Source organism: Lichenostomus cassidix, chromosome 19 (genome assembly GCF_008360975.1).
Source record: "Lichenostomus cassidix isolate B80296 chromosome 19, HeHo_3.0, whole genome shotgun sequence".
NCBI lineage: Eukaryota > Metazoa > Chordata > Aves > Passeriformes > Meliphagidae > Lichenostomus > Lichenostomus cassidix.
Window position 1 is genome coordinate 6,459,823 of NC_139499.1, and position 271,752 is coordinate 6,731,574.

Below are 271,752 nucleotides of genomic sequence, written 5' to 3' on the forward strand. Positions count from 1 at the left end.
CCAGTGTTTTACCACCATGAGCAGCCAGTTTCCTCGGGAGAATCCTTTCCTAAAGTCCAGGCTGCCTCATCCCAGCCTTTCCCTCACCCTGGAGGAGATCAGGTTGGTCAGGCAGGACCAGCCTCTCGTGGAGCTGTGCCAGCTAGGTGTGATCACCCGGCTGTCCCATCCGTGCCACGTGGTGGCATTCCAGAGGGTCTGCTCCCCAGCCTGCCCTGGCACTGAGGTCAGCCTGACAGGCCTGTCATTCCCTGGATTCCTCCTCAGATCCTCCTCCTGGGTGGGTGTCAGGTTTGCTGAGCTCCAGTGAGCTCCAGTCAGATGGAAAATGATGGAAAGTGGCTCAGGGAGCACTTCCAGCACCTCCCTGCAGATCCTTGGGTGGATCCAGGCTCTTCCTCATCTGTTGTCACCATGCTTCCCTCTACATCCAATAAAGGATGGAGAGTCTCCTTTGCTCTTCCTTTTTTACTGATGAATTTATAGGAACAGTTTTATTGTCTTTTACAGCAGTGGCCAGGTTCAGTTCCAGCTGGACTTTGGCCCTTCTGATTTTCCCCAGCTGGGCTATTGCAACCATCAGCGCTGGCTATGAATAAATCAAATTTATTTCTCGATTGCTTTTGAATTTACTCCTTCTCTTTAATAACAGTGTGACACTAAATCATCCAGGATTTACAGGATAATCAATGTGAAACTGTCTGAAGAAAGTGTATTTTGCCCCACAATGCCAGGACAGTGCAAAAGGCATGAATAACATGGTTTATCATGGAGTCATGGGATGGTTTGAGCTAAAACCATTAAAAACCATCTCATTCCAACCTCCTGCCATGGGCAGGGACACCTTTCACTAGATCAGGTTGCTCAAAGTTTTATAAACTGCACTGTTCAGCTAGCAGTGGGTGGAACTGGACTGGGCTGCTCGAGAGGGATATTATGGTATTGCACTAGCACACAGTATTTATATCATTTTTATTTCTTTAATCTGACTGCATGCAACCCCACGGAGCAGAGAAAGTCAGGTCTGTATGTTTAGGAACTCAGATCTCCACTGGGAAAGGGGTATTTAGTATTCTTAGGCAGTGATTAACTTGAACTCAGAGTTTATAAATATGATGAGTCTCCAATTTGCACAACAAGTAGAGTAATAAAGATTAGAGGAAAGAACTTGAGAGGGAGGGAGAGAAACCTCCATATCTAACTCAGGCTGCGAACACACTCTAATTACAACTGGTCTCACAACAAAATCTTTCAGGAGTCAGGATGTTTCAACTTAAGATTTAAAAATAGCCAGGTGCCATGTAGACCACATGAGTGCAAAGAATTATCCAACACATACAACAGCAGAGCATCTGGTTTTCCTTTAAATCTTAACTCAGGTCAGTTTTTCATCATGAAAGAAGTACCTGCATCTTTGGCAGTTGTAAAAATATCATGCATGGCACTACCTGCCAGACTAATAACAATAATTAGAAATGTAATAAACTGTTCATTGGCAGGGGAACAAATTGTCTTATCCTTTGAAAGTCACACTGGCCTGGGGCAATTCCTCACAGACATTTGCCACTGATGTCACAAGAGCAGGAGTGAAAAGCACACAGTGCAGAAAAACAACAGAGGGCAGTGAGAAAGGGAAAAAAAACCACTGACAAAGACATTTGAGCAATGTAGAGTAGCTGCAGAGTGTTTCCATCTTAGTGAATAAACCATTAAAAACTCAGGAGTTGAGAGCTGACAATGGAGGAGAACTGATCCTGTTGCCTCCTATGGAACTTTACAGATTGGAGCCTTTGGAGAATCCCATGAGCTCAAAGCACTCGCTTAAGATGAAACATTTTTAACTGAATTTAGCATGAAAACCTCAGGGTTGCAATTACTTCCTTTTTATCCTCCTTGAGTCTTTTCATCTTTTGGACAATGATTTTTCATGAAATAATTAGGATCTTTCACAACACACTTTGTGCTGCACGCCTTCCAAAGTGGGTTACTCTGACTCTCGTATCTCAAACACTTAATTTTAAATCTGGCAACCTGAGATCAATATTCCCATCTCACTGAAGCTCCTCTAAGTGCTGAAGCAATCTTGGTTTGTCTGCTAGATAGGAATTAATGACCTGTTGAGGATTTTTACCTCCCATTATAACTCTCCATTTCAACAGACCACAAGATTTCACGTTGCCTGTTTTCCAAGAACGTGTTTAAAACCATCCTTGGCAAAAAAAATGTGGTTTCACATTTTCATATTTATGCCCCCTCTTCCATGCAATGTGTTTCAACTCTAAAAATCCATTGCCAGCCTCTGAAATGTAAAACAAATCTGTGAACATGAAATATTTGCCTTCCTCATCCCTGTCGTGGATTATAAACAACACAGCGACCCTGTCTGTGCTTACAGAGGACTGAAGAGAAGAAAATCAAGTAATAAACGCTGCCTAAGCACTTCTTTCTGAGGCTTCTGATGATTTCACAGTCCCAGTAAGTCATCTAGGAGGGGCCCATGCCAGGCAGCAGCCTGCTTTTGTTCTTTGCTTTGTACTCAGAAGGGAGGGACATTGCTGAGGTACAACACTCTGGCTACTTACGTGATTCACTCCTTCTTGCCTTGAATCATTTTCTGGTTTCTAAGATAATACCTCTGCCACGATTTCAGTGGCTGTTTGTGGAAGCACAAGGGGGTTTTTTGTGTTTTCCACAGTTGGGGGTGAAGGGGAAGGGAGGATGATCCGAGCAAGGTGGGGAAATGGTTTGGACAGGATGGGGAGAACCTGGGAATTCTGATTATTGGCATGATGGATCCGAAGTCTTGAACACAGGAGCTGGGAGGTCAGCTCAGAACTGACCACAGCCAGCTATAACTCCATAACCTTCCTGCTTAATCCCCCAAATCCAGGCATTGCTCTAGCCTGCATCAAATAATTCATCCCAGACTGCACCTGCATTATAATTGGTGAGGAAAACCCAAGTGTGTTTTCCCTTTTCAATGTCCCAGGTCAGCTCTTCCCAATTGTCCTTTCTGTTTCAAAACCAATGCAATAATGGCTGGTAGGGTTTGAGACTTTGATGTCACCCACCTGACAGCTTGACCTGTAAATCCTGCAGGTATAACTCTGTTCTCCTCATGAGCTCACAAGAAACTCCCATTGCAGTCTGGTTTAGTGTTTGGGGCTTGGAATGAGATGATCTTTAAGGTTCCTTCCAACCCAAACCATCCTGGGACTCTGCAATTCAAGAACAGAATTGGAGTTGTGTTCCTAAACCAGTTTTTCTGTGATACAATGCAGTTCTGCTGACACATCAGTACTTCTCCCAGTGATACTTCAGACAGCTTGGGAAAAACATTCCCCCAAATCCTATGGAAGTGGAGAAACCCAAAAAGGGTGTGCATGTGTTGGCACTGGCTGCTCGTGGAGCACTGCAGTCAGGAACATCCAAGCACACTCCAAGAAGGAAAGAAGACAGACCAGTTGTTCTGGTTATTAGGCATGGTTAAGGGGCTAAAAAAAAAAAAGAAGAAAAGAAAAAAAGAAACACCAAACCAACACACACACACGTTTCTGCCAAGCCAGTTATAAGAAGATAATCATGTGCTAGGCTAAGCCTCTGGCAGGAGTAAAACACTGTTAGCTGTCTTCTAGCTGGCTAAATATTAATCATCCTGTTTTGAACCCATCATGTCACTAACTGGAGAGAAACATGGGTAAAGGTTGTGGTGCCAAGAGGGTTTAGTGTTTTATCTCTAGCTGAGGGATTCCCTGACTTCTGCAGAAAATATGTTGAGCAAGGCAAAATCCAGAGCGATATTCCTAAACTTATTTATTCCTAAATTCCTAATTTTTTTTAAAAGGGATTTAGGAGGTTCTGCAGGCTGAGGATGCAGAGAGACACTCCAGCAATTCAAACCAGATTCTCTTCAGCTGCTGTAAAGGAACAGTGCCTGTGTTTCACCTTGGGCTGTGGAGTGCAAACATCTTCATCTGAACCACAAAGCAACGTCTTATTCACAAACTAATTCTGTTTCTGAGCTCTGCTACAGCACCAGAAATGATGCTGCAACAGCAGAACATCAGTGAGGAGGAGCAGACAAAAAAAAAACCCCAAGAACTAAAAGCTGCACATTACTAGGGGAAGGTGTGGGTTATTCAACACCTCTGAAATCACCACTCAGCCTAAAATAAATGGAAAATAATAAGAGCAGGCAGCAAGCCTCAGAAGCAACAGAATGAAGTCATGGATGAGTGATCATTTCCCTGCTCATACCTGGGCACTAAGTGGCCAAACCTGCACAACATATTCGGAGTCATGAGTGTGACAGGATTGGGTTGGGAAGACTCATGTGGTTCAAAGGTCTCCCTTGGAGATCCACAGGTTCTTGAAACTCCCACAGTCCCTCAGGGCCTTAAAACCTGGATGCAGCAGTGTTCTGCTTTGGATCTCCTGTGGTCTGACCTTTGGAAAGTGCTGCTCAGATAGAGGAGTTGGAGGTGATGAGACAGAGGATCAACAATATCAGCACCACTGCTGGGATTCCATCGTTGCCTTGTGACTTTGGCCACATTTTCTGCATCCCTGACTGTGACATCCATCAAATTCCCATGCTCTGGAAGCTGATGTGAAGTGGACTTTCTCCTTTTCTTGTCACATCACCAAAACTCCCCCGACAGCCTCGCTCTGCACAGCTCTGCAATGCTGGAAAACATCCTGGCAGCCAAAAATGCAGAAGCCATAAGACCAAACAAACAAAGAGAGCCTGCCAAGCTACCACTTATCCAGCAGCTGCAGGCTAGGAAAGCCTGCTCCCTCTCTGTTAACCTTGTAACCAAAAAAAATTAAAAAAAAAAAAAATCATAAAAGGCTTTTTTCTGAAGCGCGATGTCAACAAAAAAGGGAAAGTTGACAGAATGCTGCTGCCAACTCTTCATTAATTACATTCTGTGAGGAGAGAAGAAGGTTTATGATCTGTTGCAGGGCATTCCAACCCCATGCTGAGGTCTGGAATTTTATATTTGTACAGTGCTGAGCCCCAAGGAGCATTGGGAATTCCTCCCTGAGGACAGGAGGAGGATCCAGCTCCAGCTACCATGGAACGATGCAGGGTCCTGATCCTGAATAACTATAAGGACCAAATCACTAAGCACGAGAGCAAATAAACCTGTGAGGACAATTATTACTCCCAATTATTAGCCCAATCTCTCTCTTAAATTAATTATCTCCCTCCTGCATTGCAAGCAGTCTTGTCAAAAAGGCAAAGCTGGGTGACACAATGACTGTCACACGTCTAGCTCACCTTCCTGAATTTCACCTAGAGCAGAAAGGCACAGAGTCAAGTCTAACACCGTGTCTTGAGCTCGCCCTCATTTCTAAAATAACAAAATAATACCTTACAGTGGCTGCCACATCCCTCCTCATGCTGGGCTTTTATGGGCAACACTAAATCACTGGCCAGGAAATGATATTTTGTGTGTAATGATGGTTCTTTGTATTTTAATTCGAGATTGAACAATTAGCCGACTGAAAGTTCTGCAAATGCCAACAAAAGAGCATCTTGTGGGTGTGCCAGATTTGGAGGCTGTAATTCAGAGCTCCCTGGTGGATTTTGTCCTTCACTCTTCCAACTAACAGCTCCTCTATAAAAATAACAGGGAAAAGAAAGGTATTTTGCCAAAAGAAGAGGGGAATGAGAATTATACTCTCTTAAATCCCTGGGATTGTTCAAATCCAGGTTGGAACAACCTGGTTTAGTGGAAGGAGTCCCTGCCCATGGCACAGGATGGGGTTTAAGGTCCATTCCAGCCCAAACCATTGTGATTTCATGAAACATTCAGAATGCTGACATTGCTAAGTTCACTCCAACCAATGTGTTTTTTTCCTGAGCACATCAAACTGCCAGATAAACACACTTTGTGATCACTTCTGAGGGACAGCAATGGACTGGGGTGTATGTAGGTTAAACCAAGGTGTGTATTCCCTAGGGATATCTCCGAAGATAAAAAGCAAGCCCTGACTACTATTTAAAGGCAGCCCAGCAGACGGTTAAAGTTACACCCAGGTGTGTCTTCCCTCGGGTGATCCCAAGGGAGAGATGCTGGGCCACTTTTCCTATTTAATGGTGGCAGAATAGCTGGTTAGATTACGTCTTCAGTCGTTTTGAAGGCTTATCATCCAAATGCTAGGACACAAAAATTGTAAGCCTACAAAGCTATTTATGATAACAGATACTGCTGCCATCACTGCATAATAAAATATAAACAATGTATTAAAAATAAGTAATTATGCCACTACTAAATTAAGTTGGAATATTTAATCAAAGGGATTCATTTATGCTTCGGCTGGGCAAAAAGTGAAGTTCATAGGGAGAACTCCTGGCTGACAAATTTCCAGATCAACAAGACTGTTCTTGCCAATTATAAATAGCAGGAGGGGTTTATAATGAGGTCAGCAGTGCTTTTCCATGTTAAGGAATTGAAGAATATGTAGTGTTCAAATTGATCAAACGTTCTGAATTGCACACAAGGTGTCATGCACAGCTTTGAGCTCAGCTTACCCAGCTCCTTTGGCAAACACCAGTCCAGGGAAAACTTTTGAGACACAAATCAAACTTCAGACTGAAGACACCGTCAAACACCACTGAATTGGTTCCACTGACTCGCATTTTGAATATTTACTTTGCAACTTTGATGGCTGCAATTTTAAATTTTTTTTCACCCAAAATTAAATATCAGGTCAGGGAACAGAATTTAACAGTTTAGCATAGCTGCCAGTACAGCAAATCAACAGCTCAGACCTTCCACAAAAGCCCAGACCAAGGAGAGATATAAAGTTATCACATTACAGCAGTCTAGTCTGGATCAGACAAAACCAAGGTTGTTCTGATGCAAACACCTTGATCTCTCCTCTTCTTTGGCTTCGTCTCCTGAAGATGTTTTGAACAAAACTCTGTGAGGAAAAAAAAAAACTTATTTTAAATGCCACAAAACTATGTGAGACAGGAAAGACTTCATGAAGCAGAGTTAAGTGGGCTGTACTCCCTATATCCACAAAAATAGGTGTTGATCCCAGGAGGTGACACACTTTGGTAAGAGACAGGAAAATCTGCAGCAAATTCTGACACCCTGCTTTCCTCTAGGTATTTCCTCCTGATAGTCATCCCGGCAGAGAAGAGATAATGCTCTCCACTCAGTGGTTCACTTTCATTCAGGCTCTTATCTCTGCACTGCAATCGACCTGTCACTGCAGCTCAGGTGAACACACCCACCGAGGTGGTGTTAAAAAAAACGATTTAGGGACAAGGAATTCCTGCAGCTTCACCCCAAGAGCCTGGGGGGACAGCCAGACCAGGGGCTGCCTTTGGTTCTGGGCTGTCAGCGACACAATAACCATCTCAGGGTTGTCAGTCGCAGCCATCAGGGCAAGAATTGGAAATTAGAGGTGGTGCAGAATTTGGGAATAATTATATAAAGGTGTTGAGTGTTGTCCCAGGCATCCCAGAACCTTCCCTGCCAGCTTGAGACGTGTAACTCTGAGGAACATCAAACGTGGAAGTCCTTGGAAAAGAGAAGTCATTACCCAGTGCTATCTTGGGGATCTTGCAGACAGGAAAGAGCTCATCCACCAACACTCCATGATCACATCTCCACAAGATCCAGCTGATGAATTGACAAAGTCTTCTCTAGTATCAGAAGTCTCTGATAGATTTAATAAAATCCAGCTGGCAAGCTCTTGATAGGAAATAATTCATCGCAGGTGAAAATGTGGATTTTCCTCCTGTTTTTGTGGCATGTGGATGTCCTGGCAGAGCTTTTGCACCCCAAATCTGTGTAAAATATTCTCCAACAGCTATCACAAAAAACCACTTCATGAACAGCATGAACTTAACATGAATTTAAATACGTCCTCCAGAGCAGAGAGGGAATTTTTATCGAAGTTTCAATACTTTGTTCAGTATCTGACCATAATCATGGGAGATAAACATGGGTGTACCTATACAATGACCTGGGGGCCACAGAGATGTTTCTACTGTTTTGTGGAATGACGATAATTATATTTAGCACTCATTCAGGGCTTTTCATCTTCAAAGCACTTTACAAACATTAATTAATCCCCACAACACCCTATGAGGTAGGTGAGTGTTATTACAGTAGGTGTGATCAGGGGACTGGAGAGTGTGCACAAAGCCAGGTAAGGGCAGCAGGAATCCACCTTCCTGCAAATGCACTTTTCAATTCCTGCTCCTCTCTACAGATCTCCAAAAAAAACCCCAGAAATATATCTGTACACACATGCCCACACTGAGCCATTCCCCTGATTTAGTCCTGGTTTTATGACTGTGCTAAGGCACAAGGTTTTGGGAAGGAATGAAATCTCTGGTTTTGCTGTGTTCCTCTGATGCTTTAAACAGTGCAAGATGTTTTGACATTCCAATGTGGAGCCACGGCTCCTTTCCATGCTGAGAGTTCAGGCTGAGCAAATGCAAGGAAGGCACCTATTGCTGGGAGCTGAGGGATCCTCTGGCAAACTCCACGCCAGGAAAGAGTGTTTTTAATAACCACAGGTGGATAATAGGTTTGCAAAACACAGTAACAGATGGGTATTTTAAATCAAAAGGAAAACAGAGAGGTGGAGAAGGAGCTCTCTCTTTCCAGACAGTTAGAGCTCAATACCTGCCCAACTTCTCTGAAGAATCACTGAGAGAACAAGGAAAAAAAAAATGCAGCTTAGTCATATTTGTATTCTTATTAAATGCAGGACTGCCTGAGGCGAACAAGAGCTGATATCATAATTATTGGCTTGCCCAGCCAGCTGCCTTCTCTCACCTGATGTAAGATCAGATCTTTCCAGCCTTTGGAGCCTCTGTACCGCTGAGCCTCCACTCTCTCTGCAGGGCTGTTTGAATGACCTAATCCTGTCCTGGAGCAGCACCACGCCGTTGTGCTTCAGTAAAAAGGTAAGAGGAAACCTCTGACAACTCCGTGCAGCTCTTTCGAACTCAGCCGTGGAAGCCAAACGGAAGGGGGAGCAGAGCTCTCCTGCCTTGGCTCCTCTATTTAATGTCAAGTCCCTGGGGCTGACTTTGAAGAACTCCAGGCTGAGGGAAGGGGAAGGTCAGCACCTCCAGCCTGTTCCTCGGCAGCTGCTGTAGGTATTTATCAGCCACCAGTGCGGAGGAGCAGGAGAAGGAGCCAAGGAGACTCCAGGTAAGTCCATGGATCCATTGGTGCTGGGAGGAAGGAAGATTGGAGGTGACTTCCCAAAGGGAAAAAAATAGCTCTTCTTGGCTCGGGAGCAGCTAAATCCAATCCTTCTGCTCCATAATTATAAAGAAAGCTGGAAGTGTTTACCATTACCTGAAAGAACAAAACAAACAGGGGAATTAAACAACAAACCAAGAAAAGTAGCTCTGGATAAATACAGGAAATTTCAGGTCTCGTCGATTCTTAAGAGATTTGTATCAAACTTTTCCAGTGGTGAATCCAAAATTTGGGAAGTTCTATATTTTTGTAACCAAGCTGGTTTTTACTGCTGTTTTGAATTTTTAAATCTGGTGCTTCTGCCTGGTGTGTTTCGTAGCAGCGGATGAAAACTTTGTTTAGATTTCATGGAAAGGTGACTGAAGTGAAAACTTTGTTTAGATTTCATGGAAAGGTGACTGAAGTGACATCCAGAGAGAAGCCAGGATGTGTTAAGAGCAGGAATGACTGAATTTGAGCGCTGCAAATAGAAACATACTCCTTATTTCTTTCCATGCCCAGGAAATATATCACTTTCTTTTCACTTTTGAGTTTCAGACTGTTAGATTTCCAGCCAGAAAGGGACTGTTTTGTGTTACAAACGCAGTAATTATCAAACCTATAAATAACAGCCATCTGTCATTCAACTCTTGACCCTCCTGCCTTACTGGACAGCAGATTAAATCTTGGGGAATTAGACTTTATTCTAGAAATATTTCTGTTTTGGTTTATCAGGATCATATGTTTCTAATTTGGATACTACACTAGCTACGTTGAACTGGATGTGTTTTAGGCTGAAATTGTGTATATTTTGTTAATAACTAATTATGGGCATAAAAGAAAAAAATATTGGATATCTTGAGGATATTTCTGAAGGAGTAAAGGATTGTGGAGTTTTCTGTCAGCCAGATATGTTATATGAAGCCAAGAAAATACACAATTAAAGCAGATTGTTTATCCTAGTGAAGGGAGATGGGCACTGGCAGAAGTAGAATTCGTGTAAATTAAATTATTTGAGCTTCAAACGTAAAAATACAATGTGAGAAAGTCCTTGTACATGAACACAGATTCTGATGTGATATTGCTGAGTTCCTGGATGTTATTTGAGCCACGTGCCAATCACTGAGACAGGAGCCACTCCAGAACTCTGGGGAGTAAATGGAAATACCTATAAAATGCCACTGTGGTAGGTGCAACACAGGAACCTGCCAGGAACACATAAAACACTTGTTATTACTGCAAGAGGAAAGTGGAGAGAGAGGGAAGATTCACCTGCATGGAGTAAAGTCCTTCTAATCCTGGGGACAACAAGCTTTCCTTTTTTAGGACAATAGTTGGCAGCTCAGGTACAGAAAAAAATACATTTTAAAAACTGAGAAAAATACATTTTAAAAAATTTGAAAATGTCCTTTCAATGTTACGTCCTTTCAGAGCATCTAGATTGTAAAACAGAAATTCAAAGAAAACATAATTGTTTAAGATTTCTGGAAACTAAACATTAACCACAACAACAGTATTCTAATATTTTTGGCCACAAAACTCCAGATATTTAACACAAGGATTGGTGTCATGCAGAACTACTTTCAATCATGAAATCACTCCCATAACCTGATTTCATATGCTGGTAAATGAGCAAGGACAGGGAGGGAGTGATGTGGCCTCCAAAAAAATCTGAAATGGAAATTTCCAAGCAGAAAATATTGATTATTGATTCATGTTAGAACCAAAACAATCCTTTGGTTACAGTCTAAAGCGACCACAGATAGGTTGGGAGGCAGAAGTTCTGCATTAGTCCACCCAACAAATTTTTAAAAGGCGTAAAACTGCAAATAGACCCGAACAAAATAAAAAATTAAAAGGACACCACATGTATTTACCCTTTAAAAATCAGGAATTCAAAGCACTGAATTGTATAATGAAGGATTTTTACTTGTACTGCTCTGTCCTGCTTGCAAACCAAACAATTACACATGCAAAGCACTCCATCCTCCCTCCTGCAGAAGCTTTGCAGCTGCCTGTGCCCATTGGAAAGTCAGGAAGAGTTGTTTGGGATGAACAGGTGAAACAAGAGTTTGGGGCTCCACGAGGCACAGGAAATGTGGGAGATTCCCAGCAGAGAGGATTTGCTGGTGGCTTTGCCCTTGACTGCTGCTCAGACAGCTCTGAGATTTGGGTCAAACACACCTCTCTGCTCTCCTGCACCTCCAAAATCATTAGCTCCAAAGACAAGGAGATTAACGATGGAGATAATGCAGATTAGGGAGAGCTACAAATCACATCCTCCTCTCCTGCCTCTCCCAGCACGGCCAGGCAATTCTCTTCCAAAGAATTCCCCATGTTGTTACTATATGAAACCAGGGTGGGAATTTTCACAGCTCTGCAAGGCTGAGAGAGGCTGAGAAAATCCCAACCTGCTCTGGTGGAAGGTTGAAGGTTTAAGAAGTTTCCCAAGCCAAACCATTCCATGGTTCCCTGGGTCAGGATTGGAGTTCTGAGGTGCTGCTCTCCCTCCTGGGTCACTCTGGGATCGATGCCCTGATGTGCTGCCAACACATATTCCAACAGGATACTGAATAGATTGGAAACTAAAAGCAAAATCTTGGCCAGTCCTATTGATCAAAGACAATTTGCCACTTCTGATAAGATTAGGGCAATAATTAACTCTTTTGCCACATTTCAGACATAAATCCAAGTCATGTCCTTATTAGCACATCCTCTGCTACTTCCCCAACTCTCTCCTCACCCCTCAGACAAACACCTTGAGGTTTTTTGTCGTTGTCTTTAAAATCAAGTCCTGGACAACACTGCCCATTTTGGGTTTTTTCCACCCATCTTGTGCACCCAAGCTTCCTGGTCACACATGAGATATTGACAATGGTTATTTCCACCATGCCAAGAAGCTGAACCCCCTGGCTATGACCCAGAACTCTGTGTTTGCTGGGTTTTTTTGTTGTTTTGTCTTTGGGTTTTTTTCCAAAAAATCCTACCTTTTTACAAAAAAACAGTCCCCCTTCCCCAGGGGACTATATGCCACTATTCCTCTTTCAAACACCAATTAAAAGAGCCAACATAGATCCACAAAATCACAGGATGGTTTGGATTGGAAAGGACCTTAAAGCTCATCTTGTTCCAACTCCCTTCCATGGGCAGAGACACTTTCCACCAGACCAGGTTGCTCTGAGCACCATCCATACTCCAAACAACTGTGACAGAATCTATTATTCTTTCTTTTATTCAGGATGCAAGGGCTTAGAGCTGTCTGGTTTGGTTTCTCTTTGTGCATTCCATAAACAAAATAATAACACATAAGGTGTGTCTTTTACCTAAATTCCCCACATTTTCAAGGGAAACCTGCATTCTCTGGGCTCTGCTGAATGCTTCTGGGTACTGGAGGGAGCTGTGGTTAGCAAAGTGATTGCTGTGCAGCCTTCACGAATCTCCACAGTGCCTTTTGAGGCTCAGTAAATATATGTAAAATCATTTTAAGACGTTTGGATGAGACAGGGCTCCTGCAATCCAGAGCATTATTATCTTTCTGTTGGTGAAGTGCTCAGAAATGAATGAAGCATCGAAGGGTGAGGTTCCATCAGAGTCATGTAATGAAGCTAAACATGCTGTCATTTTAACCCAATTTGTTTCCCTCTGTACTGCTGCCTCACCAGTTTGTTAGAGCCTCTCAAAGGAGCTCATCCAGTTACAACTTCCACACCTATCCCGTACTTTACTCCTGGAATGGTTAGGTATCCCTGCCCTGCAAACTCCTAACTGCTGGTTCAACAGACCTGCCAGGACAGGTCCCTGCAACATTCCCCTCCGTGGGCAAATGGTAGGATGCCAGAAATATTAGACAGGAACCTGTTCTCCCAGGAATGCAAGTAATTCATAGAAGGAAATAATTTACTATTTTCCCAGCTGGAATAATTAAACAGCGAGGCACTGTCCTGCTGAGCTGCTGCAAAGAAGAGCAAGTGTGAGGGGGGAAAAAAGAGCTGGAATGTCCTTCAATATAAATTCTCTTCTTAATTCTGTCTTTCCTCATAAGCCAGAATTTTCAGGGCTCTGACCATTCTCCCTTCTCTCTTGTGGACTTCAAACCAGCACTTCAAAATGCAGTGACCAAAATCCCAAACCTTCAGCCAACACTTGACAGAGAGGTTTTACCTTCCCAGGTCTCCCAGAACACATTTCTGCCAACACCTCACCCCTTGCCAGCCTGTCTGCCTGTTTCATTATGCCACGAGGTTAATTAGGCTCAGCCTGTAACCCTTTCAAACCTCAAGAGCTTTCCATGCAGAATTCCCTGTCTCTTCTCCTTCCTCACCCTCTGCAGGGTTTGTTATTCCTGCCTGCATGCTGAGCTCGGTTATTATTGCATTTTGCTTTTTCAGATTATTTTTTCCTGGCTCCTTTTGGATATTAATCCTGCCCTCTGCAACAGCAGAGAAGCTTCACTGGTATCTAGCTGTATTTTCTGTTTTATTCTCTCCTTGCAAGGCCAATATCCAGGAAAACTACACTGATAGGACAATTCCTCCTTAGCAAATTAATAATAGCTTCTACTTTTGCCTTTTTCGTTTTCCACTCAGTTTGGTGGGTTTAAAATATTGTCTTTTTCTGGGAATTCAGGTTAAATCTGCCACCTGTAATTCCCTCACCCTCTCTGGTTTGAAGACAGTGAGTGATTTAGTGATTTACTCCTTTCAGTCCTGTAAATCCACTTTTACCCAGCCAATTCTGCAGCTCTGCAGTAATTTCAGCTGATTCTCTAAAATTCACCAGAATGAAATTAACTGGGGCCACTGAACCTGGAGACCTCAAAAAGCCTCAGCCCTGTCCTCTGGGAGGTGAGAACCCAAGAGTTCTTCCCCAGATGAGATCACAGGCAAACATCATTAATATTCCCGAATTTCTCATCCTCTGACTTGGCAATGCCCCGTTAGTTTTCCACTGTGCTTTAAGGTCAGTAATTAATGTTTGCCCTACTTTTCCACCCAGGAATAGATTTGGGATGGGTTCTTTTTTTTTTTTTTTCTTTTCTTTGAAATGCAGAGTGTCTAGAGAGCACCTGTTCTACCCCATGGATTTGGGGTCAGCTTTGTGACACCTGGATTTTATTTTGGGAACAAGCAACGAGTGCTGTTGTCCAACATCTTTTAAAAGAACCTTTCAAAGCACTGAAAAATTACAAACCAGGACCAACTTTTCCAAGATTAGCCACTCATGCAAAGTAATTTTTTTTGGGATTGTTTGCATGCAGTCTTCTGTGGTGTTGAGCAATAATACCACTTATTTAAATCTATGGAAATTTAATGTCCATGGTATACACCAGTCCATCACACAGCATAAAATACCTGTAGTTGCATGGAAAAGTTCTCTGCCTCACAGAATTTTCATTCAATGGTTAAAGCACTCTAGAATTCTTCCTAAAAAAAAAAAAAAAAAAAAAAAGTAAAAAAAAAGTAAAAGCTTCTTAGATTTTTGCCCATCCTCACAGGGGTGAGAGTGTCCTGCAGCTCAGTGTTCAGCAGCTAAAATCCAGCAGAATTCTGTCACCTGCTCTTCTTTCCTCTCTGTCTCTGCAAAAACACAACAGGAAACTCTTTTCAACAGGCGAAATAAGTCAGATTTATCCATGACCAATGTGCAGAGAAGCTCAACAGGACTGCAGAGGAGGCTGCAGAATTTGGCTGAAACAGATTGTGTTCCTCATTGTTGAAAGTCCTCACAGAAAAAGCCATTTTAAAAAATTTATTCAACAAAAATATTAAAATTTATACAGGAATAGAAGATTTTCCCTCATAGAAAGATACTGTTAAGTTAAAAAAAATTGAGAAAGAAAGGTGGAATTTAAGAGAGAATGAGAATCTGTAAATACTGAAAGTGAAGGTGGGAAGCGTTAGGAGTGAACTCCATGGATTTAACAATATGGATAATCAAATTCAACCTCATGAAATTCTGAAAAATAAGCATATGATATATCAATGACACTTGCCTGTGGTTTTATAAGCAACCTGTAAGAATCAAGTTTTTACCTTTATTTCATAACTACCAATGCAAACATCTGCATTCCTGATAAAAATAAAAATTGCAATTCTTGCACACTGCCCATTCAAGCAGCACCCAAAAAACGAGAGATAAATCAGGGATCACAATAAGAAAAGTGACAACTGGCATTATTTAATTTGGAGAGAAGGAAGGGAAGACTGTAAGAAAACCAAATGAGAGAAGCCATAAGAATTCCTTTGCCCTGGTTGAGCGAGTTTGATGTTGGGCTCATTAGGGATGTTAATATCCAAACATCATGCATGGGGTTTGGAACAGACACAGGGCCTGGATTTCCCTGACAGAAGGAATCAGGCACGTGCTTTCTATTTTTATATTTATATTTTCTATTTTTTTAACTGTTTTCCTGCTCTTGTCTCCATTTAAACCCAGCTGAGCATGGAAAACTAGAGCAGATCATCTCCAGAAATCCCTTCCAGCCTCAGTGCTGTGACTCTGAATTTCTCCAGTGATATTTCTGCTCTGGAGATCTTGGTATGAATTGGAAATAAAAGCTGTGAAAACCAGAAAACCTTTTAACTCTAAAGACTCCCAACCACGGAGGAAAATGGTCTTTGACCATAGAGTGAGATCTGCTGCAGGAAATTTCTGTCACAAAAAAAAATATGTTGAAAAAGGAAGCAAATTATGAGGTTGTAGAAATAGTAGAAATGTATGCCTCTTCACCAGCAAAGAGTAGCTAAACTGACAAAAACTCCTCACGTAGAAATTCCTTTAACACAGACTTAGATAAAACTCACCCCAAGCATGAATCTCCTTGGCTATAAAAAACTTCATAAGTGATGAGGTGCCACAACATGAAATTCTGTGTTTAACAGGAAAATAATATTAAATCAGAGGGTGTCAATATGTGAATGCAGAAATAAGATAAAATAAAATAAAAACATGAAATGAAATAAAATAAAACAAAATAAAAACATGCTCTTTAATTTCAAGTTGATTCATTAATTCATGAATAAACATCTGCAAAGTCTGTTTGTTCAGGTTTCTACTTTCCCATGTTGACATCTTTTTTTTGACCTACTGAATCTGTAACTTTTTGCTCTGGTTTTACATCATTCTCTATAATGCCCAAAACACTAGAATATTATAAATTTAGTCCTCTAGTTGTTTAGAAAATCTAAGAAAACAAAATCACTGGAACAAGTGAAAATTGTATTACCTGCAGAGATCTGTAAGAGGAGGCAAAATGTTGAGCTGTTGCCATTATCAAACATGATAGAGATTTGTGAGGCTTTGTAAAATCTAAATATATATTTAAATATCAATTCTCTTTCTTTCTCCTGAAATTGCTTGTCAGAGGACCTCGTCAGCAATAATACAAAACTGCATTTCTAGTCTCTTAATGAATATTCTTTATCAGCTGTGCTTTGTGTGTTGAAAACAAACACCTCTAAAAAGTTTAATTTGCATTATTTCTTATGTATAAGAAAACAGAACAGCTTCTGTAAGAGGTTTAGTTCCATGTCTCAGCCTTTAATGTGGTAATCCCCTTAGATCAGTTAATTATGTTTTATGTATCACTGAAATGTAATATTTTAAGAGGAGAAATGAGCATGGTTTCAACCTCTTTAGAGCCAGATGGTCCCAAAAATTTAACATTCTATTACAGTAAAGGAGTTAATTTTCACACTAAGGAGTGAATGAACAAAATCCCTATTTAGAGGGGGAATGAGGTTCCCAGAAAGAATCTCTTGGGCTTCACAAACTGCAAAAGGATATGAGAAAATGAAGGATTTCTATGATTCTGAATTAATTCTCACCTTTCTCTTGCTTCTAATTTTCATCTCTGTGAAGAATTTTGTAACAGCTTCAAGGTCTTGTACACAATTCTTGCTCAAATGGTGTTTCCTCAACAAAACAAGGACTGTTTATTCAGGCTGTTTATTGCAAAACTGTTTTTATGTTTGCTGTTTCTGTGAAATTCCTGTCCTTTATTTCAAGGGTGTTATTACCTCAGGTTTTGTGGTGAAAGAAATCCCTTTTTTTTTTTTTTTTGCATTCCTATAAATGAGAAGTGTTCATAAAATCGTAGAACTGAATTCCTCCTTATAAAGTGTGAACTTTGCATTTTCTAGTGTATTTAACCAAGCTTTCCTTTTTAAATTCACTCTTTGCCATAAGATACTGTAATTAATCATGATTTGGGATAGAAAAAAAAGTAAAAGCACATTTGTTGTCTCAATTATCAGAACAGTGGCTATTCTTACCCTGAAGGGATTCACACAAAAAGATTGAATTTGGAATTTGTTAAGCAACAGGAAAGCAGAGATGCTATTTGGAACAGAAATAGAACTGTTGAAGGAGGTTATTGCTTCAGATATTCATTTTAAAAAATTAAGATATTTAAGCATGGAAAAGACTTCTATCATTCTCTCCATTTCTTAGCTACTCTCCTGATAAAATACTTTTGAAATTGAAGCCCCGAAGAGGTTCATGCATGAAGAAATGTCTGCACATCACAAATTTGGGCATTTTTCCCTCTGTGGTTTCACTGAGGAAAAATTAAAAGACCCAAAAGGCTGAAAAGTCCATCCTAGATAAACAAATTTTGCAGAAGTTTAGCATCAAACATTTAAATCACGCTAGCTTGAACAATGTGCTTTCAAACACTCCAGAATTAAGAGAACTGGGGGAAGAAACTCAGCTTTGTTTTGCTTTCCTTTTAGGAGAAACAGCTTTTACGAATTTTCCCAAAAGACTCAAAGTAGATGAAGAATAAAATAATAAAATACAAAAATAAATAAATAAAATAAAATAAAATAAAATAAAAACCAGACAGCTGTTCTTGGAACTTGTGCTGTTCACAGTGTTTGTGAGACAGAAATAAGCTCAAGGGATAAATTAGGCATTGGGAAAAGAGGTGGGTGTAGCAGAGGTGTGAGTGCTTGGGAAGTGGGCAGGGAAATGGGGAAGAACCAGCCCTGGACATTTGGCAGTGAAGGGAGAGAAGGAATTTGGTGAAGGAATTGGGGTAACTGGGTGAAGGAATGATATGGAATAACGTCGAGTTTTTAGAGACTCTTGTGCTGGTCTTGCATCTCATAGCTGTAAAAACAGATGGGCTTAGCTGTGCCTATTTTGTATTTTCCCTCATTTTCAGATCTTGTCCTCTGCCCTGGGAATTTCCTCTGTGCTTATATTAACAGCAAAATTTAAGTTTTTCAATACTTCCAGAGAACATGATCCTTCCTGGGGAATTTAATTCCCTCATGCACGACCTTGGTTTTGCCCACGATATAAAATTTGCTTTTCCTCCCTGCTTCTTTTATTCTTCCTAATTTCAAGCCTCTTGTATCTCATCTTCTTCCCAGCAGTTATTCCTCCCGAAAGGATTAACATATTTCTATGTTACTCATTTTGCAAAACAATGTCAGGCCCTATTTTCCCAGAAGGTTCTTTAATCTCCAAACTGTCCCTCATTTATTCGCCAGTCTGTCTGTCTCGTGCTTTCCCTGGAATTCCAAAGACAACGCTTTAAAGTACAAAACCGAGTTTTCTACTTGATGCTGGGGTGGGAGTGGATTTGGAATTTTTTGGGGAGGAGGGAGATGAGAGTGTTGGGATAATCAGGCGTTTGCGGTTTTATTTTTTTTTCACCTCCGATTTTGTTCTGTCTCTCCCTTTTCCCTAAGTAGTGTTTGATCCTGCAGGCAGATAGACATAACTTCTAGAATTGTGTCACTTTTTACATGGCAGAGAATTCATGGCACTGAAAGGTGAAATGTTCTATGGGTTTTTGTGTTTAAAGCAGTGTGCATGGTAGGGAAAAATGTGCATTTCTGAGAGAAAGCAAAGTCCCACCTATGCCAGTATCCAATTCCCAGCAGTGGACAAGACTGAATTCCTGAGGAAAGGAATCCATAGGGACAGCAACCATAGTTTGCAAGTCCCAGGCCTCTTCTATCAGAGCCAGAGCAGAATTGCTGCCTGGTTTGGTTAACAATGTTTTTTCACTCCTCTTTAACCTGCAAGGTGAAATGCTCCACCACTGAACCTCATCATGGCTTTCTGCTGTCCCTCCCACCTCATTTCATCATAACTATTCAGAGCAACACCATCACCTGCAAATTTTGCCATGGAGTTTTCACCTCTTTTTCCAGCTTGTTTGTGAATACTTTCAGCCCCACAAAATCTCAGCAAACCCCCAAAGATCACCCCAGCACCAGTGATCTCCTTCCTCATGAAAACCTTTCTCTTCCCTTTTTTTTAAACCAAATACTCATCCATACAAAGACTTTTTTGGTCTATATTCAGGATTTCAGTGGATATTTAGTTCCTTTCAAACCTGGTGAGGAAGTATCTTGTCCAAAGCTCTTCCTGGTCACCCAAGCAAACCATCAACCCAATTTTCCCAGTAAACTTTAACACAAGAACCACTATTGACCACTGGGAAAAAACAGCACTGAGGCTTTGTGGACAGGAAGGTTCTTGCTAGGACTGGAAGATGAGGAATAAATCTCACTCTCCATGACCTGTTCCTCCATCTTTCCTGCTTTATATGCACCATTTCTCATGCATGCCTAGGAATAGGTGTCAGCAGAATACATCACTCCCCATCAGCTGTGTTCCTGTGAGGAGCTGGATTAGCTACTGCTTGTTAGGTGGATGCTGAAAGACCTTTGATCTTATGAAGTCAGAGCAGGAGCTTTAGTCTTGGGGATTGGGTAGATTTTTTTTCTTTTTCTTTTTCTTTTTTTTCTTTTTCTTTTTCTTTTTCTTTCTTTTTTTTTTTTCCTTTTCAAAGGGAAAGGAAATTTTTTTCCCCAAAAAATAAATGGTTGAAGTGGTGCTGCATTACTGGCTGCACATACTGTTTTTTCTACACTGAGAGGGTTAGAGGCTTGTGTAAAATACACTGTATAGCCCAGAGTAACCATGTAAAACATGTACAAGCTGTAGTTTGAGCTGATTCAGTTTAATTCCATGTAAAACCAACAGAATCTGTTCCAATCAGAACTGTAACTCCGTTCTGCCTGCTGACATGAAGAATTTAAAACAGGTGAAATTCTACGTGTTTACACGTATTGTGATCTGACATTTCCAAAGAAAAACTTTTTAAAAACCTTAAGTTAAACAGCCCCTGAACTTGGTTTTTGGTGTCTCTGATGTTTCTACACTTAACACATCCCTGCTCGGTGAATCAGCCATTCAAAGGGTTGAATTTTTTTTTTTCCAGTTGTTTTTTTAACATACTCAGCTTACGACTGTGCAAATAAGATTCCCAAATCCATTCCTCAGATCAAATAAAGGTAATTACAGAGCTTACTGTGGGCGATTCCCAGTGGGAGGGTGGGAGTGGCCACGGGTGGGGCTGTACATGCACAACAGAGAAAATGGGAATGTACCACACCCGTCATAAAACATGCTGCCACAGCCAGCAACAGAAACCATTAGGGTGGATCATCATCCACACCTTCTCATAAAGACACAAAGATGGCATGAGATCCCAGGATGAACTCTCAAGTCACAGGGAGATAAGAGTGACTCACCCAGGGAGAAAAGGAACGTCAAACAAATGAGGAGGCTCCCAAAATCCTACACCGTGTGTCCCCTGGAGAGGATTAATAGGGCACCTGGTGGCACACACAGCCCTTGAGCTATCGATAGGGAATTCATGGGAATAGCTGCTTATTAATCATCTTTTCTTACATGCAAGCAGCAAGGACCAAGATCACAGCTTATTGTATTTTGGGGCTGTAGTAGCTGGCAATCCCTGACCCACATTATTTATTATATCAGTGCTTCTCACATTTTTGGAAACAATCTCCACTCTTAGCTGCTTTAAAACCAACTGGTGTTTGCCTTTACGTTCAAATGCAATGGTGGGCTGTAAAAATATAACCTTATATAAAGTATACAGAAAATATTATGGGTATAGAAAATATTGTGGGTATAGAAAATATTGTGGATATAGAAAATATTGTGGACAGCCCATAAACTGCTTTGGGAACCAGAATAGCCACAGAAAGGAAAGGGATACACTGGAATATATCAAAAGATACATTCCCGGTGTGATAGAAGAAAGTAAAGTGACACAGGCTGTCATTGCAGGGAGAGGAAAGGAAAGAGGATGGATGAAGGACTACGTGGGAGACAGAACACGTAATTATAGGAGAAAGGGACACTGAAGCTCACAAATGATGATGTGAAACAGGGCTGTAAAAAAGGGAAGAGTGAAGCACAGGTGCAGGGAGTGTGAGGGACACCTGGAGAAGGACAAAGTGATCATTCCTAAGGACATTCTCCCAGCTTTCAGCAATCTGCAGTTTATGAATTTTTGAGCCAGAGGAGGCATCTCCTTATCTATCATTGAATTTAGCCACTGTGCCTGTTTTTACCCTTACTTCTTCCTAGAAATTATTTTTCTAAGTCCCATGGCTGCTATATTGCCAGCTTTGCTATATTTGTGGCATCTGGTCATTGCCACTCCCCAGACCCACACTCTGCTCTGAGTTCAGCCCAGAGAATTCAGCTCCAGATCTGCTGCCCTCAGCCTGCAAACGCCGTTATCTCCACTGCTGGTTTTTCCTGCCAACCCAGCTGGTTATTCATGACAGAATCACAGAGTTTCTGTATCACATTAACTGCTCCCAGCCCTTGGAACCGTGTCTGACTTCATGCTTAGATGTGGACAATAAAGCAATGAAATTTCATACCCCTCCTCCGGGAAGCAGCGCAAGCATTCATGCAGAAAACAGGACAGGGTATGCAAAGGGTCGGGTTTGAAAATACTGGCAGGGTTGCAAGGCTGGTAGGGAGAGCTGACATCTATTTTATAGGCTACATGGTGGAGTTGGAAAGGTGGTTTAGCGTTTAGGAAAAAGGTGAGGGGAAAACCAAGTGTCCACGTGCGGCAAACTCATTCACCTTCTCAGCTGAATTTTTCCATGCTTGGTTTCTGTCCAGTGCTGAGTTCCCTCTTTGCTGAGCTCATTGTGCAAGTTCAGCACCTGTGAGGGACTTTTCTGTGTTAAGAACCTCCCAGAGATGAGTCTGCCCAGTCTACAAGGAATAGGGAAGTTCTTATTATGTTATTTCAGCCATACTGCATGAATTTTCTATTCCTGTGGAAATGAATACTTTAGAACTAGAGGTAAAATCCATTCCCAGGATTTTGCAGGACCTGCAATGCAGCTGAGGAGAACCCTGTGATCTGCTTTCCTCTAATTTTAAGGAATTTTTGTGTGTTTGGAGAGCAACCACAATGGTGTGTTTACATCTTAAACACCACAGGTGGTTTTGGCATTTCCATCCCAGAAAGGTGTCAGCAGAACCAGAAATCCTTCCAGGAAGGGCTACAGATGTAATCAAAAGTGTGGAATGGCTTCAGAATGAGAATGACAACATTTCATCTCAAAAATAAGTGTGAAAAATAAGAAAACTGTAATAAATCATAAAGCTCTCTGTAGGGACAGACATGGCCTTCCATCCTCACAGTTGGTGTCAGAACTAAAAGATGCAGGAAAAATATTTTTTCAATTTAAGTAAAGAAGAAAAGCTAAAATGGTGACATAAAAATCAGAACCTGGACCAAACACCAGAGTGAAATATCACCTATAAATTTTACTATGTCCAGCCATGCAAAAAAAGTCCTGATTCTGCCCCTAAAAATTGGTTTTTTCCCATAAAATAGATTTGGGACAAATGCCTTTTGAGTTTGTTTTTTGGGATTGTTTTAAGTTTATTTATACAGATAGTTGTAGTATTTTAGAAATGTGTTCCTCCACATTTGCAGGAATTAAAATTAAGATTTTAATCCGATTGAAAACCTGCTGCAAACACTGTCCTCACCTTTCCAGGAGGCACCTGGATGTTCCAGAGCTCCCAACCACTCCTGCTGGACAGCACAGCTGGACATGGTGACAATTAGCCTCAGTCCACAGTGCTCCCCTGGTACTGAGCCTTGCCTACAGGTGGTTCTTAATGAATAGAAATGAACCCTGATAATTCAGGAATGATCTCATTAAAAATGGCATCCTTCTCTCCCAGGAATTCTGTACCTCACTGCTAAGCTGGCAGCAAACACATCCCGTGGAATTGGATGCAGAAAGGTCTTGTGGTTGCAAATTTTCTTGGCTCATCCTTGAGATTGTCACATTAATCTTGTTTTTCTCTAAATATGCAAAAAAGTTCTTTCCAGAGGCAGCGAAATATGGGCAGCAATCACAGCTAACCCTGAGAGAATTGAGCTCAGAACCCTTGAATAAGAAAGCAAAAATAGCAGAGTTAAATTAAACCAACTCACTGGCAGATTTCAATTCCGAAGAAAAGAAATTACAGTCCTTGGAAGCTCTGTAAAGTTACTCAAGTGTCCTGTAATCAAGGTGCAATACATCCTGTAAAGAGAAGCAAGGAAGCAATAAGGAATTCATGTGGCCAAACCAGAGTTTAGTGCTGGGCTGTGCACGTTCAAATCCTGTTCCTGGAAATGTCTCCTAAAAACAGGGCAAGCTTTAGTGAGCAGAATGTCAGGGATCAACAAAGCAATGATAGATCTGATGAGCCAACCCAACCTCCAGAGTCAGCCTGGCAGGAATAACCTTAGAAAGGTCTTGAATTCATGAAAAGTCTTTTAAAAAAAATCTGATCCTTGTTAATAAATTCATTTTCTGGACGTTTTCCATAATTAATTATGCGTAGAAATATTCCTGTCTCCATGACAAGTGTTAGCCACAACATTCTGGGCACCTCTACAATATTTGGCACATGACATTATTGACTGACAAATGATGGATTTTTAACTATAAAAGGAAAAATAGAATTCTAAAACCTCATGGCTCCTTTCTCAAAAAGACTTGAGGGGGAAAAAAATCCCAAAAAAGTTCTTTCTTTCTTTGCACTGGCAAACAGAACTGCTCAAGCCATGGATTTGTGCCACAGGACTCAGTCATGCAGAGCTAATAGATCAGCTGCTGCTGCCTTGCTTACCCCAACAGCCAGCTGAGGTTACAGTTTCTCACTATTTCCTTATTTTAGAGGGAGTTATCTTATCCCAGGAGCCTCGGATGGTCACGCAACATTTACAGCAGTCAAAATGACATGAAATGGTTCCAGCTACATCTGGGAGAATCAGATACCTCTTTCCAAATCAAAGCATCATTGTTTGCTTTAGCACATCCACCATCCAGGCAACCCACAACTTCCTTAAGCTCTGTCTCCCAGGAACAGTTTGTTGGAAATGATTTATTGTAATCCTGATTATTGGCAACCTCCCCCGGCTGTAATTTCTTCTCCTAAAGGAGATTTGTCAGTGAGTGATGTGATTTCTCTTTGCTAAAATCTGTATTAACAATGCAAAGTGCTTAGGAGTTTGTTGTTTGGGTTTTTGGGGTGGTTTTTTTGTTATACATTATTTCTACAAAATAAAACTAAGTGTGTCTGAGGGACACGAAAAAAAGATTTAATAAATAGTGGCAGCAAAGATTTTTTCAGCATGTTGATTTGGCAGTTTCTCCTGAGCTGTATTTGTAACCTGCTGTGAGACACAGCAGTGAGAGTGAAGTTGCAAATGGCTTTTGGAGTGAGAAGTTTGGACTGCATGAAAAAGATGAAAATCAGAAGTACATGGCCAGGGTTTTCTCTCTCCCAGCAAGACATTTGCAGGATGAGGATAACCTGGATGTGCAGCTCTTACTGAGCTGCTGGTGCCAATGTGAAAAGTGAAAACAGCGCTGGGATTGTAGCCTTGGGATTTATCCCCATATGGGAGATCCTCCAGAATGGATGCTTGACAAAGGCATTAAACAACCACCACTGAATACAGATTATCAGCCCAACATTATTTAAGGCTGCTTCTCATTTAATAGTTAAAAAAAAAGAAAAATACTTTCCCCAAGGCTGTTTCTCATTTAATAGTAAAAAAGAAAACACTTTCCCTACGCAGGGGGAAATTTTTGTAGCCTAAAATATCACTAAGACTTTTCCTTTCCTACCAGCCTCCAAGAGACACCAAAATGCAATTCATCAACACAACCTGGCAAAGGTCTCAGAGGGGAGGGACAAGAATAATTTGGTTTTCCTGGACCTTTTGTAGTGACTGTCCAAACCACCGTGATAAATTCACTTTGCTTTCAAGAAAGGATTTGCTAAAAGCCTCTCGCCATGCAGAAGCCACCAGGCAAGAACTGAACCTGTGCAAAAGCTTTTAATAAAATTCTAATGCTCAAGACCACAAATGAGGCAGCTGGGCTGAAAAATTGCAGTATAAAAGAGAGGCCAGAGACAGCTTTGTATAACCTGAAGATAAGTGGGAAAGCAGCACTAGGAGGGCAGACAGTGTGGAACATTACAAATTACAAATAGACACTCATATATTTCCTAGCTGTCAGTTTTCCCACCTGCTCCTTTCAAGATGAGAAATCTCTCTCCTCATCAGCCTCCAGTTAAGCCACTGGGAGAAGAGCCTGTGCCTGAGACATTTCTGAACTTTATCTCACATCATTTTTTTTCCCTGATATACTACTGCAGGTCTCCTGCTTGATTTCCAAGCCCCATTGTGCTCCATCCCCCCAGGGCAGTGCAGTCTTACTCATCATAAATACAGATTTCTCTTTGAACTATAAAGGCAAAAATAGGTTTCCACATTTTTAGGTGATCCATCTTTGTTAGGCAAACCTAACAAACCCCTCAGTTATTTACCTAACAGCTATTTCAACACGTGGCAAAGACCTGGCAGATTAACTCTTGAATTAAAGTGGCTTTTTTTTTCCCTGATTTGTTCACCTGAAATCTAAACTATGAGGACAAAACCTTTATATTTATATTAACACTTGGTGCATGACATAATGCAAGTTCTACTTTTGTTTTACTGTAAGGCCACAGTGAACAAGGGAAAAAATTATGGTAGAAAACAAAACACCTCAAGATTAAATTTATTCCTTTTAATCCAAAGAACACCATCAGATATGTCTCCTATATCCGAAGATCAAAGATTGGGAACTTGAGAGGAGATCCAACTTACAAAACCAGGGATGGAATGATGAAGTCATTTACATATCTCAGATATATTTAAGTCATGCAAAACAGAACAGAAGGGCTGAAGGGATTGGGACTAATAAAAGACAAAAGTGAAAATGTAAGTGTGTCGTAACCATCAGTCTGAGTAATGATAGAAAAATATCCCTTTTTTAATATAGTCCTTCTAGAAACAACTGGGGTGCATTTATCTCATAATCTCTCCATAAAATGACATTGCTAAATTTTCATAACCCCAAAACAATAAGTTTTCATTAACTTATGATCCTACAGAAAACAAAGAAATTACTGATTTTTATAAAAATGGTGTGCTGGATGCATACAAACCCCATATCACATCTTCATGGGAACTGCATCTACAGAACATTTCCTTAAGAGCTTAAAAAAAAATTCCACTGCATCAGGAATTCCTCAGGATGGATCCAGCTGCATATCCAACCCTGTCCAGCCACCTGCACCCAGCAAAGTCTTTGTTTCACAGCTTAAGTTTGAAAAAATGTTGATTGTAATTTGCTTTTGCCATAACAGGATTTCTGTCTGACGTGGATTTGGTGATGGTTTCGCTACTCCAGGATCAATCCAATATTAAATTTTCTCCTTCGGACACTCTGGAAAGGGACCAGCAAGACCTGATGAAGGCACAGGGGGATTCAATATCCCCAGTTCAGCAAAGTGTGAGTAAACTGGCCCAGGCCTGTTCTCTTTCCTCAAAGGTCAGATAAAACTTCATCTGTGCTAAATCTCACCAAACCTACTGGTGACAGAGCAAACACTGAATGTTTTATCCTTGAAGGGTAGAAATCTGAGTTATCCTGCTCAGCTAATCTTAAACTGCAGCTAAATTTTCTATCCCATTCCTTAAAGTGACTGGAAAAGCTGTGTGTTCCACTGACTTCCCCATGAGGACTTCCCAAAATCCAGCTGGGATTTGGAGAAGGAAGGAGGGAAGGAACCATTCAATAATCTTGTCTGTCTTTTTATGGAACACAGGACATTCCATTTCCCCCCTCCCTGAGCACAACAACCTGCTCCTGGCTGATGTGTGTCTTCTCAAAGGCATCCAAGTCATTACTCATCCCTGATGTCAGGGAAAATATGCATATTTTCGGTGCCAGGATCCAGACTGCAGCCCTGGTTCAGCCTTTCTCCTCCAGATTAAAGAGCACTTCAGTAGCTGCTATTTTCTCTTTGCTAAAGTGAGGAAGGGAGGGGAGGAGATGAGACAGGAAGGTGGCAACATCTGCCCAGAGCCTGCCTTGTGTCTCCAGATGAGTGTGGCCACCTTAATGAGGGGAAGTGATGTAACCACCAACAAATTTGGGAGCCTGGAACCCCATCAGGGGATGAGATCAAGCTTATTTGACTAAACTTGCAGGCGACAAGACTTGCATTTATCACATTCCTGTCATTTAATCTTTCATCACTCGATCATACCTCAGCTTTCCCCTGGGATTGTCAGACTAACCAGTCAAGGTGCCCTGTTTTCCGAGGATAGATTGGTTTTCTCATGGAATGGTTTGGTTGGAAGGGACCTTAAGGATCACCCAGTTCCATGCCACCCAGTAGACCAGGCTGCTCAAAGCCCAGTCCAACCTGGCCTTGCTTTTATTAATTAACTGTTGAACAGTTTTGGATGCCAAGCAGTCAGAAAACCCTTTAGATATTTTTAGGTCTTCTCTGCATGGAGATGGTTAGAACTGTTCATTTCAACACATTAGTAGTGTATTTATAATGTAATTAAAATAGAAATTATTTCTATGGATAAATAATTCAGATAATGAAAATAACAAAATGTTTGCTCATCGAATCTTAAATACTAATCTTAAACAACTAAATGCCACTATTCCATCGCAGGATAACCCCAGTTACAGCTGCCAACCCTATGAGTCAGACAGCAGGACGGAAAGGAAGAGCTCCGAATCCTCTCACAGCCCCAGCCCTGCTTCCCCATCCCAGGATCCAATCCACGGCAGATACCCAGCCAGCCAAGGAATCCACTGTGGCAAAAACAAATTCAAGGCATCTTTCAGCACGGAAAAATTCCGGCGATTCAGCTACGAGGAAAACACTGCTGGGAATTATGACCGCTTCCTCAAGAGCAGCAGGAACCCCTTCCACCCCTACAAGAGGCAGATCAGCGAGGATGTTTTCCAGGAAGCACACCAAGCCCTCCCACCTGAAGCTTCTCCCTTCAAAAATCACAGGAGCATCGATGGCTTCGAGGGGCTGCCGGGATCTGCAGGTCCTGAGGAGCCTGAGGCGTTTCCCACCCATATTCCTAATATTTCTGCCGAGCAGCCGTGGTGTAACAGCCTGCAGTACAGCAGCACGGGGCAGGAGCACGGCTCACAGGTCATGGTCAGTGGCTTTTCGCAATTCTTTTCCTTGGTTTTGATGGTAAAAGTGTGCTTTTTGTAGTATTTTCTTATTTCTTAATGTTATTACATGGATATTTAATTGTGGGCTAAAATTCAGGGAAAATATATTTAGACAGACCTATATTTATTTGTCCAAATTCTCTATGTTATGGTCTTTCCCTGCTGGAAGACATCCCTCAGAAAGATGAACAAGGACAAATGATTTTCTATTAGATTTGATTTTCCATGGATTCTAGACATCCAAATCCACTCTGACAGCAAAATTTGCCATCAATTTCTGGGAGACAAAAGGTCCCAAAAGAGTATTTTCAAGTGTGAGGATGTGGAGCAGATTTGGCACAACACCTCAGCTCACCTGCACTTTTCTTGATGCAAATAGAAGAAAAACTCTAAGACATCAGTGCCAGAAAAAAAAAAAAAAATCAGCTCTTTACACTGTTTATATGTGCAGTGTAAAGTTACCTGGGCTAATTTTAATACTAGATAGAGGCAGCTGCCAATTTAGGGCAGCAGAGATCCCTGAAAAGCAAATTAAATTACCCTCCAGTATCTCCACAATATCTCTGCCGTGATCCAAGGTGTAAAGTGTATCTTGATCATCTAATGCAGCCAAAAAGAACAACTCCACCTGCCAATATTGCAGGAGATATTCAGAGGAGGACCCTGAGCTGGTTCTGCATGGGTGGGAGAGGAAGAATTCGTGGGCTAACAAATGAATGAGGAGTTTAAAAAAAACAAACTGAATTGGATTAAGAGCAGGGAATGGAGAGATGTTGTCAGGGAACATACCTGGGGATTGAAGCCATCCAGGTTAAGGAGGAAATTGATCTAAATCTTTTATTTCCTGGATGAACACTCATCTAGGTCAGAGGAGTTCAGTGCAAAACCTATGAGCAGCTGATGAAAAAAAAAAATAAATTCCCATTGTCTTCCTAAATCCCTGGGCTGCAGGATGTGCAGAATTGAAGGCAGTACTGCAGGAGCTCAGTGGTTGCTGCTTTGTGCCTCCCCTGGTTCTGTCAGCACCCAACCTCCAACTCCTAAATCACTTCCAGGCTTCTGGATTTCTGAAAATCTTCATCTGATGGTCACTGATATTTTTGAGTAACATAATAATTAAAAATTGCACTGATATTTATTAATAGTGGATGTGAAAACCAAGTCTAACTTGTGCTCATAATAATATACCACAAAAATACTAAATATTTTTGTATTTAGTAGGTATACTACATACATTATATATAAAATTTATATTATATATTATGTGATGTATAATTTTTATATATGTTTATTTAATACTATTTATCAGACAAACTAAAATGCCATAAGAGCTGGCCATGTTTGAAAGCAGAAGTGCTATTAGTAATAATGAGAAATAATAAGATTCTTACTAAATTCTTCAATTTTCCCATATTCCCTGCATCTTGGTTGAACCCAGTAGTCAGCCCAGTGTGATTCTTCTCTATCCTGTACATGACAGACCTCACACTCCAGCTAATGCCAAAATTCCAGAGCCAGCTGGAGCTACTGACAGGCTGCAAGATAAAATCAAGGAGAATGAAAAAAGAGGGAGACACATGTGCACACTCAGGGATGAAAGCTGGAGTGTGTGGTTTGTGTGTGCAGGGGAAAAAAAAAAAAAATATATATATATATATATATATAAACAGAGCCTGATGTTTTCTGAATTGCTCTTTGCATGGAATGTGGCCTGGGATTTCCTTTTTTTAGGTTGTAAGTATGGAAATGCAGGAATTGCTTCATGGAATCATGGAGTGCTTTGGGTTGGAAGGGAATTTAAAAATTATCCAGTGCCACCCCCTGCCATGGCAGGGACAGCTTCATCCCCAGATTGGTACATTAGAACATAAACCAACTTCTATCAACACTCACTAAAACAGAATTAAAGCCCAAAAAGTAAATATAATGAAGGCAAATCCAAACAGCAACCAACAGAGCTATCTTATTTTAAATAAAGTTGTTTTTTCTAAGAACTCATTCCTTGCCTGTTTTCCAGCAGGATTCAGACATGAAGCTAAGGACTTCCCCCCTGGAAGGGCAGCCTGGTTTGTATTGCTACCAGCCTCAAGTGCAGCAGATGTATTGCCCCTCACACCCTTTCCATCAGGTCAGTACCTTTCCAAAATCCCTGGATTTTTAGCACTGAAATGGTACAATAATTGTGGTAATAATAATTTTTAAAAATATTCTAAAATATCTTTACATTTGTGGGTTTGCAGGGCCATGTTTATATGCACACAATCTGCTTATGAGGATAAGATGTTAAAAGAACCAGAGCTAAACACATTTTACAATGGTCATTTAGAAAAAGAAAAATAAAAAAAGAGCCAAAACCTGTAAAAATGGAATCTTGGTACAGCATATTTCTATTTTCACCATTACACTCCAGAAAATTTACTTTGAAGCCAGATAAATTATTAACATAACTCTTGGTATTTCAGGATCCCAGGGAATTAACTGTGCTTTAGCTTCAGAAAAAAAACTTAATATATGTGACTGTATATTTAAAAATCAGACCAAACGTAGAAAAATATTTTAAAGTAAAATTGGAACACCAAAGTGATGTTCACTTTCCTTGTGCTTGATGGCACACACATCTCTTTTGCAATCTTTTGCCTCTTACATCATCCCCAGTGAAAGATTATTCAGCTGAAGTATAATTGACAATAATGCTGATGATGCAGGAGAATGTGCAACATTAAGGTAGTTCTTCTGTAATGTGACTTTATTATTGACTTAAAATAATTTCCTTTAAGTATAAAAGGTGGTGCTTTTCAATGCTTTGAAATTTTCCTGTTTTATGCTCAATTATCTGCAAGGTACAAAATTTTCAGTGAGATGTTCAAAATAAAAATGGGCTTGAAATGCCCAATGTAAGAAAAAAAAACTTGAGGTGAAATTAAGGCAATGAGGATTTTTCAGATTTATGGGTAGAAATCCATATTAAAAAAAACCAACTCCAAAACACCCAACCATTAGAAACGAATGAAGTGAAACTTCAAGGAAACTCAAAAATATGTGAAGATAAAAGCTCCCAGCTGAGCTCTGTCTCCTTTGATCTCAGGGACTGATGACAGATTTTGTGACATCAGCTGCACCATCTCATTCAACTGGCTTGCAGAGTATAAAAAACATGACTGACAGAGCAAGGATTTAAAACTGGGCAGAAAAAAAAAAAAACAAACCCAGGTTCCAGTGTGACATTTCAGTGGGGTTGTTAATTCGTGTGGTGTTATTGAGTCATTGAAACACTCATCACTCCTTGCTTTTTATTTGACTTATCACACTGACATTCCACCAGCCAGGATTTACTGAGCCTGATTTTTCCCTCTATCACATGCAAAAAAGGCAACAATCTTTAAATTCTTATCAACACTGCCATAATTAATTTGTTTGTGTTGTTTTCTTGTTATCCTGAAACTCTATAGAGGTGATAAAAGGTAATAGTAAAATTAAAATAGAAGGAAAATAAAGGTGACATTGCACTGCCACCTTCACTTAAAAATCTATTCATTTGATTATTGTTATTTTGGAAGAAAATGGTCCCAGATGAAGGATTAATTTACCAAAAAGTCTTTCCTGCAAATGTAAACTATTGTGGATATGTCACATCCCCATACATCTCACTCACCATAAAAATGCCATTTCTGTGTGGTGAGGTGCTTTAGCAGAAACCCCACTTAGCTTGTGAATTCCTGGAATATTTTGAATTTCTTTAATTCCCATTCTGCAGCAGCCACCCTTCCCTGTCCTTGCTGATTTGATACCCATGCTGTTACCACCCATTGGCACTGACCACATTCCTAAAACCTCCAGAATTAAAGCTCCTGGGAGCTTCCAGGCAAGATCCAACAGGCACCAAGAGGGAAATCCTCCATCCACCTGCAGGCTGGCACTGGGACAAATCTCTTAAGTGCAGCAGGTTTCTGTCAGACTTTTCAATAGTTGTGCTCTTAATGTTAGGATAGGGAAATCTGGCAATGTGTTCTACTACTCAGGAATAATTTTAAAAAAATAGGTAAAAAAGCAGTCCTAAGAGGGGGAATTTCTGTCCCTGTGCCATAATCACACACTGGAAAATGAAAAGATCATGGGATGTGACTGAGAAGTGGAATAACACCTTCTGCATGGAGCAGCCCCATTATGACTGCTTTGCATTTCAAACTGGAATGAGGCAGTTCAATCACTCCTAGGCAGTTCCAGTCCAGAGAACAGACCCTGGAGTGAAGGATGTTCAAACCCAGCCTCAGTTTTCATTAGAGGGATGAAACAGATCCAGCCTCTTCATTAATTTTGTCCAGGTGATAAAACAGCCTCACCTTCCCCTTTGCTGGACACAGAAATGGTGACTCAGCCGCAAAATGAGTTATTATTGACCCGAATGAAGCAGCAGCCACTGCTGGAGTCACTCACCCACCCACCATAAAACACCTTTCATGCCATGGCAGACTGTAAAACCAGCTCCAGCCTGTCGTTCCAGACCATTCCCCAGCCTCCCTTCCCTCAAAAAGGACTAATGAAACCAATAAAACAGAAATAATCCCTAAAACACCCAGGTCTTGCCTTTCATGATGACATCAAAACCAGCCCCGTCTTAGTGTTGTTTCTTTTCAAAGAGCCACCAAAACCAATAAAAATCAGAATTATTGTAGGAATTGCCTGGTTTTCGACTCTGGGGAAAAATCTGCACCCAGTGCACAAGGCAGGGAGCACCAGAGTGCACACAGAAATTAGTTCACAGCTGCTCTGGAGACTAATTGTGCTCAATATTTAGTTTAACAAGGCAGGACATGATTAATTATGTACATTTCATTTCTTTCACCATGCAAACAACTGGGTCTCTTCAGTCTGGTTTTCCACATTCCATTTCAGGCAGTTCAGTTTTAGAAAGATAAAAGCCAACAGGCAAGGAAAACTCCAGCAGCCAAAATAAAATTACAGAGGAGCTGAGATAAATGATTCAGACTACAGAATAAATAAATAAACTGTGAATATTTTGCAAGCATATGATAACCCCTCACAGGAATTTTAAGGGGATGCAGACCAAGACCAAGCGAAGCTATTGATCCCAAAAAAATGGGATTACAATTAGAAACTAAGAAGATGTCCAAGGGATTTTTCCCAATGAGTCTCGAGAGCTACATTATAATTTTCCAGAGGAACCACACAAACCTCATGGCCCAGGCCTGCTGGAGCTGAGCAGTAAAACACCAGAACAGGGCTCAGCAACCTTTGAGCACCAGGGAAGGCATCCAGGTAGATTTTTTTAATAGCATGTGACAGGACTTCTAATTTTGGCCATGCCCTCATCTGGAAAGATTCATCTGGTAGAGGCAGAAATTCCTCTCGTGTGGAGCTCCCCGAAAGCCAACTGATGTTATCTTACCTAAACTGGATAATGTTCCTTTGCTCCTGAAAGTCTCTTTCCAGCAGGTTTAAACCGTTTAATTTGGGGTAGAAAAACATGGAATATTCAGAAAGGAAAAGACCAACTGCTGTGGTAAAAAAATTTAGAGCAAATCTACAGGAACTCTGGTGCTGGAATCAGCCAGGAATCCAGGCTGTTTATGTGGATTATCTCCAATCTTTCACCTGATTTTTTAAACCACGGTGATCCCATCTCTTTATTGTTTTGGGAGCTGGACAGGCTTAGAGATCTCCTGAAGAGATAGGTCAGCAATTCTCAGGGAGGTTCTGCTGCTGGTCCCGGAAGAAAAGCAAGGGTGGCATAAATATTGTCTGATTTTAGGGGTCCTGGCTATTCTTTCTGATACAGAAAATGGTGGTGAAAAAAGTCACTTGAGGTGGTGGTTAAGAGCACATGAACTCCTCTTGGAGAAGTCTAATCCTTGGAGTTGACTATGAGGGAACAGACAGGGAGGAGCTCAACGGCTTCAGCATGAGACAAAACCACCTCAAAAATGTCTCATATGCTGCTCTCCTGACCCCTGGAATGACATTACTGACTTATTCCATAATAAATTCCATAATAATACATTCATCTTAAATATATTCAGGTGCATCCACTAAAGTTCTCATAGTCGTCTGTTGGTTTTTTTCCCCTGCCTTGCACAATAACAGCAGTTTTAACACAGATTTTGGGATGCTGTTCCCTTTAGGAGCAGATATTATATGTTTTCAGTTTTTGCCTTTCTGTACCATCTACACCTAAAGAAAAAAAGCAACAAAAAAATAGCACACAACCCCAAACATGGCTCAGGCAAAACTTCCCTGTTTCTTCCTACATTTTTAGCAGCTTTGCTTTCACAGTTGATTTTTCTAAGGTGAAGTATTTTATACTGGTGGTTTGGGGTTTTTTTTTAATGTCAGTAAAATTACATCATTAATTATTTGTGTACATGTTCAGGGGAGGCTGAGCAGGCTGAGATACTTCAACTTCAAAGGAGAGATAAACTTTAAGTCTATAAAATTACAAACTATCTGGAGACAATTAATAGGACACAATTCCTCACTTTTTTCAAATACCAGGCAATAAAAAAGAAAATACTTTTTTTCCCACACAATATCCTCAGGAATAACGCCGTCAGTGGGAAATATTTTTTATTTGGGAGCTTGTTGCTAAAGCAAATAACATCTCTCCTGTCCCCCCAGTACCCCTCAAGTGGCAGCTACCCCGTGACTTACATCACCTCCTCGCACTACCCCTACCAAAGGATTGCTCCTCAAAGCAGCCAAGAATCCCAGCAGCCTCTGTTTCCCAAACCCATCTACTCCTACAGGTAATACAATCTTTTTTCAAGCCCTCATATTACAGGAAATACCCTGTTTACCTCTGGCCTGTTTCCAGCATCGTTTTTGTAACAACATGTTAGCCCTTATTTGTCTTGTTCCCGGTGTGTTCTGTCCTGTCCCTGCTGATCACAAAACGTTCCAGGCTCTGGGGCTGGCCAAGGCACGGAGAAATTAAGGGCTGTAAAGCAGGGGAACAGTCTTGATCATTCCCAAAGAAAAAAAAAAAAAAAGACATTTCTCTAATGCAAAATTTTAGGTGGTGCAAATTTCTTCAGCACTAGACTGATCCCACTTATTTGGCTTTTCCTGTGTTAAAACTGGTTTTTTTTTTGCTTAGTGGAGCAAGGAAATGCCTAGAAAACATATCAGCTACAGCAGTCACCACACAGGTTTAGCCTCCAAATGATCTAACAAAGTAGATCAGACAAATTTTGTTTATCCCTCTGTCACTGTCAGTTTGACTCTCTTTGTGGCCTTCTCCAGTTAAAGCATTCAAATAAAAACCTTAAATAACTGCACACCAGCAGGATTTGAAGGCCTTGATTCTACTTTCTATATTACTTTATTTTAAACCCAGGTTGGGCCTGCTCTATGATCTTTGAGAATCACCTCTAGGAGTTAAGAAGTGTGAGGAAGATTGTTATAAACCACTGAGAGAAAACTTAAAATCATCATTGCACATGTGCTGTGGCAGTGAAAGTCAGAGTAATTACACACACTGTGAAAAATAATCTATTTTTGGTTGTGAGGGGTCAGGCAAAAGAGGCTAAAATGCTTTTCTTTCTCTCCCTAAAGCATTCTGATCTTCATGGCTCTCAAAAACAGCAAGACAGGGAGTTTGCCAGTCAGTGAGATTTACAATTTCATGACGGAACACTTCCCTTATTTCAAGGTGAGTTCCACAGGGATGGGGAGGGGATGTCCCTCTAAACTTGCCTGTCAGCAGAGGGAATCAGGGATGGGATTCCAGCTATGAAAAGGGATAACTTCCCAGGAGGTTAATACCAGATCAATAACACACTATATACTTTCACGATCACAGACTACCCAGCATTTTGCACCTAGGCCAAAATGTGAAATGTATATTTAACTCCAAAAGATATTAAGAACTGTTCCGTCTGTGAGCTTGGGTGTATAACAGTGACCATTCCTCACCAGCAGCTCATAAAAAGGGCAAATAATTTTAAAAACACCTTCACTTCTTCCTCTCACGTCTCAAATACAGGCAGAACTGGTCTTGTAGTTTCCTCTGCCATCAGCAGCTCTTCCAGACTGGTGTGGAAGCAGAGGATTCCAGATTATCTCACTCCATCCTGAAGCTGGGACATTCATCTTGGGCAACAGCATCCCGTGCATGCCCTGTACAAAGAAAAATATAATATGTGATAATAGCACTAAGCTCATAATTACACAGCGAGCTGGGGAGGGAAAGGGTGGATGGTTTGCAGCAGCACTCCTGAAATTTGGATCCCTGCTGTGAGGGAAGGGTTCCTTGCACTTGGAATGCGAGTGGAAAGTGCCCAGTCAGCACAGGGATCCAAGAGCAGGAGGATTAGTTAAGATTTTTAAAAGGAGCTGTAATGGAATCATCAAGTGCTGCTCCACTCAGGGCTTTATTTCTGCTGATTCTTCAAAACTACCTCACTGAAGTCCACAGTGGGTGACCTCAGCTGTGAGCAAGGCCCAAAAATGAAAATAAAGCCAGTGAGTCTGTCCTGTTTCCTATTGCAAATAGCCCTGCAGCAATTAAACCGAATTTGAAACAGCCACAGCAAGGCAGTTCAAACGTTTATAATATGAAAAGAACACTGAGAATGACTAAAAATAAATGTTCCAATACGATTTTGCAGTGGTTTCGGGCACTGAGGATAAATAGAGCACGCACAAAAAAGTAGTGAGATTGAATGTGTCAGTAATCAGAGAAAAATACACATTATCACAGAGGAAGAGCTGTCAGGATCCATCACACTCCTGTACTCCCAAATTTCCTCCCGAAGGAATCACTAACTACTCCATCATTTGTTACAAGCAAGAGAAGGGAGGAAAAATAAAGAGACCTACCATCAGAAATCCCAATGGAATCCACAGGAAAATAGCAAGAATTTCAAGCAGAGAGGTGGGAATATTACTAATCATTTTTACAGGCATGTGCATGTTTATTCACAGACCAAACTGAAATTAATTCTTGTCTTACGACACGATTGATTATAAAATTAATCAGCACCTTTATACCAAATGCTGCTGCTGTCAATGTGGACAGAATTCCTCAGACTCAGGATGTGGCTCTGCCAGGTGTCACCATCCTGGTCCTTCCTGGTTTTTCAGAGCCTGAAGTTTTTTATTTTATTTAAAAACTGATGAGAAAAAAAAAAAAAAAAAAAAAAAAAACACACAGTACAGGGGGTACTAACCTAACATTCCCTATTTTGTAACAGCTTTATTTTTGTATTTTACTTACAAATGCAGTCAAATGCATTTGACTGTAATATCCTGAAACTAACCAGGGGAGAATAAGCAATCAGATATTACATTTACAGGCATTAAACCCTGTCTACCTCTGGTTTTTACAGCAGCCCAGGGAATTACCAATATATGGCAAAAATTAATAACCTCCATCATCCCTCTTTTTGGAGAGTCCTCAGCAAAATAAAATCACATAAAAATCAGCAAAGAGCATTTTGCTGTTGCTCCCAGCGCTCACTAAAAAGCAGGATACAACAAGGAGAGGAGAAGCAATTTAGGTTGGAGAGAAAGAGAGTGCAAGTGTGCACAGAGCCTTGCTGGGAGACATGGGATGATACAAGCCGAGTCAAATTAACTGGGATTCGCTGCCACAGCAAATTTAGTTTCTATGATGCAACAATCTCATTTCTAGTTGAAACAGAGCAATCCAACTCCTACGTCCTAAAAAAAAAAAAAAAAATCTACGCAGCTAAAGTTGAATTAGTCTTTGATGTACCTCTCCCTTCTCTTGAGACCTAGATTTAAAGAGAAAGGGTTTTGCAAGATCACTGAACTCTTTAAACTTCAAGAGCTGGTCAGGATCAGTGAGGCTGGACAATAATATTTTTGGCTTGTCATCCTTTTCTTCTTTTTTTTTTTTTTTTTTTTGTAGTGATTAGTGAGTCTAACAAAAAGCTTTCATCTTGTAATTGGGGTTATTGCCAGTGGTCTGAGAGGGTGGAAAGGTCTGTGGTGTGATGGAAGAGTTCAGGTGCTGTGGATTTGGCACCTGGGGACATGGATTGGTGGTGGCCTTGGCAGTGTGGGGTTAATAGTTGGACTCAGTGACCTTTGAGGGCTTTTCCCACCTTAAGGATTCTGTGATTCCCCAGCTCATTTTAGGATTTTGCACTTTCCTCCCCACTATGCTGAACACAGCAGTGGCCAAAGTGAGCCACAGCAAGGAGGTTCCAACTACCCAAGAGCAGTTCCAGCAGCCAAAGTTTGTTGATTAACAATCATATTTGCTTTTAAAAATTGTGGTTTTTAACTTAACACACTGAGTATTCCTTCAAGCCCTGCCTGGCTAAATGAATTCTTGCCACACAGCAATCCCAAGTTTAGCACAAGAACCTGCCCAGCTCCCGGCAGCAGCCTCCAAAATCAATCCATGTACTTTTTGCTCTTACGGTTTCTAAAACCATCTCCTAATTTACACCCCCACACGTTCTGAAAACCTCTGAGAAGCCTGTGCCGCTCCCATCCGAGCAGAAACACCAATTATCCTGTCTAGGTACACACAGAGGTGTGTGGAGCCTGCGTGCAGGGTAAGAAATAGGAATATTCTTCCAGGTCAGCTTGTTCAGTAGCTAAATACACAGCTTACCTGGGAGGAACAGTTTTATTCACTTTTGGAACTGCCAGAAAATGACTTGAATATTATCTGCAAGGGAGAAAAACTGATTTGTCATGTTTAGTATGACCACATGACAGAAAAGGTTTTAAAGGCTTGGGGTTTCTGTTTTCTCTTCTCTTCTCTTCTCTTCTCTTCTCTTCTCTTCTCTTCTCTTTTCTCTTCTCTTCTCTTCTTTCTCTCTTCTCTCCTTTCTATTAGAATTTATGTTGTCTCACCCAAGAGACAGAATAGTGAAATGCTGACATCAGGTGGGCCAAAATGGTAGAAACTGTGCTGCTGTGAAGGGAAAATAGTTTCCTTTTAATAAATAATAAATAATTTCCTTTTAATAAATAATATATATTTAATTCCACATCTAGTTGGTTTTGTTTTGTTTTTTTTTAATGAAGAAAGTGAGTATTAAATTAAAACTCTTCAATAGGCTTTTGATGCCTTAATCCACACAATAGTTCTTTACGAGCTACAAAAGAGCAGATTTTACATTCCTTATAAAAGCATATAAAAAATTAAATCCGGATAAAATAATTTCTGTCTAAGTATGTTCAAAAGTTCACAGTCTGTCATGTGAAAGCCAAAATGGATTCAGATCCATTTATGAAAGATGTTCTTAGAGGAAGTCACACGCACAAGATGACAATTAAAGTAATTATCAAACTATCAAAAATCTGGCTCTCTATGAAAGAAGGATCCAGTTAACAAGGCATAAGAATGGAAAGAAAACTTCATGAACATAAAAAATAATTCTAATTTTTAACATTTTACAAAAGACTGTGGAGACCCATATTTATTTCTTGTGCTCTCTGTTCAATAATTCTCTGGTTGACGTAAACAGTTATGTTGACAATTATTTTGCACCCATAAATATGAATCAATAGCCACAGACAACTCCACCCACATTTCAAATTTTAATATCTTTTAGTTCTTATGCAGAATTGAAAAGAAAATATGAGGAGGTTTTTTTTACAAACAAGAAAAAAAATAATTTTTAGTGCTTCAGTTTAAAGAACCTTCCAGCTGCTACTGCTGAGTTAAAAATAAATGCAAAGCACAGACATGAGTGATCAGCTGTGGAGAACTGTATCTCATCTGTAGGGCTTGTGATTAAACCATTTGGTTATGTAATTGGCCAGCACACAAAGTTACACCTACAGTAGCATGATAAATTCTTTTGAAGTCTGCCTGGACACTGAATTTTGAGCCCAAGCAGCACATAGTGCTTTAATGAAGAGTTTGAAATATTTCTAAGCTGTTCCAAAATGGATTCTGATTGATTTCCTGTTAGCTCACAATGCTAGAACATCAATTTTTCCACATCTAATTCTTGTGATGTGCAAATTCCCTCTTAAAAATCCAGCAGCTCTCTGACAACATTTTTACTTAGGAGATCAGTTACTATTTTATCTGATCCCTCTCTTCCCACACAACATGAGTGTAACATTTTTGTGGCTTCCCTCTAACGTACAAGTTTCTCATTGCAGGAGGTACAAACTTAAACAGCATTTCTTGCAACCTCACCAGTCAAAACAGAGTTATATATACACATTTTAATTTTTTTTTTTTTAGCTTGAAGTTCTGTTCTTACATTGGATTTGTTTCTCCAGACAGCTCCAGATGGCTGGAAGAATTCTGTGCGCCACAACTTATCTCTGAACAAGTGCTTTGAGAAAGTTGAGAACAAGTCGGGCAATTCTTCTCGGAAAGGCTGTTTGTGGGCTCTGAATCCAGCCAAGATTGACAAGATGCAGGAGGAGCTTCAGAAATGGAAGAGGAAAGACCCAGTTGCTGTAAGGAAGAGTATGGCAAAGCCAGGTCAGTGATTTGGTGGTGTTTTAGTTCTTAAACAGTTCTCCCCAGAACTTTTCTTTTCATCAAGGTCTCTGAGAGAATTTAAAAGTGATTTAGGAAAGCATTTAAGGATTTTTTTTTTCCTGGTCATAAAGCAGTTGGCAAAATAAGAAAAACAATTAAAAAGCAGAATTAAATGAGCAGAATTAAACTAGTCTTGGTTTTGTAGGTGTTTCCAAATAAGCACAAAGAAGCTTCACCAGAAAAATACTCTCTGTTGATACCTCACTAAGAGGCCAGGCTGGATGGGGCTTGGAGCATCCATTCTGTGATTCTATGGTAAAAAGAACACTGAAATAAGTGCTATCAAATAAAATTTGACATTAATTGATAACTATCCAACCTTTAAATATAAAAATGGAATTTATTATATAGTCACTTGACAATGATAATGTAAAAGAAAATATTTCAGGCTTTGGAGTTTTTAATATACAAGAACCAGCACTTTTGTTTGCCATTTCGTGAATAACACCTAAATTCCTGCTGCAGGCTAGTAGGGATAAATCAGTCATGGACTTTCCCCTTGTTTTCCAGAAGAACTTGACACCCTGATAGGTGACAAGAACGAGAAGCTGCGATCCTCCCTCCTATCCTGCAGCCCGACGGGCGCTGCAGGTGCTTCCCTCTCCAGGCAGATGGCAGCGCAATCCCATTCCTTGTGCGATCCCTCGCTCTCCTCCGGGATCCCACAGGCACTCCACAGCATCCACGCCTCGGGAGCTCTGCATGCCAAGAGCCCCCTGCCCAGTTTGCTGGGGGGGCAGCAGCCTGGGTGCTACACATCCCCCCAGGGCTTCCCCCAAATCTCCACGGCGCTGATGCAGCACACGCCGGACCCTCAGAGCCTGTTTCCTGCTGGGGATGCTCAAAGCCACCTCCGGACTCAGCCCAGCATCCCTCAGGATTCCCCCGTGCCGGCGCAGAGCCCCCCGAGCTGCGGGATGAAGATGCTGCCCGAGCATTCCCCGGCCAGGACGGTGCAGGACACGCTCCTGCAGGAGGGAGACCTCAGCAATGACATCGATGCTCTGAATCCATCCCTCACTGATTTTGATCTCCAAGGTGGGTGTTCAAGGTGGTTTTGTGTTGGAGAGCCAGGTTTGTTACATCTCATCCCATCCCATATCCCATCCCATCCCATCCCATCCCATCCCATCCCATCCCATCCCATCCCATCCCATATCCCATATCCCATCCCACCCCATCCTGCACAAAACCCATTTCTCTCCTTTTTTTACTGTTTTTACACTGTTACAAACCCCACCTTCCTGGGTTACATTATGTATATATACACACCGTGCAATTTTGTATTAAATCTTTTTAAAGTTTCCCAAGGAAGCTACAGATTTGCATCCTGAATTTAAGAAACAGTCCTACTCCCCCCTTGGCTCCAAGTGCTGATATTAAATACTGCAATACCGGATTTAGAATGTATTTTTTCAATTCTGACCCATTTTCAACCGAAAGCTACTCAAGCCCGACTATTTCATGCCATTCTTGCGAGAGAATTGTCATGTGAAAGGCACAAAGAGAAATAAATTTGATTGAATTAACATGTTAACCTTTTTCTTGATCAATATCAATTCCAGCCCCTTCCACACCTCTGCTCAAAAGGATGCTATATCCCCCTTACCAGGGCATTAATGTGATCTACACCCAAAACAATTATATTTTCTGAGATGTCTTCTTTTATTCTTCATAAAGATATATTTCTAACAGCATTACCAAGTGAAAGAATTTTCTTAAGTTAATGCTGTTTTCTCCCAGATTTAAATTTACTATGGAAACAAATTAATAATAACCATGTAAACAACCTTTCCCCTTCCTCAGTCCCAAGGGATTAAGATCACCTCCCCACAACCCTTTAATAACCAATATCTCCAAAACCAAATACGTGGAGAGAAAACACAAAGAAAGCTGAATCAATTTTCTGTTGTAGGGAATCTATGGGAGGAGCTGAAAGACGACAGCCTCGCTGTGGATCCCCTTGTCCTCATTTCATCATCCCCAATGCCTTCCCAATGCTTCCCCTCCCACTGCCAGCTGGAGAGCAGCAGCAGCAGCAGCAGCAACGTCCCCATCCCGACTGGAACTCCCCACGGGAATGTGCCCGACCTGCAGCTCACCACCCTGTACTCTGCCTTCATGGAGCTGGACACCATGTCCCCTGCCTACCTGAGCAGCCCTGGATCCAAACCCATCGCCTTAATGTGAACCACACCCCGACACTGTCGCTGTCCTTTGGTGGAAATCCAGTCCTAACCATCACACTCTTGATGTCAGCTGAGACTGTGTCCGTGGGAATAAGGATTTCTCTTTTTTTTTTTTTCAGAACTCGCCCGCAGGATATGTAGCTTTACGATGATCATTTTCTACAGATGGATATTAAAAAAAAAAAAATTAAAATATTATTTAAAGATAATATTGTTAACAGCTGAACTTGTCAATGCCATTTTATCAAGCCACTCATCTTCTTCACCTTCCAGAAATAAGAGGAAAACAAATTACTGACTTTTTTTTCCTTTTCTTTTTTTTCTTTAACGAAAGCTGCTTGCAAATGAACACAGAACTCACAGCACAAAACAATTTAACTTATTTCTTGGAGCCACTGATGGCAACATCATCCACCACAGACCACTCAAAACATAAAATCTACTTATTAAAACATTTATAGTCCCCTTGAAAGAAGTTCTGGGTTTTGGTAAACATGAACTGAAAATTCTGCAAGTATTAGAAGATAGAGGACAAGCTGCTGACAGACTAAACCAAAGCAACAAATATACTTCAGTGAAAAATATCCAAGTTTTACTGTATTTAAAAAGAAATTTTAAACTCTGCTTTTTTTAATAAAAAAGAACAAAACTATTTAGTAGAATTTTTACTTGGCTGGAGCTTATTCCCATTCATGTCTTATCTTTTGCCACATAAACTAAACATTAACATGAATTATTAAGCCATTAAATGAAGATCCTTAAAAATGGTAATAAAAAAACGGGAGAGAAGTTGAAGTTGGCCAAATCCAGAGAGCATCTGTTTTAACTTCAGCTGCATCTGGTACATGCAGTGGGGTTTGTTATGATGCTGAACCAAACCTTGCAGTAGGTTCCTTTGTGAACTAAACTTAAGCCAGGTCTTCAGGAACACCCTTCTCCCTCTGAATTTCCACAAAGATAGGACAAAAAAGTAGAAAAATAGAATAGAATAGAATAGAATAGAATAGAATAGAATAGAATAGAACAGTTTTATTTTAAACTATGCAATCTAAACCCAGAGTAACCTGGAGTAGGAACTTAAAAACACTATGGAAAATAGCTGTAGAAGCCCAAAAATATCAGTGTCTTGAGTGACATGTTGTCCAGAGAGCTGTGGCTGCCCCTGGATCCTTGGAAGTGTCCAAGGCCAGGCTGGACAGGGATTGGAACAACCTGGGACAGTAGAAGGTGTCCCTGCCCATAGCAGGGGGTGAGACTGGATGATCTTTAAGGTCCTTTCCAACCCAAACTACTCTGGGATTCTCTGATCTCCATTCACAGATTATGTAAACTCAGATTAAACCAATGAGGTCAAAATTTGAGTCAGACTGGGTGATTTAGACTACAACAAAAAAGCAAGGAGGGATTTCCAAGGATGGAGCAGGGAGGTGGAATTGTTAAAACAAAACCACACAGGATGGATTGGCTGCTGTCTCACAGCAAGGTGGGAGCTCTGCCTGCTCACATTAACGCCAAACCCAGGCCCAAAGCTACACCCTCACCCTTTCCTACTAGTCCAGACTTAAAATCAGATTAGGGGCAGACGGATAAAGGAGACTTAGGAGGAACACATGTGATGCAGCTTTGTAATCCCTCACGCAACCACCAAGAAATCCTCACTTGACTCCAACTCCTCTTCCTGCAAAGAGAAGACGGAGCGGAAGAAATGCAGCCAATTTGGCCAAGGTGCTCCAGGGGAAAAAAAATAAAACAGCAGGATGAGGGTTATGCAAACACATTAGAGCTGGGGGAATCAGTTTTTGGCCATCTTAACATTTGGAGAAAGAAATAAGGAAAGAATTGAGTATGATATACTATAAGAAATGTGAATATTATGCTAAGTCTAAAGCCTGTAGTGAGTATAAACCTGGTAAACAATATTTATATATAAAAAACATGGTGTGTGTGTATATATATATATGTCTGTATACATATAAATTTCAGTGTGTATATGTATAATACATATTATATATATACAACACAGTATGTATATATAAAATACTGTACATGTACAGAAATGTATATGTACATATACAACACAGTCCATGTAAAATACTATTTATAAACAGTGTATATATATATATATAAAATACTATATACATATAAAACACAGTGTACATGTATATATGAGTATACACATATATAAATATATATATAAATATATACAAATTCTGTCCAATTTAAGAGTCACCAACTTACAACCAAATACCTACCAAGTACATTCTGCACACCTCCATCCTCAAGGAATTTCCAAATAAGACTCTTCCCGTTTTGAAGCTTTTCTCTGCAAACACCAAAGACCTGGCACATGGATTTTCTGAAATATTTTCAGCACCCTGAGGGAGATGCTCAGTTCTCCATGACTTTCAAGCACTGTTTGCACCAAATTCTTGTTAAATCCTTTTTAAACTCCTTACAAATTCCCCTCCTGAGTCACACATGGTGAACCACACCACGGCCAGGCACAGAACACTAGAGGACTTTGCAAGATATTCCTGACAGAATAAGCAGCATTTCCAGTATTTTATATTTAGTAGAGGGAGACAACAAGAAAATGCATGAGAACACACCAGAGGAAGTGCATTGGGATGGCTCATTGCTCTAAAAACACAGTAAAAAGTAATAAAATATTTATGATTAAAGCAAATCCATGGCATGTGAAAAAATCCATCAAAACCAAGCTGAGTTAAATATCTGTGAAACTCCAAATTCACAGATTGGAAAGCGAGAAAAGCAAAACTGCATTTTCTGTGTCAAAGATTTATAATTCATGGGCACAACGATCCATCCATGATTTGTTAATTCCTGTGTGTCACTCGTGTCTTCTATGACCTCAGGCTCAGCCATTCCCTCAGAGGCACCAATATATTCCATGCTTGTGACCACACACATGATCACAGGCTGGAGGGGGAGGAAGAAATAGAAATCTGAGTGTCAGACTTTATTCTGTATTTTTTCTTGGAAATGAGTCTTTGAAGAATGATCAGACATAAAGAACAAAGAAAAAAAAAACACTTTAACATGTTTTTTCTTGTGCTTTCTTGAGTTTCTTATATGCACACGAGAGGTTTGTCCTCCCTATATAAAATTATTTATTCTAAGCACCTTGAAGTATTTTCTCCAATACATTCCATATTTAATGGAATTAAATTAATGGCTGGACATTTCACAGAGGTTATAAGAAAAGCCCTGTAATAACTTTTATTAAAAAATAGTTATGTTTAAGATAACTTACAAACAAACAAACAAACAAATAATACTGCAAGTTATTAACTAATATAAATAGTCTGGGTTTGGGTTTCCCTTCCTGCTCCACAGCTCCTACGTCTGAAATTTTATTTTCTTGTTTCAGTTTAGCATTTGTGGTTCTGGTAGACACAAAACCAACTCATTGAAATATGGGTTCATGAGGAAAGAGTTATACTATAAATTACAGTTCTGGAACAATTACTAAAAATAATTTGAAATTATGTTTATTTAACTACTTTTATTTAGGTTTATATACAAGAACAACCCTCTGCTTATGCAATCCTTATTTTTGACTTCTAAAATAACTTGACAGACTGATGTCACATAAACATTTTCTTAGAGGTGGTGACACCTTATTTTGTACTTACCACAAAATCAGTATTTTGCACACATTGCAAATCTATTTCAGATACATACTCATTAAATTCCATTTTAAGCAGCACTCTGAAAACAGGGGGAGAAAGAAAGGAAAAAATGAAGTTTTCCCAGTCCAAAGCTAATGCTGTCTGCTTAATCAGCCTCTTCCAAACAGATTATGCAAACCTGTCTAGGAGAAAAAATAACCTTAAGTGTAATTACCATAAAAATATCTTATTACCAAACAGAAGAAAGTGCTCACTGCTGCCCTCTCCAACATATCATTAGGAAAAATTTGCACTCTAAAGTTTAGGATTTATTGGCTTAACCTTTTTTTTATTGCGTGTTTCATTTCAACTTCAAAAAATTCAAATAATAATTTATATTGGAACTGTGTTTTGAAGTTCTTTTCTCATGAGCCCAAATTGACCATTTCAAAATTTCTGCCTCCTGTATTTGCCTATTCTTGGCACAAAAACATCACCCCTGAACATTCATTTGCTTTTGTTGAGATATGAACTGATCTGACAAGAACTATCTCTGCACAATCTTTCCAACCCCTGGCACAGCACTGAGCTTCTTAAACCCAACAGTGATTAACAGGAATTATGGAACAGATAAAACACTAAATGCCACATCAGTTTTGTTGCACACAAAGCTTGAAAAGTGCAACCCATTTATTGGCACTTTCAAACAAATTTAAACTACTGGAATAAATATTTGGATTCCAGAATTTAGCTCACCAGGGCTGCTGCTCCTTTTTTATACTTCAGACTTCCTTCCAGACCTGCCTGCACATGTTTGTGTTTAGACTATTAAATATCAAAACCAGCAAACACTTTTACAGGAGTTTTTCTGACCTCCTAATCCATTTCCAGTCTAAAACAAATCCAAAACTCTCAGCAGTGGAAGAAGAACTCTCTGGTTCACTGTGCCTTCCCTCCCTGCAATGATGTAAATGGAAAATTTAAAGAAGCATTTTCCAACTGTTGTCACAGCAAAAATTGAATTGAGAATTACTAAAATAATGAACGACAGAGTTAGCACAAAATAAAATCTAAATGCAGTCTGTTTAGAAGCAGAAAAGGCCTATTTTTTCCATTCAAAGAAATAAATACGCACAAAGAATGTTTATTTCCATGGAAAATACTGAAATTACTGAAATTTAACAGCAGTAGGAAGATCATTAATGCACATAGTACTTATTTCCCTGGGGGCTCTCATTAGGTAGCACATTGATGAAAAATACCAGGTATTAGGCATCAACATAACAAATGCTGACTGAAATATGAAACTGGTGATTTTTCAGGTTTTTTTAATCATAAAATCACAGAATGGTTTGGGTTAGAAGGGTCCTTATAAACCATTTTGTTCCAATACCTTCCACTAGGTTGCTCCAGGCCTGACATTGAGCCACAATGTCCATGTGCTCCATTTCCCTCACAGCAAGAATTTCCTAGATATTAGATGTCAACATAACAGATGCTGACTGAAATATGAAATTTATGACTTTTAATCATAAAATTACAGAATGGTTTGGTTTAGAAGGGTCCTTATAAACCATTTTGTTACATCTTCCACCAGGACAGGTTGCTCCAGGCTTGACATTGAGCCACAACATCCACATATTCCACCACCCTCACAGCCAAGAATTTCCTAACACGCAGGTTATTCGGTATCAACATAACAAATGCTGACTGAAATATGAAATGAATGATTTTTCAGTCTTCTTTTAATCATAAAATCACAGAATATTTTGGTTTAAAGGGATCTTACAGACCATTTTGTTCCAATACCTTCCACTAGGCCAGGTTGCTCCAGGCCCGAAATCCGAGTGCTCCACTTCCCTCACAGCAAGAATTTCCTAGATATTAGGTGTCAACAGTCAGATGCTGACTGAAATATGAAATTGAGGATTTTTCAGTTTTTTTAATCATAAAATCACAGAATGGTTTGGATTAGAAGGGATCTTAAAGACCATTTTGTTCCAATACCTTCCACTAAGCCAGGTTGCTCCAGGCCTGACATTAAACCACAGTGTCTGTGTGCTCCACTTCCCTCACAGCCAAGAATTTCCTAATACCCGGATATTAGGTATCAACATAACAAATATTAAATGGATGATTTTTCAGTCCTATTTTAATAATAAAATTACATAATGTTTTGGGTTAGAAGGGATCTTAAAGACCATTTTTTTCCAATACTTTCCACTAGGCCAGGTTGATCCAGGCCTGACATTGAGCCACAACATCCACATGCTCCACTTCCCTCACAGCCAAGAATTTGCCAGATATTAGGTGTCAACATAACAAATGCTGACTGAAATAGGAGATTGATGATTTTTCAGTCCTTTGTTAATCATAAAATCACAGAATGGTTTGGGTTAGAAGGGATCTTAAAGACCATTTCTTTCCAATACCTTCCACTATGTTGCTCCAGGCCTGACATTGAGCCACACAATGTCAGTGTGCTCCACTTCCCTCACAGCCAAAAATTCCTTCCTAATACCCAGATATTAGGTATCAACATAACAAATGCTGACTGAAATATGAAATGGGTGATTTTTCAGTCCTTTTTTAATCATAAAATCACAGAATGTTTTGGTTTAAAGTTATCTTAAAGACCATTTTTTTCCAACACCTTCCACTAGGCCAGGCTGATCCAAGCCTGATATTGAGCCACAATGTCCACAAACTCCACCACCCTCACAGCCAAGAATTCCTTCGTCATATCCCATCCAAACCTCCCCTCTCTCTGTTTGAAGCCATTTCCCCTCATCCTGGCTTCTCAAAAGACAGAAGTCTTTCTTCTTCCCTTTAGACATTGAAAGGCCTCAATGAGTTCACCCCAGAGCCATTTTGCTGCTCAGATGAATGGGAGAATTCCACTCTGGATCGATCCAGTTGTGACCTGAGCACAAGAGAGGCCAGCAAAACCATTAAAGATTTATCCCTGACAAAACCAATTAGGCCTGGCTGGGCAGCCAAGGCCCTCATTAGTCACAGGAGTTAATTCCTTATTCATGCCATCGGCACCAGGAAATTCATTCCAGCAGCCCAGCCTGGATGGATGGATGGATGGATGGATGGATGAATGGATGGATGATGAATGGAGGGATGATGGATGGATGGACAGATGGATGGATGGATAGACAGATGGATGGATGAAGGGATGTGCCAAGACCCACTGAGAGCTCAGGCAGAAGCACATCAGTCACAAAAAAATACCAGAGAAGGGAATTCACATCATTTGGATGAACAAACAATTCAAGATCTTGCTCGTCCAGGAAGCTGCTGAAGAATTTCATTTCAACCACATGAATAAGCCCAGCGTGTTTGGGCCTGCTGGAGGCACCAGAATGATTTCTTAAGGCATTCATTATACTTGCCTTTCCCTCTAGATCAACTTTAGAACATTAAAAACAACCCTGAAACATACAGAAAAAATATTTTCTACCAAATATCCAGTTTATCTAAGGAGAAAACTGGAATACTTATTTGGCATTAAAGGCATAAAAAAGTGCAAATTTTTGTTTTGGCTGGATTTCCATTTCCATCTCTTTCTCATTTTAACATATCTCACAGAAATTTAAACATTGGCTGAAATAATAGTTCTTAAAATTATCTGAGTGGTGACACTTGTGCTCGTGTTTCCTCCAAGCATTTCTTGCCACACAGCCACAGGAAGTGTATCCATGTGTTTGTCAGCTGCAAGGAACACTCCTGCACTGTTATTTCAAATTTAGGTTATGAGCAATGCCAGTTGATGAATTCCAGTGGGGAAATATCCTTAAAATCTGACATCCCAGTGCTAAAGAGCCTTGGCGTGTCTGGGGCAGAGTTTTATTCCTCTGAACTTGCACTCAGGTCTCTGTGCACACTTTAATTTGAAGGTGAACGATGAACCCTCTGTTCTCCTGACTTATGAACCTGTGCAGACATCAAAGCAGGCAGAAGGTTTAATTAGACACTTAATTACAGATCAGGATGGTAAGGTATGCATTTGGGAAATAAAAACATGATTTTCAACCCCAGTCGAATGCCAGCAAACAGAGTAACACTGGCACGACATTGGTGCACCGTGCCCTTCACATCACCCATAAAAACAAGGTTTGGGTTGGAGTTTTGCTTCTGGTGTTTGTTTATTTTTTTTACCAAAATAGATTCTAAATATTTTTAGCTTTCAGGTCTGGCACATGTAGTTCTCTGGGCAACTTTTGCCAGGGCCTCACCACCCTCACAGGGAAGAATTTCTTCCTCATAAATAATCTGATCCCACTTGTAATTCCCCTCCTCTGATTTATCCTGTCATTCCACAGGAAAGGCAGAACTGAAGGTGTTTGGAACTCTTCTCTCCTGTCTGTGTTATCTCCCTTTCATAAAGTAAATTTAATTATGTGTTTTCTCTAATGCTGTTTGTAACTTCCCTGCCTGTTTTTATTTCTTGCTCCAGATTACCTTCATATGCTTTCATATTTCATATTACTTTCATATTTCATACTTTCATATTAACATGGTTTACACCCTCCACTAGAAAAATTAAATTATTATTAAATAAAACAGGCCTTTGTTATATAAGGTCCCAAGTCAGTTTTGAAAATAATGGCTGGGAATCATCCAACTGCAATTATGCTCTACCTGCCTAAATTCTCTTTGTAGCTTTAATTAAAATACATTATCCAGGATGATTTCACCTCCTATTTTAAGTTCTTGCGTAGCACTGGTTGAAGGAAAAAAAAAAATTCTGTAAAGCAATTACTCTATTTTGTGGACTTAAACAGGGAAAATTAACACTTTGGGGTTATCCTAGCATGCAATGAGAGATTTCAGTAATCTTTAAAATTATCTTTAAAATAAGATACATTGTGTTAGAGGGGAAAATTGGGAAATCTGGAGTACTTTATCACTGAGACGTGTTCTTTCTACAGGTGAAAAATGTTAAGGGAATGCAAGTCAGAGATAGATGAATGCCCTTGAACAATGACAAATAAAATAGAAGCACAGGGTGAACACATAAGATCTGCCACAATAACTCAGCAGCTGAGAAATGCCATAGGAAATAAGAATCTGAGAAGCAGAGAACATCTCCAGAATGATTAGGCATATTTATTAATAAATGAGGCTGACAAACCAGCTAAAGGGGGGAGACAAAAACCAAATTTCTTTTTCCACATTTTTTATTTTTTCAAATTTATTTTTTCAAATTCTCAAAGTTTTCATTTTGTTTTTCAAATTGATTTTTCAAACTTTCCCACTTTTTTTAAATCACAGCCTGACACGCAGCTGTGATCTGTGCAACTCCAAAGTTCCATTAATGTAATTGATAGCAATTTATTTTAATTACACCCCAAGACATTTCCCCAGTCTGAAAGTTAAATCCCACTTGAACACTTTTAATGGGATGGTTTTGCCCACTGAACTCCCTAAACCACTGCAGAGTTTTTTCCACCAATCACCAAAAAATGAAGCTGCTGACACACATTTGCACAAAAACTGGAGTTCAAATATCGATGGAAGAGACCTGAAATGAAAGTTTGAATGTTTTTTCATAGAAATATTTAAATAAAATAGACAAACACCCTCATTTCTAGGATCAATAATTTATTTCTTTTTTTTTTTTTTACATTTTGCAATTTGTTACAGGAGAAGAAACACTTGCTAATGGAAGTGACATGTTTTTGAACCACTTTCCAAGGTATTGGAAAAAGTTAAGCATATTCCCTAGGATGCACATTGATGACTAAGCTGCCAATATTCAATCAATTGAAGCAAGTGCAGTCCCTATTTAATCCTTGTATAAATTAATTTAAGGACTCTCCTTCTCCTACAGGAAGACTAAATTGTAGCATCTAATTTTCTTTGTATTTTATCCTGAAGTCTCAATCTTTTCTCTCTCTACTTAATCTGCAAAAAGTCAAACAGACTGAAGCCAAAGCCACAGAACGGATTCCATGCCAAGGTTCCTTCTATTCCTGGTGATCTCCTCAGTTCCCTCCTGTCCCAAAAAGGAAACAAAAGACTCCCAGTTTTCTGAAAATCAGATTCTCTGCATGACAGTGCATTGCATTGCCAAAGGATGGGCCACAGTGGATGTTCTCCTAGCAAACAAATCACTACCAAGGTACAAAGAATTAGAAATTAACTCGGTAAAAATGCTTCGAACATTTTCCCAGTGAGATAGTAACCAGAATCCTACTTTCCTTCCACAAAAAATAGATTTTTTTTTTTAATATAAATACATTTTAATACAGACAATTCTGCTTCTATGCAAAAAAAAAAAAAAAGTCACATTCAAACAGGTTTGCTGGGTGTATAAGATACAAGCAGACACCAGAGCAGGCAGGAGCACAGGGGGTTTTTGGGGAGCTGCAAACACACAAACACCATTTCAACCACTGACCAGTGATGGGGAAAACAACTGAGCTGCAAGGTGAGACCTGGAGCATCACACTCCTCAAACAGTTCAGGTATTTCCATGTAGGGAAAATGATATGAACTCTCAGTGGTATTTAAGATTAATATTGAAAAGCCTCTATAAATTCAGGCAGTGCTTATGCTGGGGATGGAGAGAACTATGAGCAGAAGCTGCCTCAGCTCAGGAGAAAATCAAGTCACCATCTTAAAGCTCTTGGGTCCAACTAGCTGAAAATCATTCTTTTCCTGTCCTTGTCTTCCTTTCCCTCACTCTTCCCCCCCCAAATTCACACAAAGCTGCCCCGTTTTTGTGCCATACACAAAGTTCCAGCTGCTCCTCTACAGCCCCAAACAGCAGCAATGAGTTCTATGGTTTCCTTCTGAACCAGATCTAATTAAAACTGAGCTGTTAACCATCTTTTGCAGGTTATGAATAATTAATAGGGCATTTTTATAATACTTATTAAATATGACAGTTGAATATTAGCATTTTCTTACCTTAAACAGCCCCAATCTTTGCATGACTGAGAGTTACCTCTAGCTTTTGTCATGAAGATTGGAGTTTATTTTTTATGGGTCAAAATGTAGGACTATTTCTCACTATACTTTAAAAACCTTTTCTCCGACTGAAGGGATTTGGAAGTTGGTAGCCTGCATGTTTCACACACAGCCAGCCACCACTGTGACATTCTACACAAGATTTTGGAATGAAACTCAGAGGACAGAGGTGGAAAATAGAGCATCTCACTGACCTGCTCAAAAAAACAAGACGTAGAGAGAGATTATGAGCAAGAACTAAACCCCAGCAGATTGTTTCCAACCCTGGAGAGACTTTCTGCATTAAAATAAATAAATCAATAAAATCCTCTGAGTCAGGAAGGGTGGATCATTCAGTTATTTCACAAATGTCACCACATAACGGATAATTCACAGAAACACTTTTGGCTTTTGCCCCTGATCTGAGAGCAAAGTTTCTAGATTTTAAACCACAGTTGATGTGTTAATTCTAAAAAGAAATGGTTCTCTTCCTGCCACGGAAGTGTGAGCTATTAGAGCACACAGCTCACCACCAATGTGTTGCTGCTTTCCCTAAAAACCCTGACTACTAAAGGAATCCAAGACTGACAAAGTGAAAAAATGTGTCAAATTATCATTTCCCTGAAAGAATGTGTTGAGCTGTAATTTCCCTGTCTCTCAGAAAAATTATGTCACTATTAGCACTCGCAGAGATTTAGTTTCTTTCTCCAAGATTAAGTCACTGGGTAAAGCACACACTTAATCCTGTTTTATGACAGGAAACAGCCCGGCATTATTAGCAGATAATCTTGGTTAGCTCTTGGATGTTTTCTTTCACTTTCAGAAAGTCAGATCCCAAATTGCCAGGCTGGCTTGTTAAAACAGAGCTGCAGTGCTAATTAAAGTCATGTTTAAAATGAGATCAAGGAAGAAAACACAACAATTCTTTTTTTCCAGAGCCAATATTTGGCGATTTCACAATGGACTTCCAAAGTAAACCCAATAATGATGAATGTTAAAATACAACATAATAGCTAGTCAAGAAGATTAACAAATTCTTCTGTGAACAATGCTGCTAAGACTTGATTCTCAGCTGGTTTATAACAAGAATCAGCTGCCAATTTAAGGGAAAAAAAATGTGGGTTTCACAACTGAGCTGCAAACTCTCAGCTTCTTTTCAGAAGGAAGTTGAAATTATTGGGGACTGCACAAAGTGTGGTCTTTAAACTTTGAAAGTGGTTTTTAATGCAAAACAAGGGCAGAAGTGGCATTAGAACAGCAACTCTACAGCCAACGTTTTTGAAGAAAAAATTCTTTTAATGCTGTTTTTGTGCCTCATGTCAACACCATATGTGATACTGCTGCACAAGCAGGTGGGAAAGGAACAGAACCTCTGCCCTGGACAGTGATTCCCACGTGTTTGTAAAGATTGTGGATGTGGATGACCTTAAAGAAATGCTAACAAAGAGTTCCCAAGTGAAACAGAGAGATAACAGTGATAACTGCTCCAGTGGGAAGGAAAAAAGCACCTTCATTGCACTTCCCACAGGACGTTTTGCTGTTTGCCTTGGTTTAGGAATCAGAATTTTTTTACTTGTGGCAAACTCTGGGGATTTTTAATAAGAGCAAAACTGTCCCATCTGGAAAGCTAAAGCTAAAAGAGGTTGGAATTGATTTTATTGAAAATGTTTAATCTTTGTTTCTGGCTTAAAATATTCCTGACAATACTGGACAACAAACTCACTCAGTAAAGTACCTCCTACATGATTCACACTAAATTTTCTGTGAGAGTGGAATTATTACATATAAAATCTGAATTATACAAGATTTCAGGAGAGGAGCAGCTGATAAGTCATCCCCTTGTGTTTAAGCTCAAACCTACCCTAAAACAGTGTCAGAAAGTCCATCCACACTCTGCACTCCTGGGACTAAAGTGACTTTCTCTTGGTTCTTTTATAAGGGGCATGTCTATCACTCAAGTTTCCGTTGATTGCAGTCATATTTTTATGGAATGACTCTTTTTTTATAAGTCTTGAAAGGAGGTGGCATAAAAAAAGGAGCAGAACATGACTATTTCAGAGGAAACTCCATTCAATGACCCAAGTATCCACACCACAGTACAACTGATCTCACCAAAATATACAAAATAGATGACTGGTAATTCTGGGCAAATTCCATTTCTAGAAGTCCTTTAAAAATCTTATGCCACAAGTGAATATTATGAATAGCAGGTGAAAAATACCCCCCAAAAAACCCTGTAATTATAAACACACAGTCTCTTTTGTCTTTAAATCAACGTATTTTCTCCTTCAAGTGTTGAAACAAAACACAGAAATATTTAAAACTTGCAAAATGTCATTGGAGATATGATTTAACAGCCCTGATGCCAAAAAAAAAAAAAAAAAAGTTGGGGGAGGAATGAAAATACTTTTGAAATTATTTTCATCTTTAGTAATTATTGTGCTATAAAATTAATGGTCAGTAGCTCAAAGCACTGCACAAATAATGAGGAAATCCTTTGTATCTCTCAAACTGATCAGTCAGCCGTAGGCTACTTGTATGATTTAATACACTAGAGACAAAAAATAGTGATAAATACAAGTCTCACTGTGATAAGAATTACTACAAGCTACGACTTGTGTAAAACCAGTGAACTTGACACACTTCTGTAGCTACCAAGCTTAATAAAACCTGTGCTGTAACCTAAAATCCCTGTGTTTTATCTTTAAAAAAACTGCCTCCTCTCTCAGCAGTCAAGAAAGCCAAGCCAAACACAAATGGTGACACATTGAAAAGTGACCACAACCCCAACAAGAGCACAAAAACCTCCCTGTCCTGAGGCTACACTTGGAATTGTTTGTAGTCCTGTCTGACGTAGGCTGCGACTACAAAGAGGCTCATCATGACTGGAAATGGTATTTTTATAAAAATTATTACAATTATTACACCTATCTGAGGCTAACATAGAATGTTCCACTTCAACTCACAGAATTAGACATGGAGACATCAAGTATTTATAGAAATATCTACAAACTGCAACTGTCTTTTGTTTTTTGTTGGGTTTTTTTGTAAGTATCAGTGAACTGATCTTCAGAGTAAGGGTTTCATGACAACAGGTCACCTCACACTAGTTTATTCTTGGTGTTGCTATTTCCTGGGCTAAATTGGTGTTAAACTTCTTCCAGAGTCTGAAGAGAGAACTTTTGCTAAATTTTTTGCTGCGTGTTAAAGTTGTACATTGTTAGATTTAGCTTCACCTGTATTAATATCCAATGAGAAATGTTTAACATTCTTTAAAAGCAGATACAAATAGAAAATTGGAAATTCCACACTTTCCAGCTGCCCTAGCAGTGCTGAAGCCCTTATCTTGATATCGAGCAGAGATGAAAGAAAATAGACATGGGAAATGTGTGGCATGAAAAGGCTGAATGTTAAATAAAGCAAAAATGTAAAATAAAGCTAAAATCCTTCTGTTTTTCCTGACTATTCTGCAAAAAAAATGAAATTAATGGAATGTACTTATGGAGGTTCATAGACCCACAATGCCATTTTACCTTCATCTGAAATGTGAAAGAAATGTAAATGTAAAAACACCCAATCAACACAGCTCTGTCACCAAACTACTGCTCTTCATTGCAAGTTTTGGTGTTTCCAAGGTTAAACAGAACATTACACAGAAGGACCAAAACTAAAGGATGAACTACTCATGGAGAGAACCAATCTAAAGATGAAACTTGCCTTTGTGAGATGTTTTGCTCGATATTTTCAACTGGCTGGACAAGTTAAATTGGCCTTTGAAGCATTCACAAAGAGAAACAACCACCCAAACCTCTGCCTTTGCATCCATCCACTCCCATGGTTTCTCTGATTACATTCTTTGGGAAAGCAATCCTAAAAGATACTTAAGGGCAAGAACATAAATTCACAGAATTAGGGCAAAACCCCTCAGGTCCCACAAGGCCATTTTCAAAGCAGACACTTAAAAGAACTTAGGGAAGTGGTGTCCAAACATCATTTTAGCTTTAAAAGTCCTGAAGAACTGGGTCTGCTTCAAAGCTCAAGAGAGATGTCATGAAACTCCTACTGTGGCAAAGAGTCCTTGGTTGGTGGATCCTTGTCCAGGTGACATTGCAGGCAGCGGAGCTGGAGGTGTTGGGATCCCTGACGACTTCCAGAGGAAAGGGGAGGCCAGGCAGCCTGAGCTCAAGGTCCTCCACTGTATGAATAATCTGCCTTGTTGTGCATCACCAGCTTGTTGTCTACAAAGTAGAAACTGTCCGACTGTGTCTCGTAGGGATGCAGGATCATCTCTCGAACTGCGAGGGGAAAAGGGGGGAAAAAAACCCCAACAAAATTAGTGGTGATGCTCCACGTTGGGCTTGGGGACTTTTCAGTGGCACTCAGGTAGCTACAAACTCAGGTGGACAACCAAAACCCACCAAAACCCAAATGGGAAATTGCTCAAACCAGTCCCTCTCAGTATCTTTTAAACAATTCAAGCATAATCATGGAATCTTTTACATTGGAAAAGCCCTCTGAGGTCATAAAATCCAACCATTAAGGCAGCACCTCCACATTCACCAACCCTTGTGCCACATCCACATGGCGGATTCTTTTCTTTTGAACACTTTCAGGGATAAAAAATGTTCATAATCCAACTATATACCATATAATGGGTACCTCAGAACAAGAACTCCTACAGTCTTGCCTGGAGTTTTTTTTGTTTGTTTTTAAAAACAGCGATAAAACAGCAAACTCAATTTGTTCTGGCCTGACAGCAGTGGCTCACTGTATTTTCCACAGACTGTAATATTAGTGCTGACACACACAATTAGGGGTTGTAAAGAATAAGATCACAGAGATTTAGTGCTTGTGCTATTGTGTCTTGGGAGAGAAGAGAGAAAATAAAAGTTATGTTCATACTAAAACCTCTCGAGCTTGCAATATAGCACATCAAACATTAAAGCAGATCATAACATTTAAGTTATCCATTTATTGGATGTCATTTTAATCTTATTTTTTAGTTGTTTTATAACACAATTATCTTTTTTTCTCCCTCATGCTGAAGCTTCCCTTTTATGAATTAAAAAAAAAAAATCCCAAGTAACTGCCTGGTGTGTGATGAGATACATCCTACTAGAAAACAAAATCAGTGTTAACAGAGATATAAAAGTATGAATTATTCTATCCAACCCACTCTCTGTAGACAGCTTTAAGAAAGGGCTCCCCCAAACCACCTCAGATGAACATCATGGTGTGACAACCCAGAAATGAGAGTTTATAATAAAGAGCTTACTGAGATCCTCCGAGAGCTGGGGGAATTCATAGATGTGCTCACAAGTATTTTTACTGCTGGGGATGCAGAAGCCAAATTCAAAATCAAAACTTTTCAGCAGCTGGTCACGGAAGTAGTGCCTCTCAATCATACGGAAATTATTAATGGGTTTGTCCCCTACTGTGAATTCCACCCTGAAAAAAAAGGGTAAGACTGACATGAGCTTTCACGCTGAAATAAGATTTGCACCCTTCCTGAAAGGCAGAAGAGAGAAAAAAATAGCTAAAAATATAAAGCAACAGCACTAATCAAATTATTTTTTCCTTTTTTCCCTAAAGCATTCTACAGGGACACAACACAGCATTAGATAAACATCTTAAAGCTCATCCAGTCCCACCCTGCCATGGCAGGAACACCTTCCACTATCCCAGGTTGTTCCAAGCCCCATCCAGCCTGGCCTTGGACACTTCCAGGGATCCAGGGGCAGCCACAGCTTCTCTGGGCACCCTGTGCCAGGTGCTCCCCACCCTCACAGGGAGGAATTCCTTCCCAATATCCCATCTAACCCTGCCTTCTGGCACTGGGAAGCCATTCCCCTTGTCCTGTCACTCCAAACCCTTCCCTGTCCAGCTCTCTTGGAGTATTTTATGAACTGGAAGGTTCTCTAAGGTCTCTTCAGAGCCTTCTCTTCTCTGGCTAGTCTTCCCACCTTATTTTGCCCCTTTTGGCATCAATCTCTTCAACACCAGGCCTACTCCTGACCAAACAACCTCAAGTGACAGAGAAGGCAAGAGATTTGGAGACCCTCATAACAAAAGAGAAAGCCTCCCGTTAAATCAACTTCCTGGCAGGATCAGCATGGAAGAAATGGGGTTTTTCCCCTAAGATTTCAGTTGTTCCCAGTGCCAGGCCAAGCAGCAGAGGAGGAGTTACTCACGTGGCTCCCACTTGCCGCAGTCTGAGAAAGGCTGGGGTGAACTGATAGCGCACGAAGCGTCCGGCGTTGGGATCCACGTCCTTCCTGTCATTGTGCTCCCGCTCTGCAAAAGCCCACAGAAAACTCTGTCAGAGCTGCCTGAGAAGCAGAACCTCGGGGGAAACGCTTGTGGTCATGTTCTTGAGTCACATAACGCAGGAAAACACGCTGAGGGTGAGCTCACCCTCCTCCTGTCCTGAGGTGTCCACCACTGGTCACTCGGAGATGGAATGTGGCAAGATGGTGCTTTGGTTTGAGTCATTTCTTATCTTCTGGGTTTCTGTTCCTTACCTACTGCTCCTGCCTCACATCAGGACTGCAGAGTGACTCTGAACAAGCCTATTCCCCGCCAGCATGCCTGCTTTGCTACCTATGAGCTACAGAAAATCTCCTGTCACCTGCAGGGAGGTGGGGAAGGGTTAAAAGTGCTTGACCAGGAAAAGAACAGTTGCCCTGGGTTTTTATCACCACTGGCAACAGGCAACACTTGGATGCTTACAAGTAACACCTAAAAATTAATTAAACCTAAAAAAAGGCAAATGTTCTGTTTGTTTAATTTGCCCCCTGACAGTTAATCCCTTTTGGAAATACCATTTTCCTGACTCCTCAGTGAGAGATGTTAAACTAATAAATGACGTACAGGGGGCACAAGCTGATGAACAGCCAAGGAACAACCACCCAGTGATCTCCTCCTCCTCCTCTGCTCCTGTTTACAACATCCATCTGTCCCTTCCCATCACAGATGGCAGCAGTAAGAGCAGAGCAGCAGCCAGCTCTGCTCACCCTGTTGGTACAAAGAGACACCTGAAAAATATTGTGCTGCAAGCTGGGGCTCCAGCCCTCCTGCAGGGGAGAGATTCTCCTATTTTTGGGAAATGTATGGAGTAAAAGGAGTGGGGAAATACAAAAGGAAGCAGACACCTGCATTTGCTCATGGAAACCTTATTTTGTGTGTGCACTCACCTGAAGCTGCTGGCTTGGTGATTTCAAACAAGACTGTGCCAGATTCCATGTCCCGGATTTTGAACCTGGTGAAGTCTATCTTGTAAACATTTTCCTCTGGAGTGCACAAATAATCTGCAGGGGGGAAGCAAAGTTAAATGAAGGCTGCCCTGAAATACCAGGAATTTCTGGCTGTTCTCTGGAGGCCACGCCAGCAGTGAGAGCAGCCCAAATGTATCTCCACTACTCCCTGTTTTAATTCAAAACTCATGTCTCTGAAGACAATCTCAGTTCTGGAGGCTCACACTGCCCTGTTGGACAGGACAGGCAAAAGAATTCTCTCCCCCAACACACAGAGGTCATCACCTTTTCCCAATCCTGTGCCAACTTCTACATCCATTTCCTCCTGGGGTATTGAGACTAGTCAGCACCTCCATCAAATCCCAGCCTTTCCAGTGTAAGAGGCTTTGCCTGTTTTAAAAACTGCCCTGTGGCAGAATGCAAGGGCTAAGCAGCTTTGGGAGCACTAAGCCGACTGCACTCAACTGGAACAGGAGTGTCCTCCCCTGTGCCACCTCCCTGCAGACAAAGGGTGGCCTCTTCTCTCCACTGATGCACCAGGGCTTGTTTTCCTCAGCACTGAAAATGAGGCTGAAGCCTTTCCCTGTGGTGGGAAAACAGGGAGCAGAGTGCTTCCCTGCTTTGAGTATCTTTGAGAGAAAATCATGGAATCACAGAATTGCTAAGGCTGGAAAAGCCCTCTAAGATCATCAAGTCCAGCTACTAACCCAGCACTGCTGTGTTCATCACTAAGCCATGTCCCAAGTGCCACATTCCCAGCCTTTTGAACACTTCCAGAGATGAGGATTCCACTGCTAAAAACCCCATGGTTTTGGCCTTCAGCCTTGCTGTGCCCTGAGCCAGCTCCTGGCATAGGAATCAACCTCCTCCCTGGGGAAGGAGCACATACAGCACAGTTTGAAAGCAGCTCCAAGAACTCACTTTATCCTGACAAATCTAGAGAAATGCTGTATGCAGACAAGTCAGGTCAGCTTTCAAACAACAGCACATCTGCTTGATGTAGGAGACTGGTTTTGGAGGTTCCAAGGTGAAAATAATACTTTAACATTCTAATTCGAAGCACTTTCTCAGCTACTAATTCCTTCTGTTAATCTGTGCTAATCACTTATTTCTGTCTGCTTTCTTATTTCTGAAACTCCAACAAATCCATCCACCTGAGGCTTAGTCACTGACTACATAAAAACAAGTTACAAGAGCTCAAGCCTGCCCATGACAATCTGACTTCAGCACAGGTCTAAGAAATCCAGGACCACTGTGAGAGACTTCTGAGCTCCTGGGCATGAACACCTGGCACCAGCATTTCCTAGAAGCCTTTTATTCCTTCCAAATCTCCACAACTTGGAGAACTGTCCAAGTCCACTTGGTACAAGGAACAGAGGTGTTAAATGTTCTCCCTGGACAGTTTTCCTGCTCTCCAACAACCCCATATGGTAAATGCTCAAAGGAATGCCAGATAATTTGTGGCTGCCCCATCCCTGGAAGTGCTCAAGGACAGGTTGGATGGGGTTTGGAGCAAGCTGGTCTAGAGGGAGGTGTCCCTGCGTGGCAAAGGGTAAGGAACTGGATGATCTTTAAGGTCCTTCTCAAGCCAAAACACTCAGAGATTCTACAATTCTATAAATGGGCGTTCAGAGAGAGGACAGTGTTGGAAGCATCCCTGGCATTTGGCAGGGATTTTCCCTTCCCTATCAACGCAGCACAAGGAAAATCTGACACCAGCACCCACGCTGTCAGGAAGAACAAGCTAAAAGCTCAACCTTTTCACCACCACAAGGAAACACAAGCCTGTATTTGGCCAAATACCCCAAGAACTGAACAAAATCTTCTTTTGAGCATTTAACAGCAGCCAAGAAGACGGGACAAGAATTTAAACCCAGCCCTCGCCTTAAGCCCTGACGTTCAGCATTCCTCAGGGAGATGTCCTGCAATTACACCGTGATTTTAGGCTCTGACACATCGGCCACCCCAATTCCTCACCCGTCCCACAACTCCCCAGCTCCGAGCAGCAGCATGCAAAACACAAACTGACGGAAGCAGGCACAGCTTCCCACAGCCCAGCTTCACCTCCCTGGGCCCATGGGCACTGGCTGTTCCCTGGGAAGGCTGTTGGGAACAGGCAGCAGTCACCCGGGAGTCCGGGACACCTTCCCCTGAGCGCGCCGGCAAATCTGAAGCCGCGTTTGTCTGCAAGTTAATTATTAAGTGTTTCTACTCCTGCAGAATTCCTGCCCATCCAGCACCATGGCAACAGCTTTATCCCCCTCCTTGGCAGCAGCGTTGCTGCAGTAACAGTGTCCATGACTCATCTGGAGCAGGGGAGAGCCAAGCAGAGCCTCCAAAGAGGAGTAAAACCCGGGTAGAATCCCCACCAGGCTCCTGCTCATTGATGCTTGCATCCCTACACTGTTATTTTCCAACTCTTTTTGCCCTCATAATATTTTAAACCATTTTTGTTGGTTGTTTTTTGTTTTTTTTTAATAATCAGCATGCCAATATACAACTGGATGACATCCGGGAAGATCAGCTGCCAGAATACTGCAATCAAGTGGGTTTTTTTCTGCTCTGGCAGTGCCCAGTCTCCTAGAAAGGAGAAAAAACCAGAGGAATATATATTCCTCTCAGTCTGTACGACATTTGCTCCTGCTAATCCTGTTCAAAAATCAATCAAAGTAGCCACGTGCTGGTTTTTTCCCCAAACGTAACAGGAGCCAGAGGCTACACTGGAAGGTCTTATTGGGAATGGGCTGCTTGCAATTGGCAGATCCTTCTGCTTAGCTGAGCACTGTCAGATCTGCTAATCTCATCCCATACACACTTATTTTTAAATTACTGTAGGGCCCAGTTGCCCACACTTCCGTGACTCACTTAAATGTATCATCTGCTTCCCTTATCCTAATTCACCGTCGCCACGATTTGGGGAAGGGAAGCAGCATCCCTGACTGTTTTAGCTGGGAATGAGGCAGATCAAACCTCCATGGAGGGGATTGTTACAAAGAATGGTGGGTTGGTCTCTCAGGACAGAATATTTCCTTGCTTCTTCCACTTTCCCTGAAGCAGGTTGTGCTGTTTGCCTGATAATAACTGAATAATCACGGTGTGTCCCTGAGCCTTCAGTACTCACCTGATTTAGGGATGAAGGGATGGACACATCAGCACTGCCATGGAAAACCCATCAGGCTGGCTTTTATCCCAAAATACCCACATTTAGTAGTGCAAAAAAAAGGTCACAAAAGAGGAGTACTTCCTACCCTTTCCTAAAAGCCAGGGAATTGCCATATCCCAGACCTCCATCCCCAAACTCTTCTTGGAAAAAATTCACCGAGTTGAACTTGATCTCAAAGCAAAGAGCAAACCCTTGCAACCTGCCCAAGCCTGGTATTAGCAGCCACTTCTCACACACATATCACCATTCCTGATGATGCCTCTCCAGCTTCTTCCCCATAACCTCTGGATCATGTCCAAATATCAACCATTTCCCACTCTCAGAGGTAATTTCCATCTTAAGTTCTACCACAGTTTTGAAGAGTTTGGATCACAACCAACACCACTGTGGTGGTCTGAGGAAGCAGCAGAGGTGATTGGCTTCCTGACCTGGCTCAGTTAATTCCTTCATGAATTCTCCCATTCCCTTTGTGGGAAAAAGTGATTCCAAAGTGACCCCAAATAGTTCAGTGGTCTCTAGCTTTGCTCTCAGAATCAGCAGGTTCTCCTTCCCCTGCTCCAGTTCTGAGGTGGTCTCTGCTGTCTAATCCAGGGAAAAGCCAGTTCTCACCCAGAAAACCTTCCTTCCCTCCCAGATCCAACCAAGATTACAAAACAAACAAACTGAACAGCCCAGACATTGCCAGCAGGCACTGCTTGTGAGCACTGGCATGTCCTGGACTCAGGTGAATATTTCCAGGTGTGCATTTTAGCAGCTGGTGTTACAGAGGAGCACAAAAGATGAAAATACAGTGCTAAATAATACAGGAAAGCAAACAAAGGCACTTTCTCCTCTGGACCTTTCCCTGTTATTTTAGTGCATGAGATATGGTTTGATCCTCATCACGGAAAGCTAAAATTTGATCCTGTATTTCCAAATTTCCTTTGCGACCACCCCAGCCTGGCACATTTTATTCACGGGCAATAGGATTCACACTCTTTGTTGTGCTCCTTTCAAGATCCCTTCCCCATCTCTGCAATCAGGAGGAAGCACGTGTCCCCTCTCACAGACACCAGGGATATTTCTGTGCTCATCAGAGTCTAATCTCAGATGGGGCAGCTCCTATTTTAAGGCTTTAAGAGCCCACAAAGGAAAGCAGAGTGCACTCGGGGTAAAAAAAACTGAAAATCTGGTCCTGGAAATAAGTGTAGAGCAGGAAGATGCTGTACAAGAGACTGATGCAACAGCAGTGACTTGTCACAGGAATTTCTCTCCCCAACACAGACAACAAAAACAATATAGGGAATGGATGAGAAGGCTCCTGGAGTTATGCAGGGCTATTTCCTAACCTGCATTAACCAACAAGGTCAGGAGCTATTTTGAAGCCAACTCCCAAGACATAAGCCAGGTATAAAGCCAAGACAACTGCAGAGGAATTGCCAGGAGCTGGAGATTAGGAGATTATCAGATTGAAGAGTCTCAGGAGGAAGCAAAAATAGCCCAGACCCCACGAAGAGGCCGAGCAGTGACGCAGGACACGGAGCAGGACCTGAGGGGAAGGCAGGGCAGGTTTCAGGTGCTATTGATACACCTGCCCAGACAGCCTGGGTTCAGTTAAAGGAAAAAATAAACCATTTCCCTGCCCTCTGCCCCAGCAGTTCAGGAAACAGGATCTACTCCCTAGGGGTTGGATAACCAAAGCACAGGCAGGGAAGCAGCTGCCCTCTGACCCAGCTCTGGAATTAGGCTGCTGCAACGCCCCAGAGGGAAAATCCTGCACCACAAGGATCCCACAGGGGTTTTTCCACAGCAGCACATTTACTGTCAAGGAAGCAGAGGGATTTAGGGCAGGAGGCTCCAGGCTGGGGCCCTTCCCAAGGTCCCCAGAGCCCCTCAGTTGCCAAGTCCTACTGCACAGCTCACCAGGCTCTGATTTTTGTGGCAGCCTGCTCATCCCTTTTTTTATTTTTTTTTTTTAGCTAGAGCTTTCCAGACTTCACCCTCTCACAATTAATTTGATCACAGCACTGCAGCCTGTGGATGAAGCTGCTCTTCCCCCATTTCCAAAGCATCCAAACACTTTCTCCTGCCCCCTTTTCATGCTGATTGCACTCGAAGTCTGAAACCACATGCACAATATTAACTAAAGCAGCTATTTTTGGTCTTACACAGGGCTGAGTCAAAACCAAGCTCTGCCCAGACCCTGAGGCTGACTCCCTCAGCTTTCCTCTTACCTTTGCCATTGCCACCAGGGATGACCCAAACCCACAACCCCGGGAGAAGGAGGAATCCCACACCATGTGTGCTGCCCCTGGGAATGCTAACAGCTCATATTGCACTGTGAGACTTCAGGAAACACCTTCCATCCACACAACAACCCTGAGCATCACAGAGCCCTGCAAAGGCTCACAGCCTGTGTGGGATGCTGAGGGAAGGGTCGTGGGGAGAGCAGCTTGGCACAGCTTGGCACAGCTCGGGGATGTGGCTCTGCAACAAGAAATCAGCACATCAAAACACATCCACACATCACAGCCCTGGACAAGGCAGAGCAGGGATTCATTAACCTCCCCGCAGCTCCTCAGAGCTCCTAATAAAATACATTCTCCCAATTAATTGTGGAGGGAAGTCATGGTCCAGGAGTGGCTTTGAAGATGGATTCATGCACATCTGCCTCACATTCCTGTTGGTGCCTCTCTCCCTCCTTGCCTATCCAAACCCCGTGGATTTAGAAATGGATTTGATCCTGCATCCTGGCTGGTTTAGCTTTACAGGACTTGCACTGCTGAGGCAGAGGGCAGGGAAACGGTTTATTTGAGTTTTTTCTTTAATTGACTACAGGAAAGGGGTATGGAAGTCCCTCAAGAAGGGTCTGCCCTGCCTAACCCACTGAGGCAGCCCTGTGCCAAGCTGGCCTTTAGCTAAATCTGCCTAGAGAAGTCTCAGAGAAATCCCAAGTGACAGCTCGAGGAAGAGATTACTTTCAGAAATGATTACGTGTGTGTACCTTATTTTTAGGGTTTGTTTTGAAACTGTTTCCCAGCATGTAATCAATGACTTAACCCCTTAGTTTGCTAAAAGAAAATCAGCTTTAAAAAAAAACCTTAAAATGTAAGATTTGATCTGGTATTACAGGCCAAGTGTGCAGGTGATAAGCAGGGCACTCTCAGAGGCTGGAGCTTGTCTTTTGTTACGTATCTGACTCCTCTGATCCTCTGGCTGCTTCAGTAATTAATTGCAATTTGAACTGAGCTCTGCCCCACTCCTTTGCTAATCTTAAATTAATCACGTCATGAGGTTTTTCCGCTTTTTCCCAACGCCAGTTGTGCGAGCGAGTGACAAACCTCGCTAATTGCAAAGGAAATGGTTCTCTCGCCTTACACCTGATCCAGCTGGAGCAGCGCCAGAGCCAGCCTGGCCAAAAGGCCCAGATATCCCAGGGCAGCATCCCAGATCCGTCAGCACCTCCGGAAATGCTGTGGGCTCGGAGCTGCCGGGGAATTTAACATGGGAAGGATGCAGAACGCGCAGGGCAGTTCACACCACTCCCCAGTTAAGCTTATTAGAAGCACATTAGGAGCAGAGCCCAGCTGGCTCCCGTGGCTGCCCACAGAGCCACATCCTGCATCGCCACCCTCCCAGCCCAGCCACCTCATATCCCAGCAGCTGTACCTACTGGGAGGGCAGAGTCCAGCTGTGCTGCCTGATGGAAAGATTATTAGGGAGGAATTCTTCCCTGTCAGGGTGGGGAGGCACTGGCACAGGTTGCCCGGAGAAGCTGTGGCTGCCCCATGCCTGAAAGTGTTCAAGGAAAGATTGGATGAGGCTTGGAACAGCCTGGTCTAGTGGAAGGTGTTCCTGTTCCTGGTGAGGGAGTTGGAACAAGGTGGTTTTTAAGGTCACCTGCAACCCAACCTGCGCTGTAGCCAGTATTCCACCTCTCCCTGCACAATCTGCAATGCTAAACCTGGCCAGTGTTTAACAGGTCCCTGGGCAGGGCACAGCTTAAGGCAGTCCCTCGACAGTGTGAGCTGCCGTGCCACTGGCCCACGAGTTTGGATAAAGGTGGATTATCCTCTCTCTGGAACAACAAAGGGCATCCAGGCCACCAGGACGTTTCTGTTGCAGCCCCACCACCAACTCCTCCTTCAACTTCAAACTGTCAAAGACAGAATTGCTGCAACAGGGTGTGGTGTCTGCCCTGACACTTAGCACGTCCAAAAGGTTGGGGCAGCTGTGAACTTCTCTCCCACAGCCTGGTCCTTCCCCCTCCCCTACCTGAAGCAGAAGTTTTTGAAGTTTCACATTGATATTTTTGGCCATCTGTTTTTAAGGGTGCAGAAATGAGCAAAAGCCACAGAATGCCTCAAATAATCATTAGGTGGTAAAGAACTGAAAAATATTCTTTGCTGTTACACCCACCAGGAGGAAAACTGAGCTTGAGAAGGGGAGCTGCAAAGTGTTCCTGCGTGAGAAGTTACAATATTCTCAACGTGGATGTATTTTTTACCTGTATCCCCAAATTCACACCGAGGATTTCAGGTGTGGAGAGCATTTCCTGGCTCCCACATCCCCAGCAGGACAGGAAGCACTTCCCATGGGACATCATCACAGTGCCTGGCTCTGTTCAGCATGACCCATCTGCACTCCTGGTACCAGCAAGTCTCACAGCAGGAGAACACAACATTTTCATGCATTTCACATCTTCCCTGTGCTCCAGGGCATTCTGACCCAGGGTTGGAAGAGGCAGACAACAACCAGCTCTGCTCCAAGCTGGCTCCAAAGCTGGGGTGACCAGCTTAGCCTTCCCTGCTCCCTGCAGCTTACCAAGAGCATGCACCATCCATCCACACTGATGCCACACGAGGTAAGAGTGAGGGTGTGGGGTGGCCCTGTCCCCTCCAGACAGCACTGACACAGACAGGGACACGCAGGCTGCCATGAAATGAGCACACAGTGCTCCACACGGCCATGGCTTGGGTTCACCTTCCAACTGAGGATGCTGGCAGGATGCTTCAATGCCTGCTGCATGGCTCTCCGTGCTACAGGCAGGGGATTTCTGGGCCTGAGCAGTGAATCACGCAGCTGCACCAGCAGATCAGCTCAGCTCAGAGGACCCAAGGGCCCCCAGCAGCAGCAGCCCCTCTCAGAGGAGCCTCTGTGAGCTCTTCCTGAGGGCTGACAGGAGTCCCTGCCAGGCTGTCCTCCTCCCATCCTGCTCCCCCAGCAGCCTCACGGGGCTGCCTGCACGCACCAGCACCCACAGCCGCATCCTTCCTCCCCAGGGCTCGTCACAGCCCCAGCCTGTGACACAGAGCTGCCTTTGAGGCCACACTGCAGAGCGCTGTGTGGCACAGGGAGCACAGCCAGACCCCAGGCCAGCCCCCCTCTGCCCTGACAGCCCCCTTCTTCCCCTGCCAGCACAGAGAGACAGCCCAAAGGTCCTAAGACATGGAGAAAGGACTTTTTGGGACACCAGGGCAGATTGTCCCTGAGCATCACGGAGGCCAGGCTGCCCTGAGGCACATGCATTAGCATGGAACGGTTTGGGCTGGAAGGGACCTTAAAGACCAGCTGGTTCCAACCCCCTGCCAGGGACAGGGACACTTTCCTCTATCCCAGGTTGCTCCAAGCCCCATCCAACCTCACCTTGAACACTTCCAGGGATGGGGCAGCCACAGCTTCTCTGGGCAACCTGTGCCAGGGCCCCACCACGCTCCCAGGGAGGAATTTCTCCCTAATATCTAACCTAAACCTGCACTCTGTCAGGGTGAAGCCATTCCCCCCTGTCCTCGCCTTTCCCCAGCCCCGTGTGCTGCTGTCCCGAGCTCCTCTGCCAAGCACAACAGACCCTCTAGCCCCAACTCCCACCCACCAGCCCCCAAGATGTCCTCAGGACCAGGGGTGCTGTACTGGGGAGGGTAAAACTGGGAGGAGAGGCTGCTGTGAAGCTGTGGTCAGGGATCCAGCCTGTCCCATTGCCGTGGGCACAGGGTGGGGGGCTCCTCTTGGGTCACAGACACAGGGAATAGCTGATGGGGAGAGCACTGAGGAGCATCCGACCTTCGAGCAGAGTTGGGGGGCTGCATCCCCAGCTGCGGGCATCCCCCGGAGGGCAGTCAGTCCCTGTTCCTTCGGTGGTACCCAGACCCGGGGGTGCCACATCCCCAGCACAGACCCCGTCCCCTGCGGAGCTGCATCCCCACTCCCTGTCCCCCGGGAAGGAGGGACCGACTCCCCTTCTAGCCCCATTGAAAGGCGGAACGGCTCCCCTTTCTCCGCCGGGTTAGCCCTCTCGGAGAGGAGGACCGGCTCCCCTTTTTTCGCCGGGAAAAACCCCACGGGGCCACGGTCCCCATCCTCTCCGCCCGCCGCGCTGCCCGGTGCCCCCCCGCCATCCCCGGCACGCACCGCTGGTGACCCGCTGCAGCCCCAGCACGTCGTCGGGCCCGATGAGCGCCTTTCGGCCCAGCTCCTCCTCGGTCCTGGCCGCCGCCGCCCCGGCCCCGCTGCTCTTCTTCACCTTCATGGCCCCGCCGCCGCCGCCGCCGCCGGTGTGAGCGGCCCCGGCCCCGCTGCGCGCCGCCGCACCGGGAGGGGCATCGCCATCACCGCCCCCGGCCCGCCCCCGCCCGCACAGCACCGCCCGGCCCCGGGGAAGGGGGAGGAACGAGGGCGAAGAAGGAAAGCGGCTCCCCCCGCTGCTGCCAGGGGCTCGGGGCAAAGCTTTCTGCTGGAGGAGATGGGTCTGTCCCCCCTTCCATCCTGCGAACCCCCCCGCCCAGGGGCGCAGGTGAGGTGGGGACAGAGCCCACACCCGCCCCAAGCAGCCCCGGACCGACACACAATGGAGGAGCTGGAGGACGCTGAAGTGGGGCTGCCCCCGAGGGCTCTGCACCCATCGAAGGGATGGACTCTATTATCAGCCCCTCCAGGAACTGTTCCCCCTCCCAAGCCAAGTATTTTTGGCTGAATACCCACAAGGCAGGAGCCAGACCCCATACAGGAATGGAGGGGGATGAGGGAAGCTGGGCCAGGGGAAGGCAGGACAATTAAAGGAGGCTCACACAGCCCCAAGTCAGCCCCACACACAACGGGGGGTTCTTTATTTACACAGCAGCTTGTTCTGAACACAGCACCAGGCTGGGGGTGCACACAGGCAGCTCCCTCCCTCCCCTCTCTGCCTTTGTGGGTGCAGGAGAGCTCAGCACCCAAATTGAGACCCCTTCCCATCTCCCAAAGCAGCCTCTCTTCCCACTCCTGCATCCTGGCCCTGGCACAGCCCAGCCAAGCAGCCAGGCCTGGCCCTGAGGTGCCTTCCTGGGCCACGAGTCTGTGACAACACCACCCCACGAGGTGGGGACAGCTCCAAGACAGTGCACCATTGCTCAGTCCATCTTGGTGGGCTCCTTCTTACGCTGCCTGGTCTCCCGGACAATCTTGGCCAGGGACAGAAGAATGGGGACAGCCATGGGCAGGAAAAGCGGGATGTAGATGGCAAATTTCTGGTCATCAGGGAAGTACAGGAGATGGAGGAGAGATGGGTCGAAGAAAGCCTTCTCTGAGGAGGTGACAGCCTCCTTGCTGGCCTGGAAAGCTGCGTGCAGCTGGCCTAAGGACAGCTTGGCCACAGCGCTCTGGACTGAGGCCACTGCCTGGTACACCTGTGTGGGAACACCACCAAGGGTCAGTCCCTGGCCAGGGAGCACCACAGGGACACTGAGCCCCCTCTGCTCCCCACCTCAGGGTGCCCCAGCCCTACCTCAGATGCAACATCGTCCTTGATGACAATGTTCCCGATCTTGTCCAGGAGCTGGGCCAGTGAGGTCAGGGTGGTGGACACAGTGGCAATGTTCTCCACAGTGTGGGCCCAGAGCAGATGGTCCAGCTCCCAGTCAGCCAGCCCCTCATTCCCTGGGCTTTCCAGCAGGAACTCAGGGGGCAGCTCTTCCCGAGACAGCCCAAAGAGTAACCTGGGGGTAGAGGGGAAGGTCCCAGCCCACATCACAAGCCTGCATTCCCACGAGCTCCCTGCTCTTCTTTGCTCCATTTAGCCCCAGTCTTGCCAAACTGCCTCCTGGATGTGTGGCAGGACAAGCCAAGCCTCCTGCCTGAGGAGATGGGAGATGTGCCAGCACCCCTGGCCAGTAGCCAGCACCTCGAAGGCCACCAAAAGCCACCCTCAGCCACCCAGAGAGCATGGAGGGAAGAGTGAACAAGCTCTTTGGCTACAGCCTGTTCTGACCCCACTGATTTCCACAGAGGCCTGGGGATGGAAGAGAGCATCCTCACCGGAGCTGGGCCAGGAAAACCTCCATCACTCTTGCCATGTCCACATCCACGTGCAGAGGGAGGGAGGCTTGGGGGGAAGCAGGGGCTTCAACGTTGTAAACCTGCAGGAGAGAGCGTCAGCGAGGCACAGCCAGGGCCTCAGGGCCAGCAGGGTCACCAGCTGGGAATGGGGAGCCACCACCTGGTCCCAGCACTGCCAGCACCCCCATGGAACCATACCATGATGCCACCCCAGCGGGGGCTGTGGAAGGCGTTGGTGCTCACTGGGGCTCCATCCTTGTCCTGGATGTACAGGGGGGAGTGGGAGCGCTCTGGCACATACAGCAGGAAGTTCAGCACGGGGTAGAGTGAGGCAGCACTGGAGCCTGCAGTGGGACAGAGTTAAAGAACTCTCGTAGCTGGCGGAGAAAGCAAGAGCAGCTCACATCCCAGCTCCTCCTTCACAGCCACCCTGGCAGCTCTCACAGGAGGCTGCTGGAGGAAAAGGACACTGTCCCATGAGACAGATCCCAGAGAGCCATGAGCACAGTGCTCACCCAGCCGGGCCTCCACGGGATTAATGACATGTGGGAGGCTGTGAGCACTCAGGAGAAAGCTGGAGGATTCCTTGTCATAGCGTGGTGTCACTCCCAGGACGGCGTAGTACAGGATCTGCAGACACACAAGGGACACGTTGCTGGTAGAGAACTGCATCCCAGGGAGGTCAGGGCTGGGCTTTCCCCACCATCTCTCCCAGTCCTCACCTGTGAATCCACAGAAAAGTTGGCCACCAAGCTCAGTTTGTCCAGGACAGGCTTCACAAAGCGGTTCACAGCCCCCTCGATGTCCCACTCCACGGCGTGGGACTTGGGGTCAGGGTTCAGCAGGCTGAAGGTGATCTCATACCCTGTGAGGAGCCACAGCCTGTGAGGCACCAAGGCTGTGACAGAGCCCACAAGAGCAGCAGGGTCTGTCCCCTCCTCCCTGGCCCACCCCAGTGTGGCGTCACACCAACAGAGCAATCGCAGCACAACCCTGTCCAGAGAAACCGCTACAGGCAAAGGGGTCTGTTAGCCCCCAAGACAGCCAGGGATGCTACAAGTAGAGCAGGAATGAGATCTCCTGCAGGGACAGCAAGCTTTCCCGAGCTCAGGGAACAGGGATGGAGTGCACATCCATACCCAGGCTGGATTTCAGGTACCGCCGTGCATCGGGGCTGAGCTGGCCGTCGGGCACACGGTCTGAGAGGGCAGCGGCGATGGAGCTGGCCGTGAAGGACATCACCTGTGTCACCTCCTGCAGCCGGGCCTGCAGGGCAGCCAGGCTCCTTGCAGCCCTCACCAGGGCGCTGCGGTGCTTCCCCACGTAGACATTGATGCCCTGGGGATGGGGCAGGGGTGAGGGCTGGGAGCAGCAGCCTGAGAATGGCACAGTGCCACCTGTGACAGCCAGCTGGGACACATGCCACCTGCCAGGGGCGAAGCACACAGAAACAGGGTGCTGCTCCCTACCTGAGGCAGGAGAGAGGAGGTTTCAGGGACCACATACATGGTCAGAGAGCCCAGCGTGGTGTCCTGCAGTGGGTGCAGAGCAGCATCAGCCTCTGGGGAAGATGGAGGCATTGGCAGGATTGGGAATTTCACTCCAAACCCCATCTCACCCTGAGACACAGCAAAGTGTGCTCTCTGCTCAGCCAGCCTCAGGAAGAGGAGCTCCCCAGCAATTCCCTGCTCCAATACCTCGTGCAGTGGCCGCAGCCAGTGCTGCCTCCTCCTGACCCGTGGTGCTGCGATAGAGCATCTCATAGCGGGACGTGACACTGCTTCTCACTGCAGGGGCAGAAAACCTGAGTGAACCTGCTGATCCCAGCCTGGTGCTCACAGGGACAAGGGGACAGGGACAGTCTCTCACGGTTCACGGAAATCTCCATCTCCTGCACATCCCCGAAGGGCAGCGGCCTCGGCAGGTCCCCGGGCACCGAGCCCGGGCCGAACACCACGGCGATGGGCACCACCAGCTGAACCTGCACAGAGGCAGAGTCAGCCCGGGCCACCGAGTCCCCGGGCCCGCCACCCCCCGGGCCCGCCCGGCGCTCACCGGCTGCTGGCTGAGCCCATCGATGTCCGTGTAGGGCAGGGCGGCGCGGTAGGTCTCGGTCGTTTTCCACCACAGCGGCAGCCCCAGCACCACGGCGATGGTCGCGAAGGACAGGGCGGCGCGCCGGCCTCGCGCCCGCTCTGCGGGGACAGCGCTCAGAGACGGCCCGGCTCCCCGGGAACCGAGCTCGGGAGGCCGGGGAACAGCGAACAAGCACCGGGCATCCTTGCCCGCCGATACCTGCTTCATCCGCCGCCATCGCCGCCGCCGCCGCTGCCGCCACCATCTTCACTTCCTGGCCCAGCCGGGAGCGCGTCCTGCGCCCAGCCTAGCCAATCAGAGCTCACAACACCTAAGGCAGCCAATAGGATCGGCGTGCGCCGCGCGGCGGCACAGACAGGCGGGCAGGAGAGCCAATCAGAGCTCGCAGCGGCCCCGAGGAGGGCGGGCTTTGACTCCTACGAGTGCCGCGGAGGGACACGTGGCGGTGCCGCCGTGAGGGGAGGGAGCGCGGCGGGCAGCGGGCCAGCGCCGAGCACCGGCACCGCGAACAGCGGCGGGGGACGGACGCGAGAGGGAGACGGGAGCTCCTCACCCGCCTCACGGCTCTTACGGAGAGCCCGCCCACCCCCTGCCAAGCTCACAGAGCCTCGCGACGCGTGTGGGAGGGCTGAGAACCAGCACAGCTCATTGCATAAGAGCGCAACGCTGCCGGCGATGCTCGGGAGAGCGGAGAGACCGGGCAGCCCGAGATGGGGCTGGACACAGAGCTCCCGGGCGCCCCGCGGCGAGGAAAGAGGCGGCACGGCGCTGTCTCTACCATTTATTCGTTGTTAGGCTATTTGGTACACGGGGTGCACACGGCGAACACGACACAGGCGCCCCAAGGGCGGCAGCGACCAGGACTGCAAAGCTACGGCAGGGCAGGGGCACCCCCAGGCCTCCCCTCCTGCCCCCCACGCGGCCTGCCCTCCTCCCATCACGGCCCGGCCGGAGCCCCCGGCCAAAGGGGCACCCGGGTGGCTCCCCCCGGGGCCCGGCTGACCCGGACCCCCCATTCCATCTGCGGGCACGGCGCGGGGCCGGCCCGCGGGGCGCTCCCCCCTTCCCCTCCCCGCGTGGCGGCTCCCCTGGGTGGCTGGGGTGGAAGCGGGGTGTGAGCGGTGGCGGGGAGGGGGCCGGGGCGGGGCCGGGGCCGGTGGGGAGCCCGGCCGGGGCTCAGTACGCGTGGTTGGCCACGTAGAGGGACTGCCCGGCGGCCCCGGAGTCGTCCCCGCTGCCCTCGTACTTGCCCAGCGCTGCCAGCCCGTTCACCTGCAGGGAAAGGAAATGTCAGTGGCCACTCTGGGGTGTCACTCGGGGTCCCCCAGCTCATGTGGACATAGCTCTTGGCATCCTCCTCCCATGGGGAGAGAGCCCTTGGTGTCCCCATCATCTCACAGGGATCTCGCCCTTGGGACCCCCAATTCCCCTGAGACAGAGACAGTACTGTGTCTCTTCCATGGAAACCACAGCCCTTGGCATCCCTTGTCCCATGGGGCACAGCCCTTGGCGTCTCCTGTCACCCTGTGGGACATGGTTCTCAGCCATCCCTCCTCCCACGGGCACACAGTCCCTGGTGTCCCCACCACCCCAGAGCACACAGCACCCCCTCCCTTTAGGGCCACCTCCCTCACCTCTGCACGCTTGATGAACTCCTCAGTGGCAGCGTCGGCGTTGTCCCTCTGCCCACGCCAGGCGCTGAGCGCTGACGCCTGCAGTGCCCGTCCGTAGGAGAAGGTGAGGGCCCATGGCCGCACCAGCGGGCACGTGTTGATGGCGTTGAGGTTGATGGAAGCCTCCTCCTCACTCTGACCCCCAGACAGGAAGGTGACACCTGCGGAAAGCAGGGTTGTGGCACCGGGGAGACACAGGGCATCCCCCTCCTGGTCTCTGCCACAGCCCAGGGCTGGTACCTGGCACAGCTGGGGGCACGGTGCGGCGCAGAGCGGTGACAGTGGCCATGGCAATCTCCTCTGGGCTGTACTTGGTGGGGCAGGAGTGCCCAGGGGTCACCATGTTGGGCTTCAGCAGGGTCCCCTCCAGGTAGACGTGGTGATCGCTCAGTGCCTTGTAGACAGCTGCCAGCACCTGGGGAGGACAGGCAGCGTGGAGTCCCCTGGCGTGGCATGGCACAGCACAGTGCCCGCCCTGCTGCCACCCCAGCACTCACCTTCTCCGTCACATACTGGCACCGCTTGAGGTCGTGGTCACCATCAGGCAGGATCTCTGGCTCCACGATGGGCACGATGCCGTTCTGCAAACAGCAGGCAGATGCCATCACAGTGATGCCCCTGGGCATCCCCCCAGCCCCATGGCAATGTGGGACAATGCCCAGACCTGGGGAGCAATGCTCAGCCCTGAGGCTCAATGCCTCCCTTGGTGATGATGGCCATCCTGGGAGGGTCAATTTTCAGCAATATCCAAGTTTGTGAGGTGCACACAGCAAAGGCCCCATGAACTGACACCTGACCCTAGGGGTGATGCCCACGCCACGGGCAGCAATGCCCCATGTCCACCCACGTGAGGTGTTACCCAACACACGGGTTACGTCCAGCCGCTGGGGATGATCCCCAGGGATCATCATCATCATCACTGCACAGGCGCAGTGTCTCGTGTCACCCTCACTGAGCCTCACGGATCTGTGCCCACCCCCCTGGGGCAATACCTGCCCACACAGTGACCCATCCTGCAGGTCACTGCCCACCCCGTGGGGTGACAGCAGCAGGCACATACCTGCTGGCAGATGCTGGCATAGCGGGCCAGGACGTTGGCGTTCTCCATGATGGCGAGTGCAGAGGGGGTGTGCTCGCTGATCTTCAGCACGCAGCGCCACTTGGCAAAGTCTGCCCCGTCCTTCTTGTACTGGGCACAGCGCTCCCACAGCCCATCCAGACCTGCCGGGCAGCACGTCAGTCCCACAGCCCCAAACCCCACAGCCCCAAACCCCACAGCCCCTGCTACACCTACCCTGCGTGGTGGTCTCGCCATCGGTCCCAGCCAGCGGCACAACACCCTTGTCCACCTGTGGAATGAGGGGAAGGCAGCACTGAGCCCCACCTGCACCCTTCAAACACCCTCAGCACCCCACAAACCCACCGGGCACCCCCCACACCTTGATGCCCACGACGATGCCCTTGTCCTTGATCATCTGGACGAAGGGGGTGCCGTCGTCAGCCTTCTGGTACATGGTCTCGTGGAAGAAGATGACACCCCCGATGCATTTCTTCACCCGGCTGTCAGCGCTGAAGAGGATCTGGCGGTACAGCCGGCGGTTCTCCTCTGTGTTCTCCACCCCAATCTGGTTGAGGCGCTTGGCCATGCTCCCTGCGGGCACCCAGCACCTTCATTAGCCTCCATCCAGCGCGGGGAAAAGGGGTGGTGGGACAGAATCTCCCCCCCAGACTGACCTACAGACTCATCGGCTGCCAGGATGCCCTTCCCCGGTGCCACGATCCGCAGCGCGATGTCCGACAGCTCCTTCTTCTGCTCGGCCGTCAGCGCGGGGTGTTGGTGCGTCATGGTGGCGGTGGCTGCGAGCGGACGGGGACTGAGTCACGCACCGCCGGGCGACACCCCGAAACCGCACGTAGCCCCTTCCCCGGGGAGCGGGGACCCCCACGGGGCTGGGAGCCCGGCGCTACCGGCCAGGGCACGTTGTGTAAGCCTCGTGGCAAGGATCGTGGAGGATGCCGGGCAGCTCCCAGCCATTTTGCTGCCTGCCAGCCCGCCCCCAGCCCAGCCATCTTGAGGGAGCGCAGCTCCGCGGGGACCCGCGCAGGACACGAGGGGAGCGGGATGGGGGGACCCTGGGGATAGGAATAACCCGCGGGGAATGGAAACAGCCTGGGGATGGGGATACCGCGGGGGCGGAAATACTCCGGAAAAAGGGGAAAGAGAAACCCCAGGGAGGTACTACCTGTGTTTGGAGTTATCCGAGGTTTGGGGTACCTCGGAGACGGAGCTACCCCACGGCCGGCAATAGCCGGCGGGGAGGTTACGCGGGCGATGACGACAGCAAAGGGATGGGGATACCGGGGGGACGGAAATAGCCCGGGAATAGGGGACTGAGCCGCCCCAGAGCGGCACAAACCGGGGAGAGAGGTACCCAAAGTTTGGGGTACTCCAAGGATGGCGATACCCCGGGGCTGGCGCCGTCGGGGGCCGGTGATGCCCCCGGGAGCCGGGGCGCTCGACTCCCCGGCCGGCACCATCGCGGCTCCAGCTCCGCCAGAGCAGGAGGACTATCCTGGCTCTCCCCAAGCCCCCAATACCCCCATGCCCGCGGGTCCCTCTGCCCTGGAGCCCCCAGCCCGGACCGACCCCCGGGATGCCGCACGGAGACACGCGGGAGGCTCGGCGGGGCTGGCGGCTCCCGCTGCCGGGACCCCCCGGCTGCCCCCCCGGCAGGTCCCCCCGGCTCCCCCCGAGCCCCGGCTCCCCCGTACCGTGTAGGGCGGCGGCGGCGAGTACGGACTGCGGGCTGCGCGCTCCGGCCCCGCGGTAAATGTGGCTGCGGTGCCGCAGAGCTACGTGACCGGCGGGGCGGCACCGGGCAGGACCGGCCCCTCGCCCCGCCCCGGCCCGCCCCCGCCACCGCCCGCGGCCCCCCGCCGGACACAGCCCCCCCCGCCGGGGTCGTGCCCCCCCACCGGCGACAACCCCCGCGCTCCTGGCGACCCCAAGGTGACAATCCCAAGGTGGAGACCCCAGCGTATCACCCCTTTGCAACAGCTTGCCGGTGATGGGGACCCCGCAGTGCTCCCCCTGCCACTGCCCAGGGACACAGCTGAGTCACCCCTAGCCATGGGCAGGGCCCCCCATGCCACACAGGCATTCCACTGTGCCATCTCCAGGTGCTGCTGGAGACCCCTCTGTCCCACCAGCCCTCCTTGTTATGGGCAGGGACCTCCTCTGTCACCCTCTTGCTGCTGCTGGGGACCCTGCTGTGTCCCCCTATTGCCAGTGTCCAAGGGGACAGTGACCCCACCATGCCACCCCCAGGCTGTGCCCCCATATTTCCACTACCAGCTAGGAACAGAGACTTTCCCCTCGCCACCTTTGGGCCAGGGACCCCCTGTCCCACCCCCCGGCTGGGGTCACTGTTACTGTGCAGAATACCCCAGCTCGGTGACCTCTGTGACCAGGGCCAAGCCCCAGCAGCACTGAGCTCCAGACCCTCCAGGACAGGGTGGGGGCACTCACAGGAGACCAACCCCCCTGAAAAACCACCCGCAGCCAGCACAGGGACAATACCAGTGTCCCCACTCGCCCCACGGGATGGCTGCCAGGGCCCCGCTGCGCTGAATCCCGCCGTAAAAGGAGGCTCAGCCACCCCGTGTGGCCCTAATCCAGGGAAGGGAGCACATCTCGCTGCATCCCAGAGCCAGGGGCCCCCAGTGCCGGCCTCACACTTTGGGGGGCTGTACCCGACCCCGCGGGGTCACAGAGCAAGGAGGCAGGCAAGGCCAGGGAGCAGCGAGTGCTGCTTCCCCACCCACGCACCCAGGCCAGGGAGGCACAGCCCCAAACACCTCCATTTCCCGGAGAAATCGGTGCCAGCGCCCGGCGTCACGGCACCCGCCCTGCACAGAGCAGCAGGGCTGTGGCAGAGGGCAGGGGAAGGTGATTTCCACCCCCTTGGGCAGGAGAAAGAGGCCATTAAAAACCAGAGCACTTGTTGGAGCGCTGCTATTTTGGGCTCGTGGGAGGGAGGTGCCGCGTGGTCCCCATGGCGGTGGGGAGCATCCTTGGGGTCAGGAACACCGGGAGGGGGATCCCACAGGAGCTGCCCCAGCAGGGAAGGAGGGAGGTGAGATTGGAGCTGTGCTGGGAGCTGGGGAGCCCCTAAGGGAGTCCCCGCTTCGTGCAGCCGCGGGGACCAAAGGGGGTTGGGAACAGGAGCTGGCAGAGCTCCCAGTGCTGGCTGAGCCATGGGATGCTGCGTGCTGGAGCCAGGCTGGGAGGGGGAAGCAGCCCCGTGCAACAGGCGTGTGCTAGGGGTGCAGGATCTAACCTCTGGAACCATCCCTGCCCTAGGGTGCAAGATCCAACCTCTGGAACAATTCCACGCAACAGGCGCGTGGCCACAGCCCCATGATGGGGTGCAGAATCCAGACAATTCCCTGCAGAGAGGGGCACAGAGGGAATCTAGGGCAGGAGGAGGAGCGGGGAGCAGGGGAGGGAAGCTGGCTCGGGCTGCTGCCGGGGCCACAGGGTGGGAGCCTGGGGAACGCAGTCTCTTAGTGAGAGAAAGCACTCTTATTGAGGCAGGCAGAGGGGGAGACGTGTCCCCCGCCAAGAAGGAGAGGCCCTGGGGTGGCAGGGAGCTGTGCCCACAGCCCCGTGACGGAACAGGAGCAACCGGCACAGGCTGGACAAGTTGTCCCCACCCACAGCACCAGGAGCTTCCTGAATGCACACACCAGGCGGGGTAAAAGCCAACACAACTTTATTCAATAAATAATTACAACATTAACAACAGGAAAGGTTTCAGGCTACAGGCTATAGCGGCTCAGCAGCTTCCTTGCTGGCTGGCTTCAGGCCCAGGTAGCGCAGCAGGCTCTGGAGCTCCTGGCAGCCCAGAGCCTCCTCAGGGACAGCTGACAGGACCTGGGGACAGCAGCAGCAACAGTGTTTGGGTTAGTGGTGGTGTAGTCACAGCAAGGGTGAGCAACGAACTGTGAATCTCACCTCTTTCATCTTCTCCTGCATCTCCTCATGGGTTTTCATAACCTTCTGAGTTTGATGGAGCTTCACCTCCAGCCCTCGGACCTACAGTGGTGGGAGATGCCTGTCAGGACTCTGCTCCAAGCTCAGGCAGGAGCCAACCCAGAAGGGAGAGGGGACCTCTGCCCATGTCAGGAGTGTTGGAACTAGATGATCTTTATGGTCGCTTCCAACCCAAACCATTGTGATTCTATGACTGGAGCCAGGGCAGTCCTTGGGGCTCCCCATACCTGCTGCAGGTACTTGTCAGAGAGCCGCAGATTCTCATCCTCTTTATCCAGGAGCAGCAGCCGCAGTTTATCCACCTGCAAAAGGAGAAAAGCCCGGCTGAGATCCCTGTGGGGGAAATTTCTGGAGAGGGGGGCAGGGTGTGAGGAGCGAGGTCTGAAGAGATCTCTGTGTCCATGGTGGGGTGACAGGAGCCCTCAGCCCTGCAGCTCCCAGCCTCACCTCCCGCCGCAGCACAACCCGCTCCTGGATGTTGGCAGTGTCCACCTGGTGCTCCTTGCCCTGCATCTCCTCCCACAGCACCTTGGCCTCAGTCTCTGCATGCTGGAGCGAGCGCTTCAGCTGGGAGACCTCTGCCCTCAGCCTCTACAGGGGAAGAGGAGATGCTGACAGGGGTCCTGTGGCCGGCAGCCCCCCGGGGTGCTGCCCACCCATGCCCCCATCACCCACCATGACTTCCCCACTCTTGTCGATGAGTTGCAACATCTTCTCTTCCTGCTGTTTCACCACGTCCTGCAGCTCCTTCTCATTCTGCCACAGAGGAAGAAGCATGGTCAGGCAGTGCCCAGCCCTGGCCAGCCCAAGCACCCTGGAGCGGGTTTTTCTCATGTTTGAGGAGGTCAGACAAGCCAGGAGCACCCATGGGGCATCACCAGATTTCTCTGTGTCCTAGATCAGCGCCCGTCCCAGTTTGGCTCTGCCCTGGGGTGAGTGCTGGCCCACTTCTGGCTCACCTCAAGCTTGGTCCTCAGCACCTTGTTCAGCTTGGCGATGGTGGCAGCCTGGGCATCCACCTTCTCCTGGCTCTCAGCTGTCACTGTCTCCAGGCGGAGCTGCAGGTCAGAGCTGGGAAAGGGGACAGTGGTGGTGAGGAGGTGGGCGTCACAGCTGAGCACAGCACCAAAACCCCTCCTGGGCATCCCACTGGTACAGCCCAGCCAGCTGGAAAAAGCCTGTCTAGCCATGGCAGGAGAGCTCTAATCCAGTACTGGGGCGAGAGGCAGAAAAGGCCATGCCCAGAAGAGTGATGCCCCTGCCCAACCCTCAACATGAGCCCCCGCTGAACTCACATCTCTGTCTGCAGTGCCCTGAACTCGCTCTGCTCCAGATCTTGGATGCGGCAGCTCAGCATGGCGAGGTTGGAGACCACAGATCTCAGCTCCTTCACGCTCTCCAGCAGAGCATCCTCAGGATCTGCAGGCAGGAAAGAGCATTGTGAGCATCACAGAGGAAACATCAGCCTCAGGGCACAGAGAGGAAGGCCTGCCTGCTCATGCCTCTGCACCGCAGCCCTGCAGCTTCAGAGCAGGGTTCCAGACAGAATGACAGCCCCAATACCTATTTGCTTTGGTGTGGATACAAGTTTCTCCTTGGCAAATGCACTCCCACTTCTGGTGGTTTCATTGGCATCTGCAAGAGGAGACGACAGCAGCTGTGCCCAGTCCTGCACATCCCCCAGCATGGCAGGGAGCAAACCCCATCCTGGGACCCCTCAAAACCCAGACAGGGCATGCCAGCTCACCATTCCCTGCCACAGCTTTCAGGACACTGCCCACAAAGGAGCTGCTGGCACGGTGTGGGGTGCAGCACGCCGGGGTGCGGCAGGCTGGGGTCCAGGCACGGCGTGGTGTCTGCCAGCCTGGGGTGCGGGGGGCTGGGGTCCAGGCTTTGCTTCTCGATGGAGCATCATCATCATCATCCTTCAGAGAGGAAGGAGAGCAGAGAACCAGAGTGCATGACTGCCCCAGCAAGCACAGGGTCTTGAAGCCATGCCATGGAGAGCTGCGGGTATGTGACCCCCCCTGGGCCACACCATTGTCCTTGTCCCCAGCACAGGGTTCCTACCTGCTCTTCCAGAGCAGCCTTGAGGCAGTCAGCGAGCTCCTGCAACCGCATCCTGCTCTCCACAATGTCCGTGGAGCACCAAGAGACTTTGTTCCTCTTTGTCTGCAAGTTGAGGAGCTCGGCCTTGGTGCTGTTCAGCTCCTTGCTGAGAGCAGCCTGACCTTCCCTGTGGGATGGCATCAGCCTCAGCAGGAGCAGCATTTCCCCTCCTCGATGTGGGAAGGGGATATTTCCCATGCCTGCCTCTCACCATAAACCAACAATGGTGTTAATTCCACAGATTTAGGGAGCTTCCCTCAAGACGGGATCTGCTGGGCTTTCCCACAGCCTCTCCCACCCACCTGGACAACCACACTTGGCTGGGGCAGCACTGACCACGGCCATGGTCACAATGTCCCCTCTGAGCCCCCAGAAAGGGCTTGATTTCCCAAAAATAGAGGGGTTTGAGTGGTGAATGGGGCGGTACCGCAGGCGTTGGTGGGACTCCATCAGCTCCTCGTGCTGCAGGACACGATCCTGCAGTGTGGCCAGCGTGGAGTTCAGCCTGGCCTCCACCTCCAGCAGCTGTGTGCGGCACATTTGGTTCTCCTGATCCAGGAACTGTAAGAGGGTTGGGGGACACGGCCATGAGCAGCCAAACAGAGACATAAGGGAGCTCATTGGGACCCCCAGCAGAGACCCTCCCATGCCTCAGGGTGCTGTTTCCAGTCAGGGCCAGCTTTATCTCAGCATACCAAACCCTACAAACCAGTTTACTGGGGACATGGGACAGGCTGGGGGGGATGGCTCCATGCCTGAAGGGGAAAATTGTCTCCAAGAGCTGCCCAGCCCCCTCCCTGGGAATCCCTGCCGGGCAGGATGAAAAGCTGCGCTACGTGCGGGATGTCAACTGCCCTCAAAAGCTCATCCCCCCTCTGTAGGAGGGCTAATCCCGCTGCTGGCTATCAGCCAGCTTTCCCAGAGAGGCCATGATGGGGGCTGCAGCGTGTGACTGCGCGGGCAAGGTCAGGCAGCTCCTACCTCCCGGCACTCGGTGGCCTCCCGCAGCTCCTGGCACAGCTCCTTGCACTCCTGCTGCACGGTGTTCCTCTCCTGTGCCAGCCTGCAGGGATGGGGTGGGATCAGGGGGTGCTGTGTTTTGGGGTCAGAGGTGGGGAGAGGCTCAGGACATCAAGGGTCAAACCCACTGGGCCATTTCTTCCCACTGCTTCTCGTTCTCCTGCTGCAGTGCATCCCTCTCCTGCTCCACGTTGGCCAGATTTATCATCACAGCACTCAGGTCTGCAAGGGACAGAGCTGTCAGCTGGGGGGACAGGGACAGTGGGAATGGGGCAGCTCCCATGTCACCCACCCCTACCTTTGCCCAGGCGTAAGTTGGACACTGTCAGCTGCTCCACCTGAGCCTGTGCATCCTGCAGGGCCACCAAGGTCTTCTCCAGCTGGCAGGACACCTGTGGGGACACAGTGCTTGCTCTGGGGTTCTCTTCCCCATAGGGTGTTCTCACACCAAGGGGTGCCCCAAATCACCCTGTGCCTCAGACATCTCACAGCACTGGGCACCCCTGTACCTCCTCCTTGGCTTGAAGAGCCTGCTGTGCTTGTTCCTGTGCAGCAGCCAGCTCCTCCATGCAGCTCTGCAGCTTGCCAGGCACACGCTCCAACACAGCATGGGTCTGGGACACCAGGGCGCTCACCTGCTCCCGCTGGGAAGGGAGACAGCAACAGGCAGAGCTCAACGTGGTACTTCCAGCACTGCCCCGCTGTGTGACCAGGGACAGGTCATGGCACTCAGGGTACAGAGCACTGGCAGGACAGTGAGGGGCTGAGCCCCCACGGGACACCCCTCACCTCCTCATCCAAGGTTCTCCTTTCCTTGTCCAGGTTTTCAAGGATGCCATTTAAGAATTCCCGGAAAGACTGAGCCTGGGCAGACAGGGATGTCTGTAGGGTAGGAGGGATGAGTCAGCACTGCCGTGGTGGAAAAGGCACATTTCATGGCCATGAAGGGAGGCGAGCAGCAGCCCTGAGGCCGAATTTACAGCAGCTCCCCAGCAGCAGCACCAGGAAACCTCTGGTGCACCCAGGCCCATCACAGAGCATCCCCCAAGCTCAGGACATGGGAATGCCCTTCCAGCCCCTGATCTGGTGTGGGGTAGTACCCCACTCAATACCCGCAGGTTGGTGACATGGGCCAGCAGTGTTCTCAGCTGTTGCTGGGAGGTCAGGCTGTTGTCACTGGCATGGATCTGGGTGCTGGCTTGTGCACAGAAAGCCTCCAGGAAGAGAGATTCCTGCAGGGGAAAGGATGCTGCTCCAGCCACACTGTGGCACAAGGGGAAACTCCCAGGAGCCCTCCCTGCATAAGCCTAGGACTCCTTCTCCCAGAGGGGCACAGCCCGTGCCAAAAAAACATCCAGAAAGCTACATCACACAGCACTTCTTGCTTTCCACATTGGGATTTTCTCCCCCTGGGATGTCAGGAAGATCCTCATCCCCAGAGATGCATAGAGATGCAGGATGCCCTACCAAAGGCATGAGGACAGCTGAGACTGCCTCGACCCCACAACAGCTGCCCCTTTACCTGCTCCTTGTTTCGTAGGGCTTCATCCACTTGCTGCCTCATGGCATCCCATTCTTCCAGGCAGCTCTGCAGCTTGCTGGGAGCACTCCCAGACACAGCCTGGCACTGGGACATGAGGGGACAGCACCATGAGGCACCAGGTACAGCTGCTATGTGTGCCAACAGGTCTCCCAAAACCCACGGGAACCAGAGGGATGTGCGGGAGCTCACCTCCTGTGCAAGGGCTCCCTGCTCATCCTGCGAGCTCTGAAAGGTGGCACCCCCGAGGCCCTGGGACAGGAAGCACTGGCTGCTCCAGGAGCTCTGGGGAAGGGACAAGGACCCTGGTGTTACAGCAGCTGGCACGGGCAGCACCGGGCATGTGAATGTGCCCTGCATGGCTGAGACCTGGCACACTCATCGCCAGTGATAGCCACCGTGCCAGTGGCACCCAGCTCCATCTGTAGAGCCTCCATTCTCCTCCACAGCTCAAGGAAGAACTGCCGGTAAATCTCCTCCTCCTACAGGCATCCACCAGGGTGGAGAAGGCTTCGCACCAGACCACCTCCACCCTGGGGCCAGCAAGAGCTGTCAGCCACAATCCCTCCCATCGTCCCTCCACGTGTGCCAGGGATGTTTCCCCCCACGAGGGGTCAAATCCAGCAGACTCAGCGGGTTGATCCAGGCGTGATAATGCAGCACCGGGCGCGTGATGCCGTGATGCAGCAGCCCTGCTTTACTTCCGCTCCACCAACCCAGACGGGGTCACCGTCTTGCCAGTGGCACAAGGACACTGTCACAGCACTGAGGCTGTGGGGACAGGGTAGCATCGCCTCAGAGAGGACTCTTACCCCTTCAGGATGGGTGATGTCCGTCTGTGTGAGCGCGTCCCTCTTCTCAGCCAGCCCCACACCAGGCTGCAGCCGCTGGTTCTGCTGCAAGTCCCGCAGATGCAGCGAGAGGGCTTCGATGATGATGAGGGTGCTCTCCAGCCGCCCCTCCAGCTCTGCCCGCGGCAGGGTCTTCATCTGCTCCCGGGGACAGCTAGGGACAGAGAGAGGGCTTAGGGCAAGGACAGCCAGGGCTTCATCCAGGGGTGTATGTCCTCATACTTACTGCCAGAGCAGGGAGTCTGTTTCGGCAGCGCTGTCCTTGGCACAGGGGAGGTTTCCCCTGGATGTATTCATGCTCCTGTCCCACATGTCCCGAGGTGTCATGAAGGTGCCAGTGGCCATGGAGAGCACCGGGGTCATGCTGGTGCCCGTGGCCATAGTGGGCACTGGGGTCATGCTGGTGCCAATGGCTGTGGTGGGCACTGGGGTCGTGCTGGTGCCAGCAGCTGCAGTAGGCACTGGGGTCATGCTGGTGCCAATGGCTGTGGTGGGCACTGGAGTCATGCTGGTGCCAGCAACTGCAGTGGGCACTGAGGTCGTGCTGATGCCAGCACCTGCAGTGGGCACTGGAGTCATGCTGGTGCCAGCAACTGCAGTGGGCACTGAGGTCGTGCTGATGCCAGCACCTGCAGTGGGCACTGGAGTCATGCTGGTGCCAGTGACCATAGTGGACACAGGGGTTATGCTGGTGCTGGTGACTGCAGTGGGCACAAGGGCAACACTGCTGCTGGCATCCTGCTGTGGTTTGTGGAGGGGAAGGCCATGCTGTAGGGATTCCACCAGGAACGAGGTGTTGAGGGTCTTCTCTAGCCACACCAGTGGCAACATCCAGGATACAGCAGCCAGGGTGGACTTGGGTGATGTGACAGAGGTGACAGTGGTTTCTGACCCAGCAGGCTCCAACTCACATGCCTCGATGGGAGAGAGGCCAGGTCGGCTCTGTTCTGGGGGGACAGGGGCAGGGGACTCGGCTCCCTGTGGGGTGCCTTGGCAAAGCAGAGGACCAGCACTTCCATCTACAGACGGGACCTCAGAGGCCACAAGGCTGCAGGAAAAGTCTGGAGGTGCCGCTCGCCACCCGTGGAAAGGAGCTTTCTGCGGGGTGGAGCTGGTGCCAGGTGGCCCTGGGGTGCAGGAGGCTGTGCTGGCATTGCCAGGGGACACAAAGCTGCAGTGGGGCAGAGCAGAGTGGCCTGGAGAGTTTGGGTTGCGAGACACTGAGCTAATGATGGTGGGGAGCCCTGGGGTGGTCCTGCCAGGGGACTCTGGGGTGCTGGGCACTGGGGTGGAGCTACACAGGGAGACTGGCATGGTGTTCTCAGGATGCTCTGGGGTTCTGGATCCTAGGATGGAGCTACACAGGGGGAGTGGAATGATGCTGGTGGGGGGCTCTGGGGTGCTGGGCACCGGTATGGAGCTGCACAGAGGATCTTGCATGGTGCTGCTGGAGGGCTCTGGGGTGCTGGGCACTGGGATGGAGCTGCACACAGAGACTGGCACAGTGCTGCTGGGGGGCTCTGAGGTGCTGGGCACTGGGATGGAGCTGCACACGGAGGCTGGCACGGTGCTGCTGAGGGGCTTTGAGATGGAGCTGCACACAGCTGGCATGGTGCTGCTGAGGGGCTCTGGGGTGCTGGGCACTGGGATGGAGCTGCACACGGAGACTGGCACGGTGCTGCTGGGGGCCTCTGGGGTGCTGGGCACTGGGATGGAGCTGCACACGGAGACTGGCACAGTGCTGCTGGGGGGCTCTGAGGTGCTGGGCACTGGTATGGAACTGCACAGGGGTTCTGGCACACTGCTGCTGAGGGGTTCTGGCATGCTGGGCCCAAGGACTGCGCTGCACAGGGGGACTGGAATGACGCTGCTGGGCAGCTCTGTGGTGCTGGACACTGGGATCGAGCTGCACACGGAGGCTGGCACAGTGCTGCTGGGGGGCTCTGGGATGGAGCTGCACACAGCTGGCGTGGTGCTGCTGGAGGACTCTGAGATGGAGCTGCACACAGCTGTCATGGTGCTGCTGGAGGGCTCTGAGATGGAGCTGCACACAGAGGCTGGCACGGTGCTGCTGGGGGGCACTGAGATGGAGCTGCACAGAGGGGCTGGCACGGTGTTGTCAGGGAGCTCTGTCGTGCTGGGCACGGTGTTATCAGGGAGCTCTGTCATGCTGGGCACTGGGATAGGGCTGCTAGGGGCCTCTGGGCTGGTGCTGCTAGGGATCTCCAGGGCACTAGGCACAAGGGTGGGATTGCTGGGGGCCTCAGAGGCACCATCCTTAAGGGTGGGAGTCCTGAGGAGCTCCGAGGTGCTGGGGTCGCGGGTGGAGGTCTTGGGGGGCTCCAAAGTGGTGCTGCTGGGGGGCCCCGGGGTGCAAGGCACTGGGATGGCGCTGCTGGGGGGGGCCAGGGTAGCACTTCGGGGACGTCCTGGGGTGCAAGGCACTGCGGTGACACTGCTGCGGGGGGCCCGGGCACAGGACACTGGGGTGGCGCAGTCATGGTCCTACAGGACATTTTAGGGGAAAAGGGGAGTCAGGGCAGCCCTGCCCTTTCCCCCTGCACCCCGCAGCCGTTTGCTCCAGTCTCCTCATTTCCCCCACTCCGGTAAACACTCCCGTCCTCCCATTGCCCCGGTACCACCTGCTGCCCCAACATTCCCGGTTCCGGCGCACCGCAGCCTCCCCCGTTCCCCGCCGCGTTCGTTATCCCCCGCACACCGACCTTGAGCCGCAGCCGGCGGAGCAGGGGGGTCAGGCTGGTCCGGTCGGCGCCCGGCTGCAGCTGCAGCTCCTGCAGTGGGGTGCGCCGGGGCCGCTTCTGCGCCTGGGGGACACCGGGGAGTCACCGGCGGCAGCACCGGCAGCTCCCCACCGCCAGGCACACACGCATAGAGATAACGGGAGCGCTGCGGGCCGCACCGGACCCGCCACCCGCTCTGTACCCTCCCCGGGGCTGGCCCCGCCGCCCCACCGGAACATCCAAACCGAGCCCCAGTCCCGGCCCGCACTCACGGCGGGAGTCTTGGCGCGGTGCATGGCCCGGGAACGGTCCCGGTCTTGATCTCGGTCTCGACTCCGGCTCCGGTCGCTCTCAATCTCGGCCCGGCTGCCGGTCTGGGCTGCGGACAGGCCCGGTTGGGCTCGGGCTCGGCCTCGCCCTCAGGCCCGGCCCGGTTCTGCCGCCGCCCGCGCGCCGCCGGTTTGAAAACCACGGGCGGCTCTGATTGGCTGCGCCGCGCGCGAGCCGCTCCGCGAGACGACGGTTGGGGCGGGGCCGTGTCCGGCGGTGGGCGGGGAAATGGGCGTGGTTTGTCTTATTGGCCACGCCCACAGCCCGCTGCGCCGCGCCGGGGGATCGGACGGACGGATGGACAGAAGATGGACAGGCGGACCCAGCTCCCCCCGACCCTGGGGCTCCCCCAGCGTCTGCCCCGGGGAACGCACCCCACACGGCCCCCAGACCTGCCCCAACCCCGCCCCGGTGGTCCCGCTTCCCCCACCACGAGTCAGGGCAGCACCCGCAGCAGTGCCCGCGGCTCTCGGGTTTATTGCTCCCGCGGGGAGAGGTACAGAGTTGAGGTACCCGGGGATGAGATTGGGGGTACCCGGGTAACCCCTTGGGGGACCCGGCCCAGCAGGGTCCGACCCGCTGCCGGGGTAGGGGGATGTCCCTGAGCGATGCCGAGGGTCCCAGCCGTGGTGGCTCAGCCAGGCCAGGGCCGGTCCGGGGGCTCGGCAAGGTCGTAGTCGAAGTCGGCGAAGGTGGCGGGGTCGGGTGGGGGCTGCTCGGGGGGTCGCGGGGCCACTGCCACCACCACCGGGTCCTTCTGCAGCAGGTCTGCATCAAAAGCCACCCCGCGGAAGAAGGGGTGGCCCTGGAAGTGGTGGAGGTAGCGCAGGCGGTACAGGGGGTTGTAGCACAGCAGCTGCGGACAGAGAGAGGACAGTGAGAATGGAAATCCCAGCGCCCAGCCCGGGGGCCAGTGGGGACCCCAAAATCCGGGCAGGAAGGTTACCTCGGCGAGCAGCCGGGCCAGCTCAGGGCTGAACTCAGGTGGGCACTCGTAGCTGCTCTGTTTGACACGTTCCAGCATGGCCACATGGTCCCCTGCTGGCGCCACGGGGAACTGGGGGGACATAAATGAGTTCAGAGTCTCTCTGGGGTGTCCCTGTTCGCCCACCCTGTGGTCCTTACCTCCCCACTGGCCAGGGCAAAGAGCAGGACTCCCAGGGACCACCAGTCAGCTGCATGGCTGTAGGGCCCTCCACTCAGCACTTCTGGGGCTGTGGGGAGAGCGGGTGAGTGTCTGGGGGTCTGTGGCCCCCAGCACAGCCCCCCCAGCACAGCCCCCCTTACCCATGTACTGCAGGGTGCCACAGATTGTGTGAGCTCGCTCGCCCCACTGCAGGTACCGCGAGAGGCCAAAGTCGGTGAGCTTGAGGTGCCCTGTGGGACCAGAGACCTCATGGGAACTCATGGAGAGGGTGTCCCCATGGATAGGGTGTCCCCACAGATGGGGTGTCCCCACAGATTGGGTGTCCCCCAGGCAGTGCCACCAGGGTCTTACCTCTCTCATCCAGGAGGATGTTCTCCATCTGAAATGAGAAAGGCACTGAGGTGGCCTCTCATGCTGGGGGTTCAGAGACCCCACACCATCCTCCAGCCCCCCAGCCCCACTGCCACCCACCTTGACATCTCTGTGCATGATGCCCAGGTCGTGGAGGTACACTGGGGACAAAACAGAGCCATCAGTGCCATGTGTCCCCTCCCAGCACAGTGCCCACTACCACCCCTGGAGATGGCTGACCCTGCCTGCCAGTCCCCATTGGTGGGGACATTGGTGGCTGTCCCCAGCGTGGTGGGTCACTCACCCAGCACCAGCACCAGCTCGGCGGCAAACAGGCGGACGGTGGCCTCAGCCAAGCAGCCAGCTGCTCGCCACAGCGCGTGCAGGTCACCGGTGCTGCAGTAGGTGCACACTGTTGGGACAGGTGACATGCCTTACTGACTGGCTGGGTTGGCACGAAGGACACTGGGGTGGCATGGTCACAGGGGTGCAGGGAGGTCACTGGGCTATGCACAGATGTGGTGGAAGCACTGGGATTATAGAGGCAGCAAGGTGGCACAAGCACCAGGGCAATATGGGCACCAGGTTATGTACTAAGGTGACATAGACAGGTGACATAGAGTAAGGTGGCATGGGAGTATGCAAGTACCACGGTAACATGGGCACCAGAGCCATGTGGGCACTGGGAACACACAAGCACCTGGGGCCACACGAGGTACCAAAGTGACGTGGCCCTTGGGGTCACACAGGCACTGGGAACACACAGACCGCAGGGACAGAGGTGACACATCCAGGCAGGCACGAGCACTGGGGTGCTTTGTTCACCCCCACGCCGCTCCCTGCCCTGCTGTCACTTGTCTCACCCCTGTCCCCCATGCCCATGGCCGCGGTGGGTGCGGGAGATGGCATCCGGCAGCCAAAGCGCCTGGATCCCCACGGGGCAGCGGGCAGCGCGGGGGGAGAGCGCGCGTGTGCGGGGACACGTGTGCGGGCGGCAGGGACACGTGCGCGGGCAGGGGGGGCCGGGGCGAGCCCGCGGGCAGATGGTCACTCACTGATGAAGAGGTGGCGCTGGCCCTGCCAGCTGTCCCCCAGCCCGTGGACAAACGGGTGCCTGACCTGTCTCTGGGGACACAAAAGCAGAGCGGGTGAGCGATCCCCGGGGTAGGGGGCCACGGGGGACCGGGGGCGCCGCTTGTGGCATCTTCCAGCCGCAGCTCCCACGGCCTCCTGATGTCCCCATGGCCGCCCTAAACCCCGCCACGGGCTGGGGTCCCTCCTGGGCCCCCCCTAACCTGGATGCTGACTTCTTCTTTGCACTGCTTGAGGGTGTCGCGGCGCAGCACCTCCACTTTGGGCACGACCTGGGGGCGTGAGGCACTGTCAAGGGGGGGACAAGGGCAGGTGGGGGCACCCATGGGCGCCGGGGGTCAGCACCCACCTTCACGGCGCACACCTTCTCCCGCCCACAGTCCAGCACTTTGAGGATGGTCCCGAAGGAGCCTTTGGCCACGAAGCCCAGGATCTGAGGGGAGGAACAGGGTCTGAGCGCTCCATGGAGATGGATTTGGGGTGCTCAGGCTGGGGGTGCTGCGTGGGGTAAGGTGAGGGGCACAGAGCACCCCAGACAGACGGTGGGGACACATGGGGACCTGGGGAACCCGATACAGACCCCAGCAGGATACATGGGCACCCAGTATGGGGCACAGGGACACGGGGGACTGGGGCACGGGGACCTCAGCGTGGCAGCGGTGGATGCTGACAGAATGCCCGGGATCCCCGGGAGTACACGCGGGACCTCGGTGGGACGCCACGCTCCGATGGGGTGCAGAGGAACCCCGGTAGAACACACAGAAACCCGACACGGGCACCCGGCGGGGACTGAAGGGGAGCCGGTGGGACAGCCGGGGACGCCAGTAGGATGTGCAGGGACGCGGCAGGGCGTGCGAGGAGAGCCCGGTAAGGCGGTCGGCGATGCCGGGATGGCGGCACGGGATGCACGGACGGCGCGGGAGGACGCTCAGGGCGCTGGGGGACCCCGGTAGGAACGTGCAGGAACCCCGGTAGGACGAGCAGGGACACCGGTAACAGGGTACGAGGGGACACGTTAGGGCGCCCGGGGCTGCCGGGGCGGGATGCGCGGGCTCCCCGGGAGGACGATCGGGAACCCCGTTCGGATGCACCGGGACCCCGTTCAGAGGGTGGGGGCTCCGGGACGGCACCTTGAGCTGCTGCTGGCGGGCGGAGGGGCGGACGGGGAACTCCGGCAGGAACAACGAGACGAGCTGCGGCAGCGGCCACCCGGGCAGCGGCGGCTCCTCGGCGGGGCCCCGCGGGGCCAAGGCGAGCCCCGGTACCGGCACCGGTACCGGTACCGGCACCGATCCCGCTCGGCTCAACAGCGCCCGCACCCACGACCCCACGGCGCGGCCCTGCGGAACCGGGGACAGCGTCAGCGAGGGGAGCCCGGGGCGGGGGATGCCCAGGGGGATCCCCGGGGCTGATGCCACCGCACGCACCTGGGGGGGCCGCACCGGGTCCGGGGCCGGGCCGGGGCCGCTGCTCGTCGCTCCCATCGCGGCGCCGCCCGGCCGCGCCCCGGGCCCGGTCCCCGGTAATCGCCGCCTTACATAACCCCGCCGCCCCGCCCCGCCCCGCCCGCCGCGACCACCCCCCGCCGCGGGGCTCGGCAGCGGGGCTGCCCCTTACACCGCGACACCCACCCGTGACCGATCCCCCCCAGCCCCCGGGACCTCCACTGCATACTCGGGGGTTGCTCACCCACCCGTGACTGATCCCAGTCCCTCTCCGGGTTCCCCTCCTTACACACTTTGAGGCTCCCCCTTCAACCTTCCCCCCTTTCCCCTCTGCACCCCACATGCTGCAGCCCTGAGGGGTGCCCGCAGCCCCTGCAGAGCCCCGGAATGGCCCTGGGCTCACAGAGGAGACTGGAGAGGGGTAAGTGTACAGGCTGAGCCCAGAGCAATGCAGGGGTGCCCTGAGCCCCCAAAATGGGTGCCCAGAGCAAGGGCAGGGTGAAACCCCCAAGGATGGGGTACTGCCACGCTGAGAGGAGGCACGGTGCTGAGCCCAGCACTGCAGGGTGAGGCAAGAAAGAAACCACTGTTCCAAATTAAAAACTCTTTATTTAAACTCTCTCCCGTTCCCCTTTTTCCCAGCCTGGAGCGATCCTGCTGCTTCACCAGGCCCAGGGGCTGGGCCCAGCACCCGCACAGCAGGGAGAGGGGGAAACTCACAGGAGCCCTTGGCACGAGGGTTCTGCGCCCCACAAAGTGGCCCTGGAGCACCCTGTGCCCCACATCCCCGTGCTGCTCCACCCCTGCCCCGCAGCGACGGGGCTGCTGAGGGCCTGCATGTGGCTGAGCCCTCCTCGGGCACTGCCGAGCAGCACAGCACCCCCTCTGCCTTCGGGGTGCCCCCCTAAGGGGGGAGCACGGGGCACCCCAAGTCCCTTCCCGGCCTGCCGGGTGCTGCCTCATTTGCGCCTGCCGAAGATCGACTTCTTGCTGGGGTTCTTCTCGCCCACGCTCAGCCCGATGAGCAGTCGAGCCTTCTCGTCCTCCTCCTGCTGCTGGATGGTCCCGTCGGATTTGTTCTCCAGCTTTCCCCGGGCCTCCGCGCCTGCCGCTGGCTTCAGGCGCAGCTTCTCCTTGATCACCTGCCCCGGGAGTCAGGGGGCTCAGCACCCCATGGCCACACCCCGGGCCCTTGGCATGGGTGCAGCCTGAGCTGCTGAGCCAGCAAAGCTGCTTCCCTCTCTGGGGAACGTGCCACCCACCCTGGGGTTACCATCTCCATCCTGGGCAGAGCAGCTCTGGCAGCCTCCAGAGAGGGAGGAGGGATGTAGTCCCACATACCTGTGCCACCAAGGCTTTGCGGCTGTCCCTCTTCACCGCCATGGCAAAGTCCAGCCATGTCCACGTGTTGTTGTGGTACTCCAGGCACGGCAGCACCAGGTTCAGGTCGCCCCAGTCCACACTGTTCTTCTCCCCCTGTGTGACAGAGGTGTCAGGCAGTGTGGGATGATGCCCCAGGCCACCCCCAGGCACGCCCTGTCCCACTGGTCCCACACCTTGTAGCTGACACAGAGTGGCACCTGCGGGATCTTGATGTAGATGAAGGAGTTGTTCATGGCTGCACGCTCCTTCATCTTGTCGATGTCATCCACGGGATGCTGGGGACAGAGCAGAAGCCATGAGCAGAAGGGAAGGAGAGGGGACACAGCCAGAAACCAGCAGGGAAGGGACAACTGGGCACTATGCCATGGCATTGCTTCATCAGGGAGAGGTGAGAGCTGCTCTGGCAGTGTTAGAAAAATGAGATACAGGAATCACATCAAGCGTGCAGGCGCCTGGTTGTAAAGGATGCAAATCCTCATGGTGGGAGGGAGCAGGAGAAAGCAGACAAGTGTGGGAGGGAAGTGTGGGAGGACATGGCTACCCAGCCCTGCAGCAAAGGGAAAACAGACTGGCACTACAGCAGAGCTCCCACAGATTCCCCCCTCAAGGCAGCAGGAGGTACCTCGGGTGCTTTTCGGAATGATCTTCTGACCCCTGATGTCCGATTCAGTCCCTGAGCAACTCCCTTCCCTGGGCCCAGTGAGTCATCGGCCACGATCAGCTGCCGTGGCTTCACCACGGGGATCCCTGGGGCAAACAGGGTGGGAGGTGGTGGATGGTGTTAGCCATGACCCTCCCTGTCCACAGGGGAGACCACAAATCTCTGTTCCTCAAGTCAGGACTGGACAGCAGTTGTGCACAAACATATCCTGGACATGCAGCCAGAGCTGCTCAAGGACATCCAGAGGGGAGGGTGATCACGAGCCTCTCACCTGTTGTCACCAGCTTGGACTTATCTTCCTCATCCCCCACCTCCTCCTCCTCCACATTACGGCCGGGGAAGAAGAAACCCATCATTCTGTGGAAGAACTGGTGGGTGAGCTGGATGGTGAGAGGTACCACATTCACCTGTGGGAAAGAGACACATCAAGAGCCAGGCACACACTGGCTGTGCCCCACAGAGACCCTGGCACCTCCCAGCCTGGCCCTGGCACCTCAAAATGCTCCTTGATGGAGATGCCTCCCACGGGCGGCCGGACCTTGCTGAAAATCCTCAGTGCCAGCTGCCGGCCGGACTGGCAGGAGCTCTGGGGACGCAGCACCACCTGCAGGGAAGAGGACGGGTGGCTGGGGTGAGGACAGGCCACCCGTGGGTCCCTAGGACACAGGGCTGCTCCCTCAGCTGCCACTTGCCTTGTACACAGCATTGGGCAGGAGGTTGTTCATGGTCACCCAGCCCAGTTCCAGCAGATGCTCGGCCGTATCATCAGACTTGTTGACCTGCACAGACAAAGCCATCAGCTCCCAGCATCCCCATCCCCAGCTCAGGGGCTGTGGGTAGCACTGTCCAACTGCACACCTTGCTGTAGAGGAAGCGCTGGAGCTCCAGCTCGGCGATGCCCAGCTGCCCATCCTCCTCCGTCAGGCGCCAGCGCGCCTGGGCAAAGTAGAACTCAGTCCTCCGTGCCACACTCACGTCCTCGGGCTGCTTTCGCAGCTCCATCTTGTTGGCTCGCTGCAGCTGGAAGTCCTTGAAGCACCTGCAGCACAGAGGAGAGCACTGAGATGTGGGAGTCCTGGAGTAAGGGAGACACGATGCTGGGGAAGCCAGAGATCATAGAATCATAGAATGGTTTGGGTTGGACACCTCCCACTATCCCAGGTTGCTACAAGCCCTGTCCAGCCTGCCCTTGAACACTTCCAGGGATGGGGCAGCCTCAGCTCCCCTGGGCAACCCATGCATCACCAGGAAGAATTCCTTCCTAACACCCAATCCAAACCCACTCTCAGTTTAAAGCCATTCCCCCTTGTCCTACCTGATCAGTATATTCAGCTCCTCGCTCTCCAGCTGCAGGTCAGCTTTCTCCTGGCTCAGCTGCTGCTGCAGCCTGTGGTTCAGGTCGAGCAGGATCTCATTTTTGCTGTCATCTTTCAAGGACTGAAGGACAGACAACCCTCAGCACCCTCTACCCTACAGTGGGGACCTCCAGGAGCCAGGGATGTGGGCTCACCTTCATGTTGGAGTACATCTGCTTCTCCAGCTGCCGGATCTGGGCCACATGCTGCCTCACAGCCTCTTGCAGGTGTAGGATACTGCTGCGCTGCTCCTCAGGGTTGCTGGATATTTCCAGCTGGAAACGCACCCGCTGCTTCTTCTCGCTGTGCTCCTGGACACAGGAATAGGGCAAGGTTAGGACTGTCTGGGTGCAGTGAGTGGCATGAACACCTGGAGCTCTGTGGGTACCTTGCGTTTGGGCTCCACATGCAGCAGGAGGTTGTTGACTATGTCGAGGATCATGGCATACTGTGCAGGGTTGGTGGAGATCTCCAGGTCGTGGTGGATCAGGGTGAAGGTGTCCACAGCTCCTGCAGGGACACAAAGGACAGCTGGGGCCGCGGCATGGCCAGAAATGCACTGAGGATCCCTCCGGTATGCACCCATCTGACCTTAGCAGGGCCAAAACACCACCCCTGCAGTTAGCCAGCACCCATGGGTCAGTCCAGAGCTCTACCCCACAAGGCACAATGTCCAGATGCACCCACCCTCCTGCTTCTTCAGCAGATCCTCCTTCTCCTGGTTGGCAGGAGTCTCAGGGGGCTTTATCTGTGTGGCCAGCTCAGGGTCGATGTCGTGGCTGTAGCTGATGTAGTACATGCGGCAGCTGCAGCGAGAGATGATCCTCTGCACCTGCTGGGTCTGCTGGGCTTCCGAGGGCTGATTCCAGTCTGGGGACAGGCAGAAGGACCACAGTCAGAGTGCCATGTCCCAGCACAGTGCAACCTCCTGGAGCCACACAGGGACAGGCCAGGTGCTCTCAGCTCTACCAGCCTTGGGGTTACACATGAGTGGGACTGGGGTAGGCACAGCAGCCAGGGCTGTGGGCAGTACCTGTGGTGGTGCTGACCATGCCCCCCACTGCCTGTCCACTCTCCATCAGCTCCTGCACCGAGTCCAGGCTCCGCTGACGATGTTCCTCAATATTTTTCACCTGGGGAGGCAAGGAGGCACCGCTGGCTGTCCCCATTCTCCCTGCCTTGGCCAGGGCACTGACAGCACTGCCTGTCCCCCATGCAGTTCACCCACCACACGCTCACCTCCAGCCAGAGCTGGCCATGCTCCCCTTCAGAGGGGCTGCTCTCTGTCGTGGCAAAGTACTGCATTCCATCCAGCAAGCACGTCCAGGATGTCTTCTGCTTCAGCGTGTCTCCATACCAGGCAGGGTGGTGCTGGCACTGCAGCAGCTGTGCCTTCGCAGCAGAAACGATCACACAGCCCTCTGTCTCTGCACCACGCAGAACCATCTGTGGGGGGAGAGACCCCAGGGGTCTGATGAATCTTTCTGGGGCAGGCACAGCCCCTGTCACAGCCAGGCTATGGGGACAGGCAGGTACCTGGCAGTTGACCAGCTCGATGAGGCAGTTGCGGTTGTAGATGTCGTCGGTCTGGCAGGCAGCAATGCCGCAGAGCTGCTCGCTGGCCCCTGACTCCTCCTCTGTGAAGACCACGAACTTGTCCGTCTCCTCAATGAGCTTCTGCAGCATGTAGGCCCCTGGGGAAGAAGAAAGTGTCAGTGCAAAGCTGAGGGAGGGGATGGCTCAAAGGTACAGGTTTGGCACGGCTTTGGACTGTGTGTTTCCCATGGCTCCCCTCTCTGCTGTGCTCACCTCCAGAGGAGGCTCTCTCAGGACGGCCACTGGTGATGGGAACAGTCACTCTGGCAGGGATGGAGTGAGCAGACAGTGGGCCCCGCTTCAGCTTCTTGGCCTGCAGCTGTGTGTCGATCTTCAGCCCCTTCAGGGCCTCAGTGGACAGGTTACGCTTGAGCACAGCTGCCTTCTTGTAGCCATCGTAGAGGCCAAAGGCAATGTCCCGGTTTGTGGTGGTCCAGGACGCTCGCAGGTCCACCAAGTGCAGCTGATGTGTGTGGAAACCATCGTCCCCATCACGCAGGGGCAGCTCCTGGGCACAGAGGGTCAGAGTCTCAGCATAGCAAAGCCACCCCCAGCCCTGCCCATTGGCCTCACACACGGGCTGAGAACCCTGCCAGGCCCTGAAGACTGGAAGCATGGGGACTGGAGCTTGGGGACCACCCCAGAGTCCCCAGCATGGGCCCTGGATGCTCTGGATGGGACAAGGTCAGGTGCTTGGTAGATCAGAGGCCCTGAAGTTCTGTCTCGTCCCCAGCCAAATTCCTTCTCCATTGCACCCAACAACCAACATCCCCTTGTCCTGGAGATGCCACCAGGCCAACACACCCTGTGTTTCCTGCAGTACCTCCTCAGCCGTGCGGTTGCTGTGCCGCTGGTAGGTGAGGGAGGACAGGCTCAGCAGGTGAGTTTTCTTCACCAGGGTGTCGAGCTGGTGGTCAGCATTCTCGTCACAAGTGGAGGCCATGAGGTGCACAGTGACCTGGCTCAGGTCACTCACCATCTGCGTGATGCTCCACTCCGAAATGAGGCGTCGCATCACTGTGCCGGCTGGAGGACAGGGACAGGGGTCAGCCAGGGTCCTGCTGTACCTGGAAGTGCTGCTGGCAGGATTCCCACTCACCTTGTGGGATGAGCCGCTGCGTGCCACGAGTGAAGATGTGTCCCTGGCAGCATTCCACCTGGATCCCCCGCTGCTGGGCAAAGGAGGCCCAGTAATGCACCTGAGAGGGAGCAGAAAATGGGCTGAGAGTTCAGCAGAGGCAGAGCAGGGAGGAAACACTGTATTCCCAGCCCTGGAAGTTACCTGCAGCTGGGGGAAGAGTGCAGTATAGGACAACTGCTTGTAATGCTGCCCCAGCTTCTTCTTGCTGGGTTTCATGTTGTTGAAGAGCTTCCCACGGCAGATGGGCCGTGTCACGCTGGTCCACGTGGCCCAAAAATTCTGCATCCAGCGCAGGGTGCTGCTGTAGAGCAGGATCCGGGGCTGGGAGTGCTCTGAGAATATACCCACTATCAGCCAGCACTATGGGCACAGACATGGCATCACCCAACCCACAACCAGCACACCCTGCCCCATCCCCTGTCCCCAGGGGATCCCCAGCAAGCTGTCAGCCACCTTTACTGGGCTGTGTCAGGTCCATCCGGATGGAGAGGTTGAGGTTCTCGGAGCGGAAGGCACGGTAGGAGTCATACTGCTGCCCCACTGGCACCTCAGGCAGGAACTCGGGGGAGCGCAGCACCACGCCGTGGTGGTCATGGGGGTTTCCATGGCACAGCCACTGCAGGTCCAGGGTCATGCACAGGTCAGGCAGGTGCAGGAAACAGCAGTCGTCATACCTGAATGCAGAAAGAGACCCCAGTCACCCCCCAGCACTGGTGGGGACCCCCGTGCTTCTGGCGCCACACTCACTTGGAGGCTGTGCGGACATTGATATCCAGGTTGCCCTTGAAGACAAACTGCCCAGGCTTCCAGTGGAAGGAGAGTTGGGTCCACTCCCAGTGCATGTTCTCTGTGGTGTTGTAGGGGTCCTGCAATCACAGGTGTGAGGAAAGGCAGGTGTGAGCTGACCCCACACCATGCTGTTCCCCACTCCAGTGGCACCCACCTCAGTGGCCAGCTGGTGCAGGTTGGCCTGTTCAATGTCCATGTGCCAGTCTCCATGGAAGAGAAGGCGGCTCTTGTCCCACCAGGGCAATGGGGCACTGGGGTCCTCTGAGGGCTTGGTGAGAAGATCCACACACTGGCCGATCAGAGTCCAGGCTGGGTCCCAGCAGGGTCCCCACACAATGGTGTACTGGGAGATCACAGCTGGGGGGGACACAGAGGTTGGCTCACCCATTTGTCCTGTTCCTACCCCAGCACTAAGCCCCCCATTCCTCCAGCTCTTACAGTGGAAGTCGTGGTAGAACTTCAAGGGTGGCATGTTCCTCTCCACTGTGGCATCCCCCCAAGGCAGCCCAAGCTTCAGGACCTGGCGGCGCCGGGAGCAGGCCTGGCCACATTGCTCGGCTCCAATCAGCCGGCCAGAGAGCTGCCAGTTCCGGATCTCAAAGAGGTACCGGGGGTAGTCACGGATCCGCACTGCGGGTGGAGGAAGGGCTGAGGGATGGGGCAGCAAAGAGACAAGCAGCCCCCCACTCTGGGCCACAGTAGGAGCCATCATTTTGTCACATCTCTGCTTCCTTCCCACTCCCTTGGAACTCCAAAAATCGTTTTCCCTGCTTGGTTACACACCACGTGGTGCCAGCCCAGGCCACACAGCCATTGTGCTGTCCTCCAAGGGCACCCTCCCACGAAGCAACTCACCAAAGAAGCTGCCAACTGTGCCCTTCATCATGCGGCACCATTGGGTGACCATCTCCAGACCCTCGGGGGGGAACGGGCTGACATCATCCAGGTCTCTCATCTGCTCCAACACACGCTCCGTGCCGTGGAAGGACTCATCAGCCATGGCCACCAGCTCCAGGTGGGCCAGCGTCCAGGTGAGGAGAGCCCTCCTCATGGGTGTGTTGGCGTAGAGGCGCCGCGAGCGCTGGATGTAGATCTCGATGTTCTTCTTCTCCAGCGAGGCGTAGAGCTCCTCGATCTTGCGGGCAGGCAGCAGCTCCCCGTGCTGCTTGCGCAGCGCAGCCACCTTGGCGTCCAGCAGCTGCAGGCGCTTGGCGCTCTCCTTGCTCTCATCCTTCATCAGCTCGTAGTTGTCTCGCAACTTGACCTCGAAGACGTCATCCAGGAAGACCCAGGAGAAGTGGGTGACTTTGAGCAGGAGGTCAGGGGGCAGTGCCGTGCTGGCGGGGCGCCCAGGCCGGTGCAGACCCTTCAGCCACTTCTGCACGCCCACGGCAGCGTCCAGCGTGCGGGAGAAGTCGTACTGGTAGGGGAACTCGATGGTCACGCTGGCGAAGGAGAAGGCCCAGCCGCGGTTGCGGAGGGTGCGCAGGGTGGGGAAGGCGTCACGGTGCCGGACGACCTCCTCCAGCTCAGGCAGCAGCTTCACCTCCACCTCCTTGAAGCTGAAGATGCTGTGTCCATCAAAGCCAGCGGCCAGCTCGGGGCAGTAGCCGTGCAGGGCACCGCCGTGCCAGCTCACTGAGGTCCGTTCTGCAGCCAGGCTGATGTAGTTGGCCTCAGAGACAAAGGCTGTGAGCTTGGCAGAGCTCAGCTCCAGGGACAGGGACAGGAGTCTTTTGGGAGGAGGCCCTTTTGGCTGGACAGGCCCCTGTGAGTCAGTAGGGGTGGCTGGGTGGGATGGGGGGCTCTCTGGGGGCAGGGAAGGAAGCGTCCTGTGGCCGAGGGCGCTCCGCAAGGCTTCATGGCACTGCAGGGTGGCCAGGGTGTGATGGTAAAGGTGCATGTGGTCAGGTGGGCTCCACAGCACTGCCAGCCCCTCGCCGCACTGCACCTGCACCAGAGAGAGCAAACAGGCACCACATCACTGCAAAGGCCAGCACAGCACAGCCTTATTCTCCCCCCAGCACCTTTCACGACAGCTAATCTTCCCCCTGCCCCATCCACCCCCAGTACAGGATAAAGCAGTTGGGCCTGACAGCCAAACCAACCTCCAGAGAGCGGATGCTGCTGCGGTAGGTGACTGAGAGCATGGAGAGGTTGGCCACCGGGTTAGGGATGGCAGGAGCTTTGCAGCATGGCTGCATCTTCTCAGTGATGCTCTTCACCAAGGCCAGCACCATGCCCTGGATGCTGATTGTGCAGCTTTCAGCACTTCCCAGGACAGTCAGCGTGTCCAGCCGCAGCTCCAGGGCACCTGGAGAAACAGCATGTCAGTGCTGGAGGCACGGAAGAGGCACACCACAGCATGCCAGGTTCCTCTGACTGCAGGGTTATTCCAGGACAGCCATCTGGGATCAGCTTGAATGCTACTTTACCCACTACAGCCGAGAGTGTGAAAAGGTTCACGTCCTCCACCTTCAGATCCACCTTCCAGAGTAGCCCCCAGGGTTCACTGGAGGGAGAGGGAGGCTGCTTGGCAAGCTCAGCCCCACTGGGCCGTGGGCAGAACAGGGGCAGAACTCTGGCCAGGCACTCAGTGCAGGTGTCTGATGACTCCACTTGCAACCCTCGGATGGTGCAGTCCAGGAAGAGCGTATCTGACTGGGCACTGGACATGCCCAGGGGCTGGTTGTAGCTGCCCTGCAGGACAAACAGGATGATCACTCTCAGACTGCAGGATGTCCCTGTGCAACCACACACACACACACCCTGTGCCACCCACATGGAGCTGGAGACCGAAACTCACCCCTTGCTCCCTAGGCTCGCCCCTCACCTGGAGGTTGAAGGAGTCGAGGATGAGGGCTTCTCCCCACACGTGCATGTTGGGGGGATGTGGGGCACGCTGGATGTGGGAGTCGTTGCCCACTCGCCAGCACAGGTGGTCCACGGCCAGCACCGCTCGCTGGTGCACGCTCTGTGGCCGCAGGTGCTGGTAGTCTGCGGGCACAGAGGAGGGGGAAAGTGCAAGCAGGGCTCACCCAGACATGGGCACCCCAGATAAAACCAGGCAGGAATCCACAGCCCCATGCCACACACACACATGTGGGCAAGCACAGTGGCAGCATGGTCCTTCCCATTCCCATGCTGGTGCCTCTCTGGCAGACCCCAAGAAGAGCCCAGCCCCTCCCAGATCCAGCCTGTACCTGCAGAGATGGAGTTGAAGCCCAAGGCGAAGGGTGGTGTGTCCCCCAGCTGCACGGACACATTGACGTTGGACAGCGAGGCACACAGGATGATGGGCGCTAGGATTTGGGGATAGCTCCTGAATGGGATAAGCAGGGATGGGCTGTTACTGGGAGCTGTGTGACATGGAGCCTGGCAGGGAGCAGGTCCAGAGGGGTGTCCTCTCTGCAAGGGCTCCCCAGTCCCCCCCTGAGCAGCCTCCCTATCCCACACACTGTGCACAGGGCAGATAAGGTGCTGAGTGCCCAGGCACTGTGCCAGAGCGTGGCCAGCAAGAAGAAACAAGCTGTGATACCAGCAGCTGCACTGAGGCCAAGTTTACCTTCCCTTGTGCCCTTGGCTGGGGACAGGCACCGCCCGGCACCTGTACTCCTGTGCCAACAGGCCCAGCCAGGGCGAAAACTCTTGGTGACGGTAGTGGATGATGCAGGTGTTGAGCAGCACAGCAGCCGAGAGGTCAATGGCTGTGACCTAGAGCAGGGAAAGGGCCAGGTGGCAAAAAACTCATGCCAGGAGCCAAACCAGCCACCCCCGGGGGACAGTGTGCCCAGCACTCGCTCACCTGCACGCTGGTCTTCAGGGAGTTGAGGCACACGATGCGCTGGCGGCTCTGGGACAGGAGAAGGCCATCTGAGGGACAGAGAAGCACAAGTGAGGGATGGTAGAGGGTAGTGATGGCAGCCCTGTCCCACGGGTGCCTTCCTGGCTACTTGCCCTCCAGCTGGAGGTCTACACTCATTTGGTCCAGGTCTGAGGTGGGCGTGAAGTTGCGCAGCGGGATTTGCTCCTCTTCACGCTGATATAGAAACTGAAGCAGCTTCAGGCTCCAGGTGAGGTGCCTGAAAGACACAGAGAGTCACTGCCAGGAGGGAACTGCACTGTCATGTCCTCCATCTCCCTGTCTCTCAGCACCAGCTGACCAGCACGCTGGCATGGACAAACACAGCAGCCAGTGCCCAGCTGCAGCACAGCCCAGTGCTCTCATCCCATCGCCTGTCAGCTGTCCTACTGGAGAACCAGCTCACGTGCCTTCCTCCCTCCCCAAGAGCCCGGCCCCAGGCCGGGCTCAGTCCTTCCAACTGGAGTGGGTTCTAGGACTTGCTCTCTGCAGTCTGTCAGAGCCAAGGGATGAGCACGGAACACCACAGTTGTCCCCAGGTTCATGTCCCCAGTATTAATTTGGACTCGGACAGCCTCTCCCTCCACCTGCCACCTTACCTCTTCTGGCTGTTCATGGACAGCACCATGCTGGTGTTCTCCAGCTTCATCTCCACCCTCCTGGGGATGAGCTTCAGTGTGTCCCTGCTCAGCACAGACAGGGTCTTCGAGGGCTCCCCTGGGCCTGGAGAAGGACAAAACCACGGGAAGGATCCTGCCCAAACCCCCACACCCTGGAGCAGCAGGGAGTGATCCCACAGCCAAATCCCTCTGGCTCCAGTGCAACTATGAGGGCTGCCAGCCCCTGTCCTGCCCAGAGCTTGTCCTTGTCTCTGTCCTGACCTGTGCTGGGCTCTTCCTCCGTGCTGCTGCGCTGGGCCCCAGCAGTGACTTGGTGCAGGAGGGGGCTGCAGAAAAGCCCCTCATGCAGCTCTGCCTGCAGTGTCCGGACGCAGAGCCGGACGCCCACCAGCCGCCGCTTGCTGCTGATCTCCAGGGAGAGGGAGAGTGCCAGGGCCAGCTCTGCCAGGCATGTGTCATCCTGTGCACAGGAGACACAGCAAGGAGGGCACAGGGAGTCACACAGTGCCCTGCCAGCGCGTGCTGCAGGTGGAGAGCTGGGCACAGCACAGAGCCCAGCACCCTGCAGCATCACCCAGATTCAGGGACACCCTGGAACAGGTGCTCAGCGTGTCCCAGAGAGCCAGTGCTCAATCTCCAAGTGTGGCATTTCTCCCTCCTCCAGCACTCACCAGCTGGCTGCTCCGGAGGACTTTGCTGTTCACCTTTGTCAGGCTCACCTCACACATCAGGCTGGGGAGAGCAGAGAACAGAGGGAGGATGTGGATCTTGCTGCTGCCAAAACAAAGCCCTCTTTCCTGTGGGACACAGGGAGCCCAAGTCCCTGCTCCAAGTTCTCCCAAAAGCAGAGCATGCCCTAACTCCATGCACACCACATTATTCAGAAAACACACAACTCAAGCTTCCTGTGACAGGAAAAGGAACCAGGCCAGTCTCAGAGAAGGTTAATGCGTCACATCACAGGTGACATGGGATGCTGTTGAGTAGGACAGAGAGAGGAGAGATACCAGGCTGGGGTCAGAGGAGCCTCCCTGCAAAGCATTACCTCTTCCCATTGCCATTCAGGAGGAGACGTGTCTGGCTGGCCTGGATGTGCCAGAGGGACTCTGAGGTGGCCACGTGCAGAACCATGATGTTGATGGAATCCATGTGGATGGAAAAGAGCTGGGGGAAAGGTGCTGCTGTGAGGGATATCCGACAGAAGCGCAGCCCACAGCAGCCTGACTGAACCAGTGCCTCACCTGGCTAAGGAGCCTCAGCAGGGAGGGTTTAAGAGTCAGGTCTGTTCTGCTTTCATTTCCATCAGCTTCTCTGGGAGCCTCTGGGACAGATGGCTGGAAGCCAGGGCCTTTCTGGAGATCTGTGCGGATTCGCACCTCGCCAAAACACAGCTCGAAGTAGCGCCTGTGGAACCACAGCACAGGCAGCTCTGACAAGAGCTCACACTCAGCACACCTGGCCCTGTCACCAGGGATGTCCCCTACCCCAGGGAAATGCAGCATTGGCACAAGGGCACCCACAAGATACTGCCAACTCAAAGAGTTTACAGAGCAGACCACAGGGGAATAGGGATGGCAGAAAGGTGTAAAGGCAGCAGGATGGCAGGCAGAGCCAGGGGTGAAACAGACCCCCAAAGGGAGCAGGCAGGGAGCTGGGGTGGGGTGACTTACGGCAACTCCCGGCTCAGTTTGCTGGAGATCCAGACATTGTCGATTTCCTGTAAGAACACACAGGTAGGTCAGAGAAGAAACAACCTGGCTCTGCCTTGTGATGCTCATCCCAACATTCCCACTCCACCCCCTGGGATCCCATCCAATGCCTGGGATCATGCAAGGAGCAGCCAAACCCTCAGGTCTGGCCATGGGGGTGTCCAACAGGAGAGTGGCTCCATGGATCTGCTGCCAGCCTGGAAGTGACCACAAGTGCCCTCCCTGCCCAGTGACCACCCCTCGCCCAGGTACCCACCACAGTCTGCTGCTCCCGCTGGAACTTGAGGCTGATGTTTTGGGCCCAGAAGAAGCCGAAGGAGCCGATCTTCAGCTCTGCATGAAGCTTCTGCCGGCACCAGGTGACAGCCAGGCGACATGCCAGCCATCTGCGGAGACAGGAGGAAGGCCAGGGTCAGCCTCCCAGCTGGGGCTGGCATCTAGGGATGCTTTTTGCCCTTTGAGCACCAACTCCAGCACCTACAGCTGGACAGGAGCTCCCAGGTTGGGGAAGAGATCCTGTAGGATAGTCCCCAACAACCCCGGCCCCCCCTCCCAAGCCCTGAAGGTTCCCTTTGGCCCCCACACCCCCTGACACCACATGCCCACCCCTGCAGGCTGCCCTAAACTTCGGTAAGCCCCCAAGCCGAGCTCTACGACCCCCAAACCTCTGCAGGCTCCCCCCCACATGTCTCCCCCAGCCCTGTGAGCCCCCAAATTCCTAACACCCCCCCGAGCTGTCTTTGTCCCACTTACTCTCTGCTTCCCTCCTCCCAGACCCCCAACACCTCACCCTCAGCCCCGCGGGCCTCCTCCACCTCTCCCACTACCCCAACCAGCCCTATCACCCCCCCAAAACTCCGAGGTCCCCCACACCCGCGCCCCCCACTGCCAGCCCCTCGGGCCTCCCCTTGACCCTCGCCAGCTCCTCCCACCCCAGCAGAGCCCCACCCGCCGCGCTGTCACCCCCCAACCCGCTGTCAACCCCCCGCCAGCGCCGTGCCCCCTCCCCACCCCTGTCACACCCCCCAGAGCCCCCGCGGTGTCCCCCGCGCCCCCAGACCCGCCCGCCAGGCCCTGACCGCGCCAGCAGCCCGGCGAGCAGCGCGATGAGGACGACTCCGAGGAGCGCGGCGGGCAGCGGCGGCGGCATGGCGGGCACGGCCCCGGCGCGGCCCCCGGCCCCGGTGAGACCCCCTCCCTCCCGCCCGCCCCTGCCCCGGCGCCGCCGCCGCCGCCCGTGGGGCCGCCCGCGCACCCCGAGTGGCCGCTGGGAGGGGCGGGACGGGGCGGGGCCTGCGGGCCGAGCGGAGCCTGCCCGGGGACAGCGGCCGCCGCAGCGCCACGCCGGGGCCGCGCCGGCACGGGAACAGCGGGGACACTGGGGCCGCGCCGGCACGGGAACAGCGGGGATACTGGGGCCGCACCGGCACGGGGACATGGAGTGGCATTGGGGCCGCGCCGGCACGGGAACAGCGGGGATACTGGGGCCGCACCGGCACGGAGACAGCGGCATGGGGACAGGGGTGACACTGGGGCCGCACCCGCACGGGGACACGGAGTGACACTGGGGCCGCACCGGCACGGGAACAGCGGGGACACTGGGGCCGCGCCGGCACGGGGACAGCGGGGACACGCAGTGACTCTGGGGCCGCGCCGGCACGGGGACATGGAGTGGCATTGGGGCCGCGCCGGCATGGGGACAGCGGGGACACTGCCACGGGTGACACTGCCACGAGTGACACTGGGGCCGCACCGGCATGGGGACAGCAGGGACACGGGGTGACACCAGGAAGACAGCGGGATGGGGAGAAGGGTGACAATGGGGTGCCACTGATGTGGGGAGAGGGGTGACACCGGTTCCAGCACTGGGATGGAGTGACGTGGGTGACAGCAGGTCCAGTACAGGGTTGGGACACGGGAGTGACACAGGGTCTGGCACTGGGATGGAGGGTGAGGGTGATACCAGGGCCAGCACCAGGATGGGGCAAGGGCAGTGACACCAGGTCTGGCCCCCAGCCCCAGGCATCCCCTGCATCCCCCACACAAACAGCCACACCACAGAGCAGGGTTCAGCACTTTTATGGCCCCAGGTCCTCACAGGGCATGAGGAGCATTTGGGGTACAGGAAGGGGTAGAAGTCCCAGGGACAGCAGTCCTTTAAGAGGGGGTGGTCCTTGGACGGAGTGGGCTGCAAAGAGACAGGGTGGGAGTTTGGGAATTTGTTCTGTGTCAGGTCTGGATGTTGGGCTGGGCTTAGTGCTAGATGTTAGGACCTGCTTTGTGCCGATCTAGGATGTTAGGGTCAGGTCTGGACATCAGGATCTGTTTTGTAGTGATTGTAGGACATTAGGAGCTGCTTCGGGTCAGGTCTGGATGCTGGGACCTGCTTAGTGTCAGATTTGGGACAGTGGAATTTGCTCCACATTGAATTCAGGACATTGGGATCTGCTTTGTGCTGGGGCCCCGTGTCAGTCCCAGGTGTGTGTCAGTCCCGGGTGGGGACAGGAGCCATCCCCTGCATTCAGCAGTCCCAAACACAGCAGGGCAGCTCTCAGAGGCTCAGCATCAGTTTGTCTGTCCCTCACAACTCGGCGTGGTACTGCTCCGTTTGGAAGGCCTCGCTGGGCTGCATGAAGATGCCCTCCATCACCTTCCAGTAGTTATTCTGGCTGGAGGAGGCCATGCCGTGCACCTCCTTCTGCCCGTGGATGGGCCGCCCGTACTGCTCCCCGGTCACCGAGAGGAAGACGTCGGTGGAGGTGTGCTGGAAGCGCACCTCATCGTCCCGCACCCAGTAGGTCCCGCTGCACACCACTGTCCAGTCGTCCAGGTAGTCGCCCTCGCCAGCCTCCCCGAATGCACTCACCTCCTGGGGGTGAAGAAGAGCTTGTTTGGGGGCCGGGATGAAAAAAAGGGAGGGTTGAGGTGGGTAGAGAAGGAAGCTGGGCTTCGGGAGGAGGAGGGATCTGGTTGTGACTGAGGATCTGTTGGGAGGTGGAGTAGGCAGGGAGTGGGGAACAAGGTGGGACTGGCAGGGACCCAGGAAGCAAGGTAGTGCTGGTGGGGACACAGGGGACAAGAAAGACTCAGTCTGAATTGGGGAACAAGGTGAGACTAGTGAGGGGCATGGGGGACACATCTGGGGCAGGGAACAAGGAAACACTGGTAAAGATATGGGACATCTAGCTGGGAGTGGTACGGACAGGGAGAACCCAGGAGTGACTGAGAAATAACATAGCGCTGGCAGTGACAAGGGGGACCCAGGTGGGACTGGTGAGGACAGGAACAACCCGCCATGGTCTCAGAGGACCCGGCAAGACCCGAGTGACAAGGCGGGTCCGGCCGTGCCCAGATAGAAATGCCAAGCCCGGGGACCAGGGCTGGCGATGCCCGGGCGGTACCTGGTTCCCGGAGAGCGGCGAGGTGAAGCGGTGGCTGTGCAGGTTGCGGCCGGTGCCCAGGTGCGTGAGGCGGATGGCCTGTCCGCACCGCACCGGCGTACCCCGCTGGCACACGGCGGCCGTGCGGCCCCGCACCCGCCAGTAGCTGTTCCCGTCATCCGCCGCCGACACCCCGGTCACCGACTGCTGCCCGCTGCCTGCGGAGGAGGGAGAAGCACCATCACACCCAGCTCAGCCCCCGCGACAGCCGGGGGAAAGCGCGGGGAGGGGGGTGCGCGTCTCGTTACCGGAGCCGTAGCGCACATCGTGCGAGTGCAGCCGCACGTTGTGCCGCACATTGAGCAGCTTCACCACCGAGCCGCAGGTGACGGGCCCGGGGCCGCCGCGCCCCGCCGCGCCCAGCACGGCCGCCAGCAGCGGCAGCAGCAGCGGGAGCAGCACCGGCGGCCGCCGCGCCGCCTCCATGCCGCAGGAAGCGGAAGCGCGGCCGCTCCGCCCGCCGGGAGGTCGCGGCTCGCCCGCTCCGCCCCCCGCGCTCGCCGCCGCCGCCGCCTCCATTTTCCCTCGGCTCCTCGGGTAAGGCCGCGCCGGGCCCGGCGGGGTGGCCGTGCTGGGCAACAGGGGTTCCTGACCGGGGGAAGCCCGTCCCCGCGTTAGTCCCGGCCCGAGCGTCACACCCGGCCCGGCGCCGCGGCGGCTCGGAGCCCCGGCGAGGGCGGTGAAGGCGGCGGGCACGTCCCCGAGGTTGGTGTCGGGCTGCGGCGCGGGGGTGAAGCGGTAGCGGCCGCCCCGGTGCGGGCCCGGCGGTGGCCGTGGGTGGGGCTGGCGGCGGCAGGAGCCTCCCGGGACGGCGGCGAGCGGGGCCCGGAGGAGGCGAGGCGGCGGCCGGGGTCGGGGCGGCTCCCCCGGGCCGGGAGGTGCCGCAGCCGCCGCCCGCCGCAGCAGCGGGGCAGCGCTGGCACGGTGGGGAGAGCTGGGGATGTGAGGGGATGGCGTGGGGAGCATCGGGATGCTTTTCGTGGAGAGGGGGAAAGGGTCTGACCTTCGTTTCTCACCACACCGGGGGCCCTGGGTCTCCCCACGCTGCCGGTGTGATTCCCAAACCACCTCCATTAGGTTTTCCAGACTTCCGGCGAGGTGCTCCCTGGAAAGCCAAGAGCCTGGGAAAGCCCTTTTGGGTTTAATAAATGACCGAAAGGTGACAAACGATTGGTGTTCGTGGCGGAGTGAGGTTATTGTGGAGTTTGGCAGTCATCTCAGCTGGTCTTTTTTTTTCCCCTGAATATGGTGATGTGGAGAGGGAAGTTTTAATCCTAAATTATTTAGGATAACTAAACTGTGGGGTATTGCAGAGACCAGATAACACCGAGTGGGAGTGGTGGTATGGTAAAGAAGATATGGCAGAAGGTGTAAGGCAGGTTAAAAACACCACAAAATTGACTATATCAGCTCTTGTTTTTCAGGGAAGAGCTGTTGGTGTCTCTGCGATTGTTTCTTTTAAAACAACTTCAACACCCCATTGTAGCCTAAAAGAGATATTTTGAAATTACTTTAAAGGGTCAGAGAATGAAGTAGAAAACACTGTTGTAGGTGCTGAGTAAATGGTTGGTAGTTTGTGCCCTGGCAGTTCTGGTTAGACCATCCCAAAAGGTGAGCCCTGGCAAAGGTAGGGGCAGATCAGGTTTTTGGGCAAGCAAAGCCTTCATGTCCTCACCTTAGGGGAGAAGCTTGTTGACAGGAGGTACAATCCAGGTGCTTGAAGTCATGGGCAGGTCAGCGAAAACGAGGAGGGAGCATCACTTTTCTGTTTCTGACAGGAAATTATGATGCAGCAGGGCTAAAATAAACAAGAGGAAGTGCTTTTTCACACAACATGCTATTAAATGTGTCACCCTGCCACAGGACGTGCTGCCACCTGATAGCATCGGGGGCGGTGGGACTGATGGGAGCTTTAAAACCAACAAAGCAGGTATGGGAAGTTCCTGAGCTGTGGTGGCTGCCTGGACTTTCCTTGTCATTAATCCCCAGTCATCACTTCCCCCTGTGTTCCTCCCACCAAGCAGGGTGAGAGTGTCTGGTTTAGATGCAGAGTTCAGAAATCTGTAAAACAGCTATAAAAGCTAAATATAAAATGATTTGTTGCTGATGTCAGGGCTGGCAAGCCCCAGTGGCTATCAGCCCTGCAGAAGTCCATGTGGATACCAAGGAATGCCTCTGAGGAAAAGCTCAGCATCAAAGAGGTGCCCATGAGGGTAATTTCTCATGGTGTGAGTGCCTTGAAGTGCTTCACAGGGATGTTTTTGTTAGGCTCATAGACTTCAAATTAAAAGATGCTAAGATGATTTTGTCTGAATTGGCTTGCCTTTTTTTTTTTTTTTATTTTTTTTTATTTTAAGGAAACTGACATTGATTTCATTGAGAGCTTCAGGGGCTGAAACAGTGGCGTTATCTTTGCAGTTCATTTGGATTTTTCCTAATCAGATAGTTGTTGTCAGTCGTGGACTCATGTGGGTGTACTTGGACTGTGCTAAAATTAATTTCATGAGCATTTAATTGACAATATTGATGCATTTGGCTTCCGTAGGTCCTACATTTTGGGTTGAGTTCCCCAGCTCTCTTAGCCTCACTGAGCTTCCTGAATCTTCTGCAGTTTTACTAGTTGAAATGTAGACATGAGAACTGAGTGAGATTGTTCAGTGCTGGTTTTGGCAGTGTGGTTCTGTGGATCTGTGTGATCCTAAATGGAGTGTGAGTTCAACCTTGAAGTGGCAGAGCTTAGAACCCTGCCCATGCCCTCTCCCACCCCCCAGAAAAACCCCACAAAACCAGTGTTAATGTGGGATTGATGTAGTTTCTCCCACAAAGGATGGGCAGAAGTCAAGGACTGTCTTTGCTGTTGTAAATGTCCCTGCTGTTGTAAATGGTTTGTGCATTGACGCTGCTGTCCCGAGGTTGATTGCTGAATAATAAATATATCTTTCTCTGAAGACACTCCTTGGTTATTTTTGAGCACCACTGGGGTCTCCTCCCTTAGGTGGCATCCCGGTAGCTGGGAGAGGATCGGATATTTCTGCTTTCACCCCACATTGCTCAGGCTGTGAAGCTCTTGAGGGACTCTGCCATTCCCAATGTTCTGAGCAGCCAGCAGGTATCTGGATATGTGAGTGATCTCTGGAATTCTCAGGTTCCCCACAGAGCAGCATTTATTCTAAAGGTCCTGCCTTACCTCACAGGTGATGTCCAACTTGTCCTGACCTGATCAGAGCTCTACAGTCCTGTTAAAAGGAGCTTGTGGACTCTGGATCAATGCCACTGTGCCTTTGAGCTGAGCAAAGTGCAGACACTTCTGATCAAAACAGCTGGGCTGGCCCAATACTCCTTGATCCAGAGTCTGTAAACTCTCCCCAGGCTGCACAAGTGGGTCTTTCTCTGTGTCTACACCAAGCTCTGCCTCTGCACCTCTGCCTGCCTCCCTGGCCTGTTTTGTTTCAAACTAAGGCCTTCCTGGCACAGAGGGTGGGAGAGGCACCTGTAGACCATATCTGATTCAACATCTTGCTTCAGTTTTTCCATGCTAAGTGACATCCCTGCTGTCCTGAGGTGAATTTTGCTGGAGCTGAAAGCACACGGGTTTGTGGGTGGCTGGCTTGTGTGGAACCTGCTTGGCTGGGTCATTAAATAAGATGGTTTTCTAGAGTCCTAGTTGTTCCCTGTGTCCAGGCAAATTTGAATTGACATGGACTAAAATTGCCAGGAAATTGTAGAACAAGTGATGAGGAAGAAAGTTGGAACTCGGAGCTAAACACTTCACTGTCAGAGAATGATGAAATTGGATGTAGTGCTGTGACAAGGTGGGTTTGTGTATTGATCATGGACAGGAGATAAATGAGGTTGTTAGACTTGGAAATACTCTAGGAAAAGCCACTCAGCCTGCAGGTTTATGTATGTTGATACACCCTGGTGAATACCTGTAGCAGGAGAGTTGGTGAGAAAGTGTGAAGTTGACAGAATATTCATACACAGGCTGGTAAACATAATCACTGTTCTTTGGCTGTGTGTAGTCACACAATTCATCAGTGGCATTTGCGTCAGGAACACACATTTAACTGGCATCAGTGCTGCCCTCTGAGGCATTATTTCTGAGAGGGATGCTTAAATACAAGCGTGTGACTTCTAAAGTGTTTTCTTGAGGATGGGGATCCCACACTGAACCAGAGCAGCCACATCCTGTCTGGGTGCAGAGCAGTAGCCTTGGCCTGCTGTGATTTCTGCCTGTCTGGAGCATCATGTATAGAAGTTGGCCACAGCAACATATTCTGCAGCCAAGGAGTATGAGCTGCTCTCCACTCGTGTCTCAAATCTGGCAGAGGTCTTTCCCTCATCTTTGGTGTGGGTTTTCTTTAATGAGATACAGATGACACATTCCTTCAAAGCTGCTCGTATTTTAAGACTTAAAAGATCATCCAAGATCAGCCTTGGACCTTTTAACTTCAACTGAGCACTAAGTCCCTGGTTTTCTCCAAATTGTTGTGTTTGTACAGCAGATGTGTGGATTTCGGGGCAGAACAAGAAATCCTGTACATGAGAAGTGTCGTGGCAAAGCCTTGATCAGGTTGTCCCATATGGGACTGATTTCCTTCAGCTGGTTGTTTGCAATGGGGAAATGATTATGGGAATATTTTGAAGTATGTTTGTTTAGGTATCGTTCCGTACCATATGGAATTCTTGTCTCATCTTTTTTCTCTGTTGTTTCTGTGTGTTTGTGTGTTGAATTACATCAGATGTAATTTAACATGGAGGTTTTGGCTTTAGATCTGACACCTCTGAGCTGCTCCTTGTACCTTCCTAAAGGCTGGCACCTCTTCCTGGGCTGGAGTTTTCATCCTCACAGCCATTTGAGGAGTTGATTTGCTTTTCCTCATAGCTGACTCTTGTAAGCTTCAGTTGTTTTGATGTATGTAAAAAGGAGGTAAAAAAAAAAACTTCCTTTGAAAATTTTAAAAATATCAGTGAGTTTGTAACCCACCAGAAGTGGAAGGCTCAGAGAGACAGAACTTGGCAAACACTTTCCTTTGTGCCAAGTTTGATTTATATTGTTTCCAGAAACCCCAGTTGGGAAAAGCATCAAACAAAAGATTCTGGATATAGAAAATTCACCATTTTCGTAGTTTCCTGTTGCTTCCTCAATTCTGTATGGAGGGCTCTGGCATGGAAAATCCTGGCTGTGGCTCTGGCTTGTGGGCAGCCAGAAACCCCCAGTCCCAACCCAGGACTCCCAGACCTCTCTCCAGTTTGCCCCACGGGCTCTGCAGTGTCTCAGTCACAGATGGCAACTGCAGCTCAGTCGAGGCCCTTTTCAGGGTCACTCTGTCTTCGTTAACTGGGGGAGGATTAATCATATTAAGATCCTAATTGGTTGGGCTGTGTGCCTGACAGCATGCAGCATCAGTGGGAGCCTTCCCAGTGTGTGGGAGGGTGTGGATGGGATGAAGGCTCTGGCTGTGTGCACATTTCAGCCGCAGGAGCCACGAGTGTTGCTGTGACAGCTCCTGCCCTGCTCACCCAGACATGGGCTGGCAGGAGCTGGCAGCTTTTGGCTGCTGCCTTCTCCTGCCTAATCTCTGCTGACAGGGATGTCCAGCCAGGGTGGACACTGTGTAATTCAGGGCCTCTGTAGCTAATTTGAAACCCTTCTTGCTTTAGCTCCCTTGTCTCCAAAAACTGAAGGGGGAAGTGCTTGTATTCTGCTTGCTCAGCTCATGCCAGGGATGTTTCCTCTTTTCCCAGCTGCTCTGTGAGAGGCTGCAGCCATGTCTGACTTTGTGGAGAGCGAAGCAGAGGAGTCAGAGGAGGAGTACAACCAGGATGGGGAGGTTGTACCCAGAGTAACCAAGAAGTTTGTAGAGGAAGATGAGGATGGTGAGTTTGCTGAATTGTCAGTGTTCTTTGCTGTTCTAGTCTGCATCCCGTGACTCTGCAGATGGAGCAATAACTGTGTTATAATAGCAGGGCCATCTGTAGTCGATAATCTCAGCTGTTTGAGTGCTTCCCTTCCTCCAAGTGGTTTTTATAATTGGCAGTAAAAAAATACACTGCTTCACCCCCGTGGGACTTACAGTCGCACAATTCGATAGTAAATGGTAAAAGCAGAGGAATTCTCCCCGTGTGACCACTCCACCTGTTCCCTCTGCCGAGAGAGCACGAGACAAGAAGTGGGGATCTGGCAGGAGCAGCTGGCTGGGTTCTGTGTCAGTAAAAATACTCAGTTAAAACTCTGTGTGGATGGTGTAGAAGAAAATGCTGCTTGCACAGAGCCAGGTCTCAGTGAATAACCAGTAAGTGTCTAACCTGTGCTGCTCCCCATCCCAGATGAGGAAGAGGAGGAGCTGAACCTCGATGATCAGGATGAGCAGGGGAACCTGAAAGGATTCATTAATGATGATGATGATGAGGAAGAGGAGGAAGAAGCCAGTGACTCTGGAGACTCCGAGGATGATGTTGGCCACAAAAAGAGAAAGCGCAGTAAGTTTGTGATGATTGTTACTAGCAGGGCACAACTTGCTGACACCTCTGCCCTGGGTGTCTGCACTGGCTGGGTAAGCTGTACCCTTTTGGGCTTAGTGCATTTCCAGATTAGTAAAGGGAGAGTGTGACTTATCTCTGGTCTCTTCTTCAGCTTTTGATGACCGCCTGGAGGATGATGACTTCGACCTCATTGAAGAAAACTTGGGTGTTAAAGTCAAAAGAGTGAGTTGTGTTGCCATGCTGCTGTTAGTGGTGGGGTGTGTCTTGGCACTGAGGGTGGGCTTCAGCCTGGAGTGAGCAGACAGTGCCTCCCATCACCTCCTGCCCTCTTGGAAAGGAAGACCTGAGTGCTTGAAGGAAGTAGGATCTCTCCCTGCCAAAACAACTGGGACCTGGCTGCCTAGAGTTTGCAAAACACTCTTTCTGGTCCTCAAGTCTGCTGTTCTCCTCCCTTCCCACCTCTGCATGACAATCTCATCTTCCATTCTCCTGTGGTGCTAACCTCAAGGTCAACACAGGCTATTATGGGCTCTAAAGCTCTTTCTGTAACATTAGAGTCACATCAGCCAGGCCAACACCTGTGGTGACAGCATGCAAGTGACACAGGCATGGCTCCTGAAGGGGTGGCTCTTCTCCCCTGTGTGCCTGTGCCATGCTGGGCTCCATCCTGCTCCCTTCCCAGGTGCCTGCAGAGGAAGTGCAGTGCTGAGCCAGGAATTGTGAGCACTAACAAGGCATTTTCCTTGCAGCAAAAATTCCGGCGTGTGCGAAAAATGTCTGACGATGAGGATGATGAAGCAGAAGATTACGGAAAGGAAGAACATGAGAAGGAAGCCATTGCTGAAGAAATCTTTCAGGATGGTGAAGGCGAGGAAGGAGGGGAGGCTGTGGAAGCTCCTGTTGCTCCACAGGAAGAGGAAGAGGAGGAGGAGGAAGATGAATCTGGTAAGTGTGGATGGTCAGTTACATCCAAAGTTTGTCCTAGGATTAAAGCACAGGAACAAAGTTCAGACTTTCCCTGAGCTAGAAGTATCTAAAGTCTATGACCCTGTCATGATGAAGCTCTTGGTCTGATTAGTACAATCCTTAGAATTAAACATTTCTGGGTGACAGGTTTACTTTGTCTGTCTGAACCACTTTGTGGAGAAGCACATTATGTGTGCTGAGGTCTTGAATACCTCTCCTAAGATGCCTCAAAAATTAAAATGCTTCAAAGGAAGGCACCCAAGGCACTGTTTAGTACCTCATAGCACAGTGCATGCCTGCCCTACCCCTTCAGCATCAGCCTGTCACTGCTGCTATTACCATACCAAAAGAGTTTCAAGAATTTTTTTCTACTGTCCAAAGCAGCCAGGCCTTTCCTGACTTTTTCAGTGCACTGAGCTGCAACTAATTGCCAAATGGCTTTGCCTGTGTCTGGAAGTTTGTTCCCAGCTTGTTACTGTGGTTCAGGCTCCTGGACTGTGTGAGGTTGGTGTAGGAGATGCTGTGGGTAGCTGGGCTGACTGACAGCCACCAGCAGCCCAAGTGTGGTGGAGGCTCATAGTTGCACTGGCTGAGCTTTGTCAGAGGTACCAGTTATATATCCGAATTTCCTGACCACTGAATTGTTTCTCAATGCCCAGACATCGATGATTTCATCGTGGATGACGACGGACAACCTCTGAAGAAGCCAAAATGGAGAAAGAAACTTCCAGGATACACAGATGCGTAAGTATTGATTGGAAGTTGGCCTGGAGCCTTGAAAATAGTGCACAGCTCACTTGGTTCTTGCAGCTACAGAGTGATTCAGCTTGTGGTTGGATGCTGCTGGTCTTCTTCCCAGATGAAACTTGGTAAATTTAAACATAGAGCTTTAGTGTGTGTTTTCTGAAATGTTTGAGTCCTTCCTTTTTTCCCTGGATTTTTTTTAAGGGATACCAAAACCAGGCCTGTAAGAGAAATATTTTTGCAGTAAAGCTCAGAATTTGTATCTGTCCATGATTTCTTAATCTGAGCAGAAAACTAAAGCTTAGACTTGGCTACCCCTGTCCTCCTCTGTGTGGCTGGAAAGGTGTTCTGTGACCTGCACTGTGGGGCTGAACAATAGGGGTTTTTTTTGCCTTCCAGTGCTCTGCAGGAAGCCCAGGAAATCTTTGGTGTGGACTTTGACTATGACGAGTTTGAGAAGTACAACGAGTACGATGAGGAGATGGAGGAGGAGTATGAATACGAGGATGAGGAAACCGAAGGGGAGACCCGAGTGCGCCCCAAAAAGACAACCAAGAAACGCGTCAGTCGCCGCAGCATCTTTGAGATGTACGAGCCCAGTGAGCTGGAGAGCAGCCACCTCACTGACCAGGACAACGAGATCCGCATGACAGACATGCCTGAGAGGTTCCAGGTGAGGGAAGGAGCTGCAGCTCTGCAGGCAGGAAGCATTTTGGCTGCCAGGCCTGGGACCTGCAGGCCAGCTGGCTGCTGGATGGATTTTGGAATCTGTTTTTTCCTTCTTTGGTGACCCTACCTGTCAAATGTACACACTAAAGCTCTGCATTCAGACACATCAGTGACATGGGAGCTGTTGTACCTGTGTGAGCCCGGGTTCAGCTCCATTATCAACTTCCCTGTGGCCACTGGGTGCCAGTGTTGCTCTGCTGAAGTGCAGGGATTGGGCTCTGCTGGGATGGCTTTATGCAGGATGATGTTAGGAATCCCTTGAGCTGGACATTTGGAGAGCAAGATGCAGTGCCAGAAAAGGGTTGGGGAGGTTTCTAGCCTACCTGTATGCCAGCCAACACAAAACTGCTGTAACCCACTTTACTCAAAGTGATGGGATTTACACTGCTCTCAGTACAAAGTGCTCCTTGTGTTGTGAGGAATCCCTGTGATGTCTCATATTTTTCTCTTGATTTTACCTTATATTCAGATTTTCACTGAACAATCCATTTCCCTTTAGTGCATGTTAATGTAATTCTGTGCAGAGGTTTGTTACCCTCCTCTATGAAATGGGATGTGTGAAGCTGCCAGTTTTCCAAAGGACCTTTTTTTCCCTTGCCAGTCTGTAAACACAAGGGAATGCTGTCTGTGATGTCTTCTGGCTGTAGGTGGCCTGTTCACACATTTTCATGGATATCAATGGTGATTAGAGCAGCACTTCTGAAAGAGAAGTGGCTGAGACTGAGAGAGGCTTTGGAGCTGCTTTATGTTCTGTTATTCTATGGCTACAGCAGGCAAAGTGGTAACAAGACACAGGTAGATTGGAGCACAGGATGTAACTACAGAAAATTTGTGAGTCTGGTGGGAAGTGGAAGTATCCTCACTTAATTTTCACAGCAGACTTTGCACTGTTGCAGGCCTTTCCACAAGCCTTTGACAGAATTGTAGCTGCCTTTATCTAGTGTAAAGCTGATGCAGTTTCCTGTGTGCTCAGAAGGTGCAGACATTGAAGTGATATCCTTGGCACCCCATAGGTGGGAGTCCCCAGAGGTAACCTGCAGCTCAAAACAATAATTTCCAGGCTTCTTGGAAACATGGCCCTGCAAGCCCTGGTGTTGCACATGCCTCTGCTCATGCTGTTGTCTCTTCCCAGCTGAGATCCATCCCGGTGAAGAGTGCTGAAGATGATGAGCTGGAGGAAGAAGCTGACTGGATTTACAGGAATGCATTCGCAACGCCCACCATCTCCTTGCAGGTAAAGGACTGTGCCTGGGACATGGTCCAGGGGTCTGCTGATGGAAATTGGTGTATTGGTGGTGCCCAATACAGCTTCATTTCTGGTTTTGAGCAGGTCGTTTAACATGTGTGTCTTTGGTTTTGCATCCATGAAACAGAACAAAAAGGAACTCAGAAATTTTGAAAGAACCACAGTTTCTCAGCCTTAGCCTGTGGCTGTTCTTTTAGGGGGTCAGATCAGGAATAGTGTGAGCACAGTGTGTTTCTCCTTTTTAGGAAACTTCTGACTACCTTGACCGTGGGCAGGCCAGCAGCTTTGGCCGCAAGGGGCCCAGCACCATCCAGAAGATTAAAGAAGCCCTGAATTTCATGAGAAATCAGCATTTTGAGGTAATATGCAACTTTTTTTCATTACCAAAGTCTGTCTCCTTAATCCTGACAGGATTAGCAGGGCTGCTGGAAACATTTAGAGCACATAGAAGGGGCTGAGATACCATCCCTGGTTGCGTTTGCTGTGACAAAATGATGCTTCATTTGGAGCTGCAGCTCATCTTATGTGAGCTGTGACAATGTAGGTTTATAAGGTCTGTTTGACAGAGCTGCTTGCCCTTCTTTCCTTTATTCTGGAGAAATTGATGCTAAATGAGGTGGGGAAATGATAGTCTCTTGAGCCTAGCTTGGTCCATCCAATCTGTACTCTGAGGTGTAGCCTGATGTGACAGTTTTTTGGCCTGTGTGGTGTATTCTTTGGTGCAGTAAGAGCTTGCCCCACTGGTTTGTTCTCCCACGTGGAACAGGAGCTCTGTCTGGGCTCCTGGCTGCCAGGAGCAACCCAGTTCCCTGCACAGTGGTGATGAGTCTCATTTCTGACCCAGGTCCCATTCATCGCCTTCTACAGAAAGGAGTATGTGGAGCCAGAGCTGCACATCAACGACCTATGGAGGGTCTGGCAATGGGATGAGAAGGTGAGGAGGATTTTCACTGCTGGTTGTCCCATCAATATTTAACATGTCTTTCCACCTAGCCTGATGCTTTCAGCAGAGTTTGGTTTTGCCATGTTTGGGTTTACCAATGTCTTTTTGCATGTTTGCTGTCGTGTGGTGGTAAAGGGATATCTGACAAAATAGGATTCAGAAAAATCCTACCCCTTCACTGAGTTCCTTTTGTGTAGTGACTCTTCCTGCCAGCAGTGCAGGTTGGTTCTCTACTATCAGATCCAAACCTTGATTGTTTTGGATTTTTTCTGTTAATATAATACATTTCTAAGATGAGACCTGCCATGTGTCATGTTTGGGTTTGGCTGTGGACGAAAATTTTGATGATTATTTTTATATGACAAATATCTCAAGATACTAGGAGTCCCTGTTTGGGAAGGGGGGAGGGAGAACACTCCAATGGGTTGTTTCACTGGAATTCTTTTGTTCTTGTGTCAGTGGACCCAGCTGAAGATCCGCAAGCAGAACCTGACACGACTTTTTGAGAAAATGCAGGCCTACCAGTATGAACAAATCTCTGCTGACCCAGACAAACCCTTGGCTGATGGAATAAGGGCCCTGGATACTACTGACATGGAGAGGTAGAGTGCCATTGCTTTTACATTCATTCGAAAATGACTTAAAATGTGCATTGACTTGCCCAAACAGCACAAACTCTGGCCACTGCAGAGAACACATAAAGCCAATAATGAGAAGTACTTAAAATTTCTTTTGGAAGACGAGTCTAAGGGCTCCTCTTCTGCCTGACTTGTGTCATAGCAGCTCCCTTGAGTGCTCTGAGCATGACCTAGCTGCAGGCATGGTGTAACATGCTGGCTTTCTGTAGGCTGAAGGACGTGCAGTCCATGGACGAGCTGAAGGACGTGTACAATCACTTCCTGCTGTACTATGGGAGAGACATCCCCAAGATGCAGAACGCTGCCAAGGCTGCTCGCAAAAAGCAAAAGCGTATCCGGGAGGATGGTGAAGAGGAGGAAGGTTTGTCTCCCCCCACACTTCATAGTTTTCTCATTGTGGGCTGCTTGAAAATCCTGGTTCAAAAGAATAGGAAGAAAGCTTGGTGAAAAGGCCGTGTGTTTGCACAGAGCATCTCTGCTGGTCATTTCTGTCTTGAGTTAGTCTCAGGTCTTTCAGGCACCTCTGAAAATGTTCAAGGTTTGCCCCACAAGGTGCTTTCCAACTGAATGCCACCTCTTGTGTCAGGGGCCAAAGGAAGGATCAGCCACCTTGATGTGTGTTTTAATGTGCAACCCAGAGGCACTGCTATTAAAACTGCCCTTAAACTGAGATAGTGCTTTCAGGGTCTTTTTCCAACCCTGAATAATTTTAAGGCTACTGTGACCTCTGAGATTCCTTTGTGGGATTTAGAAGCTCTGTTGCACCGTCTAAGTTGTGTTTAATCTCTTTACTGTGCTCCTGACATGCTCCAGCTGTCTGGATGCCTCTCTAATGTATCCTTCCTACAGGTGAAGGGGAGGATGCAGAGGATGATGAGCAGAAGGGCCCTGAGCTGAAGCAGGCTTCCCGAAGGGATATGTACACCATCTGCCAGGCAGCTGGGCTGGGTAAGGCTGTGCTCTGTCCTGCTGAGCGTGCAGTGCCCTGGCCCACATGCTCTGCTGGGTGCTGTGACTTACCTGTGGAAGGAAGACTGGTAGTTTTGCTCACTATTAGCTACAAGACCCTTGTCCTCATTGGTTTTTTGTTTTTTTACTTTTACCAGATGGCCTGGCTAAGAAATTTGGTCTGACACCTGAGCAGTTTGGAGAAAATCTCCGAGACAGTTACCAGCGTCACGAGACAGAGCAGTTCCCCGCAGAGCCCCTGGAGCTGGCCAAGGATTATGTGTGTAGGTCAGTGTGGGGGGACCTTTGTGGAGGTCCTGGGGATGTGACACAAGTGAGGGGATCTGGGGACATTCTTCTAAGCCTTCACATTGCCTTTTTGCTTGTAGTCAATTCCCAAGCCCTGAAGCTGTGCTGGAAGGAGCTCGGTACATGGTGGCTTTGCAGATCGCCAGGGAGCCCTTGGTCAGACAGGTGCTGAGACAGACTTTCCAAGAACGAGCTAAAATCAACATTTCACCAACCAAAAAGGGGAAGAAGGTAAGGAAGGGAGCTCTGCCTCTGGGGGTAATTTCAGGGAAGGATCTAAATAACACACAAATGCTTGTTCTCCCATGTCAGTGGCAATTCTGAATAAATCTCAGGGCAGCACTAAACTGGGCTGTTGCAGAGCCCAGCTCAGCAGCATGCTGCATTTTTAGTCTCAGCATTTTACCAGATGAGATGTTGCCTTCAATTCTTGAAACAGTCTCTGTTTCTCTGGAACTGGGAAGCAATTCCACTGTGTCCTGCTGGGCAAGGAAATGCAGACTGGCAGGCATAGGGTTGAGGGGGTATTGAATAAAAACCATTGTCTGCTGTGGCATACAGAAGGGTCTTTCTTCATAAATGCCTTGTGTGCATGCTGATTCTCTCTTCTCTTTCCCAGGATATTGATGAAGCCCACTATGCCTATTCCTTTAAATACATGAAGAACAAGCCTGTGAAGGAGCTGCGAGATGACCAGTTCCTGAAAATGAGCCTGGCAGAGGATGAGGCACTGCTCACTATAGATATCAGCATTGACATGAAAGGAGTGGAGGGGTGAGTTCCCACTGGCTGTGCCATCCCTGACTTGGCAGAGCTCATTCATGCAGTGCTCTTAGAGCTCCTCTGTATCCCAAACTAGTCCTGAAAGTCATGGCCTGCACCTCAAAGTCAAGCAGCCTCTCAGGGTCTTGCTTTTTTCATCATCTCGGTGAAAGCTTTAGCAGACATCTATCTTGAAGGCAAACTCTGAAGCCCTTGGGATTTTTGAGGAAGGTGATGCTTGTTTTCCAACCAGCTTGGTTCCTTCCCTGCACATCTGAGTGCCCATGCTGTGCAGTATGGGTGGGCTGGAGTGGCTGTGATCTGTCTACAGCATCACTTCTGCATCTAAAGCAGCGTTTGATGGGAGACTTGGCTCTTCCCTAATTTTTCCAAGCAGCAACCCGAATCCAGGGTGCTGCTATTGCATCCCTGTGCAGGAATCTGCTGGTGATGTATCCATGCAGGTACCTGGAGCCTTCCTGTATCTCCTCTTCTCCTTTCTTGCAGTTATGGCAGTGACCAGACATACTTTGAGGAGATCAAGCAGTTCTATTACCGGGATGAGTTCAGCCACCAGGTGCAGGAGTGGAATCGGCAGCGTACCATGGCCATCGAGCGCTCCCTCAACCAGTTCCTCTACGTGCAGATGGCCAAAGAATTAAAGAACAAGCTCCTAGTGGAGGCCAAGGAGTATGTACTCAAGGTGAGATGGGGCACAGGTGGGTTTGAGTTAGAGCTGGGGTTGCAAACACAATCCTGCAGTGTTCTGGGCATAGCTGCTGACAGGTCCTACACATGTTCTTGGGGAGGAGGAGGAGGCAGGAATTGAGTCTGGTTCCACTTTCCCTCCAGGGAAAGGCTTTGCCAAGGCTCCTGTAGTGGATTTTCTCACTCCTCTTTGCCCTTTCTTTGCTCTCCCAGGCTTGCAGCCGCAAACTGTACAACTGGCTAAAGGTTGCTGCGTACCGGCCGGATCAGCAAGTGGAGGAAGACGATGATTTCATGGATGAAAACCAAGGGAAGGGGATCCGGGTGCTGGGCATTGCATTCTCATCAGCCAGGTAGGAGCAGGGGAATAGCCTCTGGATGCACGTCCAGCTTTAGCACTCCTCCATGTCTGAGTGATCTCTGTTTGGCAGGGACCACCCGGTGTTTTGTGCCCTCGTTAATGGAGAGGGTGAGGTGACAGATTTCCTCCGATTGCCACATTTCACAAAGAGAAGGAATGCCTGGCGTGAGGAGGAGAGGGAGAAGAAGGTGAGCTTGATGCAGCTGCCACTGAGATGAATGTAGGTAGCTCAGAAGAGAAACCCTCCAGCTTTTCTACTCTGATTTTCTACTTTTCTTTCCAGGCCCAGGATATTGAAACCTTGAAAAAATTCCTCCTGAACAAGAAGCCTCACGTGGTGACAATTGCAGGCGAGAATAGGTCAGTCTTCATGTTCCTTCAACTTCCCAAGTCTCTTTGCAATCCTTTCCTTGTGCCTGTCTGCATTTCATGTTTCCAGGACCCAGCTCTGTGCTCTCCCCTCAATCCCCTTGGCTGTCTCTCTGTAGGGATGCTCAGATGCTGATGGAGGATGTAAAGAGAATTGTTCATGAGCTGGACCAAGGGCAGCAGCTGTCCTCGATTGGAGTGGAGCTGGTTGACAATGAACTGGCCATCCTCTACATGAACAGCAAAAAGTCTGAGGTGAACCTTCTGTTACTCCAGCTCTCCCTTAATCCGTTGCTCATTTGTGCTGTGTCATCCTCCATTTGTTGCGCCGGCCTTGCATCATCCTCTGTCTCATATGATCCATCTGGACAGTCACATACTGATCTTTGGATCAAGGCAAAACATCTTAGGCTTCCCTGAAGAGATCAGCACCAGCAGATGCACAAAGTGGATATTGATGTAGTCGGAAATGAGTGAGATTGTTCCATTACTAATAGCAGCAGAGCTCCTGGGAGCCTTTGACCTCAGCTTTCTTTGCCTTGAGCACAAAGTGCTTCCTTGCTCCAGTACCTGTCTGATGTGTTTTTGCTGCTTGTGGTACAAAGTGTGAAAACACCACGAGGGTTTTCCCTGATTCTGTGTCCTGTTGCAGAATGAATTCCGGGATTACCCCCCTCTGCTGCGTCAGGCTGTGTCCCTCGCCCGCCGCATCCAGGACCCCCTCATTGAGTTTGCCCAGGTCTGCAGCTCTGATGAGGATATTCTCTGCCTGAAGCTCCACCCTCTGCAGGTAAATTTTCCTTGGGCAAGGAAGATCCTTCTCTGCAAGAGAAAGTGGCCTGTGAGCATTTGCTTTCAAAGAAAAGGTTTCCAAATTGAATTTGTGCAATTTCTGCCCGTTCTGTGCCATATTCAGACTACACAGCACCTTTTTTTTTTTTTGCTTCTTATCAGCCTTTAGGGTGTTCTCAGGGGTAACTCTGAGGTGCAACACAGCTCCTGGGAGCTAGTGTGTTGTGTTTGTCTCCTGGCAGAGGGTTGCACAGATCCATCTTTTCCAAGGCTAACACCTCTTGTCTCTGCCAGGAGCACGTGGTGAAGGAGGAGCTGCTGAATGCGCTCTACTGCGAATTCATCAACCGTGTGAATGAGGTGGGGGTGGATGTGAACAGAGCCATTGCTCACCCCCACAGCCAGGCTTTGCTGCAGTATGTGTGTGGCCTGGGACCACGGAAGGGCACTCACCTGCTGAAGGTAAGGAGGCTTCAGTCCCTGCCTACAAAAACAGCACATCACCAATGCTCTGGGAGTGCTCAGGAGATGATTCAGGGTCCTGTGTGCCAGGTGCAGCTGACAGCTCTGTTGATGTGTGTTTTTACCTCACTGTGCCTTGCCCCAAAGCTACAGGTGGACTCTTGTCCTTGATAGACCCAAACAGCTCAGCAGATCTGTCAATCCCAGCCAGCTCCCAAACCCACAGGAGTAGATGTGCTGTCAGAGCATCGAGACACCTCCACAGAGTAGAAAACACAAGGCAAAAAGCCAACACTCTTCCTGAGAGTTGGAGCCGTGATGATGTGGAATCATCATCTTTCACACAATGTTGAGACACTGGCAGGGAGCAACAACTTAGGAATTGTGATGGGCATGTGTCACATGCTTTAAACACTGCAGTGTGCAGTGTGAATACTCTGTTTTTCCTAGAAAATCACAATGCTTTGGAATTCCAGTGGGTTGGAAACCAATGGGTTGGAAAGGACCTTTAAGACCATCTAATTCCAGCCCTTGGCCATTGGCACAAATACCTTCCACTAAAGCAGGTTACTCAGAGCCCCATCCAGCCTAGCCTTGAACACTTCCAGGGCTAGGAAGTCCACAACCTCTCTGGGCAACCTTGTGTTTGAATAGCAGGATTTATACTCTTGCCTCTCTCAAGGTTTATGTCCTTGCCTCTCTCTGCAGATCTTAAAACAAAACAACACCCGTCTGGAGAACAGGACCCAGCTGGTTACAATGTGTCACATGGGACCCAAAGTGTTTATCAACTGTGCTGGCTTCATCAAAATTGATACAGCATCACTGGGTGATAGGTGGGTATTGGGTTGTACTCGATGCTCTGCAGGGCATGGAGTTAGTGTGAGCAACAGGCTGAAGCAATCACCTTCCCTGAGTTCATGTTCCTGGAGTTTCTGTGTGGCCTCTCTGACTTTTGGCCAAGTTCAGGTATTGCTGGTTATTAATCTGATTCTTAAGGGCAGCTAAAGTTGCACAGCAGTGGTGTGAGCTGCAGAACACGAATTATATGGCTTGCTCTGTTGTGAAAGACCCTTTGTGGTCAAGAGGAACTAAACTGAAACTGGTCGTTCCCTAACAGTTGTCATGCAGTCGTCAGTAACCCATGGGCACTTCAGTTTAGTTTCTGCCTGGTCCTACCAACAGTATTTGATTTTTCTAAAGTTTTAAACTTGAGAAATAATTCAGCAGTTTGGTTTCTTCCTAAAGCAGTAACAAGACTGGGAAGTTTATAGAGCGTTAAGGTACTGGTAACTACACAAGAGGTGCTTTGAGGACAGCTGTACCTTTGTTTCTGAACCTGACTGCTTTGCACAGATGTGTCACATACTGGAAACGTGCTTTCTCCAGGGACTTTTTGTCTTTGAAAAGCAATCTGAGAAAAACATTTGACTGAATCCCTGATTTCTGAGTGATCCAACCCTTAATCCCTTGATTCTTGCAGGATACAAATCCCAGAGATGCTGGGGGCAAAGTGTAACCCATCCAAACAGCTTGCTGGCAACACTGAATTTGTATGAGGAGAAGTCAGGGAGAAACTGCAGAAAGCTATATGCTCAGCTGTAATACACAGGGATCAAATCCACCCAGCATCCAAAATGCCTGGCTCTATCTTTGGAGCTGCAGACTGGAATTTGCCAGGTCTTGCCTTGGCTCCTGTTGATTTAGCAATGAATAATTCATAGTGTCCTTTTTGAAGTACTTTGTGCCATGGAGGGCAGTGGTGGTGCTCAACAGTGTGCTTGATTATTGAGCTGCAGGAACAGCTGGAACCCTCAGAGCCCTGATCTGAACATTGGTTTTGTTTCAGCACTGATTCCTACATTGAAGTCCTAGATGGCTCTAGGGTCCATCCTGAAACCTATGAGTGGGCAAGGAAAATGGCAGTGGATGCCTTGGAATACGATGAGTCAGCTGAGGATGCTAATCCTGCAGGAGCTCTGGAGGAGATCCTGGAAAACCCTGAGCGCCTGAAAGACCTGGATCTTGATGCCTTTGCTGAAGAACTGGAAAGACAGGTGCATTGCGGGTTCCTGGTGCTGAGAAACAGAGGGGAAGCTCTGCTGCCCACATGGGATTCTCCTGTTTTATAGCTGGTGACCCTTATCCTTTTAAGGAGCTGGGCATTGGCTGTGCTGTCATAAAATGTATAAAGAGCCATGATGAGCACTCAGTGTCTCACAGTGGCATCTAATAAATGCTTGCAGAAAGTACATGTAGGGCAGGAGACAGTAATTAGATGATTTAAGCTCTTCTCCCTGAAATTTTTTCTAAATATGTTTGTCCTTTTGACTTCCTTAACATCCTGTGACTGCGTTTCACCATTTGTTGGTACCTGCTACAATCCCCTTTTTTAAATTTGCTATTTGATAAATTCCTTGAGTCCTTCCTTAACTTACCCTGGCTTCCCTACTGACCTTCTTCCTGCTGCTCATGCCTTTATAACCTTTGAATCCCACCATAGGGCTATGGTGACAAGCACATCACTTTGTATGACATTCGAGCTGAGCTAAGCTGCAGATACAAGGACCTGAGAACTCCATACCGTTCTCCCAACACAGAAGAAGTCTTCAATATGCTGACCAAAGAAACTCCAGAGACATTTTACATAGGTACATCCCTGTTTTCTGTCATCCTAAGCTGACACAGGATGTGTGAAGGTGGGGCAAAGGGATCTTGGTGAGTGTGATGTTGGGACAGTGCTGTGGTGGAGAGTGAGGCAGCTTTTCGAGTACCTGCATGGTCTTCTAACAGCTTCATGCACAAAAAACAACCTCAGATGGAGGGAACTGCCCAGCTCTGCAGTTTTTCATTCTTTCCTTCCCCTCTCCCATCACACCACAGGTAAAATGATCATCTGCAACGTGACTGGGATTGCCCACAGGCGCCCACAGGGAGAGAGCTACGACCAGGCGATACGGAACGATGAAACTGGCCTTTGGCAATGCCCTTTCTGCCAGCAGGACAACTTCCCAGAGCTCAGTGAGGTGGGGCTGCTTCTCCTGACAGGCCTGCCTTTGTCAGGAGTCTGCTATCAGCAGGCTTGAGGGTTGTGTAGGGTTCTTGGGAGACAAGGGATCAGAGCCAAGATTGTGTCTGCAGTGCCCCAGGATCCCAACCTGATGTGGCCTTTGGCTGTAAAGAAAATCTGTTGCATTTCTGACTAATTGCTTCAGCATTGTAATAGATTCATTCAAATAGATTTGGCAGGTTATGGCTACATTATGGATTTTAGAGTGAAATAGACCTGGGGCTAAGCTGACCAGTTCTTTGCAGATACATAAAGCATTTTTGTTTGTGGTCTGGGATTGTGTTTCGTGCAGAGAAATTGCTTGTGACACTGAGAACAGAAGGTTCTGCCACCTTCTCAATTTTAAGAACTTATCTGGACCACCTGCTGCTTAATGCAGCTGTACTTTAGGTCCCTTCTAAACACTGAATTCCAGCACCCTGGGTAATCCATGGCTTTAAACCCCTATAGTGTTCATTAGAAACCAGCCTTGGCTGCAGGCTGCTGGTCAGGGTCTAAAAATGTTCTGACCTTCCTGCTTGCAATGTCCCATAAGCTGAGCAGAGCTGGAGGAGGAAGATTGCATTACTGGGTAGCATTTGTTGAAGTCTTCTGTCCCCTGCCCTTCCACAAGTCTCTGCTGGCTGCACCACTTTGCTGACACAGCTTTTGGACTTGTTTGAGTATGAACTGCTGGGACTATTTTGTTTCCATGCTGAATGATTTATTTCCTTTTGCCTTGCTCAAGGTTTGGAACCATTTTGACAGCGGTTCCTGCCCGGGTCAGGCCATTGGAGTGAAGACACGTCTGGATAATGGTGTTGCTGGCTTCATCCCAACCAAATTTCTTAGTGACAAGGTGGTTAAGAGGCCAGAAGAAAGGGTGAAGGTATGAAAGCAGTGGATTTTCACATCCCCAGCGAGAGCTGGAAGAACCTGGAACTGATACCAAAGACTCAGAGTTTGGTTAATAGCACTGTTTTTAAATGACTTTTCCAACCTTATTTTCATGTAAGGACTTTAAATCAGCAGGAAGTTCAGGTTCTGGTTAGTGTCCTTGTCCCACAGTGCAAATCTCCCTTGGCAGCTGGTGGGACCCTGTTAATCAGTTAACACGTTGTGCTGCAGGAGGATTTATTGTCATCTGGCTGCAGTCTGGGTTGAGGAGACCAGAAGGCATTCTAATGCAGAGCTGCCCTTTGTTTCTGACTTTCTAAAGAGTTCACAGAACTGCTTTTGGATAGGCAAGGGTCATTTTCCCTCTCATAGCTTTTTCTTCCCTCTCCATGAATTTGTGGAGGTCATCAGTGTTACTGGTCCTGCTCAGGACAGGGATTGGGGTTCTGGCAGAAATGGAATAACACTTTATCACATAACAAAAATGTTAAATTTTTCTTTTACTGTCTTTTGGGGTCCCTAACAGTGCATCCAGGTGATAGATAATCCTGTAAGCTCAGAGGTCTCAGCATTTCTTTTAAGAGTTATTAATTAACTTCATCATGGTTAAATGAACTAAGACATTGCACTTTTTGTGGGGGGATTTTCTGCCTCACACTTTGTTAGAGCAGTCTTTTGGGTGTCTGCTTCTGAACAGACTTAACTGCTTTCTTGCACATCTTGAAGTCCAGTTTTGCTTCTCCTGTTGTTAAGGATATTTGGACATAAAAAAGGTGATTGTCCTCACCCTCCAGACATGCAGTTTTCCATGTGATGTGGGGCACAGGTAGTAGATCTGCTAGAGAACTGCCCATTTTTTCCTGTAACCTCTTTATTCTGGTAATTTTTGGGATCAGCTGATTTCCAGTTCCTGTAGAAAGATGACCTTTAAAGGCTGTATCAGTAAAGTAGGTGATGTGATTTGTACCCCTTCAGTGTCAGTGGGATCCCACATGGATTGTTCCATAGCACAGGGATTCTGGTGTATCTACCAAACCTGCTGCTCACCTTGGCCTGCACCTCCTCTGCAGGTGGGAATGACAGTCCACTGCCGGATCATGAAGATTGACATTGAGAAATTCAGTGCAGACCTGACCTGCAGGACCTCAGACCTGATGGACAAGAACAATGAGTGGAAACTGCCCAAAGACACCTACTACGACTTCGACTCTGAGGCAGCAGATCACAAACAGGAAGAAGACATGAAAAGAAAGCAGCAGAGGACAAGTGAGTCTCTTAATTTCCCTCTCCCTTGTAATTCCAGCCTTCCCAGGATGCTTCAGGATAATCAGCACAATTAGATATAGTTGCATTAGCGCAATTCATCTTGGAAGGCTGAAGGTTGCTTCCCTTTGTCCCCCAGCGTACATCAAGAGGGTAATTGCTCACCCATCATTCCACAACATCAGCTTCAAGCAAGCAGAGAAGATGATGGAGACCATGGACCAAGGGGATGTGATTATTCGGCCAAGCAGCAAAGGGGAGAACCATCTGACTGTCACCTGGAAGGTCAATGATGGCATTTACCAGCACGTGGATGTCCGGGAAGAGGGCAAGGAGAATGCCTTCAGCCTGGGCTCCATGCTCTGGATTAACACAGAGGTAAAGCCCTGCAGAGCATGCTTGGGAAGGGGAAGGACCAATTTGGCAGGAACAGGTTCCCACAGCCCTTCTGTCCTCACAGCTGCTTTTTTCACACTCTTGGAGAGTAACTTCCAACACTTTCTCCAGATCCTTAGACAATACCTGGCTTTTTTTTTTTCCTGCAGGCATCCAGCCTTGCTGTGCAGAATGTATGACTAAATGTACCCTAAATACCTCTTTAAATGTGTTTGTTCAAAGGAGTTTGAAGACCTGGATGAAATTGTTGCTCGTTATGTCCAGCCAATGGCTTCTTTTGCCAGAGACCTGTTGAACCACAAATACTACCAGGACTGCAATGGTGGAGACAAGAAGGTAAGACTATCCCAGGATGTGGTAGCTTCTGTAGGAAGATATCCCTAGGCTCTGTATGTTGCTGAAAATGTGGGCTCCCCTGGAGCATTTATCTTCTTTCTGTCTCTAATTAGAAGCTGGAAGAGCTGCTGATAAAGACCAAGAAAGAGAAGCCAACATTTATTCCATACTTTATCAGTGCCTGTAAAGATCTACCTGGTAAATTCCTCTTGGGATATCAGCCTCGAGGCAAACCAAGGTAAGTGAGAGGCAAGCCCAGCATCTGCACTGAGCACTGCCAGTACCAAACCTCAGCAGATTGCTGCCAGTTTTTCTTCCAGCTCTGTCAGAATCCCTGTAAATCACACCTCCTCTTTCCCAGGGTTTGGCCTCCTGACAGTGAAGGACCCAATTCTAGCAGTAAACCTCACCCAGGAGACTCCCATGTTTCTTAACCACCTGGTTGCTATGAGCAGCACTGCCAGTGCTGTGGGTGTCACAGGAGTGTAGGCAGGGATGATGGATTTGTCACAGAAAGGCAGGGTATTTTGGAGCAATTGTTTGAAGATGAAGTGTCTGTTCTGACTGTAACCTGTCAGTGAGTGGCTGAAACAGCCTGTGATGTCTTGTGCTCTCACTGCCACTCCCAGGATAGAGTATGTGACAGTGACACCAGAGGGATTCCGCTACCGGGGCCAAGTCTTCCCTACTGTGAATGGACTTTTCCGATGGTTTAAGGATCATTATCAGGACCCTGTTCCAGGTGAGCACCTCAATTTCAGTGCCTCAGCTGTTTATCACACAATATCAGAGACAGTTATTAATGGACAGTTCCATCTTTGTCCCTAAAATGTGTCCTACGATTTTTCTGTATGTGGGAAGTTTCAAAGCAACGTTCCAAGTGTTTGGCTTCATGGACCCACTGAGAACTCTCCTGAGTTAGTCTTTCAGCCAAGTGGGCTGTGCAGCAAAATCTGGACCAGTCCCTTTCTTCTCCCTTGTCTCTCCCACCATACAATCCAGCACACACCACTCCCTGGTAACAAACTGTCGTGCCAGAACAGTGTTGCTTCAATTTTTTCAAATCCTGAGTTTCAGGTTTCTCTCTTCCAGGAGAACTAATGTAGCTCTTGGTCTGTATTTGGCACAGGTATTACCCCCAGCAGCAGCAGTCGGACCAGGACTCCAGCCTCCATTAATGCTACTCCAGCTAACATCAACCTGGCAGGTCAGTGCAGGCCATTCCCAGTTGGAACTGGTATGTGAGCTGCTCCTCCAGGCTCCACTTTTTCTAATACAATGTGTCTCCCTTGCAGACCTGACACGTGCAGTGAATGCTCTACCACAGAACATGACCTCCCAGATGTTCAGTGCCATTGCTGCTGTGACAGGCCAGGGACAGAACCCAAATGCCACCCCAGCACAGTGGGGCTCCAGCCAGTATGGCTACGGAGGCAGCGGAGGTGGCAGCAGCGCCTATCATGTAGGTGTCACTTAAATCTCTGCTGGCTTCTCCTTGCTGCTAGAAACCACTGGGAGGCTGAGGAATCCCTCATTGCCTTGGATCCCCAAGTCCTAGTTTTGTACCTAGGCTGGATTCTTGGACCAGGTTTCCTCTTGCCTCCCGTGACTGAAGAAACACGGCGTGTAACACAGCCCTGCTCCGGGGGGAGTTGGAGCAAGGAGCAAACTGGTCTGGCCCCCAAGGAATGTGGCAGGGTGGAGAGGTGGGATCCAGCGGTGAGGGCACACAGCCTTCTGATTGTGCCCCTGAACTGGCAACGTGAGCTGCCAGTGGAGGAGATTAGCTGGGAAAGTATGCGCTGAGTTTGCAGAGCTTTTCGGCTCAGCGCTAATCTCCGAGCTGCACCGGCGGGGAACACCTCAGCCTGACCCAACAGCCAGGGGCTTTGCAGGGAGTAAGATGGAATTGGACAGTTTTGGCTCATGCTGGAGCCTTCCCTCATGTGTGCCTTCTCCCAGCCTGCTCTGCAAGCTCCCAGCTGACACTGAGGCAAATTCCAGCTGCAGAGGGACTGAGGAGCCTGGGTGCAAAAAACACACCCAGCTGCTGCATCCAAAGAAGAGATGCTGCAAGACAAGGCTTGCAGGGAGGTGTGATCCTCCTTTAGAGCACTTTGGGAGGCTTTCAGGAAGTTTGGCACAGTAAACGCTGAGCTGGGGATAGGCAGGGATTGTGGATAACCCGATGTATTAATCATCAAGACATCAGAAGAAAAAGGGAGGTGAACACCGGGAGGCAAAGCCACTAAGCTCTCCATGGGACAAGCAGCCAGCTGGCTTGAGATGTGGGAGGGAGCCATCCTGGGAGCTGCTGCACCTTCTCTGCAGCCTGCAGGGGAAGAATTTATCTGTCCTTCATGCCCACTGCAGGATGTCATTGCTGCTGGCTTGCCCCAAGTGTCTCTTGTGCCCCTTGCCTTTGCTTGGCTTGAGCATTTCCCCTTGGGGTGAACAAGGAGGGAGGGCTGTGCTGGCCCAGCTGGGTGGGACATCAGGGGAGCAAATGTCCTGTGCTCAGCAGGCACTGAGGGTGGGCACCAGCCTCCTGGGTGAGCAGGGCAGTGCAGAGCCTCTCCCCAGCCTAGCAGGGTCCACCTTCTGCCCCCTGACAGCCTCTGCTCTCCACAGGTCTTCACAACTCCAGCACAGCAGCCGGTGGCCACCCCTCTGATGACCCCCAGCTACTCCTACACTACTCCCAGCCAGCCCATCACCACACCCCAGTACCAGCTCCAGGCCAACACCACACCCCAGTCCACCCAGTCCCAGGCACAGCCATCGTCCAGCTCCAGGCAGAGGCAGCAGCCAAAGTGAGTCTCTTCTGGTGTTTGAATCCATGTCCTATCTCCACTGCTTTTCTTGGTTTTTGTGGAAGCAGCATGATGGGGTTGCTTCATACCTTCCTCACAGGGAGGGAGGGAGGGCAGGGAGGTTTTCCTGTCACATCTCACCTTGTTCCCATGTCCTTGCAGGACCAACAGCCACGCTGCCATCGACTGGGGCAAGATGGCCGAGCAGTGGCTGCAGGAGAAGGAGGCTGAGCGGAGGAAACAGAAGCAGAGGCTGACTCCTCGCCCATCTCCCAGCCCCATGATCGAGAGCACGCCCATGTCCATCGCAGGGGACGCCACACCTCTCCTGGATGAGATGGATCGATAGGACCTGACACCCGACACCTCTGCTCTCTTCTCCGAGGAAGGGGGAAGGAGAGGGAACAATTGGAAGCGACTTCCCTTCGCTTAGACACATAACTCCTGTTTTATACGTCGTGAGATGGTGGGAAATGACTCTCTGTGATGTGCACCTGAGCGAGAGAATAGACTTGGCAGGGCTGGTTTAAAAATATATACTATATATAAGAAAAATATATCATAGAAAGGAACACTGCATCGGCCTCTGCGTTGCAGGCTCTGCTTTTGAGACACCTTGGAAACGTAGCAAAGCAAACATGAGGTCAAAGGAGTCTGTCCTTGTACATGCACAGCGCTCTGCTTTCACCCCAAAGACTGGAAAGCAAATGTAGCTGAAAGTGCATCGCCCTGGAGTGAGCCTGTTTCCTTTGGATTCTCCCAAACCCTGACTGTCACCTCTCCCAGTCCTGAGACCACAAAGCGAAGTCGTGGGGGTTGTGACAAATGAACCAGAGCTCTCACAAAATTCCTGTTGTTGTTTGCTCCATGTTTTCATGTGTGACAGGCTCAGCAGAGCCTGTGCCAACCCCAGCTGTGTCCGGAGGGGTCCAGCACAGCAGTTCGGGGTCTTGCTGGAGATGCAGCTGTTGTACCAAAGGCTTGCTCTCTCCTCTGGCTTCTTTTGGAACAATATTTATTTAGTTTTGATTATTTTTTTTTTAAATCAGACTGCGAAATGAAACGCCAGCCTATGGCAGCTTCCCCGAGACAGACACGTGGGACAAAGCACCACGGAGCAGCCCGGAGTGCATGGCCTCCTCTTCTGTACCTGCTTCCCCTGCCCAGCTGTAACCAAGAGGGGTGAATAAATAGTGTTTTTACTGAATGCTAGCTCAGAGGTTTTCTGCCTGCACCCTGCCCTTTGCCTTAGGATTTGCTCAGAGCAGAGTTGTGTGGTGGAAGTCGATGCTGCTCCTTCCTTTGTTGCTTGGTGTTGCCCTCTGTGTGCTGGGAGTTCCGCAGAGAAGCTGATTTTTGTTGTTAAGCCATGATGTTCTGTTACGGATGCACCATATGGAGACATCACACCGACATCGGGGGCACCTCCCTGTGGCTGTTGGATAGGAAGAGGCACTGGGAGGGGGTGGATAATGTGGATAACTCGTGTCAGAAACAGCCCAGTGCAGTGTCCCTGAGGGATTGCTAGCGAGGGGAGAGATATTTCTGAGAGGAAAAGTTCCTGCTGCACACACTCTCCCCTCTCCTGCTTTGTTAGGAGGGATTTTCTATGGAAGCAGGGTCTTTGTTCCTTCCCAGTGCTCCTGGTCAGCCTCCTTTGCTAGGAAATGAGCAGGAACAGCAGATCTTAGGAAACAAAGGTCTTCTTTGCATGTAAATGCTCCTGAAGAATGGCAGCGACCCGGGAGACAAAGCAAAGCTCTTTGCACAGAGAAATGCAGGTCCTGGCTTCAATGCCATCCCCTCTGCAGTGCTGGGGGGCTGACAGGGTCCTGTTCCTCCCAGAACCACCCAGGCCTGGGGGGAGAACCGTGGGCTGGGGCTCACAGCTCCGAGGTTGCAGGTGGGTGAACCTGGCGCTATTTTCTTATTTCATTAAACTGTACGATAGGAATTTCACCGGGAGCAGCTCCTTACTGGTTGGACCTGGAAGGAGGGGCTAGTTGTGTGTTGTTGCCTCCTTTCTGGCTGTCTTTGTTTTTAGTTTTCCCTTGCTGTCAATAAAAGTTCTACTTTTGGGAAGTTTGTCCGCATGCCCCGTGTCCGTGCTTCCTGCTGGGATCCTGCGGCAGCCACAGGGGCTTTGCACCCAAAGAGGAAGCAATACCTCCCTACAGCCTTGGTATTCCCCCCTGGACTCATCTGATCCGCTTATTTCAGGGATTTGGGATTGCACTGCACCCTTCTCAGTGTGGGGTTTGCTGTCTGCTTGGCTCCAGCTTTTTCCAAGGCTGGAATTTGGTGCTAGTGTGGGATGATCTTTCCACCACCTCACCAGGATGCTGGGCTGAGCCACACTCCACCCTCAGCAGCACTCTGGAGGAGTTGGTGGCAGTGTCCTGTCCCCAAGTGCTGCCCTCAAACTTATTACAGGAGGCCAGGCAGGGACACAGGCAGCATTCCCTGCTCCAGCTCTTCCCAGGCAGCATCTGCCTTTGTCCCAGAGCTGGAAAAGCTTCTATTGTCCCACTCTAAGGAGCTTTGCAGGCAGTTGAGGAGCCTTCAGGGAGGGCCAAGACCCTGTTCCTCCCAGAGGAAGGGAGAAGGAGTTGGTGCTGCTGTGGGAGCACGGGAAAGGCGGCAAGTTAAAGAGGATGAGAGAGCTTGGGTGGTGCAATTCAGAGAACTTCCAGAGAAAATAACATGCCTGGAGCTGGGAGCTGGAATTTAACCCTCTGGCAGGGGAGCTGAGACAGGCTCGGCCCCGGTGCCAGTGTGGGGGCAAGAGCTGTATCCCCAGTGCCAGAACAATGATGTGAACTGATGGGAACAGTGAGGAACAGCTCAAACCCCTCCATACCCACCCAGCTCTGGGTGTTCTCCTCCCACAGGACCAGCCCCAGGATTTCCCCTGGATGCTGCCCCCAGTGCCATCCTTTCCCCCACAGAGACAGAGCCAAGGCTGCACTATCTGCTCCAGCAGATTTAACTTTATTTCACAGCCAAGACCCACGAGGGACTCAGGGCTGCAGCTCTCGTGTGTGCTCAGACTGAGTTTTACTTTTCAGCCTCTTCTTTCTGTTCCTCTCCTTCCTCCTCCTCTTCCCGCTGGCAGTGGGGACCGGGAAGGGAGTGGCTGGTGCTGGCTCCCTGCCCAATCCCTCCTGTGCTGGGGCATCGCTCAGGATGGTGTTGGATGCTTCCCCCAAGGATGGCAGCAGGACCCAGGGATCAGCAGGGGCAGCAGCTCCAGTTTGGCTCTGCGCCCCCTTTGCAGAAGAGCCTTTCTTTTTCAGACCTTTCCCCTTATTTTTCTTATCTTTCTTTCTCTTCCTTTCTTTCTTCACTGCCTTGGGAGCTATCCTGGCGTGATGATCCACTGGGAGGGCTCCCCTGGGCCTTGCTGCCCGATCGATGAGCTCTCCCCCAAATTCATACAGCACCGGCTCTCGGGGCACTGCCACAGCCACTGTGTTGTACGCCTTGCACCTGCAAAAAACCAGCAGGCACCACAGGGTGGGACAAGCCCGGGCAGGGGGACAGTCCCCACGGCAGGGGACACTCACCAGACATAGAGATAAGGCTCCACACACTCCTCCCTGTAGGTGAACTCGAAGCAAGGCACCTGGATGACGTTGAAGAAGGCTTGGCCCACCACCCTCGAGGCTGTGTCATTCACCCGCCGCAGGCACTCCTTCAACCTGCCCCGGGCACAGCTGGGCTCAGGGGGGGCTGGCACCTCCCGGGGGGGTGTCAGGGTGCCCTGGGGCAGGTTTGGAGGGCTGGCATCTCCTGGGGGGTGTCAGGATGCCCTGGGGCAGGTTTGGGGGGCTGGCACCTCCCGGGGGGGTGTCAGGGTGCCCTGGGGCAGGTTTGGGGGGCTGGCACCTCCCGGGGGGGTGTCAGGGTGCCCTGGGGCAGGTTTGGAGGGGCTGGCATCCCCCAGAGGGTGTCAGGGTGCCCTGGGGCAGGTTTGGAGGGGCTGGCATCCCCCGGGGGGTGTCAGGATGCCCTGGGGCAGGTTTGGGGATGCTCACCTGTGGTCGCAGTCGCAGTGGCTGATGGTGTGCCAGCGCAGGTTGCGGTACCCATAGCGGGAGGTGAAGGGGTGGATGACGTGCTGGCAGTGGTCATGGTCCCGGCAGCACCGGTCTGTGTCCCTGTGCTCCCCTGCAGGGAAAACAGGGGTGCAGGCAGGGCTGGGGGGACCACAGGCAGGGCTAGGGTTGAGCTAGGCTAAGACTAAGATCAGGATTAGATTGGACTGATGCATGCCTGGAGTCATACAGGGATCAGGACTTGGGTGGGGACAAGGCTGGTGCTGGGATGGGGACTGGGGCTGCACCAACACCATGGTGGGGATGAGACTGGAACTAAGCCGGGTCAGAATGGGGACCAGGACTGGTGTAGGACAAAGAGACGGTCTAGGCTGGGATCAGGATAGCAACTGGGAGTGGGCCAGCACTGGGATGGGGAGTGGAATGGCAGCAGGGGGACCACAGATCAGACTGGGGACAGAGGATGGATCAAGGGTGGACTAGCATCAGGAAGAGTTTTGTAATAGGGACTAGGCAGAGATGAACTGGGATTGGTGTTTTGGTGGGGACTGAACTGGGACAGACAGAGATTGAACTAGCATAGGAATGGGGACTGGAGTAGAGCACTGGGATGGGACTGGATTAGGATTGATGGGGACTGAGGCAGCACTGGGCTGGGGATGGGTGGGATGGGAAAGAAGGGATTCGAAGAAAGGAATGGGGAAGGATGGGAGGGAGTGGGGTGGGATGGGATGGGAAGATACAGGTAGCAGCATCCCTGCCGCCCTTACCCAGCTGCTCGTAGGTATCCGCGTTGCTGCCCGCACCGCACCACAGCGTCCCGGGGTAGGTGAGCCCGCGGCGGGCGCGGTGCCGTCCCGGCGGGGCTGCTCCGGGGGCAGGTGGAAGCAGGAGCAGAAGAAGGAGGAGGAAGGGGAGGAGGAGGCGGCAGAGCAGCCCCGGGGCGCACATGGCACCGCGCCGCTCGCCGCCGTGGGGCCGCCTTATAGAGTGGCGCAGCCCGCCCACGCGGGGCGGCCCGGCACGGCTTGGCACGGCCCGGCACCGTGCGGAGGGTCCCGCAGAGCCGGGGTGCTGCTGCCGCTCCCGCAGCCGCGGCACGTCCCGCGCCGGCAGCCCGCGGGGAAGGGGTCACCCCTCCCGGTGGGACCGACCCCGTTGCTGTGGCAGCCGGTGGGGTGATGTGCCGGGGCCGGTAACGAGCCGGCCCCAAACCCCCGCCCCGTGACGCACCGGCCCCCGCGCAGCCCCCGGCCCCGAGCGGCCCCCGACGGGAGAACGATGCTCCCTGCATCCCTACATCCCATGCCATGGATGCTCTCTGCAAACCCGTATCCCAGCCCAGAGATACTCCCTGAATCCCCACGTCCTTTCCCACGGATGATCCCCTCATCTGTGCATCCCATCCCACTAATGCTCCCCTCATCCCCATGTCCCTTCCTACGGGCATTCCCTGTGGCCCTGCATCCCACAGATGCTGCACTGTGCCTTTCACGGGACAGCCCAGTGCCCTGTGCCCAGCCGGGCTGGCAGCCCACACCGGCATTCCCAGAGTGCGGCCAGGGCTGTCCCTCTTGGCCAGCTCCTGCCCTTGGAGCCCATTGACAGTCAGGACACAGCCCTAGCTCACTGGGACGCTGTGGGAGCCAGTGCCCAGCAGGGCAGGACAGTGCCTGGACACCCCAACGGGGACGTGCGTGGCCTCAAAAAATCCCTGCACTGCTTGAGACCACCCAAAACTGCAGGTTATCACCCTGGCTCGCTGACCCTTGCCCCACAGGGTGCCACTCCACTGTGCCACCCACACCGTGCCAACGGTGCCACAGCATGGAGATGCCCATTCAGGATGTGAACCCCCCAGCCCCATTGCTCCTCACCACAGCAACTGCTCTCCACTGCCTGGCTGGGACAGCAGAGCCAGTGGGGGACATCACTGGCCCATGGGAAGGGCTTTGGCCTGGCAGCAGCCCAGTGTCCAGCTGGCCGAGGGCGCTGGCGGGGGTCCAGTGCCGCAGGGGCTGCCCCTGCTCAGCTGTCGCTGTCTGTGACACTCCTGTGACGGTCCTGCTCGGCTCAGCCCTGCCGCCAGCACCCAGGTATGGAGCCGGAATGGGAACTCTGGGCCCTTGGAGTGCCACATGGGGCTGTGGGTGGGGGGCACCGAGCCATGGGGAGCCCTGTGGAGGCTGCAGGTGGGAAGGTCTCACCCTCCTTCCGTGCTTAGTGCTCACAGAGCCTGCAGTCCCCACGCATGGACCTGTGCCACGTCCCTGCCACCCGGGAGAAGGGCTGGTACTTGGCGCTGATGGCCCCCAATGTCAAGGGTCCCAACTATGCCTGGCTGGACCCCTCCCGGCTCTACTGCCACCCGCAAGTACCCAGTGCCCGGGGTGGATGGCACGGTGGGGGTGCTGGGGTGGGCTGGATCCCCACGGGGCTGCTGGGACACCCAGCTGTGGGTGTCCATGGTGGGCTGAGGGCACCCAGCACCTCCACTCTCCCTCCAGGGCTTTCAGGACTGCCTGGCTGACCTGCTGCAGCCCTTCCAGGGAGATGCCATCGACATGGTGGCTGGCATCGATGCCATGGGCTTCATCCTGGGTGAGCAGGGGACATGGGTGAAGGTCTCCATGCCTTGTCCCTGTGGGTCTTGACAGTGCCATGCCCACCCCCAGGTGCTGCAGCCGCAGCCAAGCTGCAGAAAGGCTTCCTGGCCATCCGCAAAGCTGGGCACCTCTGCGTGCAGACAGTGACACAGCCCTACACCGACTACTCGGGCCGGGAGAAGGTGATGGAGGTCCGGACTGATGCCATCTCACCAGGTGAGGTGCTCCTGCTTTGGGGGGGCTGCCAGTGCGGGCACCAGGCGCTCATGCACAGTCTCTGCCCCCTCCAGGGCTGCGCATCCTTCTCGTGGACCAGTGGGTGGAAACTGGGGGCACCATGCGAGCAGCCATTGAGCTGGTGGAGCGGCTGGGGGGGGTCGTGGCAGGTAGGAGGGGCACCCCGGGGTGCACCCATGGGGGCAGTGGGACCATCGTCCCCATAGCCTGTGGTGGCCAGCACTGAGACCCCTGTGTGTCCCCACAGGTGTCGCTGCCATCTGCATCGAGAACAGTGAGGGAGGGAAGTGGATCCAGGAGCGATACAAGTGCTCCCACTGTGTCCCACCCCGCCTGCAGCCTCGCTTCGACCAGCACCAGTTTGGCTGGGACTGATGTGGGACGGGCTGTCCTCGAGTGTCCCCTGCAGCCCCCTGAGGGACACAGGGCTGCTGGCTCTGCAGGACAGGGATGCTCCTCAGTGGAAGAAGGAACTCGTCCTCAGCAGCAGCCATCCATCCTCCCTTGCTCCATCCTCCTGCTTGTCCATGAGCCTGGGGGCTGCACCCAGGGACAGGAAGACCCACAGCCAGCCCCAGCCCCCTTCCCCCAGCCCCACACCTTTCTTACAAAGCATAAAAAAGGTTTTATTAACACAAAAGTACCTGTGAGCAGTACCTGGGTTTGCATAGCTACAGGAGCCACACGGGTGCTCCTGCCCGCCCCAGCCAGGGGTGCCCAGGCAGGCGAGGAGCCAGGGGGGCTGTGGTGGCAGGGACGGCTCCTCGGGGCCGGCCGGGGTCGCCCCTCTTTGGTCCAGAGGTGTGAGCATGGAGGGGGCTGGGGGCTGCCCCCTCACTGGCAGCACTTGGGTTTCTTGCGGGGTGTCGACAGGTACAGGTCGCTCTCTTTGCTGCTGATCCCTGAGGGACAGAGGAAAGAGGGTGACAGGGAGGTTGGGGACAAGGGGGGCACCCTTGTGGGGCTGGCCAGGGCTACTCACGCACGGTGTCGCCGATCCTGCGGGTGTTGTTGCCGCGCTCCAGCTCAGCCAGCACACTGCTCTCAAAGGTCAGAGCCGCCACTCGGAAGAAGAAATCCCGCACGTTCTCCCCTGCCCCATGGGAAGAGACCCCCCCGAGTGTCCCTCACCTGGCTGGATGGTGGGATGTGAATCCCCCCACCCAGCTGGGACTCACCAGTGAGTGAGGAGACAGCCCAGTATTCTGCCTGCATCTCCTGGGCCACCTTGAGAGCATCCTTTTCCATCAGGCTGTACTGTGCTGGTGACTGCAAACCAAGCCAGGAGTGGGTGGGTGACAGGGACAGCCAGGGCACAGTTTGCCCACAGGGAGGGGGACACACTCACGCTCAGATCCTTCTTGGACCCCACCAGGAAGAGGATCACGTTGGATGGGTCATTCTCCTTCAGGGCGTCAGCCAGCCACTGCCTGTGGGAGCCACTGTCACCAGCTGCTGGCTGAGCACTGCCCTCGTGTTCTCACAACACAGCAGCCCCAAGACCCCTCCCTGTCCAGCCCCAACCTCCCCATGCTGTCCCTGGTCCCACCCCTGGGCCATGCGTCACCTACCGCGTGTGCTCCAGGGACCCCACATCGTTGACATCGAAGACAATCACGATGGCTGGGGGAGGAAGGAGGGGTGAGGATGGGGACAGACACAGTGGGATGGACAGTTGGGACGGACAGTGGGGACCTCACCCTGTGCTCCCCGGTAGTAGGTGGAGGCGATGCACTTGAAGCGCTCCTGGCCGGCCGTGTCCCACCTGGGGGGGTGCAGGAGGTGAGGGGGGGTCGCAGGGGTGCGTGGGGAGGGGTCTGGCACCTACTCACAGCTGCAGGCTGAAGGGCACGCCCAGCACCTCAAACCGCTCCATCTCGAAATCCACCCCGATGGTCGCCTTGTAGTTCTTGTCGAAAGTGTCCTTGCAAAACCTGCAGGGGTGATGTGTGGGGGATCAACATCCCCTGGCCCCCCACCCCAGCCCCTGGGGGCTCAGTGCCCCCCACCCCGCGGGTGTCCAGCACCAGAATCTGGCTGGAGCCGGGCTCAGCCCGAGGTGCTGCTGCCCTTTGGGCAAGGGGGTCACTTCCCCTACTCCCCTCCAGCCCAAGCCTCCCCGGGGGTCCTGTTACCGGTTGATCAGGCAGGTTTTCCCCACCGACAGGTCGCCCACCACGATGATCTTGGAGATCTTGAACCTGCAGCGAGGGGAACGCGCGGCTCAGCAGGGTGGGGAACACCCCCCGACCGACCCCGCGGGCAGAGGGGCTCGTGGGGTGGGGGGGACATCACCCCACGGCCCCTCGTGTCCGCAGAGCTCCACATCCCGGCTCTGCAGCTCATCTCGGACCCCCGTGTCCCCCCCGCCCCGTGTCCCCCCCGTGTCCCCCCCGCGCCGCATTCCAGTGCCGTGACGCAGGGCTCGGCATCGGGCAGCGCCGGCAGCCACGCGGCGCCCACGCTGGGGACCCCCACCCGCGGCTGGCGGCACCGTGGGCCCCTCGTCACCCCCCCATCCCGGCAGCGGGGACCCCAAACCCCCCCCGGACTGACCCCACAGTGCCCGTCCGCTGCTCCTGGCAGGCGCTGGCCACGGTGGGGTGGAAGGCGGGGCGGGTGTGCAGGGCGGCCTCCTTCCGAAAACACTGCGAGGGGGACAAAGGGGGACGCCAGGGTGACCACGGGGCTCGGCGAGGTCACCCCCGGGCTGGCGTGTCCCCCCCGCTCACCGGAGGCAGGTCGGCGATGACCCTGTCCCTGCGGACCGGAGCCAGCACGTTCATGGTCCGTGGGTGGCCGGGGCAGCGGGGACGGGATGAGGGTCACCGCGAGGTCTGGCGACAGAGAGGGCAGGGAGTGGTGATGTCGCCGTGGCACAGTTGTCCCCGTGAACAGCGTTCTGGAATATGGTTGTCCCCGTGTCCCCAAGAGGGGCTGTCCCCTTGTCCCGTTAGTCTCCACTTTCCCAGGACATGGTTGTCCCTGTGTCCTGACTCTCCCCGCGTCACCAAGGATGGCTGTCCCCACATCGCAGCCACCTCGAGCCTCCTCGCTGTGGCTGTCCCTCCACCCTGGGGCACAGCTGTCCCCGTGTCCCAAGCAACCCCCACATCCCGAGTGTGCCACCCCAGGGTATCACTGTCCCCCTGTCCTCAGGTGTGGCTGTCCCACACCTCGCCATACAGCTGTCCCCACGTCCCACCATCCCCACATTCCTGCACTGTCCCCACTGTCACCACGTCCCATCCATCCCCGTGTCCCACCCATCCCCACAGGGTATCGCTGTCCCCGTGCCCCGCAGTGTGCCTGTCCCCATGTCCCACCCATCCCCATCTCCGTGTCCCACCGGTCCCCTCGTGTCCCCCCCTGTCCCGTGTCCGCCACGCACAGACCCCACCGTCCCCCCGCCTCATCCCAGTCCAAGAACAAGCTCTCCCCGCCTCGTCCATGTCCCCACGGCGGGGGAATGAAGCGGGGTGGCCCCGTTACCGCGAACCTCTCAGCTCCGGTAGCGGTGCTCGGTGCTTCACGCCCAGCCCCGGAGTAACCGGCGTCCTGGCCCCTCCCACGCCCCCGAACGGGGGCGTGGGAGGGGCCAGGACGCCGGTTACTCCGGGGCTGGGCCATTGCGCTGCTACCATCGCAGCGGGATCCCGGTAATCCCCCGCCACCCCGGGGCTCATCCCGGTCCCGCACCGCCACGACGGCGGGGCGGGACAGTAGCGCGCCAGACTACAACTCCCATGATGCCCTAGGGAGGAGCGGGGACACCCCTTGCGCATGCGCAGGCTGCTCCGCGAATGAGTACTACCACTCCCGGCATGCTTCGAAGACGTCGCGAGAGTTGGGGGCGGCGCCTTAATGGGGCTCCCATCTTGCTCCCGCGAGATTTGGGGGTATAAGCCCGTGCGGCGCGGCGCGGGAGACCCCTTTCGGCTTCCGCCTGGCCAAGATGGCGCCCAAGGCGAAGAAGGAGGGTGAGGGCGCAGCGCGCTGGCTCCGTGTGGAGGGCCCGGGGTGGCGTGAGGGACCCCGCGGCGTGTGACTGTATGTGAGGGGGGGCCGGGCTGAGCGAAGCGCGGGGTGAGGCAGGGTTGCAGCGCTGTGCTGGGCGCGGGCACGTGGAGGTGGCGGGACAGGCCTGCCGGGTTGTGTGAGGGAGATGAGGGCTGTTCCCATCTCGATGCCGGGACTCGTGCTTGGGGAGGGAATAAGTTCTTTTTTCCGCACGGAAACGGGAGACTTCATTGGGCGTTTTGAAGCTCGTGTTGGTTTCATGCGGGAGCGTGGGCCGCTGTGTGAGGTCCTCATTGACCAGGGGAAGCCGTGCCTGGCTGGGGAACACATCCTGACCCTGCACACCCCAGTGGTGCTGACTGAGCTCTCCCCACAGCTGTGCCTCCGAAGACAGAGGCAAAAGCAAAGGCGCTGAAGGCCAAGAAGGCCGTCCTGAAGGGGGTCCACAGCCATAAAAAGAAGAAGATCCGCACGTCGCCTACATTCCGCAGGCCCAAGACGCTGCGGCTGCGGAGGCAGCCCAAATACCCCCGGAAGAGCGCCCCACGGAGAAACAAGTGCGTGTGGGGTGTGGGGCTCTGTCCTGCTGTGGGGTTTGGGGGGTGGGAGCCCATGAACGGGCCGGTGTGGGAACCTGGTGGTTTGGGATGCAGGTGATGATTTTTAAGCGACCAAAGCCTGAGAGTTTGTGATTATAACCTTAGGTGACTGATGCACCCCGAAGAAAGCCCCTGAAATGCAGAGAAGCAGCTTCCAGCCCTGTGTTAAACACAAGGTCTCTCTTGCAGGCTCGACCATTATGCCATTATCAAGTTCCCTCTGACCACAGAATCAGCCATGAAGAAGATTGAGGATAACAACACTCTGGTGTTCATCGTGGATGTCAAGGCAAACAAGCACCAGATCAAACAGGCCGTCAAGAAGCTGTATGATATCGATGTGGCCAAGGTCAACACGTTGATTAGGTGAGAAAAGGGAGAAGAACGAGTCACTGGTGGGTGTGAGTGACTTCATTTTAGCAGAAAATGGGAACACATGTCAGGTTCAGCAGCTGTGGGAACTCTCAGGAGCAGTGGGATAAAGCTCCAAAGTGATGTGCAACATTTGACTGAGCACATCTTGGTGGAGGTGGGGAATGCTGGCAGACCAGAGGGTTGGTTTCATCAGGGAGCTCTTTGCTTTGTCAGGGGGCTCTGCCTCCTCAGGGAGTCCTGTGCAAATGATGTAAACTTTAATTCCACTGAATAATGTGATGTTTCCAAAGGAACCACTGATGCACATGGGAGTAGTGGGAATGTGGAGCAGGGGGGAGGAGTTGCTTGTGTTCTGATGTCTCCTGTTCTCCTCTAGGCCTGATGGAGAGAAGAAGGCATATGTCCGACTGGCTCCAGATTATGATGCACTGGATGTGGCCAACAAGGTGAGACAACTTTGAAACTTTTTTTGCAACTTGTTTTGTGTCTCCTCCACTGATTGTTCTTCCTGAGTTTCTTCATGAGGTACTTGTGCTTCAAGTGTGGTGGCACTTCCATGTCCTTGTAGCCAGACAGGATCTGAGTGTTGAGGAGCCACGTTGTCTGTCAGTTCAGTCCTCAAGGTGGTTGAGGTAGGCAGGAGGCAGAGGAGGTACAAAGAGGAGTAGGGGAATGTAGAGCACAAGGATCACTCTGGAATAAATGTACAAAGTGGGTGTGTGAGGCTCTTGGGCAGGTCTGGGAGGAAGAAGCCAGTCCTTGGAGGACAGGAATCCTGGGGAGATGCAGCCATGGCAGTGATGTCTGTGGTGGAGGTTCTTCTGCCTTTCTGCCACCATAACATCTGTTTTAACATCCTTTGCTTCTTTCCAGATTGGAATCATCTAAACTGCATCTGCCGAGGACTGTACAGATTAATAAACATTGTAACACCACTGAGGGCTCTTGTGTTTTGTGACAGCATAGCCCATGTGAAAGAGAATACCCAGCAAACTTTTTTGCCTTCATTTCATTTAAGGGGCTCCTCCTTCCCTTCCTGGCAGTGGGTGGGCAGAGCAAACTGCTCTGTGATAGGATCACACAGGAGCAGTGCTGCTCTGCACAGAAGGTGTCTGGGATCATGTGAACATGTGGGTGGACATGAGGTGACACCCAAATATCTATATTTACCCCCAGACCTCTCATGTCCTGCATTTTCTTGCACAGTGTAATTAGGATGTGTTTGTGATCAGCGTTTTGGGTGTCCTATGTCGCTTCCTTGTGGAGCAGACCACGGGAGGTAGGTGGTGGCCACAGCAAAAACCTGTCAGTGGCTCTGATGTGACAAAAATGACCTGTCACACCATTTCCCCAGCGTATCAGCTCCCTGCTTATGCTGCAGGTTCACTTGGAGCCCTCCTGCTAATCCAGCAGCAGAGGCTTTGTGGGTTTTTCTGGCACAGTCTGTTCCGTGTGCTTGCAGTGTGTGTTTCCCTGTTCCTCATAGGGTTCACTGTCCTCAGGGCTGTTTCCAAATGCTGCTGTTGCTGCCTCTGCAGTGTTAGGCTTTAAGTCTGTAGATGAAACCAGCTTCTAGAGTATTTGGAGTCAGGGGAGCGAGAAGCACTGGGTGAGCACGGAATGGGGGAATTACCGAAAAGGCTTCAGGAGTACTTGAGCTTAAGTACATACTTAGGCTTGACTGAGAAAGATGATGAAAGCTGTGACCAAATATTGATTGGGGTAATTGAGCTCTTAAACAGTGGGACACTGAGTTCCTCCGGGCCTCTTGTGGAGGGTGGCAAATATCCAGGATGGTAGTAGATGGGAAGCAGGAGCTGCTCTCAGACTTGGGTGGAGATCTGTGCTGGGTTGTGTGCCTCTGGGTTTGACACCCCTCACTTGGGCTCAGCGGTGGCAGGAGGTGCTGTTTGCCTGCCATAAGGGATGAGAAACCACCCGGAGGGAGGAGTGCTGCTTCCCTGTGTGCTTCCCTGGCACCAGCCCAGCCTCCTGCCTGTGGATGAGCAGCAGCAAGACCCCCTGACCCCCAGGTCACCTTTTTATGTGTAGTCACTCAAATATGTGGGAGAAGTTGCCCCTCTTGTAGCAAAGCCAGTGTCACTACTGGGTGAGGAGTGGGTAGAGAGCCAGGATGTGCCACAGCCAGAGGGATTCCACATCAGCATGACTTGCAGTCAGCCCTGGCTTTGCCTCAGCTCAGCCCAGTGGTGCTGCCCTGGCATTTCACTTGCCTCTTGCTCCTGGCTGGCAGCCTGCCTGATCCACAGTTACACTGCTGGGGGATGCTCCTGCTGGAAGCCAGGAGGGGAGCAAAGCTTTGGGAAGCTTTGTCATGCCTGGCCTTCCACACTGCTTTAAGGACAGTGGGAGTGTGGGCTGGTCTGAGCCTGTGACCTGCTGGGATGGAGCTGTGCCTGTTCCATGTGGAGAGACAAAGGGAAATGTGCAGCAATTGGGGTGAAAGGAAAATTAACATTTGGGCTTACTTGTGAGGGGTGATTGCAGATGTGATTGTCTAAACTGCAAAGAGGCCATGGGGCTTAAGCTGCAGCTGGAAGAAACATAGCTGTTGGGATGTGCTGCTGAGAGCAAGGCTGTGCCCCGCCAGGGCTGCTGAGCTCTGCTTCGAGCAAGGAAGGGACAAGGCAGCAGGTTTGGAGCTAGCATCACTCCCTGCCCACACTGTCCTGGGTATCACATCTCTCTGTTCCAGCTGCTAGGCTGTTCCTGGGACCGATGTCAATGCACACCAGGGAGTCCCAGCAGGATTCTGATACTATGGCGTGTTTTCCTGCTCTAGTGGAAAGGTGATCCCCCACTGCCTCCCCTTAATCACCGGCTTATTCCAACCGCAGTGCCTGTCTCTGCCTGAGCTGGGCAGGTGCTGGGGTGGGTGGGACAGGTTCTGCCCAGAGCAGGGGCTGGGCAGGAGTCCCGCTAAGCCCCGTTGCTAATGCCGATCCGGTGCGATCCCAGAGCCATCACGTCAGCAGGATTTGCCTCTCTGGTGCTCCACAGGACCGGCTGGGCCAGTTCTGGCCCCACTCCCCTGGGAGCTGAACCCCCCCCTCTCCTCCCCCTGCTCTGGAGGACCTGCTGGAACCATCCTGGTCCTGTGTCTGCAAGAGAGAGCCCAGCGTGCTCATGGGGCTGCAGCTGTGCTGCGCTGGTGAAGATTGCTCTGGGGGGATGCAAGCATGCAGCAATCTTCCAGGAAGTGCCCATGGCCTCACACGGCTTTTCCATGCCAGCTCCTCTTCACGTGGCTGCCGGGTGAGTCACGCAGCCCAGCCAGGCTCCTCGCTGCAGACAGGCAGGTCAGACACTGCCACAAGGCTCTGTACCTCTCCTGGTTCCTTTCCACTATTCCCTGCACAGCCCTAGGTCTCTGGAGGAGCAGAGGAATGAGGAAGAGGAGGGGAACCCATCCATATGAGGGATAGATTCGTGCTGCTCAAGGCTCAGCTGTGTTGGCAGGACCCTGGAGCATCTGGAGGGTCCCTAGAACAATGCAAGCAGCAGAAAGGTGCCCTCTCCCTCCCTGACAAATGCCAGCCCTCTGCTGGGAATGGGGCACATCCTTTCCCACAGCCCTGGCCCACAGGGAGCCCATGACCTGCTCTGCCCCACAGAAGAGCCAGCCCAGGCATGCTGCGGCAGCAGTAAACAGACCGATTTTAATGCACATAACACCCAACATCACCACGGGAGGGACTCGTCCCCTCCCTTCCAACCCTCCCAGGCCATCAGCTGGGAAGTGCAGCCACCCCTGGCCCTCCAGCTGCCTGCAGGGAAGCTGGCTTGGGCTGCTTCTCCATCGGCTGTGCCTCTGGCTTCGGCAGCATCCCCGCGGCTCGGTGAAGCTGTCGGGCTGGTCCAGCAGGGAAGCACTTTTAGGAGCAGAGCGGGTGAAGGCAGGGCCTGGGGCCAGGGAGCGAGCCCTAAGGCACATCAGAGCAGCTTTGGAGAGCCCAAAACCTCCAGGAGCCGGAGCCTGGGTCCCTCTCAGCACGCACGTCTCAGTCTATCAGAAACTTCTCACCATCTACGTCTCTCCCTGCAGAGCCCTTGCGCAGGGAGGGGAAAAAATCGGAGCGGAGGAGGCGGGAGAAGTACATGAGGATCATGGCATCGAGCAGCAGGAGGTTGGCAGTGAGGAAGGCACCCTGGCCCTGCATCTCCACGTAGCGGAGGAAGTACCAGGTGAGGTAAGCCTGGGGCGCCAGGCGGAAGGCGAAGTACACCACCAGGTTGATGTACTTGTTGGCCTCGTAGAGCGCCGGGGAAGGCACGTTGCTCATCTTCAGCAGCATGCGCACCGTGAGGAAGATGTTGCTCACCTCCACCAGCAGCAGCAGCACCGCTGCCACCAGGAAGCGGCCTGTGATGATGAGTGAGACGAAGGCAGAGATGGCCTGGGACACACACACACACACACAGAGCAGAGTCAGCTCACCTTGCCTTGGGGAAAGCAAGTCCTTCCCCACCCTTAGTGAGAGCACACAGTGCTGTTCCCCTCACCCAGAGATCCCAGCAGGCACCTGAGCTTAGAGAAAACCAGTCTGGAAAGCCAGATCCCCCAGGACCAGTTACACCTCCCTGTGCTGGGACGAGCCTCCAGCTCTTCCCCCTCCCAGCTCGGCAGCCTGTCTGGCTCCAGGCACTCAGAGCCGATGCTGGCAGGCGTCCTGCCCTGCCAGGCGCCCTCGCCTTGTTGATGCAGAGCCTACCTGGCAGCCAGGGCAAGGCAGAGGGAAGGGCTCCAGCTTGCCCCACCATAGCCCAGGAAACCTGGGTGGGCTGAGCCCCAGGGTGTGTGGTAGCCCCCTGTGCTGGCCATACTCACCATGGCATGGTGCACCAGGTACTCCCAAGATGAGCGGGACTGATGGTTGAAGATGATGTCAAGAGTGTCGTGGATGAAGTAGCCTGTGGGATGAAGGAGAGCATTGAGGGGGTCAGGCTTGTGCACTGTGACCCATTGTGGAAAGGGGAAGCAGCAAGGAGGAGAAGGGTGGTGTGACTGTGCTCCAGGTGTCGGAAGCACCTCCACCCCGTCTGGGTATGGAGAGATGGCTATTCCCTGGGGGTTGGCAGCCCGTGGGCTCCACGCTCGTGATTAAGGCAGGAAGCATGGAGCTGCCCAGCCCTTGACCCGCGGGCTCGTCCCGAGCCAGCATGCCGAGCGAGGCTGAGCAGGGAGTGGGCAGAGTCCAGCAGGGTGGCTGTGGCCATTGCCCTGCTTGGCTCCTTACCTGAGGAAAAGCAGACTAGCAGGTGCCCTGAGACGCTGTAGCCGTCCTGAATGTCGGAGAGCAGTTCCGGGGAGTGCCAGAGGCTGGGGGTGAGGAGAGGAGGAAGGGGTCAGCCTGGGCTCCAGGACACGGAACACGGGGACCCCCAGCCCCCTGCCCCTTGCCCCTCCCCAGAGGTGCCCAGTTCGCAGCGTGTGCCCCGTGCCCGCCGCCTCCCGCGCTGCCCCATACCTGAAGAGGGCCCATAGCCCGGCCAGCACCGAGTGTGCGAAAGAGACGAGGAGGTTCCACCAGCGCCAGGCGCGGCTGGGACGGCTCCGTACGGCGGCGGGCTGGGGCAAGGCCAGAGCCAGTCGACGCAATGCCCCGAAGATCGCCACACTGCCGCCCACCAGCGCCGCCGAGGCCGCCCGCCAGCCCGGGCCCATCGCGCCCAGTCCGGCGGCGCGGGGCCGCGGGGCCACGCCCCCTCCCCACCGACCACACCTTCGCGCTGGCCACGCCCCCCGCATCGCGCCAGGCGGGCCACGCCTTCCCATTGGTCACTCCCCCCGCTCTGGCCACGCCTCCCAAAGCGCGCGCCTGGGCGGGGTTGGCGGGCTCTGAGGGGCGGGGCTGTGCTGGCCACGCCTCCCATTGATAAGGAGCGCGCTGCTGACGGCCCCGCCCATGTGTGTACGCGCGTACGCGCGGGGCGGGGCGGGGCGCGCACGTGTGCGGAGCGCGGCGTGTGGCGCTGCCGGGTGTCTCACCTGTGCGGGTCTGCAGGTGTGCGGGCTGCTGGCCTTGCTGCTGCCGGGCGGTGCTGCTGAACGGGCGTGGTGTTGCACGTGTGTGCGACACGCTGCACCCGTGGGTGTCAGATACAGCCCACGCGCAGGGCGCTATACTGGGCAGAGCGGGAGGGTGGGCGCAGCGTGTGCGTGGCAGACGCTGCACATCTGTGCTGGGCCCTGTGCATCTGCCCCAGGGATGCACAGCTGGCGTGGGCGCCGCACATCTGTTCCGTTCCGTGTGTGTGGCCCCGACACGGTGTGGCTGGCGCATGGTGTCGGCGGGGGCATACCGGGGAAACCATCGTGTTTGGAAAAGTAGCGGGAGCAGCCACAAACGCTCACCTGAAGACATGGGGAGGGGCCCAAGGTGAGCTGGGCAGGGGGACACAAAGGTGCCCCTAATATCAGCGTGGCAGTAGAGTGATGCCAGCTCTGTGGGCGCGGAAAAGCGGCGGGATGCTGGTTCCTGCGTGGGGATCCTGCCCCATCGCTGCCCCACGGTGCAGGGCGCTGGCTGGCTTGAGGGGGGCTGACCCCCCCTCCCCAGTGAGCCGGGCTGGCTGTCGCTAGATGGCAGCAGGGCCACGTGGCAGTGCCACCACTGCCACCACTGTCCCTGTCCCCGCTCCAGGACAGAGGCCGACACTCCTGGCTGGCGGGCAGGACTCCCTTCCGCGCTGTAGCCGCTACCACGGCCAGTGCTCGTGGTCCTGGGGGTGCAAAGCAGGTCTGGGGGTCCTCGGAGGGGACTCACGCCCCTTGTGCTGGCCCTGCAGCAGCGCAGCCCCCGCAGTGGGTGCCACTCCAGACTCGGGGCTGGAGGCTGCTGGGGACACCGCCACTCTCTGCGGGTTCGGGGGATCCTGCTGGCATCCCCAGCCGTGGCGAGCAGCCCAGCGCACCCCAAACCTCTCCCCCTGGGTGCTGCCCGAGCGGTCTGGCTCCCCGTGGCCCTGCGGTGCCCACCCAAGCGGGGAGATGTGGCATTACCCCCTCGCCCCTCCCAAACACGGAATCCCCCCAGGCTTACACACACGGCGGGGTTTGTCCGCCCGCGGACGCCGTAGCAGCGCGGAAGTGTCTCCATGGAGACGGGAGGAGCCGGGCCCAGGGATGGAGAAATACGAGCGGATCCGGGTGGTGGGCAGAGGGGCCTTCGGGTGAGGGGGCGCCGGGGGTGGGCGGTGGGGAGGTCTCCGGGCTTTTTACCTCGGGGTGGGAAGCCTTAAAGCCGCGTCCTGTGACAGCGAGGCGCTTGTGGCCACGGCAGTACGGGGGTGTGTGACACCCGGGGGGACACGGCACGGGGTGTGTGACACCTCGGGGCGCGGGGGCTGCAGGGGGCCTGTGTCACCCCAGGCCCTGTGCTGTGTCCCCTCCCCGTGCTGAGGTCCCGTCCCTGTCCCCGCAGCATCGTGCACCTGTGCCTGCGCAAGGCTGACCAGAAGCTGGTGATCCTGAAGCAGATCCCGGTGGAGCAGATGAGCAAGGATGAGCGGCTGGCGGCGCAGAACGAGTGCCAGGTCCTCAAGCTGCTCAGCCACCCCAACGTCATCGAGTACTACGAGAATTTCCTGGAGGACAAGGCGCTCATGATCGCCATGGAATATGCCCCAGGTGGGCTCTGATGTCCCCCAGTGCCTGTTTCTGGCTCCTCAGCAAGTCGAGGAGATGCCAAGCACTTGGCTCTCTTTGGGTAAAGCCCCTGTAAAGATCCTGTGCTTTGGACCCCCAAGAGTCCAGGCACATTTCTCTCGAGGAGATTTTTCTGTAGAAAAGTATCTGGGGGTCCTGGTGGACACAAGTTGACCATGAGCCAAGTGACCAAGCACTGGTGCAGGTTGCCCAGAGAGGTTGTGCAGTCACTGTCCTTGGAGATACTCAAAAGAGAGGTCCTGGTCCTGGACAACCCACTGTCAGTGGCTTTGCTTGAGCAGTGACCTTCCAAGGTCTCTTCCAGCTTTAACCATTCCGTGATTACATGCCTTACACCTGCAAACCATATCCAAAACAAGAAGATTTCAAACCCCACTGTCCTTGATCAGCATGTTACCATCTGCCCTTGGCTCAGGTTTCAGGCATGTTTCCCTGTGTCAACTCTGCTGGCCTCACATTTCTAACAAGATTTCCTGTGGAGTTTCAGATGAAATCAACATTTGCATAAGGGTTTGTTAAAAGCTGTGTGTGAGCCCTGAATCTGGACCTCCCCTTCCCGACAGGGGCCTCTCAGTGCCACGTGGCCTCTTGGACTGCAAGAATTCTCTTTTGCAGAACTGGCTGATCTTGTTCTGCCGTCGAGGTTTATGTTCTCCTCCAAGAGCTGTAATTTTAGTGTTTCTTTTCCTGCTGCTTTTGATAATATGTCAACAGTAACTTCTCTCTGGCTGCTTCTGCCTCCCACCAGCTGTGCTGCCATTGTTCAGGAGCATTGGAGGATGTGCTGTGTATGCCACCAGGATGTGTTTTTCCCACATGCTTGGCTTGTTAGGATGCCAAAATGGCTAAATCCCCCCAGTTTTAACCAGGTTTGTGCTGTCCTGTGCAGCCCCCCTTGCCCACAGCCCTTTGTTGTTCCTCACAGGGGGCACACTGGCAGAGTTCATCCACAAACGCTGTAATTCCTTGCTGGATGAGGACACCATCCTGCACTTCTTCGTGCAGATCCTCCTGGCCCTGCACCACGTGCACACCAAGCAGATCCTGCACCGTGACCTGAAGACCCAGAACATCCTCCTGGACAAGCATCGCATGATTGTCAAGATAGGAGACTTTGGCATCTCCAAAATCTTGAGCAGCAAGAGCAAAGCCTACACGGTGAGTGGCAGGGGAGCAATTTATCTCATGGCAGCAGGCTGGAAACTCTGGCTTTGGCTCACAATAGTCTCTTGGAAGTGGCTTTAGGCAATGCTGCTTTGTTCCTTGGAATTTATACAGGCTGAAGGCTTCCTGCCTGAGTTTGCTGTGGCTCTGTGGGCTGCAGAAAGGTGAAAAAGACCTGCCCAAAGCTAGGAGAGGATGGGGTGTCTGGGCCCACTGGTGAAGGCAGACAGGGTGGCTCCTGCTGGGGGTGGTGTTTGCAGACTTGTCTGACACATCCTTGACAAATAAATTCCTGCCTGTGCACTCCTGTTCTGCCTTAATCTCCTTTCTCTGCTTGACATTTGAGTGTCTTTCCCCACCTGGGCTAATCTGACCAGACATTTGTATCACGCTCAGCGCTCTGGGCTCTGATTCTTTCAAGTGGATAGAAGCAAAATTAGAGGTAATCACTGTATGTGTCACTGGAAAAGCAAATCCTCATGTTTTTCACGGAGGTTGTCAGGCAGCTGTTGATGCCAAGGGAACAAAAGCCCAGCTCTGTGGAGCTTTAGGTGGTGATGTTCCAGCCAGCCTGCACACTGGGCTCTGCACCAAGCCTTCCTCTTTCCACCTCTCTGCCCCAGTTTCACTGCGCTGTGGTAAATGTTTCTCTCTCGTAGGTGGTGGGAACTCCGTGCTACATCTCCCCGGAGCTCTGTGAAGGGAAGCCTTACAACCAGAAGAGTGACATCTGGGCTCTGGGCTGTGTGCTCTACGAGCTCGCCAGCCTCAAGAGGGCTTTCGAAGCTGCGGTAAGAGGGACGTGGTTTACACACAGCACAGGGAGCCGTGGCCTCTCACAGAGGTGAAAATGTGTGCTGGGATTGCTTCTCAGCGAGCCGGCAAGTGTGAAGGCAGAGGGCAGTGCTGAGAGCTCCTTCCTCCTTGGCCTCGCCCCTGACTGCCCAGCCACTGTGTGTCTGTTTTCTCTCCAGAACCTTCCTGCCTTAGTGTTGAAGATCATGAGTGGGACGTTTGCCCCAATATCAGATAGATACAGCCCCGACCTGCGCCAGCTCATCCTCAGCATGCTCAACCTGGATCCTTCCAAGCGGCCCCAGCTGAATGAGATCATGGCTCAGGCCATCTGCATCCGGCCCCTCCTGAACCTCTACACAGATGTGGGCAGCGTCAAAATGAGAAGGCAAGTGACACTGCCACCCACCTCAGTGTCCCCTGGGGATAACCACAGCCCACAGCTTGTCTGACCAGCTCACTGCCTCCGTTCTGAGCTCCAAAGAAAGCATTTTCCCAATGCAGCTCTTCTGTGCTGCCCAGTGTGCAGCTGCTGTTAGCTGAGCCTGGCCCAGGGACTCAGAGCCAGGCAGGTGGCATGGCAGGTGTGGGACTGTCATCACAGTGACAGCAAACAGAGAGTTGTGAGCACAGGGGGAAGTGAACTGGTGCCAATTCCCTTCTCTCAGGTTGTTTAAAGCACCGAGCAAGCAGTGCTGGGAGTGATTCATCCGTGGCATCTGCTGTAGCTCTGGCCAGACATTTCTGTGATCCAGGGCTCTGCAGGACATTAAAGGCTGGATTTTGGTTTGGCAGGCCTGAAAAACCCTTGGCTCCAGTGCCGACAGTGACCCACAGCCGGACAGGGGGACGGGCGAGCAGTGCCAGACCAAGGGGTGAGTTCTGCAATGGTGTGTTCAGCTCAGCTCCATTTGGAAGGATCCATTCCTTTGTATGACCCAAGTCAGAAAGGCACTTAGGTTCTGAGAGAGGAATTTAAGAGATGTCACCTTCCCTGAGCCCTGGAGGAGCCCTGCAGCCCCTTGGACCAGCACTGGTCTGGCTCTGGCAGCTATGCTGGCACCTGGACTACCTGGTGCTGTTGCTTTTCCTGTGGGAGGAGAGTCAGGGATCCATGTTAAGGATGTCTCTGTGTCCCACAGGTGTCCGACGTGGTTCAGCCAGGACAGGAATTCCACCTCCATTGTCATCCATCTACACATGGGGCAGTGGAATCACCACCCCGCTGCGCCTGCCCATGCTGAACACTGAGGTGGTGCAGGTCTCTGCTGGCAGGACACAGAAGGCTGGGGTCACCAAATCCGGGAGGCTCATCCTCTGGGAGGTGAGTGACAGGAAATCCAGGGCAGGCAGTGGCTGTGGAGGCCTTGAATGTGTGATTTCTGTGAAGGAGACATTTCTGCTCACTCACCGACCCTTTCACTGCCTCCTCCAGGACTGCAGTCCCATCCAGGGTGTGGGTAACACTGATAAGCCTGTGAGAAGGGTTTCATCAGTGTTCTCCAACCCAGCTCTTCCATGGTTTCTCTCCATCAGGCTCCTCCCATGGGTGCTGCTGGGGGCCCTTCTCTCCCAGGAGCCACCGAGCAGCTCCAGCCTCAGTTTGTGTCCCGCTTTCTGGAGGGCCAGTCTGGAGTGACCATCAAACACGTGTCCTGCGGTGATCTTTTCACAGCCTGCCTCACAGGTGAGCTGCTGCCTCCTGCCTTCACCTGCCTGAGTCCCTGAACCCCCTACAAACCCAGTGGATATGCAGGGAAACCTCAGAGAGGAACCAGAGAGATGCACTGGGCTGGGGTGACTCTGAGGCCTTTGTGGCTTCTCATGTAGCATCAGATGGGGGTCAGAAATGGCAGACATGGTCATCCTATGATGCCACACTGGTCAACTTGGTGCCAAAGGCCTCTCTGGTGTGGGGAGGGCCACAAACAGTTGCCCTTGATGATCTTAAAGGTGTTTTCCAACCTAAATTATTCTATGATTCTATGAAATCTCCTGTGCTTGTTGTGCTGGCTGCATTGGTGTCACCTGAAACCAGAACTGACCTACACAATAGGGACTGCAGTGTGAGGAGCATCTCTGTCACATACTCTGTGAGCATGACATGGGCACACACAGTGATGGTGATGACTGGTGTCTCAGTGAGGAGTCAGCATGAGCTGCTGCAGGGCTGATTGTCCTCAGACTGCACAAAGGCAGGGTTTGAAGACCCCTCAGAGCGGGCCAGGAAGTGTTCTGGGTGGGAGGGGAGCACACACACCAGTCCAAGGCCATGTTTGTGGAGCAAAGACCTCCCAGTGGTCCTGTGGGAACTCTGTTTGCTCTTCTGCTGGAGGTCAGGGCAGCAAACGACAGATATGCAGTGGGCAAACTCCATGGGCATGTGTTTATCCTACCTCCCATGGCGTTTCCTGCCACCCTTCTGCTGGGCAGCTGCTCAGGGAGTGCCTCTGTGACTTCAACACCTTGAGAGGCCGTGGGGTTCACAGCTCCTGCATACACATCTGCAGCAATGTTATCACAGCACTCTTATCACTGCTGTTTGTTTGTTGAGCCGTTGCAGCATGGTGAGGCTGCAGCTCCCTGGAAGCTCCTGCAGCTCCCTGGAAGCTCCTGCAGCTCCCTGGAAGCTCCTGCAGCTCCGTGGAAGCTCCTACAGCTCCCTGGAAGCTCTTGCAGCTCTCTGGAAGCTCTTGCAGTTCCCTGGAAGCTCACTGAAGGCTTGTGGCCCCTGCAGCTTGTTCTGAGTCAGAGTGGGTCTGATGTCCTGGGAGCCACGGCCACCCCTCAGCTGTGTCACCTCACAGAGCCTCACGTGTGCCCTGCAGGGCCTCACGTGTGCCAGTGACAAGGCTCCTTTCTGCTCTTTCAGACAGGGGGATAATCATGACTTTCGGCAGTGGCAGCAATGGCTGTTTGGGGCACGGAAATTTCACGGATGTGAGCCAGGTTGGTGGCGAGGGTGCTGGGCGTGCTGCTCCCCCAGGGTAGAGGATGGATTGTGGATTCTGCACCACGTGGGCAGGCTCATCCCAGATCCAGGGATGTGCATCCCAGGCATGCTCTGGCATCTGACCCCCTCCCCCTCCTCTCCCTGTCACTGCGGGTTTTAAAAGACCCAACCTGCCTCTCTCTTTCTCTCCCCCCCCTACACAATGATCCCTTTGAGCGTGGGGGAAGTCAAGAGCTGCCTTGTGGTTGCTGTTGGCAGGCTCCCAGCTTGGAGCCTGCCTCCAATCACACACCTGCCTGCTTCACTCTTGGCCTGCAGCTGCCAAGGTTCACTGAGAAAAGTTATTTTTCAAAAGAGCCAGTATTTAAAGAAGAGCTGTGTGTTTCCGATTGGCTCAGAACACTGGGGCTGAGGGCTCATTGCTCCCTTCCAGCTTCTTCCTCGCCTGCCCTCGGATGTGGCAGCAGCCGATGGCTTCCAGCCGAGCCCAGGAACTGGTGCCATTTGTCACTGTGGTCAGCTGGCCCATTTGTTCCTGCTCTGCCCCGAGCTGAGCTGCTCCCTGCTTGTGGCTGGGGAGGGGAGACCAGTTGGAAGCAGCAGCCTGATCCCAAAAAAACGGTGCTTTTCACTTGAGGGAGATAATGAGTATGAGGCGAGGTGTCAGATCTAACAGCAGGTCACAGCAGGGGCTGGGGGAAATGTGGAGATCCTGGTCCCTCCACACCCTAATGAATCTGAGCCGTTAACTCACAGCTCCTCTGCACAAGAGCCTTTGAGCCAACGCTTCCTGCACCAAGCCCCTGCCTGCTCAGAGCGGGTGTTCACAGCCCCTGGCACTCCCCACATGGGCAGGGGGGCAAATCCCAACCCTTGCTGAACCTCTTCCCTCTCCAAACTCTTGCGCTGGCTGCTTTCTTCCGCCCCAGAGATGTTTGCATTATCTTCTGTGCTGCGTGCACGTAGTCTCTTATCCCTTTGAAGACTGTTTGGAACAGAAAAAAAAAAAATTCTCTGTTGTTTGTGTTGGATGAAAACTGGGATGCTGCCAGCGCTGTGTTGAGTCTGGGGGGGCTGGGTGGGAGGGATGGGAGCAGCCGGGCAGGCTGGGAGGTCTCGGCTCACGGCTGCTGCTCTTCCCCTGCCAGCCCAAGATTGTGGAGGCCCTGCTGGGCTACGAGATGGTGCAGGTGGCCTGTGGTGCATCTCACGTCCTGGCGGTGTCCAACGAGCGGGAAGTGTTCGCCTGGGGCAGGGGGGATAATGGTAAGAGATGTCTGTTTGAAGAGCAAGGCTTGTGCCTGTTCCCATTCCCCTTGCTGGCCCTGCTTGCCCACAGTGCCCTCCAGATGTGCCAGGGTAGGTGGGTGTGGAAGAGCTGCAGCTGTTTTGCTGCATACCAGGGCTGCCTGCTTTGGGTTTTGCTGCTTTCTGGGATCCCGGGCTGGGCTCTTGCTCCTGACACAGCTGCTGCTCTTGGTGGGGCTGTGCTCAGGGCAAGTGTTGCCATCAGCTGTTCCCTGCTCTGTTCCTCCTGCCAGGTCGGCTTGGGCTGGGCACTTTGGAGTGCCACAACTCCCCCCAGCAGGTCACAGTCCCTCCAGAGCACGAGGCTCAGAGGGTCATCTGTGGCATCGATTCTTCCATGGTCCTCACAGTGAAGAACCAGATTCTTGCTTGTGGGAGCAACAGGTAAGAGGGGTGAGGGTCTTTGCTCCACCTTTTACCCTCCTGGGCCTGTCCTTGTCCTGAGCAAGGGGTTCCAGAAGACATCCCTGTGCAATCCTACCCCTCAGCATCATGCTGTTGCTGGTGTGGTTATGCCAGGGCAGGATGTGTCTCTGGGGTGTCTGTGCCAGGCTGCATCCAGACAGCTCAGAACTGAACTTTTCCCCGTGCAGGTGTAACAAGCTGGGTCTAGACCGGATCAGCTCAGCAGAGGAGCCTTCCCCAGAGGACCAGGTGGAGGAGGCCACTGTGTTTGTGTGTGCCCAGTCGGCCCCTTTGAACCAAGAACCCATTGTGTGTGCTGACATTGGTACAGCACACTCAGCTGCTGTCACAGGTGAGGCTGTGTGCCCAAATTCTGAGAGGACTGCATTTTCCCTGCTTCCTTCTGCCTGTTTCCCATGGGCAGTCTCTCAAGAGACACCCTGCTCCCAGTGTTGAAGCTCTGTGGAGCAGGATGCTCAGAATGGAGACAGCAAAGAGCTTCAGGGGTTTCAGTGTGTCCCAAGCGACACCCAGTTGTGTCTCTCCTCTCTGCTGTCAGCCTCTGGCCACTGTTACACCTTTGGGAGCAACCAGCACGGGCAGCTGGGCACCAACTCGAGCCGCAACAGCCGCGTGCCCCACCTGGTTGTGGGGCTCGAGACAATGAAGGTCACCGTGGTGGCTTGTGGGGATGCCTTCACTGTGGCTATTGGAGCAGGTGAGGCTGAAGCCCCCGTGTCCTGGGCAGCAACAAGCCCTGGCTGACCTCTGGCCAAAGCAGGTGTGCAGCAAGGTGTTTATATCCCTCTGCAGACGGCGAGGTGTGCACGTGGGGGAAAGGAGCCAGGGGACGCCTGGGCAGGAAGGATGAGGAAACAGGAGTGCCAAGGCCAGTGCAGCTGGAGGAGACACATCCATACATGGTGACCTCTGTAGCCTGCTGCCATGGGAACACACTGCTGGCAGTAAAGCGTGAGTAAAGGCTTTGTCCCTGTGATTCCTGCCATGAGGGCCCAGCCAGACACACTGCCTTGTGACCAGAGCTGTGCCGAGTAACCCTGGCACGTAAGCTCTGTGTTATTCTAGTACTTCTCGAGCTGGAGATGAATAGAAATAACTTCAAACCCAAAATAATTCCCCTTCTGCTCTTCAGCTCTGTGACACTGCCTCTCCCACTGGGCCAGGGGAGCAAAGAGATGGCAGAGGCTGTCTCATGCACTCCCAGACAGGTAGGCTGGCCAGGCTGCGGCCAGCGGGGAGCTGGCGTGCCAGCGGTCCACGGAGTATCCAAAAAGAGCAGCTCTCTAATTGATGCTTCTGAAATAGAAGCTGAGATTTGAGGCGTCATTTTGGCTGCTGCCTTTCCATTGTGGTTTGGAAAAGATAGTGATGGTTTTGTGGTTCCTCTCTGCTCGGGCCAAAGGCAGCATCGCGGCGCGGTTAAAACGTGCCCATGGCGTGACCTGCCCTTCCGTTGCCTGGATGTACAACGGGAGCCTGGCCCAGACTGCTGCAGGGGCCTTTCTTCCTCCTCTGCTGGGCTGATTATGGCCTCAGCCTGGGCTGAGGGATTCCAGTCCCAGCCCACTTCAAGGAGGCTAATTACAGCCCGGAGGGGAGGAGGCCCAGCTGACAGCCCCGGCACAGCGGAATCGGCCCTGGCTCCCCTTCCTCCCCTGCGAGTGCCCAGCTCTCATGTGATGTGCATTGCCACGTGAAGGGGACTGGGAATGGCTAGTCCCCAGGCTCGGGAACAAGTAGGGCATTTGTCATGGGAGTAAAAGGGTTTTGTCTCTGCAGGAAGACTGCAGGCTGCTCTCCTCTTCCGCTGCTGGAGTTGCCCCGTGCTCCATGGCAGCTGGTTTGCAGGTCCCACCTGCAGCACTGTAAGAGCAGAGACTGAGTGTGTGGCCCCACTGCTGTCCCTCTGCCTGAAACCTTGTCCTGTCCCAATACTGGGAGTGCAAATTCAGCAGCAGCCTTGCCTGCCCCAGCATCCCTCAGCAACCAGCATGCAAAAAAGCAGCAAGAGCTCTGTAAAGAGCTGAGATTTGGCCTTTCACACAGCTCAATCTGCCTGGAAATTTCTTCAGCGAGAACACGAGATCCGGTGACACATGTGATGTCATTGCTGCTGTCAGCTCCGGCTGTGATCTGGCCCAGGAGGTTGCTGGCACAGGCTAGCCCTCTGCTCCACCTTTGGGGCAGCCGTTCTGCTCCTCCCATGGGGCCAACTCTGCTTTTGACTGGCTTGGGCTGCTGCCCAAGTTATCATGAGCTGCTGCTGCACCCTTCTCTCAATCCCACTGCAAACACAGAATAACTGGAAGAAGCCAGGCTGGAGAGTAGGAGAGCACGAGCCTCAAGAGACTGCATTCCGTCCTGTTTGGCTCTGTGTGCTGGGCGTTGCCTTGCTTGTGCCACTACTGAGGCCTTGCAGTGGCTTCCTGCAGGGAAGGGGACAGGGATTGTGGTGCCCATCTGTTGGCTGTCAGGCCTGTATGGGGCAGAACACTTCCTGTAGCTTCATCAAAGTGGGGCTTCCAGCTAAATCTTGGTCTTCACCCTTTGTGTTTCAGCTGCCATGGAGGAGTCGCCTTCCCAGTGAGTGAGAGAGGTCACATCCTGCTCTTCCTGCTGCCTACTGTGGCCTGGCTCAGACACACTCCAGGCTCCAGAGCTCCTCAGCTGCACTGCCAAGGCAGCAGTCTGCAAACAGGGAGCTCCCAAGGATGGTTCCCAAGGAACCAGAGCTGGTCTCACTGAATCGAGTGTCACTGTGAACCTCCAGTGCCTTAGAGTCACTGCCCTGGACATGCCACAGGGTGGACATCCCCAGAGCCTTCAGGGGGTCACACCGTGGCTCTTCCCCTCCCTGCTGGAAGTGCCTGTGTGGAAGGGTGAGGAACACAGAGGTTGTTTTCCTCCGTGGAAACAGTCTCTAGTTACAAAGCCCAGGCTGACAGCTCTGTGTCTGAGAGAGCTGTCAGCCTTTGCACAGCAGCGTCTGGAGTCAGGGCCCCAGGCGCTGTGCTGGGTGACTAAATGCAAACCTCTTTGCTAATTAGAGAAGTCTGTCCTTTCCCATCCCCCCCCTAAAACGTTTCACCCATTTATTGAGCACACTTTGGAGGGTCCTGCCTGCACGGCTGGCCGAGCTCTGCACAAGCAGCCTCCCTGTGCTGCACAGCTCTCCTGAAATGCCGCCTGGAGCTTTCCAATTACAGCCTCCCCTGGTCCCAGGAGCTCGCTGGAGGATTCTCCAGCTGACATTTGTCCCCAGGCCCCTCAATCCTGCTGCTGACCAGCCCACTGGCTGCCAGCTGAGCTAGGGAAAGCAGCAAAACACAGCCAGTGATTGTCAGTATTTGAAGTTTTTTAACCCAGATTTTTCCAGGGAGATGATGAGTTTTCACCAGGAATCTTCGCGGGCAGGAGGGGCACATCCATGTGTTATGGACAGGAGTCACGTTTTTTGTCTCCAGAAGGGTCGTTTCCTTTATTTTTTTCCCCTTTTCTTTTTTCAACTCACATCTGCCCTGGGCCATTTTTTGATGAGCTTCTGTCTCTGATCTGTCTGACATTGCAAATGCTCTTGCCTTTCACATCCATCTTTGTGCTGTTGCCAATCTGTTGTGTATAAAGTCGGTGCTTTCATAAGCTGGCTGAGATGAAATCTCTCTAATTATTTTTGTGATTCTTTCCTGTTTTCAATGAGGGAAACCTCGACGGGCTCTGGTAAAAGCCAACTGATCCCTCTGTCATGTGGAAGGTAATGAATTTCTGCAGGTCTCCTGCCCTTTCTTCCCTCCCCTCCCAGGCTCCGGCTGGGGAAAGGAGCAGGTCCCGTCCGGCCGGGAGAGGGAGAGGCATGTGCAGCCCTGGCTGCAGACACAGCCTCCCTCTTTGGCTCCTGGCAGGGTGGGTGCATGGGTTTTTCCCTGCCTTTTTTGTTTCTTGTGGAGCTGCCTTTTCAGGCGGTTACACCCTGCTATCCCAGGAAGCCGACTGGAATTCAAAGCTTCTGCCAGTCCTTTGGCATTTTCCTTGTGCTGCAGGTTACGGGGACGGCTCAGCCCAGTTTTGGGGAAGGTGTGCTCCCCTCCCAGACCAACCTCAATTGCCTCAAAGCCCCTCTGGGCCACTGCTTCTCCTCCCTGTGCAGAGCTGGCAGCAGCTCCAGCTCCTTCCAGCATCAGATTTCTTTTCCCTGCCTTGTGCTGAGCTCTCTGGGTTCCCCTTACCCCACACCACATTCAAACACATCCCACAGGGAAGGGGCTGCTGTTCCTGCTGCAGCCTTGCCAGGGCTGAGGGCTGGCTGGGACAGCAGCAGGCAGGACAGAGCTCTGACACCCTTTGTCTCGTCAGTGGTGGCACCAAAATGTCACCGTTTCAGGAGCTGTGGGGCTGCCAAATCCAGGGGTGCAGCCCTTCCCGTTCCTATCAGTGTGCTGGTGTTAGGTGAGGTTTTTTATGGCTTTATGACACCATTGTACTGCAGTGCTGACGCTGGAGGTGTCACCAGCTTGAATATTGGAATCCTTTGCTCCAGAGTGGGGAAACCAGTGTGGACCAGGGGCCAGGGGCTCCAGCCAGGGCTGGAACCCTCGGGATTTCACAGCCCGGGCTCTCCGTGCAGCAGTTCAGCTGTGGAGCCCAGCGAGATGATTTGAATAATTTAATACCGGGCTGTGACCAAGCCTGGCGAAAGGGTAAAGGAAACAAAGAGGCCCCCAGCCCCGAGCAACAAAAGCTCCTGGAACGACAAGCCGAGGCATGTCCGCGCTGCCGGAGGCAGAGAGCAGCCCGGGCAAATAGGCCACTCGCATTCCTCACGTCTGCTGCTTTGTTTCCCTGCAGAAGCTCCCGGTGAAATCTGCAGGTCTCGGGGCTTCTCCCTTTATCCTTGTTTTGTTCCTGCGTTCTGTGGAACTGGTGGTGGCTCAGCGTCCCCGCAGCTCTTCCTGCTAAGGAAAGGCAGAGCCGGAGGGGAGCGGGAAGGGGAGGTGATGTGGGATGAGTCTGCCTGGTCCCTGCTTGTGCATCCCGGTCTGTGTCCCCTCTGGCCATTGTCACCCAGGGAAAGGCTGTCCCTGTTCCAAATAAGATCCTGCTGACTTGGGGCCATTACTGTAGCAGGAAACCGCCTGCTGATCGCGGAGCTGATTTGTTTTGATTCCGGCACCTCTGTCGAGGTCGTATCCTCATTCCCACGAGGCTTTTGGCAGGAGGTGCGGCTGCTGTCCCTCTGTCCGTCTGCCTCGATCCCTTACCCCTGCCCTCCCTGGGCACGAAGCCCCAGAAGCCGGGAGAGGACTCTCCCCACTCCTTTCCCTGCGGCGAAAGGCTCCACCTTAACTTCTTTAGAAGCCGGAGCGTCGGTTTTCTGTCCCTCCAGTTTTAGTTAAATACGAGGCGGAGGGATGGAGCAGCAGGGAGAGGCTGGGGAAGAGGACAAGAAGCCTCTCGGAGCCCAGATGGGTTCAAGAAGTGACCCGTCATGGGGGACAGGGAACATATCACCTCCACAAAGGGAATTGCCCTGAGTGTCGCCTTTGTGTGAGACAAATGCCTGGCTGTGATGTTGAGTGCGGGGAGGGCTTTGCTTAGGGAGAGGGGAAAAGGAGGGATCTTTGTTTGCAGGGTCTGACACCTCCCAGCCTCCCTGCCGGCACAGCCAGCACCTTCTGATGGCTTTGTCAGCTCCTGGCTAATTAGCAGAGATGCTTTTCACTGAGGTTAGGGAAGAATAATATTAAAAACATCAAAGAGCAGCAGTAAATAATGATAAAAGTCGGCTGTTTCATGGCTGTCATGGGAGGCACAGGCAGGCAGTGTTTACAGGGCTGATGTGTCCTGTGTTTGGAGTCCCATCACCCCCCAGGATACCAAGGACCTGTCCTTTTGGCCTGAACCTTGTCCCATAGACGTGTCCAGGGACAGTTTTTAGCCAGGGTCAGGTCACAGCGTGTCAGGGTAGTGCCTATCTCGTGTTGGAGACAGCCTGCCTCCGAGGGGTGCTGGCACAGAGTGGCAGAACCAGCCGGGCCATGGGGCTGCTGGTAGATCCTTCCCTGGGGGTGTCAGCCCTGAGCAAACCCAGCTGGGGAGCACCTCAACCCCAGCTCAAGGTGCCTGTTGCTCCCTGCACGGTTGCCCACTGTCCCTTGTTTTAACCTGTTGGCTTTGCAGTATCACTGGGAGCTGGTTAAAGTTTAGCTCAGTGCTCTCCATCACCCGAGCAGGGACTCACGTCTCCTGGAAAATCCCGTGATGATGGCACCTCATGCCCAGTGTACCCCAGGACAAGGTTCCCTGATATTTGGGAGCCCCAGTGCAGCTCAGAAAAACCTGCCATCCCTCAGGGTAACCCCAGAAATGAGCCACCCATCCCCTCCCTGGCAGCTCTGGCAGCGAGCAGGCTGCCTCCCCCCAGGCTGCTGCAGGGTTTTATTTTAAGCAGAGCCTCTCGGGGAGAAGGGTAACGTGAGCTCCTTGAGTGACAAGTGATAGAGCTCGACTTGCTCAGCGTGTCCCCCAGGAATCCCTCTCCTCTGCCATTTGCTAATTGAAAACTGCTAACATTTGGGTCTGGAGCAACTGCCGCCCTTAATGGGAAGCTGGCTGGAGTGAGCGTTGGTGGGACTAACACATGCTCACAGCCTGTCATCTGCTCGGCTCCATCTCTGGGGAAAGGGGCAAATACTCCCATATGCTGCTCTGATTTCTGAAAGAGTGACGAGGGGGCTGGAGCCAGACAGATTTGCTTTTATTCTCCCTCCTCCAGGCCCTTGCTCAGTTACAAACCCTGGCTGGAGGGAGGCTGTTGGCTGCAGCCTGAGGCATGAGCTCCCAGCAAGACAAAGCCACAGGAGTGTGTGTTCCCCCCATGCCCGCGGTGTGGGGGGCTCAGGGCAGCCCCTCCATGTCCTGCTGAGGGACACAATGGCTGTATCCCACCTCCAGCCTCGCTCAGGGGCACAACTGTGGCCCCAGGCTGCCTGCAGCAGTGTGGCACCCCTGGGACACCTCCGAGCCAAGGAGGGCATGCAGGGTCAGCGAGGACACCGCAGTGTGTGCCCCCAGAGCCCAGCCCCGGGCCAAGGGAGGCTGCATGGGTGAGGGGGCCGTGTGTGATGTGATGCTGATGCTCCCCAAACTGCCGGGGTGGCTGTTCCCAATGCAGGCCCTGGAGATGATTGTTCCCAGTGCGGTGGGTACCAAACACCCCCAGGCGGGCCGTGCCCGGTAGGGTGCTCCCCAAATCCCCAGGGTGGCTGTCCCCCATGTCCTGCTCCCCAAACCCCTTGGAGGGGCTGTCCCCGATGTGATGCTCCCCGAGCCCCGGGGCGCCGAGACCGCTCCATCCCCCCGTGCGGCGGCGGGGCGGGGAGGCGGGGTCCGGGCGGGGGGCGGTGGCGGTGGCGGTGCCGTCCCCCGTCGCGGGGCGGGCTCAGGCCGGTCCCACCGCCCCGTCCGGCCCCCGGGCGGAGCCGGGCGCGGAGCGCGGAGCCGAGCGGGCGCGGGGCGGCGGCGGGATGCCGGGCTACGACTACAAGCTGCTGGAGCGGCCGCGGCGGCGGGTGCTGTGCCCGCTCTGCGGGAAGCCCATGCGGGAGCCCGTCCGCGTCTCCACCTGCGGCCACCGCTTCTGCGACACCTGCTTGCAGGAGTTCCTCAGGTGAGACCTCGCATCGCCTCACGGGCGACCCGACCTGACGTTGTTCCGCGCACCCCTTTACCCGTGGGGTACCCCGGTCACGCACCCCCGCACCGCCCGAGCCGGGGCTCCGCATCCCGGGGGCTGCGGGTGCTTCCCCCATCCCCCAATCCGCCGCCGGCCCCGGGGGTGCCCCGGAGAGGGGTGCGGGGTGCCCTGGGCCGGTATCGGAGTGCGGGGTGCCCCGGGCCCGGGAGGGAATGCGGGATATCCCGGGAAGGGGCGCGGGGTGCCTGGGGGTGCGGGTGGCCTGGGGGAAGATGCGAGGTGCCCGGGGGTGCTTCGGGCCGGGGAACGGCTGCCGTGTGCCCCGGGAAAGGCGCGGAGTGCCCCGGGAAAGACGCCGGGCGCCCGGGGATGCCTCGGGCCGGGGAAAGGTGCGGGGTGCCGCTGGTGCCCCGGGGCAGGGAGGGGGTGCGGGGCGCGCCCAGCCCGTGACAGCCGCCCCGCGGGTGCAGCGGCCCGTGGCCCCTTTCGCTGAGGAGGAGGAGGAGGAAGAGGAGGGCCGGGTGAAGCCCGGAGCGGCGAGTTTCGAGATTCGAGCTTAACCCCTTCCTGCCCCGGCCCCGCCGGAGGAAGTGGCCGGAGGTGTTTCGGTTACGGCCACCCCAGTGCCCACGGGTGAGCGCAACCTGGCCGGGAGTGACGAGCCGGGGCCTCTTCCCACCCCCGAGGTTTAGGACCCCCGGTACCGGTGCCGGCAGCCCGGGGGGACGTGCGGAGCCGGGGTTGGCCCGGTTCCCGGCCGCCGCACTCGGTGCAGTGCCGGGGGTCCCGCGGGGCACGGCGGAGGCGTGCCCGTGCTCTCCCCGTGCGGTGACAAGCGTCACCCCGGGCCTTTCCCTGCCTCTCCCCGCCGGGCGACCTTCGCCCAGTGACGGCTCCCGGGAGCCACCGTCACCGGGGCCGGTTTCTGTGAAACCGGGCGTTCCCCGGGGCACGTGTCAGAGCGCATCTGTCTGCCCCCCCGCACCCTTCCCTCCCGCACCTCCGCTCTGCCGGGGGGAAATGGGCGCGGGGGTCCCCCAGCCGAGCACACCCCGTTTGCCTGGATCAGTCTGGGCTTCCCATGCGCTGAGCCATCCAGCCCCACCGCGGTGCTGGGCAGGGGGTGCCGGGAGGTGCCGGGGGATGCTGGGGTTCCCTGCCCCATCACCTCGCTGTGCCCCAACACGCCGTGAAGGTCAGAGGCAAGGACGGTCCCCCCGGGTGCTGCCTCAGCACATTCCCTGCCCGGCCAAGCGTGAGGAATGGGGAGGCTTTGTCGGGGATTAGGCGCTGGCTTCGGGTCATCGTCCCACTTCCCCACCAGCCCCAGCACCCCAACACTGTGCACGGGGTGCAGGCACGGCTGGCGGCCCTGGAAAGGCAGCAGAGTGATCCCAGCCACAGGGCAGTGCCAGCCACGAGGGCAGTGCCAGCCACGAGGCAGTGTCACGGGCTCCCCGGGAAGGGCTGGGTGCCGGCCCTGTCTGGGAGCACCTTATCTCCGTGGATGTCTGATGACTCCCGCAAAACCACCTGCGACAAACAGAGTGGGCACGTGGCAGAGCTGGTTGCAGCCATACCCCACGTGGATCACACCCCACACCCCACGGGGACTCACTTGCACCCTCAGCACAGGGATGGTGGCCGCAGGGGACGTGACCGTGCCATGCCCGGGCATCCCAGGCCGGCGCGTGCCAGGCGGCACTGCTGGCTCCGTCCCGACGTCTCACATCCACTTGGCAGCTCCGGTCGAGGCCACGCCAGTGCCTGCCAAGGGCACGCAGTGATTAGATTGGCACAAGGGCTGTGCAGGCAGGACAGTCTCATCCAGTGCCACCGCAGGGACAGCAGAGCCACAGGGTCCCTGGGTGTCCCTGCTGCGTGTCCCTGTAGGCAGTACGTGTGGTTTCCCACCCCAGTGTCCATCGGGGATGGTGCATGGACACTCTCACCTGCCCCCAGGCACAGTGGTGTGGGGACCAGAGGTGATGGTGACTCCTGGCCAGCCTTGTCACAGGCCAGGCTGCCTGTTTGGCTCTGTCCCTGTCTCCACTTCATGCTGCTCCTCTGCAGGTCAGGGCTGAGCAGGGCCCTTTCCACCTCAAGGACAGCTCTTTGGAGAGCCCAGCAGGATGGGGACCCCTCCAGGGCGAGTGCCTGTCCCCCGTCCTGACCAACCGTGGTGGCTGATGGGGCCATTTCCTGTGGAATAAGAGCCCCAGGGCCACGCATCAGGGCTGCACATCTGGCGCCCAGCTGTTGCCCTCCCCCATCTCCCCTGGGCCCCAGCACCTGGGGCTGCGGACGCCCTGCCGGCCCCATCCTGGCCAGCCGCCGGCACCCTGCTTAATCCCAGGGGACGGGACGGGCGAGGGGCTGCCGGGGCTCCAGATGGTGCCACGCTCACAGCGGCTGGCCCAAGGCCCCTGGGGACCGTGCCCGGCTGGGGGGGTGAGGGGTGTCTGGCGGGGGCATTTCCCAGCTCAGACAGATGGAGCGGGATTAAAGCTGTGGCTCCCCCGGGGTGGCGGCTGGGTTTGGTATGGGGTGAGTGCTCAGCAGTGGAGGGACAGCGGCAGTGTCCTGGGGCGGGATGGCAGGGACCCTGCGGGACATCGCGGCTGTGTCACTGCTGATGCGCCGCTCGCCAGTCCCGAGTGATCCCGAGCCCTGTGTGTCTTGCAGCGAAGGCGTCTTCAAGTGCCCGGAGGATCAGCTGCCCCTGGACTACGCCAAGGTGAGCCTGGCACACGGATGGGTACCCTGCTCCAGGGGGACATCCCCGCCAAGGGGCCCTCCCCAGGCTCCGCACAGCGCCTGGCACAGCCGCGCCAGCCTGGCACGGGCGCCCGGGCGGAAGCAAGAGCCCTTTGTGCCGCCGGCCAGGGAGCGGAAACTCGCTCCCGACAAAGGGCGCTTGTTGGTGTGCCCGCGGGGGATCCGGCCCCGGGCAGCGTGCCCACGGCTCCCAGCCAGCCCGTGCTGGGGGCTGTGTGCCCCCGCAGCCCAGCTCAGCGTGCTGATACCCCACCGCTGCCCCTGCAGATCTACCCCGATCCCGAGCTGGAGGCGCAGGTCCTGAGCCTGGCCATCCGCTGCATCCACAGCGAGGAGGGCTGCCGCTGGAGCGGGCTCATCAAGCACCTCCAGGTAGGATCCGGGAGGGTGGAGGGTGCCAAAGTTCTACCCTGTGGCCTTCCCGTCACCATGGCTGTTTCCCCCAGGCCCACCTCGGCACCTGTGGCTTCAATGTGATCCCCTGCCCCAACCGGTGCAGCGCCAAACTGAGCCGCCGTGACCTCCCCGAGCACGTCCAGCACGGCTGCCCCAAGCGCAGGGTCAAGTGCGAGTTCTGCGCCAGCGACTTCACTGGGGAGGCCTTCGAGGTGGGCAGTGTTGGGGGACACTGGGAGACACATAGGGTGCCATGGTGGGCATGGCTGTGTTGGATGTGTGGGCACCCCAAGGGCTTGCAGGGCACCCTAGGGACACAGCCTGGGGACACTGTGGGGAACACATCATGGGGGGCACAGCCTTGTGGGAATGTGGGCAGGTGGGCTCCCCGTCTGTGTGCCCCTGGCCATGGGGGCACCGTGTGGCCCCATCCACGGCAGGGCTGGCTGGTGAGGGCAGCCAGAGGGTGACGATGCTGTCACGGTCCTCAGGGCCACCAGGGCACGTGTCCCCAGGAGAGTGTGTACTGCGAGAACAAGTGTGGGGCCCGCATGATGCGGCGCCTGCTGTCCCAGCACGCCCTGGCTGAGTGCCCCAAGCGCACCCAGCCCTGCACCTACTGCTCCAAGGAGTTCGTCTTTGACACCATCCAGGTGAGACAGGGCCATGGGGACTGTCACCCTGCTGGATCCCAGCACCAGCTGACAGCCACTGTTTCTCCCCAGAACCACCAGTACCAGTGTCCCCGGTACCCTGTGCCCTGCCCTAACCAGTGTGGGACACCCAGCATTGCCCGGGAGGATGTGCCCACCCACCTCAAGGAGAGCTGCAACACTGCCATGCTGCTGTGCCCCTTCAAGGAGGCTGGCTGCAAGCACCGGGTGAGTGTGTCCCTGTGACCAACCTGTCCTGGTGTCCTTGGCCGTGGGGTGCCACCCCTACCTGGTTGTGCCCATGCCCCACAATATCCCCACACCGCTCCTGCCTTGATGTCTGTCCCACCCCTTGTGCTCAGTCCTATCCATGTGGCTCCATGGTCCTTGTCCTGCCTCACCCCTGTGTTTGCCATCCAAGAGTCCCCTTGCTACCCCAACCAGGTGTCCCTGTGCCACCCCAGTGTCCCCACAACATTCCTTTGCCATCCTGCTCCAGTACCCCCATGCTCCAACGATACCTCCACATCATCCTTCTCTCCTGTCCCATGTCCCCATGCTGTCCCTGGCACCCTCCTGCTGACCATCCCACTATCCCTGCAGTGCCCCAAGCTGGCCATGGGCCGTCACCTGGAGGAGAGCACCAAGACCCACCTGGGCATGGTGTGTGCCCTGGTGAGCCGGCAGCGGCAGGAGATCCTGGAGCTGCGCCGGGACGTGGAGGAGCTGTCGGTGAGCAGCGACGGGATCCTCATCTGGAAAATCGCCGACTATGCCCGCAAGCTGCAGGAGGCCAAAGCCCGCAGCAACTACGAGTTCTTCAGCCCGCCATTCTACACCCACAAGTATGGCTATAAGCTCCAGGTGTCGGCTTTCCTCAACGGCAACGGGAGCGGGGAGAGCAGCCACCTCTCTGTCTACATCCGCGTGCTGCCGGGCGAGTACGACAACCTGCTGGAGTGGCCCTTCTCCTACCGCGTCACCTTCTCCTTGCTGGACCAGAGCGACCCCTCGCTCTCCAAGCCCCAGCACATCACTGAGACCTTCCACCCTGACCCCAACTGGAAGAACTTCCAGAAGCCGGGAGCCTCGCGCAGCTCCCTGGACGAGAGCACCCTGGGCTTCGGCTACCCCAAGTTCATCTCCCACGAGGACATCAGGAAACGGAACTACGTGCGGGATAACGCCATCTTCATCAAAGCCTCGGTGGAGATCCCCCAGAAAATCCTGGCCTGAGCCCCGGATGGGGACAGGATGTGACCGGGGTGCCCTCCAGGGGTGCCCCAGCTGGTGCTGAGCCCGTGCCAGCAGCTGGTGTCCCTGGCTTGGGGACGCTGCTGTGGCACAGTGGTGGCTCTCAGGATAGGCAGGGATGGGGCTGCTCCCACGTCCCTGCTGGGGCTGGACTGTCCGGCAGCCCCAGCTGCCCGGGAGTGCCGGGGGGCTGGGCCCCCTAAGCCCCTCCCCGAGGTGCCCAGCAGCCCCGCCAGCCTCACTGGGGACACCGCAGGACCCACTGCCCAGAGCCATATTTTGTAAGCTGGTGCCCCCCAGGTTGTTATTTATTACCCCGGGCTGGGGCTGCTGCTCCCTTCCCACATCTTTTTCTTTTCAATAAACTTTTCTTGTATTTATTACGGCCGCCTGAACCTCCTTCCTCAGCCTGAACCTCGTTCCTCTGCCTGCCGCAATTGGGACGGCAGGACCGGGGGATGCTCCTGGGTTTCCGTGGGTGTTGGGGACAGAAAGAGCCGGGCTGGGCTGGGCTGGGGGGCACGGAGAGGGGTAATCCCTGACCCACATCCCGGCAGCAGACGGGCTCAGATGGAGCCGGTTAATTCGGTAATCACCGGCAGCAGCGGGGATGTGCTGGGCTGGGGGCGTCGCCAGCCCCGGGGGGCTGCTTTCCTGCAGACCCTCTCTGCCCCATCAGCCCCTCATTAGCGCTGGGGTAATTAACGCCCCGGGGGAGGTCGGGATCCCGAGCAGACAGGGGGTGGGCAGTGGTAGAGGGCAGCAGGGCGGACTGGGGGGGTCGGGCTGTATCAGGCCCCCTGTCCATGTGTCTGACCCCCCCCCCAGCAATGGGGGGGTCGCTGTCTCTGCAGGATAATCCCACAATTGCATTAGTGCTGCTGCGGCTTAATGCAATTAGCCCCTAATTAGCTGCACCCTGCGGCCCTGGCTGGGCTAGGGGGGCAGCACTCCCGGGGGTGTCCCCATCGTCCATTTTGCCACTCATGAATGTCCCTCTGGGCAGCTGCCAGCCCGGTGTGGCACCACGGGGAACTGGCCATGCTCCTGTCCGTGTTGGTAACCAGTGCCAGCCCATACTGGTGCCCAGTTCCTGCCCATACTGGTGCCCAGTACAAGCCCACACCACTTCCCAGTTCCTGCCCATACTGGTGCCCAGTGCCAGCCTATAGTAGTGTCCACTGCCAGCCCATACTGGGCCACCAAACCGGTGTCTGCTGTCAGCCCATTCTGGTGTCCAGTGCCAGCCCATACAGGTGACCCATGTTAGCCCATACTGGTGCCCAGTATCAGCCCGTCCCAGTGCCTGGTTCCAGCCCATCCCAGTGCCCAGTATCAGCCCGTCCCAGTGCCCGGTTCCAGCCCGTCCCGGTGTCCCTTGTCACCCCCGCCCGGTGCTCGGCTCGGTGGCGCCGCCGCGCGGTGCTCGCAGGGCTGCTCCGGGACCGAGGGAAGGGGAATGAGGGACATCGGGCAGACAAGGTGTTAATAGAAATTTATAGTCTTAGTGAATAATAATTACAATATAATAACATATTATTATAAATTATTATTGTTTATATTAAGCATACGTTTTCCTATCTATTTTATGTTTATATTTTATAGTTAATATATACGTTTTATGTGTACTTTAAAAATATGTTGAAATTTTAGTATTTTATATATTATATAGTTATATCGTTATATAAAAGTTGCATACATCAATATAATATTTTAATATTTTATATTACATAAAATATTGTTTTATTTTATATATATTTTTATTTCATATATATAATTTCATTTAATATTACAGAAGTTTTATCTATAAAAATAAATTTAAATTTTGCAAATATACAAAATACGTATACATATGTACATGTATTTCATGTGCATATTTCATCATCCATTTCTATTATATATTTATTTTATATTTAAGAGCGATCCATAAATTTTAAAATTTTGATCCGTTTATTTTATATTTTCACGTTTATCGTGTACATTTTATTTATGTATTTTTATTTTTCTGTATATATATACACACCCCATACACACACAGAGAGTACAGGGATGGCCCTGTCCCTCCAACCAGGCCACACATGGAGGTCGACAGCTCCTTGTTACAAGCAGTTGCCTTAAAAGAAATTAAATACAGTCAAAATCCCATATATTATTTATGAGCTAAAAGTTCCAGCTGCTGGAGGAAGCCTGGGCAGCAACTCCTGGATGAGCTCAGGGAAGCCAAGGAGGGTAAAAACAACCCCAGGAGCTTGGAGTTGTCTCTGTCCCCACCTCAGGGACCAACTCCCAGCACTCTACTTTCCCTGCTTGGATTATTTTCCTCTTTCCCTGCCCCTTTCCAGCCATATCTGTGGGATTTTCTGCTGGCTGCTGCACTCCAGCTCCATTTTTCTGGAAATGTCAGCCGGATCTTGGAGCACCTCTTAACCTTCAGTGCTCCCCTGGAACAGCCTGGGCTGCAGAGCAGCAGCAGCAGCAGCAGGAGATGCTCTTAATGCTCAGGGAGGAGAAGGAGACAAATCGATTTGCTACTAAACTTAGCCTCAAATATCAAGTTTAAAAATAAACTTCCTGGAAACTAGTTGGTTTGAAGGTTTGTTGTAAAGGTTGGTTCTGCCAGCTCACTCCCTGCTCCGCTGTCCCAACGGCGCTGGGATGCTGGAAGGAACTTGAGAAGGTGCTCAAATTAGAGAGGAAAACCTTATTAAATACCCCAAAGATCAAGGGAGACCCCACCTGGAGGGCTCTTTGACTGTGTAAGACCCTCGCTGCAGTGGAGATGCCCTAAATAACCCCCAAACCTTTTTAACCTCTTTGGGATGCAGACAGGGAGGATTTTTGGCAAAGCAACTTCACCTTAGAGCCCTGATTTGTGTCAATTCTTGATGCTTCTTCTCCAAGACAACGAAAAAAAACGATGTTTTATAGGGAGAAAAATGTGGGACAGATCTCCTTTGCACATCTTTCATTAAAGACCCATCTGGGCTCTCTCCCTCCCCATTTGCCTCCCAAAACTGAGGAGTTTGAGGGCAGTGGAAGCTGACAAGGTTTCACAGCAGTTTTTTGGTGCTATTTCACTTCAGTGTCAATGCATCTCTCAGGCTTGCAGCCACCCTAGCAGAATCAACAGCCTGTACCCAATTGCTTTGAAATTAACTTTAACTAAGCAGATAAAATACTCCAGTAATTTTATTGCAATTTGGCTCAGCTGAGCATTGAAGAGCATCTGAAAGGCGATTGTTGCTGGAGGGTGTCCAATCTGTGCTCCTCCAGGAACATTCCCCTTCCCTTTGGCTCCTCCACCCCCTGGACCCCCCAGGACCCCACATGGAGCAGGAACTTTTCCATTTATTGTATACATTTTATGTCTTTTTTTGCAGCATCCCCAGCGCTGCTCCTCTCTGAACATCACGAAGTGATGGAGCTGCTGGAATTTGTGTAGAACATCTGGGTGTTGCCTACCTCGGGTCAAATTCTTTGGAAGAAAAATCTATTTGGCCCTGAAGGAGAAGTTTTAAAAGGTTGGACTGTGCTTGGAGCCCCCAGCTTAGCTGTGGCTGCAGGTGACTCCTGGGTGGAAGCAGCAGCTGCTCACACCAAGTCCCTGCTGGCTCATTATCCACCAGATCCTCGCTCCAGGATCCAACTCACTGCAAAGATGATGAGAAAGTCTCCTGGAAACTTGCAGAAGAGATTCTTCCTGTTGGGGGATGGATGGATGAAGAAACCAGATACCAAAGAAGCTTCGAGTCAAAGGAGAAGAGGATCCTGAAGCTCAGATGGATGGAGCAGCTGCTCTTGGAATTTCCAGATGCTGGAGAGGGATGCAGAAGTGCCTGTGGGCAAACAGCTCTTCCTGGCTAAGCTGCCTGGTTTATCCCAAATTTCAGGAAAACCATGTGGGAACCCAATGTCCATGGTGTCTGGGGAACACTGGGAACAGTAGGAAAGAAGGATTTTGCTGCTCAGGTTTGCAGTGAGCACAGGAGATGGGTTCGAGGTGTGCTGTTCTGAGAGGGAAGCAAAGATTAAATGAGATGTATGATCCTGGGAAAGGGGAAGAAACCTGTCAAGTCCCATCTTCCAGAAGGTGTCTGCAAATGTTACAAAATCCCTTAAAAATTTTGGCAGGAATTAAACCCCCCTCCTCCACTCCTCCTCCTATTTTTAATCATTATTTCAGCACCTTTCTGTCTGAGATTCTTTCTGTTTTCCCAAACCTTCCCAATGCTCTTATTGGAGCAGGAAACCAGGCTCTTGCCTGATACATTCCTATCCCAGAAACCCACAGAGACCCTTCCCCAAATTCCCTTTGGGACAAGCACCCACCCTGTGGCTCCATGGCCACACAAGCCCCACACACTCACACTGTATAAAACCAGAGCGGGCAGAGGGATCAGGTCTCTTTTATTTTTCCTGTGGACAAAATAATAATAAAGAAAATTCTAATTGATACCCGTGGCACAGAAGCAGCGGCCTTTATCATCAGTCTCGTGGTTTAATGAAACACAGCAGCAATCCCCAGTTCTCTCCCCAGTGATCCCCAGCAAACAGCTCTGTTTGGTTTCCACGGGAGCGGCCGAGGCCCCTGGAGACATCTGACATGGAGAGCTTAAAGAAAATTCACAAGTGTTTTTTACAGAATGTTCACTTTGGGCTGTAACAAACTGGGCTGGAGGCTGAACAGCTTCAAAGCTTCTGAACATGGACAGAGATTCCCTGTGGAAGGGTTCACACCATGTTCATGTTTATCCTGCCCAGGGTCTTCCTAAGGTCCACCTGGATATTCAGAAGTGGTACAGGAATGGGGAAGATAGTGCTGAGGAGGAAGGGCGAGTAGCTCAGGAAACACTTACTCATCCTTACTCACTCCTCAGGGAGCAGAGCCTTGTGCTGGAGTCCAGGGTGGGGAAGGCACTGACCCACAGATGGACAGACAGACAGAAAGGCAAGAGGAGCAGCACTGTGACCCCCAAAGGTTGGTGACCATCCACGTGGGGCTCCTGGGAGGGCGCAGGGGGAAGGACCATCCCTGGCCTTTTGGTTCCTCTTAATTCTGCACTGGGCACAGAGACAAAACCACAGGAGGTTTCTCCATGTTTCCAGGAGAGCAAGGCACAACTCCTACCACACATGGCACCGTCTCTTCCTCACCCTGGTGACAGTGCCATGGCCAGACCCCCACCCTGGGCACCTACACCATCTATCCAACCTTTGCTCCCCACATTCCACCTGGGAATGAGGCAGGACAGTGCTTTTTAGGGATGCAGTAGGGAAGGATGGAGAACCCAACACAACAGGCTGCTGCAAAGGTGAAAACGGTTGCTTCAAAGAAAAATCTCACTCCCAGACCAAAAATAAAGGTTTCAGTATATTTTAATAGTAAAATGATTCTTATTTTTTCAAGCAATGTCCCACCTGGATGAGTCTCAGCAGGATTTTTGCTTCCCGGTCCTGCTGTACCGGGGCAAAGCCTCGGAGGTCGTGGCTGTACCTGTGCAGAACAGTCCCCAAAAACTCACAGCGTGCTGCCAACACCACCAAACGCCTCCCAGGCAACCACCACCACGGCACAGGACTCTGCTCAGGCTCTCGGCAGAAGAGCAGGAGTTAAAAATTAGCTTTTAATAACAGTCTGGGTTAAGATTTGGAGCAGGCTACGGAACAGAGGAGAGGCCAAGGTCTTATTTAGTAAAAAGGAACAGACTCAGGTAGCAGAACACCTTACAGTGACTGACTGGGCAGGGAGGGGTGAGGTCAGAGCACAGCCCTCGCTGGGGTGGGGTTGGGTTTGGGATGGGGAAGACGATGGGGTGACTGTAGGGGAAGCAGCTTCAGACTCGAACTCTGGCTCCAACAGAATGGATTCAGAAAAATATTGCATGAAAAGCCTCAGGATTTTCGTTCTTTCATAGATGTATATTTACCAGTTTTCACAAAGACTGCAGGAATACGATTATAAACAATAAATTAGGACTTCATGTTGCTATCATTTGGCATAACACAATCAGGCAATTTTTCCTTTTTTAAATATAAGGCAACACAAGCCAACACATAATTTAATCCGTCTTTAGTCAAATTGCTTAACTTTGCTAAGGAGTTACCACTAAAGAACGGGTTATAGTACACTTAAAAGAATTTAAATAATGACATGATATAAGTGTACTAACTTACGCAAGGAGTCAGAAATGTACTCTGCTAAGCTTTGAAACCTAAATATTTGTTACAGCCCAGGACTACACGTTCTAAATTAAAAAAATACAAATAAATGTTTTCTAATTTTCCCATTTACGAAAAACTTTTAAGAATCTCTAGCCAACTATGACGTCACTTCAAAACTTGTTATTTTTTTTAGCTTTTTTTTTTTTTTTTTAAATTTTGTATGATGTCTTTTAAGATTTTTAAACCATGCTCATTAAGGAAAGTTCAAGGAGCAAATACTTAAGGCTTTGTTTTTCCAAGGGCTGTGAGGGAGGCCAGTGGATGGCAGAGGCCAGTGGGTTCACCCATACACAATGCTACTCAAACCCACACTACCAGGCGACATTCATACAGAAATATTACACTTAAAAGTTACAGTGTAGAGCAATATTTTTAGCCAGTGTACATAGAAAGAATCAATGCATTTATTTTTTTAAATTTTTGTCTTCTTCTTTTTTTTTCCTTTTTTTTTTTTTTTTAATTTCCAAACTTGATTGTGATCATTATGTTCAAGTATTAGTCTCGTTAACAGAGATGAGGAATTTTCTACTTACAACAAATTCGGCTGTTAGAAAGGAAAGGGATGTTTTGGTACACTGAGGAGAACAAGATGCTGAGGTCACCCAGTAGTTAGTGTCCTACAGTCACTGACTCAACTGGCTGCTGGAAGTGACGTGGGAAAGGAACAGAAGGAGTTAGGCACCGAGACCCTGGGAAAAAGGGATGTTATAAATAGCTTCGCTAATTCCCAGGGAGAAGAATTGTTCCATTAAATCTGCTGGGGTGTTTTGATGGAGAGGAACAGGGGACTGTCAATCCCACAGTGGCTTGTGAGAGGAGCTTTGATTCAGACCAACCACCTCCCATCCCACAGCGCGACAGCGCTCGCTGCACTGGGGATGGGCTGAGCTACACCTCCTCATCCTGACAGTAATTCCAGCTACCAGAGAAGTGGCTGAACCCTTTTTGGAGTTGTCAGTGGGTCTGGATTCCCTTCACATCAGGCTGGCCAGACTCCTAGCAGCGAGGGGTTCAGACAATGTGAGCTTTGAGGCTGGTGGAAGGGCAGTGGGGAGGGGGAACATGAAGAAAGGCAGCTCCCCACGGCTGCCTTCATCCCAAACCCGCTGCTCCCCTCCTCCATACCCTGTCCAGAAAACAGAAAGTGTCAGAAAAATCTGCCAGAGACTTTTGACTTTGGACAAAGTCTAAATCAAACGTGGGCAAGAAACAGCTGAAAAGCTTCTCCCTCTGTTAAAGCCTAAATACATACCCCTAGCTGGCTCTTTTCAAACGTAGGCTCTTTTTCAATTACACAGGCCTCTAGACAGTGCAAATGGTCAATGTTTAATGCATTAATGAAATGGGCTTTCGAGTTGAAAATAAGCCCTACTCCCTGACAAAATTCTGTTGCTCTTAATCTTGTGAGGAAATTGAGATGGAAATGGAAGCAGCTATGCTACCTCGCTCTTGCTGGAGCTGGAGAACAGATGCGACTGCAAAACCCTGCAGCAACTCAACCTCAGTCCAGCGAGGAGCTGCTCAGCAGAAGGCAAAAAAATAAAAAGCTGCACAAAGGGGACTCTGCGGTGAGGAAACAGCTGTGGCGTGAAGTAGTGTAATGAAATTCTTTGACACAAAAGGCATGTTAAATATTTGATGCATAAAGGAGAGAGATAACATGTAAGCAAAGCTCTTTAAATATACAGTATGTCTTCTTCCAATGGGTACTATAATGATCACACAAGTTTGCAAGTTAAAAACGCCTTGCTTATTAATTAAAATTAAGACTAAAACCTATAATTTTTTTTTTTTTGTCTGTGAAAGTGACTGCAGCCTATCTATACCCTGGGTGTTGAATATGAAGATTTCGACTATCGGTTGGTTCAGGTGCTCGGTTCATGGGAGGCCGATGGACTTTTCCCAGCACGGCCATGCTCTGGTCTCGGAAGCAGGACTGCTGGAAGTCCCCACTTAGGTAATCCATGGTCTGCATCACATTATTCTGGCTGGATGGGCCAGCTCCAGCTCTGTAATGAGTTCCTCCTGCACAATCCAGCGGCGCTCCCGCTGGCTGTCCCCCGTGGAAAGGCATGGCGAGGTCCTGGGACCCAGAGCTGTCACTGTTGGGGGTGGGCAGAATGTTATTCCAGAGGGGCTGGAAATAGTGCCCATTGGTATATGGCAAAGGTCCCTGCAACCCGTTCACAGGCGGAGAAGGCGTAGGCTTCTCGATGGGGGGCTTCAAGCTGAAGGACTGGCCCATGCACAGTTCTTGAGGGTAGTTGGAGGTTTTGCCAGGGAAACTCTGCCCTGCAATCTCTCTCTGAGGGTGCTTCCCTGCGAGTCCAGCAGGCCCAGCAGCATCCCCACACATTTGCTGCAGATGTGCAAGCTGGTGCTGGTTCCACGCAACCGATTTGATTTCGTTCTGGTAGGCGGGTGGCACCCTGTTAATATTGACCATGGGCACATTAACAGAGGCAGGAGGAATAGCAGCAGCAGCATGGTCGACAGGGTTTACTACACAGGAAGGCATGGGTGTAGGGACATTGTGAGTAGATACCCTGGTACTTGCATTGATAAGCAGGTTGCGACTTATAGGGCTGGGGTTTGCAATCTGTCCCTCACACACTGAGGTAGTGCTAATGCCAGCTCTGGCCTGGCAGAACTGGTTAATCTGGTGCACAATGCTGCTCAGGTCCGGTGGCTGGTTCTGCTGCAGGGTGGCAGCCATAGAGAGGGGAATGGTTGAGGTAGACACGGTCACATTCGGCGGCGCGTCTGCATCCGGCATCTTTCTGCCTCCATGTAAACCCGGCTGCAGCAGCGGATTCGGGGGGTGCTGCAGGCTCTGGTGTGCCATGCTCTGAGGGTGCTGCAAGCCCTGCGGCTGCTGCATGTTCTGCGGGTGCGGCAGCGCCTGCGGGATCCCCTGAGGGTGCGGTAAGCTGGGTGGCTGTGGAATACCCTGAGGGTGCTGCGGGATGCTCTGGGGGTGCGGCAAAGTCTGTGCATGCTGGAGAGCCTGCTGGCGAGCGAGCGCCTGGGGGTGGGATAAAGTGCTTGGTGCAACGTACGGCGTGGACGGCGGGTTCATCATCGCCTCCGGCAGCAGGCGCGCCCGCGTCCCGTCAAAGTCCTTGATGATTCCTTTTGCTGGGGATTTGACTATGGCCAGCAGGCCTGTTTTCGTGGTGGCCTGAGATGGGTAGGGGCTGTACCTCTGGCCCGAAGTATCGAGTCCGTTCACAGTACGGCGTATGTGTTTCCTCTGGGGAACCTTGACGCTGTTTGGGAAGATTTTTATAGTCAGTGGATTGTTGGCGACCTTCTTAGCATAAGCATCCAATTCTGCTGGGGTAGGATACTGTGCAGATCTCATTTTCTGTGTAGTGTCCCCTGCGGAGAAAGGAAATTCGTCAGTTCTGGTAAGCAAGGGATCAACCCCAGGGCAAGACAGTCACACAATGAGGGTAGAAAATCTCCGAGGAAACGAGAGGCAAGAAAACTTCATCTTCCCAGACCAGCGGGTCATGCAGCAGATACCTCATTCCCTTTATTACCTGGTGACCAACACAAGCCCCAGTTCAGCTTAAGGCAAGATCTGCCCAGGGGAGCAAAACAAAACCATGTTCTCATCAGAGTATGTTTGCAGTTGGACAAAAACAGGTAACGTTATAAACATCAGATTGTTTCCAGCTGAAATATTCCTCACAGCTTGCAGTGCTGGGCTGGTTTTTGTTCTCTTAATTTAAGCTGCCTCCCCATAGCTCTTCAAGCCATTCTCAGCATTTTTAACATGGAATTCAAAATCAGAAAGTTATGAATTAAACATGAACCCCCTGTAATCCTGAGCTGGGAACCATACTGTGGTGGGCTGACCCTAGCTGGGCACCAGGTGCCCCAAAGCTGCTCTGTCACTCCCTTCCTCAGCTGGGCAGGGAAGAAGAAACATGGGTTCAGAATAAGGAAGGGGAGATATCCCTCACCAACTACTGTCATGGGCAAAACAGACTTGGGGAAATTCATTTAATTTACTACCAATCCAATCAGAGTGGGGTAATGAGAAATAAAACCAAATCTTAAATCCCCTTCCTTCTTCCCAGGTTCAACTTCACTCCTTTCTCCACCTCCTTAGCACAGGGAGATGGACACAGCTGCCTCACTATGGTCCTTCCCATGGGCTGCATGAGAATCTCTGCTGCAGTGCCTGGAGCACCTTCTCCCCTCTGCTTCTTCAGTGCCCTGGGGGTCTGTGCAGAGCTGCTCCTCTGACAAATTCTCACTCCTCTCTCCAGCTGCAGTTGTGCAGGTTTTTCCCCCTTCTAAAATCTGTTATCCCAGCGGTGTGTCTGTCCTGGAGCCAGCTGGCATTGGCTCCATCAGACATGGGGAAGTTTCTAAGCAGCTTCTATATCTCCCCCACTGCCAAATCCTTGCCCTGCAAACCCAATACACATCAAAGCTTCAGCTCAAGCCTCCATTTACACCCCACTCCTTTCCTAGGTGCTGACATCTGAAAGCACTTCTGAGTGTCTTGCCATCCATTAGGAAGCTCTTGTCGGCCCAAGCTCAGCAAATGGAAGGAGGCTGATTATTTTACAGCCTGCAATTATTTCTTCAGCTGACTTTTCAGGGTGGCACCTTGCTAAGGACAACATCCCCACATCACATGGCAAAATGACGTGATTACCTCGCAAGATTAAAAACACACTACTCCCCAGACACAGACAAAAGGCTTCTGGAGACAGAGGTGTGGTTTCACTTCCTCTGATTTATCAGATACCTACCTGGCCCACGAGCTCAAACTGCTTCTGCAAAGAACTTCAGAAATCTAGGGAAATGCTTGTGTCTCCCTTGTCATAATCATATTCCAAGCAGAGAGTTGAGCTGTTTCCCACCACAGCTCTGCTGCCTAACTCCTATGGGACTCCTGCTGATTTTATAATCTTCAAATAATGGCTTGCAGCTTTGACAATCCAATTTAGCTTTTGCTTGATTTTTCCCCCCTTCACCTTGCAAACAGTTCACCGGAAAAAAATGCCCATCTTTTTCCCCAAAATTTTCAGCATCCTTGTGTCATCTGCTGCTGTGCTGAGAGAACAGGGAATGTGGCAGCCACCCAAGAGCACCCCAGCCCCATATCTGGCCCTCTGATTCAAGGAAATCTAATGCTCCAGCAAAGAGCTTGCTGCTCTCAGGGAAACAGCCCTTCCTCTTGAAAATCCACCTCTGATTCTTTTAAGCAAATTGCCTCCAAAAGATGAGTGCCAGCCACTTCTTTCCTTGCATCCTGCAGCTTCCTGTCATCAGAGGTGAGGGAGAGCAGTTCTGCTCTAAGAGCTCTCACTCCCAGAAAGGAAGGGTCAGAAAATGGAAAATAGGATGGATATCAGAAGAAAGGTTAATTATGGAAGTATTAAAAATATCTTTTGTGAAATAAGAAGCTTTACGAGCAGTTTGTCTTACATCTCTAGCACAGCTCGTACCACGGCGCCGGTTATACTTGTACTCCCTGTGCTGTCCAGACACTGGCACATATCATCCCTTTCTCTTAATCAAAGGGAATATTAACCCAAACATCCTCTCTGTTCACATCCCTCTACCTGTCTCTGCAGGCAGGTGGTTTATATCTGCCCTTTGAGAGAGCTGCTGTGCTCCTAACGGAGAGGAGAGCCTGCGAATGGCATTTGCCAGTATTACTCTACCTCAAAAGCCAAGACCTTCATGAACTCCCAACCTTTATTTTTAGCATTGCCCACGCTCATTAAGGTCTGTTTCTTTCCCAAGACATGACCCTGGCAACCCCTCATGAACCAGAGAAGAACCAAAGGACAAAGAAACCCGTATCTGTCTGTGTTATGGTTTATGTTATGCTTGCAGACATCACATTCTATTTTCAGATGAAAAAATCAAGAGGATACTTTAAGATACCTCTGCCATCAAAATGTCCCAGCCTGGTTGACATTTCTATAGGCAAACCAGCAAATGAGGTTGCAAATATAAACACCAAACAGACACACTGAATATTCTCTTATCCAATCATCAGTTTTTCTGGTACAGAGAAGGTTCAGGAAGCAGCTAAAACATGGATGTTTGAACAGGCTGCAGCCATCAGTCAGACACACCTCTAATCCCAAACCTGGAAGAACTCCTTCCTCTGATGAGAGACAACAACCCCTCAGTTAAACTTAAATGACACCCCAGGATCAAGTTTGGCATCCTATCAAAGGCAAACCATCTTTTAAATCCCTTGGATGGGATCTTCTGAACCCAACCACCATTCCAAACAGCACCTGGTTTATGCACAGGTAAAATGATGCTCCTTTTACTACAGGCTAACTCAGCCATGTTACTCAGGCCTGAAGGTGATGTATTTCTGAGTGCCCCAATGTGCTTTGCTAGGAGTTCCATAGGCAAGATTCCATGACTGTAGTAATTAAGGCAGTAAAATATTAGGAGAAAGGCATTATGGGGTGAGAAAAAGTCTGAATATTCCATACAAGTACCCTACAAACCAATAAAGAACAATTAGTTCTGGTAACTGAGTGAATGGAAAACCTGCTTGAACAGTCTGAAAGAAAATGCTGGTATTGGAATATCATCATTCATGTGCAAGAGCAAGGACTGCAGATCAGACAATAATAAAATGATGAGGCAATGGCAGAGGAAGAAGCTTCATTAGGAAAACAATGGGATGAGCTCCAGGAAGCTCCCTAATGGTGAATGCAAGGCAGAACACTTTTCTTGAAAAGTAATTATTTCGTGTTTATTATAAGGCAAAGCTGTGCATATGAGCAATTACCCCAATAAATTGGTGAGCTGCAAGTCCACAACTCCTGCTAATCCCGTGGCAACCAATTCCTCTGGTCACACTCCTGGGCTCACCACTGGAGCTATTTTTGTCATGGAATGAGACAGATTTCCCTGCCTCACCTCAGCACTAATGGAACATCTTTTAAGTGCATTTCACATTAAGACTTTAAATCCCACTGCTTTTAAAAGCTGCCTATGGTTAAATTTTCATTAACATTAAACAAAATACAAACAGGCCTTCAGGATTCTAACCTAATGAGAGCTACTGCACTGGGACAAGTGAGAACCAGCAGTGTTCCCCTTGTACATAAAAACCTCAATTTCAGCAGTTTCTCTGAAAGAGCCCTCCCAAAAAGACTCAGTTTAGCTGATGACCCCATGTTCTGTCCAATCTCCTCTTCTCTGGTGTCCCCCCAACAAAATACTTTTTAAGAAGCACCTTTCACTTGATTTTGCACCACTGTCATGAAAAATTACCCTTTTTCCCCCAAAAAGGTCTGGCACTGCTGCTGTGTTCAACTGCAGCTGCAGACACAGCCTGAACCACCTTGCCTCAAATATCCCAACTGACCAGTCAGGTTTATACTGGAGTCACTGGGAGGAAGGAGAGAATATCAGTGAGCCAGTGAGAAATCCCCTGTGTGGAAAAGGATGAATTACAGGGTTAGCCTGAACTCAGGCTGAAATTCAACAAAAAATACTGAAATTGGAAGTTCTGTAGTCATCAGTTTCTAAGGGAAAAAAATACGTGCATATTAATCCACCAAACTCCTACTGCACATACCACCTTTAAGAACAAGCCTCTTATTTGAGATTGAATATGGTAAAAAAAGGTAATTGAGCTAATGTGGATTTTAAAGCACTAATGAAAAGTCTGATCCAGAAAACTACACTTAAAAATTATTAATACAAACACTGCAAGTCTGAAGAAAGGCAATCCTGTGGAGTTCTGTACCTTTTATAAAAGCAACAGCACTATTATTACAGCCTGCTTCCACCCCCCATCAAAAGTCACAAGTCACTGTTCATTAAAAAATGCTCATTAACTCAGCTTTGCCCTGGCCAGGGGCTGGGCTACTCATGCATCTCCAACGTGAGAGAAATGCACCAATTAATTGTGCCCACATCTGCAGCGGGGCTGAGCAAGGTCTGTACCAGCAGCTTCATCTTCCATATAAATCAGAACAAACCCAACAGCTGAGCATTACCACTGCCAGCCCGTGCCTGCCAGCTACTTTATGTCCTAAATTCTTTGAAATGCAGTTCCCAGAGCTCTTCACTGAGAAGGACACAGCAATGCTTTCAGCACATGGATCAGCAGATCTCCAAGAAACAGCATCAGGTACCATCAGGTGAGGAAAACTGCCCAGCATACCAGCATGTTGCCTTGTAAAGCTGTAATTAGCAAATACCTGATTTATGCACAGCTGCCCTCACATGAACCTCAGCACTTTGCTTTCAGAACTAAGCTCTGCTGAAGAAACCTCACGCAATGCACAGACCTGGGCATGTCCTCACCCCACAGCCAGTCAGCAATGCTCACAGTGGAAATGGGAAAGAGAAAGGAGGGGATGCCCAGTTTGATGCCATCACCAGCCCTTTGGTGAGTGAAGATTTCTGCTGTTGCTGAGTGTCACTGCAATTACCAAGCCCATGGAGTCAGCAGAAGTGCTGTGGGGGAATTCAGGTGTGTATGTGAACCATGTCAGTTCTGGCAGGATCAGGACCCTGAGCAGGTCACCCTTAACTGCAAAATTATCTTCCCTATTTATTTTCAGTAGCATCACAAGCCTGTCACTATATGAACAATTTGGCTACAACTGGACTGTAAATCACTTAGGTTTAAAGAACAAGTCCATCAGCAAACTGAGGTCTCCCAATGAACATTTCAAACACAAGAGACAGAGCACAGCCCTAAGAACTAAGTACACAGACCTTACATAGAAACCTTGGCATTTCTGAAATTTCAGCTGAACAATCAATGTGCTACTTCAGTGATAAAGAGGAGACACAGAGTAAGAGTTAAAAAAACTCTAGCCAGTAAACTTACATTCCCAAGCAGAAGTTGTTCTTAAAAATACCAGTACAACTATGAAAAAAATGACTGAAGGTATCAAAAAGAATTATCAGAGAACTCTGCAGACATATTTTCAGAGGCACCAAAGAGACATCAGAAAGAAGACGGAAACTTTGAACTTTAGTAATTTGGGCTAGCTCACTAATATTTGCAGTATAAGCCCCAGGTATGTAGAGCAAGAGCTGCTGACCTCAAAAGGTTTGCATTAGACTGATCCAACTTTTATTGGTGTCTACGAGTAACTGCACGAAGGGAAGCGAAAAAGACTGAAGAAAAAGTTGTGTTAAGAAGCAAATCAGCTGGCACACTTTTAGCACAAAACCTTTTCAGCAGTGAGGCACAAATCTCACGGGAACCTCACTTGCTGCATCCTGCTGTGGTTAAAATTAACCTTTGCAGAGCCAGGAACAGGGGAGAGCTTGCTGCACACACATGAACTTCCACAGCTATTTCTTAGAGCCATTACTGACAGATGCCTTGAAGGCGTAACAAAAGAAAGACTCTACATTAAATAGTTTTTCCACTGTATCCTACGTGTTTATGTCACAGTGGTACCAGAGCCAGATTTAACAGTTAACCACATCCTGCAGACAAAACATCACTCACATTTCTGAAGTCCAGTGTTCATCTGCGTGTAAGAAAGAAGCTGAAAGGAGAGGTCGCCTGGTCCTGGCAGACAGGCCAGCATGGCAGACAGGCACTAACACAACATGGGGCATTCACTCCTCTGCACACTGCAACAACAGAGAGACAATTCAAAGTTATAATACAAGGAGGAACAGAGAAAAGAAAGTGGCAAAGAGCCATCCCTGGGTGAAGGCCTGACCAAGCACAGATGTGCAGCCACTGCTCCAGTCCTGACTGCATCTCCTAACGGCAACGGAAATACTTCAAGAACTGGGTCATCTGCAGGGTTAAAACCAAAATAGCTGCCTTGCTCTCCTCTGCTGCTTGACACACAGAGAATAATCCATAACTCTGTCCTCAGATTTCAAAGGTGGTTGTTATGAATGGTAAAGAAAGCACCATCACTCATTTTCACTATGCTGAAATGCACTGGTATCCACCAAGGCAACTCCTCTGGAGAAACCCTGTCAACTGCTCTTTTGCATTTAACAAAAAGGCATGGCATGCATAAATTGAAGGCAAAGTATGCAGCACTCTGCCTTGTGGCAAGATTAAGCTGCATGCTACAGCTTGTAACTTCTGTGGTCCATTAGGCTGAAAGATGAATGGCTACAACTTCCTTTATTCCAGCACAGACTCGCTAACCCAAGCTGCTCTGGGCAGACAACAGCAAGATGTGGACAAAGGGGCTGCAGAGGTGCCACCATCCTCTTCTGTTTGGTCCAGCATTTAGGAAATCAAACCTCAAAACGGAGCACTAAAGCTCTTTGTGTATAAACACTGCACAACTGCCCTCAAATCCCATCACTGCTGTGCAAAGAGGGATCCCAGCAACAAAGCTAACTGGGGCTCAAAGTGTCCAATGTTATTAGAATTACAGAGATTTAAGTTAGAACCAGATCTCTAGAGGCTACCTGGTCCAAGCTCCTGCTCAAATCCCCCTGGCTGCAGCACTTTAGAAAGCTCTGGGAAACAGGATGACAGAGCCAAGCTAGAGAAATCAGTTGATTTTTCCTCCTTGTCCAGATGTCCACAAGCATCAGTGCTGCTATACAAAGCAAAACACCTAAGGAGCAGCTAGCAAGGCTTTGGGACTTGTTATACGACCTCCAAATGGGAAGAGTTGAAGGATTCAGGACTTGTAAGCTAATTTAGTTTCAGTCATTGTTTCACAAACCCCAATTAAAACAACTGGGGCGGCATTCAAAGATCAAAAGAGGGGAAGGAGAAAGCTTGAGCCCAGACATGAGAAGCCACATCCGCCAAAACCTCTCAGAGGCCACTTCTGAAAGACTCTCACTGCTGAGACGGCACAAACAATGCGATGACAGCGACGTGACACTGTCAGCACTGCCACCTTCGTGCTCCAGAAACCTCTAACAGCAGATTTTTGCAGAGACTTTTTAAAGACTTGAATATTAAACCTCACTCAGACCACCAGCACAGGTCAGACTGCCCACAGAACACCGGCACCGACAGAGTGAACAGCGTGGACTCAAAGCTTTCCTGCAGCACAGCAATTACTCACTGTGTACAGCTCATTAGCTCCATGTTTATGCATCTCCTCGGCTCAACACGCAAAGGTTGATTAAACCAACGGCCAAGAAATCTCATACAAATATTAATTTATGAGAGCTTCCACATCTTCGCCGAGTGAATGCTCTCAAAAGCTGACCGAGTGTGGCTGAGTGAGCCTGCTGGGTGCCACTGTTGACTAACAAGAATAGTTTTGGGGCACTGAATGTCAGCTTGACAGCTCCATGCTGTTGCCCATTCACCCTTCCCACGCAGAGTAACACAGACCTGGTGCCGTGAGAAACACACACAGCACCTCACCAAGGTGCAGGGCCAGCAGCACATCCACCAACAGAGCACGTTTGTAGCATTTTCCATTTCATTCCTAGGAGACAGCAACAATCTGCACTGCCAGAAGTCCAAAATACGTAAAAACTTGTAAAAGAAACCAAAACCTGGGTTTTCTTCTGATTCTCTGAAGGAGATGGAATTTTTAGAGTCTTTCAGAAACGATGACTGAGGACCTGTCACATCCACAACATCAAGGAATTGCTTGAGGAACTGAAAAGTTGCTCGACCTTTATAGATGAGATTCAGTCGTGACTGTGGGTACACAACATTCAGCAAAACTTTGCAAACAGCCTGAGGGCAGCAGTTCCTCGTCCCAAATCATGCCCAGCAAGACCAAAAAGACAAAACAAGAATCCAGCTCCTTTTAATCAGAAGACAAAACCACTGTGAGTTGTCAGAGCTTTACCTGAGTAAGCAACAGAAACACCCACAGTCAGCAAGAAAAAAAAAAAAATAATTGTATTTTCCTTTTTTCCTCATTTCATCAACTTCAGAAGGCTGGCACAAACAAGACCTATTTCTCAGTGAAAAGCAGACAAACAAAATTAAGAGCCTTCACTGTAGACAGAAAAACAGATCACACTATTCCCATATTCACCTGAGCATCCACCTTTTACTCCAATAACGTCTGACGCCAGCCCAGGATTCACTTCCCGTCCCTGCATGCCCGAAGGAGGTCAGTGTCTAAAACATTATTTAATTGATGGCAAGTTTGTGTGCAGCCCTGAAAGAGCACAGCCGTGCTCTGACTGAGGGAACAGCACTTCTGGCAGCAAGATGCAGGGAGGGTTTGCTCACCTGCTCCATCATTAATGCTCATTAGAGCCTGAACTGTGACGCTCTCAGAAAGCCTCTTGCTGAAGTGCCCCAGCGAGGTGCACACAGCAATAAACAGGATAATGGCACATTAGGAGAGAGAACAAGTGATTAGGAGTGGTCACAGCATTCACCTCGGAATAGCCAAGCTCCTGCTACATGACAGCAGTGCTTCCTTGAAGGTCAAAACATGTATTTACAGAAGCTTTAGCTCCAATATGGAAAGCAATGTTTTAGAGAGAGCTATAAAGGCAAGTTGTTCCCGCAGGCAGATAATCGTTTTAGGTAATGCCAAAGGTTCATAAAAGACTGGGGTGGCAATAATAATTTTAAAGGAAATACTGGACTTACAAAAATAATTTGAAGTAGAAGGCTAAAATTGCTCTTCTAGCTTGATTTGCAGTAACCAAATTGATGACATCTAGGTCACTGCTGAGCATTAGGAAAAGAAATTCAGACTTGTACAGAAGTGCTGACCATAACTCCATCACTGAATTTCTTATTATAATTAAAATCCTACTCCAGGTTTTGTTCTCTATGAAATCAATACAGATTTTCAAACCAGAGATCTCAGTACTTGAAAACAAACACATCTGAAATATCTTGACAAGCACCCCTTCTTTTTTTCTAATTAGAAATTAATTAACAATTATTCCCTTCGAGATACTCAGCACCTGACTATTACTTTCTGACCTGACTCTTTCTCAGCATGAGCTGGCACAGACAACTCCGACTCACCACCAGCTAAAATGAACTGAAATCCCTGGCATGGGCTTTATTTGGGATTGAGGTGAGCATTAATAGCTGCCCCAGGATTGGCAGCTGGGCCCATCAGCCCCTCCTGCTCGGTTTTATAACTTCTAATTAGTCCAGAGAGCAGGAGATAAACCGAACTTGGCACATTAGGACTTCTCACCAGCAGATTTGGCTCCATGGTGGCGACTTGTGTGGGCAACAGCACCTGCAAACCTCCAGCCCCTCCGAGGATGAATGGTGTGCTGCTGGGGGAACTGGAATGGAGAGGGTTTTGCACTGTACCAGGGTCAGTCACACTGTCATCTAAACCAGTCAGCTGCAAACTGGAGAGTGAGCTGACCAGTAGGCTGTGGCACCGAGCCATGGAGGGCTGTGAACCGTGAAAACATCAGTTTTAAAATTGCATTTTAAACAGACTCGGTACACTGCCAAACACAGCACGAGTTCTGTCTTGAAAATATATATATAAAAAAAGATAAAGCATATTTCGAGAGGAAAACAATCATTATATTGGAATAAATAAATAAATACCCCTCTTTGAAGTGATTTTAATCTAATCTGGCTGCGGGATATAATCTTAGCAGCACACGTACTGCAGGATGCTCCACGAAATAGCAGGTTTAGACATGTGAACAGATTTTTTTTTCTCCTAAGATTTATTAATAATTAAATCAAAGCATGTTAAGCTTAAGAGGGATTTGCAGTGCTTGGGATTTGGGGGTAATTGGCACATCCTCACAACGACTGCTATGTTCAGCCTTACCTGCACATCAGTTTTTTGGTCCAGGCAGCACAGTGTCCCCTGTCACCACAAGGCTCACTTGGATGGAAGAACTCACATCTACCCACTTCCCAGGGACATCCCCCCTGCAGAGCTAGGAATCAGTTCCAGTAAACCTTACCATGATATTGCCTTTCTTGACTTGAAAAAATTATTATTTTCTTGGTGATATTCAACGTTTAGTATTTATTGCCACTTAGGCCAGGGGGTACTTTTACAACCTAGAGTAAAACCTAGGTGTAAAGCAACTACTAGGAAATTTCTAGCACAGCTTTATCATTACATAAATGGACCACATGTACAGTTACTGCCAAATTTTTAGATACATCACCATCTGAAGCTTCCGAGAGGCTTTACAGGGTGAGAACACAAAGGAAACCCTCCCCACAAACCATCCCTGGCCAGTGAAACATGGGAAACGGAGCTGGTTTAGACGAAAGCAAGCTGGTGAAGTCTAAAGTTAGGTTCCTGAAAGTAAACAGGCATGTTTGAAATTCCACGATGAACTGCAGGCTCGTTCACAAAGCCCGAGGCCAGGAGGAAGCGGAGCATCCACCCACACACAAAAGAAAAAGCTCCCAACTATTCCAAGTTTCCAGCACCCTGGGGTCCAGTAAGCCTCTCTGTGAGGGTTGTTAAAGGCTTGTGGCTGCTACGCTTTGCTTCTCCTCTGCTCTTTATTCACAGGGTAGTTCCACGAAGCTCCATATCCACCGTGAAGCTCCAGAGCCACCGGCGGGATTTACGGCAACCCCCCGAGCGCGCGCGGCACATGCCAAGTTCAGAACGCAGAAATGCTGCAGGCAACAACAAAAACTAAGTGGGGTTGTGAAGTTTCCTTGGTACAAATGTCTGCAAGAGCTTGCCAGGAAACGTAATTGAATCCTGGCCAATTTTCATGCTCCGAGGGAAACTCAGTGTCTCATTTACCCCCCGGCAGGCTGCTCAACACCAAGGAGAATCGTTCCTTTTGCCTCTCCCAAAGTAACTTAAAATGTAGGGGTTTCAAAGACTTGTTCATGTCAACGGCAGACATTGAACCCTCTTGCCAACCTCAGCATTCAGTACAACTCCTTCCAGTCAGCCATGCTTTGCTTTGACTGTCTAGACCCATCCTGCAGGCTTCCTGCCTTTTCCCAGCTCTAAAACTCCCCTTTATTCTTGGGTACTCACCAGAATGGCCCTTTCCCAGGACTGCTGAAGAGCCAGAGATAAATCTTACTGTTTCCTGGAAGAAAATTACCAAACTAGCGCTGTATTCATCACCGGCTGGTATCACATCCTCTTAATGCTTTATAAATGGAAAACTGCAAAACAGTGGGCAGAGAAGTTGCCCTCTGAAATGGCAATAAATCACAATAGCATCGAGTGTACTTGGGGATAAATAAATAGGAAACTGAACAATAGAAAGTCGCCTTTCACAGCACGGGGAGTGCACTGTCGGCACCTGCCAGCACAGGACCTTTGGCTTTCTGCTTTCAGGTGGACCTTTTGTGGAGCCCTGCAACAGTTTCGATCAAAATCAATTTTTGCTTCTTGCCATTTAATTAACTATGATTTCGCTTGTAAACCACGTCACCTTTTAGGCTGACCTCCATTTATAATGTTACTCAGGCAACAAAATTAGTTTGGTGGGGAAGGCAGAGGGAATTTAAATGCTGCTGTGGTGCAGCTCTGCTCTTGCCTCCGAGCTGGGATGGCAACGCCCAACAGGGAAGAAAATGAAGCAGCTTTGGGATAACAGCACTTAAATGGAATATTGTTCATATCACACTCCTCATGCCCAAGGGCTACCACTGAAGGCTTGCAGGTGAGCAATTTGGAACAGGATGCAGTGCACTAAAAAAAGCCAAGGCGGCTCTCAGCTTCAGGTATTGCCACGTGTGACATCAGCTCCATCAAATTCACTCCTCAGATAAACCAGCAGCCAGCTCAAGGTTATGATCTTAGAGTTTAAAAAGCCTTTTTTTAGGTCTGTCCCAAGAGATTATTTTAAAACACAGTGCTACGCATCTGCTGAGGAGTAGAACAGTTTGCTTTAATTGTAAGATGGATTTTTACATAGCTTCTGACCTTTCATCTAATTGAGGCCTGAAGAAGAAAAAAAAGAGGAAAAGCTATACGTCACTTCAGTTATTAAAATCCATCAGGCTCAGACTTTAGCCTTGGGATAACCACAGCCAAAAAATTGACTTGCAAGTAATTATCACTGCTATCTGCAATAAAAGTTAATTGGACATAATTGAACTAAAGCCCTAATCTGAATGAAGCTGTTGCTGGCAAGAAGCCTGCTCCTGCCTGCACTCTGCAAATGGAACTGCTAGCAGGAAAATGGACAAACAGGAGGCTGCTTTACAGTCTGCCCACTGCAAATCAGAGCAGTTCTGCAAACAGCTCGTTAGCTGGGCCAAGATAAAGCCATTATGAGGGCCTGTCCTCACCAAACACACCCTTCAACTACACCCAAACAGGGCGATGGTGCAGAGTTTCAAAAAACAAGTTTCAGTTTTATTGACCTCTTAATTACAGGCACTGAAACATAAGATTCACGTCACCAGACTCTGGTTTTATCAGCTCCCGAACGCTGTCAATACCGGTACAAATAATGTACTTTTTGCACACGTAAAGATACCGACTCAAAAGGTTTTCAGTGCTGATAATTTACCACCTTCATGCAGTTCAATAGCCTTTCCTGTTGTAGGACCAGTTTCTTTCATCTCTGCAGCAGAGCAGACAATTAGCTGCTTTCTGTGCTCAGCCCATGCAGGTGGCTGGGGGAAGGGAACGTTCAACTCAATTCCTGCTGATTCGTCCATTTATATTTTGCGTTTTTGTTAACTAACAGACCAGAAAGCGGTCCTCAAACCCCATGCTACTTCAGAACTTCTTTACAATTTTAATTATTAACACTGTGTCCTTCACCAAAGCATATCAAAGCACTTAACAAACATTACTGAAGCCACATAACCACTCTCACACGGGCAAAAATTGCACACGACTCCTTTTACGGTTGGCTTCAGGTATTTTTGACCAGATTTATGTTAGAACAGTGGTCTCCTGATGATGGACTAGTCTATGACAGGAGAGATGGAGGGAAGTATCTGTCTCACCACAGGTTCCTGATGTAATTCTAGATGAAGCATTTAATCACCTGGTGCCACGGTCACTCTTTGTTTAAAGGACAGCAGTGGGTGACAGTTTTCTACCACTGAAGACTGTGAAGACAAATGAAACTGCAGAGCATTTAACACCACCTTGACTTCTCACATCAGGCTTACAAGGTCACTGTCTGGGCACTCTCCTGGGGACAAATGGACACAGATCACCTTTCCCTCTCCTGAGCACCACTTGCTCACCTCTACTCCTCTGCCTCTTCACTGCTCAGAACAGAACTTCTTAGCTCAAGAAAGCTGCAACGAAGAACCAGTGACATCAATTCCCTTTCATGACCCAAATCAGTGGCTTACTTTACTTTGCTCAAAGCCCTCACCTCTTTTCAAGAGTATTTTTAGATTTAACTCTGTATTCTGCAACGTGGCAGGAGCTGACAGACAACACAGGCATAAAGTAGGTCTTGCCAGGTGTTGCAGGCCACTCCTAAGGTGAAGAAAAGATGTAGAAAAGACAAGTCAGGACGATTGCAGGGCCTGGCCAAAGCTTCAAAGGAGGATTTCTGGCTTTGCTTGAAACACAAATGCTAGTGGTCAGTTGTGAGACAGATGAGATACTACTTTTACCACGGGAACATATGCAAGAAATAGGAAAATCGACCTGCCTGAAGTCAAAAGCAATTTGAATAACTTTGTATCTGCCTCCTCTCAATTTTCACTACACTAAAGCACTCTGACCTTTAATTAATTTTCTTTCTCCTTTTATATGGTAACTTCCAACTTCAAATTTTTCATGCTGTACTGGTGGGAAACAGGGATGAAGGGAGAGCCAGGCATGTATCTTAGCTATGTTCCAGGGTGCATATGGCTCCATGGATATTTGGGGAGGGAACAAACAATACCACAGCTGAACCACAACAATTAAGAGCACAGGCCAGGTAAACACAGAATTGTCATCAAAATAACTTGCCCAGGATATCAGGCTTTTATTTTATTTTGAAAATGCAAAACAGACTCCCCACCCACCACTGTAACATTCACAAAAGATCCCATTTTCCTCAACAAGATACTGTCAGGCACAAACAAACATTGCTTCCTCCAAAGCACCCATTACCCTTGGGGCAAACTAAACCCAACTTCTTCCTACATGCTCGAGCAGCATCTCTAACATCACAGCAGCTCTAAAATATGGAACAAGACTTACAGACACGAGTGTGCCTGTTCTCATGTGAACATGAGGCAAAATTAAAATCAGTTGAGATGACTTCCATCCAAAGGAAACCCAGAACAGCCCAGCCTCTACCAAACTACAGGATGCTGCTCACACATACCCCAGTGGAGGTACCATGCATTCCCACCAACAGACATTCTCCATCCTTTATGCAACTTCCTTCTGCCTTCAAGTGATAAGAAACCAAAATACGCACTGACCCATTTCCCAGAGGGGATAGCCTGCAGTTATAACCTCAACATCCTCAGCAGGAACAGGGTTATGTGCAGCTTTCCTACATGTTCCATGTGTGGGAGAAGCACAAGGTTGTAATTCTGGGCTTTACTTTACCACACAGGACATGCAAGAATTGTGAGCTTCCTCATGACACTCGTGGGCAGAATTCCTCCCTCTCAGCTTTCTTGCTTTCCCAGATCTGAAAAGGAAGTTTTTCTTAGGTACAGCAAACAGCTGCCTAGGCAAAGGGGAAAGGAAACATGAAACAGTTCTGCTTCACAAAGATCACCATTTTCATTATCTCCTCTCACTCCACACTTACTCTGTAAAAGCCCTGAATTAAACTCTTAATCATGACTTACAGAAATCCTTGTGGCTGCACATGACAGAAGGAAGACAGCTTTTCCTTCTAAAATATCGTTAGAAGTTACAGATTACGACAGTTCCTGGGTAGGAAAGCAGCTATCTTCCCCTGTTTATTACAAGCTGATTATTAAAAAAAAAAAAAAGAAAAAAAATTCAGAGCTAACTTTGAACAAATTTTACCTCTATTCAACAGACAAACAACAGAGCAGACATTTGTTAGCTATTGAAAAATACATTTTGAGTCCTGTTTTAAAAATAGATTCACTTGAAAATGAGAAGTATTTGCAAATAAGATGAGGCAGAATGCATTATACTTCACACAAAACAAAAACTGAACTTGTTTATAAAAGGAATAAAAATAGGAAGTGACTCACTTTTGGACCAGGTGTGCTGGTGGTGTGTGAACAGGGGCTCACAGGGAGGATGGAATTTGGTTTGCATTGGTCATGCATGTGAACCATTGTGACCTGTACAATCACACTGACAGTTTAGTTTAGTATTTAGCTCTCTGGATGCTGAATTAATGGTCCCACACGTGGTGAAATTTTAACAGCCCATTTACAAAGCCAGCGGTGAAAAATACGTTTTTAAGATCCAAAACTGGAGATCTCTGTCTGATTGTGCACAGCAACACAGCTTCCTGCTGGACCACGAACACATCAGCTCTTGGATACACATTTTATCATTTGTAAGGGCAAGATAAGACCTCCTTCTGTAGCTGGAGATATCATGCAGCCAGCTGCAAAGATGAAAAGCATTTTAAGAACCTCAAACAGAAGCTGCAACACACGCAGAAAACACCCACCAGCAGAAAATAGAAGCCATCAGGTGAATACCAAAGAGCTGGACCAGACACTTGGGATGGTGTTTTCCTGTCAACCTTCACAAGGAGGTGCTGGTGTCCTGCTGGCTTGTCCTGACACAGACCTGATGTCCTTATCAATCTCCCAGGAAACTCAAAGGCCACCTCATAACAACTCAGCAGAAGAAAGGACAAGAAACACATTAGTTGTGAGCTACTGTAAAAAGTCTCTGCTTTTCTCAGTGCTTTCCTGAGAAGCATGAAAAACGGCCAGTTGCACAGCTGGCAGTTCAAAACAGCCACAGGGAAAGCAACACGAGTGTGCAAGGTGCCTTCAAAGCCTCTGCACCAGAGGTTTTGGGCTGCAGACCTGATAAAACACTTCAGCACGATCTCACCTGATTCCTTCAGCAGCTGTCAACATACCACCTTCACTCAAAGTTTATATTCACAAAAGATTTCTTTTTTCACAGAGTTTTACTGACTACAGGTGAGCAGGGTGTTTTTGTTTGCTTTTGTGCATCTGCCCTTGCCTTTTTCTTTTAAAAAAACCCCAAAACACACAGAGAGCAGTAAATAAATTGTACGGGCAGGACACGGAGGGAGCTGAAACTGTACCAGAGGCAGGGAGATCCCTTTGCATGGCAAACACAACGTGCCTGTGTGGGAGAAGAGAACAAACACTGCTGCTGCAGCCTGTACCTCAAAAGCAGACAGAGCACAAAGCTGCCTGCATGAAGGTGAGCTCCTGGTAACCCATCTCCAACAGCCCTGACCTCCAGTGTGCAGCTCCCGCTGAAAGTATCCCCTGGCTTTAATTTCCAATTTGTCTTTCCAGCCACGGAATTGCTACAGTCAACAGATTCAAAAAGGTAAATTTTTCTACCTTCAATTAACTGCATTAGTAGTGTTTATAACTACGTGATTGATAAATGCTCTACAGAAGCTGTAATTAATGTATTTTTTCCTTGGAACACACACCGAACCCCTTGGCGCTCAGACACTTAATGAAAAGCAATTTATCAACTTGCTTTGAACAGCTGAATCTGACTCCTTAATGCAGAGAAGTAACACACTTTGCTTTAAGCACCACCACTCCGAGAAAGGAACGCGCACCGCGACATTCCGAATGCCATCAGACACGGCTGGGATTTTGATCGGCATGACAGCGACCAGAGAGCTCATCTCCCTGGCTATGATTCAGTCTGGCTTAACTGGGATCCTCTCCTCCTGGGATGCAGTCGAGCAGGAGATTTGTGCAGATTGTGATTTTGCAGGATGGAGGGTCGGGAGAGCCTCTTTAGGACGTGGGACAAAATTCCAAATTCTCCCATGCCTGGCACGCGCACGCCGGGAAGCAGCAGCAGCAGCTCTGAGTATTTCAGCCTGGACATGTGTTCAGCTGCTCACAAAGCAGACAAAAATAAAGTGCTTACAGAGTGTTTGAATGCTAATTTCTCAAATTGAGCGTTGCTTTGTATAGTTGACATATGCAAAAAAAAAAAAAAAAAGGGGGAAAAAAAGCATTTAGGAAGAAAAGTTTGACATCACAGAGTATTTTACATTGGTATTAGCCACTGGAGGGGATTAACCAACCTTCAAAGCCTAAAATCTAAACTCCCACTTCTGGGAGTATAAGCTAGAGATTTCCAGTACAGAAACTGGTCTGTACTCCATGTGGCAGACTGAACGTAAGGATTACATATTTCCATTGCACATGTAAGTCTGTTTCCCATTCCTGCAGGGTCCTGCTCTCTTCCATTTGTCTTTTGATGCAGATAAAAGCTAATGCAGATTGCAACTGCTGATACAGAGAAAGGCGCAAGACACAGCGAGCCTTTGGACTGAGGAAAAAAGGGACTCAGGTCCAGACTGCTCGAGCACGTCAAGAGATTGTCTTTGAAACTATAAAACTAGAAATGAAAGCGCTGCGTTTTTATTTGATTTGATCAAAGGGACTAGAAAGGAGGGGGGGAAAAAAATCACATCTTATAGATGCAGGGTAGCATTTAACTACTTCACACACGATGTGGGACCAGCTGATCCCATACAGATATGAATTTGGAGAAAAAACAAAGAGGTAAAGTCACTCCAGCTCTGCACACACTGCCTGCACACATCACTGTTTCAGGCTCTGCAAAGAGCAACAGGAACCTGTTTCAAAGCCAGAAAACCACCAGAAACTCGTATCCAGCCCTCGCCGTGAGCACAGGTTTCCAGTCTTCCAGTGAAGAGCAGAGGAGTGAGCTCCTGTCAAATCACAGAAAACAGACTCTGAATGTAATGGCTACTTGAATAAATCACTGATTACTCCCTGTGAGACACTGTTCCAGTGCTCTGACTGTACTGGCACACTGTGACAATTTTCCCAAGGAGGGCTTTGGACTGCAAGCTGCAAATGGACAAGACCAAAATTCTTGAATGGAGCATCTGCTCCAGCATGTGCTGAGCACTAGGAGAAGGAGGCTCTGCAGAAGTACAAATGGCACCACAGGTAGCAGCTTTGCAGATCCCAAATTGCAGCATGGAAGAAACAGATACCTATTGCTGCCACATTCCCTAAGAGAACAGATTTTAAGTATCTGCTCATGGAAATTTCTAACTGCAGAAGGGGAACCATTTAGCTTGCCTCTGGGCTGAAACCATCTAGGTCTTTGCCTTTCACTCAAAATTAAGCAGAAGTCATTTTAACGAGGCAGGCAGACAACAGTCTTGCACAGGAGATCAAAAAGCTCTCCAGATGTTTATTTTAAATGAAATTCAGAAGCCAGTATAAACCAGATTTTAAACACTGAATAATCCTTACCATAATTTGCATGAGAAAAACAGGGAAAAGGTTCCATCCTACTGCTCTGAAACTCTCCAGGAACATGCAGGGTTGGATTTTGTTCCTAGACTCTTCAGATAAGAATCTGAAATATGAACAGCCCCACACTGCAATCTGAGGGCTGCTAAGAACATTTCTCCCCTGTGCTACACACTCAGATGGATGCTCAACACATACACACAGAGGCATCCCATGTGAAGGAAATCTCTGACCTTCCTCACCAAGACTGTGCAAAATTATGGATGGAAAAGTGTCTAAAAATGTCAGTCCTAAATTTTAAACTTCTTCTCCTCTTGCTACTTTCACTGAATGCCTCCTGATTGTGCAAAAGCAGAATATTCAGGCATCAATCTAAGTAGTTTGGGTGTTACGCTGACAATGTCTCTGGAGAGGGGAAGAGAAGAGAGGACAGATTTCCAATAGCTCAGACACTTCCCTGGAAGCAAAGCTGCTACACAGCAAAGGAGATAAATAAAGAGGGAAAGTAACACGCCAGAGAACTTTCACCAAGGTCGTGTCAGGATGCTGAACGCTCCCCATCTGCAGGGGAAGATTTAGATCCCTATTCCACCACACTTATCCACTCCCCTGTTGGCAACAACAGCCCTCATTAAACCAAACCGGTTCTAACCATGGAAGAAAGGACATCGGGAAGATGATGTTAGCTAACAAATGCAAAAGGAAAACCCAACAGAGGCAGCAAAATACAGCCCCGTGGTATATGCAGAGAGCCCCTGCACGACCTGGGAATGGGCAACACAGGCTATTCCAGCCAAAGGGATGGACAAGTCTGCTCTGATCAATGCTAACCGCTCCTGGCTTGCAGCAGAGACGAGATTCCATGTCCATTCACCAAGAGCAGAACGGGGATCCCATCAGGGACAGGACCTTTTAGGACTTTGCTGCTGCACAGCGTGACCTACAGGTTGCAGTTCCTCCTTGCTTTGCAATCAGGGCTGTGGACATGTGGCAGAACCCTGCAGACAGACCCTACCATAAAACAACAGCCCTACCCCCCAAATATTGTATCAGTTACTGCTGTGCCCTTAACAAGTGTGTTTCTTGCCCGTTTCAGCAATCTGAAAGACACGCTGGGCAAAATTTCAAGCTATGACAAAGTGATCTTATCACTTCTGTGCTGTTCTCGCTACACAAGCCCCTGATTCAGCAGCATGTAATAAAATCTTCATTTGCATGAAAAGCACTCTCTGATCACAAAGTCTTCTGTTCGACAGCCCTCTTCCCATCCACAGCATAGAGATGCAAGCACCACTGTCATTTTGCCTGTGACTGAGGTGGAATATTTTATTTATGTTTTATTTGGAGAGGCTCTCAATGTTTTAATGCCACCTTTTCCTAAAAAAACAGTGGTTTTGAATAACGCAAAAGCTGCACACATCCCAACTGTGCAAGCACTGCAAAGTTCATATACTATGCTCACACCTGTACTTTTAAAAACCGTGTCATGTGAAGGACATTTCATATCAGCACACAGTGACTGTGAACAGTTCTAAGATGTCTTTTCTACTCAACAAGTCCAGCCCCTTCCAGTTTGCCTTTAGAGTGTTTGGTGTCATGACACACAGCACTCAGGATGTATTTCAAAGGAAAGGAAGGTGTAGCCATGCAAAGAACAATGAGCTGCCCGCAACAAGATTAATCGCTGTCACGGGAAACCAATAAAAACAAGTATCTTGTTATCTTTCTTTACAAAGGGACTGTTAAAGCTTAACTATATTAGGAAACTTTTTCCTTCAGACTAAACCATGAGGCTAATGTATGTGGGCATCCCACATGCCAGCATATGCGATTAATTGGCTCTCGCCTGATGCCGCGGGAGAAAGTCCAACGTTCCAGAGGCAGGATGGAGCTCTCACCCAACCAGCCTGTACCCTCTCCTGACTACACCTCTCCCACCAAGGCCAGCCCCAGCTCCCTGTCCCGTGCCAGGTGACACCACCTCCCATTTCCACCTGTTAACCATGTCCCGTACACACCCCAACATCACACCCGGCTCCGAGCGAGCTCAGCCAAAGCAGAAATACCTTTCATCACGTCAGCAGTGCGGTCCCCATTTAGAAACGCTTTCTTTCACGTTAATCCAGTGCCAAAACGTGGTGGTGTGGGCTGTGCTGATCCAGAAACGGTGCTAAGGATGCTGCTGCCTCCTGTCTATCACTGCACGCCTCATCTCGCGCATGGCCAGGCAGTGACGGCCCTGCGACAACAGGCACTTTAAATTGGGCAGCTCAGCAGCACATGTACACTGAATTTTTGAACAAGCTATTCTAAGCTGCTTTGCTAGCAATTTCTGGCCTGTGCAGTTTGAAAGCGCACGGTTCTGGCCCTCACAAAGAGCAGACCTGTAAATGACATCTTGAGGATTAAGCTGATTGAGATGCAATTTGCCTAGCAACCATTCATTAAGCAGAGTTCAGAAACAGGCCAGCAATCTATTCCACCTCCTTATCTGAGCAGTAAACAGATAACAGTCTCTACTGTGTCCTCTATCCTCCAGTTCAGACACATTGTAAACAGATTTTTCAGAAGTTTAAACTCCTACGGTAAATCTCCGAGAACAATCCTGCTCTCCAAACACGAGGGATTCGGCTTCACCAAGTGTCTTACAAGCGTGAAACAGCTCTGGAAGGAGGGTAATGCAAATCAAATTGTGAATGCATTTGCAGTTCCTGTGCCTCCAATATTTTCTCACATGAAGCACTAAGAGCCCATCCCAGTCGTTAAAAAAAAATGCTTAAAAAAATCTTAATCACACAAGCACTTGGCATTGCTATTCTGATCACTGAAAAAAACTCAATAAAAATCTTATTCCCTTCCTTCATCTTCTGCAAGGAATCGATTGACACTTCCAAAGTCTTTGATAAAGGCTCCCCCGCTTCAGAGAAGAAAACAAAAGTCACGTCCTCCCTCCCATTAAGCATTTTTGCTCATAAAATAAGCAAGACAATGTAAACGTCATCAGTGAACATCAAACCAGCTATTTCAGCCCGAAAACTTCAGCTGAAAAGCTTAAGCGAAATCATGATTTTGCATAATTGTTTCCCTGCAAGAAACATCTGATAATATCCCATTCTGCTCCAAAATTAAACAACAAAGATTAGCACGGACATATTTAAGACTATATACCTGAATGGTTTGCCTTTGGTGTACAGTTCTTCTGGGAAATCACTGTGACATACAGCATGCTATTACAATTAAATATGCAAGAAAGAAGAATTAAACTGACTATGAATAATTAATACCCTACAATACTACTTCATAAGGAAAAGTCTGCCTGAATATTCCCGCAGATGAGATCTACCCAACCACGAGGCACAGCAGAGCTGGCAGCTTTACTTTTATGATGGGGTTTAAAACACCAAGTAACTTTATGGCTGCTACTCAATTCTAGTGAAGGTGCCAGCCATCCAAGCCTTCTCCTGCTGGATTCCCATCCAGCTCCAGAAAAATGGGAGAAATGCAACTGTTGCAATAGTTGCTGCACTGCTCATCTACATCCCAGAGGTAATAGGCTTCCCACTTTCCATTAAAAGGTATAAAGCAATTATCTGACTTCCCAGTAGGGAGAATAAAGCAAATATGATGCAACAATTACTTAGGTGATAAGATCAGGCTAAGGTTGTGAGAAAAAACAATTAAAAAGGGTTGCAAAAGCAAAGGAATGCAGCTTACTTTCCCAGAATCTCTCTTAAGGACAAAGATACCATCAGCTCCAAGAGTCGACCTTCCTGTTTCGAGTTTACTGTTCTGGAGGCTGCAGAACATCAACTGTAGCAAAGCTGGAAATGGCAATTAAAAAGGTGCTTTTTTTCTGCACAACATCACTCCTAAATTGCATAAATTAATATATACTGAAGTCCTTGTAAAATTGATATCCAACTGTTGGCATTTTCCATCAGACTCTGGTCAGGTCAGCGCAGTCACAATTGACACAAATACACTTGTTGCACATTTTTAGCAGGAAACCCCCAGTTCCTCTCCATTTATGCATGCATGGCCCACCAAACACCCTTTTTAGAGACACACATTTGAAATCCAACCAACATTTGTGATCACTGAGGTGGAACAGGGCACTTCTACTGTACTTGCTGAAGGTGACAGCATCCCTCTGCTCTAAGCCCCATATTGCTCCAGAAGGGTCTTTTTATCTGCAGGATCCAACACTCCAAAGCAAACATGAGCTGAGGATCTTTCTGGGCACAGAAAGCCATGTTCAAAGTATGCTGGCTTAATATTAATTTTCTATTAAAAATTAATAGGATTAAATGAAGCTTGCAAGCCTATGGGCACCAAGGCAGTTATTTTGCCGACGCACTGGATGCCCAGAGGAGCAGGATGTGAGGGATGGGCTAAGGTTTTCCTGCAGGATGCAGGATCCATGTGGCTCATGGGGGGATCAGGGGGCTCTTCCCCACACCCCTGTATTCCATCAGTGCTGTGTCACGCTGTCTTCCTGCTGAGAAACTGGAGGAGAAGACAAAACCCTGAAGAGATTCTGGTGAAAAGCCAGGTGTCTTCCCACCTGAGATCCAGCCTTCTCAGGACACAGCCTCCAATCCTCACCTCATCCTTTCCCACTTCCCTGAATGAATTCCCTTGCCAACAAGAACCCTGCAAATATCAGGAGTTTACGTAAGTCTAACCTTCAGTCCCTATTAATGTTAACGGAATAGGAAAAAATTAACCATGGTGCAGGAAAAAAAGCCTGGATCTGCATTTCTAATTATACAACAAAACACACCACGTGGCAGTGTTTCCAAGCACCTTGCTGGGAATAAAATAGCCAATGGACTAAATATTCCATTTGGAGGAGTGGATGCAACAGCAACCAGCACTGAGGCTGTCAGAGTTAAGGGATGAGGACATGAGAATTAAGGGAAATGAAGTGACATACGCGAATGATGGTAACAAAAATGTGAATAATTAGAAAAACAGTCACCTTAAAAATTTAAAATTTCATGATCTCTCCTACTTTTTAATGGCTTAGCCTACTTTTTCCAACCTAATTTGCATGATCAAAATAGGCCTCCTGCCAGGAAGCATTAAAATGGCAGCCCCCCATTGAGACAAAACTCCCTTCACCATACGAGATTGAAGGACTAATAACTATTCCTAAAAACATTTTAAATCCATTAACGTTGTTTAGCAAACACTTATTTAGAATTAGTGCCGCTATCAGAGTTTGATTGTGCTCTACTAAAGTGTTCTATAAATGCCTTTGAGGGAGGAGCAGGTACCTCCCAAACACCTGTGCCATCTCCAAAATGCTGAGCACCCTCGTGCTCCCAAATGTTTTCCATCCCAAAACCCCAAAGCATTCTCTAATATCAGCCAGAAAATTCCCAAAAGATCTTCAGGGTACCAAGCTGGGCAGTTGGAAGGACCCTCCAAAATGCACAGAGCAGCCAGACCAGAATACACCATCCCCACCAACCTCAGCAATTAATTCTTTACACCAAAAAACCTCAGGCTAGTACAAAAATATAAACCTCAATATTACTGATGTACTGAAGATTTGGATTCTGGTAGAAATATATGGTGCTTTATACAAATTTGTCCGTGCTACGTGTTATCCTTTCAGTGCCATCTGCACAAAACCAGAGTTTTATCTAAGCATTGGATACTAAAATAAATCATTTTCTCCATATCTATGATCTTGTCGGAGACAGACGCCACAAACCTGAGAGCTGGCTAGTGCAGGCTTGTCTAGTCACAAATAAAATTACATCCGCATCAATATGATTTATTTTTAATAAAAAAATAAGCCAAACCAGGCTCTTCACATCGAAATAGGCTCAGCCAACACCCTCCATGCACCAGGCTCTTCACATCGAAATAGGCTCAGCCAACACCCTCCATGCCTACAGAAGACATCATGTGCAGCATGAAACTGTCAGAATAAAACTGGGATTGGCACTGTCATTTCCCCTAATAAGAAGTACCACTATCAAGAGACACATTTTAATTGCCACACATAATGAAAAGTACCTGCTTATTCTCCACTTGCTGTATTTATTGCTATTGAAATTCAGGACTGCAAGTCTTGGCAGGGTATTTTCTGGTGACTTTAATTTTTTTGAGTGTCCATACCCCACCAGATCTTTAGGAGTGAATTTGGCTCCCCAGTTCCACACAATAAATGACCCATCTCTGTCTGTACAGGAAGGAGCTTCTTGGGCTGCACTTCTCAAAGCATGTCGTCCTGAGCGTCCCCTGTGAGCAGAGACCTCGCAGTAATTAGCACAATCTGATACTGGAAACTCAACTAATTCTAACACCAATCCCTCAGGACAACACAGCCCATGATTTGAGACACGTTCATCCCAAAAGACCCTTTGTTTCTACCTTTCAAAGTCACCAAAGGCTGGTAAATAAATTATATTCTCCAAAAGCTTTTCAAATTCCTTTCTCCTGATCAGATACATTTTCCAGCCAGCAACCACAGCTAAAGGTTTATACAGGATCACTGAAAGCACCAAACCTGTTTTATTTTCTTAGACAGAGCAATTTCTAACATCTGCACTCACTGCTGTGAGATTGCAAAGGATTTTATTTGGCAAGTCAAGCTGTCAAAAGGACAGATTATAAAAAACAAACACTAACCATTTTTAGATCTAACTTCCCTCCACAGACTGTGTTTTATGCCCTTTCACTGGAAATGTTACATCAGAATAAAATCAGATTTAATTGGCTCTTAAATAACTGAACAGCCACTTTAATTTTATTTCAATAGCAATAATTCATAAATCAAGCAGCTGAAATCCTAGCACGGAGTGACAAGTAAATAGAGCAGAACACAGTGAAGGAGAACACGAACACCACGTGGTGAAAGGTGATTTTTCTCTAACTTCCCACATCACCATTTTATGGACATCACAAAGGTACCACCACATAAATATCTGGATCTCAGACCTGTCAGTTCACCAGCAGTAACTGCTTAACAAAGACCAGTGGATGAGATGATCCTTGCCCAACTGGAACTGCCAGGAGAATGGCTGGGATTTCAGCCGTGGATGCAATTTCCTTCATGCACACTAGATGGAAGTATGGAAAAATCTTAATTCTTTCCTGTCTCAACTTAAATTCAAGTGGTTGAGATGTTACGTTGGACTGTCACATTTTGAGATTATTTTTTTCTGGTTCTTCATCAGCAACTTCACTCATTGATAAGCTCTAAATAAAGACACCCTAAAACACTAAACTAAGCAGTGTTGGAAATTAATAGTAAATATAAGAGAATATACAGCAGAAATACTAAATATATTATTCAGGCTTATTTCTAAAGTAGACACATTCAATTTGTAGAGTATTTGAATAATAATCACTAATGAGATCCTTCAGAGACACTGAAGTTACATTTTTTAAACCTTCAGGTTATTATAACAAACGCCACCTTGTCAATGAATAAAAACAGAGAATAGAAAAGGTATAAAAGGATTCATAAATGCTGCTGCAGTTTTGACTGGGAAAAAACCCAGAAGATTTGTAGAAAATAGTGGGAGAGGTACAGGGAAACAGAGAACCTGAAGTCTTGCAGAACAAGCAGATCAGAGAGCAGCAAACCTGAATGGGATTAAATTACACACAAATCTCCTGGAAACGATCTTAAAAGTGACTTGTTCCAAAACAATCCATTGCTAAATTTAAACACTAAAGAGTTCACAGACACAAAAACTAAATCAGACGATGGTGTGACCAGGAAAAGGTGCTGGAAGAGCTGTTTTCCCTCCCCTACTCTGGCTTTTTCACATATTGATTTTCCTCCACGCTCATTCACAAATGCTCAGCAGAGCTGTGAACAATTTAAAGTCAAGGGATGCACGAATTTCCAGCTCCAGGGACACACCACCCATCTGAGGCAAAAGCTGAGGGCTTTGCTGTAGCTGAAGAAAATAAAAACCAACCCAGAAACAGAAAACATTGATGAGCTGGAAAAGAAGGGGAAGCAAATCCCTAATTTTCCCTGTCCACAAAGAAGCCAAAGCACATGACATTCCTCCACCTTAGAAGAAATTAAGAAAACCAGTGCCAGAATAAAAGGATGAACGAAGAACAATGCTGGATAAAGGAATATAAAGCAGGCATGAAGGGCTCCCCTTTCCAGATGTTAAGAAGACATGCTGTTTTTCATCCTAGGTTTAAAAAAAGATAAGCAGAGGAGGAAGTTTACTTCGGAGAGTGGGAGCACCTGCATAATTTTTTGAAAAAGGTTCATACAATGCTACTTCCTTCCAACAGAATTTAAACTATATATATACACATACACACATATATATGTATGGTATTGGCTCAAGACAGTCACCCTAGAATATTTTTCAAAGCATTTTCCATGCAGCAACTGCCTAAGGAGAGGAAAAAAAAAATGAGTGGCAAGGGACAGCCACAGGAAAGGGCAGGACTGTGAGACACACATCCTCCAACATGCACACTCCAAGTTTAACAACACGAAGGCAAGGAGAAGGACAGCAGGATACAGCAAAGGATACGCTGGGGTCAGGAAATGAGAAAAGAATCCACAGCGCTCAACGCTGACTTATATGGTATTTTACCAACAAAAACACATAGGAAATATTTTTTTCTGCATGTGGGGCTCCCACCTTAGCCAGGCCAGGGTGATTATCCCAGTATGAGGAGGGAAATTACAGAGAACAACTGGATGTTAGATCCACTCTGAAGAGCAGAGCACGGTGTTTCACCTATTTCCACTTGCTCTCGCGTGGTTCCCAAATTAGAAACAATCAGAATCCTGCTGGAAACAATATACGGCACCTTAATTGGGTTGGCTGCACTACAGACGTCAGCAATGTATCACTTAGTAGATCATTTTTTGACTGCTTTTTTTTTTTCTTTGACACTAAAAATAGCTGCACTTCCATGGTTCACCTTTTCTACATCACCTTTACTACAGAGATAGCAAGAAATTAAACGTTGGCACTCACTGCCCATCGAAGATCCTACAGAACCTACAACTGCTGGAGGCAGGATCTGTCACCTAAATCAGCAGAATTGTACTTCAAGGTTCACCTCAGACATGCTGCATTTACAGAGAACCTGTTTTCTAACACATTTCCCTCCAGTACACCCATCAATGCAACTATTTAAAAGCCTGGAGCAGTTCAGTTATCTCTAAATACATCAACAACCCAGACGTTCCACTGCTCCACGCATTCCAAGCACTCCAGAATCCCTGCACAAGACTTGGGAATTCACATGAAAAATTTTTCCCAGTTTTCATCCCCAAATGCTACACCCCCACTATTCCCTACTGAAGCCTCACTGCAGCCAAACTGCATTCCTGAGAAACTATTCCAAGAAAGAAATATCACCATTTTTCTCACAAGCCCTGGAAACTTGGACTAATCTTCACACACAGCATAAGCAAGTTAAGCAATGGGAATATACATAAATGAAGCATAATTTCTGAGCACAATGGGGGGAATAATTATAGCAACAACAGAACAAATACAAAGTGAGTGGGGAGGCGTGGAGAGACACCCAGACAGAATGTGCTGAAATAAGGAAAAGGGATCTATAGGATCTATGAAGTTGGATCAGCTATGAGCTACAGCTGCTGGTTTTTTAAGTGTCCATTTAAATCAAATTACTAAAAACACAGAAACCAGCAGCAGATGAACACAGAGGTCTCTGTCAGCTCCAGGTGCAGGCACAACCAATGCCAAGCTATGCCCTGACTGGATAGTAAGAATAAAACCCCTTGGAAAAATATCTTTGGGTAAAGTTCAGAACAACTTTTCTGGATGTCAGCCAGCGGAATGCCTGTTCAGGAGCTCTGTTCCTCAATCAGTATTTGGAAAGCAAATTTTTTTTAGAAAGAAAAAAGATGAATAGTGTGACAATCTCATTTTAGCGTTCGCAGTCAAAGTACCAATCTGCAATTAAAAGACAAAATTGCTCCAAGATGTGTGTGGTGAAGATTTTAACACGAGTCACAAAATACAATGGGAAAATGAGAATGTGGCATACCACACAAGGAATAAAAAAATCAATTATTCACTTCATTTCCTAGTTTGAGAATGTTTAAAACTGTTTAAATGTTTCAAATGCTGGAAATTGGAAAGGGTGGGGTGATAAACTCATTACAGATACAAAAATTGTGAAACGTTCACTCATCCTCCTTTGGGGCATCTTACCCCAAAACCAGCCTCTGAGCAACCAGCAGGCCCTGGATACAGTGTACTACACAACAGTGACCTGTTACTCACCTGCTGGGTGTAGCATTTCAGTGAACTACATATTCTTAAAGCAATTATTTAAAAGTGCTGATCACATGTTAAATAAACAAATCAGGCGGTGACTACATTCTTGGTGGTGTATTTAGCAACTCTATAAATCCCAGAATACTGCAGGCTACCAAGCCTTAGAGAAATACAGAATGGACACTATGTCTCACTTTATAAATCTGTGACTCTCCTCAGAGCTACCTCACTCAAGATGAGTGAGCCAGCATTATAGAGACTATAAAATGTTTTGGTGATGCAAGTTTTTGGGGTGGGGGCAGCCAGGGCAACACCTTCTATCTCCTCCTCCTCTCCCCATCTCCATGTGCTGGCCAGTAACAAGCCATGGTCAAAAATTAAGAACAAAAATGAATGGACAAACTAATGCAAAAATGTAAAATATTGCACTGGAAACACTGATAAAAGTTTCCATCCCACATCCAAGCATTTCAGCAAGTGCAGGAGAGGACACAAGCTGAGGCTCCTGCACACTGTCTGAGCTTCTGGGAAATAGAGATACTTCAGTCCTTGACAAAAATCCTTACTTCCCCTCTTGATCTGGTAACAGCTCCCAGAAGCAAACATAGATATAAAAGCTTATCTATCAGAGGACAACTTGAAACAAATACAAATAAGGCTTAAATGAAGGCAAATATCCAAGCTGCAGAGAACACAACGGTTCCTTAATTTCACATTTGGAGAAAAAACAATACTATGTGGACATTCTCCAACATATTTTTAACGTTATTAACAGAAATAGCACCCCAGGCTGTGCTCAAGCTGAAAAAGTGTGAAACTGTTTGCAATATGAAGTGAAAGGGGGATCAAAAATACCATCTTATTAAATGGCATTTATTTGGTGCTAAGTGAATTATTTATTCAGTTGAGAAGTTCACAAAATGACAGAGGGGTAAATGCAAGTGAGGTCACTACTTCATGTCAGTATCAAAGCTGATCCTTAACAGAATTTAAGCACCTGCCTTTTCTTTTATCTCAGCACAAAATGAGATTTCTTGCTTTTTTTTTTACACTTCAAAAGCCATGTAACACAACAGAATATATGCCAAGCATGCAAAAACAGAGCATGCCAGCATCTTTCAGCAATCAGCTTTCCCTTGTCATCCATTATGTCAGATTTATCTATTTTTGCTTAATTCTTGCTCCAGCAATACGCATCCTTCCTCTCTCCAGACTATCAGGCTGGTTGGGCTGGAATTCAATACAGCTTCTTAAAATAGTTGAGAAATATTGAAAATATTTGAAGTGATGCCTGTGAATTACAGCCAATTCATCAGCTTCTCTTCCAGCTCCTGCTCGACCTGTGCTCCCCCAGACAAGGGGCAATTCTCATTTCTTCACCACAGAAATTCTACCCAGTGTAAATATCATCTGGAAAATAAATAACCTTTCTTTTATGGAAGCATTTCTCCATGAAAGCTTAGATTCTGTGTTAATTGCAAACCTTCCCCTCTGACTCTTGCTTCTGATCCAAACCTTCCTCTGCTGAAAATTAACAGTGAGTTCATTTACTTTCAAGTTTGCTTTCTGTTATCACTGCTTTTCCCCTCCAAGTTTCCAGACCCTCTGGACTGGCTTGACAGGACACGAGACCCACCTGAATGCTCTCCCTGAATCCTTCACTCTGCTGCTGGCTGCAAAACTCTGCTCTCTCCACCTCTAGTATCTGCAAGATGCTTGAACATCATCCTTTCCCCACTGCTTTATGTACCCACTTAAACAAACAGACTCTAACAAGTTCAAATCCTTAAGCTGAAAAGAGCCCTGATCAGAAATAAATAGGCTGAAAGGAAAATGCAGCTCTCATCACTCTATTCCCTCACTGCCTATGGAGCACCGAGCACGGAATTTTCTCAGCCGGCTGCTGAATCAGACGAAGTTTCCACAGTGCACACACACACAATCACGAAGCCCCGACACGTCCAGGAGGATTTATTCCATCACAAAGTCACCACGGTTGCTCCAGCACAAATGACATCACTTAGGAACCCAACCTCATCTCCTGAGAGCTCCCAGCTCCCTCCTCTCCCGCAGCAACCGGAGCAACAAAGAATCGGGTTTGTGCGATAAAGAGGAAAAAAAGTATTGCTGCAAAAAGTTTGCCGGATAAACTTACATTTTCTCGAGAATGCGACTACAGAAAAACCGACTACGGTAAGAAACGAGGAGAACAAATTCTGGTTGAGCCAATCAACCTGCATTTGTGATTTATCCTAAACTTGTACCTAGTGATACCAAGGGAAGGTGAGATGTCTGTGAGCCCTCGCAGGTGCTGCTCGGGGAGATTCACGTTCTGCAGAACCAAAATCATCTCAGCACTTTGCTGCACGAGTGGACTGAGAACGGAGGAGTCCAGCTCTGCAGTTTTCTTCTTCTTCTTCTTCTTCAGACACTTGAAAATTGGATGGTGGGGAATAAAAACGACGGATGATTTACTGACGATAGCTGTTCTACTGTACTACCTGGCGCTGGGACGAGATGGGCTTTAAAGGTCCCTTCCAGCCCCAAACCAGCCCGCGATTCTCTCGCAAAAAGACACTTTTCTCGAGAAAGAATCACACAAAGGATGTGCTCGCACCGCGACCGCAATCCCCCCGTTCCCGCTGGTGTGTCGCGATGGCGGCCGCACTATCGCGATCCGAGCCGTGTGCGCGGTGCCCGGGGACAGCAGTGAGGGCGACGGGGCTACCGGGGGGCCTGGGAGCTCCGCGCTGAGACCCCGGGGATGGGGGTGGGAGCGACTGTCGCGACAGGCGGCGGGTGTCGCGACAGGGGGCGGGTGGGCACACCGGTGATGCCTCAGCGGGCGGGGGGAGGGGACAGCCGGGAAGGACAATGAGGGGGGGGATGAACGGCGGCGGTCCCGCCGCGCCGTGAGGGGGAACGGGAGGATGGCGATGAGGAGCGGGAGGAGGAGGCGGCGGTAGGGGGCCGCGCCCTCGCTCCCGCCGCGTGCCGCACTTACTCTCGGTGCCCCTGCCCGGGCCTCATGGCGCCGCCGCCGCTGTGCCCGCCCGGCCCCGCCGCCGCCGCCGCCGCCCGCCCCGGCCGTGCTGGCTGCGCAGCCGCCCCCGCGCACGCGCGGCCCGCGCGCCGCCCGCCCCGCCCCGCGCACGCGCGGCCACGGCAGAGAGGGGAGGGGGAGAGGGGAGATGGGGGGGGCAGCGCCGCGCCGCCCCCTGCCGGTGAGCGGGGGTAGTGCAGGGCGCAGACGGGGGACACTGGGGACACGAGGGGACAGTGGTGGGGGGCAGAGGGAGGGACACGGTGGGTACAGAGTGGGGAAAATGAAAGGAGAGCATGGGGCGCATAGGGAGGACATGAAGGGGATGCAGGGGGAACACAGAGCGACACAGGGTCATGGCAGGGGCACAGGGAGGACATAAAGGGGACACGGGGGGAACACGGAGAGACACAGGGTCATGGCAGGGGCAGAGGGAGGACATGAAAGGAACATGCGGCTGGACAAGGAGACACAGGCTGGCCAGGAAGGGGACATAGAGCAGGACACAGAGGAGACTCCAGCGCTGCCCACACCGGGGTCTCGACAGACACCCCCTGCCCATCTGGGGTCAGTCCTTGGTGAAGTCTTTTTCCATAGGAAATTGGCAGTGTGCACCCCTGCGATGGGATAATTAACCTAATTATCAACGCTCGTTAAGGAGCTGCAGGTCAGGAAGGTGAGAGACTTCACCCCTTCCCCTGCCAAGAGCATTTCCACTGACCTCAGGAGTGCTCTGGGCACTTGGCTCCATCCCTTCTCCTGCCTGGAAGCAGCCTGGGATGAAGCTCTGGATAAAGCTCACAGGAGGGTCAGTGTGATCCTGACCCCTCCCATGACATGGCCACACAGAGGGGACAGCCTCCCCTTGTCCCCCAGCACTCCAACCCTCCTTTTCCCCTCCAAAAGGTGTAACCTTCAGAAGCCACAGCTCAGGAAATGGGATCTAAGCTCAGCTGGGAAGGAGGAATGACGTGAAAGTGCCCTGGTTTGAGGTGGAATTAAACAGAGGGAAGGTGATGGCCATGAGGTCAGGCTGCCAGGGAGGAAGAAAGGAGAGAACAATCACTCGTGCTGGGACCTCATTTTATTGCAAGGAAAATACAAAAGTTGGACAGCAGCATTCAAGGGACCACAGCACCCCCTGCTCCTGGGAAACATTCCATGGAGGTTTCCCAACCCAGTTTTCAGTTGATCTCACATTCCAGACAAAATCCTTCAGCTGAAGGGTAAAACATCTCTTTCACAATGCACATCTCTTTCACCTGCCCTCAGCAGGTTTGAGTTCCAGACCCTCCCCAATCTCTTCACTGCTGGGGTTTTCTTCCCCCAGGGATGTTGAATTGTAACAGCACATGGAGATTTACCAGCTCCACACTGGTTTTGCCTGGCAGATAAGCCAGTCAGGCATTACAGATGTTCCAGCTGCCAGCAAACCCCTAAAACTGACTCCCTACATCCACAACCTTCAACAGGACAGGGAGAAAAGCCAACAGGAGACCATCAGGTGGGCTGGGGTAGCCTCATCCTCCTGTGTGACTGTGACTCAGCCTTCAAAAGAGATAAACGTGCTGATAATCCTCCACTGCCACCCTTTGCTTGCTACATGGCAGGAGATGCTTCCAAACTTCCAGGTACAAACACCTGAGAGCAAGGATGTGACACACAGCCCAAAAGAAGTGGGTGGGAGCTCTGGAAATGAAGTACCAGAATCATGGGTGCAGTGTCTGTCCCCAGTGCAAATGCCATAGAAGGTCTGGAGATTTTATTTCAGTTTGGGCTGTTCCCCCTAAGAATAATATATTCCACTTCAGCCCACTGAAGTGATTCCATCATCCTCTGTTTCTGAATTGAACAAAGGTGCCAAGATACCCCCTGGACTGGTTTCTCCACATGATCAGAGTTCAAGAGCTGTTACAACACACAAAGGGCTCTCAACCCTTCACCTCCACCCTGAGCTTCAAGCGGACATCACACAGAAAAGTATTCATCAGGTCCTGGCCAGCCTCCTGAGCAATCCTGCTGATGACCTTTCCTCCTCTTCCAATCAACATCCTCTGCATTAAAACCCAGAGAGAGCATCATCAAACTCATCCTTACATTGCCCAGGAGAACACTGCAGCCACAGAAGCAGTCAGAGAAATTCCAAAAATCAAACCATGAGGCAACTTCAGGAAGGTACTGAACACCCTGTATGGGGTACAGTGCTCTTCCCAAAAGGGAGAGTGAGGGGATAACAGCAAGGATGCACATGTGGTGGACTTGGGGAACCTCCCTTCACCCTCCCCAGCATCCCATCCTTCCCTCACTCACCTTATGAGACTCCCTTGGGACCAAGAGGTTCTGCACGATGATGAGCTCCCCACATTGTCCTTCCTCCCAAATCTGCGTCACCTGCGACAGCAAGAGACAACTCAGCAATCCTGGGAAATCCTTAGGAATCCCAAACATCACTGCCTTGGAGACACAAGGGTGGCCCTTTCACACACAGAAAGGATCCCACAGCACACCTGAGTGAAGTGCCTGGCAGATCTCACAGATCCAAACAAAGGGATTCTCATCACACAGTCCAAAATTCCCAATAAAACACTTCATGGGTAGGTGTATGCTTCCCACCTGAGTCACCCCATAAGGCACCTCCAAGGGCAGGTACTCCAGGACCTTCTCCCTGATGATATTATCACAGATCTCCTGAGGTGATTGGCTGGTCAGGACCTCGCTGTGGAATTCCCAAGGGCCTGGCTTGGCTTGCATCAGCAGGTACCTCTGTGGGCACAACACACCTCCCATCAGCTGCCACCAAGTGTCACCCACACAGTGCCAACACCCCCCTGTGCTCCTCTGTACTGGGGTCCCACAGCAGTCTCCAGGTGTGACACAAACTCAGACTGGAGTTACCTTGAGTGTATCCACCTCCTCCCCACGGCGAGCTGCCAGCATGAAGATTTCCTGGAAGTGTGGCCAGCCTTTCATATCTTTGAGATCCTTGGGTCCATAGTGCTTTGGCCCTTGGGATTCCTCTCCAACATCACTGCTTTTGTCCAAACCAGAGCCTTTCTGGGCCTGATTCTTTTCCTGCCCACAGGGGGACTCTGGGACCTTGCTTCCAGGTGAAGCAGCCCGAGTGATTTGAAGAGGAGACTTTGCTGAAGAATCAGAATCCTGTTTAAATGCAGATTTCACTTCCAGTTTCTTCCCATTTACAACTCCCTCTGTAAGATCAGCTACTATTTCCAGCAGGAGAAACTTCTTCTTTAGGATATCCACCTGAAGTCAGAGAGAGAGAGGGGTCAGGATTTGTCCTAAACGAGATGGGCAGCTGGGCCCTGGACCTGAAGGAGCCAGAAAAAACCACCCAGGGAAGCAGCTGCTCCAGGACAAGACAGTTTTGTGACCAGAGGTCAAACCAGAATGTGTCAGCAGTGCCAGCACATTTTGCCCCAACACTGAGAGCCTGTCAGCTCTGCTGAGATTCTCCCTGGCCAACCTGGCTCCTCTTCCCAGGTGGATTTAAAGCCCAGACAGCAGCACAGCTTCAGGGGTACCTGTGCATGCAACAGGTACACACACCCCACTCAATATTCTGGAGCAGAGGGGGAAACTTGTCTCCTTTAACACATAAAGGACTTAGGAACTCATCACTGCTGATGTCAGGTGGTGCCTGAAAAGGGCAGGAAGAATGAGCAGGATTTACCTTGTTCAGAACCAGGACACTGGGGATGTGGGGGAACTCAGACAGGCACTTCAGCACCTCCTTGCTCAGAGAGTTCCGTGTCCAGTGATCTGACACATCCACCAAAACCAGGACTGCCAGGAGAGAGGGAGGGAAATAGGATGAAACTGCATTTTCCAGAATGTTCATCTGCAGCTTTAGAGTCTGTGGTTACTCCCCTCCTCAGGAGAGGACAAAAAAAAAGTTTTAATTGGCAAAACACTAAATTACAGCTTACACATGTCACCCTAATAACATCCCATATGTCAAATCTTAACATCCAAGCCCAGTTATTAACCCAAGTTCCCTTCCCTTGGCACCAGGCAGCTCTTATCCCCTCCTCAGCTCAATATTCCAGATCTTTTCTCTGCCTTTCCCTCCCTGTTCACACTCCCAGGGCTGCCAGCAAACACCCAGATACCACAGCTGTGAACTTGTGTGGCAGAAAAGGATTTGGTTTGATCCAAAAAGAGCTGAAAACCCACCTAAATCTGCATGTTTCATGCTGTCCCACGGGTCTGTCAGCATAGCTTCATCTAAATTATGCCTGAAAGGTACATACAAATGAGTAAACTGACGCTTGATTATAATTGTGTTTTTCCCCCTCAAAGTACAGGAAAACCAGTGTTTTCCCTCATTCCAGCTGCCACAAAGCTGCTTCAGGGGCTGTGACATCCCTTGTCACATGCAGACACACAGAACCAAAACACAAAAGGGCTCAAGGGACCTCACAGGTTCTGTGTGCTACTCAAATTGCAACAATAAAAACCTTGGAGACCAAAATAAGGCTAAAAATACACATTTCTCTCACACCTATTTTACAGTCTTTGCACAGTGAAAATCACATTCCTGTTTTATCAACCCTTGATGGGCAGGACCCTCCCCACACCCCACACCAGTGGAGATACCTTTTGGCTTTTAGGGGATTAGTGAGGCCAGGAGTGTCCAGAATGATCTGGGAAAAAGAAACACAAATGTTTAAAGTTTGCCAGCAGTCAGGTTAAACTCATGTTTGGGCAATGAGAAGTGATCCCACAGGACACAGATGAGCAAATCCTGCTCTGGCACTCACCAGCTGGGTGTCCTCGTGTGTGATGACACCTCTAGCCTTGCACCGAGTGGTGTGAACCTTCTTGGAGACTGGGAAAACCTGGGGGAAATTAATTAAACACATTACCCAGCCAAGATACGCCAGAAAAACAAGGTAACAGCCTGAACTCCACCCCAGCTTCACCTTCCTGCCCAGGAGCTGGTTGGAGAGTGTGGATTTCCCGGCGTTGGGAGCACCGATGATGGCGATTCTCAGCACCTTCGGGTTCCGGGGCTGGTCGGGACGATTCTCCAACAGGCGTTTCTGCTCCTCTGCCAGGGAAAGGAGGCGCTTGGATGCTGCCAAACCCCTCTGCGGGTCAGGATCTTCCCGGGGCGCGGCGGCAGGCAGCGCCACTCACCTTTATCGGTGGCCACGGGCGGCGGGTGCTGGCCCAAGGCGGCGGGCGGTGCCTCGGCGGGGATGCCCAGGATGCTGCCCAGCGCCGAGCTGCTGCTGCTGCTGCTCCAGCGGCACGGAACGCTCCGGATGCTGCCCAGCGCTGCCCTGCTGCCGCTACAGCAGCCCCCCGGGAGGCGAGCTGGAAGGACACCATCAGCAAGCACCGAATAGACCGAGAACGCACCGAGAACACCCCAAAATCGCGCTGGCTCCTTCCACCACACGCAGCGCCCCGGCTGCGCTCCCCCCGCCGCCACAAGGCCTCCGAGCCGACCCGTGTCCGCCCCGGCCTCCCGGCTGCCGCCTCCCGCATCCAGCCGCCCCCGGAGTACGGCCGTGGCCCCACCGCACCTGCTCCCAGCCGGAGCGGCCCCGCCGCGGCGGCACCGGCGGCGCAGAGCGCGGCCCGGGCGGCGGCCATGGCCATGGGAGCCGCCATGTTGCCCCAGCGCGGGGCACGCCGGGAAGGCGAGCAGTGCCCACCCTCATTGGCGCACAGCGCGGGGACATAGAGAGAGGGAGGGTGGGGCCGGAGCGCCGCTGCGCCGCGGGGAGTTGTGGGATGGAAACGGACAGGGAGTCGGCGGAGCAGGGCGGGGACACGGGAGCGTCCCCTGCTGGCGGCACCGCGCGGTGCAGGCGGCGCCACCGCCGTGTCCCCAGTGCTCCCGGTGCCACCAGTGCCACCAGTGCCACCCTAGTGCTCCCGGTGCCACCAGTGCCACCAGTGCCACCCTAGTGCTCCCAGTGCCACCAGTGCCACCCTAGTGCTCCCGGTGCCACCAGTGCCACCAGTGCCACCAGTGCTACCCTAGTGCTCCCAGTGCCACCAGTGCCACCCTAGTGCTCCCGGTGCCACCAGTGCCACCAGTGCTACCCTAGTGCTCCCAGTGCCACCAGTGCCACCCTAGTGCTCCCGGTGCCACCAGTGCCACCAGTGCCACCCTAGTGCTCCCGGTGCCACCAGTGCCACCAGTGCCACCCTAGTGCTCCCGGTGCTCCCAGTGCCACCAGTGCCACCCCAGTGCTCCCAGTGCCACCCTAGTGCTCCCGGTGCCACCAGTGCCTCCAGTGCTCACTGTGTCCCCAGTGCCCCTGGAGTTCCCTATCACACCGCCCAGAGCTCCCAGTGTCCCCAGTGCCCTCGGAGTTCCCTATCACACCGCCCAGAGCTCCTAGTGTCCCCAGTGTTCCCCATCATAGAGCCCAGAGAGCCCCACTACCCTCTACAACACCCACACACCAGTTTGTCCCAGTGCTCCCTACAACCCTCTCCAGTCCGTCCCAGTGCACCCCGGGATGCCCAGTGCCCCCCACAACACATCTCGTGTGACTACACCCCCGTGTGCTCCCCAGTGAGCCCCAGTGCTCCCAGTTCCCCCCTTGCTACACAACCCCGTGCACCCCACTGTTCCCCCTACACTGCACCCCAATGCTCCTGAAGTCTCCCAGCCCTCCCCAACACACCCCAGTGCCTCCCAGTTCTCCCCAGCGCTCCCTGCAACACCCCACAGTGCACCCCTGCATCACAAAGCCCTGCCCTAAGGTACCCCTGTGCCCCTCTACACCCGAATGCACCCAAAATTCCCCATCCCACCCTGCACCCCAGTGCGCCCTTGAGCCCCCCCAGTCCAGCTCAGTTACTCAGTCCCACCAGGCCTGGAGCCCACAGGGGATGTGGTGAGGAAGGAGAGACGGAGCCACGTTTCTGTAACCCCCTTTATTGTCCTGTGTCTGGCCCCAGGGCTCCATCGCCGTGTCCGTGCCGTGCCATTCCGTGCCGTGCCATTCCGTGCCGCATGCCCGGCCATCGGCAGAACCGTTACCATTACTAAACTCAGTAATGGTAACGGTTTCCCCGCCGGCCGTGGGTTCCTGGCTGCATCCAGAGCTTCCCACACCCCGGGATGCCCCATCCCACCACCCTCCCCACCCCACACCCCCCCAGCCCGTGTCCCACCCCCCTGCTGCCCCTCGCCGCGGTCCCACGTCGGTTCTGGCGGAGGAGGTCGGTGCAGCCCGCGGAGTACATCATCTATACTGTAGTGTCTCATAGCCAACTTACAGTATACGATGATATCCTGCCCGGGACAGCGTGGAGAGGGGAGCAGAGCCTGCAGGGGAGAGCGTGGTTAGGGAGCACAGCCCATTCCCACCCCGATGTCCTCTTCATCCCATCGCTGTTCCCTTGATCCTGGTGCCTCCTGAGCTTCCTGGAGGCCCCACAACGCAGCCTCTCCTAGCCTCTCTTTATCCCTCCTAATTCCACCACCCCAGAGCAGGATAGAGGTTCTCAGTGGCTTTCCCAGCCGGGTATCCCCCCTAATCCCTCCTTGTCACCCCATTCCCACCACCCTGGAGAAGAGCAGAGGCTCCCAATAGCCCCAACACCCCCTACCCCATCTTTGCCCCCCCAGTCCCACTGCCCCACAGCAGGATGAGGACTCCCAATTGCTTTCTCACCCCAGTATTCCCCTAAACTCTCCTTGTAGCCCAAATCCCACCACCTCAGAGCAGGACAGAGGTTCCCAAAACCCCATATTTTGTCTCCCCCCCAAATCCCACCCTCCTGGAGCAGAACAGTAGATTTCCAGGAGGTAGCACCTACCTATGGGGGTGGCACTGGGGCTTTGTGGGGTGCTGGCTCTGCACCCGCCTTATAAAACCTGCTCTGCCTCATCTGCATATCTCACATCTGCACGGCACAGCTGGACGGGGCCCTTAACCCCTTCATGCCCGGGGGGGCACAGCCCCAAGCAGCTCCTCCCACCCAGCCTGGCATTGTCCATGGGGGATGTGGGGATGGGGGGGGCCAATCCCTGTGTCTTCAAATTCAGGGTGGCTCCCACAAATTCCCCATTCTCCTGTGATCACCAGGATTATCCCTTCCCATAGTTGTGGGGATTCTGAACTGGGACCTTCCCATTGCAAACTGGTTTCCAGTTGCTGGACAGTGGCATTGGACAGGGCAGGGTGGCCCCCCGTGGGGATGGGGCCTGGGGTGGTGGTTGGGGGGACATCTGGGTGTGGGGATGTCACCCTGAACCCCCAGGTGAGGTACAGGGTACACGTGGCTGCAGGGATCCTGTGTCCCCCTGGAGTAAGTGACCTCTGAAATGCTGTGTCCCCTGGACATTTATGACCCCCTGAGGGCCATGTCCCCTAGCAGTGGGTCCCCAAAAAGGGATTTGCTGTCCTGCCTTCAGGGACTCCCTGGAGATACATTTGTCCTCCCAGGGGAATGTGTCCCCTGGAGGGATGTATCCCCCAGCGGTGTGTCCCCAAGGGCATGACCCCCCTGACCACGTGTGTCCCCAAGATGGCTGTGTCCCCTCATTGTGCATCATCCTGGTCATACTTGTCCCCTGACCACGCATGTCCCCAAATGGTTGTATGAGTGTCACCTGCTTGTGCATGACCCTGGTCACTTGTGTCCCCCAGCCCTGTCTGTCCCCACAGGGCCACATCCTGCAGCCAGTGCTGTGGCATTGTGCTGGGTTGTTTGCTCCAGAACACACTGGCATTCCTGGAAATCGGCTGTGGGGAGGTGATAATCCCCCATCAGGACATTCTGTGCAGGGGTCCTGATAAGCAGCAGCCTCTGGCTATCAGGGACCCTGCCCTGCCACACAAGGTGTCCTTGGACCCACTGTCACCTCTGGGTGACAGGAAGAGGAGCAGCATTGCCCACACTCCCCCCAGCCTGGCCAGACCCTGGCAGGAGGTGGCAGAGGGTCAAGCCCTGGCCTCAGCCTGTCCCTGGGCATGAGGTTGTGGGGATTTAGGGGCTACAAGGGACATCCTGGTTTTGGCCCTTGTTGTGACCAGAGGCATTCGGGAGCTTGTAATGTTCCCCAAACTATGGCACCGGCACCTCAGCACGTAGAGCAGTGACACAAAGTGTCCCTGAGTCTTTCAAGCCCTGCCAGCTCCAGGTGAGTCCCACAGGATTATCCCCATGGGATTATCTCCATGCTGGCTGATGCCTGCCAGCCCCACTGCCTGCTCAGCACTCAAGGACAGCCATGCCCTGTGGCCTTGTACCTCACAGAGGCACAGGGGGCCTGAGTGTCCCCACAGAGCTGGTGTGGGGACCCCCAGGTGTCACAGGAGACCCCTGTGTGCCACAGCCCCCCCAGCAGCCATGCTGGCCCAGGGCAGTGTGTCTGGCTCCAGATAAGGAGGCGATGGGAGCTGCTGTGCTGTCCCCACCCTGTCTATCTGCAGGGCCACCCTGCAGGTCACATACAACAGGGCCTGTTGTCCTGCCCTGTGTCTGGGGGGACATGGAGGGGCTGGAGGACACAAGGAAAACACATTTTCCCTGGGTAGTGCAGTGCAGCAAAGCCCCCCATGCCAGCCCCATGCTGCCTGTCACTGGTCCTGCTTGCAGGGTGACCTCGAGCAGGACAGGTACCCTTAGAGCCACCCTGCTGTCCCCCAGCACAGAGAAGGGTGTGTGGGGCTGGGACAGGGCTCTGGTGGCAGGGCAGGGGGACAGACAGCACCTTCAGCCCTGCTCCAGACCTGAGTGCTACTCTTTGGGGTGCCCTCGAGGTGGTCACCCTCTGGGGTAACACAGGCCATGCAGTGGAGCTCACTCAGTGCCTCCTGGCTCCACACTCATCCCCACAGGAACAGGACAAGGCTCTGCCTCCATGGAGGGCTGGGACACAGAGCCCATGGGGACATGGTGACCGTGGGGAAGCCACCAGTTCCCAGGAGTTTTGCAGGAGCAGCGGGACAGAAAGGACAAGGAGCCCTCATCTATACACCCTCCATTTCCTCCATCTCAGCGGGAACACTCCAGGGCCAGCAGCCCCCGGCCAGCCCAAGCCACGGCTGGCAACGCACCCAGGGGTGCTGGGGTGGGACAGACGGGCGCAAGGGACGAGACAGAGCCCAGGCAGGAGGTGACAAGGGTTTATTATCTCACAGCAGCGGGTGGCGGGCGCAGGCACATGCAGATAGAGCCCGGCCCGGCCCGGCACGCCTGCTCAGCCAGCGCCAGATCCGCGCCCGCCGCCCCGGGCCAGCGCAAGCCGCGGGCTGATAACGCCGCTCCTCCCGCCCTGGGGGCAGGGAGGGCATGGGGGGCCCGCAGCAGCTGCCCACCCGCCGTGGGTCACTGCTGGGGACACCACCGGGAGGGACCTGCGCCCACCCTATGGCACAGGGTGGGGGGCACTGAGCTGTGGGTGTGAGACCCCCAAATGCCACCACCCCCCAGCAGTGCCAGGCTGACTTCACACACGGGTCTGGCTGTGCCAGCCACACTGAGCACAGGCATGGAGACAGGCAGGGAAGGGACACGGGGCAGCACAGGGTTATGGTGGCACTCTGGGGAGGACAGGCACACACAGGGGACAACCCCTTTCACATTGTCACAAGGCAGCAAAGCCACTGGCCATAAGAAGTACGGGGAGGGAGCAAGGTAGGGGCAGCTGTAGAGGCCCCATGGTAGAGGAGACTGTCCCCACATCAGTGACCTGCTTGTCCCCCACCCACCTCTGATCCACAGCTTGAGTAGTTGTGGGGTCAGGAAGTGCCACAGCACCTGGGGACAGCAGCCACAGTGGCTTCACCACCCTGTCAGGGGATAGGTGGCTTTGGCACAGCACTACTTTTTGGTATTCGTGGTGGTGGGACCTCAGCAGGGCTGAGCTAGGCTCCCTTTGCTCTTTGGAGCTCTCCCTGCTCCAGATCCTATAAGGAAACTTCTCCAAGGGGAGCCAGCATGGGAGAGAGCAGCACCCACTGCCAGTGCTGGATTGTCACCTTCCTGGGGGGTTGACTGCCACCTTTGGGAAGCCCAGCCTGGGCAGGGCTGTTGGCACTGTGGGGGCCCTGGGGGTGAGACACAGGGACAGGGAGAACCAGCCACAGGGACAGCTGTGGGCAGAGGCAGGGCTGGGACAGTGCCCACAAGGGTCACTGAGAGAGGGCAAGGAGCCCAGGGGAGGAAGGTCCTGACTGCTCTCTTCCTCAAGCTCCACACCCAAAGCCTCTGTTCTGAGCTCCAGGTGCTCCCCCAAGGGCAGAGAACAGCAAGGCACAGGGACTGCAACGCCAGACAAGCTGCCAGTCATAACTGGGGATGGGATTGGCCTGAGACAACACAAAGTTAATTAGAAAATAAATCTTCTCCCAGCCTCGGAATAAAAAGAGCAGCAGACAGGACATGCATCTTTCTGGCCCTACAAAATAAGGCACCAGTTACAAATGAAACTCGGATTGTCTTTGATATAAAAGGAATTCCCACGTGTCGAAGGCAGTTGATGTCTGAGTGCATTACAGGGAGTGATCTTCACTAGTTTTGGGTTGGCCAACCTCATTCCTTGGCCTCGGTGGCTTTCTGGAACAGGGGAAGCTGCAGGAGGGGAAGAGAGAAGCTGTTAGGGCTGGAGGAGGGGGAGGCAGGGAGCTGCCTACACTGCAGTGGCCAGGGCTGGGGAAGGAGAGGCTCCCTGGGAGGCTGAAAGCTTCCAGGCAAGTCTCTGTGCCCTAGGAGCTGCTGGCATTGCCAGCTGCCAGTGCCCAGCTCACCTTTGAGAGATCCACACCAGTGATGGCACGCACAGAGGCAGGGACCTCAGCCAGGAGACGGTTCACGTCTGACATGGTGCTGCCCTTGTCTCCACTGAGAATAACGATCTCATCCACTTTGGAGAGGGGAGCAGACACTTTGGCAGCGATCTGGGGAAGCAGGGATAAACAGAGTCAAGGAACCTCTCAGCAGCTCACAGGGCAAGGTCCCTACAGGGCCTTGCTGTGCCCCCAGCCCAGCCTGGGAACTCCCCCGGCCCACCTGGAGCAGGGGAAGGCTGCTCCCTCCTCACCTCAGGCAGTGCATCCAGCACCAGAGCCAGCTGGGCAGCTTCTCCATACTTCTGGAGTGCTTCTGCTTTCAGCTTCAACCCCTCAGCCTCCGCCTTCCCAACGGCCTCGATCACAAACGCCTCAGCTTCTCCAATCTTGCGGATCTTTTCCGCCTCCGCCTGAGCAAGGAGGATTTGCTTCACCCTGGAAAGGGAAACCCAGCTGTGCAGCAGCCTGGATCCCTGCAGAGCCCAGGAGCTGGGGCTCAGGGCAGCACTGTGCTCCCACCTCCCCAGCCCAGGGCAGAGGCTCACTCACTTCTCACCCTCGGCGATCTGCTGGATGCGATAGGCTTCAGCCTCGGCTGGCTGCTTCACAGTGGCCATCAGCTCCTTCTCCATCCGCAGCACCTCCTTCTCCTCCACCTCAATCTGCTTCTTGCGCTCCACCACCTCGATTTCAATCTCCTCCTGACGGATCTTCTGCTGCTCCCGGGCGCTCTGGAGCTCGTAGGCCAGCTGGGCCTCTGCAGTCTGCACATTGGGGAGAGGAGAAGAGGGGTTTGGGGCATGAATTCCTGTGTGCAGACATAAGGACCCCAAAAGCAGACACAAGTCCTGCTATTGAACCTCTTCCCAGGGTGACATCCCAATTCTCAGTGCTGTCCTTCCCTGTGCACTCTTCCCACAGCACTTCCCTTCCTCTCCTCCAAGTCCTGCTGAATTGCTGAAAACAAGAGACGACTCTGCTACAAGGAGCTCACATAGTCACATTTAGACCTGGGTTCTCCACCTTCAACTCTCCTAACAGATGGAGGAGGAGGCAGCTGACAAGTCCCAGAGCCACCAACACCATCACAAACTCTCCAGGGAACAGCAGTGGGCTGTGGGATACTCTTACCTTAATGTTGACCTCCTCAGTGAAGGCAGCTTTCTGCAATTCAAAAGCCCGTTTGGAATCTGCTATTTTGGTATCTGCCATGAACTTGACATCCAGCATTTCTTTCTTGCACTCTGCCTCCTGCAGAGAGGGAACAGAGAGCAGAGCTTCAGGGCATGCAGCTGGAGCACAACAAGCTGCTCCAGGGAAGCCCAGCACGTCCCTGGACTCACCCGAATGCCAGCATCACGCTCGGCTTCTGCCACTCCAATGTCTGCATCCCTTTGGACAGCTGCAATCTGAGTCTTCCCCAGGGAGCTCAGGTAATCCACTTTATCATAGACATCCTGGGGAGGGGAGATAAGTCATAACCACTTCAAATGAGTGACTCCATTTTGCTCCCTTTACCACTGAAGCTCAGTGCTGTCAGGCTAGGGTCAGAACACACCATGTCAGCTGCTCCAAACAAACAGGGAGGGCAGGAGAGGAAGGCTCTCCCGACATCTTCCCTCTCTCCCAGGAGGCTGGGTTATCAGCCAGCTCTCTCCATGAGCCTGTTTACAGAGGCAGCTACCCGGGTGCTCTTGGCCCAGCTGCCTGGATACAGGACATGCTGCGGCGGCTGTCATGGAAACTCCCGGAGGGTTGGGACAGCCTGTCAGCTGGAGCCTTCCAGCAGCAGCAGGGGAGTCAGGGCCAGGCTGTCTCCTGCTGCTTGTACAGCTCTGCCCATGCTGCAGGGCCCAACATCTGGGCATACCTTGATGGTGAAACTCAGGATCTCAATCCCCATGCGACCCACGTCGGGAGCTGCCACCTCCCGCACCAGCTTGGCAAACTGGTCCCTGTCCTGGTAGATCTGCTCCACTGTCAGGGTACCTGCAGGGGAAGGGGAAGAACTTTATTTGGAACAGGTAACACACAACAATGTGGGTCTAAGCTTAGCAACATCCTCATTGTCCCTAATCTTCTCTGGCCTGGGCACAAGGGCGTCATCCTCTGCCCCTGCAGTGGCACCAACATGTGTGTCACAAGTGCAACCACCACCCACATGTGCTACCTGCAACCCTTGGGGACTCAGACATCTCTCACTGCAGGCACCAAAAACTCCATTTATCACAACACCCAGCCATGCAGAGGGAGCTGCTGGAGGGGAGATGCCACCTCTGCAGACAGCAGAGGAAGATCCCATGTGGCTGTGTGGGGGCAGTGATACTGCTAGGACCAGCCAGCTGAGAAGGGACAAAGCCACTCGAGATGTCTCCAGGGAATGAGCCCCTCCATACCCAGGATGGAGCGCAGGTGTCCCTCCAGTGTCTGCAGGACCACATTCTTCACATCCTGCACGTTCTTCCCCAAGAACTGCTCACAGGCCACAGCCAGGAGCTCCTTCTCGGTCATTATCTTCACCTACAGACAAGAGACAAAACCAAAGGGACTGAAGGTGCCTGTCCAAGAGGTGCAGGCACCCAACAGCAGCAGCAGCAGCAGAAGCAGCAGTACCACCACCAGGCTGCCAGGCTCTGCGCTACCAATGCTCCAAGGGACACCACTGAGCTGTCACCATGCTGAGCCAGGCCACAGGACCAGCCAGTGAGCCCCTGGCTCTCTGCTGCTGCTGTCCAAACCCTGACTGCAGCTCAGCACGGTGGTGCTCCCTGCAGCCATCTGTCCCACACCAGTGGGGACAGAGCCTGGCCCTACCAGTCCCACCTCATGGAAACCCTACCAAAAAGCCCTGCAATACCAGCTCAGCTGCTGCACCAACACCAGAGCCAGGAGAGGGCTGGCTGTTACCATCCCTGGCCAAAAGCCATTTTGTTACCTTTCTCTTCCTGCTCTTTCACTAGAATTAATTTTTCTCAGCCAGGAAAGGCAGAGAACAAGAAAGAGTCTGACATGCTCAAGGAAGAGCTTGGGAACAGGGGTTCCATTCAGTGTTCCCTGGAAGGAGAGATGAGACAATAAGGCCATAGCACACTGGTTTGTCCTGCCTGTAGCTGGGAGCTCCCAGACATCCTTTGCAATGACCCCAATGTGTCATGGTAAGGACTTGGCTGTTCTGCTCCACATGGTCAGTCTGGTGATGATCCCCAGAGGAGGGACAGAGGAGGGACACGGCTGCCCCAGCAATGCTTTCACCTCCCACAGTCAGAGCCAGGTGTAAAAGCATCCCCATTCCAGCCAAGCCAGGGTCTTAGGATGGTCCTGCTGATCACAGGGCTGGTTTTTAAAGGTAGAGTGAATTACACACCCCTGTGGCATGTGTCAGGCAGTGGAGATCTGTGCTCTAGAGCACCCAGCTATGAGGAGCTGCAACCCACCAAGACAACAGCTCCTGGTGGCCCTGTCCAGTCTGAGGGCTCAGGCAAGGGTTGGGCACAGGGACATTCTGTGCCTGGCAGCACCAGAGAACGGGCAGGTCCATAGCAGCCACACAGCTTTCTGGATCCTACAGCACCCTCTCATGGAGACAGCTGGGCTGGGCAGTGCCTCCTGTCCCCGTGGGAGTTGGTGGCACCCTGAGTCCTGCCCTGAGGCCTTGGCTGGACCTGGTTCAGAGAATTCCAAAGCCACAGGACCCTCTGAGGGTCCCAGTGCACACTCTTGAGGGTTCACAGCCTACAGACCTCATCCTGACACCTTCTAGAGTGCTTTCAGCTGCAAAAGTAACACAACTCTTTCTTGAGAGTCTTCTCTGACAGCCCATGCATCCAAAATGATCCTTCCAGAGCCAAAAAGCAGCACCTGGCCCCAGCACTGCCAGAGAGCAAGACAACTGGGACTGACTGTCATCCTCTAAGGGGATAGGAGGTGGACTATGTTAGACAGAGAGAGCTGGCCAAAACTCACCTGCCACAACCCTGTCCCTCATAATGTGAAGAAACACCAACCTGGGCTGAGCCTATTTCCTACTGCTGCTTCCCAGACTGGGTCTCCCAGTCAAAATATCAAACAACCTCAGGCAAGAGGGGTAATCCTCTTCTGCATTGTCCCCAAATCCTCCTGGGATCCTTTTGGGACCAATTCCACTGTAGTTTCTTGTCCCTGCACCCCGGGAAAGCAATGTGCTCTTCCCACACAAGGGGGAGTTGGGAGAGCTGCTCTGGAGCTGCACCCAGGAGTGTTAGCCCTGCACAGGCTCCTCTCACAGCAAACAGAAGGTTTTTGCAAGTATCAAAAGCAATTAGACTCAGCAGCGACATTTATGGTGAGCATCTGCCAGCAATTCCACCTCTCTAAACAATCCCCACCCTCGGGAGCTGCGGGGAGGACAGAGCACAGGGCAGGATGTTCGTTAGGAGAATCCCTGTGGTACTTAAGAGCAAGGAATCATTCAGCCTCTGAATAAAGCCAGCCAGCCTCCACCGGTGAGCCCTGAACAACCCACGGGAGCCTGGCTCTGCACGGAATACAGATCCCAACCTCCAAAGCAAAGACTGCACAAAAGAAACCCAAGTTGAGCAATTTGCTCTCAGAATGTTCGCAGGGTTTCAGGCAGGGCACTGCGACACTCAGTGCTTCTCAAATGTCATTCCCATCAGAGGCAGAGACCTCGGCTGGCAGGGAATCAGAGAGACTCCATCCAGCAATCCCGTGTGGAGGATCGATGCCACCACACCCTGTTCCAGCCAGCTGCCCTCGCAGTGAGGGGCGAGAACAGACAAATCCAATTAGCTGGAGGCTCAGGAAAATGGTACAGAAGGATATGGAGCCTGGGGTGGCCTCAGGCAGCAGCATCCCAGCACATCCCAGCACCCCCAGCCAACACAGGAAGGAGGCTACTGGTGAGTGCTCATTACATCCCTCCTCAAGGAAAGAACAGCATCCTTATGCACATCAAGCACTTCTATCATTACAGAAAACACTTTAAAAGCTGTTTCTCTAGGAATAATTTGTTTCCTTTTTTTCCTCCTTTTTTCGCTCAAGCCCTTGGAAGAAAAATATTTGCCTCGAAAGCACTTCTGCAAAATTAAGGTAACCTCTGCCATGCACATCCCCAACAGCCTTGAGGCTGCTTTCTGTGTGGCAATTCCTTGGATCCCAGCTTTAAAATTAACTGTCAGTGGAAAAAATGAACAGTGAGAAGAGAGAAAAACATGAATGAGATGAACTGCGGTCCGCATTTTTAAATTAAGGCATCTGGTGATCCAACCCTCTGCTACCAGATCATTTTGCAGGCAATGGAGGGATTTCCCAAAACTAGGATGAAAGGGAATGCTGGCTTCACAGAAACACCAAATACAGAAGGAAAAGCCTACAGACATAGGAAAAAAGTGTGAAGGAAAACATGGGTGCACACATTTTGCCAACCATGCAAAGACCGCTGGGGTTATGTGACACCTTAGCAGTTAAATGGATATAAAAAACTGGAAAAGAACTGAAAGATGGATATAAAGTATCGAAAAATTGAAAACAAGGGTGCTGGCTCCATGAGAGATTTTGGTCACATCACTGCACTACTCAGCAGCTCCCCTTGGCTCCAGAGCTCCCCAAAAGGAATGTGGCAGCCACTTGACAACACACCTGGACATGCCTGGGACACATGGTGACCACAGCAATTTTCAATCACAGAATCCTATTCAAGGAGCCAAATTCCCTCAAAAATTAACATTTCCCTCCCAGCATCCTCCCCAGGGCAGGACCTGGCCACAAGAACAGCCTGTACTGGGACAGCAGACCTCAGACTCCAAGAAGTGCAGGGTTTTGGTGTGCTGCCACAAGCAGCGAAAGCAGGTTCTTACAACTGAAGAAAGCTGGAGAGAATCAAAATTCAATTCAAGCCAGAAATTTTACACGCCAGTTTTAGTGCCTGGAGGGACTAAGTTTTTTGGGTTTTTTTAAGCTTTAACTCACCATGAAGAATTACAAGGTCCACGTGCTAACAATAACAATCCAAAGCAATATAATGCTTGATACCATCCCAGGAGTTTGTGGGTCAGCCCTGTGGGGTCACACACAGCTCCAGGGGCACCACAGCACATCAGCATTCCACAAACACATCAAGTCACCCCCACACACCTCATTTGCCATGTGGACAAATGAGACACCAGAAAAGATGATTTTGAGAAGAGGAGGAGAGGTCACAACCCCCTTCACCACACAGGACATGCTGGAGTGTGTTTGAACTAACAACGATAGTGTGCCTTTGTACAAGGATTTATTTCAGAGCAGTTGGCTTCTCTCCTTGGACAACAGCAACCTCTTAAGGGGGAAAACCAGATGTAAGTTAGAGACATGCATTCCTGAAATGATGTTTTGGAGTTACTGTACCTGTGCCACACCTGTGACAGTTATAGCTACCCCCTCCGCCGTCTCTACGTCCTCACACCTGGGCTGTAACGTCATAATCTCTAGGGAAATCCTGCCAAAAAACGTAAAATATTTGCACGTTTCCAGGTTATACACACTCACCTCTTCCCTTTGCATCTCCTGCCCCAGGCTACCTGCTGCACTCATCACAGGTAATGCAAGACAGGCACAGAATGCAGCCAAGGGACCACGTCTGTGACTGGAGACTGACAGGGCACTGTGGCCAAGAAACAGATTTTCAGATAATGCTTAAAGGCAATTTATCAGCAAAGGCTGGAATCCAGACTGGAAATGATCCTGTGACCCTTTCCCTCCTGCTGGGTTAGTGAGGGGCCAGAAGCTGCAGCTTTGGGACCCCAAAGGGCCCTTTGTCAGAGGCTCATTGTGCCACACTGCCCAATGGCGTGGCAGCACAGGATGGTGTCACTGGTTTAAAAGCACAGCATGGAAGTGGAATGCTCCCACCCACCTCACACAAGCACTGGTGCTTGGCAGAACCTGCTGAAGAAGCAGCCCTGGGTTAGCCCTACTACAGACCTAACCCCTGATCTGGTTTACCTCTCCCTCTATTTTTCCAGTGCCCTGTGACCCAAAGGCAGATGGAAATGAGTCTCCAGTTCTTTATGGCCACGCCTGTAGGGTATCAGGCACCTAGGAGCAGATCCTGCAGCTCCAGAGCTTTCTCAGTCACCCCAGGTGGGCTTGAGGTACTTTGGTCAGACCCAGCAATCTCCACATCACAGTTTGGTAAAACAAGGGACATCTTTGGCTGTGGCAGGCTCTGTTTCAGGAAGCCAAGCCTGGCTCCCACATCAGCCATAACGAGACAGAAAGGTGTCAGGAGTTAGGACAGGGAGCCACGGGGCACAGAGTTTGTGTCAGTGAACATTAGGTCAAACATCTGAACCATGAAGGGGCTGCCTTGGGCTGCTGCATGCATGCTGAGTTGCTCTAGGATTGGCTGGAAGTGCTGAAACCTATCCCTGCAAGTTCATGCCTGCCTTGGCCACTGTCCTAATTACACTGGCATGCAAACTGGGAGCTGATAAAACACACCCCACTGTCCAGGACATGCACAGGAATTTTTTGCCATGTGATCACAGCTTTAATCAGATACAGCAGGATTTCTTCTGAAGACCTAATTTAGACTTTAATGCCCAAACTGTGCTGCTTCTCAGCTGTCAGTTCACAGGGATGTTTGGTCATTACTGGTTCATAACTGCTCGCAGTGTCAATTCCAGTCCTGTGTGCTGCGACTGATCCAAGGTGTCTATGTTGTACTTTCAAAGGTGACAACATCCAAAATGGGCAGTGTCTCCATGTGGAGGAAGAAGGGCTGAGTGGAAATCCATAGTCAACAGTGCAGAGCCAGGCACAATTGCAATTTTGAAATGGCACAAAACCTGCCTTCCTATCTATTCCAAATCCTGCAGAGAATCCAACCTGGCCTGCCTGTGCCTCCACACAAAAGCAGATGCCCTTCCACTCTCCCCGAAACCCACAATGGAGACAGTGCTGGCAAGGAAAGGGTTACAGCAGGAGCAAACGTTAGGTCCAGCAATGCTGAATTTGGAATTTGCCAGGGATGTACCTGTCTGCATTACCTATTAACTGTGGAGTGCCACAGGGCAAGTGCTGGAGAAGGAGAAGGGGAAGGAGAGGAGGGTATGGAGATTTCAGCTCTCCCATTAGAAAACCATTAGTTTTTATGTTATCCTCCTGCTGCTGCTGCTGCTGCTGAAAACAGAGGGATAAAGAGTTAGACAGGATGTTAGGAAGCTGATGGATTATTACCTGTGCAACCCCTGTTACGTACAGTGGGACCCCCTCCGACGTCTCAACACTCTCGCAGCGACAGAGGATGGTCAAAACCTCCAAAGACACTCTGAGCAGGGAGGAGTAAGGGTAAGGACAGCAAATACACAAAGCAGTTACCAGAGAGTAAGATACTCATTGCAAAGGACAGATGAGACTTGCAGGTTTTGGCTTTTCCCTGTTCAGTTTGCCTCTCTCCCCCTGCCCACTCCCAGGATTCCATAATCAGCTTCCCTGGTCATGGGGAGGAGTTTACAGCATCCAGCAGCTTCTTTTAATGAGGATAGATGGGTTGGAGTCTCGTCCCCACCCTGCACATGAAACTGAACTGTCTATGCCATCCTAGTGGTCAGCTGGAATTCTCTGTTGGAGTAATCTTTGCACACAGAAAAATTCCTTTTGGTAATAATTTAGATGCTTCTATGTCAATGTTTAAGAGAGGCCAGAAAAATGAAAATGCCAGGGACCTGGCTACCCACCCCTGGCTAAGGCATTGAGGAGAGAAGCTGATTCCAAGTGCTGTCCTGGGAAGCTGAATTAACACCATTTGGCTCCCCCAGAGGCATATTAGACCACGCTGTCTCTCTCTCTGCTTTTATTTCTGACCCCTAAACAGGGACAGCATTTTTTCCCCTTGTTTTTCCCCAGTGCTCAAGGTTGCAGCAGGATAAGTGCCCAGCACCCTGCCAGTTCTAACTGTTCCTTTTGTTCCCAGGTTAATGCTACCTGGCGGGGTGCCGCTGACAGCAACACAATTGCTCCTGTCTCTCTTCCTCGCAGCACTGGCAGTTCCAGAAAAAATGTCCTAATTTCAGAGAAGGAAATCTGTCTCACTCTTCAAGTTAATGCAGCGGGCTTCATCTGGGGCACAGCTTATGGCATTTGAGAAAGGAGAATTAAGCCCCACATCCCATGGCATGAATTGGTATGGATTTTAAAGTAGAAGATTTGTTTGGATGCTGGAATTCCTGTCAAGAGCCCCATTTGCTAAATAATGTCCAGAGCTCTATCATGTAACAGCTCATTCCTGGCAAACAGTTCTGGATTCAGCCTATCCTTAACTTACTAAATCAGCCTCTCAAATATATCTGTTATGTCCTGAACTCAGCAGGTCAAGGTCCTGCACCATTCTCTGTGCTTCTCACAAAGGAAGAGGAGGAGCAACAACCATTTGCTCAATTAACAGTTCTCCCAGCAAGATGTCTCACAAAAATTCGGGGGTGAAGCTTGTCTGGATCAAATGCATAACACTGAGCCCACAAGCTGGGCCTTTCCTTCCCCTCCCACCTCCAATCATCCAGAGACTGAGGGCAGCCACATGTCTTTGTCTGCTGGTGGCAACACGTGTACAGGGAAAAGAGGTTGGAAGATCAGGCTGTAAGGGTTAACTACAACCTCTGGCCATCACTCGGTGCAAAACCCAAAAGTCACGTCTTTGTCCTTTTCCCTGTTATTTTTTCACACAGATGGGGGAAACCTGCATCAGTGAGCATGAGGGATATATTGGGAGAGAGCATTCCTACAGATCCTGGAGACAAAGAGCTGTATTAGCAGGACAGCAGCACTACCACAGCATGTCAGTTCAGAGACCAGACTGCAAGCAGCAGCAAGCAAAATTCACAACTGAGGAAAGGGAGAGGAAGGAAATCCCGTGGTTTTAAATTGGAACAGTCTGCTCCCAAGGTGAGAGCAGTCAGCAGGTCTTTACAAGGAGAGACTTGAGGAGCAGAGGGGGGCACTGGTGCACTGCAGGCCACGAACTGATTTGTTCCTGATTTGTTGAGGGGTTGGGCCATACCGGGCAGAACTTGGCTCCTCTTGTGGACATAGAGGCCATTTGAAAAGTACTTCATCTGAAAGCATGGGATTTCTTTTTTTGTGTGTTTTTTGCACTGTGGCACCCAGCTGTCCCCACGCCAGCAGCCAGCAAAGAACTCCTGATGCTCAACCATGGTTTTATACCCAGTGCCTGGCCCAGTGCTCCTAAAGATACTGCTGACAGCCCCACTGGGATGATTTTGCCAAATTCCTACTCCAAAAACCCACAAATAACGGGGATCTCCTTACCTTTGGGTGTCAGTAATGCACCACCACGCCCAGGCCCAGCCTCCATACACATATTGCTTCTCATCAGAGCCACAGCAACCACCTGCAGCACAGCAGAGAGCACAGAGACATCAAGATCACACACATGCACGTGTTCTTGAACAGGGAAAAACCCACAAGCAGAGGAGTTCACGCTCTTCCTCCTCTCCATGGGCCTCATATAGCAGTTTTCCCAAGGCAACCTTTTTTGGAATTGTCTTACAGAACTGGAAAATAGTATTTGTAATAATGACCAACAGTAACACACAAAGTGACTGTATTTCAAACCAGGGTTTTATTTTAGTTTTGTCAAGCACTTTTAGCAACCAGAATCAATATAAGTATCTTCAACTGTGATGCTAACTGTTATGGAAAGCCACATAAGAAATCCACTTCTTTTCCCTCATACCACCCTTAAATTCCCAGAGAAGCTCACAAGTCAGCATTGGAGGAGGGAAGAACCCTTGAGCTCCCAAGAAATACCTCCTAGTTCTGCCTTGTGCAAGTAGCACAGTGTCTGATGCTTTGAAGGTCCATCTCAGAGCTGGATGTGCCCAAGATTCAGGCAGCCTCCAGAACTCCTCTGACACATTTAAGATTTAATCCCAGTGAATGTGGAAGATGCTGTCTGGATTTTTATATCTTTGATTTAAGGAACAAGACACCTGCTGCCTTTCAAGAGATCACCCTGCCAGTGATCAGCCCCAAAATTAATGCCTCAGAAGGGAGGAGCTCTGCAGCTCCCCAACTCATACCAGGGCTGGGAGCTGCTGGCTCTCAGGCAGATCGAGCCAGAATTCTCTCTCTTGTCTGCTCTCCATAATCACTCTTACTACAGCAGTGCCCGAGGGCCTCAGCAAGGCAAGTGCTGTACAAACAGAGCAACAGACAGTTCCAACCCTGCGGGATGGATCTATGCAGGCAAGACAGAGCCGGTGCAGAGGAAGAGCAGGAACGCGGAAAACAGCGTGGCTGTGGGAGCTTTGGGTTGTGGCAGGGGAAAGGGAGAAGGATGAAGCCAGCAGCCAGCAACCCTTTTAAGAGAAATGACCATTACTGTTTGCTGCAATAGTCAAAATGAAGAAGCAAAGGCAGCACACATCCAGGCCAGTGTGCCTGTAGGGCCCTCTGACCACAGGAGGGGACTCTGTTCTCCTTGTTCTCCTCTCAATCCTCCAGCATTTAGCCATCTTCTGCCTGTTTCCAGACACTGTCTGCTTCCAGGTACTGGCCACGTACTGCCTGCTTTGCTGGCTTCCATGCAATGGTTGACAAACCAGCAGACCTGTCCCATCTATAATTCTTCACCCTCGCATTTCAGTAAGAATTAAACACAAATGGGAAAAGGCTTTACACACTTTTTCAGATTTCCTGTGCTTCACAACCTATAGGAATATTCTCCTGTCACCTCCGAGCCAGCCTTTGGATAGCTTCTTTCCATAGCTGGAAGGCTATTTCAGCCAGGCAAGTGTTGCAAAAGCTGATGATACAACATCCTGTAGTAACCACGCGCCTTTAACATTTCTTGGAGGGCGTCAGCCCGTTTAACTCAGACTTTCAGCCAGGCCCTTGTTTTCCAAGAACAGGAAGGGAGGTGTTCCTGGCAGTCGGGAAAAGCAGCACCACATGGAAAGGTATTTTATTTCACAGGGTCTATGTGGTCTTTACCAAACCTCTGTTAATTGTTTCTTAATAATATCCTGAGAAAGCTCTGCACCCTAAACCCACGATTGTTCCAGGGAAGTGCCTCTCCACACAGATGTTCTTCTTTCTTCTGTAGGAAATAGAAAGAAATACCTTATTTAGTATCACACCCAAAACAAGCTCCACGTTTGCTTCCCTGTGCTACACAACACAGTCACAGAGCATGGTCTACTGAGCTAGATTATATGTCAAAAACTGTTCAAAGCCTAAAAAAACCAGGGAAAACTAACACCTTAAGGAGGAGTGGGATGCCAGCCAGTTGCTTTCACACACGCTGGACGTCTGAGCGCAGCAGAGCTCCGTCCTGGTAAGGCTGAGGAGCTGAGGGTTCATTTTCCATGGCAGTCCTGCCGCCTCTTTCTCAATTCTCAGGCAGCAAGTGAAAAAGGAACCAACAAAGCGAAATCTTTGCAAGGCTAAAGAATAAACCCTCTTGCACAATGAGATTTGGCAGAGAAATTGCCTTTTCCAGCTATAATACGCCCACTGTTCCAGCAGACTGGGTCTCACAGTCGCTTGGCCATCGCTTCCACAAATATCCACCATGCCTCTTCCGGGGCAGTGTGCAGGGCCACAAATGGAGGATTCATAGCCAGGGAGCTGCCAGCCAGCTTGGCCTCTTCCCAATGAAGGGGTCTCATGTTCAAGCAAGAATTCCCAGAGCCAGGAGAAAGTACGTTGTCTGTTTGTTTGGGGTTTTTTATTATGAAATAAGATTAATCGCTTGGGAGTTGGTAGATAAAAGGAGCTCTCAGCAGATGCAGGAAGCGAGAAAGGAAGAACGTGAGCCTCAACGGTTTTGGGGACACAGGGCTCAAAACATCAAAGATGGGATAATCTGAACAAGCTCTGTGTTGTTTGCTCTCCCAGGTAACTCGGGCACTGAGTTACCTCTCTGGCAGGAAGTGGTGAGCATTCCGAAATCAGGTCATGGTAAACAGGCTGCTGAGTGAAGACAGAGCAGGAAAAAGTTGGTAATTGAAAACAGTTACTGACAAAAGATAATGCAGAGATGGAGGAAGGCAAAAGCATACATAAAGAAAATCAAATCCTAAAGCAGGGCCCAGACTAAAGTTAGTGTCTGGTTCTTAGGCCCTGCTGTGCATATAAATTAGGCTTTGTTCACATGCAGAAACGGTACAAGGTTAACAAAAATTAATTTAAAAGGATGCAGGGTTCTGAGTTGAATCCATAAAAGCTTCTGATGGTCACTGCAGTAGATGAAAGCAGATTACATTTGGCTATCTTGTTCTGGAGGTAATCTATATGAAAATGACTTAATGAGTACCAATGCTATAGAGTGAATTTAAAAACACATTTAATAACTCATCTTGTAAACCAAAACTCAAAGACAAACAACAATGAAGCTACACAACAAAATCAGAGAGATACTACTCCAGAATTCCTCTTGGAAACTAAAAGGAAAGGCCTGAAGCTATTGTCCACCTTCTCCTGAAATGCTTTCTGGAGAGTAGTTTGCAAGTCCTGTAGATTCAACAAGCTGCCTGCTCCTTCCTACAAATTCCTGTTTCTTTTGAGGCTGACAAACTGGAATTGCACCACCAGCATGAGGGTTCAGGTGGCTCTTGCTACTCACCACATCTCTCTACAAGACACAGCCTGGACCTTCTCATTCCATTTTCATGCAATAGACTGTTCTCACCTAAGTGTAACTTCTACATTTCTCCTTCGTGAACTGCATCAGATTTTGTTCAGCCCATTGGGTCAATCTCCAGAGTTTGTTTTGATCCTGATCCAGCTCTTCAAACCTCTCGAACCCATTCCCAGCTCAGTCTGCAAATTCAATAAGCACATTCTCGATTCCATTATCCAAGCCAAAACAAGGAACTTACTTGATAAATTCTTTCAGCTGAACAGTGAGCTACTGTCAGGCTCCCTGGCAATGGTTTTCCAGGCAGTTTCATATTTATTTCATAATATCTGAGAAACCAGTTCCTTCTTGCACTATGGGCTGTAGTTCTCTTGCAGGAAGGGCTTGCAAGAGCCTCAAGAAATCCTTATTTCAGGCTTTCAACTTAGAAAAGTAACACAAAAATAGAAAAGTCTCAAAAACATGAGCAGTTCTTGAAGGGGTAAGAGGGATGCAGTAACAGGATGGAAGAGCTTTGAGCAGCCCTAGAAGGGTCACATACCCCTGACTGCTGGCATGCAGCAGGAAATGCCTACACAAAACCAGAATTAACTGCTAGCTCTTCTTTTACTTTGATAGATATCAAAGATATCAACACCCAAAGGGTGTTGCACTAAAGTAAAATTTGAGCAACTGGGCTGGAGCATATTTCTCAAGCTGACTTCTGCTCACCTGAGGGGGAATCAGATTAGCTGGACATAGCAAATACTTTTACTCGTGTTCTTCTAGGTGTTACAAGCAATATATTTGTTCCAGTAGTCTCCTAGGAAATAAAGGTGGGTTGGCTGGGTTGCACTCCCGATTTTTTTCCTCCTCACACTCCCTAAACTTTTGCTGAAGCAGCAGTTTGTTCTGACACAGGAACAGGGAGGGCTGTGCCCACTTTCCCTGCCATGCATGTCCAGGTGCTCCCCTCAGAGCACCTCTGCTGCAGCCCTTGCCAGCCAGAAGGAAAATGCCCCAACTGTAGAGATTTGGGCAACACTGTCTGGTAACTGTTAGATGAACATGACCATTATAAATACATATTTCCTTATTTTGAAACTCTGTGGAAATATTACAGTGCTGTATTTCAAAATCAGCAGATTTTGACCCTTAGCCACGAAAGCTACACTTAACTAGATTGTAACCCAAACCCAGCATTTCACAGCCTATTTGGCTGGTGGGAACATTCAGGTATCAGGATGAACAGGTACTGAAAACTCGACCAGCTCCAGCTGTGCCCAGTGTAGGCTCAGTGATACACCAGGCTCCTGCCAAAGCCTCTTCAGACCTTGCACCAAACTCCACCAGGAGTCTCCCAGCAAAGTCAGACCCACAATTTGGGGAGACTCAAGGCTCTGTGGGGCATCCTGACGAAGCCTGGGCTCCACAATTCACAGATGGATCAATCAGCAGTGCAGTTTCTTAGAAGGAGATCGATGTTGCTCAGCAGGGGCAGGACAGCAGTGCCAGCAGAGTGCTGAGCCGTGCCTGGGAAGCAGCTTCCCAAATAAGGCTACAAAGCTCCACGTTCCCAAGGCACAGCTGGCTGCTCCTTGAGCACTGGAGGAACTCGAGTGTCTCACAAGAAAGTGAAAAGAAAGAGCAACCCTCCTCAGAAAAACCCACATGCCAGGGGAGGCCTGGGACTAAAGGCTAAGGGGCACAGGCTGAATAAAGAAAATAAAGAAAACCCTCCCACAATGTGAAGTCTTTCAAATAAATACCACATGACAATTCAAGACTGCAAGCCAAAAGCCTGCCTTTAATAATATTTGGTTTATTCAAATTAAATTAACTAAAATTTATTTTGTTTTAGGTTTATTGGTAATTATTATTGGTTTTTCCTTCCCTTCTCTCCCCAAATGCAACTCAGTATCACACAAATTAATGCTGGCCCATGAGGTCCTCCCTGCTTTTCCCTGGAGGCACATGGCTCAAGTTCCTGGAATTACAACAGCTTGTAGCTACACCCTCTCACTAATGCTCTGGCAGCTGCTCTGCACACGGGTGCAGAGACTCTGCAGGGCCCTGCAGAGTTCCCACCACCTTTCAGTCGCCCCCGAAGCTCTCAGTTGGTGCTGTCAGGAAATAGCAAATGTTTGCAGACTGTGCTGGGCAGCAGCTGAAGAAAACCAGCCTGGTGGCAGCTCCAAACCCCATCCCAACTGGCAGAACCCAGGGTGATCTCTGCTTCCTTCCCAAAATGCAGCTGCATTTCGAGGAGTTTCCTGGGCTCACTGCTCCTGGCTGTGGAAAAGCACCCCACCTGGAACTGCAAGTAGATGCCACAAATTCCTGCTGGCTCATCCTGAAAGCTGCATTTTGTAAACTCCAGAGCTGAACAGAAGCAAACTCAAGCTTTGAGATTCAAGGAGACACCTGGAGCACTGCTTCCCAATCTTCCCGTGAATGTGGCATTTCACCATGCAGTGCCAATTCTGACAGGGGTCTCTTTGGAGGGAAGCACAACATCAGCTCTGGATCCCCCTGGGAACTGTAGACCAGGAAAACTGCAAGGAATACTGCTGCTCCAGGAAGCTGCTGGGTGTGGTTTGTAACTCCTTAGAAGCCACCACCAGAGTGGACATATTTGTTTTCAGAAGTGCAGCCTACTCCTGGCATCTCCTGGGAACTCCCTAACAGGTTTGTCATCCGAGAGATGAACTTGTAACAGATCAGCCACAGCTTGCTGGAGGCTTTGGCTCCAAAAATACAGCAACATAGTTGCAAGTGTGGCAGAGCTGTTACTGAGGCACATCCTTGATGTTCACATGTATTTTCTACCGGGTGCTCATTACCTTGCAGTTGGCCCCAGTCTGTCACAGAGTGAAGCTCCCAGCCCTCGCATCACCTAACAATAATTAATTCAACTAACAATAATTACTAATAATCTTGTCTGCACAAAGCCTGGTTCATGCCAAAGTACAGCCTGGAGCTTCAGCAGCATTGAAACAGCTACAGGTTGAATCAGACAGGGGGCATTTTACTGCTGGTTTGTTTAACCCCAACATCAGTCACCAGCTCAGCTGCTGGTGACATTCCACACGTCCACGAGCATCACCTGCATCCAGTGTCAGCACCACTGAGAGTCCAGGGGATGTCCTGGTGAGGAAGCAGCAGCAGGATGTGATGGATGAAGATGGGCACTGCAGGGACAAGCCTGCAGTGCTTTGCCCCAGGGGGATACTCACACCCAGCTCCCCTTCCCTGGCAAATCCAACCTCACTCCGGCAACAGGACATCTTCCTGGCAATCCCAGCCAAAGCCTGCTGGCGGGGAACCAGAGCTTTGCCGGTGCCACTGCCTGACATCACCTGAAATCAGCAGCATGGAGGTGCTGCTGGCACTGGACCTCGCCCACCGCTCTGCGCTGCAGGGACCTCACCCTGGGGCAGCAATTCCATCAGAGCATCTCCCATCTTTTCTATTCCCAGTTCACTCGGGGCTCTCCTAGGACAGGGAACCCTCGGAGTTCCCTCACAGCCAGGACCACCCAATTTCCCCCTCCAAGAAGGCTCCATCACAGACACCCCCCAACTCCCACAGGTTTCCTCATTGACAGTGTCCCCGCCATAGAGACCCCTCAAGCCCCTGAGTGTCCCCTCACAGCCAGGACCCTCCGATTTCCCCCTCCCGTGGGGCTCCATCACAGAGATATCCACCACAGCTCCCTCAGGACCCCCCACCAGTGACAGAGACCCCTCAACTCGCTGAGAGCCCACTCACAGCCAGGACCCCCGAACTCTCCCTCCTAGCACACCCCATCACAGACTCCCCAAATCCCCCCCATGATACGAACCCCTCAACCCCCTGACAGCCCCCTGACAGCCAAGACCCCCACTCCCTCAGGGTCCCCCCGGTGTCACCCCTCAGCCTCGCTGCCCCGGCCGTACCTGAGACCACCAGCGCCTCGTTGGGCCCCACCGTGTGGCAGTTCCCCATGGCGGCCCCGCCGCCGCCCGCCCCCACAACCCCCCGCGCCTCGCACGGCGGGGGCGCGGCCCGCGGGCGCCGCCATCTTGGGGAGGTCGGCGCCACACCCCGGGGGCGGGAAGGACCGTGGGCGCCGCCATGTTGGGCGCCGCGTGCGCGGGTAACATGGGGCCGTGCGCATGCGCGGTGTGCGCTGTGGCGCAAGGGAGGGACGTGAGGGTGTAAGGGACACTGTGTGTGACACTGCGTGGGTGTGCCAGGCGGGGCGTGTGTCCTGCAGTGCGTGCTGCTCTGCACACCCACACACCCACACGCATGTGCAGGGCACGGTGGGTGTACAGGCGCCCGTGCCCCTCGCTCACCCCCATTCCGCACCCACACAGATCTCCGGGCTCCCTCATCACCACCATCACCTTTATTACGCTGTGGGAGCAGTGGGTTCCCCTCGATGTCCCTCCTGATGTCCCTCCTGGTGTCCCCCCGCTGCCCCCAGCCTCACCAGCCGCTCGCTGCCCTCCCAGAGTGCCCGTGCCAGGCGGTCATCGCGCCCTGCCGGCCACGGCAGCCGAGGGCCGCAGTCGGTGAAGTAGCGGCCACTGAGGGGCTCGAGGCCCTCCTGCGTGGCACAGTCCAGCACCACCTGTGCACCCTCGGACGCGTCCAGGAACAGCAGCCAGGCCAGCGGCAGCAGCAGCGGCTTCAGCCACAGCGGCGCGTGCCGGAACAGCGAAGTGTTGACAAATCCTGTGGGAGATCAACACATGCGGAGTGTCCCCCATGGAGTATCCCCCCTGGAGTATCCCACCATATGGCCAACTGGATGGGCACACAAGGAGATGGCCAGGGTGGCCGCTTACACAAGGAGACACATTCAAAGGGAGATGCCATGCAAAGTGACACACCAAAGGGACACATCTGCTAAGGGACACACCATATAAAGGGACACATGCAGAGGGCCGCACTGTGCAAGGGGAAGATGCTCCCCGTGCAGGAATTCCCTGTGAAAAGTCTGCAAAACGTGAAGCCACCGCCCACAGAGGGACACAAAGGGACACAAAGGTGTGCAGATCACAGAGAGACACCAAGGGTAAGCTGGGTCCTACCTGGGTGCACGGCGTAGCAGGTGACCTGTGTGCCCTGCTCACGGGTGGCCAGCTCACGGGCGTGCAGCACGTTGGCCAATTTGCTGTCACAGTAGTCCTGGAAGGCGGAGAACAGCCCCGGGGGTGGCCGGCCCAGGGACTCGGGGCGCAGGTGGCCAGCGAGGTGGGCACTGGAGGCCACGATGACCACCCGGCTGGGAGCACAGCTCCGCAGCCGCTCCAGCAGCAGCTGGGTCAGCAGGAAATGGCCCAGGTGGTTCACCTGGAAGGGGAGGCTGAAGCCGTCCTCTGTCGTGCCCCCGGCGCTCACCCCTGAGGAGTGAGGAGGCAATGGCAGCCCGTGGTGGTGCCGCAGGGATGCAGAGGGGATCTGGGGTCTCGGCACTCACCCGCGTTGTTGATGAGGAGGTGCAGCTGGGGCTCCTGGCGTAGGAAGGCGCTGGCAAAAGCTCTCACGGAGCGCAGACTGGCCAGGTCCAAATGCATGAATTGCACCTCGTTGTTCCCTGTCTCCTGCGGGCACAGCGGGGCCTGAGGCAGGGCCAAAGGGGCGGCCCGGGGGGTGTGCCCTGCCCTGCCCTGGGTCGGGGCTGGAGCCAGCCAGGGGCAGGGGGATGTTCTGGATGTGGCCCAAGGGCCGAAGTGTGTTTGGACGTTCAGCATGGGAGGCTGCGGCCATCCCCGTGGTACACCCCCTACCTTGGAGTATCTCAGGGTGCCTGGGGATGTCTTATGGGGATGTCTGGGGGGTTGTTCCTGGGGTGTGCCATGGGGGTCTCCTGGGAGTGCCTGGGGGTTTCCTAGATGTACCCACGGGGGTGTTTTGGGGGTTACTCATGTGATGCTTAGAGATGTCCTGTTTGGTGTCTTGGGTGGTGTCCTAGGGGTGCTCGGTGGTCTCCTAGAGGTATCCCTGGGGTGCTGAGGAGATGCTCCTGGAGTTGCCCATTGGGTGCTGGGCTGCGTGTGTGTGCCACGGGGGTATCCTGGGACTGTCCTGGAGCTGCTCATGGGGTGCCAGGGGTGCCCTGGGGGTGCCACAGGGGTGTTTGGGGATGTCCCAGCGCGGGAATGCCGGTGCCGGCGCTCACCCTGCGGATGCGGCTGGCGGCGGCCTCTCCCCGCCGGGCGCTGCGGGTCGCCAGGATAACGCGGGCCCCGCACCTGGCGAGCTCCAGCGCCGTGGCCGCGCCGATGCCGCTGCTTCCCCCTGCGGAGCGGAGCGCGGGGGTGAGCGGGGGCCGCACCGGGGCCCATCTCGGGTCCCTGCCGGTCGCTGCCGGCGCTCACCGGTGACGATGGCGGTGCGGCCGCGCAGCTCGGGGCGGGCGCGGGGCCGCGGGGCGCTGCGCAGCCCGTGCCGGAGCAGCGTGTACAGCGCCAGCAGCAGCCCCACGGCCAGCAGCGCCCACCCCATCCTGCCGCCGTTCCGGGGAGCCCCGGCTCGGCCCGGTCCTGCCCCGCCCTGCCGGGACCGCCCCGCCCCGCTCCCGCCTCCTCGCTCCGCCGGGATGGACCCACGGTCGGGGCAAGGTCCGCTCGGCTCCAGGTGACGGCAGAGGTAATTCGGCGCGCCGGTGGGAGCAGAGACAGAGAGGGTGAGTGCGGGCCAGCGCTGCCGCTGGCCCCCGATCAATACCCCGGGAGCCTGGTCCTGCCCCGAGGGGCGGGAGATCAGGGAATCTCAGGATGGTTCTGGTGGGAAGGGACCGTCAGAGGTCATCTAGTCCAACCCCCTGCTCGAGCAGCGTCCCCTGGAGCACTGAGAACTGTGCCTGGATACCTGAGTATCTGCAGGGATAGGGAATCCACCACCTTTTGGGGCAGCCTGTTCCAGTGCTTAGGCACCTGCATGGTAAAGTTCTTCCTCATGCTCAGGTGTAACTTCCCTTACTCGTTTCTGCCCTTTGCCTCTCATTCTATTGCTTAGCACCCCTGAGAAGAGCCTGGCTCCAGCTCACGCTCTACACAACCTTCAGATCTCCTTAGTCTGCTCTTCTACAAGCTAAACAGGCCCAGCTCCCTCAGCTTTCCCTCTTAAACGAGGTGCTCCAGTCCCCTGATCTTCCAGGCTATGTCTCTCCTGTCCTGAGGAGCCCAGAACTATGCCACATCCCTGAAAACATTTGAGGTGAGGTTGGGCCACACTGAGTTGAAGATATCCTGGCTCATTGCAGGGGTTGGACTTGATGACCTTCAAGAGTCACTCCCACCTCAACCCATTCCCTGATTCAATCACCTTCCAGTCTTCACCCTCTTCCCTCTTCAGCATCCTCCCACATCCCAGGCAGGACACCAGGGTCCCTCCATCCCACCCCAGCCTTGCCCCCCAGCTCAGGCTCCTCTGCAGTCAGACACTCTGGGGAAGGCTCCAGGTTGTGGTGACACGAGTGAAGACAGACAATCGAGAAAACAGAATGTGAAGTATTTTTTTTTTATATACAGAATACAGGAAAGTTTCTGTAAAGTCTAAAACGTTACAATTACTATGTACAGTGGAACTAGCTGTTCTGCTGCGGGGAGGTGGCAGAGAAACAAAAGAGACAGACAGGTTACGACAAACGATCTGCTACAATAGACAATTTGAGGAACGTCATACCACATGTAGCACTGTACACAGCTTTAAAACATTGAAAAATGCCATCACTGATGTATTTACACAGAATCCAACACTTTTCCTTATTTGAAATAAAAAATAGGATGGACACCAGGAAAAGAACTCATTTCTCACTGCCCATAATACACAGTAGCTACTTGTAGTGCAACCATAGCAGGGAGGGATGGGAAAAATAACTGTGGGAAGAAGAGCGCTTCTTTACATTAAATAAAACAATGATATTGTATAGATTTGCTGTATGAAAACTGTATTTCTCTTTTAATATAAAACTATTGTCACTGGCACAAAATAGAACAAGTTTCTGATTATTTTACAACTGCATGGGAACTATCTGTCAGAGAGAGTCCTCGAGTCAGACAGCGGTCACCCCTCGCTCTGACACGTCCTGCTCTCACTGCAGTTTTCCTTTTAAAATGAAATGTATAGTACAAATATATGTGCAAATGCCCCTAAAACTTGAGCAAAAAAGAAAAATTAAAAAAAGTTAAACGTTCTTCATTTCATGCAAACGGCGTGTGAACAGTCTCTGGGCCGACACAGAAAAATCCCACCTCGGTTTGTACATTTTTGCATTGTAAAGAGTCTTGAGGGCGTTTTCCTTACTCCAAAAAAGCTCTCTTCCTAAAAATTCCTAGGGAACTGAGTTGGACCGCAGCACGGGCACCTGGTGGGGTTTCAGAGAAAGCTTCTCCTCCAAGTCCATATCTTGTACTAAGGCAGTGTCCCCCTTGGGCTGTTTGGTCGCAAATTCGGTGATGCTGAAAACGAACTGCAGGCAGCCCAGCTTGATGTAACTGCCGTGGTGGAGCAGGGCCGTGCCCTCCCAGCCAGCCCCGCTGCCCCCGATCAAACTGGAGCTGCTGGCTTTGCAGTTACAAGGTTTCCGATGCTGCCCTTGTGCCTGTGAATTCATCACAGCAGCTTCTTCATGCGCCTCCTCTTCCTGTTTTCTGCTTTTATGTCGTTCTGGAAAAGAATAAAAATACAGTAAGGTTTGGGCAGGTCAGCAGCAGCTTGTTTTCATCAGCAGGGCTTACTACTGAGGTGCCTCATGGGTAAGATCCTCCAGCCATGAGGGATTTCAGTCTGCAGTGAGCAGCAGATCAAAGGAAAACAGGAATCTCCTCACAGCCCTGGAGAAGTTGAGGCATTTACATATCTATTTTGGCAGCCCAAAAAGAGGAAGCCGATCAGGTGGAGAGCAGGAGTGAGCCATGCAAGGACAGAATGTCTGCAGCACAGCCCAGATCTTCTCACAGCCTGGGAAGGGAGGATGTGTATAGGGAAATGCCTCAGGCCTCCTCCAAACCAGTCGGTCATTGGGACCTGAGCTTGGTAACTCCAGCACTGGAGGCTGGAGTGGGGTTTAGGTCAGAGCACACACCTCCCCAGGCCACAGAGGAAGGTCTTGTGTAACCCTAGATGAGGCCTGAAGCGAGGCTCTCCTTTTTGCAAGGGTGCATCAGCCTGTGCAGAAGAAAGGGCACCAAGAAGGAATTGGTTTCCATCCTCTCCTGCCCCCTCTCAATTAACTCCCTGTGGTGGTACATGGGGCTGGTGCTGCCTCAATACTCACTTATCACACTCTGCACTTTGGCAACAATACTGCTGGGAGGAGTGGGTGTCATCTTCTCCGAGAAGTCACACGAATACAGAACATTGTCCACGGTCGTCCCATGCTCACTGTAGTTCAACAGCTCGTAATGCTTTGTATTCTGAAAAGAAAGGGAAGAGGAGGGAATCAGGACATGAAGTCATAGAATGGCTTGGGTTGAAAGGACCTTAAAGACCACCTTTTTTCAGCCCTGTACCATGGGCAGGGACACATTCCACTAGTCCAGGTTGCTCCAAGCCCCATCCAACCTGGTCTTGAACACTACCAGGGATGGGACAGCCACAGCTTCTCTGTGCAACCTGTGCCAGGGCCTCACTACCCTCACAGTGAAGCATTTCTTCCTAATATCCAATCTAACCCCACTCTCTATCAGTAAGAAGGGCTTCTGCCCCTACACCCCTTTGGAGCACTGAAACACAACCGCTGCCAATGATGGTTAAATAAGAGCTGTTAAATATTCTCCAGCTTCAGAGACCACGAACCTGATCCCCTGCTCACAGAACAACCAGCCTTCCTGGAAGAACTGCCTCCTGACAGAGAAGGAGGGCCAAAGGGAAGTGGGTTTTACATACTACACTTGGACCAACACATCTTTTGGAAATAGGATATTCAAGCTGATGCTCACAAAAGTGAGCATTTTACAGGCACACCTGATGCAAGCTTGGCCTGAGACCTGTGCCTAGCAGGAAGAGATGAGTTTTGGAAAGCAGGCACGAGATGGCAAGAGGGATGCTACGTGCTGCAGCAGCCTCAGGACAGAGGCAGTCTGGGATTCACAGGCCTTGTGCAGACGCTGAAATGCCAGCAGACATTACCGTGACATGCAGCATTACACAAGCGGCGTCACGCTCAGCTGAGCTTTGTGGAGGATGTTGACAAAGAGGAGATTTCAGGTTAGCTCACAGAAACCATCTGAGAGCTCAAGACCTCGTCCCTCAGGGACTACAGGGCTTTAATCAAGTTTAAAAAACTCCCCATGCACAGTGGAGTAGGTTTGAAGTAACTTGCTAGACTGCAGAAGGAGAACCTGCAGAAAGAGCTCCAGGAAGGGGAACTCTCCCTCTCTCCAGAGTGACCACAGCCAGAGGAGACCTGCTGGAGGGTCAAAGGTCAGTGCCTAGAGCCTGATTTAAGACTGACCACTGTGAGGAGATGCTTCCACACAGATTTATGGTCAGGATCCCATTAGTGAGAGTGTTCAGTAGCTTGCAGAGCACTGGAGGAATGGCTAAAGCTGGCTGTGGGTTAATCCTGGATCCTGCTCCGGAGCTGATGGACAAATGGTGATATAAAAGACTCGATCTTGCTTCAAAGACTATTTCCATGCGAAGAGACATTTCCAGCAGGGTTGTTACTGGCAGGCCTGCTGGTCTGTTTACTTGAAGAACAAGCTAATCTCTGGGCTGTAGTTAAGTAGAAACTGTAGGTTTCTGTTTATGCTGCGAGCTTAACTGAAGTTTTAAATAAGTAATTTACAGAGAACAGCAGACGGTATGAATGCTTTGCTCCCCCATCATACCTGAAAACAAGGGACTCAGAGCAGTTCCCTGGTTTGTTCCAGCTGAGGTTCGATGTTGATAAGTAAAGTTTAGCTTTTATTAACAATGTATCTGGATCAAAAAGTACCAGACCATGTCTATGTCCTTTTCTTTCCCTAGACACCAGCAGTGACAGTGCTGACTTGTGGCCAGTCCTTGCCCACAGGCAGTTAGCTCAGAGAAATCGTGCTGGCAGAGCTCTGTGCTTCAGAAAAGGGTTTGACAGAAAACGCTGACACAGCCTCCACTGGAGTAAAACCATTCACAGCCCTGGCTCTTACTTTGTAGTCCACAAAAGGAGCACTACACAAAGACAACCTGCTGCCTGCATCTCCAGCTCCCACTGCCATGCACACCAAAAAATAAAAATAATAATGAAAAAAAAAATCACTCAGGCACTCACCTCATCATAGAATATGCAGGCATGTTTGCCAGACACATAGTTACAGTGACCATAGCTTGTAAGGCACACATCCATATCAGCTCCTGTCATGGGGGAGGACAAAACAGGCTCAGTTCGTATTGGGGGAAAAAAAAACTGTCAGGCAGCAGAGAACAACAGACAGAATTAAACTTCAATTAGCAAAACAACAGGGGAGCAACTGCTTTTGTCCTGCTCCCAGGACTGCATGAATAATGCTGCGATAAGCCATGAACAAAGTTTCAGTGGGGGAAGGGAGCCAGCAGCTCCACGAAGGTTGAAATGCTCTCCTGGGTCTACCCAGAACACCAGAAGAATCTAAGCAACAAGAACCGAAACCTGCAAGCAAACCATAACTCTCCTCAACACCAGTCAGGCATTAAAACTCCAGGACAGCTGTTCTAGTTATGACACTGGGTGACAGAGCTGCCACCCACACAGATTCAGGCAGATGGGGGATTTCCACACTTCTGGGTAGTGCAGAATCCCAGTACAAGTGGCTACAATGAGTCTGCTTCCTTTGACAGCCACTTGGCAAACACCTTAGGGAGGGTCAGGGAGAACCACCCTGATTCTGGAAAGGTCAGGGCAGGGAAAAGCTACTCACCTGTCCCAATGTAGAGGGTTCGATAGCACATATTGACTGCACCCCCCAAGCCCATCAGAGGATAGAACACCGCCCGGGCTTGCACTTCCTTTCTTTGCGCTGCAAGATAAAAAGAAATCACTTGAACAATGTTATCAGCTGGGAAAGCTGTTTGACCCCTGTGTCCCCAGCTCAGAAAGCACAGATCCTAAGGAGGATGGAGTCAGCTTTGGCCTAAGCACAAGTTCCCAACCCTTTAGGAATGTTTGTGCATTAAAACTCTTCTTGACAGTCAGAGAAAATTGCTTTCTCTGATAACCCACAGAAGCCATGCAAATGGGGGAGCACTAACACCGAGTGTGCACAATGGAGCCACACTGAGGAACACACAAGCCTCCTACCACTGGCTTCTTTCTTAATCTCTTCCACCCTGGGGACCAGCCCAGCTCCCAGGACGGGATGATTTACTGAGTGGACTCTTTTACCCTCAGGTCAGTCCCTATGGCACACTTGACAATGGCTGATCCAGGGCTGAAACTCCAGAGCAGCTCCAAGTTCAAATCACACACTCACATGCCCCCATTAACTGTACAGGAAATCTTCTGTGGAACAGATATTGACCTCCATTGGGCCATACAGGCCTAGCTGGGATTTCAGCACTGTCTTTTGGAGGAACACCCCTTATATACAGAATTTTAGACTCTCCTGATACCACATGCGCAGGACAGCATTACACCAAGAGGGTGAAATCAAAGAACAGAACATAAGGATTATGAAAGACTGTTTGCAGAGGCACCTACATCAAGAATAGTGGCCACACCAAGTGGCATCACAGGTTCCACCTCTGCCTGGCTGCCCTGCACGAGTCCTTTCAGCTGCCTGGCTCTGCAGGGCTCACTAAAGGCTTTAGATCTAACATTTCATCAGCAATGCTAAGCAGCCAGTTGGATGCATCATTCCTGCCCAAAAAGGGTGACGGGTTAAGACAGCACCAATCTGCCTTGAGAAAGGCAGACTGCTGAAGAATTCCAGACCAGGAAGGCAGCTCATACCACAGCCTGCTGCTGTGTCCTGCAGCAGCCATCACAAGAAGACTGACAAAGCATTTAGGGAATGCTGTGATGCTAAAGCAGGCAAGCACAGAGCTTCAGAAAAAGATTACTGACTGACTTCCAAAGATCTTATCTGGGATATTTACCCCCAGGCCTAGCAGAGGGGGAGGAGAGAACTGCTTCCACAGCAAGGCTGTCCAGTTAGTGCTTGAAAGCAGATTAAACTGACTGGCTGCATGCAGAGGAACACGAAGCCATGTTCACCCTGTGGCTTTAGGTGATACCAGTGATAATAAACAAAGCCAAAGCTGAACTCGTGAATCTGAAGATTTCCAAGAGGAAACACAAGTTGCTTTCCATTACTTGCATTAGTCATATTTAGAAGTTTCAGCTTGACAGTGACATTCTAAATAGCCAATGACAATGTCACACAAATATTCTGTGCCCCAGTTCCTCCTGTTCTTGTACTTGTCTCACAGGCAACTCCTCCAGAAAGAGAGAGCAGGAATTCAGAGATTTCCCTTGCCCATCTCAAAGGTAAGGACAAAGAAAAGCCACCAAGCACCTGAGATGAACCTTCCCATCTCTTGCTAATTCTAAGATGAATAAAATACAACTTCACTAAATATTTCTAGCAGAAAATCTGAGGTTACTAAAAGTATTCAACATTGCTCAAATTTGTAAATAATTAAGCAGAGGAACTTGAAGGAGTTTCTGGTCAGTGGACATCCAGAGCAGGGGGATGAGAGGAAAGAAAAGTGAAAGGCAGCATCAGATACCAGAAAAAGAGGGATATCTCCTTCAAGGAATAGAGAAGGAAGTGCCAAAATCTATAGCTCAACATAACCCAGCTATTCTAGGGCTCCTCTTACCTTCAATGTGGTTTCCCACAGGAGATTGCTGATGGGAATTGACACTGCTCGCTAGAGACTGAGCTTTGGGAGGAAAGAGCTGATGTATTCTCTGCAAGGCCAGAAACTTGATCAGCTGCTCATCCAGCATATTTATCTCAATCTCTGTTAATAAACAAAAAGCAATTAGTAAGTTATTCAGGGAAAGGGTGCAAACTGAGCTGCAGTGGATTTAACTGTCCCACTTTTAAACCTGCTGTTTGCTTCAACAGCAAAGACTTAACCAATTCTGCAATATTAAGACTCTTACACAAAGGTCAGCTATTACTTCACATCATCTCCTGTGAGCAGAGTGTGAGAAGAGTGCCAGCCATGGCTGGAGAACTACAACTGCGGCAGCAAGCAGAAGTCTGGGGGAACTAGAGTTGATAAAAGCTCAAAATCTGCTGGTTTGGCTCAGAATCAACAGGTCAGCAGAGGTGGCCACTGCACCTCTTTGGGCAGCATGTGAGATCCTTCCTTTGAAGCTCTGTTAGCTGGTTAGAAAATCCAGTCCTGCATCACTGAGGAGAACTGTATCCACCTTTGAAGCTGTTGCAGGCTCATGCTCAAGTCATGTGCCCATAGCAGGGCCAATTAAACCAAACAGGGCATTTCAGACAGTATTATTAATGAGCTTTAAAGCAGATCTTCTGATAACTCTGAAGTACTTGTATTTTAAAGCCCTACAGAGTTCTGCATTCTTGTAGCAAGAAGGCTGGGTAACCTCTTCTTTCAAGAGCTTTCTCCACATCAACAACAGTTAAAATAGAAAGGAGAGGAGGAAGAGCTGTAACAGCCTTTCCCAATAGCAGAGAGGGCAGGCTGGGCAGCTGGGGTTCACCCAAGAACAGAGGGTCACACTGGCAATGTCAGAAAGGCTGCTCTTCAGATTTCAGATGTTGGAGTCATCTCTGGCAACAGTCTGACTGTGTTACTGACGACTGCTGCTCAGCAATCTCCTCCTGAAGGCACTCTGCTAACGTTTGGCATCTCTTGCCAAGTGCAACAAAAGGAAATAAAAACCAGGCCAGTCTAAGAGACTGACGGGAGCAGAAATAAATTATAAAATGAACAGACCCATTGGAGCATCACCACTCAGGTGACTGCTCCACTACAAGATCTATTGCTGCTGGACTTTACATCAGCCAGGAGCAGCTCTGGATTGCAGCTAGCACCACAACATGGCAGAGCTGCAGGTTTCTGCATGTGAATTCCACCTGGAAAGCAGCCCAGTTGTGATCCTTCCCCAGAAAAGCTTCAGGCACAAACACTTCATTGGCCTTGCTGCCTTGGCAACACTAGGAGCAGGGAAGCATGTGACATATTTAAGGTAATGTTCACCCAGCCCCTCCCTCACCTGACTGCAACCCTTCTTTATCTCTGGAACTTTTCCTCAAGCAGAGATGGAATGCTTTAGGGAAGCAAACACACATGGCTAGCAGAGACTGATGATGAATGAAATACTTACCCCCGTCCATGAATGCTTTCAGGGAACTGGTGAAGTCCAACATAGCTGCAGAGTTTGAAGTGAGTGATGAGGGTAGAGTTAAAGCGCTTCCTATGGATAAGGGACTGACCTTACCATCTACAGAGAGAGATGGTGGAGAGAAGAGATGTCACTGTGACGTTCACCAGACATGCACCCAGCCCTTGGGCTGCCAATCTGCTCTGAATGACTCATTTTGCTCATAGTCATGCTTTGAAAAAGGCCTGAACTAGAGGCCAGGAGCTTTCTTCTGCTCACAGAAAGGCTTGTGTGTGCCTCCAACACAGAGCCAAACGTGGCTTCTGCCTCGTCTCCAGCTGCTGGAGGAATTCTTAACATATACATTTCATCTCCTACTCCCTGTGGTGATACTGGAAAGATGAGCACCAACACCCCAGGAGCTTGAAGAATTTATTAAACCCAAGAGACATTTGCCAAGTGGCTTGTTTGGGTCTGAACAGACATAAAGAAAGTACAACTGCCCTGTTTTTATTTCTACCCTATTAAAAAGTCTGGGGTGCACATCATTGTCCAGACGGAATGTGACAGTCATAAGCAGATTTTATTATTTACAAAATAAAATCCTCCTGCTTTGGCAATGGCTGAAAGAGGCAGTGGTAAATGCCAGGAAACAAAATTCCTGTAATGTCAATACCAGATCTTCTTGAGTTGGTTTGCTTATAACTGCTGAAATTTATGGCAGAAAAAGTCTCGAGCAATTTGCATTTTTGTACTTGGCAAGAAAATTTGCACACCACAATTTTTGTTATATATACATATATCCGTCGTGGTAGATGGAAAATTTAAATGTTTACACCTTTCCCAAGAGACACTGCAGCAAGTAATGATTTTGTAGAACACAGGCTTTGCACCAGAGGCAATTATTTAACATCTTAAGTATTTGCAAAATTATGTAGGGTTTGCAGTGCTCTTCAAACCACAAGCAAAAAGTTTTCTATAATATGGTCTCATTTCCTCTACCAGAACTTCTCCCAGCCTTGCATTTCTAAGCAGGGCATGGTCAAATCAGCAGCCTCAGAGTAACCAAGTTTATTCAGGAGGAGGCCAAGTACCCTGGGGACTGCTTCCAAAGGCGAGGCAAAGCTTAGAAGTTACTCATTGAGGAATTTGAGAAAGAATTATAAAAAGATGTTGCCCTGTTGCATTGCAACCACCAGACCTGAGCCACTCCATGCAAGCCTGACACTGAGCAGGCTGGAACTGCACGAAAATTGACACAGAGCTCTATCACGTGCTTTTCAGTGATTGCTCCCACCCAACCTGCACAAAGGATTTGCTGGTTTGAGTGTTGAGCTGGTGTGGGGAGAGGGAAAATGAAGAGAATACCATATGTGAAAATTTATTCTAGCAAAATTTGAGCTGTGGGCAGTTACTTTGACTTTAAGAGCTATCAACATGTTTGACTTAATGTTTCTACACTGAAAAATGGATATACACACTTTATTCTATACTTTGCTATTATTTAGCAAGTTCTTTGTGTACAACTCAGGATCCCTGGCATACCCAAGTCCATAATGACCCTGTATCAGACCAACAGATCCTGAGCAGACTACAGTTTCCCAAACCCACATTTCTCCAACATCAAGGCTGTGCAGCTGAAGACTCCAATGACACCTGCAGTAGGGGACACAACCACTGCCTGAACAATTCCTCTGGATTAGATCCCAGAGAGCTGCTCTTGTGAAAAGAACTGAGTACCTTGCAATCCAAATGGCCATTTGAAACAAACCAGTGGTTTTACAGCAACGCTGGGGTTTTAAAGCAGCAGTTGTCGAAACAGAGAGGCAGCAGCCAAATGATATAAAGCTACTGTTGCTTTCCAGAATTCAACTGACCTACTATCCTGCTTGTCAGGACAGAGTTCCCTCTCAAGTATAGGCAGCCAGCAAAAATACATCCCATGGCTCCCATAAAGGGGCCTAAGAGAGAGGAGACCTGAGAAACTTCTGCTTACTCTCCACAGAAAGCCCAATTCCCAGTCAATTGAGGGCACACTGCTACAGCCCGGGGGTTCTGAACGAGGTTTAGCCTGAGCTTTTCTCAGCCCTGGGGCCAAGGTCAGCGGTTCAGCACATACCTGAAGGTGGTGCTGGTGAACAGAATCTGTTTGTGGACCCAACAGCCGAGATCCCATCTCCTGCAGCCTGGGGAGGGGTGAGAGCCCGGGTGGCACTGAGCGGGGAGCCCCCGGCCCGCAGCTCTGCCGACAGCGGCGGCCCGATCTGCGTCTGCACATTCTTCCTTTGCAAAGTGCTGGTGGTCTCCAGGCTGGCACAGGAGCTCGATATGGACGTAGGCAAACTCGTGACCGGTGCAGAACCCCTTTGTGCACAAGAAACGGGTCCTGCTACGTTCTCTGTTTTGACAATGGTTCCAATGGTGTGATTCAGAAGTCCACAACTCGCTGGGGGCGTGAGGGGCCGAGGCCACGTTTGCCGATGAGACAAAACAGGTATTGTGTTCCCAGACCCCATGAGCCTCTGGGAGTCAGTCAACTGTGCTGAGGATTCGGATGAAACACCATAGAAATGAGGCCCGTTCACTTTAACGTCAGAGGCTGTCGGCCCATTCGAAGTCCCGCAAGAAGACACCTTCTTGGATTTATCTATACAAGAGCTGCAGTTAACATCTTCCTGTGACAAAGTCTGCTGGGATTGCGAGGAGCTCAAGGAATTCTGGGTGGTAATCCCTGAGGTGCAGGATGACATGGAATAGAGGGAAGGTGTGGGTGCCTTGTCAGCTGCCTGGTAAGGGTTGGTGAGTGAGCCGTCTGCCACAATAACAGGCTTAATATCAGCCTTCTCTGTTTGTTCAGAGTCCCAAAGCGAAGTCATCTGCTTAGCAGATAAATGTTTCAATATGCTGCACTGGAGCGCAACAACACTACAGAGCCACTGGAAAGAAGAACAAAGTGCAGGTTAGCTCTGGAGGCAGCAGTGCTTCAAACCTCTACAGTTACTCCATCGTTCACCCATCTGCTGCCTGCTCAGATACAGTCTGAAATACAGAATCTGCTCTGGAGCTCATCTACAATTAGGAGAAAATTTTGTCCAGAGGTACAAAAGTGCAGTCAAAATTATGTACTGTTCATCTCCATGCTGGGGACAGGACAGAGAGGGGCTGAGAATAAAGGAGGGAGAAGGCAGCACTTCCTCACTTCCAAACTCCTCCATCTCTTCACTTGTTAGGTGCTGCAACTCTTCAGCTGGTTACAAATGCACCTTTCACTAATTTGGGCTTGTAGCCAAACACAATCCTCCAACTTTATAGCATGTTGGAAAGAAATGCTGCTCTACTTCAGGTATAGGGAGTAAAAAGCTGGGGTGGAGAGCACTTTCCTTTTCCACAAAGTGGAAGAAGACCAAAAGATTTATTCAAAGTTTTAAGCTCCATGGTGGATGTGCACCTGCCACATAGGAAAGCCCTGTCGGAGCTAACAGAAGGACTTCTTGACTGTTTGCAGTGCCTTCACACTGTGGAATCTGGCCAGGAGTTTCATACAAGATTTAAACACTCATTTGACCTTGATTTACACGTCCAATTCCATCCGCAATAAAAAGCGACCCAGAAATGGGACGTTAACTTATAAATAAACGTGTCAGAGAGCAGCCTTACATAATCAAAGTGCAAAGTATTTCCCCTCAGCCACGAAATAAAGATGACGTCTAGACAGAAGGCCCTCGACTCCACTCTTAAGGCCAGAGGACTATTTCACCACTTCCCTGAAGTGTCAAATGAGGAATTTTACATCTCACCTGAAAAGTCAAAGTGAAGTTTTAATAGACAAGGGTGTCAGAGACAAGACAAGCTATCACCTTCAGATGAGAGCTTGAGATTGGTTTCCTAGACAACTGCTCCATCATGACTGAAGTGGAAAGGGATCTTTGTACCAAAGCAACCACACTCACAGAGTCCAAGTATTTGACTTCATTTACCTCCTGTTGTTCTGTCTGGCTGGCTAAGTGCTCAGTGTTCAAAAGGTGCTTCTGCAAGGGTTCCTCAGGGATCCCGTTACAGATCAGCTCGCCATCTCTAATTGCTGCAGGCGCGAGTAACGGGGGTGGAAGCCGGTATTGGGACTTTATAGCATCAGGAACCTACATTGTGGAGAAAGAAGATCACACATGAGAACAATTACTCTTCTTGACTAGTTAAAACAAGTGCTTGATCAGCACCTAACTTCGTGTTTGCTGCTTTCTCACCCAAAGGAACCCTGCAGATACAACATTAGAAGTACCAAGGACTAAGTACTTTAAATTGATGTAGCCATGCTGCAATTAATAGGTTTTATTCCCTTAGGCCAGGCATGACTTCAGTACAACATGGTGGCTACAGCATAAGAGAAATAATGAAAAAACAGCCAAGGGAAGCCTGTATAGCAGTTTTCAGGCATGCTAGCAGCAAACACAGCCCCAAAATCTGACTGTAGGGCCACCTTCAGGAGGTTTTGTGTTGTACCTATGCTTGTGCTAGATTTAAATGCTTACTTGTAACAATTGAGCCTTATGGCTGAAGGAAAGAGATCTTCTTAAATCCTACAGGTAGTGACTGCTGACTCCCAGATCTGTCACCAACACAGTCACTCAGACCCCGTCTTCTTCCTCCTGCCCCAAGGAGTATGCTGGTTTCCCTTCCAAACTAAAATACATATACAGGGATTTTCACCCACCACTACTTCTTTACACATACCTTCAGACCTTTCCTCTTCACTGACTGAAGAACTCTGCGATTCGGAGGATGTTTCTTATGGATTCGGTTTAAGAAATCCACTTTGACAACGTGCTGAGATATGGTGTCCTGGAACCGGTCAAATACTCGGCACCGATTACTCAGGGTCAAGTTCTTCTGGTTCAGCTGGGTGATCAGATAATGCCACAGGAGTTAGGGATCTGCAGGTCACTCTAAGGCACCCTAAGACTTTCATAACGCCTCGTAGCACTGGCAGTACAGCATCAGCTCAGCTTTAGACTATTTGTTTCCTGCAGAGCTACACATTTCTGTTAAAGGGCACATTGCTGGAGATGAATACAAAAGCATTTAGAGGCCGACTAAGCAGCATCAATGCTCTCAGAAGCAGTTTGTCTGGGCAAAAGCTCTTTGTTTCAGCCCCCTGTTTCCTGAGTATTTAAGTCTCAAGTACACTGCTTTTCCAAAAATGAAAACTCCCTCTTGGAATGAAAGTTTTTTGGGTTAAGCATGCAAAGAATTACTTCCCCTATTTGTAGCACTGTGCTGCTTTGTATCCCAGTTCTGGAAGCTCATCTAGATCTTAAAGAGTCCAGTCAAAAACTAGACAAGCTGTCAGTGAGCCACAATCTGAGCTGTCAGCTTCAGTTACAGGAAGGAGTTCCCCCATCTTTATATCTTATTGCAGAGAGCAGCATCATATTCCTTTGTAGAGTGCGTTGCTTGCAGCAGGAGCTTTACAAGCGTTACAGGGAGCAATAAGAGCTCAGAAGCTGTTTTACATTTGTTGTGCTTTGTCCTTTAATGGACCTGCCAGGTTCCACTCCAGCATCCGGTTACCATACTGCAATCATAGTCCTGCTTACCACCACGTGTTCTATGTGATTTGGGCACATCCATCTACCCAGAGGCATGGCAGTAAGCGGTGGCTCCAGACAATCCATGTGGAACAGGAGTGGGCAATAATCACACTGGATTAGAGGTGCCACTCTGCAACTCCTGCAAAGAGAGAGCCAAATCTTATTCCCCATATAGGGTATAAATAGATCATTCAGGCAAGCTTGGATAACCACTTCAGTTTATCCCCTACACTGTTGTTTGCACCAAAAACTAGGATTTCTGATTTGTAACTTGATCTGTATGGACTTTCTTCAAGACCCACCCAAGGCAAAAGCCTTCATTTGAAGCAAAAGTCAGAGATCAAAAGGAAATCTCAGATTTAGGTAATTACAAGTTTTCTTAGAGGAATTATGTGATGTTGGGGCGTGTACATCAACATGGTGTTATCAGAACGAGTCTCAAACTCCAGAAAAACAACTACATCTGAATCCCCAGGCTTTAAAGAAGTCTTTGCTCTATGACAAATTCATCAGTTGTTCTCCACAAAAGCCCACCTGAGTTTCCATCCCATTTCCAGAAACTTACTCTGACTGGGTTCCTGAAATAATGGTTTCATTTTCACTGACATTTTGAATTGGGATTGATCTATGCATTTTTTTATGCGGCTACAAAACCCATCAGTGTTTTGTACTGGTTTTCAGATTTACAATTTCAGCACAATATTCCTATTTGCCTTGGGCTTATAAATCTCTCAGTAGATTTCTATTTCCTAAAGGTCACCTCCTCATACACTTCCTTCACAAACCACAAACAAACATCTCCATTTACTAAACCACCATCACTTTAGAATATTTCTTTGCAAAAACACACTGAAGACAAGACGGCTGAATCTTGTCAATCTTCAGGCTACATTTTACAACCCTTCACAGCCAGACCTACACTTGCTGTGGTTAAACACCTGTTATTTAGCAAAGATTAATATTTCCCCATTTGTTTAGAGGACTATAAGTAATGAAGGAGAATGGCAAAGAGAACATGTACTCTGCTTTTCTGAGTAAGAACTTTGCCCCTGTGAAAGCTGCAGCTACAGTGAACAGCTTCCCTGGAAGAGTCAAGTACCTGTTGCATGTGAAGCAGACCTTCACTGGCAAGGGAACCAAACCATTGTGGTCTAACTCGTGTTGTGCTTTCTTGACATTCTTTCCTGTGGTTTCTTCCTTTCTCCTCCTCTTACTAGTACCTGAAAAGGAAATTTTAGAAAGCTCTGGGTTATCCACACAGCAGGGATTTACTTTCTGGTAGATACATGTAATCATCTCAGACAGAAGAATCAAAGATTGCTACTTAAGGAACTTCTATCAACCACTAAATCTAGCTTTAAGTGACAGAGACTGTCTTTAAAGGCAGATATACTTCATACTTGGTCATTTCAGTGACATCCTATACATTTAGTCACTATTTTGTTGCGCTGTTATTGCATCATTAATCAAAAATCAAGTATTTCGACAAATGGTATTTATTTTTTTCATATTGATGATCTAGACCAAGGTGAGAACAACAAGCATCTATCACAAGTCCTGATGGACATGGTGTGTAGTTGCAGAGTCCCCACAGCTCAGATTTGAAAGACACCTGCTGTTGGGCAGCTGGAGGAGAACCAGGGGTACCCTCTGCTTTCACCAGCGAGCACCACTGGAGCCACAACTACCATGGAGACAAGATGGAAAAGAAGAAAGATGGCAGCAAGATGCAACTGCAGACATCTTCACCAACACCAAGCCACCGCTCACCTGGAAGTGCTGTGGTGCAGGTCAGTTCATTCGGCAGCTGGAACTGCGTTGGGTTCCTTTCCATGGCAGCAGCAATAAGAAGCTCAAAGGGTCGCTTCAGCTGGGGCTGCCCACAGTCCATTTCTGCAATGGCAGAGTCATCATCCACGTCAATTATGTCCTCATCGACATCATTCTGTTCTGAGTTGGGGGTCTCGGTGCTGGCATTGGATGTGGGAGTGCCAGGCCGGCTCGCTCTCCTTTCCAAGATCCTGGCATGCGCATTAGCCCTGATGCTGCTGCTAGACCTGTCCAACAGGTCTGCGTCACTGGTGGGGGAGGTGGTCCTTTTCCCAGATTTGTCCACCAATCCATTTACCTGCCCCAGCTCTTTCTTCTGTTCTCGCTTCTGCACGACATGAATAGGCAGGCTTATCATGGAGGCCACAAACAAAGCACATCAACCTTGATAAAAATGTGATTGAAGACAAACAGCATCTGAAAACGCTTGAGCCACTCACTACAACTTCCCCCTTGAAGTCATTAGAGCCTCGACCAAGAACAGTCTGATGGCAGCTAAGGTACAGGTGACAGAACAGCTGAAGAGAACCAAGCGTGGAGAAGAACATTACCATGTGTCTCTCCTTTCAGGGTAGCTATTCTTGAGTCCAGATCAAGACATTTCACAGCATCTAGTCCTGAACACTTGACAAATCAGACAACTGTTTAGTTTGCTACCAACACTGAGAAACTCCACTGTTTCCAAGCAGACTGTTCACTGTTGATGCAGTCTACTAACCCTGGCACTGCATACAAACCCATGATGGGCTGAGAAGGTCAGCTTGAGAATAGAAGTACAATATACAAACAACATTCTGCTATCTCCTGATGACAGGAATCTTGAACACACTGCAGAAGAGGAAAACTATACATTGCCATCACCAGAAGATCCATTTTGCAACAGGAAGAGATGATGCATGGCCTAGGATGGGCAACTGTGCACTGCTCCAGTGCCTGACAGCATCACCCATACAGAGGAACCAATCTACTCCATCACTAACATGGTCTGCAAAGGGAGCAAAGTGTTTTCATGCAATTTTTAATACAGAAAAGTTAGGGATTTTTTTCCTTTTCTCTCTTGTTTTACTTTATTATTTGTTTTTCGATTTGTGACCTTCATTTTTATTGTTGGCAGATGGCTGAACAGTACCCTGGAAACATAACAAGGCAATCACTTCATGAACAAAAGGCTGAGCACACAGTTTTCTTCCAATCTGTTTTGGGTGTCACTTCAAGGGAACAGTTGCTAGATAGCTTGGTGCAGTTTCTAAACCCTCTGCTACGCAGCCTTACGTGGTCACAGCAATAAGATGTTTACATTGTGCAAGACAGCTTCCTGGAGAAAGAGCATCAAGGCAAAAAAAAGGCAAGCTACAATCTTGCCCAATCATCTCCTCCCCATCCTGTTCAACAGCCCAGGAAATCATAACTCACTGTGATTTCATCCTCTGCTGATGTGCAACTGCTGTAAAGTCACACTTCTAAAAAACACATATTAACTAGAATCACAGCCCTGATGGCAAAGCTGCATCAACGTGACTCCTGTTCTGCCTGTAGACAGCTCACCTCCTCGAGCCTGGGAGCCATTCCCATTTCCTCTGTGCCTCAGCTCTCCCTCCTTTCCAGAAATGGGGGGAATGAAATTAGTTTAAAAGGCACAGGTTGACAAGAAGGACTTCAGTTTTAGCTCCTGGTAGTGAGGTTAAAATAGCATGAGGGTCTCACCAAGACCCCTTGGGTTTCTTTAAGCACATTCCTAACAAAGCCCTTTGCAAATGTGAACACAAAGAGCAGCTCTGATTGTCTAAGTACACATGAAGGGGAGAGGCAGGTATAAACCACAGGATTCAGGTTTCAAATGGCCAGTTGGAAGGGCAGGGATTGTGACTGTTTTGAGAGGCTTTACCTTGCGGCGCACGGTGCAGCGGTGGCACATCCACTCCCCCGGAGGCAGCATCTCCTCGCTGAGCGGAGGGTTGCTACAAGAGAAACACAAAGCAAAGCTTTACTGTTATTTACTGTCATTTCTGGAACTCTTCTCACGTACACACAGCCCGAGTCAGGGCAGCTCTGCAGTTCCGCTCCCAGGCACTTCCTTTTATTTATGGTGAGGCTCCGTGGATTCGCTCCCCCATACATCCACTTAGCCAGACACCTCCAAGAAGCCAGTCTTCCATGACACCCATCTCAGCTCCACGGTTTCAGAGCACTCTCAGACTTGAACAGCAAAGATAAATGGAAGATTCACTGGTGTGCCACACATACCTCCTCCCCAACACCACACCTCCTTAAATAACTCGATTACTTCATGTGAGACCACACAGATTCCCGTGCAGCAAGCACAGTCATACATCCAGGGCATTTCCACCCTTTGGATTTGCAATGAGTCCAACTGAACGAGCTGCCATGAAGTCTACCCACCACCTCCCATTTACTCCATCCCTGGACACACTTACTTAATGGTGGAAACCACCTTCTATCTTAAGACAACCCAAATATTCTTAAAAGTGTCACCATATACAGCTTTCCTTGGCTATGAAGCACAGGATACATCCTACTCACATGGATCTGCACTTACTATAAAAGCTGTATCACAGTGAAATGACATTTTCATTTTGGTGCTAGAAATAAACCAAAGCAAATTAGACGAAGGAGTAAGGAGGACTATTTTGAGAAACACTTTTCCTCAGTAAAAGGCAGAGCAGCATATGTTAGATGATACACTTTCCTTACGGATTCTACTACTAACTCAAGTACTTTCCAACACCTCTTTATCATTAAGATTTGTTATTTGAGCAAACTGCTGACTGTGGTAGGAAAAATGTACCTGCTGGCAAAAACTGGCCATTTACCAGGCAGTGGGGCTTAAGACAATACTTTTAAAAGTTCTCCTGACTTTTGCTAGAGGCAGCTGCATAGCAAGTCCACTCTCTTGTGCTGAAAACTCAGATGCACTATCGCAGGATCTGGAAGCTGCACTTCCCACTGACTGGGAAACAGATTTCAATGATCCACTGGGACTGACTGGGTTACAAGGGGATCAAGAAACACAGTAGCTTACGAGACTGGCCCAAAAAAGCCACACAAGTGTGGGAAGCTAGATGATGGTTCATGGCAGGAGTTTCTGTACTGTTTATGGCACCTACAAATATCAACCCAAATCCAAGTTCAGCTTTCCAGTCTCCAGCCCTGACAAGCCAGAGAGGATAAGATGCATATTTGCTGGCCAGGAAGAGTTGTGCTTTGCAGCAAAGGGAGAGGCTGTCTTCCTCGAGAATCTTGCTCCTAGCACAGGGAAATGGCACAGGATCCCAGCCCAGGCTCCCAAGCCTGAACTGTAAAAACAAACACACTTCCTTTGTTTAAACAGAGTCCCAGCGAGCCTTGCCCCGAGCTCGCCGCGTGCCAGCGACAGCCTCCGCAGGTACTGCAGCCATCCGGGGTCACGCTTGCTCTTGCAACACTGTGCCTGGAAGACTGAGGGAAGAACACAGCAAGAACCAAGCTGGTAATAACCTCAGCATTTCTGGTGTCAGGCTCCGGGGAATTCAGTAGAGCCAACACATCTGGCAGCCATTTTGAGGAGGAGTGCAGGGTTTCAGAGGCCTCCGTGTTCCAGGCGCTCCAGAAACGCAGCGCTCTGCATATATGCACTGACATACCTGCAGCTTATGTTTCTCATTTCCTGGAGGGCTTGGATGAACAAGAGATCAGGCTCTAGATGAGAGCACCAAAGCTTCCACTACTGGCTGCTTCACCTCAAATGCTTGGATGAAGCAGTAACTCCCCCCTGCCCCAAACTAATCTTTTGCTAACAAAAGGCAAGGGGGGTGGAAGGAGGAGAGTAACAAATGATCCCCGTGAGCTTGCTGCAGCATAAATCCATGCTGAATCCTAAGGTGGATCCTGCAATAGCTCAGGTTTTACTCCTGCTAGAAACCTTAGATCTGCAGCTACAGCAAGTACGGATTTATCATCTGGCCCATTCCCCTCTCCCCTCCCAACACCCCAGGGGAAAAAAACCACAGACTTTGATTTGTTTCTAGTGAAATTTCACCCTCTGAAGCTCCCGACGAGCGTGCCTGAACTGCTGGGAACACGTCTGCCCCATTCCGAGGCGCGGCGTGCCAGGGATCCACGCGCTGCCAGATGCCTCCGGTTATTTGTTTTAACTGTTACCTCAATCTTACGCATTTTACAATGAAACAATTAATACCACGGTGAACCTTGAGAGATGCCTGCAAAAGTCAGAACAGGTTTCTTCTCAAGTGTGTATGTTATTGTCCCATTTGCTGTGTTTGAACCATGAAATCCTACACAGACTGTACTATTAAAGAAGCATTTTAATGAATGCTGCTACCCAAAGGCCTTTGGAAGGAGGGGGAAAGATTCGTTTCAGAGAAGCAGCAAGGTTTTAGCGCTCAGAGAAACCTCCTGAGGTTTTCTGCTCACTGTCAGGGCCTAGCTGCGATAGCAAGTGTATTAAAAGACTGATTCTGCCTCTCCTGGTTAATGAACTGTTCATCAAGGCAGCTCACCATGCTAACAAAGACTGATGAAGGCTGCTCCTGCACTGCTGGCCTCGCAGCAAGCAGAGAGCATTGCCTGGGTCTCAGCAGAAAGCCAGGGAAGCGCTAAAGAACGCTGTTTTAATTGACTAGGTATGACCACATTCTTCAACCTTTTACTGTAAGCATAAAAGAAACTGATTTTTAAATCTGAGCAAGATACTTGATCTTCATAAGCAAGGTAAGAATTAGCACTTTGGCAGGAGCACCATGGCCCTTTTCTCCCTATCTTTCATGGGTTCATTAGCATGCACAGCTCCAGCCGCCAGTGTTTGCTGCCAACAGGACCTGGAATTGTACAGCTCCCACTTTATCTTCAGTTACAACACATCTCCTTTCAACCACACACCAGTCAGTTGTGCTTTTCAGTACAATTTCACTAACCCTTCATTTCAGAAAGTTTCCCCTTCTGTCATTACAGACAAGAGTGGTGGCCACCGCTGTTTACCTGGGGGGTTTGGCGTGACCCAAATCAAACCTGCTCAGCAGAACATGTTTCTGCATTTAAGACAAAGACAGCTCTGAAAAACATAGGCTGACTTACAAACACCTGGAAGACTAACTCATACAAATCCTCTGACAATAAAAGGAGATGTTTATCACTGCCTAGTCAAAAACCACTACACTGACTACAGAGTCACTTGCCATAAAATATCAGTCTCATGGCTTTTTTGAGAAAAGTTCAGTATCTACTGAAATTCATATCAGATGCATTGTCAAGCATTCTCTGCCATGGTCAGAACGCAATGCTATATACCTTAAATAAAATTTAAATGGCTATGACAAAATAAAAAAATCTTCAAGAGCATATTAGGAGTTTTTATCAAGCAAACAATAGCATGAAGCCACTTAGCTTTTCAATTTCACACTCTGGGGCTCTCATACATCAGATGCCTGTTGTCAAGTCTAAATCCCATAATTACTCCTCACTTTGCTGACCTCAATAAATAGGTAAACAAGTGCTCCACGGAATGGCACCTTCTCCAATACAAACTGGGCCGTAGCTCTCAAAGGAATCAGTTATAAGCAGACCTGAGGTTATTTACACACTGCATTCCTGGCTATCTTGCGTCAAAGGCACGTTGACACTACTTTTGGACCCACCAGGATACAGCCAGCTACCAGCTGGGATAATGGTGGCAGGAAAACAAACCAGTGCCTGGTGAAGCTTTCTTCAATAACTTGTCTTTCATGTCAGTTGTTTTCAACAATTGGACTTAAATATTTTTTTCTGTGCAGGGGGAAAATAGTAACACCATGAAAAAATGCAGGCAAACACATTTTTCCTTCTCAGGAAATGTAATTAACTGACCAAGACTCAATGACAGGCTGATAATGAAGGATGCTAGATATGCTTGCCAGTTAAGGGAAGCAGGCTTTCGGCTCTTCTTGGGACTCCTATTTATCCCTATGATGGATAGAGCTACAGCTGCTCTACCAGCTTCATAAAGAACAAGGCTCCCTGGCTTCCTACAGCAGGGCCTCAATGGCAGCTAAAACAAACCAGGAAACCAACCTCACTGTCAGTGCATTACAAGAGCCCCATTGAGAAACAGGGCAAGTTGCATCATTTACAAATTCAGCTCTTTGGAACATTTTTACTGCACCCAAGTTACACACTTCTGCTCACAGCTGCTCCCAAACCCGGCTGGAGGAGGACACCTGGAACCCTGAGCCTCTACCTTAGACAGAATAAAACCACACCAAACAAACCAACAGCTGCAGCCTGCGGCGAGTTCCTCCCCACTGCAACTCTCTTACTCCCTTCCTCTTGTACTCTTGCATCAACTCAGAGCTTCTGAAGACAAAAGTCAGACTCCAATTACCTTAGAGGTGGTTATAAGGAATACTATCAGCTCCCTCCTCTCCTCCACTAGTGTTAGTATTATTCTTCAAATTATTCTGTGAAGTCTCCAAGTTCTGCTCATTAATGTGGATAAATTGTGACACTCAGCTGTACAAAGAACAATCTTCCTGAAGAAGCCAAAGATTTCTCAAGCACCAATGCAGAGACCACCAAACTTCAGACAAGCCTGGCACAATTTTTGTTCTTTATAGACCTCTGAACATGACCTGACCACATTAAAACTAACAGTTTCAGCAACTTTCTGGCCTCAATTAGGCTCACATTATTTATAAGTTTTACCTATTTTAAGCCAGCAGCACAATTCACATTCACTACAGAGCATAAACCACTGTACTTCTACCTGTGGTGCAACAGCTCCTGAGGGAACCTGTGAAAAAAGCTTGACAACAGCCAGCATAACTTTGTTTACACTGAAGTGAAAGTCTTGAGCATGCACATAAGAAGTTCTAAATAGTAACATCCAGCAAGGACTCCTGGACACCACCAAACAGGTCAGGACATGATTATTTTGGCTGCCACTATGCAAGGAAGGGAACCAAAATGACCGTTTCACAGGTCACCAATTATCCCATCATCTGGAACGCTGCATCTGCTCAGCATGCATCTTCC

At 50.6% G+C, this 271,752-nt stretch overlaps 21 protein-coding genes, 2 long non-coding RNA genes and 2 other non-coding genes across 44 annotated transcripts in view; 9 read left to right on the forward strand and 16 right to left on the reverse strand.

The window, feature by feature from the left end:
• Positions 1-8,826: 8,826 nt before the first annotated feature.
• On the forward strand, positions 8,827-43,995 carry FOXN1 (forkhead box N1). The gene is made up of 9 exons (XM_085078258.1): positions 8,827-8,941; positions 26,793-26,938; positions 28,119-28,622; positions 30,663-30,770; positions 35,276-35,403; positions 36,212-36,308; positions 40,877-41,084; positions 41,655-42,182; positions 43,060-43,995. The coding sequence occupies exons 2-9, from the start codon at positions 26,819-26,821 to the stop codon at positions 43,332-43,334; spliced, it is 1,968 nt and encodes a 655-aa protein (XP_084934384.1). The 5' UTR covers positions 8,827-8,941; positions 26,793-26,818; the 3' UTR covers positions 43,335-43,995.
• Positions 36,324-57,190, reverse strand: LOC146429129 (uncharacterized). Of its 2 annotated transcripts, none has more exons than XR_014855716.1 (4): positions 46,990-57,190; positions 43,296-43,492; positions 40,858-41,057; positions 36,324-36,775 (listed from the first exon to the last, which is right to left on the reverse strand). It is a non-coding gene; the product is annotated as an uncharacterized LOC146429129 (long non-coding RNA). The 2 variants fall into 2 exon arrangements; XR_014855717.1 differs by lacking the exon at positions 36,324-36,775 and adding an exon at positions 39,460-39,548.
• A 327-nt stretch (positions 57,191-57,517) lies between these two features.
• Positions 57,518-70,908, reverse strand: UNC119 (unc-119 lipid binding chaperone). The gene is made up of 5 exons (XM_085078259.1): positions 70,732-70,908; positions 61,122-61,235; positions 60,120-60,222; positions 59,204-59,376; positions 57,518-58,223 (listed from the first exon to the last, which is right to left on the reverse strand). Exons 1-5 carry the CDS (start codon positions 70,847-70,849, stop codon positions 58,111-58,113), a joined length of 621 nt encoding a protein of 206 aa, XP_084934385.1. The 5' UTR covers positions 70,850-70,908; the 3' UTR covers positions 57,518-58,110.
• Positions 70,909-71,392: 484 nt separating this feature from the next.
• Positions 71,393-75,056, reverse strand: PIGS (phosphatidylinositol glycan anchor biosynthesis class S). The gene is made up of 12 exons (XM_085078261.1): positions 74,929-75,056; positions 74,689-74,828; positions 74,503-74,614; positions 74,331-74,420; positions 74,103-74,194; positions 73,773-73,971; positions 73,356-73,498; positions 73,149-73,263; positions 72,832-72,977; positions 72,613-72,713; positions 72,083-72,293; positions 71,393-71,984 (listed from the first exon to the last, which is right to left on the reverse strand). Exons 1-12 carry the CDS (start codon positions 74,972-74,974, stop codon positions 71,709-71,711), a joined length of 1,671 nt encoding a protein of 556 aa, XP_084934387.1. The 5' UTR covers positions 74,975-75,056; the 3' UTR covers positions 71,393-71,708.
• A 442-nt stretch (positions 75,057-75,498) lies between these two features.
• Positions 75,499-79,311, reverse strand: ALDOC (aldolase, fructose-bisphosphate C). The gene is made up of 9 exons (XM_085078262.1): positions 79,176-79,311; positions 78,138-78,260; positions 77,843-78,054; positions 77,698-77,752; positions 77,464-77,624; positions 76,901-76,984; positions 76,644-76,818; positions 76,365-76,564; positions 75,499-76,002 (listed from the first exon to the last, which is right to left on the reverse strand). The coding sequence occupies exons 2-9, from the start codon at positions 78,247-78,249 to the stop codon at positions 75,907-75,909; spliced, it is 1,095 nt and encodes a 364-aa protein (XP_084934388.1). The 5' UTR covers positions 78,250-78,260; positions 79,176-79,311; the 3' UTR covers positions 75,499-75,906.
• A 1,850-nt stretch (positions 79,312-81,161) lies between these two features.
• Positions 81,162-90,241, reverse strand: SPAG5 (sperm associated antigen 5). Of its 4 annotated transcripts, XM_085078266.1 has the most exons (24): positions 89,993-90,238; positions 89,703-89,804; positions 89,066-89,484; positions 87,206-88,612; positions 86,941-87,133; positions 86,321-86,413; positions 86,111-86,215; positions 85,701-85,820; positions 85,378-85,470; positions 85,098-85,232; positions 84,887-84,980; positions 84,717-84,810; positions 84,550-84,631; positions 83,996-84,129; positions 83,530-83,695; positions 83,207-83,384; positions 83,023-83,094; positions 82,755-82,878; positions 82,419-82,530; positions 82,135-82,215; positions 81,907-82,050; positions 81,687-81,761; positions 81,421-81,501; positions 81,162-81,339 (listed from the first exon to the last, which is right to left on the reverse strand). In XM_085078266.1, the coding sequence occupies exons 1-24, from the start codon at positions 90,014-90,016 to the stop codon at positions 81,232-81,234; spliced, it is 4,236 nt and encodes a 1,411-aa protein (XP_084934392.1). In that variant the 5' UTR covers positions 90,017-90,238; the 3' UTR covers positions 81,162-81,231. The 4 variants fall into 4 exon arrangements, with proteins under 4 accessions (XP_084934392.1, XP_084934389.1, XP_084934391.1 ...); XM_085078263.1 differs by having other exon boundaries at positions 87,206-89,484; positions 89,993-90,240; XM_085078265.1 differs by lacking the exon at positions 86,111-86,215 and having other exon boundaries at positions 87,206-89,484; positions 89,993-90,241.
• A 253-nt stretch (positions 90,242-90,494) lies between these two features.
• RSKR (ribosomal protein S6 kinase related) lies at positions 90,495-94,148 on the reverse strand. Of its 2 annotated transcripts, XM_085078272.1 has the most exons (12): positions 94,068-94,148; positions 93,771-93,980; positions 92,990-93,073; positions 92,844-92,912; positions 92,604-92,673; positions 91,853-91,960; positions 91,669-91,709; positions 91,549-91,576; positions 91,338-91,427; positions 91,176-91,264; positions 90,997-91,107; positions 90,495-90,906 (listed from the first exon to the last, which is right to left on the reverse strand). In XM_085078272.1, the coding sequence occupies exons 1-12, from the start codon at positions 94,122-94,124 to the stop codon at positions 90,685-90,687; spliced, it is 1,179 nt and encodes a 392-aa protein (XP_084934398.1). In that variant the 5' UTR covers positions 94,125-94,148; the 3' UTR covers positions 90,495-90,684. The 2 variants fall into 2 exon arrangements, with proteins under 2 accessions (XP_084934398.1, XP_084934397.1); XM_085078271.1 differs by having other exon boundaries at positions 91,338-91,593.
• On the forward strand, positions 92,601-94,701 carry LOC146429135 (uncharacterized). Its single transcript, XR_014855718.1, has 2 exons — positions 92,601-92,696; positions 93,021-94,701. It is a non-coding gene; the product is annotated as an uncharacterized LOC146429135 (long non-coding RNA).
• BLTP2 (bridge-like lipid transfer protein family member 2) lies at positions 94,675-108,407 on the reverse strand. 4 transcript variants are annotated; one of them, XM_085078270.1, is made up of 39 exons: positions 108,281-108,407; positions 107,458-107,587; positions 107,163-107,209; positions 106,734-106,896; positions 106,538-106,656; positions 106,164-106,224; positions 105,754-105,952; positions 105,472-105,595; positions 104,968-105,092; positions 104,816-104,883; positions 104,576-104,724; positions 104,214-104,332; positions 103,844-104,007; positions 103,446-103,710; positions 103,119-103,324; positions 101,866-102,961; positions 101,449-101,640; positions 101,165-101,367; positions 100,969-101,087; positions 100,675-100,895; positions 100,363-100,553; positions 100,180-100,279; positions 99,904-100,106; positions 99,294-99,588; positions 99,021-99,178; positions 98,724-98,930; positions 98,518-98,617; positions 98,172-98,354; positions 97,873-97,994; positions 97,640-97,795; positions 97,445-97,566; positions 96,988-97,168; positions 96,822-96,908; positions 96,623-96,733; positions 96,401-96,536; positions 96,091-96,215; positions 95,642-95,743; positions 95,427-95,561; positions 94,675-95,227 (listed from the first exon to the last, which is right to left on the reverse strand). In XM_085078270.1, exons 1-39 carry the CDS (start codon positions 108,349-108,351, stop codon positions 95,045-95,047), a joined length of 6,738 nt encoding a protein of 2,245 aa, XP_084934396.1. In that variant the 5' UTR covers positions 108,352-108,407; the 3' UTR covers positions 94,675-95,044. The 4 variants fall into 4 exon arrangements, with proteins under 4 accessions (XP_084934396.1, XP_084934395.1, XP_084934394.1 ...); XM_085078269.1 differs by having other exon boundaries at positions 103,817-104,007; positions 106,164-106,266; XM_085078268.1 differs by having other exon boundaries at positions 103,817-104,007; positions 108,281-108,406.
• Positions 108,408-109,264: 857 nt separating this feature from the next.
• SDF2 (stromal cell derived factor 2) lies at positions 109,265-111,085 on the reverse strand. Its single transcript, XM_085078276.1, has 3 exons — positions 110,890-111,085; positions 110,603-110,799; positions 109,265-110,070 (listed from the first exon to the last, which is right to left on the reverse strand). Exons 1-3 carry the CDS (start codon positions 111,065-111,067, stop codon positions 109,783-109,785), a joined length of 663 nt encoding a protein of 220 aa, XP_084934402.1. The 5' UTR covers positions 111,068-111,085; the 3' UTR covers positions 109,265-109,782.
• Positions 111,086-111,167: 82 nt separating this feature from the next.
• On the forward strand, positions 111,168-137,940 carry SUPT6H (SPT6 homolog, histone chaperone and transcription elongation factor). Of its 2 annotated transcripts, none has more exons than XM_085078274.1 (37): positions 111,168-111,346; positions 116,390-116,521; positions 116,972-117,124; positions 117,279-117,349; positions 117,877-118,072; positions 118,753-118,837; positions 119,237-119,510; positions 120,699-120,800; positions 121,058-121,171; positions 121,657-121,746; positions 122,215-122,357; positions 122,603-122,754; positions 123,243-123,341; positions 123,500-123,629; positions 123,731-123,881; positions 124,270-124,424; positions 124,920-125,115; positions 125,334-125,473; positions 125,552-125,669; positions 125,765-125,841; positions 125,970-126,105; positions 126,503-126,640; positions 126,937-127,104; positions 127,813-127,940; positions 128,954-129,161; positions 129,608-129,755; positions 129,988-130,130; positions 130,902-131,042; positions 132,121-132,316; positions 132,453-132,691; positions 132,932-133,045; positions 133,159-133,283; positions 133,675-133,787; positions 134,175-134,252; positions 134,341-134,507; positions 135,677-135,858; positions 136,021-137,940. In XM_085078274.1, exons 2-37 carry the CDS (start codon positions 116,413-116,415, stop codon positions 136,205-136,207), a joined length of 5,166 nt encoding a protein of 1,721 aa, XP_084934400.1. In that variant the 5' UTR covers positions 111,168-111,346; positions 116,390-116,412; the 3' UTR covers positions 136,208-137,940. The 2 variants fall into 2 exon arrangements, with proteins under 2 accessions (XP_084934400.1, XP_084934401.1); XM_085078275.1 differs by lacking the exon at positions 111,168-111,346 and adding an exon at positions 115,512-115,535.
• An 897-nt stretch (positions 137,941-138,837) lies between these two features.
• PROCA1 (protein interacting with cyclin A1) lies at positions 138,838-141,098 on the reverse strand. The gene is made up of 4 exons (XM_085078279.1): positions 140,687-141,098; positions 139,896-140,028; positions 139,425-139,559; positions 138,838-139,347 (listed from the first exon to the last, which is right to left on the reverse strand). The coding sequence occupies exons 1-4, from the start codon at positions 140,865-140,867 to the stop codon at positions 138,879-138,881; spliced, it is 918 nt and encodes a 305-aa protein (XP_084934405.1). The 5' UTR covers positions 140,868-141,098; the 3' UTR covers positions 138,838-138,878.
• A 606-nt stretch (positions 141,099-141,704) lies between these two features.
• On the forward strand, positions 141,705-143,271 carry LOC146429140 (uncharacterized). Its single transcript, XM_085078280.1, has 6 exons — positions 141,705-142,012; positions 142,141-142,290; positions 142,424-142,517; positions 142,592-142,738; positions 142,813-142,908; positions 143,007-143,271. The coding sequence occupies exons 2-6, from the start codon at positions 142,168-142,170 to the stop codon at positions 143,132-143,134; spliced, it is 588 nt and encodes a 195-aa protein (XP_084934406.1). The 5' UTR covers positions 141,705-142,012; positions 142,141-142,167; the 3' UTR covers positions 143,135-143,271.
• Positions 143,272-143,360: 89 nt separating this feature from the next.
• RAB34 (RAB34, member RAS oncogene family) lies at positions 143,361-146,337 on the reverse strand. Of its 2 annotated transcripts, none has more exons than XM_085078277.1 (11): positions 146,259-146,337; positions 145,492-145,596; positions 145,316-145,407; positions 144,895-144,960; positions 144,592-144,693; positions 144,460-144,524; positions 144,331-144,382; positions 144,108-144,189; positions 143,938-144,028; positions 143,746-143,852; positions 143,361-143,661 (listed from the first exon to the last, which is right to left on the reverse strand). In XM_085078277.1, the coding sequence occupies exons 2-11, from the start codon at positions 145,543-145,545 to the stop codon at positions 143,431-143,433; spliced, it is 942 nt and encodes a 313-aa protein (XP_084934403.1). In that variant the 5' UTR covers positions 145,546-145,596; positions 146,259-146,337; the 3' UTR covers positions 143,361-143,430. The 2 variants fall into 2 exon arrangements, with proteins under 2 accessions (XP_084934403.1, XP_084934404.1); XM_085078278.1 differs by having other exon boundaries at positions 143,742-143,852.
• A 243-nt stretch (positions 146,338-146,580) lies between these two features.
• On the forward strand, positions 146,581-148,688 carry RPL23A (ribosomal protein L23a). Its single transcript, XM_085078281.1, has 5 exons — positions 146,581-146,739; positions 147,156-147,336; positions 147,568-147,744; positions 148,130-148,199; positions 148,627-148,688. Exons 1-5 carry the CDS (start codon positions 146,715-146,717, stop codon positions 148,639-148,641), a joined length of 468 nt encoding a protein of 155 aa, XP_084934407.1. The 5' UTR covers positions 146,581-146,714; the 3' UTR covers positions 148,642-148,688.
• On the forward strand, positions 147,426-147,497 carry LOC146429143 (small nucleolar RNA Z17). The gene has a single exon (XR_014855886.1). It is a non-coding gene; the product is annotated as a small nucleolar RNA Z17 (small nucleolar RNA).
• On the forward strand, positions 147,993-148,058 carry LOC146429144 (small nucleolar RNA SNORD42). Its single transcript, XR_014855885.1, has one exon. It is a non-coding gene; the product is annotated as a small nucleolar RNA SNORD42 (small nucleolar RNA).
• Positions 148,689-151,408: 2,720 nt separating the features above from the next.
• TLCD1 (TLC domain containing 1) lies at positions 151,409-153,506 on the reverse strand. Its single transcript, XM_085078541.1, has 4 exons — positions 153,243-153,506; positions 153,012-153,094; positions 152,603-152,685; positions 151,409-152,171 (listed from the first exon to the last, which is right to left on the reverse strand). Exons 1-4 carry the CDS (start codon positions 153,437-153,439, stop codon positions 151,776-151,778), a joined length of 759 nt encoding a protein of 252 aa, XP_084934667.1. The 5' UTR covers positions 153,440-153,506; the 3' UTR covers positions 151,409-151,775.
• A 1,227-nt stretch (positions 153,507-154,733) lies between these two features.
• Positions 154,734-165,728, forward strand: NEK8 (NIMA related kinase 8). Its single transcript, XM_085078338.1, has 15 exons — positions 154,734-154,947; positions 155,199-155,404; positions 156,369-156,601; positions 157,267-157,398; positions 157,582-157,790; positions 158,198-158,277; positions 158,545-158,726; positions 158,939-159,089; positions 160,275-160,351; positions 161,504-161,621; positions 161,897-162,047; positions 162,257-162,420; positions 162,628-162,786; positions 162,882-163,040; positions 164,648-165,728. Exons 1-15 carry the CDS (start codon positions 154,766-154,768, stop codon positions 164,674-164,676), a joined length of 2,232 nt encoding a protein of 743 aa, XP_084934464.1. The 5' UTR covers positions 154,734-154,765; the 3' UTR covers positions 164,677-165,728.
• A 3,865-nt stretch (positions 165,729-169,593) lies between these two features.
• TRAF4 (TNF receptor associated factor 4) lies at positions 169,594-175,029 on the forward strand. Of its 2 annotated transcripts, XM_085078475.1 has the most exons (7): positions 169,594-169,752; positions 172,465-172,516; positions 172,825-172,929; positions 173,004-173,165; positions 173,445-173,606; positions 173,679-173,834; positions 174,210-175,029. In XM_085078475.1, the coding sequence occupies exons 1-7, from the start codon at positions 169,610-169,612 to the stop codon at positions 174,840-174,842; spliced, it is 1,413 nt and encodes a 470-aa protein (XP_084934601.1). In that variant the 5' UTR covers positions 169,594-169,609; the 3' UTR covers positions 174,843-175,029. The 2 variants fall into 2 exon arrangements, with proteins under 2 accessions (XP_084934601.1, XP_084934599.1); XM_085078473.1 differs by having other exon boundaries at positions 173,445-173,834.
• Positions 175,030-180,218: 5,189 nt separating this feature from the next.
• FAM222B (family with sequence similarity 222 member B) lies at positions 180,219-216,703 on the reverse strand. Of its 2 annotated transcripts, XM_085078284.1 has the most exons (3): positions 216,598-216,681; positions 190,564-190,691; positions 180,219-184,463 (listed from the first exon to the last, which is right to left on the reverse strand). In XM_085078284.1, the coding sequence occupies exons 2-3, from the start codon at positions 190,643-190,645 to the stop codon at positions 182,899-182,901; spliced, it is 1,647 nt and encodes a 548-aa protein (XP_084934410.1). In that variant the 5' UTR covers positions 190,646-190,691; positions 216,598-216,681; the 3' UTR covers positions 180,219-182,898. The 2 variants fall into 2 exon arrangements, with proteins under 2 accessions (XP_084934410.1, XP_084934412.1); XM_085078286.1 differs by lacking the exon at positions 190,564-190,691 and having other exon boundaries at positions 216,598-216,703.
• Positions 216,704-217,704: 1,001 nt separating this feature from the next.
• On the reverse strand, positions 217,705-222,342 carry ERAL1 (Era like 12S mitochondrial rRNA chaperone 1). 2 transcript variants are annotated; one of them, XM_085078395.1, is made up of 11 exons: positions 222,189-222,342; positions 221,797-221,976; positions 221,580-221,707; positions 221,418-221,495; positions 221,254-221,300; positions 220,831-220,892; positions 220,328-220,440; positions 219,532-219,900; positions 219,250-219,399; positions 218,947-219,027; positions 217,705-218,690 (listed from the first exon to the last, which is right to left on the reverse strand). In XM_085078395.1, the coding sequence occupies exons 1-11, from the start codon at positions 222,274-222,276 to the stop codon at positions 218,568-218,570; spliced, it is 1,419 nt and encodes a 472-aa protein (XP_084934521.1). In that variant the 5' UTR covers positions 222,277-222,342; the 3' UTR covers positions 217,705-218,567. The 2 variants fall into 2 exon arrangements, with proteins under 2 accessions (XP_084934521.1, XP_084934522.1); XM_085078396.1 differs by lacking the exons at positions 221,580-221,707; positions 221,797-221,976; positions 222,189-222,342 and adding an exon at positions 222,022-222,175.
• A 4,404-nt stretch (positions 222,343-226,746) lies between these two features.
• FLOT2 (flotillin 2) lies at positions 226,747-246,131 on the reverse strand. Of its 7 annotated transcripts, XM_085078293.1 has the most exons (12): positions 245,982-246,131; positions 238,731-238,812; positions 236,665-236,733; positions 234,810-234,900; positions 230,822-230,945; positions 230,296-230,414; positions 229,769-229,882; positions 229,557-229,676; positions 228,975-229,189; positions 228,677-228,860; positions 228,384-228,533; positions 226,747-228,207 (listed from the first exon to the last, which is right to left on the reverse strand). In XM_085078293.1, the coding sequence occupies exons 1-12, from the start codon at positions 246,028-246,030 to the stop codon at positions 228,169-228,171; spliced, it is 1,356 nt and encodes a 451-aa protein (XP_084934419.1). In that variant the 5' UTR covers positions 246,031-246,131; the 3' UTR covers positions 226,747-228,168. The 7 variants fall into 7 exon arrangements, with proteins under 7 accessions (XP_084934419.1, XP_084934416.1, XP_084934415.1 ...); XM_085078290.1 differs by lacking the exon at positions 234,810-234,900 and having other exon boundaries at positions 236,643-236,733; XM_085078289.1 differs by lacking the exon at positions 236,665-236,733 and having other exon boundaries at positions 245,982-246,130.
• Positions 246,132-246,421: 290 nt separating this feature from the next.
• Positions 246,422-248,605, reverse strand: DHRS13 (dehydrogenase/reductase 13). The gene is made up of 5 exons (XM_085078294.1): positions 248,415-248,605; positions 248,216-248,334; positions 247,514-247,637; positions 247,125-247,436; positions 246,422-246,765 (listed from the first exon to the last, which is right to left on the reverse strand). The coding sequence occupies exons 1-5, from the start codon at positions 248,539-248,541 to the stop codon at positions 246,440-246,442; spliced, it is 1,008 nt and encodes a 335-aa protein (XP_084934420.1). The 5' UTR covers positions 248,542-248,605; the 3' UTR covers positions 246,422-246,439.
• Positions 248,606-249,539: 934 nt separating this feature from the next.
• PHF12 (PHD finger protein 12) overlaps positions 249,540-271,752 on the reverse strand; it is a 32,191-nt gene continuing 9,978 nt past the window's right edge. The window contains exons 3-15 of the mRNA XM_085078295.1: positions 266,615-266,687; positions 264,670-265,057; positions 263,999-264,119; positions 262,906-263,038; positions 262,043-262,207; positions 261,289-261,450; positions 259,431-260,247; positions 257,315-257,431; positions 255,826-255,969; positions 253,923-254,021; positions 253,298-253,380; positions 251,318-251,456; positions 249,540-250,707 (exon numbers count right to left, since the gene is read on the reverse strand). Of these exons, the coding sequence (XP_084934421.1) occupies positions 250,373-250,707; positions 251,318-251,456; positions 253,298-253,380; positions 253,923-254,021; positions 255,826-255,969; positions 257,315-257,431; positions 259,431-260,247; positions 261,289-261,450; positions 262,043-262,207; positions 262,906-263,038; positions 263,999-264,119; positions 264,670-265,057; positions 266,615-266,687 (2,776 nt within the window). The 3' untranslated portion in view covers positions 249,540-250,372. The remainder of the gene's footprint in view (positions 250,708-251,317; positions 251,457-253,297; positions 253,381-253,922; positions 254,022-255,825; positions 255,970-257,314; positions 257,432-259,430; positions 260,248-261,288; positions 261,451-262,042; positions 262,208-262,905; positions 263,039-263,998; positions 264,120-264,669; positions 265,058-266,614; positions 266,688-271,752) is intronic.

Excerpts from the sequence above, each read along its gene's own strand:
- FOXN1 (XM_085078258.1), top strand. The coding sequence starts at position 26,819 with ATGGTTTCGCTACTCCAGGATCAATCCAATATTAAATTTTCTCCTTCG. Across the intron at positions 26,939-28,118 it reads TATCCCCAGTTCAGCAAAGT|GATAACCCCAGTTACAGCTG; the intron begins GTGAGTAAACTG and ends ATTCCATCGCAG. Across the intron at positions 30,771-35,275 it reads CCTCACACCCTTTCCATCAG|TACCCCTCAAGTGGCAGCTA; the intron begins GTCAGTACCTTT and ends CTGTCCCCCCAG.
- UNC119 (XM_085078259.1), bottom strand. The coding sequence starts at position 70,849 with ATGAAGGTGAAGAAGAGCAGCGGGGCCGGGGCGGCGGCGGCCAGGACC. Across the intron at positions 60,223-61,121 it reads CACCAAGCCAGCAGCTTCAG|AGCGGGAGCACAATGACAGG; the intron begins GTGAGTGCACAC and ends GGGCTTTTGCAG. Across the intron at positions 58,224-59,203 it reads CCAGCTCTCGGAGGATCTCA|TTCGAGAGATGATCCTGCAT; the intron begins GTAAGCTCTTTA and ends TTCCCCTCGCAG.
- PIGS (XM_085078261.1), bottom strand. The coding sequence starts at position 74,974 with ATGGTGGCGGCAGCGGCGGCGGCGGCGATGGCGGCGGATGAAGCAG. Across the intron at positions 74,615-74,688 it reads ATGGGCTCAGCCAGCAGCCG|GTTCAGCTGGTGGTGCCCAT; the intron begins GTGAGCGCCGGG and ends GCCTCTGTGCAG. Across the intron at positions 73,264-73,355 it reads ACTTTTCTGTGGATTCACAG|ATCCTGTACTACGCCGTCCT; the intron begins GTGAGGACTGGG and ends GTGTGTCTGCAG.
- ALDOC (XM_085078262.1), bottom strand. The coding sequence starts at position 78,249 with ATGACGCACCAACACCCCGCGCTGACGGCCGAGCAGAAGAAGGAGCTG. Across the intron at positions 77,753-77,842 it reads GCATCGTCGTGGGCATCAAG|GTGGACAAGGGTGTTGTGCC; the intron begins GTGTGGGGGGTG and ends CTCATTCCACAG. Across the intron at positions 76,985-77,463 it reads ATGCCAGCATCTGCCAGCAG|AACGGCATCGTGCCCATCGT; the intron begins GTATGTGCCTGC and ends TGCTGTTTGCAG.
- SPAG5 (XM_085078263.1), bottom strand. The coding sequence starts at position 90,016 with ATGCACCGCGCCAAGACTCCCGCC. Across the intron at positions 85,821-86,110 it reads CCCTACGAAACAAGGAGCAG|GAATCTCTCTTCCTGGAGGC; the intron begins GTAAAGGGGCAG and ends TTTCCCCTGCAG. Across the intron at positions 81,762-81,906 it reads GGGTTGTGCTGCGGCGGGAG|GTGGATAAACTGCGGCTGCT; the intron begins GTGAGGCTGGGA and ends CTCCTTTTGCAG.
- RSKR (XM_085078271.1), bottom strand. The coding sequence starts at position 94,124 with ATGGGAGCGACGAGCAGCGGCCCCGGCCCGGCCCCGGACCCGGTGCGG. Across the intron at positions 91,961-92,603 it reads CCAGCGCCACCTCTTCATCA|TGTGCACCTACTGCAGCACC; the intron begins GTGAGTGACCAT and ends CTGTCCCAACAG. Across the intron at positions 91,594-91,668 it reads TCATGCACAGAGATGTCAAG|TGCCTTTCTCATTTCAGATG; the intron begins GTGGGTGGCAGT and ends AGGCCACCTCAG.
- BLTP2 (XM_085078269.1), bottom strand. The coding sequence starts at position 108,351 with ATGCCGCCGCCGCTGCCCGCCGCGCTCCTCGGAGTCGTCCTCATCGCG. Across the intron at positions 97,995-98,171 it reads TCTGCTGAAGAAGCAGGAGG|GAGCTGTGGACACCTTCACC; the intron begins GTGGGTGCATCT and ends GTGTCCCTGCAG. Across the intron at positions 97,567-97,639 it reads AGATGTACTCCAACATGAAG|TCCTTGAAAGATGACAGCAA; the intron begins GTGAGCCCACAT and ends TCTGTCCTTCAG.
- SDF2 (XM_085078276.1), bottom strand. The coding sequence starts at position 111,067 with ATGGAGGCGGCGCGGCGGCCGCCGGTGCTGCTCCCGCTGCTGCTGCCG. Across the intron at positions 110,800-110,889 it reads CGATGTGCGCTACGGCTCCG|GCAGCGGGCAGCAGTCGGTG; the intron begins GTAACGAGACGC and ends CCTCCTCCGCAG. Across the intron at positions 110,071-110,602 it reads CGCCGCTCTCCGGGAACCAG|GAGGTGAGTGCATTCGGGGA; the intron begins GTACCGCCCGGG and ends CTTCACCCCCAG.
- SUPT6H (XM_085078274.1), top strand. The coding sequence starts at position 116,413 with ATGTCTGACTTTGTGGAGAGCGAAGCAGAGGAGTCAGAGGAGGAGTAC. Across the intron at positions 122,358-122,602 it reads GATACTACTGACATGGAGAG|GCTGAAGGACGTGCAGTCCA; the intron begins GTAGAGTGCCAT and ends GGCTTTCTGTAG. Across the intron at positions 123,342-123,499 it reads CTGCCAGGCAGCTGGGCTGG|ATGGCCTGGCTAAGAAATTT; the intron begins GTAAGGCTGTGC and ends TACTTTTACCAG.
- PROCA1 (XM_085078279.1), bottom strand. The coding sequence starts at position 140,867 with ATGTGCGCCCCGGGGCTGCTCTGCCGCCTCCTCCTCCCCTTCCTCCTC. Across the intron at positions 140,029-140,686 it reads GGATACCTACGAGCAGCTGG|GGGAGCACAGGGACACAGAC; the intron begins GTAAGGGCGGCA and ends TTTTCCCTGCAG. Across the intron at positions 139,560-139,895 it reads CACTGCGACTGCGACCACAG|GTTGAAGGAGTGCCTGCGGC; the intron begins GTGAGCATCCCC and ends TGCCCGGGGCAG.
- LOC146429140 (XM_085078280.1), top strand. The coding sequence starts at position 142,168 with ATGGACCTGTGCCACGTCCCTGCCACCCGGGAGAAGGGCTGGTACTTG. Across the intron at positions 142,518-142,591 it reads TGCCATGGGCTTCATCCTGG|GTGCTGCAGCCGCAGCCAAG; the intron begins GTGAGCAGGGGA and ends GCCCACCCCCAG. Across the intron at positions 142,909-143,006 it reads GCTGGGGGGGGTCGTGGCAG|GTGTCGCTGCCATCTGCATC; the intron begins GTAGGAGGGGCA and ends GTGTCCCCACAG.
- RAB34 (XM_085078277.1), bottom strand. The coding sequence starts at position 145,545 with ATGAACGTGCTGGCTCCGGTCCGCAGGGACAGGGTCATCGCCGACCTG. Across the intron at positions 144,694-144,894 it reads AAAACCTGCCTGATCAACCG|GTTTTGCAAGGACACTTTCG; the intron begins GTAACAGGACCC and ends TCACCCCTGCAG. Across the intron at positions 144,190-144,330 it reads GGGTCCCTGGAGCACACGCG|GCAGTGGCTGGCTGACGCCC; the intron begins GTAGGTGACGCA and ends TGGCTCCCACAG.
- RPL23A (XM_085078281.1), top strand. The coding sequence starts at position 146,715 with ATGGCGCCCAAGGCGAAGAAGGAGG. Across the intron at positions 146,740-147,155 it reads GCCCAAGGCGAAGAAGGAGG|CTGTGCCTCCGAAGACAGAG; the intron begins GTGAGGGCGCAG and ends CTCTCCCCACAG. Across the intron at positions 147,337-147,567 it reads AGCGCCCCACGGAGAAACAA|GCTCGACCATTATGCCATTA; the intron begins GTGCGTGTGGGG and ends TCTCTCTTGCAG.
- TLCD1 (XM_085078541.1), bottom strand. The coding sequence starts at position 153,439 with ATGGGCCCGGGCTGGCGGGCGGCCTCGGCGGCGCTGGTGGGCGGCAGT. Across the intron at positions 152,686-153,011 it reads GCTAGTCTGCTTTTCCTCAG|GCTACTTCATCCACGACACT; the intron begins GTAAGGAGCCAA and ends TTCATCCCACAG. Across the intron at positions 152,172-152,602 it reads ACCTGGTGCACCATGCCATG|GCCATCTCTGCCTTCGTCTC; the intron begins GTGAGTATGGCC and ends TGTGTGTCCCAG.
- NEK8 (XM_085078338.1), top strand. The coding sequence starts at position 154,766 with ATGTGGCATTACCCCCTCGCCCCTCCCAAACACGGAATCCCCCCAGGC. Across the intron at positions 157,399-157,581 it reads AGAGGGCTTTCGAAGCTGCG|AACCTTCCTGCCTTAGTGTT; the intron begins GTAAGAGGGACG and ends TTTTCTCTCCAG. Across the intron at positions 162,048-162,256 it reads CTTGCTTGTGGGAGCAACAG|GTGTAACAAGCTGGGTCTAG; the intron begins GTAAGAGGGGTG and ends TTCCCCGTGCAG.
- TRAF4 (XM_085078473.1), top strand. The coding sequence starts at position 169,610 with ATGCCGGGCTACGACTACAAGCTGCTGGAGCGGCCGCGGCGGCGGGTG. Across the intron at positions 169,753-172,464 it reads TGCTTGCAGGAGTTCCTCAG|CGAAGGCGTCTTCAAGTGCC; the intron begins GTGAGACCTCGC and ends TGTGTCTTGCAG. Across the intron at positions 172,930-173,003 it reads GGCTCATCAAGCACCTCCAG|GCCCACCTCGGCACCTGTGG; the intron begins GTAGGATCCGGG and ends TGTTTCCCCCAG.
- FAM222B (XM_085078284.1), bottom strand. The coding sequence starts at position 190,645 with ATGCTGGCCTGTCTGCCAGGACCAGGCGACCTCTCCTTTCAGCTTCTT. Across the intron at positions 184,464-190,563 it reads GAACACTGGACTTCAGAAAT|GGGACACTACACAGAAAATG; the intron begins GTGAGTGATGTT and ends CTTTCTCCGCAG.
- ERAL1 (XM_085078395.1), bottom strand. The coding sequence starts at position 222,276 with ATGGCGGCTCCCATGGCCATGGCCGCCGCCCGGGCCGCGCTCTGCGCC. Across the intron at positions 221,496-221,579 it reads ACCAGCTCCTGGGCAGGAAG|GTTTTCCCAGTCTCCAAGAA; the intron begins GTGAAGCTGGGG and ends AATTTCCCCCAG. Across the intron at positions 219,028-219,249 it reads TGCCTTATGGGGTGACTCAG|GTGACGCAGATTTGGGAGGA; the intron begins GTGGGAAGCATA and ends TTGCTGTCGCAG.
- FLOT2 (XM_085078293.1), bottom strand. The coding sequence starts at position 246,030 with ATGGGGAACTGCCACACGGTGGGGCCCAACGAGGCGCTGGTGGTCTCA. Across the intron at positions 230,946-234,809 it reads CTGTCACAGGTGTGGCACAG|GTGAAGATAATGACCGAGAA; the intron begins GTACAGTAACTC and ends TCTTGTCTGTAG. Across the intron at positions 229,190-229,556 it reads CTGAGGAGGTCAACATTAAG|ACTGCAGAGGCCCAGCTGGC; the intron begins GTAAGAGTATCC and ends CCCAATGTGCAG.
- DHRS13 (XM_085078294.1), bottom strand. The coding sequence starts at position 248,541 with ATGGGGTGGGCGCTGCTGGCCGTGGGGCTGCTGCTGGCGCTGTACACG. Across the intron at positions 247,437-247,513 it reads CCTCCTCATCAACAACGCGG|GGGTGAGCGCCGGGGGCACG; the intron begins GTGAGTGCCGAG and ends CTCACTCCTCAG. Across the intron at positions 246,766-247,124 it reads CTGCTACGCCGTGCACCCAG|GATTTGTCAACACTTCGCTG; the intron begins GTAGGACCCAGC and ends GATCTCCCACAG.